The sequence below is a fragment of the Mus caroli genome, unplaced genomic scaffold, assembly GCF_978045245.1.
Source record: "Mus caroli unplaced genomic scaffold, Mus_caroli_1 scaffold_7, whole genome shotgun sequence".
In the NCBI taxonomy this organism is placed as follows: domain Eukaryota; kingdom Metazoa; phylum Chordata; class Mammalia; order Rodentia; family Muridae; genus Mus; species Mus caroli.
The window spans coordinates 137,473,202-137,761,559 of NW_028227262.1; the positions used below are offsets into that span (position 1 = coordinate 137,473,202).

The 288,358-nt window shown below is 37.5% G+C and overlaps 2 protein-coding genes, 1 long non-coding RNA gene and 2 pseudogenes across 8 annotated transcripts; 3 read left to right on the top strand and 2 right to left on the bottom strand.

Annotated features, from left to right (window-relative positions):
• The first annotated feature begins 26,282 nt into the window (after window positions 1-26,282).
• Window positions 26,283-26,835, top strand: LOC110297112 (large ribosomal subunit protein bL32m pseudogene; annotated as a pseudogene).
• A 25,917-nt stretch (window positions 26,836-52,752) lies between these two features.
• Phf14 (PHD finger protein 14) lies at window positions 52,753-222,586 on the bottom strand. 6 transcript variants are annotated; one of them, XM_029478629.2, is made up of 18 exons: window positions 222,302-222,586; window positions 201,743-201,853; window positions 194,636-195,396; window positions 187,200-187,344; window positions 172,692-172,851; window positions 164,991-165,102; window positions 163,868-164,005; window positions 150,389-150,535; window positions 149,606-149,876; window positions 149,188-149,294; window positions 148,064-148,159; window positions 146,753-146,856; window positions 144,778-144,909; window positions 139,983-140,151; window positions 127,741-127,791; window positions 127,497-127,618; window positions 84,663-84,780; window positions 52,753-52,954 (listed from the first exon to the last, which is right to left on the bottom strand). In XM_029478629.2, coding segments are annotated over exons 1-18 (2,820 nt in total). In that variant the 5' UTR covers window positions 222,303-222,586; the 3' UTR covers window positions 52,753-52,879. The 6 variants fall into 6 exon arrangements, with proteins under 6 accessions (XP_029334489.2, XP_021020685.1, XP_085696946.1 ...); XM_021165026.3 differs by lacking the exon at window positions 222,302-222,586 and adding an exon at window positions 202,289-202,708; XM_085840820.1 differs by lacking the exons at window positions 84,663-84,780; window positions 222,302-222,586 and adding an exon at window positions 202,289-202,709.
• A 156-nt stretch (window positions 222,587-222,742) lies between these two features.
• Window positions 222,743-229,903, top strand: Coxfa4 (cytochrome c oxidase associated subunit FA4). Its single transcript, XM_021165463.3, has 4 exons — window positions 222,743-222,988; window positions 224,180-224,268; window positions 225,018-225,078; window positions 229,684-229,903. The coding sequence occupies exons 1-4, from the start codon at window positions 222,947-222,949 to the stop codon at window positions 229,738-229,740; spliced, it is 249 nt and encodes an 82-aa protein (XP_021021122.1). The 5' UTR covers window positions 222,743-222,946; the 3' UTR covers window positions 229,741-229,903.
• A 9,591-nt stretch (window positions 229,904-239,494) lies between these two features.
• On the top strand, window positions 239,495-278,665 carry LOC147004029 (uncharacterized). Its single transcript, XR_015047531.1, has 3 exons — window positions 239,495-239,559; window positions 268,964-269,126; window positions 278,583-278,665. It is a non-coding gene; the product is annotated as an uncharacterized LOC147004029 (long non-coding RNA).
• Window positions 247,601-247,681, bottom strand: LOC115031454 (U2 spliceosomal RNA; annotated as a pseudogene).
• Window positions 278,666-288,358: the final 9,693 nt, after the last annotated feature.

The window sequence follows — 288,358 nt, forward strand, 5'->3', positions numbered from 1 at the left end:
CCAACTGAAATACGTGTTAAAGGATTCTGATTTTCCAATATGCCAAGGCCCAATTAAACATACTTATCCATCATATTAACTTAACCTGTTCCTTTCTTTTTCCAAATGATGGTTATACAATTCATCATATCCAAGCCCTTCCTAGTCACCTTTCTAAATACTTTGAAGGCAAACTTATGCTCATACAACTGAACTCTTGTTAGCAATAGCAGCCACGGGGGCTCTAAAGCATACACTAAGTGGTTATGAAAATGGGAGTGATGGACATGCCCACACATAAGCAGGTAGATCCTTTGAGCTTGGCTAAGGATAGGTGATTCATGTACCAGAGAAGAAACATAAATAAATTAAAGAAAAGACACTTCTGGAGATTTGCTTGGTTACTACCTGGAAACATAGGCCTATTTTGATAAAGCCAAAGATGAAGATTGTGTGTTTAGAAATTGCTGCACTTCACAACTGTGAAGACTGGGTGATGTGAAGAAACAGGTTTTCTGAGGTAACTTCCTGTTGAACAGTAAAACCATGCCAGGAAGCTTGGTTAAGTAGAGCAGGTTGAGACCTGGAGACTCAGTGGGCACATACCTGAGACTTTGGAGATTCCTCGCTCCCTACCATATTCCTGGCCTGGAACACCTGTCACACTCCTCCCATAATGAAATGTGACCTGTCGCCAAGTAGGCCCAGAACAGAGTTTTTCATGCTAATGAGGTACCTAGAGGCCCAGTAAGGGTTTATCCAATAAGCTTCCCTTCCCAGACATTCCTCCAAAAGGTATTTAACCTCAGGTTCACCCTGAGAAGCCCGTACAGGTATACATATGCATCCATTTTCCACCATGAACAGTCAATAAACAGTTTAGAACCTTGGACTGTCTCTTTCATCAAGATCCCCAGTGAAGGGCAAAGGAGAAGACATTCACCTACAGAGCCTCAAGCTTAATTCTCCTGTAGAAGGCCTCTCTGCACTACCAGCCTGCCTCTGACAAGAAAGAATAATCACAGCTAGGACAAACCAGAGCTCTCTCTTCCCCTGGCCCTGGGCTAGATGCTGTCCTCAGACCTCGGGCCCCAAGAGTCTAAGAACCCCAGGGCCTCAGCCTTGTCACAGGCCAGAGGACCCCTGAACCATCTCCAGCTTTCCCACATCTCAGACAGTGCTTTCCCACCCCTGGCACTTCCTTATAGCCTAGCACCCTCCCCTGCAGCACCATGGCATTAGTGTAGACAAACTCTCCACCTTCCTCCTCCCCAAGAGGCTGTGCCCAGAGGTGGGGTGGACACAGACCCATTACCTCCTCGAGGAAACTAATAGCCAAGTCTCCAGGTAATCGCAGCATATATAAGAACAGAATTCCAAAGATGCAAGCAGCTATTAGCACTGACCAGTCTTAAGAGAAGAGATGATATAAGGAAGAATGGGAAGGTTTTGGGGTTTTGGCTTTTGTTTTGTTTTGTTTTGTTATTAGCAATTTTCTCATGGTACTGAAAAGACATATTGAAGCACATTGTTTTCAAAATATTAGAGGTTGTTTAGCTTTGTGGTGTGGTAGTTGTCCCCATTTGTGCTTTAAAATGTGTAGCAAATCTCCCTTTGGAGTCAGTCAATGCATCTCTCAGTCGCTGTAGGCATTTTTGCCAAGCTGAGGAGCAAAGTCCGGCTGCACCTGTGGCTGACGGTGGCTGGGACAGGAGAGGTTTCAGATTCTTATTCAACTATGTTCTCCAAACATAATTCAGCTGAGTGTCTGCTTCTTTGTAGGACTTAAGAGTTTGAATAAATCAGTCCTGTGAGATGTCTCATTGGGTGAAGGTACTTGGTAGGAAGGCTAAGTGCCCGAGTTCATTCTCCAAGTCCCACACAGTAGAAGAGAACCAATTCCTCCAAAAGTTTCTCTGACCACTACACATATATCATGGTACAAATACACACACACACACACACACACACACACACACACACACACATGCACACACACACTTGAATTAAAAAAACATAAATAAAAAATTTTTAAAAAGTGGAATAAATTATTGTCAAATTCATATTGTTGGCAATTGTCCCCAGAGGACAGCTTTTTAGAAGATCACAGACTGGTGGTGGTCCAATTATCCCACTGGACTTGTCCAAGAATCTGTTTCTACTCTTGTGCCCTCTCCTTGCCTCATGACAAGAAGCCATGAATAGATTCTCATCTGAGCATAGCTTGTCAACATATTCTCTCCTGCTTTTGGAGATGATGTGCACCAATGTTAGAATGTGCATGTCACAGGGGCTGGTGATTTACATGGGATTTCTTTAGTTCATTGGCATTCACAGAGGAGTAGCATTCACAAACACAGACTGCACAATGGATCATGTCTGCTAAAAAAAGAAACTGGTCTATTCCTGCCATTTATTGGCACAAAGGAATATCCTTCTAAGGCATCATGGATGTGCATACAGTGATACCAGTGGCAGCTATTAGCAAAGATGGGATTTACTTCCTTAGCCTTCAGTTGCTAGTATGCCCTACCTATTAGTCTCCCAAACATGTTATGGGTTGTTCTAATAATAAGTGTCCTTTAGAAATTGCCTCATTTCAGAGTTTTCACCCATAGTTGTTCAAACATGTATTTTCTATTTCTATCCTGAGTCTCATACAACTCACTCTCTTCAGGATCAAGTTATATAACATGAAGAGGTGTTTGCATGACATCTCTAATGTGACCCAGTACTGAAGTTAACTGAAAATGGGCAAAACCAGAAGTTTTCCCAAGATATAACACTGTATTCCGTTACAGCTGCCTTCCTCTTGTCATCTGCATCTGTGAGAGTGGCTAACCCCAGTGACAGACAAGAAGGAAATGTGAGATTTAACTGATCTGTTCTTGAATAACTGGTCTTACATAACAAAATTGCAGCAAGCTGTCAGTTCTTAGGTCCCCAGACTCTAGACCTACGCTCTCTCAGCTGCCTTTCCAGCTGACCTCTGACCTTCTCCATCAGAGAATGAATTGATAGCCTGCTGTCTGACTTGGTGTTTTTCAAAAGACAAATTCTTGCCTCAAATCCATGTCTGTTCATAACTTGTCACTGTGGAGCCTGCATGTCTAGTAGGAAGTACAGTGGGCATTTCCACAAACTGACAAAGGACTAAGGTATTGATGTTCCTGCCCCCAGGCTTAGGACACTATATAGGAATATTGCCATGAATTTGAGGCTAGCCTGGGTTACATAGTAAGTGCCTGCTGGGTCAGTGAGAACTAGGGTAAGAAAGGGGAAACAAAGTGAAAAGTGACTGTGGCAGCAAGTCTTTAGCATAGAAATCATGCTAGCCAACTGAGCAGGGCACCAGGCAGTAGCCGCCTGCAGCCACGTGAACTGGGTTCCCCTGAAAGTTGGGCTGGGGCTGAAAGAGATCAGACAGTGAGAAAAGAACGAGGCCAAACCTTTTTGTTCAAAGCCTCTGAAGTTTACTGAGAGTCCGGCTTATAAAGAAGGTAGGCCCATTCCCGCCAGCCCATCCTTGGTGCCTGGAGCCAGCCCGTAGGCGATCTACAGGGTGTGTCTCCGGAACACCTCAAGGACCTTTCAGCGGGAAGCAGAGTCTTGGAGAAGAGCAAATAGAGCCATCAAGGTCAGAAGGCTCTACCCTAGGTAATCTCCTTCCTAGTAGCAGCAAGGTCAAAGTCTGGATCAGCCTGCTTCAAGGCTAAGGGAGGCTACACCAGGCTTCTGCAGCACAGCTTCCTGGGAGGCTGGGGCAGATAAATGCTGGGTTGGAATCCGGGCTTCAAACATAGAAGGCCACTATCTTTTAAAAAAAAGCAATCAATTAAACAAACAAACAAAAAATACTGGCAACATTTGTTTGTCATGTGAATGTGCCTGCACCTCCAAGTCTAAAGCCCATGAAGTCTCTCATCCCTGAGCACCATCTCCTCATACACAATAATCCCTTCCCTAAAGCAGCACTGACCTACCTCTGTCTATGTACTATGAGGAAGTAGTCTTCAACTTCATCCCACCCTGTGAAGTGTCTAAACAATTTGATTTTAAAATCAGCCTAATTAATCTCTCAAAAGTTTATATATATATATATATGTGCCATGCTGATTTTCCCACTAACCTGATAATATAAGTGTTCATTGTTCGGCTAGTCCACTTCTTTACTGAGATATCTTCTTTCTCAGATCACATGCAGTGCATTTGTGAGAATAAACCTTGTGAGAACACAAGGTTTTATCTACAAGATGTTTGCAAGGAAAAAAAGAAAAGAAAAGAGAGGAGAGGAGAGGAAAAGAAAAGAAAAGAGGAAAAAAAAAAAAAGACAAGACAGAACAAGATCTGTAGTTTGGATTTTTGAGCACATTTTGTCCCCTGGCTGAACACAGTCATCTAAACAAGCTTGAGGGTGAAGCTCAAGCCCAAAGCGCCATCATCTCCCTGAATATCATTTGTCAGTAGAGGCCATATTTTATACACATCAGGTTCGAAACATAAATGGAATTTTCATTTGAATCTGACTTTGTAGCAGTACAGACAAAAGGGAAGAGACACTGCACTCACAGGAAACGACTACAAGTTGAGAAACAAGGGCGCACTCTATCTCTGGCCAGCAGCAGGAAAGGCATTAAATGTGTCCTGTAATCCTTTCCTCACCACGGAACTGAAGCACTGCAAAGCCGGTCTCAATCCAGCAGATGGCGAGAGACTGATTCTAGTCTACAGCCCTCTGGAAACTGCAGAGCTCTCATTCTGAAGACACTGGGCTATCAAACAAAATTGACACAGAACATTTGTGCTCTTTATTTTGTAATTTTATTTTGTTTTATTGAATATTGGACTAGGATTACCTATTGCCTTCCCTCCGCTCGCCTCTTACTGTGCGATGAAAGAGAATCTGAATGGGATGCATTAAAGCAGACAGCCTGCTTTTATTAATTCACGTGTTTGAATACTGAAACCCAGCTGGTGGTACTCTACTGGGAGGTTTCAGAGTCTCTGAGAGGTGGGGCTAGCTGGAGGCGTGGCTTGAGGTTTACAGTGGTCCCTGTCTTCCTGTCCTGCCCAGCTTCGTTTCCTGTAGAGATGTAACAGCCCCCCCCCCCCCCCCATGTTTCTGCCGCCACAGCCCTGCGGCTCACAGTCTCAAATACTTTCCCACCACTGTGGACCATACCTTCAAACTGTAAGTCAGACCGAGTCCGTCCTCACTTTAGATGCTTCCTGTCCGGCGTTTGATTTAAACAATGAGAAAAGCAACTGATACACATTCAAAGAAGAGCAAATAGAGAATCACATGTGCATATTCTGTTCTGCATACCTACTGTATCTATTTACTTTGTAAATTAATATTTTATTAACTATTTGTGAATTTCATGATGCATTTTTATTATGTATTCTTCCTCCTCGGTTTATTTTATTTATTTATTCATAATTTTTATTTTTCATGTGTAAAAGCATTTTGCTTTTATGTATGTTTATGCACCACATACCTTCCTAATGCCCACAAAGGACAGAAGAAAACATTGGAGCTCATGGAATAGAGTCACAGATTGTTGTGAGTCACTATGTGTATACTGGGAACCAAGCCTGGGTTTCCTGCAAGAGCAGCCAGTGCTCTTAACCACTGAGCCATCTTTCTACCCCAAGCCATTTTCTTTTTGATGCATCATTAACATGGGCAGGCCTAGTGTTCTCCATATGAATTATTTAAGCTAAGGTAAATGGATTGAAGTATAGACTATAGCAAGAGAAGGAGGGCTCTACTGGCATCAAAAGCTCCTGTGTGTTCACTGAGAGCTGCTAATATTTGCCACAATATTCCCTAATACATTTTCTAGGTGATCTGAATCCATTGTTTCTTGTTCAGTATTCAAAGACATTTTCCTCAATTAGCTAATTTGAAAAAAATATTCAAGAGGGCACAGATATGTTTATGATGGTGTTAAATGCAGAAACAAAAGGCCTCTCAGAAAGGAAACTGGGAGGTATTTATTAAATGAATTCACAAGATTCTTCAGGGCTTCACTTTATTCTAAGAACAAAGTCTCAGTGTTACATTCTGAGTTTACAACACCGTATAAACCATCTTGGTAGACGCTGAGGATGGGGTCTATATGGTAGATATCTTCAGCCTCATTAACACATCAGAGTGTTTCCCAGTCCAGAATGTCAGTGTGTGCTCCTGGTTACTGGAACCTGTTCCTTTTTGCTGTGTTGCAATTATAGGCTCCATTATAACTCCTTAGTCATGTATTTATTTTCCTGGCTAGGTTGCAAACTCTATGAAAACATATTCTTCCATCGTCATATCTCCAGTATCTAGCGTAGCCTGAGCTGAAGAACGTGCCCTAAAACACCAGTGAAGCAGGAATATGACCCATTTTATAAAGTCAACAAAAGCTCACAATAGCAGTTATGTAGAGGCCTCATTAACAGAGGTGTGGTCTCAGAATATGGTGGCTTCTCAACTCACATATTTTCCAAGAACTGAACATCTATTTCCCACTCGTTCTAGATCTCCTGATTTTTCATACTATGAGTGATGTCTTAGATAAAAAGAAGAGCAAGAAGCACCCCAAGTCTTACTTCTTAAGAGTAGAAGTGACTTAAATACAGTTAAGTTTCTCACACTAGCATTGTAATAGCTTCTTGCCCAAACAACCAGGAAGGGCAGTTGAAGTGAAGTGATTTCTTCCCTGTGGTTGATGGTTGTCAACGAGAATTGTGCCTAGCATCTCTAGGTATTTTATGACTGTTCCACATAGCCACACCACTTATAATTTTACTTCAATACTTCAATTCCTTTTTATTTTATTTTTGCACATGTATGTGTATATATATACATGCATATGTGTTTTTGTGTGTGTGTGTGTGTGCGCGTATATCTGTGTAGAGGCCTGAAGTTGATATCAAGAATCTTTGCTTATCGTTTTCCTCTTTCATTCGTTGAGGTTGAGTCTCTTGCTGAACCCAAGCTCTTACATTCCTGCTATAGTTGCTTGACACTTACTCCAGGACCTGTGGCTGCTTTCCACGTGCTGGCAGCTGCCCCATCCACAGAGCGCTCACATGAGTACTGGGGATTTGAACTCTGTTGTTCACATTTGCAGGCACTTTACCCACAGAGCCAGCTCCCAAGCTTTCCCGCCCCCCCCCACCCCCCATTTCTTGGCACATTTTCCAATTGTAGAAGTCATACATAGACCATAACTAGAAGGATGGGAGATGTTATACTTTCTAAGGGTAATAGAGGGTAGCAAAGATGTTCTTGAACATGGCCAGCCACTTAGCACATCACCAGTCTGTGTTAGGAGATTCCTGACGGCTATATTCCCACTGGCCCTTTGCTTTGCATGTGTTAAACTTTTACATGAATGAAACTGTTGTTGATGTATTGTTTCTTCTTACAAAAGTATCAAGCTCCTCCCTCTACAGCTCCATGTTTTTATTTCATGCCAAAAATGTTCCAAGTACACACACACACACACACACACACATACACACACACAGATTCCACACAATACAAACTGTTCTAAAGCTTGGCTTTTCCACTTCATTTTTTTTTTTTCATTGACTAACAGTTTGCTGTAAAGTATAATTTAAACAAATTTCACTTAGGCTGTTTCGAAGTTTTACTTCCAGTTGGATAATTCTGTCTTCGTCTCTCTTTGCTCATTTATACAAGTCTATGAGAAGAGGAAAATTCCCTAGTGTAAAACCACACAACCAAAGAGGAATGTACAAATTAAATTATACAGGTTTTAAACTTTCCTCCAAACTTGGTACTGATGTTACCAGGCATAGTGTATGTGCACACCTTCCTGTTCATCTCCAACAAGCGTCCTCCTAAGGTATATGTTATTGACAAAAAAGGAAAAAAGAAAGAAGAGAAATGTCAGAAACATTTTATTATTATCTCGTATTATTAAAAATCATAACTATTGATATAAATTTTGTAAAAATTAGGAGTATGTATATGACTACCTTGGGTTATTTTTATTCTGTCCCCCCACCCCCACCCCCGCAGTGTTCACCGCATACTCTATGGACACCGGAGGATGAGGTGATAAGCAATCTGAGTCTGAGTTCAATTTTTCTTTGTCTCTATGTCTTCTGCTTACTGAGATAAAGAAGGCAGGTTATTGGCTTCAACCGGGGCTGGGGTGGCGGGTGGGGGAGAACTTATTACCCACAATCCCTCACAGCTCAGCTCAGTGATGCACCAGCGACAGTACAATAAATCTGTTTCTTCATGAGAGGCCCACGCAGCCCAGGTTGGGAAGGTAGCTCTCAGCAGCCTGCAGCATCATACATCACCCGCAGGTGCTGCTGGCCGGGCTCTTCAGAGTGACAGTCTGACCTGCCTGATTTGTCTTCTTTTTGTCACAGACTCCTCCAGACATCACTGTCTCGTTGAATGTAGCTGATCTCTGGCCATATTTTCCCTCTTCCTGCCACCTTCCATTACTTGTACTGAGATAAATCTTCCCCTCTTTGGCAGTAGGGTTGAATATACAGCCTCTTCCCCTAGTTCTGATCAATACCTTCTTGAGATAAGCCAGCCAGAAAAAGGGTAGACAAGAGCGATAGGACTGGCTCTCAGCATGATTACCTATCATATGTAAGGAAGGGGCTTCTCACCTCCATGGTGTAACCCACGAAAATACTCCACATCTAGTAGGATGTGAAGGCAAGTTAGCACTGTCATGATACACACAAGCAAGAGAGCTTTTCTAGTAAAGAACTAGAGTATAGACCCACAGGGCTCAGTCAGGCACACTCTTGCTTATATTATCATTATGGGCCTTACCCTTATATAGAAACACATAAGATCCACGAGATCCATGAGAATGGTAATGTCGATGGTACTGACTTCAACTACTTCAAACTTCAGCAGTTCCCTGAAAACTTAATTCTTGTGTCTTTAGAGAGTATCTGTGGGGATTGTCCTAAAATGCTCACATTTGGAATTGTCACTTGTATACAGAGTTAGCTTGTGGCAGCTACTGCTCAGCTTTGATTTAGTCTACGTACATCCTTTGAAAATGCTACCTGCATGGACTTGAGGATGCTGCCCTGCTGGCCCCGGCTGTTAGAGCTTGAATGCCACAGACATGGGGCCAGCTTCATCATCTTCCCTATTTCTTAAGAACTGGTAATTCAGTTAAGATTTCTATTGCTGTGAAGGAACACCATGACCAAGGCAACTCTTATGAAGGAAAACATTTAATTAGGGATGGCTTATAGCTTCAGAGGCTCAGTTCATTATAGTAATGGCAGGACGCATGACAGCCTGCAGGCAGATGTGGTGCTGGAGGAGTCTAGAATTCTACATCTTGATCCAAAGGCAGCAAAAATTATCTCCTGTTTTCTACACTGCACGGAGCTTGAGTACTAGGAGACTGGTGACACTCTTCCTCCAACAAAGCCACACCTACTCCAACAAGGCCTTACCTTCTAATAGTGCCACTTCTGTGGGTCAAGCATTCACACATGAGTCTACGGGTTCCATACTTATTCAAAGCACCACAACTGGTAATGGGAGGGACACGGACATGCTCGTTTCCAATAGCCCCATCAGTACCTGGTTCAGTCTCTCTGTACAGGACCAGGTTGACACTAGACTGCATCACCAGGTACAGCAATCTCTACATGGACCCCTCCTGTTTTCTGTTTTGTAGAAGTCCACTTCTACCCAAGTTAATCAGCACCCAGAAGGAGAAGCTTATGGGCCCTCACTCCGACTGCCTTATCAGACTCCCAAATTATTTTTATTTCACACATTTAATATTCAATACAATTACAAAACCCCATAAGAACACACACACACCCACAAACACACACCTGTACAATTCAAGTCTACATTAACTAAATCATAGCCACCTTCTGGAATTTGAGTGTTACTGTTTTTTAATCAGTTTTATATATTCCAGATCTGCAGCATGAACACATTTGAGCATGCTGCATCCCTGTGTTTTCTATGTAAAATCAAGAGGAAAGACAGTACCTATTTTGGGGAAGATGACCTCCATTATTGAACCTTTCTTCTTCAGCCATCTTTGGCTGTATCCATTCATAGCCACTCTGTAATCACACTGAATGACTTTCAGTTCTCCCAAGACTTTCCTTTTCCGGGCTGATAGCAGTTGATGTCAATGGCATGCCATTGAAAGTTGCAATCTTTTTGTCTCAGAATTCTGCACTACTACATTTGTATAAATGCCTTTTCCCTTTCCCTCCTCCTTCAACACCTTAAAAAAGACCAACCACTTCTTTCCCAAATCCTTCCTCCCATATTTAGTAAATTGGAAATTTCCTGCATCACCTAACTCCACACTCCACAGAGGTACAAATGTACCCTAGCACCACAATCATTTGCTTTACAAAATCTGCTAACTTGAAAGGCAACATTTTTTTCTGTTACTTTCCTCAATAGCTAGTAGTCAATGAACTAATGTCTTGAAAATAAAATAGAGGTGTTAGTTACTACATACTTCTAAAGGTATACTACACATAAAGAGCTATAATAGACCCGTTTTGCTTAGATTCGTTTCCTGTTAACTATGATAAAACTACCCTGCTGAAAGCAATTCAAGGGAAAATGGTTTCATTATAGCTCACAGTTCAAACGTACAGTCCATCCTGGTGGGGAAGTTCTGGCAGAACTTGCCTGGACCTTAAGGAACCAGGCATGTTGTACTGCATTCAGGAAGGAAAAGCGTGATGGACACTTATACTGAACCAGCTCCTTCTTTCGGATGCACTCCAGGACCCAAGCCTAAAGAACTGTGTCACCTTCCGTAGAATGGATCCTCCCTCCTAAACTACCTAATCAATACAACCGAATGTCCAGGGGCCAAACGGTTCACAGGCAAACCTAGATACTCTAGATCCTGCCAAGCCCAATCAAATACATTCCCAAATACATTCAACTGTATTCAGCATTGCATAACTTTTAAACTAGGGAAAATTTTTCAGTCAAATCTATCACACTGGTTGTTACTCCTAATGGTCCCAGAATAGCCTAAGATCCTGCCTCTTACTGTAAATGGATAGAAAGATTTTGAGTCTTCCAGCCAAGATACTGCATAAACTTATCCTACATAACACAGGGGCAGGCAGGGTTGCCCTCTGTGACTTACAATGGTAACTTCAGAAAACCACCCTGCCCTCTTAGCATTCCTATGGTCCTGTCTGTCTTCCTATTTCCTTCCTTGAATCTACTTTGTAGGCTCTCCTTTCAAAAGCTGCTTGCAACCAAGTCTTTATCTTGTGTTCTCCTTTCAGGAGAACCCAAAATAACTTCTACATATTTTCCTGAACAACTGCCAACTTTTGTCAAGTCAATCCATAAAGTATATGCCAAATCACAAAGAAAGGGACACATTTCTTTAAGGTCAATAAATGAAAATTTTTAGAAGATTATAGAAAAGCAATTATTATCTGGTATTTGTTGAGATGTGAGTATTCTAAAATGCAACTGTATTTGTTTCTAGCTAAAGAAGCATTTCAAACCCACACACTACAATGCAGCACCACTTTTGAAATAGTTGAGATATCTTTTATTCAATTAATTGTATTTGACAGTATTTTTCTAATACTCAACAACACACACACTGCCTCTATATTCAAATGGGACTTTTTAAAAGCCAAAACCGTGTCCAGCTTTCAGCATATTGTTTTGATATTCCAGGGATGTTTGTACACAGTTCAGTGATGAATGAGTCTCAGAACCCAGAGAAATTGTAAACGGACTGGAGGAAGCCCCATAATGCATTGTGGCTGGATAAGAATACACAAGCCATGACCTGGCTCTTGTGCCGACAGGCTCCCATAAATATCAGAGTCCAATTCTATTTGAGTTATACTCACTCTTCCCTGTAAACTCATTTGCATGCATCTATTAAAGCACTCAGAGAACAAAGACCCATTCCTTAGCCCAGATGGAGGAAGAGACTTGTTTTAACTGGCATTCATAATTTATGATTGTGGGGATTAGGAGCCAGCCTTCCTGCTTACTAACTGCACCTGATGTGACTCAACAGGAAACTTCCAGCACAATACACATATTCTCTGTAAGCTGGTTATCCTCCTATACACTTAATCTTTTCCCCACCAATCCCCCAAAAGAAAATAAATATTTGTAGATTAAAAGAGAACTGCCTTCTCATCCTTTACAGCTGCTGTTGTGCAGGCTGTTAAGCTCACAGTGTTTAATTAATGGATAGATACCATTAGAGAGACAGCTGGACCTGAATCCAAATGAGCTTGGATTCAAGGTGCCACAAGATAAAGATCTGAAAGTGGAGAAGCTGGGCTGCGATTGGGTTCATTTATAAAAGAGGCTGTTAAAGGTCAACTGTGTTTTCTTGTGTGAGAGATAAAGAGATGCTATTAAAAACAATTGGAAAGTAATTCATAAGGGACCAGGAAGTCACTCATGGTAAATTAATTTGTCTCTCTGATAGCATGGCACTCATGATGGCAAAGTAAATTTGCCTAAAATCAGGCTCTCTCAAAAAGAGCCATTGATCATGTCTTTCCTTTAAAAAAGCCATGGGAGTAAGCTCCCGTGTGCCAGGACTGCTGGAGCTGTCTGATCCCAGCACACTCTTTACAACCACTTTTCAGGCTGAGAATTAACCAATTATTTCAGAGAACCATAAGTGCAGTGGCATTTCTCTGGCCGTGCTGAGCTGCCGCGCCTGCTGATGCTTCCTGTCACCTCTGATGAACTAATCGCTAAGCACCCGAACATCTCATCCTGCACACAGTTCTACTTTCCTGACATTCAGCAACACCCTGGCATGTTCCACCCCACTGCTCCCCCATTTAAAACCTCCCTCTGCCCCGTCCCCCTTCCAGTATACCACAGGTCCAAACATGTACATACCAAGACAAAAGTGTTTTAATTTATCCAGAAAATGTATCTACAATTACAACTGGCAGTCTCTTTAACTCCCTGGAACATGATACATTTTCTTTGCATCACCTCCCCTGGGTAAATTCTTCCATTCATGCACCATGAACTCCCTTTTTCCTCCCTAGTGTCTGGACGATAGCATGAGATGTGACAAAGGGCAGTGCTTTTCATGCTCAGTAATGACAGACCATTATGACACATCTTCCTCTTCCTCTAGGCAAGATGGAGGCTGTGTCAGTGGTTTGCAGACAGTCATGAATACGAAAATGGGAAAAAGGATTATATCAGCCTGTGATCTTTACTGACTTAAACCTGGGGGTGGCTGTGTTCTCTCTGCTAAAAACTGTTACTCTTTTTTTTCCTTTGAGTTGAAAACTATTTGGGATCACTCTGCCTCTGCCTCTGCCTCTGCCTCTGCCTCTGCCTCTGCCTCTGCCTCTGCCTCTGCCTCTGCCTCTGCCTCTGCCTCTGCCTCTGCCTCTGCCTCTGCCTCTGCCTCTGCCTCTGCCTCTGCCTCTGCCTCTGCCTCTGCCTCTGCCTCTCTCTGCTCTCTCTCTGCCTCTCTCTGTTTCTCTCTGTCTCTGTTTCTCTCTGTGTGTGAGAGTGTGTGTGTGTGTGTATTCTCCCTACCTCTCTTCCTTCCTTCCTCCCTTCTCCTTTCCCTTTTGCCTCCCTCCCTTCCTTTCTTTCTTAAGAATATAATGGGAAAAATGAGCAATTCCCTGCAAATCTATTCTTGAAAACCCTGCCTTTCCTGGCATTCTATAATGACAGCACAGGGAAGCTCACTCTTCACTGTTTCTAGCATCAGTGAGGAGAATCAGTCAGAAAAGACAAAGGGACTAGAGGCAGTTAATGTCCCCATTTTTCATTGGATGTCATTTGCAGGTTTTGAAAGTATGCACTAGAAGGGATTTCCCAATCAAATATCACTGTTTTCTTCTGAGCCTCTTCCCTTTGGAAAACCAGATGTGGGGGCTTGTTTAGCATTATGCAAACCAAGGCTGATGCATTTGGTTTGTGCTTAGCAGTATTAGCAACTCTTCCTGCTTGATGCATATCAGGTACCATACTATTTTTACACACATTATTATATACATTATCATGTATTACATTCCTTATGATTTATTATTTTTACTCTACAAAGAATTCAAATAAAGCTCTCACAAAACAAAACAGCTGGTAAGCAGATGTAACAGGGTACATTTGCAATCCTTGGTCTGTGGTCCGTATCCAAAATCATCTCTTATGGTTTTTTGTTTGTTTGTTTGTTTGTTTTTGTCTTTTTTTAATCTGGTGAAACTGTGGTGGAAAAATAACTAAAATGAGTAAAGTGAATTCTTGTCACTATGCCCAACCTGCTTCCTATCTTCTTCTGGAATCCATTTTTACATCTCCTGGGGAAAGCTCCCTACACCACATCCATCTTGCTAATCTTAGCTGCCTTCTTCTTATGGGCCTCTCAGCCTATTTGTTCACACTGGATGGATCCAAGGATCGTCACTATCCCCAGTACACACAGTCCTTAGGCACCCTCCTATCTGTCTGGCCAGTGTTGCCAGTGAGTGGGCATGTGAGAGAGTAAGTAATATTAGTAATGCTAAAATGCCTAATGTTTATGTGCTAGGCATTGTTTATACTCGCATTATCACAAAAGCTCTTTGATATAGGCATTGTTCTATGTCCATTTTAGAGAAGCAAGCTCAAAGGAAGCATTTTGTCCAAGGTCACATAATCAGAAGTAGCAAAACCAAGACTTAGTTTTTAAACCATGAACTAGTGCCATAAAAATTCTAAATTAACACACAAATTCACTCATTCTTCCTATGGTGTGGGAGAGGTGCTCGGTGAGTGGCATCTAGGATCAGTTCTATGGTCTTGGCTATGCTTAATGATGCAAGCAAGTCAACGGGAGCAGCACATGTAACTGTAACCTAGAAGAACAGGCCTATCTCTTTTGTCTCTTATTCCCACTTGGGAACTAAGGTTTAGCCTGGCCGAGCCATGCACAGTCAAAGAGCAGTAGCACAGACAGAAGCAAGAGGAGCCTTAAGGACCACCTGGGCTTATGACCAGAAGACGGCTGTTTCCACTTCATGTAAGCTTAAGAGAAAGAAGCACATATGACCTGTCTTTTTTGAAGAGAATTTCACTGTCAAAATCAAAGAATAAAGATTCAGGGAGAAGTGAAAAGGGGCAAAGTTATCAAGCATCCCATATCATTCCTTGGGAAGTGTGCATCTTATGCAAAAGAATGTTCAGTTCCTTGTCAGTGGCTAACACTGTGTAGTATGAAGCTCTCGGCTTGCCAGCGTTTCCCCTTGCCTGGTGTAAGGAAGAAACAAGTCCCAAGTGACCCATGGTGAGGGGGCACTGACAGGACTGGTAGACTATTTGGGGATGCTCCTGGCCTTTGTGACAGCTGTCCTCCAATATTTGGTACATCCCTACCATGGGGTTATTCAACTCTGCTCAGGAGGTCTTCACACCCCCACTTTTTTAATATTATCTTGATTTGTTGTTAAATGTGGCCCAAAAAGCCCTGAGCAGCACAAACTCATGTAATTAAGAAAGTGAATCTTCACCGATTTGTACAAATACTTTCAAGATCCAACATACGTTTTATGTATCCACTATGGGTCATAATTATGTTAGACACCGAACTTTTTTTGGAAGTATTTTTTATTAATTCTTTGAGAACATTTTACAACATATATTGATTGTATTAACCTACTCGGTCGTCAACTCTTCCCAGACTCACCTCCTGCTCCCCAGCCACACAACTCTGTGTTACTGTCCCTCTCCCGGTCACCCCACCACATTCCTCCCCCGCTCCCAGGGGGTGGGAGTCTCCCTGGGTATACACCCACCCAGGAACTTCAAGTCTCTTACAGGCTATGTGCTTCCTCTCCCATTGAGGCCAGACAAGGCAGCTTAGCTAGAAGAACATATCCCGCGTACAGGCAACAGCTTTTGGGATAGACCCCATTCTAGTTTGGGGTCCAGGTGAAGAACAAGCTGCACATCCCCTGCGTATGTACAGGGAGGCCTAGGTCCAGCCTGTGTATGTTCTTTAGGTGGTGGTTCAGACACGGAGAACTCCAAGGTTCCAGGTTAGTTGACATTCTTGGTCTTCCTACAGAGTTCTTATCCCCTTAGAGGCTATAATCCTTCCTCCTATTATTCCATAAGAGTTCCCAAGCTCCATCCACTGTTTGGCTGTGGGTGTCTGTATCTGTCCGAGTCAGCTGCTGGGTGGAGCTTCTCAAAGGACATCATCATCCTGTCTGCATTCATACCAGTGTATCATTAATAGTGTCAGGGATTGGTGCTTGCCCACAGGATGGGTCTCAAGTTGGGCCAGTTACTGGCTGTCCATTCCCTCAGTCTCTACTCCATCCCATGCCTACATTTCTTTGAGACAAGATAAATTTGGGGATGAAAGTTTTATGGTTGGGGTCGTGTTTCTATTGCTCCACTCTGGTTCTTGCCTGGTTATAGGAGGTAGCCTCTTGAGGTGCATAAATATCACCAATGTAGTGAGTCACAGCTAATGCCACTCCCATTGATTCTTGGGCTCCCCATTATCCCAGGTCTCTGTCTCTTTCTGGAGATGCCCTCCCCTGCCCCCCCCCCACACACTTCTTACCCCATCAGTTTCAGATTTCCATTTATTTTTATGGTCACCTAGCCATTTCTCCTGTCCTTCCCCACATCTGATCCTGAACCCTCCATTCCCCTCCCCATCCTCCTCCCTCCCAGTTCTCTCTACCTCTTATGGCTATTTTATTCCCCCTTCTAAATGAGATTCAACTTTTCTCACTTGGGCCTTCCTTCTTGGTTAGATTCTTTGGGTCTGTGGAGTATAATAACATGGTACCTGTGTTTTATGGTTAATATTCACCTATAAGTGAGCACATACTATGCTTGTTCTTTTGAGACTGTGTTACCTCATTCAGGATGATATTCTCAAGTTACATCCATTTGCATGAATAATTCGTGATGTCTTGGTTTTCGTAGCGGAATAGCTTTTCATTGTGTAGACATACCACATTTTCTTTATCCATTCTTTAGTTGAGGGACATCTAGGTTGCTTTCAGTTTCTGGCTATTGTGAATAAAGTGTCTATAAACATAGTTGAACAAATGTCTTTGTGGGATAGTGCAGGATCTTTTGGGTATATGTTCAGGAGTGGTATAGATGGGTCTTGAAATAGAACTATTCCCAGTTTTCTGAGAAACTGCCTAATTGATTTCCACAGTGGTTGTACAAGTTTGCACCCCCACCAGCAATGAAGACGTGTTCCCTTGGACTGTTGTTTGTTTTGAAAGCAAACATGAGGCTGGAAAGATAGCTCAGTCAGCTGCCTGCCTACTGCACAAGCATGAGAACCTGAATTCTATAAATTAAAATCTAGGTATGGTGGGGCTCAGTTGTGATCCCAGCCCCAGGAGGTGGGGACAGCTTGATCCCTGGAGCTTGCTGGCCAACCATCTTAGCTTAACAGCTGAACTAGATCAGATGGGAAAACAATGTGGTTGGCTCATGTGGATCAAAGCCCAAGGTTGAACTCTGGCTTTTATACACATGCACACATACATGCACCCATATGCACATGCACCAGTCACACATAACCAAACAAATGGTAACATTGAATCCCTGTCCTCAAAGAACTTATAAACTAGAAGGTACAACACACCTGCAACTTGTGCACCTACAAAGGGGAGACCTGAGAAGGGTGAGAATAAACTCAAGTTTGGGCAGAAATAGGAGTATATCCCAATGAAATTGAGGTAGGTAGATTGTCATATTCCAGAAGAGATGAAGAATATTTCCAATTGGAAAATCAAAAAAAAAAAAAAAAAGAAAGGAAGGAAGGAAGGAATGAAGGAGGAAAGGGAAAAGGAAAGGGGAAGGGGAAGGAAAGGGAAGGAAACGGAAGGAAAGGAAAGAAGAAAAAGAAAATCAGGTGTTAGTGCTGACTTTGGGGCAATAAGCAGGGCATTCAAGGTCACAGAGATATAATGGGACATGACACCTGATGATGAGAACTGCATTATTTGATGAATGCATTCAAGTGAAAAGGTGAGAAGAAGAAATTTTCTGTTTCTGTGGCTTTTGCAAGGGTGCGGTTCCTTGTTTAGCTGGCAAAATTGTTCTGCCAAACATAGCTATTATATCCCTGAAGTGCCATGAATTGTCAAAAAAGTACCCTTGAGACTGCTCCACTCCTTTTATACTGACAGGGCACTTGTGTGGTGGCCTTTCACCATCCTTTGGTTCTGTACATATTCTGTTCTTCAGGGCAAACAATGAGCTAACTAGCCTACAGCAATAGTCCATTTTGCTTGGCAGTTACTTCTCTGCATAAATTAAAAAGTCGACAGCCTAGTTTATAAAACAAACTCATGGGAGCCTTCAGTATTATGAGGGTTCTTCGTATTACATTATCTCAGCATAGGCTCAATTGGTTTCTTGGAAAATGACAGGATTGACTCAGAAAGGAGGAATGTCAGGCCCAGAGCCGCCATGCTCTCAGGACATGGAATCTGGGTTCTACCTTTATGGCTGAGGGCCTTCCTCCATGTGTGCAAATGCTCATGTGTGAACAGAACTCCCAGTCTCAAGGAGGAAAGAAACTACTTCTCAAGTTCAGCAGTGAAAATCCTAAAGGTAAGATGGCTTGGTTTGCTCAGATTGTACACTCATGCATGGAGAAGGTGAAACAGGCGTAATGTGGAGATTGACCCCCTGTGGGATCACCTGGCTGAGAATCTCCTTCCAAAATAAGAGCAAGGACTAGTCAGAGTCATTACCTTGGTTTACCACAAACCAATTATGCTTAATGCCCAAGAATAACAGACGCCACTGAAGCTGAACTCAGAGCATGGAAATATCCACATTCCATACCCAGATGGAACCGTGCTCCTTCTAAAGAACAATTCGTGCTTGTTTTTGTTGATGCATTGTGTAGTAGCGCAAGAGGCAGAAGCCATAGTGAGTCTTTAAGAAAGGTGACTCCTCAAGGTAGGTGGTTTGCTGAGGTGAAAAAAAAAAATCTAGTGACCACGAAATGAAAAGGTATATGGGTGTCATTGTCACTGTTGTCCTGCCCAGGATGCATTCATGTATTCTGCAATACCAAAACAAAACCACAAAGGATGTTTGTGTGTGTGTGTGTGTGTGTGTGTGTGTGTGTGTGTGTTTATCCCTGTTCTGGGTTCCCAGGGTTTGGAATCAACAACATTCTAGGTCTCAGAGGAGGAAGAACATCCTCAGAGCACTCACAGCAGCCTGTGCACCTCAGCAGAGGCAGCTGGTGGACCCTAACCAATTGTTCTCACCAAACTCAAAATTGCTTTCTAGAGAGCACCAGAACCTATATGAAGTTACAGAAAACAGTCTCAGTGACTAACAGTTTCTTTGGCATAAATTAAATCCGAGGTTACATAGGCAGATCAAAATATACCCATCAATATACCTGTTAAATGGACAGTTAAAAGCATGATTAAGAATACAAAAATTGAAGGTTAGGCATGAAAAAAAAAAAGGCAATTGAGATGTGAAGATCAAATATCTGTAACTTACTTTGGGTTTGCCTTTGAGAAAGGAATAGTGATTTTGGCATTATGTTTTCCCTTGTGAACGGGTCCTAGCAAACACGTAGCTTCTAGGATCTTTCCCTCTGTTAGTTCTGTTATGCCAGGTCAATGCTCAACATTTCCAGGATCACTGTGTCAGTCCAGTCTCCGTGTGCACTCTTATTTATAAGGACTGTGGGAATGTTGGGGTAGAAACCCTGTCTCCATGCTAAACTATCCTCTGTCACCAATTTATGCAACAGTGAAAAGTATAAGATTTAAGCAAACCCGTGCTGAGTCCTGTGTCCTCCATGTTTCCCAGTGTGAGGAGCACTGAGCACAAAGAGTAAGACTTGGTTCTTGCTTTTAGGGAGAAGGGTGCTGAGCAGTGGCTTCTCTTCAACATCGAGTCGGGGGTTATAGGACCTGTTCCCAGGAGCTCAGAACAGGGATACAAAAACCAAGAGGGAGGTGGAAAGTGGACCTCGCTTATGTTTCTGTTTTGTCTTAAACAATGTAAATGTGTTACCTATTCGGATATATAAATCCAAAGTACTATTGAAAACAAACTTCAAATCATCCTAAAATTTGCTTTGTTTTGTGCTGCTAAGAATGAAACTCACAAATGTGAACAGGCATTCTGCTGCTAAAGTCTATGCCATATCTAAGGCTGAATTGTTCATTTCTCAGCTGGAAGCCCCTATGATTAGTCAGGCTCTCTTTTTAAAGTAGGTGTCTACCTTGTCTTGATCTGAGAGTTCCCTACATCCTCCTCACAGGGATGCGGGAAAAGGTATGGGTCTGGAAATGGTGTGATCATGGCTATCCTCAGGTCTTTGCCCAGATTCAGCCACCTGGCTACCTGTGACTTAAGAAAGCCAGGGATAGGCTGGAGAGAAGACTCAGCGGATAAGAGCACTGACTGCTCTGCCAGAGGTCCTGAGATCAATTTCCAGCAACTACATGGTGGCTCACAACCACCTGTAATGAGGATCCAATGCCCTCCTCTGATGTGTCTGAAGACAGCTACAGTGTACTCACATACAAGAAGCAAATAAATAAATCTTAAAAGAAAGAAAGAAAGAAAGAAAGAAAGAAAGAAAGGAAGGAAGGAAGGAAGGAAGGAAGAAAGGAAGAGAGAGAGAGAGAAAGAAAGAAAGAAAGAAAGAAAGAAAGAAAGAAAGAAAGAAAGAAAGAAAGAAAGAAAGAAAGAAGTCAAGAAAGAAAGAAAGAAGTCAAGAAAGAAAGAAAGAAGTCAAGAAAGAAAGAAAGAAAGAAGTCAGGGACAAGATTGGCAAACAAGTCTTCTGCCTCTAACACCAGTGGGAAGGCCTAGAACATGAAAACTGCTACACCAAGGAGGATTGCTCCTTTTCACTGCATCCCAGCTGACATCCTCCTGTCTGGAAACACCTTTCTAGTTATTGAATGGTAACCTTTCGTTACCTTGGAGCTATTTCATAATCAGTGGTGATTCATATTGCACATGGCAACTGCAATGCAAATGGATTGCGTAGTGGAGGGAAAGCCTACTTATTCAGTGGGAAAAGCTTCTCATGAGGCCATTTGAAAATTCATTTCCTTATTCCTGATTTATAGATGGTATGTACCCTCTGGATTCTATATTCCTGATTTATAAATGGTATGTACCCTCTGGATTCTCCCTTGAACCCACTATAATATCTTTCTGACAATGAGTTAAATTAGATATTTAGCACGCACCCCCCCCCCCCGCTTTTATCTGTGTGAAGGTCATGATTCTAACCTCTTGAAAGGCATCCTGTACCACCAGTCATTGCTGAGGACTTGCACAGCTGGCTTTCATCAAGCTATCATGTTGCCTTTCTCTGTTTTATTTGTTTTCTTTTCTCCCTGAGTTATGCCAAGCAACATCTCCAGAAAGTCTATGACACAGCATAGCATAAAAATCAGGGAACGAAACAATCTTACTATCTTTCCCTTCCACCCCAACCCCAACGGTTGGGATGCTTTTCTGGGATACTATCAACAGAAAGCATGCTCTGCTGACATTTCAAACTCCTACAGAAAGCCCTGCAAATTTTCTGGGAAGGCCATATTTGCAAGGTTTGTTCAACAAAGAGGTTGGATAATCATCTTGGATTAAACCTTCAAAGCAGCAGGATTTTGGCTACCCCCCACCCCTATACCATGATTAACCTGGGAACCTTTTGAAACCCTCTTTCTTATCATAATGTGTTTTGTGAACCCATCAGTAACCCACGAGAGACACTTCTGTAAACATGTTTCTTTATACGTTTCCTTTAATTAGCACTCCCTTTATTTTGCACAAAACTTCCTGTATTGAAACTTTATCTTCAAAGGAATTTTGTATGAAGTATTAAAGAATTAGGCAACTAATGGAAAATACATTTCTCCTACTGATAACATATCAAAATCTGTTAGACTACTCATTAATTTCTAGCTGCTTAGCCTCCAGGAAGCTTGGAGCCAGGTCTGAGGCTTGACTTTAATAACTCTGTAGGGCCTACTTCTCTGCACTACCATTCTCCAATGTTAGCCTTGGATCCTAACTTATATTTAATATATTCCAGGTTTCATTTACTCAAGTTTATTTCTATTTTATTGTACCTGTTTTATAAATCACATATATAAAGATACAAAGAATATACTTACGTAAGTGAACCGTACAGTTCTCTGTAATGTTATGAAAAATTCAGAGAAATCACAGATTCTCATGTTATACTTCTTTCCTGGCATGTTTCATTCAGAGACAACAGAGCATCCACTTTGAAGCATCTCATTTAACTTGCCCATGTGCTGTATAATTGTGGAATATATCAGCTATCTTTAGAATCTAAAACAGGACAATTAATGATGAATCTAAATTATCAATTAGATGGGTTATGAGTTGTTGTGGTAAAATCTCCAACCCAAATATGCCCTGGCAATGAAAACACAACTCAATTAATATGAATACATGCTGTGCGCCTAGATTGGGCAGATCGACTGCTACACTACCATCTTCCACATCTATGAGACCCCTTAGAACTTGAGGTTTCTCCAGGCCATGTGCTTCTGCTCCGCTTTTCTTCTTCCTCCTCCTCTGCGTCCTCTCTCTCTCTCTCTCTCTTCCATTTTCTCCTTCTTCTCTCTCCCCACCTTCCGCCCCACTCCACTTTCCCTTTATCTGCCCAATCATCAGTTCTCCTTTATTTTACAAATTAAGGTGGGAAGCAGGTTTACAGGAGATATAAATCTCTAACTTGACCATGGTTTTCCCAGTGGCTGGGAAATGCAATCACCAAGTGAGGTCGAGGCTCTGTCTCCTAGTCCCTGAGGAGAGCAGGAGCCTAACACCAATGAAACTCTAGTCAGAGCACAGAGATGGCTAAAATCACACTGACTGGCAGGCTCATCTTGTGCTATCCTTTAATATCTTTCCTTTAACACACTACAAAATTGAAAAGACACCTTGATCGCTGCCCTGCCCCCCAGAGGAGTTGAGCTCTATTTGTACTAGAGTCTCCCTCTCTTACTGTAGAAACGTGAATCAAAGCTCTTACAAACTCTATGGCTGAAGTAGGATTCTTAAGTTCATTAAAATCACTTACTTCAAGATTTGGCCATCATTATATTTTTCATTCAGACTCAGTCTAGCAAAATGAAACCTCCATGAGCATTTATAAATGTTTGTAAAATGTTTTTAGTGTTGTCTGTTATCCTATTATAGCCCTATTCCTAAAGAATGGCATGTACTTCAAATTAATAATAGCCAAAAACAATGGATTTTGTGATTAAAAAGAACAAAAACTATATACATATATAGGCCATAGAGCAGACCCTGGGAATGGGTCCTGCATAACCCATAGTGGGAGGCAAGACTTCTCTTAGTGATGAGGTATGATTGCCTTAGGCATTGCAGAAGTTCGTTTTTCTTCCTTCTCTCTCTCTCTCTCTCTTTCTTTCTCTCTTCCTTTCTTTGTTTTTAAGTTTCAGTCTTGCTGAAAGACTGAGCGAGACTAACACATACTCTGAAAGATTTCTATCCATAGCTCTTCAATATGAGTTCATTCTTCTTCCCTTGAAACATTAGGGGAATCCACTCATCCTGCTTAAACCAGAGATAGCTAAAAAAAAACAAACAAACAACAAAAAAAAAAAAACAAAAAAACACCCAGGAGGTCTGCAACTGTGCTCTGTGAGAATCCTGCTTGGCTTAGAATAGTTTTGTGTAGCTCACCATTGTAGAACACAGACCTAGAATAGCACATGTGTTTCCAACAGCCTGCTCTACATGAGCATAGGCCATCAAGGACCAGGGTCTACCTTTTGTGCTTTCCCAAGAGGAGGATCTCAGTGCTTCTAACATTAAGATCTGGTTCCTCTGCCTGACTCCCAAGACTGTCCCTGCAGCCCATCCCTCAGGGAGTAAATGATATTCATAGAACATGAAGCATTAAACAGGAAGGAAAAATACAAACTGGTGCTAAACAAATCCAGAGTGAGAGGCTTATGCTAGTAAGAGTCTCAGAAAGTGAGGTTCCAAGGGGGATATTGAACACATTGTCCCATTGTATATGCGATTTATGAAAGGCATCCTTAATGCCATGTAAACACAGCATGGTATATGGGAAATGATGAGGACAGTTCAAGCCTATGACACTAAGTGGGTACTCCTCTAAGAGACTGAAGACATAGATCCCATGCCATGTGATTGATTGATTGATAAGTAGTCCATATATGTTCTTATAGTTAGAATATCTCTGATTTCTAGGCAGCAGGAGCAATGATAAAGGTTTGCATTTTAACTAACACATGTCCTTCATACAGGATATGTTTAGGATCTCAGGATGGGGAGAGTGAGAGAGGAGAGATGAGGGATGCAGAGAGAGAGAGAGAGGAGAGAGGAGAGAGGAGAGAGAGAGAGAGAGAGAGAGAGAGAGAGAGAGAGAGAGAGAGAGAGAGAGAGACAGAGACAGAGACAGAGAGAGAGACAGAGAGAGAGACAGAGAGAGAGACAGAGAGAGAGACAGAGAGAGAGACAGAGACAGAAAGGAGAGAGAGAGACAGAAACAGAGAGACATAAGAGATACAACAGGGAAAGGAAAGAGACAGAGACAGGTAGAGACAGAGAGACATTTACAGAGAGACAGAGAGGAGAGAGAGAGAGAAAGAGAGAGAGAGAGAGAGAGAGAGAGAGAGAGAGAGAGAGAGAGAGAGAGAGAGAGAGAGAGAAAGCTACAGGTTGAGTATGGCACCAAGTAGCTCCTAACAGTCAGTGGAAATGTTTCCTGTCATTTTTCAGGGATTCTCAGAGACATTATGTTCTAAGTGTACTATAAAATAAAGTGTGGATCTCACAAGCTGAAATATTCCTTTGACATTTTGTATGATCAGTGAACTGCAGATAAATGCAAACAAAACAAAGCAGAGACATATCCTCCTCCGATGTGTTGAGAATACCCACAAACTGATCTGTGTTGAACTCATCTAAAGATTTTCGAAATGACATAATTATTAATTTTGTCCATTTAGAAAATGAATTGGTTACAGACTGTGTATGTATTTTAAATTCAACAGCTATTTTTATATTTATATTATCATTAATATTCTAAGCTATATCAATTCTGTTATTATTAAATAATGTTACAGATCCTTGAAAGTGTAGTATTTCTGGTAAAAACAAAAAACAAACAAACAAACAAACAAAAAAACAATGAGAGTTTTATTCAACGTGGACTCTGTAAAGAACAACTAGAGGGGTTCAATGACCCCAAGTCTTTTTTTTTCCCCAGAAATGTGGGTCATAGGACAAATAATATTCCAATTTAAAAATAAAATTAAATCCTGCTTAGATATCTTTTACTCTGAATGCACACTGAATTGCTTTACTCTCTGAGATCTGACCCTAGCTTTAAAGAATATTTCTTTACATATGGGTCTCATCATTGACAGTTTGGACTTCAAGTGATTTGGCTCCAGGTTTTTCATTGTTCTGCTTCTCTAGCTGTGTTAAAAAGGTTCAGGTCTTGCTTAGAGGGCTAGTTACAGAGTTATTTCTGGACTCATAACCTTCAAACTCAGGCAAGACTGGCCTGTTCTGCATGACCTCAGTTTCTGTCCTCACACAAATCCTCTTTGAGCCATGTGGCTCTTTTCATAGTAAATTATAATATGCGTTTTTCAGGATTAATCTCATTTATGCTTCAGCCCTAGGCAAGGAGCCACAGGCAGCTAAGAAATGCTGAGAATAGGGAGAACTCCTCCGTCCAATTGGTCATATCTGAAATCATATACATATGGGTAACATTTTAACAGTAAGTGGATTGAGAATGTTATATTTATATGTTTAGTAACACACACACAAACCAACTAAATAGAAGCCATACATTTGGGAGTAAGCAGGCTTACATAGGTACAAAGGATATAAGAAGGCAAATTACGTATATTAATTTTAAAAATTAAAGAAATTCCGTGAAGATGTTAACATATTTTAGGAAAGCATGGCTGATGGAATAGATAGTCTATACATTTTTAATTTTAAGAAAAACATTATTTTATTTCTATTATGTGCCAGATGATGTATTGCCCATGATTTATCTAATCTTCAGACGCTACATGGGGTTTTGTGATCTTGGTCTGGGAGAAATGCCTTTATAAGTGGCTGTAGCTTACTATGTTTGTAGTATAGTTACTCTCGATCATTGGCTTGTTGAAGTTGGTGGGACATGACTGAAAAATTAGGATTAGTAGAAGTCCTTGGAGTTTGGAGGCTGTTATGGTTAATATAGAAGCATATTTTCGGGATCATGGCTCCTTCGTTGCTGCTGCTTGCATTACCATGGCTGGTGTGTCCTGGACTGCTCCAGGGGTGCTGGGATCTGCTACAATGGCAACTGCAGCAGAGCTGGAGTCGCTTTGCCAGTCCTCTGTGGGCAAGCAGTCCAGAGTCCATCTGTCCTCACAGAACTAGCACATGATCCCAGTGAAAATAAAGAGAATTCCAGCTTTTTAGGTAGTATCTTTTGGATGGCAGCTCCCCAAAGCAGACGCACCATCGAAGTTAACCGATGTAGGAGAAGAAACCCTCAAAAGCTTATTAAAATTAAGAACAATATAGACATTTGCCCTGAATGTGGTCTCCTGAAGCAGAAACATGTCCTCTGTGACTATTGCTATGAGAAAGTACTGTCAGGAGACAACAAAAATCAGAAAACAGGGGCTCAAGGAGGAGGTCCTTTCAAAGCTCCTTCCGTTGAGACTATGGTACTGTACACAGGAGAGAAACCATCAGAGAAGGATCAGGGCAAGAGGATTGTTGAAAGAAACATAAAGAGGCCATCTTGGTTCACCCAGAACTGAACTAAAAAATGTTAAAAGGATAATTTCAGAGTTAGGCACCTACTTAAAATCAGGAGTCTTCATTTTTATGTTGTGCCTGTTTTCAAATTATCCATGTATTTTAAAATGGATTTTGTTAGTTGTTACTTTTAAATGAGGTAATTTGAAGACTGCATCATGAATAAACTCAGCATGTTTATGTAAAAAAGAAGAAGAAGCATATTTTCTAAGGGTTTTCAGAAAAGGAGTATGCTGGCTAGTTTTTTGTTAACTTGACATAAGCTAGAGTTATTGGAGAGAAGGAGTCTCAACTGAGAAAAATCTCTTCCAAAGATCAGGCTGTAGGCAAGCCTGTAGGGCATCTTCTTAATTAGTGATTAATAGGTAAGGATCCCACTAAATCCATTCTGGGTTGTGCCACCCCATAGTTGGTGGTCCTGGGCTCTATAAGAAAGCAAGCTGAGCATATCAGGAGGAACAAGCCAGTAATTAGCATCCCCCCCCCCCCCGCCCCGTACCTCTGCATCAGTTCCTGCCTCTAGGTTCCTGCCCAGTTTAAACTCCTGTTCTGACTTCCTTCAGTAATGGACTATGGACCCACAAGCCTAACAAACCCTGTCCTAAGTTACTTATGGTGATATTGTTTTGTCACATCCATAGAAACCCTAAGACAGGAAGAGGCAAAAATAGATCTTAAATTAGAAATTTTTCTTAGTAATTTTTAGTAGATAGTTCATTATGCTTAGTTGACTCTAGAAGACTGGCTAATGAATAGGTAGTGTCCATGTCTGAAGAAAAAAACCTAGAAATCTTAACTACACATAATTTGGAATACCTGACCTTTGTAAACAAATTTACATACACATACAAAATCTTCCTTATGACTTAAGGAGCTTCCAGTGGATTTTTATTCACTACAAACTACCACTGAATAAGAAATTTTAAAATTCTCTGAAAAATACATTTAAAGATTCATTCATATATATATGTATATATAATACTATCCTATGTTTAAAGACTCAGTCAAACCTCAGAACCGAAATACAAGGAGTTTAAAGACGGAGGGACAAAGAGAAAACAGAGTCAAATTCTGAAAGACTAGGAAAGGAAGCTGATTTAAGTATGCAGAGGAGCTGAGCCCCAGCTGCCTGTTGAAAGAAATACAGTTAAGAGAAATTATGTTTTATACCTATGAGAAAGTTCTGAAACATAACCAGGTCTCAGTGACACCAGCGGGTATCCTAAGGTTCATAGTAGACTTCTCCCTGGGAAAAAGTCTCCAAACCACAAAAGGAAATCCGCGGTGCTAATGCCTGGATGGTTTTCCTATGAAAGCCTGCTGGGGAGACGTTTACCAACAGCTGCTCTGCACGCATAGAAACCACTGAAGTTCTGAAGTTTGAATCTAGATCTGGGACTGCTCAACAACACATGAGATGGTCGGAAAAAAAGAGGAAAAAAATATTTGGGAAAACAAAGTAAAAATAACCATGTAAGACAGCCTTGGTCAAATGCAGGTCTGAGCTATATGTGTTGAAGCATGGAGGTTTTGTCATTGTAGGCCAGGGCCTGGTGCTTGCCTGGAGGAAGAGGGGAGCACTGGAAACATCAGTTGTGTGAGAGAATGGCCCAAGTGAGGGAAGACAGATTAATTTAACAAGAAGATGCTACTTGTAGAAAACCAGGAGAGAGAGAGAGAGAGAGAGAGAGAGAGAGAGAGAGAGAGAGAGAGAGAGAGAGAGAGAGAGAGAGAGAGAGAGAGAGAGAGAAAGAGAATTTGTTAAGTTTAGTGAAAAAAATGACTTCTTCAGTTATATTAGAAAAAGCAAAATGTGTTTGACTACAAAGTAGGCATTACTAAGCAGTTGCTACAAAGGTATTAGGGCAGCATGACCTTAGTGATTTGAATAGGGTTTGGTCCCCATAGGCTCATGTGTTTGAATGCTTGGCTCACAGGGAGTAGCACTATTAGAGGGTATGTCCTTGCTGGAATAGGTGTGGCGTTCTTGTAGGATATGTATCACTATGGGGGTGGGCTTTGAAGGCTCTTAGTGCTCAAGCTCCACCCAGTGTGGAAGGAGAGTCTTCTCCTGGGTGCTTTCAGATCAAGATGCAAAACTCAGTTCCTTCTCTAGTATCATGTCTGCCTGAAACTTGTCATGCTGAAACTATGTCTCTCAGCCCCAATTAACTGTTTTCTTGCTCCTGGAGTCTCTTCACAGCAATGAAAGCCAAACTATGACACTGACCAATTGTTTTATTTAGAAAGAGGCGTTCAAGTGGCCCGATTGCTAAATGGATTGTTGCAGAGCATCTGTAGCTCAAGGCAAGCATGCCCTGTGTTGGTAAGCTATGCTTGCCTGCCTTAGTAGTATCTCTCAAAGTTAAATCTACACTTCTATGTCTTAATTAAGGCTTTTCCTGTTATGAAAAAAACCCTATGACCAAGGTGACTTATTTTAAAATATGTTTAATTGGAAGTACAGCTTCAGAGGTTTAGCATCCTCAATAGTAAAGTCACTCATGACAGCAGGAACAGCTGTGAGGTCCTATCTTGATCAGCAAAGAGATAGAGAGGACAGTGAGAATGGATCCAGTCTTCTGAAACTTTGAAGTCCACCCCTAGTGACACAGCTCTTAATAAGTTTATTCCACCTGTGATGGTTTGTATATGCTTGGTTCAGGGAGTGGTACTATCCAGAAGGTGTGGCCCTGTTGGAGTAGGTGTGTCACTGTGGGTGTGGGCTTTAAGACCCTCATCTTAGCTGCCTGGTAGTCAGTACTCTGCTATCAGCCTTCTGATGAAGATGCAGAACCTTCAGCTCTTCCAGGCCCATAACTGCCTGCCTGAATGCTCCCATGCTCTTGCCTTGATGATAATGGACTGGACCTCTGAACCTATAAGCCAGCCCCAGTTAAATGTCATCCTTATAAGAGTTGCCTTGATCATAGTTTCTGTTCACAGTAGTAAAACCCTAAGACATCATCTAAATCCTAAATAATCAGTTCCACTAGGGTTCAACCATTCAAATATATCAGATATTGAGGTCATTCTTATTCAAGCCACAATACGATGTAAATGAGTGATGAAACTCATACGAAACACTATGAAGTAAAAGGAAAATTAAGTCCTTGCAAAGATCCTCCTATAAATATTTATATCAACCTTAACTATAGTCCCTAAAAACTGGTGGGATAGCTTGAATGAGAAATGCCTTGGGCATTTCACTATTTGGCCCTAGTTGGTGCTGTTGCTTTGAGAGCTTTAAGTGGCACATTCTTGCTGAAGAAAGTATGTCATTGGGGGTAGGATTTTGGAGTAAAAAGCCTCATCTTCTATTTTGCCCCACCCCTCTGTTTTGTGCTTTCAGTTTGAGATATGAACTCTCAACTTCCGGTTCCTGTTTCTTGTCTCTGTCCCTCCCTTATGGACTCCTGTTCCTCTGCTTGTGGTGTTTCATCAACGCAGCAGAAAAGCAACTAACACAACTGGAAACCTCTCAGCGTGTCTGGATTGAGGGGTGGAGAGGCAGCCATGGCATAACTGGAGAGCTGAACGTTCACTCATCAGGAGAAAGGAATGAACACTAACATATACAACAGCACAGATGATTTAAGTGGAGGAAGCCATGCTTAGCTGCTATATATCATGATTTCACCTACACCACCTTGTGGGAAGCATGTGTTTAGTAGTTGTCAGAGGTTGTGATTTGGAGGAGACCCTGATAGTTAAGGAGGCAGAAACTACAGAATTGTAGGGTGGGATCAGCGAACTTACTATCTAGCTTACTTCTGCTGATGTTACCTGAATGTATGTTTTCTTAAACACACATTAGTAGTGTGAATCTTAAATTGTATACATTATGATTTTTAGGAATGAAACATAATGAAGAAGGCTTCTGGACTGGGTGATAATCAGACATGGGTAATGATGAGGTTAGTAGGAAATGTGTCGGAGCAGCAGACAGCTCTCAAAAACAAAACAAAAGAATAAGCAAACAAACAAGACAGACAATTTCCCCCTCCACAACCCCAGTGTGAGACAGCAGAAACACACACTAATGGACTTAATACCTTCAGATGCTGGGATCTTTTCTTGCTGAGTAGCCATTTTTTTTTTTTTTTTGTATGTGCCTTTGTCTGGAGGTGTTTTCCAGTGTTTACTATGAATATAGTCTCTATTGCCATTCATGTGGCTTCTCACACGGAGCTGAAAAGTTGATGATCCGTGTTCTACACACTTGATGTGCTGGATTTCCTGCAATGCAAATCTGATGAGGTTATACCCTTGATTAAAATTCCTCACTGGTTCCTTATTGCCTTCAGCAGTGCTCCTGTACTGTGACTGCACATCAGAATGGCCAGGAGCACTTCATGAGGTGTGTGGTGCTTAGCCCACCTCCAGACATTCTGACTCAATTAACACAGAGCCAGAGTATCAGTGCTTTAAATACTTCCCATGTGGTTTGTTTCTCGGGGGCTTGTTTTTCAACATTATTAAAATATAATTCATATATTTCACAATTTATCCACTTAAAGTATATATTTCAGTGCTCCCTTCTATATCTTATGATTAAAATTTTTAAATTATGGTAAACTTTGTAACCTAAAACATGCTGTTTTGACCACGTAATGTATACAATTCAGTGATATTAATGACATTCACAATGCTGTACATGCATCTCAGCTATTTCTTAAGATTCTTGTGCTTTAACTACTTATCCAGTTCTAAAGAACTAAATGCAAGGTCCTTAGCAAAACCAGAAGCTTTTCCCACCAAGGTCTCCTCATATCTTCCCAGGCAATGCTCTGAGAACTTTCTTCTGTCTGGCATTTTCTTGGACTCAGAGAAACTAAATTACCTTTAGCCTTTGTAGACTTTGCCTTTATCTATTGTCAGTTTGTTTCTTTGAAACATGACTCACACTAACTACTCCTTCTGTTAAAAACATAAAACATGTCTTCAAAGCCAGGCTCAAGTGTTATTTTTTGAGATCCTTGTCCTAAAGCCTAAGCTTATTTAGATTTCCCACTCTCCTCTGTAGCCTCTTCTATCAACATTTAGAACATTCATTACAACTTTTGCTTTTTTTATATGCCTGCACCCAGACTAGACTGAGAACCAAGGCAGCATATCACACCGAGTGTAGTTCAGAGTAGAGGCTGTTTGATGAACAAATTAAGAAACCATTATTGATATTTGAGCAGAAGACTATAACTGTGAATGGTATAATTGGGTGAGCAGTATTAAAGCCACAGTAGATATTCAGAATGAGGATGGATTCACAAGATGATGTGTTACTAAAGGAAGGACAACTGGCGGATCTTAGAAAGTTATGACCTTTATTGAGTATATATGATGGGACAGGACAGATGAGCTAATAAATGGTATGTATATTTGTGTATGTGTGTGTGTGTGTGTGTGTGTGTGTGATTGAGGCTTTGAGAGAGCTTGGTTACTACTTCTCCAAACTTTAGGGACTGTAGACATAGAGAAAAGTCCAAGTAAAACCTTAAACTTCCATACCTTCCCAGAGTGGACTTGAAATGGACTTCGTATATCTTGGTGACTTAGTAGCACTGATTAGCTCGGCTGGGTTTATAGTTCAGGTTGTCAAGTAGCAGAGAGTAAAGCACACAGTTAAACAAAGCAGTGAATACATGAGGTACAGCGAGAATGAATGCTGATAGGAAGGACCAGAGAGAACAGGAGCTTTAAAGTGCTTGAGGAAGTTCCTGTCTTACAGGAAAAGAAACAGAGACTGACAGAATTATGAAAGAAATACAAATCCATGTATATTGTTGTTAGAGATACAAAAATTATGTATTTTCTGTTGCGATTTAGAAGGAAGATCATGAAACACATAAAACTAAAGCCAAGCAGGCTGATAGAGAGATACAATTCCAGCACTTGAAAGGCTGAAACAAAAATATCATGAGATGAAATCCAACATGTACTAGATAATGAGATCCCATCTCAAAAAGCAGAGAAACAAATAATGGAATTAATATATGAGCCAGTAATATCACTTCTAGCTGTGTACCTAAATAGTGGGAAATAGGAGGAGACATGAGCTAATGTATGTATGCCTTACATTGCAGAATTACAGCTGCAATAAGAGGTGTGTATTCGTCAGCATTCTCTGGACAAGCAATAGAACCAATAGAATGTGTGAGAAAATATATCAACCTTCACAAGATTGAACTAAATATCCATTGATAGATGAATAAAGAAAATGTGGTATGTCAACAATGGAATTATCCATATTTATAAAATAAGGGAACCCTTTCACATGATGTACCTTGAGAAAAGTATATTTAGTGAAATAAACCACTCACAGAAAGACTAAGTCTGCATTATCCATTTGTATGAGATATATAAAGGTCAAAAATTAGTTATTAGGCTGTATTGTTAGGGGCTTTTTAGGAATGGTGGGATAGAATGAACTTGTAGAAAGGGTTAAAAGGAAATGATACAGCAGAAAGACTAAGCCATAGTGTGGTGAGTAGAGGGTAGATAGAAGAGGGAGTAGGAGAAGAGATTAATAAGACCTTTGGGAAAGACTTAGGAAACCTACATAGGAAACAAATGTTTGTGTACACACACACACACACACACACACACACAGTGGGTTTACGCCATTACAGAGCAACAAAGTGAAGTTGCTGGTGAATGAGGCCGCAAATAAACACAAACATTATAGGCTAGTCACATTGCTCTTGGTTTTCTCCACAAAACACCACATACTTGAATCATAGAATATGGAAAAACAATTAAGCTAGCACTGACTTGAAAGCTTCAATCCCACTGGCTAGTGTTTATGGTGCCAATATGTGATAATCACACTCCCAGAGGAGAAAAGTGATACCCAGATGTGAACCCTGGAAGGTATAGTGATTGGTCTGGCAAGAAGACATGCTCAGAGGTGTAATAATAGCACAAACATCTTGGGAGTCATTAACCATTTTCTGATTGGATTTAAGTCCTATTTCACAAGATGACACCAATATCTGGAACCACTATCAGGCCAAAAAACTTTAGCTAGACAAGTGATAGCCTTAAGGGAACACTTACAGCTTTTAATCTGATAAATGAACACAGTAAGGAACTAACTTATGCCTCATGACCTACTGTGATACCCATAGGTCAACATTCAATCCCCATTTGAGAAGCATCTTTTGCAGTTCCTCCTTCTCCCAAGGCCTAGAGACTATGCATAAGATGAGGCAGAAAGCATGTAAGAGCTCAATTACATGGTGGGTGAATACAAAGTAATAGCATCTTCATGGCTGCTATACACAGAGACGTCACATCATGAACTCACAGGAGTGAAAGCATGCACTAGACCCGTGCAAGCCTCAGGTAGATCAAATCCCAGCATAAAGCTAGAAATTGGGCATGAAATGCCAACCATTATTACCTTGGAATAATTGGCAATTATTAGGTTCTAGAATAGGGAAGAGCAATTTCTTTGAGAGTGTAGCCTTTGGTATGTGGTCTATGATCCAGTGGAAGCCCATAGATGTAAGAAGAATATTTGGGTAGCACCAAAGTGATCTTGTGTGTATGCAAATATGAAAAAGCACATAGTGATCAAACATGTTCTATGAAACTCTCAACTAAAAAAATATAAAGATACACGAGGTGCTCAAGCTCTTAGAGGACAGAATCATGGTGTTGAAGGATTGTTTGGTTCAGCAGTATATAAAGGTCCAGTTTGTCTGACGATGGAGTGACACAGAACTATCAGACAACAATATGCAGAACTGGAATTGTGAGTGTCAAGCAAGACTACTTTCCTCCCTCGGGAGCTAGGATGTAGGAACAAAGAAGCAATGTGTCTAAAGACCCTGAAAACCAACGTTGTACCAGGAGATTTCCATAAGACCATTCCTGACTTTTAGAATTAGATTCAATAAAATAATAGAATCCAAATTAATGCAGGCCAATAAGAGAGCCTCAAAAGAAAGTATTCCCCAGGAGAAAGTATCATAACCCCAAACAGATGTTCCTTTTGTCCTTTTGTTAATTTAATTTTAGCAACAAAATAACATTTTGAAGGCATTAGTGTTATCCCTTCTTAGTGTAATTACAAAGCTAATTCAGTTCAACAATACTCTGGAGGCTGAAATATATTCATGATTTATACCTCTGACTAGTTCTATATTTCTGCTTAAGGTAAAACAATACAAATATGGACCTGGAGTCTAGCTATTTATGCTTTACATATAATCACCATTAAGAATCAAAACAAATATCTTCTTACATCTCTTTCAAGAATGAAATGATATCAATAATTGCTTAGTCTCACTCCAGAGTACCCAAGAATTTATCGTACTCTTTCTTGTCTCATTTGTGTCTGAGAGTGTCATAACAGTAAATGGTAGAGGGAATAGTAAAATTACAGATAAAACGTCTTAGACACTAAACAAATTTAAGAACACTGTTTACAGAACTGATTTTCTTAATCACAGAATTTCACTGCCTAATAAAAAAAGAGTACTACCATTTCCAAATACTAGGTTTCTTCCTGCAGAGCTCTTTATTCCTTATGTGAGGCAGATGGCAGGTTCCTGTAGAGGTGGCTGCCTTTTTGATACATTAGGTCCTACTTAACAGCTCCTTTGCTTATTGTCCTGAGGTCTGAACATCCTGAAGAAGTTAATCCATCCTTAAAAGCAATGGAAATCTCACGTCTCCTTTGGATCAGGCTCTGCCCCAAATAGTAAGAGTCAGAATTGCCAAGCTACCTTTTCAGCTCATCATGTGTCAATAATGAAAGCCACCACATGCACGCTTATAAGGGCATCTGATCTGATCCAATTATCTATTGTTTCTAGAAGCAGTATCTTCTGCTAATCTGTGGCATGAACACCATGAATATGAATGAAAATGGTGGCTTTATTTTACTCCACTGACAGTGGCAGTGAAAGCAGGGGCTTATTCTCTAGCGTGAGCTATTTAGCATGCTGCAGGTGTAAATGGAAGATGTAAAAGTGACAAAAGCAACCTTGTAAACATTAATGTGATGTTGGCAGTGATATTATGAGCCTAATGACATCTTCTGCACACGAGAACACATAGGTGTCATGCTGGGAAACCAATGGTCTAACTCTCATCTTGACTGCAGGCAAAATATATCTCATCAGAGCTATAAATTTCATGAGTGTGCTCCCAAATTTAAAGCCCTTAAGGAGAATGGGTTTCATGGCTCAGTAGTTTTAAAGGGCTGATCTTATTTGGCTTTGTAACTAGGAAATTAAGAGTTTTCTAAAAACAAATCAGAATTATACCATAGCTACTTGAGCTTTCATACTGTTGCTTTAAGTGCTTGACTTCCTCTGCAGATATCAAAGTCACGGATTCCACATTGCATTCACAATGGGACAACATTTATTACCTGTTATGATTGCTCAGTAGTCTGAAATGGAGAAGAAATTTGCTCATTCATGGCTTTGTAAAAAATGTAATGGAAAATGGAATAGTTTTCTAATCAACTTTCGCAAGTGCGAGTGAACCTTATTTAGTTTGGTATCAGGAGGAAGTTGCTTTAGTCCCAAGCAGTATCAGAACTCAATCAAGAGAAACCTGTACAGGCCTTAGGAACCACAGGCTCTGGAGAAATGTCAAATAAAATTAGTTTGTTGCTTGTTTCAGCAGGTTTTGCAGTATTTTTCTGGTAACCATGTAAAACTTTTGAAAGAGGGAGTGTCCTTTATATGAGTTGTTCACATCCAATTTAAAAAACCAAATATTTATTGCAACCAGAAAAGCAAGACAAAATATATTATAGGCAGGAAAGCAGATACATTCAAAGATCTTGCTTAGAAGAAAACTATTAATGATTGTCTTGCAAAAGAATATAATGCAATATATAGCAGAAGATGGCCTAGTTGGTCATCAATGGGAGGAGAGGTCCTTGGTCCTGTGAAAGTTCTATGCCCCAGTATAGGGGAACGCCAGGGCCAGGAAGCAGGAGTGGGTGGGCTGGTGAGCAGGGGCAGAGGGAGGGGAGAGGGGGTTTTCAGATGGGAAACTACAAAAAGGGATAACATTTGAAATGTAATTAAAGAAAATATGTAATAGAAAAAAATGAAAAAAATGAAAAAAGAATATAATGCAAAATGAATATTAACATTCAAATAATAATTTTATTACTTTTCTAATGGTATTAAAGGATCAGAACTACTGATCCCGTTCCCATTTCATCTGGATGCTCAGAAAGTTACCAAGAGAAGTCACTGGCCTCTGGAGTGGAAATCAGACTCAAGGCAGGCCACACATATTCTAATATCAAGCAACAGGGTATACATATCTGCTCTCCCCTCACAAACTTTCCAACCCCAAGGAAAATGGATAGCATTCACTGAAACACAGCCATACTTAAATTTTAAAAAAAATTAGAATATGGGATCATTAAAAAAGCTGTGAGTCTATTAATCATTTTCAAATAAGCGACATCACTTTTTAAATGTTAAAATTTGTAGTTCTTTTGTGTATTGTTTAGATTTCTATGTAACATTTCATAGTAGCTTTCAGTAATTATTTTTTTACACTGTTGTTACAGCTATAAGAATTAGACCCTAACTTTATGATTCACATTACATGATGAAAGGAATAACCCATTTGAAGTGTGACTTCTAGCTGAATAGGGACAATAATTGGCTCTAGAATGCGGCCATTATGAAGATGGTTACAAATATTCTGTACAAATCTTGGAGTGAACATGTTTTCATCCCCTCATACTAAGGGTTTGGCTACCTTTATGAAAGATCTTTTAATTTTTTGAAATGATGTAGTATTTTATGTCTCTACCAATAGTATATGAAAACTTCAGGGTTTTTCTATATCTTTTTAAGATTTATTTTTAGACTTAGAATTTCAGTTCAAGACCACTGTTCAAGAGCATGTAAATACAAATTTTCTAGTAGTCACAGTTAAAAATTTTAAATTAAAATTTAATTAAATCTATTCAAAGAAGCATTTCAACACAAAAATTGAACACAAGTTATTGTGATATTGCTATTACTTTCAGTATAGTTCCAAAATTTGGTACCACATCTTAAAGTGAAGTAGCGCTAGTTCAACCATTTGGGTAGCAGTCACTCCTATGCAGAGCTTGGTGGATATATAGCTGTAACTTGTTTTAATTAGCTGTTTTATAATCACTAATAATGTTTTGTGTGCTTTTTGATTATTTGTATTTCTACTATTTTACATCTCTTTAAATGTCAGTCACCAGACAGATGGTCAGACTGTGGTATATTCACACATGAGGACATATTTTTCAGTAAGAATAAACAGACCATTTCAAAACCACTCTGCTGAGTAAAGGCAGTAAGGCAAAAATTACATATCTCGTGTTTTCACTGTGTGGAATTTTACATCAGGCAAACTTCAACAAGAAGTTAGGGTTAGTGAAGATCTTTTCCCAATCTGTAGGTTGTCATTTTGTCCTATTGACAGTATCCTTTGCCTTATAGAAGCTTATCAGTTCCATGAGTCCCGTTTGTCTATGGTTGATCTTAGAGCCTGAGCTACTGGTGTTCTGTTCAGGAAGTTTTCTCCTGTGCCAATGAACAATGCTGAGGCCCCTGATCCACTTGGACTTGAGCATTGTACAAGGTGATAAACAAACAAACAAACAAACAAACAAGATAAATCAGGAAATGTAACAAGGCTGTGTGACTTCAAAACTACAAGAAAGGACATTTTGAGTGGAAATGCTCTGTAGATTGGAACTGAGGTCACATGATGTAGTGGCTAATTCCAGTGATATGACAGGGTCTGGAGTCAATAGGAAGACACATGTCTGGGCTCTTCTGTGATGGCATTTCCAGAAGGGATTAACTAAAATGTCTTCCTCAGAGGTAGCAACTTCCAGTGGGAAGCTCCTGAGTAGAGATATGAGAGGAAGAAGCGATTGCTCCTCCCTGAGTGAGTCCACTGCTGCTGTGGATGTACTCTACTGGCTCAGACTCCAGTCTCTTGGACCTTCCAATGATTGAATAACAGCAGCTTTCCAGGAATCTTCCAGGTCCCACCATTGCCTTGGAACTGCTGAGACATTCAGCTTCAAGGTCCAAGCAGCTACTGGCTTGTTTATTCCATCCAGCTGTTTTCTGACTACCCAGTCCCCACTGTGTAGGCCAGTCTATAAAATCTCCCCATCTTTAGCTCCTGTGGAGAATCCTGTGTAATACACTTATATGTGCTCATGTTCCCAGATTTATACATTTGAATAGGTATTTAATATAAATGAATTCAGTGAAATTTATCAGAGGTAAGGACAATACCCAAGAGTAGCATCTATTGTCATTCCCCACTGAAGACCTTGTGACAGAAAACTGCATGGCTAACATATAGGGTCTTATTAAGGTTTTGTTCAATGGATTTAAGAACTTGTATCTAGCAGCTTCCATTTGCCAGCTACCTGTGTGGTGTAACATCCCTGCCTACTTCTGATATTTATAGCCTAGACCTAAGGACTGAGTGTAGTCTAAACACAGTTAAGAAAAAAAAATGCTATTCCTGTTTGTGATAGAGACAGACTAATAAAAGGTTGTTTTATTTCCAAATTCTTGGAGGTTATGAAGAAATATAACTCAGAAGCTAACATAACACAGTTTGTTTCTAGGAATTGTGGGCTAGGTTTACATGCATCATGAAGTACAAAAGAAGCTGTGTTCTCCAGGCACTGGCAGTCTCAGGCTGCCTCAGTGCTGTGGTACTTAACACTGGCTAGGAAATGAGCTAAGTAACAGGACTAAAGAGATAACAAGAATAGGAAGGCTTCATTTTACAGTGGATAACCTGTAGAAATTAACTCATAGATCATATGCCAATTAACAACCTTTCTGAAGACTTTCTGTAAATATAAAGAATCTATATAGCCACAGATACTGTTGCAATGTTCCTTAACACAATCCAAATAAGTGAGGGAGAAAATGCCTTGTGGGAAAGAAAGTAAATCCTGCTGAGTTCTGATCTAGAAATTATAATCATACTTAACTGAAAAAAAATAAACTTCTTGTGTTTTAACCAATGCAACCTCTGGTTATTTTGTTATGGCAGGCTGGTCTAGTATGTAATACAATCTATTGCATGATAATATATAGCATGCAAATAAAGTGATTAGTGACAGTCACATAATTATTTTGTGGCATTATGAGAGTTACATATGATACTGGGAAGAAGGCTCAGCACTTAAGAACTTAAATTGCTGTACAGAGGATCCAAGTTTGGTTCCTAGCACCCATGTTGGACAGCGCACAACTGTCTCTAGCTTCAGGCTTAGAGAATTTGATGCCTCTGGCCTCTGCAGTTATTACATACAGGAACACAAGTCCCCACATAAAACACACACACACACACACACAAATTTCTTTTTTTTTTTATTACATATTTTCCTCAATTACATTTCCAATGCTATCCCAAAAGTCCCCCACACTCTCCCCCCCACACCCATTTTTGGGCCCTGGCATTCCCCTGTACTGGGGCATATAAAGTTTGCGTGTCCAATGGGCCTCTCTTTCCAGTGATGGCCGACTAGGCCATCTTTTGATACATATGCAGCTAGAGTCAAGGGCTCCAGGGTACTGGTTAGTTCATAATGTTGTTCCACCTATAGGGTTGCAGATCTCTTTAGCTCCTTGGATACTTTCTCTAGGTCCTCCATTGGGGGCCCTGTGATCCATCCAATAGCTGACTGTGAGCATCCACTTCTGTGTTTGCTAGGCCCCGGCCTAGTCTCACAAGGGACAGCTATATCAAGGTTCTTGCAGCAAACGCTTGCTAGTGTATGCAATGGTGTCATCGTTTGGAGGCTAATTATGGGATAGATAAATCTTAAAAAGAAGTCCCATATATTTTAACATAGAATACCCAAGTATAGGCTTTAAGCATCAGACTTTTTTTCTGAAGGGAAATTTAAGGAGTTTTACTGTAACATTCACTATCCTAAAATAATGGGTAAATGTTGTTAAAAAGTTTTTTAACCTTTGTTTGTTTATTTGGGTGTTTGTGTATATGTGCAAGTCAGGGGCCAACTTTCCCGGGTTATTTCTCACCATCATGTGGATCCTAGGGATCAAATTAAGGCTGTCAAGCTTGACAGCAAACACCCTTTCTCACTGTACCATCTTGCTGGTGCACCGAAAACTTTTTTAAAGGAACATCATAAAATTTTTGAATAAGAGTATCAGTTAAGTACAAGTACTGAATATGTGCATATAGTGGCTTTCACTGTGTCTCCCACACTAACAGCTCATTTCATAAATGCAGGCAACAGTAGAGCAGATGGCAACATACAGAAATGGAATCAACCACTTGTCTTTAAAAAAATGGACAAAGCTCTTCTGGGATGTCACAGACAAACAATAGGTTGTTTTTGTAGTTGGTTCATTACAAGCACCATTCTATCCCAGAGTATAAAGAATGACAGTTATGCCATTTCCTCCATTTCACTTAAACAAAAGCCGTAAAGTGAATAAAAGCTGCTCAGGAGAGATGGCTTCAAGATTAAGAGCATAGACAGTTCTTGCAGAAGATAAAGGGTTTGATTCCTCACACCCACTTCACAACTGTTACTAGCTCTGGAGGTTCTGGCCTCTCTGGCTCCAAAGGCCAAAAGTGCAAAGTGTGCACTCTCACACACTTCTCCACATAAAGACACAGTTCACAACAATAAAAACAAATATAAAAATAATAAATAAAAACAGTAAAATGTTAATGCAGAGAATCACAGGTGAAGTAGGATGAAGAGTATGGATCAAAAGGAAGATGCTCTTAGTGGCTATATGTAAAGACTGAGATATTTTGGGGTAAGGTGCTTTGCATTTAAACTCTTGCTGCTAAATATAAAGTACACAGCTTTTGTTCATTTACTTCTCTTAAGGCTCACATTGCTCATTATTAGAACATGACAAACAGCATCATCAACCTCATATTTATAGGCACCACTGTATGCATAACCCAGAACATGTAGTGTGGCTGCTAAGGTATGAAATAGCTATCATTACCATTCAAAGTGACAGCCAAACATAGTGGCACACAACTTTAATGTCAACACTCCAGACGCAGGAGGATCTCTCTAACTTCAAGGCCAGCCTAGTATACATAAGTTCCAGAACAGCTAGGACTACACAGAGACCCTGAATCAAAACAAAAACAAAGGTGTAGCTCAGGGTGATCCTCCCGCCTCTGCCTCCTTCAGGAAAAGAATACACACAGTATGCACTCACTGATAAGTGGATACTAGCCCCAAATTTCAGAATACCCAAGATTCAATTCACAGACAACATGAAGCCCAAGAAGAAGAAAGACCAAAGTATGGGTGCTACAGTGCTTCTTAGAAGGTGGAATAAAATACTCACTGGAGGAAATATGGAGACAAAGGGTGGAGCTGACACTAAAGGAATGACCATCCAGAGACTGCCCCACCTGGGTATCCATCCCATATACAGTCATCAAACCCAGACCCTATTGTGGATTCCAGGAAGTGCTTGCTGACAGGCGCCTGATATAGCTGTCTTCTGAGAGGCTCTGCCAGAGCCTGACAAATACAGAGGCAGATGCTCACAGACAACCACTGAACTGAGCATGGAGTCCCAGATGGAGGAGTTGGAGAAGGGACTGAAGGAGCTGAGGGGGTTTGTAGCCCCATGGGTGGTGAGGAGCAACAGTGTCAACAGGTCAGACCCCCCCCCCCCCCCAGAGCTCCCAGGGACTGGACCACCAACCAAAGAGTACACATGGGGGACCCATGGCTCTGGCTCTGGCTGCATATATGGCAGAGGATGGCCTTTTTGGACATCAGTGGGAGGAGAGGCCCTTGGGCATGAGGGGGTTCAATGTCGATGTCCTAGTGTAGGGGAATGCCAAGGTGCAAAGGCAGGAGCAGGTGGGTGGGTGGGGGAACACCCTCACAGAGGTAGGGAGAGGGGTGATGGAATAGGGGGTTTCTGAAGGGGAGACCTGGAAAGAGGAAAAGATTTGAAATGTAAATAAAGAAAATATCCAATTAAAAGAAAAAACAAAAACAAACATGACAACCATTACCACCAAAAACCTGATAATATGCCAATCTGTGTAAATATGGGTTTTCTGAAATAGATCCATGTAGAAAAAAATGTCACAGTGATTTTGAAATTGCTTAGGGCAGCTCCCCTGTGCAGCTGAACTGCTTTCTCAGCCTTTCCTTTGCCCAGTCCAGAATTCACCCAGGGAGGGTGCTTTGTAAGTGTGAGCTCCTTTTCTGATTTCCAGTTAGACTAGAAGCTACCCTTCAGTAAACTTCTTGTTTGCCCTACTTGCAGTTTTCTCTATTTCAGCCTACGGTATCAAGCTGCCAGCACATCCTACTCTCACACAGTTAGTGAGCTTGTCAGATGCAAGTGATAAAAATACGACCCCAGGGAAAACATACTGATTCCATTCTAAAGTAGAGGATGTTGCATGTTGCCATCTCTTATAAGTTCCCTCAAAGTTCTACCCCCCCCCCCTTTTTTTTAAAGCAAATTTGACTTCAATCATCAAACAAAGACATCTGCCAGAACTATGGTTATACAAACTGCAACTAGATTCATGCATGCTGCTGGAGTTGGGAAATAACAGCTCAGAAGTCAGAAGCAGGGAGGGTTCAATGGCTTTAACACACTAATAAACATGAGGGTCAGAAAGGGTTTGGAAATGTATAAGCAAAAGCAGGACACAGAGAGAGTGTAAGAAAAGTTTGTATGGAGAGATACATAGGTCCTTATGAACTATTTTTTAAAAAGATTATGTGCGTGCATGAGTGCATGTGCATGTATGTGTGCATATGTGTGTATAGGTGTCTACTGAGGCTGCAAGTCTTCCTGGATCCCCTGAGGCTGGCATTATAAGATTTAAATGCTAGAAGCCAAACTCCAGTCTTCTATAAGCGGTAAGCATTCTTAACCACTGAGTCATCTCTCTAGCCCCCTTACTGAAAATATTTTATGGCTTAAAAATCATGGTACTGAGAAAAGCACCGGGACAGCTGGGGCGCAGGGTCTGCTGACACTCGCCAGCTACCCACAACACCCGCCACAGGATCTTAAGACTTCTGGTGAGTGGAGCACAGCTTCTGCTCCAATCCAATTGCGCGGGACCTGAGACTGCATTAGTTAGGGAAGCAGAAACCGGCCTGAGTAGGGCCACAGGCCTCATCCGGCCGGATCAGCGCCGGGGTAGCGGTAGCGGGAGAGCAGGGTTGCCTGACACCCGCCAGCTACCCACGACCCCCGCCGCAGGATTTTGGGACTGCAGGTGAGTGGAACACAGCTTCTGCTCCAGTCCAATCACGCGGGACCTGAGACTGCTCTGGTTGGGAAGAGAGAAATCCTGCCTACATAGGGCCACAACCCTCTTCCGGTCAGAAAAGCACCGGGGCAGCTGGGGCGCAGGGTCGGCTGACACTCGCCAGCTACCCACAACACCCGCCACAGGATCTTAAGACTTCTGGTGAGTGGAGCACAGCTTCTGCTCCAATCCAAGTGCTCGGGACCTGAGACTGCATTAGTTAGGGAAGCAGAAACCGGCCTGAGTAGGGCCACAGGCCTCATCCGGCCGGATCAGCGCCAGGGTAGCGGTAGCGGGAGAGCAGGGTTGCCTGACACCCGCCAGCTACCCACGACCCCCGCCGCAGGATTTTGGGACTGCTGGTGAGTGGAACACAGCTTCTGCTCCAATCTTTAAACAGTGACAACGATAACAACTAACCCCAGAGATTACCAGATGGCGAAAGGTAAACGTAATAATCTTACTAACAGAAACCAAGACCACTCACCATCATCAGAACCCAGCACCCCCACTTCGCCCAGTCCAGGGCACCCCAACACACCGGAAAAGCTAGACACGGATTTAAAAGCATATCTCCTGATGATGATAGAGGACTTCAAGAAGGACTTTAATAACACACTTAAAGAAATGCAGGAGAACACTGCTAAACAGGCAGAAGACAATAAAGAGGAAGCACAAAAATCCCTTAAAGAATTGCAGGAGAACACTGCTAAAGAGTTACAAATCCTTAAAGAAAAACACGATAACATAATCAAACAGGTAGAAGTCCTTACAGAAAAACAGGAAAACACATCCAAACAGATGATGGAAATGAACAAAATCATACTAGACCTAAAAAGGGAAGTAGACACAATAAAGAAAACCCAAAATGAGGCAACACTGGAGATAGAAACCCTAGGAAAGAAATCTGGAACCATAGATACGAGCATCAGCAACAGAATACAAGAGATGGAAGAGAGAATCTCAGGTGCAGAAGATTCCATAGAGAACATCGGCACAACAATCAAGGAAAATGTAAAATGCAAAAAGATCCTAACTCAAAACATCCAAGAAATACAGGACGCAATGAGAAGACCAAACCTACGGATAATAGGAGTGGATGAGAATGAAGATTTTCAACTCAAAGGACCAGCAAACATCTTCAACAAAATTATAGAAGAAAACTTCCCAAATCTAAAGAAAGAGATGCCCATGAACATACAAGAAGCCTACAGAACTCCAAATAGACTGGACCAGAAAAGAAATACCTCCCGACACATTATAATCAGAACAACAAATGCTCTAAATAAAGATAGAATACTAAAAGCAGTAAGAGAAAAAGGCCAAGTAACATATAAAGGCAAGCCTATCAGAATTACACCAGATTTTTCACCAGAGACTATGAAAGCCAGAAGATCCTGGACGGATGTTATACAGACACTAAAAGAACACAAATTCCAGCCCAGGCTACTATACCCAGCCAAACTCTCAATTAACATAGATGGAGAAACCAAAGTATTCCACGACAAAACCAAATTCACACATTATCTCTCTACGAATCCAGCCCTTCAAAGGATAATAACAGAAAAAAAACAATACAAGGACAGGAACCACGCCCTAGAAACAACAAGAAGGTAATCCCTCAACAAACCTAAAAGAAGACAGCCACAAGAACAAAATGCCAACTTTAACAACAATAATAACAGGAAACAACAATTACTTTTCCTTAATATCTCTTAATATCAATGGACTCAACTCCCCGATAAAAAGACATAGACTAACAAACTGGCTACACAAACAAGACCCAACATTTTGCTGCTTACAGGAAACTCATCTCAGAGAAAAGGATAGACACTACCTCAGAATGAAAGGATGGAAAACAATTTTCCAAGCAAATGGCATGAAGAAACAAGCTGGAGTAGCCATTCTAATATCTGATAAGATTGACTTCCAACACAAAGTCATTAAAAAAGACAGGGAGGGACACTTCATACTCATCAAAGGTAAAATCCTCCAAGAGGAACTATCAATCCTGAATATCTATGCTCCAAATACAAAGGCAGCCACATTCATTAAAGAAACTTTAGTAAATCTCAAAGCACACATTGCACCTCATACAATAATAGTGGGAGACTTCAACACACCACTTTCACCAATGGACAGATCATGGAAACAGAAACTAAACAGGGACACAGTGAAACTAACAGAAATTATGAATCAAATGGATCTGGCAGATATCTACAGAACATTCTATCCTAAAACAAAAGGATATACCTTCTTCTCAGCACCTCATGGTACCTTCTCCAAAATTGACCACATAATTGGTCACAAAGCAGGCCTCAACAGATACAAAAATATTGAAATTGTCCCATGCATCCTATCAGATCACCATGGACTAAGGCTGATCTTCAATAACAAAATAAATAATAGAAAGCCAACCTTCACGTGGAAACTGAACAACACTCTTCTCAATGATACCTTGGTCAAGGAAGGAATAAAGAAAGAAATTAAGGACTTTTTAGAGTTCAATGAAAATGAAGCCACAACATACCCAAACTTATGGGACGCAATGAAAGCATTTCTAAGAGGAAAACTCATAGCTCTGAGTGCCTCCAAAAGGAAACTAGAGAGAGCACACATTAGCAGCTTGACAACACACCTAAAAGCACTAGAACAAAAGGAAGCAAATTCACCCAAGAGGAGTAGACAGCAGGAAATAATCAAACTCAGGGGTGAAATCAACCAAGTGGAAACAAGAAAAACTATTCAAAGAATCAACCAATCAAGGAGCTGGTTCTTTGAGAAAATCAACAAGATAGATAAACCCTTAGCCAGACTCACTAGAGGGCACAGGGAAAGCATCCTAATTAACAAAATCAGAAATGAAAAAGGAGACATAACAACAGATCCTGAAGACATCCAAAACACCATCAGATCCTTCTACCAAAGGCTATACTCAACAAAACTGGAGAACCTGGATGAAATGGAGAAGTTCCTAGACAGATACCAGGTACCAAAGTTGAATCAAGATCAGGTTAATGATCTAAACAGCCCTATATCCCCCAAAGAAATAGAAGCAGTCATTAAAGTCTCCCAACCAAAAAAAGCCCAGGACCAGATGGGTTTAGTGCAGAGTTCTATCAGACCTTCAAAGAAGATCTAATCCCAGTTCTTCACAAACTATTCCACAAAATAGAAACAGAAGGTACTCTACCCAACTCATTCTATGAAGCCACAATTACTCTGATACCTAAACCACAAAAAGACCCAACAAAGATAGAAAACTTCAGACCAATATCCCTTATGAATATTGATGCAAAAATCCTCAATAAAGTTCTTGCTAACCGAATCCAAGAACACATCAAAACAATCATCCATCCTGACCAAGTAGGTTTCATCCCAGGGATGCAGGGATGGTTCAATATACGGAAATCCATCCACGTAATCCAGTATATAAACAAACTCAAAGAGAAAAACCACATGGTCATCTCGTTAGATGCGGAAAAAGCATTTGACAAGATCCAACACCCATTCATGATAAAAGTCTTGGAAAGATCAGGAATTCAAGGCCCATACCTAAACATGATAAAAGCAATCTACAGCAAACCAGTAGCCAACATCAAAGTAAATGGTGAGAAGCTTGAAGCAATCCCTCTAAAATCAGGGACTAGACAAGGCTGTCCACTTTCTCCATACCTATTCAACATTGTACTTGAAGTCCTAGCCAGAGCAATTCGACAACAAAAGGAGATCAAAGGGATACAAATTGGAAAAGATGAAGTCAAAATATCACTCTTTGCAGATGATATGATAGTATATATAAGTGACCCTAAAAATTCCACCAGAGAACTCCTAAGCCTGATAAACAGCTTCGGTGAAGTAGCTGGATATAAAATTAACTCAAACAAATCAATGGCCTTTCTCTACACAAAGAATAAACAGGCTGAGAAAGAAATTAGGGAAACAACACCCTTCTCAATAGTCACAAATAATATAAAATATCTTGGCGTGACTCTAACTAAGGAAGTGAAAGATCTGTATAATAAAAACTTCAAGTCTCTGAAGAAAGAAATTCTAGAAGATCTCAGAAGATGGAAAGATCTCCCATGCTCATGGATTGGCAGGATCAACATTGTAAAAATGGCTATCTTGCCAAAAGCAATCTACAGATTCAATGCAATCCCCATCAAAATTCCAAATCAATTCTTCAACGAATTAGAAAGTGCAATCTGCAAATTCATCTGGAATAACAAAAAACCTAGGATAGCAAAAACTCTTCTCAAGGATAAAAGAACCTCTGGTGGAATCACCATACCGGACCTAAAGCTCTCCTACAGAGCAATTGTGATAAAAACTGCATGGTACTGGTATAGTGACAGACAAATAGACCAATGGAATAGAATTGAAGACCCAGAAATGAACCCACACACCTACGGTCACTTGATCTTCGACAAGGGAGCTAAAAACATCCAGTGGAAGAAAGACAGCATTTTCAACAAATGGTGCTGGCACAACTGGTTGTTAACATGTAGAAGAATGCGAATCGATCCATTCCTATCTCCTTGTACTAAGGTCAAGTCTAAGTGGATCAAGGAACTTCACATAAAACCAGAGACACTGAAACTTATAGAGGAGAAAGTGGGGAAAAGCCTTGAAGATATGGGCACAGGGGAAAAATTCCTGAATAGAACAGTAATGGCTTGTGCTGTAAGATCGAGAATTGACAAGTGGGACCTCATGAAACTACAAAGCTTCTGCAAGGCTAAAGACACCATCAATAAGACAAAAAAACCACCAACAGATTGGGAAAGGATCTTCACCTATCCTAAATCAGATAAGGGACTAATATCCAATATATATAAAGAACTCAAGAAGGTGGACTCCAGAAAGTCAAATAACCCCATTAAAAAAATGGGGCTCAGAACTGAACAAAGAATTCTCACCTGAGGAATACCGAATGGCAGAGAAACACCTGAAAAAATGTTCAACATCCTTAATCATCAGGGAAATGCAACTCAAAACAACCCTGAGATTCCACCTCACACCAGTCAGAATGGCTAAGATCAAAAATTCAGGTGACAGCAGATGCTGGCGAGGATGTGGAGAAAGAGGAACACTCCTCCATTGTTGGTGGGATTGCAAGCTTGTACAACCACTCTGGAAATCAGTCTGGCGGTTCCTCAGAAAATTGGACATAGTACTACCGGAGGATCCAGCAATACCTCTCCTGGGCATATATCCAGAAGATGTCCCAACCGGTAAAAAGGACACATGCTCCACTATGTTCATAGCAGCCCTATTTATAATAGCCAGAAGCTGGAAAGAACCCAGATGTCCCTCAACAGAGGAATGGATACAGAAATTATGGTACATTTACACAATGGAGTACTACTCAGCTATTAAAAAGAATGAATTTATGAAATTCCTAGCCAAATGGATGGACCTGGAGGGCATCATCTTGAGTGAAGTAACACAATCACAAAAGAACTCACACAATATGTATTCATTGATAAGTGGATATTAGCCCAAAACTTAGGATACCCAAGATATAAGATACAATTTGATAAACGCATGAAACTCAAGAAGAATGAAGACCAAAGTGTGGACACTGTGCACCTTCTTAGAATTGGGAACAAAACACCCAGGGAAGGAGTTACAGAGACAAAGTTCGTAGCTGTGATGAAAGGATGGACCATTTAGAGACTGCCGTATCCAGGGATCCATCCCATAATCAGCTTCTAAACGCTGACACCATTGCATACACTAGCAAGATTTTGCTGAAAGGACCCAAATATAGCTGTCTCTTGTGAGACGATGCCGGGGCCTAGCAAACACAGGAGTGGATGTTCACAGTCAGCTATTGGATGTATCACAGGGCTCCCAATGGAGAAGCTAGAGAAAGTACCCAAGGAGCTAAAGGGATCTGCAACCCTATTGTTGGAACAACATGATGTACTAACCAGAACCCCGGAGCTCTTGTCTCTAGCTGCATACGTATCGAAAGATGGCCTAGTCAGCCATCAATGGAAAGAGAGGCCCATTGGACTTGCAAACTTTATATGCCCCAATATAGGGGAATGCCAGGGCCAAAAGAATGGGAATGGGTGGGTAGGGAAGTGGGGGGCGCTATGGGGGACTTTTGGGATAGCATTGGAAATGTAATTGAGGAAAATATGTAATAAAAATATTAAAAATAAAAAAAAAATAAATCCCACTCCGCCTTGAAAAAAAAAAACTGAAAATGTGTATGAAAGACATGTTTTAGATAGTCATATACATGCATGGATACATATCCACGGATATGACCTACCATTCACTAACTGCCTCTTCTGAAGGACTCAGCTCAGACAACTCATCAGAGATCACTAGCCTCTGAATCTAGTGATGCTGTCCCTGTGGCTAGAGATGATGAGGGCAGAGCTGGACACATGGACCAAACATAGCAAGTGTGGCAGGAGCCTAAGGAAAGGGAACAGCAATGGTGAAGGCCTTTGAAACTTCTCTATAGGTCATTTTTCCCCCCTGATTTTTAATTTGCATATGACTTTTATGGTCTTGGGTCTAATGCTATGGAACAGATTGCTAGAATTTACAACAGATTGCTCAAAACTCTGTGACCACTCAAAAGTAACTTCCAAATTTGCCACTCTACTCAAAGCCCCAGAGAACATGACCATCACCATGTTGATTCTATGACCTTGGCTATTTAAAATTCTCATTCAACCAGCATAGCACAGTTTTGTGTTTAGGTGACTAGCTTATTATTTCTCTTAATATAACTTTCTCAAGGTTTACCTACATGTGACGAGACTTCTTAAGGCTGAACAAGATTCTGTTTCCTTTACAGATCACAAATTCTTTTTCCACTCCTCCATTAGTGGGCATTTAGGGTTATGTTTTAAATATGTATTTAGAAGGTAGTTAGCCGGGCGGTGGTGACGCACGCCTTTAATCCCAGCACTTTGGAGGCAGAGGCAGGCTGATTTCTGAGTTCGAGGCCAGCCTGGTCTACAAAGTGAGTTCCAGGACAGCCAGGGCTATACAGAGAAACCCTGTCTCGAAAAACCAAAAAAAAAAAAAAGAAAAAAAAAAGAAGGTAGTTAAATACTATATTCATTCAGTATGAATGGTTGTAGCAGGTTCTTCTCTATGGTTTATGACTTTTCAGCCACAGATTCTTGGTTAGGTTTATTGTAGTAAACATGAGTGCCCTCCTACTGGGCATGAGTCAAGTCCAATAAGACATGGTTACCCTGAAGATATTAGTGATACTCTTGCACTGTTGTGGAGATCTGTCCAGGACTGGTCATTGTTGCACTTGTAGGACTTAGAGCAGGGCAGGATCATTGACACCATGTCTTGCCCAGCAGGCTGCATAGAATCTTCAGCCACGTGAGAGCTCAACCAACCAGGGGGGAGGGCTTCACCTCAACAACAGCCCAGCAGATTCTCAGTTTCGAGAGTTTGAGAAATATTGGGGCTATATTTTCTTCTAATGTTTGATAGAGTTCACTCTAGATACTATCTGGTCCTTAACTTTTCTCTGCTGGAATTTTTTTGGTTAATGATTCAGTGTTCATTTTAATTAAAGGATTTTTCTTATTTTTATTAAAAAAAAATCATGGTACTATCTCTGCTACAAAGGACTGTCAAATTACTTTTCTTCCTTTCTGCAAATCTGGAGCATCATGTGAAGAGCTAACTCATCAGTATTTCCTGTGGCACTGGCTGGTTGTCAGCGTTTGCATGCCTGAGCATTTCCTGTTTTAATTATGTTGGTGGTCCCGGTTAGTTTTATTGTTAATCTGACACTAACCTACATTCACCTGGCAGAGGGATCATTAACTAAGTAAGTGCACAAACCACACAGGCCTGTGGCTGTACCTGTGAGAGATGTCTTGACTGCAGCAGAGGGCTCAGCCCATCTTTGGGTGGCACTTTTCCTAGGGAGCTGTGCCCAGGTTGTGTAAGGAAGCTAGGTCAGTATGAGCTAGTCAAGCTAGACAGTTAGCTGTGTTCCTCCATGGCTTCCTGAGACCTGGAAGTGCAAGTTGAAGTGAATCTTTTGGTCCCCAAAGTTGCTTTTAGTTATGGCGTTTACCATAGGAACAGGAAAGCAAATTGGAATACTGGGTTTCTTTATATTGGTAACTGGAACTTCGGTAAGTCCTTTTGGAAGATAACAAGTGACTATAGTAAAAAAGAATAAAAATAAAAATAAAAATAAAAATAAAAATGAATTACATATTCCCAGAGGTTTCTTTTAGGCCATACAGATACCAACAGAGGACAACAACAAAACCCTTTTCTACTTTGGTCACAGGACAAAGAAAATCATGTTCTTGTATTTTTGACAATTTCTTTCTTTTAAAAAAACATTTGAGAGGCTGTTACGGTGGCCCACATCTCTTTCAGTGTGTGGACAACATGGTCTACATAGGTATCTTTAGGTCCACAAGAGTACACAGTGAAGCCCTCTCTCAAAAGAACAAAAACTGAAACAAAATAAATCCCACTATCAACAACAAAGCCACATAAACAAAACAAAACAATAAAGAAACCAAAAGATATTCTGATGGTTTGGCCTTTAAGTCAAAGTTGAATTGTTTAAAAAAATATGAATTTCAAATACAAGCTCCTATTTCAAGGACTTTATTGAGAACAGTTTTGTAAATTAGATTTTACAATTAACATTTTATAAATCAGAAACGTTATCTGCTTGAGCCTAAGTTGTACACGCTTCAGAACACACTGGACAATCCTTTACTTCTTTGGAGTTTTCTGCTCCATGCTGAGCTCCTGAGATGCATTTTTCTTTTCAGCTTCATTTTCATCTTCCTGCAAAATAAATTTTAGCAAACATTAAATCCTACATTTCTTACCAGCAAAACAATGTACTATCCTGATTCTAGAATAAGGAAAAGATTCTATATCTATAATTATAAAATTCTTACTGTTTAATTATATTACAGGGTATTTTCTTCTAAATGTTGATTAAGAGCAACCAATTTTTCAAGGCTTCAGAATTACTTTCTGAACACCTGCTACCGAACAGTGCTCTCTGTCGTAGGGGAACCAGATAGCCTTTACTTTGCTCTTTGATAAAAAACAATAAATTTAACTTGTAAGACACTTTATGTGCTCCAGCATGGCATTTTGGTCTCATCTAGCATACTTTCTTGACAGGTCTGTCAATTTTTCAATTACTTGTACCACCATATGTTATCTGAAGATCAGTCGGTTCTAAAATAGGAAACATGGGCCTGTCATGCTGTAGAACGTTTACAATCTTCTAGTTTCGATTCTAAGTGGTGGCCTCATAATTCACATCAGTTTCCCATGGCACATGGTGGATAATGAAGTGACATCATAATGACTGCTACCAGAGGAATGAAATGTGCCTTGTGCTTAATATTAAATGCTGACCTTCAAAGCATAAATAATAAGCACCTGGTAAAATACTTCATCCTATTTTTGGTAATCTATCTTATTAAATATATTCCTTTAACAATATCCAAGTACCAAGTAGTCTTGCTTTCCTGTTATTTCTGATTTATCAATATGATCTTTCACTTTTTATTAACTGAAATAGGCACTTCCTAAAACATTACTGAGTTTAATTAAAGCATAGGCCGAAATTCTCAAGTATCTTTACATAAAATTAATGCCAGTTATCTCCAAAAAAATCATTCTGTACTTCTGTATTTTATAAAACCAAGTTTAAATAAATGATATAACTATTGAATTTTGCTTAGTGTCAATGCAATTCATGTCTGTGTAATTGCCTTCTATGGAAAAACCAAAACAGACAACAACAAAACCCTCTTCTACGATCAGTACAATGAAGAAAGTATTCTTGTCTCTAACCTGCATATTATTTTTGATTTAGACCGTATTAATATTAGAAAATTAGAGAAATTATAAATATTATCAATTATTCTGAAGTTTTATAGATGCATGAGATATCAGATGAGACTTTAGTATCATCTTGGCAATACAATTTTGACTAATTTTCCAACAACTACTACTGTTAAGTCATTCAAACTTCCCTTTAAATTATCCCTACTGAGTAGATTATTTTCCACCAACCAACATCTGAAGAGGTTTAGTAAATATGCAAGGGTTTCTAGAAATTACATTGTAGTTACAACCTATTAAAAATTAAATCTTCATTTTCTACCTTCCACTGCCTTCTACTAATGAGACTAGTGTCTGTATAGAAAATCCCTTGGTAAAGAGGCTATGGTGGATTAAATGAGAATGCCCATCAAAAGCTGAAACAAAATATTTGAATACTTGGTCTCAGTTGGTGGAAATGTGTGGGAAAGATTGGCAAGTGTGATGCTGTAAGAAGTGTGTTATTGTGGAGAGCTGTGTGGTTTAAGAGACTAGCTTTATCTCTGTCGTACTCTTTTTGCCGTTTGCTTGTGGATCAAGATGTTAATTCTCAGCTCTTCCAGCCACCATGCCTTTGTTCTGCTACCACATATTCTACAGTTCTGAAACCATGAGCCCAATTAAATCCTCGCCATTGTCAGTGCCCTTGATCGTGGTGTTTTATCACAGCAATAGAAATGTAAGTAAGACAGTACATTTTGTTAGGTAGCACCAAATTTGTCAAGATGCTTTTCAAACAAGGCCTTCTTCTGTATATTATATTCCTCCTGTCTAAATGAGTGCAATCATCATAGAATTGGAGTCTACTCAATGTTTTCTGAATTCTATGAAATAGTAGAGTTTAAGAACAAGAGCTGTGTGTAAATGAATACACACTTTAAAAGGGCATATTGTCATTCCTTATTGAGCAGACATGTTTCCAGCAATCTTGATTTACAGTAACAACACTGATAAAGAAGGAAAGCAAAAATGTGTGAAGCAGTATGTGCCAAAATGGCCACATATCTTAGATATTTCTTTTACTTTTAGGTTTATGAGTGTTTGTTTGCAATTACATATGCATACCACATCCATTTCTGTGTCTATGTAATACAGAAGAGGGTGTTAGTTTTCCTGAAACTGCAACTATAGATGGTTCTCAACCACCATGTAGGTGCTGGTAGAACCGGGTTCCTCTGTAAGAGCAAGAGGTGCACTCAGCCACTGAGCCATGTCTCCAGTCCCAGGAGAGTCATTTACAATTCATATCCTTTAAGTCATGGCAAACAAACAAAGCCTTCATCATCTGTACAGTCTAAGTGTGCAGACGAATATTACTTCGTTAATAAACTGTATCTAACTTTATCGAGCAATTTTAACACTACTTTAACTCAACATACAAATGCAAAAGGGCTGTAGAAACTGTCAGTGGTTAAGAACACTGTCCTTTCAGACGACTAGGATCAATTCTCCAGCATCCTCACGGAGGCTCACAACCATCTGGAATGCCAGTTTCAGGGGCCCCATCTGTTGTTGTCTTTTGTTCTCTGTAGGTAACACTTGCACACGTGTGCATGCATGCACACCCACACACACCAGGCCAAAAAAAAACAAAACAACCATGCACATAAAAAAATAAAAATACTGACGTATTGATGTGATAATAAGCCTGGGAAGTCTAAGATCTAGGAAGTGTCTATATATTTTGTTTTTTATATTTAATAAGTAGAAACTATAGGAGAATGCTGTTAAGTAAAATAAAAGTTTGCAACTTCCATTAAGTTACAAATCGTTTAGTATCTAACATGTAACAGGAATACGTCTGGAAGGTAACGCATCAATCACTATGACAGCAGCCTTCTTTGGCTGACTTCCTTATCAGGAGGCTCGCTTATAAAGTCATGTCTCCATTGTAAGTCTGCCTCCTCTTAAGCAAATACATACTGTCTTGGCCTTTTTCTTCTTCTTCTTCTTCTGCTTATTCTGAAGATTTGTCCTTAAAAATTTGCCTTTTTTATATCTTAAATCACTTATATAACCATCAAAGCCTATTATTTTATATGACTGCAGCTGTGACTTAGATATAGCAAAAGATCACAGAGAGGAGTAAAAGAATCTCCAGGCTAATTGCTAGGATATAGCACTGAAATTGCTATAGCTTGACAGTATAAAAATAAATGTAATAGATTTTTACCTTAAAAAAAAAATCATTCCAGCTTGATCCCATAATGCTCTGAAGGACTGTCCTTTGGAAATGTATATGTAACATTGTAGGCAAATTTTATAAGAACTTTATATAGAGTTCAAGATTAACCAACTCCTCCAGGCAACAGCCTGAGCATCATTGACAAGTAAGTGCACAGCGAGTGACGCTGCAAGGGAAGGAGGCTTCGGCACAGCATTTCTTTCTACTGGATAGCAAGTGCGAGTCAGGCAGTGATGGCAGGGGCTTTCACTGTGCTGAGCTAAGACATCTGTTTGTTTCCCAGGGAAAGAAGACCCCTGCTACATGGTTCGTTTTCTTAGTGACAGCCCTGACAAGCTTGACATTTGTTTCATGAAGGATCCCCAAAGAAACCGTCAAGAAAACAGACCCTTTGGGGTACTGGAATGCATGCAGGCATGCTCTTAATGCTTAAGTTTGTTATTCAAACTCCAGAAAACATATTGATTCCAAGTGACCTTGTACTTCTTCTCATCAGATGTGGTGTGCAGTCCTATGACAGCAACACCCACAACACCTAATGACTAAATGTGGTTCACGAGCTTCCTTTTTTTTTTTTTTTTTTTTTTAACTCTGACAGTATGACATGGAGAAGAGACGTTATTTCTAGGCACACAAGGGACATGTAATAATGGTCTAATACTCTAGGTGGAAGAGAGTGAAGAGTTATTGGGAAAGAGAAACAAGAATAAACACTTGTCTTATTTGTCAGATGGAAATCCTTACTATTGCATAGAAGTTGCAAGATTTCCTTTAGATGAAATTTAGCTTGTGCCACTAATTTGGGACAAAGACTCCTTCTATTTCCCCTTACTAACTAGTACATTTTTCTTTTGATAAAAGCTCAAATACTTATGTGTTTGCTAGGCCCCGACCTAGTCTCACAAGAGACAGCTATATCAGGGTCCTTTCAGCAAACGCTTGCTAGTGTATGCAATGGTGTCATCGTTTGGAGGCTAATTATGGGATGGATCCCTGGATATGGCAGTCTCTAGATGGTCCATCCTTTTGTCTCAGCTCCAAACTTTGTCTCTGTAACTCCTTCCATGGGTGACTGTTTCCAATTCCAAGAAGGGGCAAAGTGTCCACACTTTGGTCTTCCTTCTTCTTCAGTTTCATGTGTTTTGCAAATTGTATCTTATATGATGTTAATAAACCCTATCTACGTTCTTTTCTTTTAAGCAGAAACCAACTCAATGCAATGGCAAATTATTTTAAAATCTGAATATTTCACTGCTCAGATAGTCTGTGGATTCAAGCTATAGTGTACAAATAAAGACATTAGGCTCACCTTGTAAACTGCCATGTTTTAAAGGATTTCTTTTAAAGGTAAGATCATAAAAAGTCATAGAATTCCCTTTTTTTTCTTTACATAAGTCTGATGCCAAAAACCCAGTAAATACCACCATGCGTCACATGTTGAAGATCAACATTACCCGTAAAGTAAACTTAGCATCACCAAGCCAATGGATGCAGTAAGAAGGGCACATCACCTCTCTCCTATAGTCTTTCCTTGAGCTAATCATGGGAAAGCACACAGCAGGTATTCTATAAAAGAACTCAACGGTAGTATGCAAAAATGCCAAGGTCAGGGATGAAAAAAGGGAACTGTCACAAACTGGAGAAGGCTAAGGTAGCATGATCATTTAATGCAGTCTGGAACAGTGACATAGAAAGACTATTGGGACAACTGAAGACCTTGGTAATACAACACAGGGCAGTCAATAAAATCATCTGGTAACCCTTTCTGGTTCTGGTAATTATACAGTGGTTATGCAAGATGGAAACTGCAGTCACCTGGACAGAAGGAGCCAGGAATTATCTATCCTGTTATCTGTAAGCTCAAAATGTTTCAAAATAAAAACACTTAATATTAAAGAAATGGTTCTTTGTTCCAAATTATAATATTTCACTGGTTTTCTAAATGAAATAACATATATAAAATGTATAGGAAAGATTTTACAAGGAAAAAATATAAAGCAAAGCAAAACAAAACAAAACACCAAAATATGAAGACACCCATACCTCTATAGTTAAAGAAACATTTTCTTCCAATGGCTCTATATACAATTCCTTCATTAAGGGCCTGAATGGTTAAGTGATATTATTGCTTTATTTTATTGCCTGTGAGATTCTGGATTTTCTTACATTTCCACTGTGAGCACAGCTACTTTACTAACTAGAAAGCATGTCTTTATTGAGTCCTTTTATAGTTTGACTGTACAAACTTTTTCTATAAGTAAGTGAGAAAAATGAGGATCTATGTTCACAAGAAGGAGTGAAGTCAGTCGCCTTTACTTTCCTATCTGTGCTATTCTCAGAGAGGACACTTGTTGCTACTGTAGTTAAGCAAACTGGGGTGCAGATAAGCAGTGGCTGGAAATGTTTCTATTTTCTTTAAAATTTTTAATATAGTGTCTTTGACTAATCAGAGAAGGAATAGTTACTGAAATAGAATTTAAAATTGCAATCACAAATGTGTATATATCTTAACAATATATTTTAAAGAAGTAAGTTGTGTATCTTTTAAAGACACTATTATAAAAGTTTGCAGTCAGATGGGAGGAAGGAGGATTGGCCTCTCAGAAATGAAAGTTCTTTCTGGCTGCTCAATGCAGAGTGGTTAGGCTTGACACTACTTACACACAAGCAAAAACAGATTCAGTGAGTTATATTTACATGCATACATATGAGTGTGTGTGTGTGCGTAACAACAATAATTAAAGGAAAACAAGGCTATCAACTTGAGAGTTGGGAGGTGTGGGAGGGGCTAGAAAGAGGGGAGCTCAGAAGGGCTGGAGGGTAGAAATAAGATAGTGCCACAGTGCCATTTACTTAAAGAAAAATTTTTTTAAAAAGTTTGTAGTCATAGAAAAGGTGCAGAAAAGTAATATACCCAAATTGCTTCAAACTGCACCCAAACAACACTTTCTTTTATTAATTTCAGTTGTATTATTATTATTATTATGTGTTTGATATGGGGGCATGCATCAGTTTTAACTCTCTATAGTATTGAAGACCATGCTTTACTATAGACAACAATGCTGCACAATGAGGAAAAATTTACCCTAATAACTGGAAAAATACAGATGATAATGAAAATGTTTCAGCAAAAATGAGCACACTGTATCATCCTTCAGACTAAAATTAACTGGCATTTTTAATGCATCACAATTCCATCGTAATTCCTTGAATGGTGCATTTGCTTCCCAGCCATAAACACTTGGGTCATTAAATAAAGTGTAAAACGTGTGTAATGTGCTACATTTAACAACCTTTGGCCCTTTGCCTGTACTTCTGCATTCAGCTTTCCAATGCACTGAATAAGCAATTGAGGATTCTAATTACATTTCCTGACTTTGCATATTTGAGATTCTTATTTCACTTCATACAAAAGGCAATTAATCTACCATTTTACAACTGAATTCCAACTTTAGTGGGCAATCGTAGACACTGAAGTGAACTTACAAGAAATGCTTAATTAAATTTACTGTAAAAAGTATATGGGTTTTTCTTATGACAGAGTTGCATACTTAATTAAAAATCCTAGGAATAGAGAATAAAACTGGAGTACCATTGGATTCTCTTGGTGAAAATCAGCTCAACTACACATATCATCAAGTGAATGGAAGCCTAGGACATCGCTCAGTGCTCTTGTCAAGCAATCAGGGTCCCGTGGGTTCCATCCTTAAGCATCTCAGAAATAACTGTATCTTACTTCTGTTTTTCATGTATTCAAACAAAAGACAGTAAAAGCAATCTGGTTTTTACTTAACCACACAAAAGTATATTCTTTTTTTTTTTTTTTTTTTTTTTTTAAGATTTATTTATTACATGTAAGTACACTGTAGCTGTCTTCCGACACTCCAGAAGAGGGCGCCAGATCTCGTTACGGATGGTTGTGAGCCACCATGTGGTTGCTGGGACTGTGCACCTTCTTAGAATTGGGAACAAAACACCCAGGGAAGGAGTTACAGAGACAAAGTCCGTAGCTGTGATGAAAGGATGGACCATTTAGAGACTGCCGTATCCAGGGATCCATCCCATAATCAGCTTCTAAACGCTGACACCATTGTATACACTAGCAAGATTTTGCTGAAAGGACCCAAATATGCTGTCTCTTGTGAGACGATGCCGGGGCCTAGCAAACACAGGAGTGGATGTTCACAGTCAGCTATTGGATGTATCACAGGACTCCCAATGGAGAAGCTAGAGAAAGTACCCAAGGAGCTAAAGGGATCTGCAACCCTATTGTTGGAACAACATGATGTACTAACCAGAACCCCGGAGCTCTTGTCTCTAGCTGCATATGTATCGAAAGATGGCCTAGTCGGCCATCAATGGAAAGAGAGGCCCATTGGACTTGCAAACTTTATATGCCCCAATATAGGGGAATGCCAGGGCCAAAAGAATGGGAATGGATGGGTAGGGAAGTGGGGGGCGCTATGGGGGACTTTTGGGATAGCATTGGAAATGTAAGTGAGGAAAATATGTAATAAAAAAAAAAAAAAAAAAAAAAAAAAAAAAAGAACTCTGGACCTTCGGAAGAGCAGTCGGGTGCTCTTACCCACTGAGCCATCTCACCAGCCCCAAAAGTATATTCTTTGTTTTAGCAACAAGTCAAATAGAAAGAGAGAAGTGGGGCATACGTGAGAAACAGAAAGAGAGGGAGAGGGAGGGAGAGAGGGAGAGCGAGAGAGAAATATAGACAGACAAGAGACAGAGAGACCATCAGTCCACTTAGTAGCATTGCTCAGGTTTATGTACGTTTATAGCTAATATACTTCAATATTTTAAATTCCTTATATATTCCATATAAATTCCTCCTATGGAAGCCAGATAATTGTGAATATTTTGTGATAATTCTGATGTTAAGGATCAACCGAGTAAGTCATTAGACACTCAATTTTTTCAATTTAAAAATTCCTAAATAATCTCAACTCAGAATTCCTTCTGTATACAGTGTCTTTATTAAAGTTTTAATTTACTCACTGCAAAAACTACATCAGACTGAAAGAGAGTTTTAGGATAACTGAATTCCAACTATGATTATGTATGGGGAACCTCTTTTACTTTCTTACATTTCTCCTTGGTCACCAATTCACTAAAGCTAAAATGTTTCTAAAGCTGCCTATGAACAAAAGTGTGATATCAATTTTTTTACTGAACTTAAACTGTCTAGAGACTTAAAGTAAAACAACTCTTTGTACTGTCTTCCAAATATAGAGGATTGTCAACTCCTTTTTAAAAAGGAACAATGATAACTTCCTAAGGGAAAAACCTCATAAGCACCATGCCAACTGATGGTTAGCATCAGCAGAAATCCATGCTGACATGTTCCAATGTCACATCCCGAGAGTGATGGTAACACAGGCCAGAGACTTCTGCTTAACACACAACTTGCCTACTCATAAGAACATACTCGAAAAATGCAAATGGGAGCCAGGAGGTGGTGGAACATGTCTTTAATCCCAGCACTTGGGAGACTGAAGCAAGTGGATCTCTGTGAGTTCAAGGCCAGCCTGGTATGCACATCAAGTTCCAGGACAGTCAGGGCTACACAGTTATCCTTTCTTGAAAAACACTACACAAAGGAACAAAAAGGCTGCGTTGGAAAGACACTGTATAAAATAACCAAGTGTCAATCATTACTCACAGAACAAAATTAAAAACACTCAACTGATGAGACAAAAAGTGAGCTCTGATTGAATTATGTCCAGAGAAGACACAAGCGGCAGCACTGGCAACATCTAGTGAACACAGTTACTTCAGAGAACCGCCTAAGGTTTCTTTCTGTTTTATGGCTGGGAAATCCTCTGTAAGTTGTTAATGAGAAGGGGAGCTGGACAAGAGCATACAAGCTTGCTATACCACTGTACAACTCCTACAGTCATTTGACCCAAACATTAAAGGCAAATGAACAGCAAACACTCCAAAATAAAGATACTTTGTTCTTAAGTACTATGTAGTTAAATAATACTCAGGGCCACTCCTTCTTGACTCCTTCACTCTTTCTCTGCCCACATGGGTGTGTCTTACTTATTCCTTATCCCTCTCAGTATTTACTGCCTGCCAGAAAATTAAAGTTATTGAGAAATATTTCACAAATGAAACTCATGTCATGATTTATCTGTATTATGACAAGTGTAACTATAAATGCTGTAATGATTTGTAAATACAATCAGTTTTATTTTCAACTATGTCTTCTTTGGCTAGCAGACATTCTCATTAATAATGACATTTTACTTTAATACCCTAAATCAGGTATTTCAAAATGTCTACTATACAGAGGAAAAGAAACATTTTCACTTAAACACAACAACAACCTCTGCATTATCTGAAAATGTCGCAAACCTACTTCTAAAGAACCATCTTCCTTTGTGCTACTGGTGACTTATAGACAAGACTCTATTGATTAAACAAGGTTCTTATTCTGGAAGAATCTGGAATATATTTTGATCCCTTGGCATCATGTAGGGAAAGTCTGCTTTTTAAATGATTAATTCTGTACAAAGTTGGGCTACGGCATCAGACACTTTCTTCTCTCCAAAGTTAGGTTTCTTGAATCTTCAAGAGAGTTCTTTCTAATTCTAACATAAACTGCTCCTTTATTAAGACTAACTCCACATGAAGGGCTAAATCTTTAGAAATAAACTTAGTAAAAACCAAGTTATAAAAACATTTCTCTCAAATGATCTGATTAAACTCTCTCAAATATACTTATTTCAAGTTGAGTGCTATTTTCCCCAGAGTAAGCCCATTAATCTTCATTGTTTTATTAGAAATTAATAGCTCATTAGATTCCAAGTAACATATCTCCTATGGCACATTAACTTTTTATAGAATAAAAAAGATATTTTATTTATGTCAAAAAAATTTAAGTACTTTGCAAAAATCACATTCAAAAGAAAAAATCCTCTATAGTTGTACTTTATTATCAGGAACAAACATATATTATATGCTTATTTCCTGAATTTACAGATTATCTCTTGGCTATTGAGTAGCTTTTAAATTAAATTTAAAACCATTTGCTTTAAGTTATTACTATAATGAACTCATCTACTGGTATGTATTTAAATGATTCCCAAATGTAGGACAGTTGGCAAGATTCAAATCACTTATAAAGCTTATATGATAATGCATCATTTAACCAATGGTCTCTTTAAGCAGCTAATGATTCTATTGATATAATGTACTTCTCAGTGTTTTACAATCTAGAAGATGAGACTATGACAATATTATTCCATGTAATGAAAATTTCAAATATCCCATTTAAAAAGAAAGATATGTAACCTATGCATACAACCATCCTTGATCAAATCAAATAGCTATGTGATAGTACTGTATTGGACTTAAAAAACAAGGCCACTCCTATATAATCCCTGCCACATGAGGCTTAAAATCTGTTGAAACAATGGATTATTCAAAGTACTAAGTCATTGAAATTACGATATGTAAAATACTAGAAAAATTTAGGACCCTTTAACTATCAGGAGAAAATTCTAGGGGAAATATCCTGTTGTAATTTAAATAATTTTTTGTTTCCACATCCAGGTATTTGAATACATGGTCCCCAGTTGGCTATTTGGGACATGTGGCCTTATTGGAGAAAGTATGTCACTGAGAACAAACTCTGTGGTGTCAAAAGACTGATGCCATTTTAAGTTCTCTCCCTATAAATAAAATGAGAAAAAGAACGAACGAAAGAAAGAAAGAAAGAAAGAGAGAGAGAGAGAGAGAGAGAGAGAAGGAAGGAAACTCCCTGAGCTTATTTTAACTTTTAATCACATTCTCTCTGTTGTCTAAAGAAAGGATGGGAAAAAAATTAAAGAGACTATAATTAAAGATGTAAGAAAGCAGGCTCTAGCAACACATCAGAAATGTTGGCAAGTACAAGTACTAGATACATGACAGAAAAACAAAACACATGCTTTGGAATTAGGGCAAGCAGATAGAAAAACAAATGAGAATAATTAGGAATAATCTTTCTCTTTCCTTAATTTCTCCCTCATCCTATTCCCCAGCCTTTGTTTTTCCCATTTTGAGACAGTGTCTCACTATGTAGCTCTGGTGAATATGAAGATCCACCTACTTCTTTCTGAGTGCTGGACCAGAAGCATGCATCAACATGTCTGGCCTAATTCTTCTAATTTTATAACCCCCAAGCATGATGGAATTTATATGAAAAGTAAGATATTAAAGTAGGGAAGGACCAAGAATTCTATTTTGTCATTATAAAGTTAGAGCTCATCTTCAGCTATCTAACATATTAAGCCAACACTTAAATGGTCAATAAAATCTTGACCGTGGAAGAAGAGGTCAGAGACAAAATCAGAAAACCGGAAGTCACCAAACACAGACACATCCTGAGACTAAGATCACCCAGAGACAAATATGAATAGATGGGGGATGGGGGAGGTCCAAGAACCAGGACTCACACTACAACTTGAACTAAGGTCAAAAATTTAGTTATGAATACTGAGAAGAATCTGCAAGCCAGGAAGAAAGAAAATCAGGATTACAGAGGTTTTAGGAATCTTATAAACTTTTCTAGAAGGAATGTTCAATGCTGTCACTGTGATTCTGAACAATGGTATAAATACCGAGTTTGATGAGAGGAAGTTAAGGGAGAGTAACAAGAGCTATTTCAGTGAATCAGTAAGTAATCAAGACCGACTGAAGTTTTGTGTGTGTGTGAGGTCTCAAAGCCTATTCTTTGCTTTTAGTTTCAACAACAGGAATATCATAATAGGAACTACAGCTGACACATCTGAACCACAATGAAAAACCAAAAGGATAATAAACTCACTTCTAATATACATGAGCAGCCGCTAAGGTTCTATCTTCTGTATTTAACCAAACTTTTATTTTAGCATAAAATTTTGTCTCCAACCCTAAGCAACATATAAGAGACCTTTTATATTGGCCTTACATGTTTCAGTTTGAAGAAAAAAAAAACCATAAAGAGCCAGGGCTCTGATATGAATAGAATATGTGGACTATAATTACTATAAGAATATATTGCTGCATGTTATAATTTTGGCTTTAAATAAATTCTACTTATGTGAACAATGACCGCACGGAGCTCAATGAATATGGGCAAGGAAAACACTAATAAGTAGTCAAAGTCTACTGTAGTAAATCTATAAAAATTTACAGTAAAAATGCTATAAATTAGAATAAAACAGACTGTATTGTCATGAACTTAGGTTCTGATACAACATTTTAATAATGCAATGAAAAACTTAGATACAGGACTATAGGGATGGCTCAGTGGTTACCAGTAAAGGCTGCTCTTTCAGAGGGCCCAGTGTTCAATTCCCAGCACCCCATGGCAGTTCACAACCTGTAGCCCCGTAATCCCACTTTCAGGGATTTTCAGTATCCTCCATGGGTACTGCACTTATGTAGTACACAGATATACAAGCTGGCAATACACACACAGATACACACACACACACACACACACACACATACACACACGTATATGCAAAATAATATAAATTTAAAAAGAAAACAGTTTCAGCTTATTCAAGAGTTTCTTTGATGGTTTAAAAATTGACCTAGGCATAAAATATGCATTACTGTCTAATGTATTTAACAAAAATGATAAAAAATCTTGTAACATGCTTAATATTATATGATATGAATTTGCTGTTAATTAAACAGGATTGTATGCTATTCAGAATACCTAAAAAGCATGTTTCTTTTCTTATTATTTTGTATTTCATTAAGGCACAAACAAAAAATAGAGTTAAATGATTAGAAAAGTAGTTGTTTAAGTGACTGGTGAAATTAAGTTTACCTGTATACACTGTTATAAGATTGCTATTAAAATGTGTCAACTGCTTTAAGCAAGACTAGCTAAAATCAGGGCTGTGTTCCCACAACTAAGTCAACAATTATAAACTATCAGCAAAACACTTTCAAAATGCTGAATATTTTTCTGATACTGGCAAATCAATGTGTGGGGTTTGCAGTCTCAATCCACTGAAATTTATAGCTGCAAACTTAAAATCTAGATTGGCATTAGGTCATTAGGTAATCGTACCCCTGTGTTAAATAAGGTAACAATCTGTTTTGAGAACTTAATGTGGAAAACAATAAACTATACATAACTATTCCAGTGCTTTCTAACTTTACAGATACTTTCTTAAGAAGGAAATAGTGATGCTATCTCAGTTATAAGCTGCAACCGAAATGATTAAGATGGTTTTCTTTTCAACACAGGATCAGTATAAGGCTTTTTTTCTCAAGCAATGAATTATAGCTGCTACTTCAAACCTATTCTATCTGAATCTTCTAGCCCTGAAAACAGAGAAAGCATAAATATTTATTCTATATAAACTGAGCAGACACAAGATGAAGATAAAAATGATTCATTGTGGCATATTGAATAATGGCTATGTATACCACTGTAAGAACAGAAAAGGTCATTAAGTATTGCTACTGGCTTAGAAATCCAAGATGGCGAAAGTTGGCAAGAAACCTAAACATTTGCAGTTTTCTGTATTTGAGGCATTCTGTGTTTGTGTTTCCTAAGTTTTATTAATAATTAAGTTAAAGTGTAAAGCATATATTGGAGAAAAACCAGTAATAATGCAGCACCACACAAACTTCCCTAAACAGAAAACTAATAGCCAGCAAACCTATTTACTTAGTTGTTCAGTTTACCCTTGACATTTCTGCTATGTAAATATTTAAACTATAACCCCTTAACATTTAGTAGATAAGTAATTCTCACAGTTGGCTGACTTGAAGAAAATATACTAGGAGTTTGAATTTTTAATTTTCCTTTCAAGAAACAGCATTTTTAAGTTTTAGTAGGCAACACAGTAAGGAAAAAAATTAATGAAATAAAAAAAACTGTATCAAATTATAATGTTACAAAAGATAAATATTTAAAGATTATAAGGGTTAAAACCAAACAAATTCAAACTAGGTTTAAACATTGAAAGATGAAAATACTAATAATTAGGTAGAGATCTGGTTCATTGCACTGATGCAACACAAAACTAATTTCAAAGAACAAATTCTGTTTAGCTGATTAAGTTTCCTGTGGAAACCATATACGTAATTAGGTTTTGGTGAACTGCAGTCAATATAATACAGAGAAAGGAAAATTTAGTACATTATTTTGTATCAAACCAATAAAAATTATTTATTCTTTTGATATATCTCAAATAATAAAATGAAAATCAACAAAAAATGTGCAACAAAAGAAATTTTAATCTTTCATAGGTTATGATTACTTCTATATTAATATACCTGGAAACCTACTGAAATATGTAGACCTGTAAGTCAGCCTGGATTGCACTCACATAGGCAGCACAGCCTAGCCTTGACAGACATGTGGATTTAGTAAGTTGTGACTGTTTAAAGGAGACATAGAAAGGACAGAATGAAACTGAACCCAGGAAGGATGAGAGTGGTACATGCTATTGTGTTTATACACCATCTATCCATATATAGACACGTGGGTTTCTGTGACTTCCTTCTCACAGGAATGCATCAGTACATTGCTAGAAACACTGAGGTAATCCATACCCCATGGGAAAACTTACCAAGTGTCCCCCTGTTCTACAATCATTTGCAGTAGGTAGTATCTTAGAGACATCTGTTACCTGCCATACTTCCTATATTTTGTCATTTATTCTCAGTTCTTCAAAGACAGACACAAATTCTTGGCATACTATGTATTTATCTCTTAACATTTAAAATTACCAATACTTTAGGATTAGTATGAAAATGATTCATTGTTTAAATTCAATCCAACTTTTCAAAGTCCTTTAAATTTAGTTTGAATCCAAGTACAAATGATTTCTATTTGTCTTTATTCCAATAGGGAATTCACCAGAGTGTAACAATTAGTTCACTTATGTGTGCTAACTTGATCTTGTCTTTCATGGGGCCACCTGTAAGGTTATTTATGAGTAGAGCTTAAGAATTAATCCTCTTACAACCTGTAAACGACACCAAGTCATGTGTCAACTCTCCTCAAAATGGCTCAAGAAAGACGTGAGTATACACTGACATTGTGGGGATTCTTAAGGGGAGAGTTCAAATGAAAATATAAATCTTAATAACAATGCCAAAATTATCTTAATCTTATTTCTTTGTAGTTACTAAATCTTTAACTTAAAAAACAAACAAACAAACAAACAAACAAAACCTCACTTCAATGTTTGAAGAAATTTTTAGGTTACTCCAGCCAGTCCATTTCTGTGGAAGTAGAAGAAGATATTTGGAATGTTTTCTACAGGTTTTTTTCTATGCATTTACTACTATATATATTCTCTTTTTCCTGAAGACAGTAAAGAGTATCAATAGAGGCTTCACTTTTATGAAACTTTAAAACTCCGGCTGAAGGTAAAAGAAAACTTTGTTTTAGAAATATCTTCCTCAAAAGATATAAATTCCAAAGGGAAAGTAGCAATCATTTATCTGTGCCTAGATGGGTTGCTTGAGTTCTAAGTCTACTTCAGTCATAGAATTTCAAATCCTGTTAGAAAGAAGTAAAACTAAAAACAAACCTCACAAACCACACTGTCGTCCACTACTCACCCTGCATCAGACTGCTCACTCAAAGAGCAGTGTGCCTTCCATGGCAAGCATGTGGCCAGCTCAGGCTTCACTCTAAGCCCAAGCTTTGGCTGCATTAAAAGCTATTCTTAGTAAGACTTAACAGTATTAACATATTTTTTTTTCTTGGATACTATGCTGAAACTAAAATGAAATGTTTTAACACCAGGATAATAAAGGTGGTAAGTTATGTCTGTGGATAGGGTCAGTCGCAGATTATACTCCAAAACATACATGAAAGAAAACCACATAATCTTGCAAGGCCATTGGTAAGTGCCAAGTTCCTATCATTTCAAAGGCTCACAATGTACTATGTAAGGAAGCTTATAAAGGCTTGGACTTAATGTATGCATGTGTCAAAGAGTTGATACAATGTACAGTTTTCAATGATTACAAAGTGATCTGAAACCTTATCTGGTACTTGTGGATTATAGTCTTTGGCTCGCTAAGAGAATAATAAATTCATTGTCAAAGGAAACATAGTGTAATGAAAAAATGCAACATTCAGCAAGTCTACTGAACACAAGGAAGTTCAAAAGCTCGGCACCCTGGAGATTATCTGTGGCTCACATAGATATGGCTGAGTGGCAGCTGCTAGGAACTTTCTGCCCAGCATCACAACACTGTTGCATAACTGTCACTCAAGGAATAGATCAAATTTCACAATCCTACATAGGGTTCACAGTAAATGTAAAACCCTTTCACATTATCATAACATTAAAGTATTATAAACTGATTCATCACAGTGGAAATTAGCTGTCATGGCATGTATGGACAATAATCCTGATTAAAACAAAACAGATGATAGAAAAAAATGAATCTATTATTTCCTTGTTAATTATTCCACAGTGCATGCTGTACAGAACACAAAACAGTTTAACACCTAACACTGAGGAAATATTAAATAAGGCAATATTAAAGAAATGGCCAAGATCAAGGCTATTTATGTCAGTGATGCTTAACAGTTTTCCCCCAGATCACCTCGTCCATTTCTTAGGGGAATACTCTTCTCTGACATTGTACTGCTAGACGTGGTTTCCTTGTGGTCTCGGCCTGTGGCACCCACTGAAGGGGAACTCAGGAATCGTCCTGCCTCAGGTCAGCATCTGAGTCTTGAAACTATAGGCATGAGTTACTACACTCAGTTTATAGCTCTTAGGGTGTAAGGATGATAGGAAATGGCAAGAGGACATGAACAAACAAACAAAATAACTATGTCAATCTTTCACTGTCTTTCATGAAGGTAAAAACATAATAACCATGTAAATTACTTACACTGTCTAGTCCCTAGTTTGGAATTCTGACAACAGTTTTGAAAACTTGGCCTCATTCATAATACAGAGCACTTTACTAGGGAAGATATATGATTTATCAGTTAAAATGCTTAAATATAGTATACTAAGATGAAATAGCCTACAGAGTCAGAAAGGCTAAAACCTTCTTCTCAGTTCAGGTACACGAGGAAGTCAAAATCCTTTCAGCCTACATCTGAGAAAGACACTCATTTTGCAAACCCCTGCCCAAATAACCTACCAAGCAGCCTCTCCACTACCTTGCCACATAGACTGGGCACTGTCAAAGCTGTAAGGGCCGTGATGGTATCCCACCTTATCAAATTGTCCTTTTAAAATACGAAAAAACGCAAAATAGAATTGATTTTACAAAGAAAAGAGTAAGTTAGTTTTGATAGACCATGAGGAGAAATTAAACTACTGTTAGTAGTGTTACCACAGGGGAAAAAATAACCCTGCTTACTATTCCTGTATTTCTTCTGTCTCCTTTCCCCGCCTTCTGTTTTTAAAGCCATCTGACTTTAACAAGACACATCTGAATGTATCATAAGTTAATTCTTTATCAATTTTCATGCATCATCCTTTACCTTGGTCAGTCAGCTGAAAATTATGTAAGCCATAAATTAGCTTTAAACAAGCTCGGAATCAGGCTGGAACTGGTTTTCGAATTAAAGAGCCTTCAGTATATTACAAGGTGCTGTCATTTTATTACCCCAATCAATTTTGTGTGGCCCGAGGTAGAAGGAAAATGAATGCTGTCTTCATTTGCAATGGGTTTATCTCCTAAAGCAGGCTCTGGAAACATAACTGCAGCAATGAATTGAAAGCTAAGGTTACATTTAACATTGCCAACACAGAAAATTGTTACTCGTTAACAAAGTTTGAGTTACAATAGGAAAAAAAAAAAGACAAAGAGCATTTGCAATAATGGCAGTTAAGTCAATGTATTTAAGTAAATTTAAATAGCCTTCGAAGGACAAGAAAAAGGATCCAAGCACAGGGATCACCATTCTCAGTGCTTCCTAAGAATTAAACAATTCATCAATATATATTCCAACCTTAATCTCAATGAAAAACATTTATTTATTGTTCTTATGGTCAAGTGTAGTCAGACAGAGCCTAGATACTACTCAGTGTAGCTCTTACCCCCACTCCTCCTCCCAGACTCTAAATGGCCATCAAAGGAGCTTGACTAAGTAGACATCACTTGCTGTCTTCATTTTAGCTTGACCACTGAGGCAGAGAGATGACCTCACTTGCTTTCTTACCCAATTTTCTCAACAACTGGGCTCTGAGACTGAACACATACTGACTAGCTGGCATATCTAAGCCTATCGGAAAGAATAACTGTTCAGGAAACACTGTGCCACCCTAAACTCTCAGTGTTACATACCTGTAATCTCAACACTTGGGAGGCACAGGAGAATTAGCAATTCAAAGCCTCTTTGGTTACATAACCAATTTGAGGCATCCTTGGCTGTATGAGAGCCTATTTCAAAAACCCCAAACAAAACTAAACTAAGTGATACCAAATAAAACCAAGATGAGACAGCAGAGGGGTCACCAAGTGAATTTAGAGGTGAGTTTCCCTTTGGTAACAAATCACAGTGTTGGACATCTACTCTCATAGAATATGAAAATTAAGAAAATTTTCTGTTTTTGTCAGGATTTACTTAACTTTGTGCTACTCCATCTGATGTTGTGTTTCCTTCTGTAGTGTGAGTTTCACAAAATGGTCCCACATGTCTATAACTTATCACAGACTCCCTATTAATCACTAGATTTATCAAGTAACAATATCATAGTACTATAGATCTCGATAAACTCAACTAATAAATGTTGGCAGGCAGAGCACTCACTGGCCACCACTGACTTAGACATGGCTCTGTCTTTAACAAGCTGTGTAAGCTTGTGGTTACCACGAATCTCTAAGCTAATTTTCCTTATCAGTAAAAAGGTAAAGCATTTGGACTATATTAATATTCTTCTAATTTTTTTAACCACATAAGTACCAGTAAAACTAATTAAGTAGTTTCTGTCCCTTTTTTGTGCTAAAAAGAAAAAAAAAACATGTTTCCCTTCCCCCCCACATAACAAAATATATTAGATAACTATCATTTTAAAAGGCTGCAGGACTTGCAATCCCTGCCAGGGAGTGGAGACAGGGAATGCGGCTTGAGCAGAGTAGCCTAGTTTGCTTGACAATCTCCAAGCCAAATGACAGACTGCCTCAAAAAAAGGTACAGGGATCCCCAGGAATGGACAACTGAGGCTGTCTCTGGCTTCTACACATGTACATTTATATTCACATGCATAAACTCACCAAAAAAAAAAAAAAAAAACCTTTCACATACACAAGCACATACAGGCACAGACAATGAAAAGAACAATTACTGATATGTAATATTCAGATTCTAAACAAATTAGACATTAGCTGGTTCATTGGTGGATTGTTCATCTTAAATTTAAAAGAATTTCTCAAGAAACCTTTTTTTCATGGGATTCAGGTTGCCTACAGTGATAATACATATGGATACAAACTGGGATAGGAGGTTTAGTCTCGCCTCCAACTAGAAGATACAAATATAGTTCATCAGGGACTGAGGGACAAGAGGTACTGTTTTCAGATCCAAGAATTAAAAACAAAGTGTTGATAATATACCATTTGAAGAAAACTATGAATGCTAGATAATATTTCACAGATATATGAAAGTGTAACTTTTAGCATCAAGAGTTATATATAGTTATTAATTTCTAACATGCAACAGAAGATTTAGCACAGCTTATGAATAACGTGTAAAATTTTTATCCAATAACTTATGTGAAACCGCGAGCATGTCCACAGACAAAGTAAATACTCAAACACTCGTGGGCTGTAGCTTCCTCTACAATGATGTGCAGAACACGTGTTTCTTCTGCTAGATTCATTCTATACCTTTAGACAAACCAGATATTCTTTACTTCAGAACTAAAGATTTTAAAATTAAACTGAATTTCTGTTTTAAAAATATTTGTTATAACCAAGTTATATATTAACAGACATGCTGAATATACTAGGTATAACAAAACTATTTCTAAAAATACATGATTTTTATATTTGCTGAATAGGTATTTTCTTCTCTTTTATCTTTTCTGCATATTTGGGTCATGGCTGGCACAGATTTATACACCCGACAATTTTTGTGCATCAATAAATAGCCTAAGGCCTATAAAGCACAACTCAGGACACAGGACCCATATTACTTACACTCCCTTTTCCAGAATAATGCTTTAAAAATAAATTCAAAAGTAGCTAAGCAGGAATCAGGCTAGCTGTGGAGAAGTAGACAGCCAAAATATAAAAGATATGTTTAACACCTGGCCCTTTGTCTTTGAGAGGATAGGAAAAACCCTGATGTAAGATTTTTCAGTCTAGCTAGTACAGATGACTTGGGCATAAAAGATGCCAGCTCTGAGAAAATCCTATTGAATACCAAGATGAACAGCCTCACAAAAGAAGCAGGCAAGGAACTCAGGTTAGTCCTAAGGATTGTAGAGAAACCAGGATTTAAGCTGCAGGCTATGATCTGGACATGATTTTTCTCATCTAAGGGTTGTGCTGAATGCTTGGTAGTGTTAGGGTATTAGTATAATTATAGTTTAAGGTCTTTAGACCATTAACAGCTCTGTTTCCAGAAGCAGGGGTTGGCACTCTGATCCTGCCTAATTCTAATGAAAAGATTGCTACAAAACAGTAAGTCTGACTCTAGAGTGTTCACCTTCTGCTCTCTTTATAGATTGCCCTTCCAGTGAGTCTCTGCCTCTATGATGTCATCTACCATGCGACTCCTCTACCAAAGCTGAAGCAATGCCATTGCTAGGACTCTGACATCCAAGAAAATGTATTTTCTTTATGAATTAACTTGCTCAAAGTATTTTTATTATCACAACACACATGGACAAATATCCCAACAAGGCATTGTGTAATGGGGATACCAAAGCATAGAAGAGAGGAAGTGAGAGATAGGGAAGAGAATGAAACAGAAGGAGAGAAAGACAGGTGGCTCTTTTTCACCTTCCTTCTTGTCCTGGATTTTCTGACCTGGAGTGTGACAAGTGATCTTTGAAAAATGACAGAAAAAAGAATACACCTTGTTGATGGGAACTGAACCTTAAGAATGGAGAAAAATGAAGTGGCATTTTTCCTGAGATTAAAAACAAAGACAGAGATGGAAAGACATCTCTCTCTCTCTGTCCCTCCATCTCTCCCTCCCCATGTCCCTCTTTTTACTTTTTAAGACAGCGTCTCACTATGTAGTCCTTGCGAGACTGGAACTTACTCTGGAAACCAGGTTGGCCTCACACTCAGCGCTTGCTTCATTCTCCTAAGTGCTGAGATTAGAGGTGTGAACCACTATGCCTGGCTACACAGCACTCTCCCCTCCTGGGAAACCTATTTTATTCAGATTCCTTACCTGTCTTAGAGTGCAACAAAATGAACTGTATTTAAAGGAGTGGCAAAAGAGACATGGTGAATATTAAACGAGTTATTAAGGAACAGTTTGCTGCTGTAGGCTCTTGCAACTGCCTAATTACATTAACAAAATACGATGAAGTTTAATAGCTGTACTCACAACTTGTTATATGACACCTATCCAGCCTGAGTGTGTGTGTGTGTGTGTATTTGATAAGCAGAATGTTGGCTATTTGTTCTAACTACCTTTGAAAACTTTGTAAATCCTCAAGGCACACAAGACACTACAGCAGCCTGGCAAAACTAAAACCAACCAACCAACCAAAAAAAACCCAAACAACAACAAACAAGGAACAACAACAACAACAAAAACCCCAAACACCTGTAATTTCCATTTCCTACCCACTCTACCCTCAGACTTCCCTAAAGGCCTTAAATGTCAATTGTATTTTAAAGGTTATAACATCCATTCCCAGCACCAATGGCCAGGCCCTGACCTGCAAGCTAAAAAAAAAAAAAAAAAAAAAAAAAAAAAAAAATACCCCACAACTCCTTGAATTTACCCCAGCAATCAGACCACATAATCCCTCAATCCCAGGCCACCCTGGAAAGCTCCTCCCCATCCCCAAGAAACCCTATATAAACCCTGTGTTCTCCCTATTCTCTGCTGCTTCTACTGTGAGCAGAGGGAGCCACTCTTCTGGTCCCCCTCCTCCCCCAATAAATCTCTCGTGCGGGCTGGGGAGGGGAGTTGTTGTGTGCTATGACTCTTTGGTATCACTACTGCCAGGACGCCTTTTGGAACAAATTTCAAAACAAATTCCTGGGGAAACTTTCCTGGCAGCTTACCAACCAGGACCAACACTTAGTGGCTTACCACCACCAGCTCAAGGAATTCAGTGTCCGCTTCTGGCCTCTGCAGGCATCTGTATTCACACACACATTACTACTCAACCACCCAACCCACCCCCACGCACACATACAAACACATAATTAAAAATAAGATTTAAAAAGAAAACATGGAAACTTGTATATTGTGTATACAATTATCTTAAGGACATTTGCTATATAACAAACTGATAAAACTAAAATTTTGAAAAGTGCACATAACAGGATATAGAACTAAAATATGAGTAGAAAGGCAGTAAGTAACCAGCTTCCATCATTGCAGTAAATTGATTTCCTTCTTTATAACATTGTGAATATCCCACCATGATCTTACTCTTATGACAGGAAATATATTTGTATCTTGTTTTGATCGTTTAGTGGTACAACCCCAGGTTGGCCTTGACCTTGTACATATTCTTCCACTTTTACACTCTCAAGTATGAACATTACCAGAATGTAACACTGTGAATGGCTGTATGAAATTTTCTTTACTGACTCCAACTTTATTCTGAAAAGTGGAGTCAAAATGAACAACAAGCAGAAAAAACAAAGAGAAAAACAGAAAAATGTGTCTTTAAAGCAGAAATTTTTTATAATACTTATTATTTTAAATATTTTGCTGTTTTGAATTATTATGTTCTCGTTTTATAGTTCAAATGAACAAATAATCTGCAAATATATTTACTTCTACATAGTTATCTTATTTATACTATTACTTTCTACTCTAATATACTAGAACAGAATTTCCTATCCTGTATCCACCAAGGGCATAGTGGCACATTCCTGTAATATCAACTCTTGCTAGGCAATGCTAACCTATGTAGAAAGGCCTGAAGATAGTGCTATAGTGAGACCCTGTCTCCTAAATAAACAGGCAAGCAAACAAAACCCATTAGATACTATGACAAAATGAACTCAGGTTATCTTTCAAAAAATTGTGTTTGCTTAATATTATGTGTGTGTGCACACACATGCACACATATGCACGCGCGTGCGCACACACACACACACACACACACACCACGAGGCTCCTGTCAAAGTCGGTGTGGAAGTCAGAAGTTATCTCTCAGGAATAGTCTGTCATTTGCTTCATTAGGGAGATCTCTTTTGCTATTCTTGCTTCATTGCATCCTACTGGCTAATGGCCTGTGAGCTTCCAGGTCATTTCCCTTTTTCTACCTCACACCTGACTGTAGGGGTACTCAGATTACAGATTCACACAAAGTGTCTGGGTTTAGACTTGAAGGATAGAGTCTACTTCGTGTCAGGCTTGCACACCAAGTGCCTTTATGCAATGAGCTATCTCACTGGCCTGATAAATTAATTACCTTAAGTATATCTTTGGCTGGTATTATTTTAAAATTTAATGTATTTTATCTTCTCATTTCAATTTTTAACTAACAGTTCAATAAACTGGAAGGAAATAATGTCTTTAAAGTATCAGAAATGTTCTCCTGTTACTTCAGAATATTTTCAGTTAAAAAATGATTTGTATGTTTCCTCTAATGTTCATATCACTTAGATATTTTCTTATTATTCCTATTAGGCCTGATAAAGCCATGGTTGAAATTTTGACCTTCTGTGTAATCCATAGGACCACCATTTTATATTTAACTGGAAATATACATTATTCCTTATGTAAAATATAGCATAGGGTAATATGTAATTTTAGTTGTTAAGAGAACCATAAATGCCCTGGTTTAAATTTGTTTATTGAGTAATGATACCTACTGTTGCCTCTTTATTCTAGGAAGAAATGGATGTTTTTCTGCAAGGAACGTTACACATGATCTCAACTATCTAATGTAAAACTCCAAAAGAAACAGGAAACTCTATTTGTTATGTTTGCAGGAAATTGATATTGATATTGCTTTATAAAAACATTTCTTATATCAGACACGTCATCAATTCTGAATCTCAACCGCTGCTACAAAACAAGCTCAACCTTATAGAACAGGAGCACTCATTGAAGATCACAGCACTGTAGTTAAATTTGAGCCCTTAGAAACCAAATAATCACAGGAGGTAGAGGTTGGGAGGGACTTGTGAGGAAGAGAGGAGGGGGAAGAGGGAAAAGAAGTGCGGGCAGGTTTGGGAGGAGATTGGGGAGATGCACAGGAGGTCAGGAAATTGAACAGAAGTATGTAGTAATGGGGGACGGGGAACTGGGGGTAGCCAACACATAGTCTCAGACTCCAGGAAAGCAAGAGGGCCCAGGACCCAACAGGGATGGCATTAGCTGAAATACCCCACAAAATGGAAGGGAGAACCTGTTGAGATCATATCCAGAGGTTAGGCATGGCCCCTGGTTGAGGGATGTAGCCACCCATCCTTCTCCAAAACTTTAACTAAGAATGTTTACTCCTGTCTAAAGGAAATACAGAGACAAAGAGTAGAGCAGAGACTGAAGGAAAGGTCATCCAGAGACTGCACCCACTGGGGGATCCAGTCCATATGTAGTGAGCAAACCCTGCCACTATTGCAAATACTAAGAAGTGCTTGCTGGCAGGAGTCTGATAGAGCTGTCTCCTGATAGGCTCTGTCAGAGCCTAACAAATACAGAGGAGGATGCTTGTAGGCAACATTGGAATGAGCATGGGGTCCCCTATGGAGGAGTTAGAGAAAGGACTGAAGGAGCTGAAGGGGTTTGCAAACCCATAGGATGAACAACATTATCAATCAACCAGAACCCTCAGAGTTCCCAAAGACTAAACCACTAACCAAAGAGCACACATGGAAAGACCCATGGCCCCAGCCGCATATTATGTAGCAGAGCATGGCCTTGTTGGGCATCAGTGGGAGGAGAGGCCCTTGGTCCTGTGAAGGCTCAGTGCCCCAGTGTAGGGCAATGCCAGGGCGGTGAGGTAGGAGTTGGTGTGTGGGTGGGTGGGGGAGCACCCTCAAAGAAGCAGGGGAAAGAGGGAAGGGATAGGGAGATTCCAGAGGGGAAACCAGGAAAGGGAATAACATTTGAAATGTAAATAAATAAAATATCCAATTAAAATTTTTTTTTTAAAAATCTGAGCCCATCTATTATCCTGAGCAGATATAGCTCTTTCTTCTAGGCATAATTTGGTTTTATTATAATTTACTTTCTCATTATACAATATCTGTGATTATATTTAATGACAAATGAAAATTGTTACTTAAAAATACAACGCTTAATGATATAATTCTAATTTTAGAATTGTCAAATATGAATTCACTGAAATTCAAGTAACATGACAGCACAGTACATATGCCCTGTGTCTACAGCTCCCAGTTTATAACTCCTCTCTGAGTTCACTCAGTTAACCTTAGGTTTGCAGATTACCTTAAAGGGTTGTATCTCACAATGACACACATACAGGAAAATATCATGTTGTACACTAAAAAAGCAAAACACAAAAACTAAAAAATGACCTGATAGCCCAGAGGATATAACCTTAAGGTACAACATACAAGTTATGAAAGAAAAAAAGTCACAGACAGGTTGGTGTAATGCTAAAATACTTAAATTATACTTTTAATAAACTAGAGTAAACAAATTACCCATATCTTAACTAAAATGCCTGAAATCTTCCACTGGCATTTAAAGCAAGAATATAAATGACACCTGTTAGGCTGCCACTTTCACAATTTACAATATGCTAATTGACTTCAACCAGGCTAACCATCTATTCCACATGATTTGTGAACACAGTAAGCATCAGTATGTCAGATGCCATGTTAGAAGTTTAAAGAATTCTTTACTGGCTTTTTGAAAACTAGTATAAAACAACCTTTTGCATTAATGCTCAAAATTTAAATATGTAAACTCTACCATAAAATGAAAATAAGGAAAACTATAAAATGCTATTTCAGGATGCTGGCAACTTCTCAAAGGCATTTCCATCTAGGGTGCCCTACTGCACTTTTCCAATGTTCTCAGTTCTGATTTAGTTTCTTGTCACATGTGGCATCCACAGCATGGTACAGAATATCATCAGGCCCACGTTACCAAAGTTAGAAAGTGGCTTAGTTTTTTCAAATTTGTAATAATCATATTTTGAAAAGTAATTTTTAGCATTTTAATTCTGCAAATTATTTTAGAGTACTTTAGGAAGTAACATCTATATTAAAATATTTTAACTATTTTGTATTTTGTAAAGAAATATATCAAAAAGGTGTATCATAAAGACTGACAAATTTTATCTGAAACAATACTATTTCTAGGTATGACTTGGTGAAACATATATCTAACTATATTATATGATCATGCATAAACTGTAGATTACTGAACCAATCAGATCAGTACTGATTCCAGTTGTACTGTAAAAGAAGAACCGTAGAAAATATTTTGCTAAAATTATTATTTAATAAAGTATTCCTATGAAAATGAAGCATATAGTGTCCTAAAGTAGGCAGTTATGCTATTAATTAGTTCAGAACGTAGGTAACAATATACAATAGCCATTGTTATTGTTGGCCTATTTTGATAAATGCATTCTTGCTATGTAGCTCAGACTGTCTTTAGACTCTTGTAGATTACCTAGATTAATTCTTTTTAACTTCAACACTGGCTAAATTTTTGAAACATAAATGATACATTACTAGCAGCCCCAAAGTACAACACTCAACTAAAAACTACAAGGTGAAAAGATGTTTATACATTCCCAACCCTCTCCCCCTGGGAAAATGTTATAAGAACTACAAACATGCTTAGCATCAAAAGCCCCATCAATAGGAAGCTTGAAGGCTTAGCTCTACTCACTAGCAAGCAGGAAGTCCAAAGTATACGTTAAAAACAAACTACCTGGAGTAGTTAGAGAGATTAAATGCTTAGACTTTTAGCAAGGGAGAGATGGTATTGGCTGCTCTTCTAGACAGAGGCCCCAGGTTAATTCTCAGCACCTGCATGGCAGTTCACAACTGTCTTTAACTCCATTTCTGGGGAGTCTAACACCCTCATACAGATGTGCATACAGGAAAAATACCAATGCACAGTCAATAAATAAACAAATAGACTTAGCAAATCTACATTCCATCACAGATTCTTTTTGTACAGGACTATCATGCACAGAACAGTACAAAAAGCTTTTCCTTTCCTTTCCTTTCCTTTCCTTTCCTTTCCTTTCCTTTCCTTTCCTTTCCTTTCCTTTCCTTTCCTTTTTCCTTTCCTTTCCCCTTTCCTTTCCTTTTTCCTTTCCTTTCCTTTCCTTTCCTTTCCTTTCCTTTCCTTTCCTTTCCTTTCCTTTCCTTTCCTTTCCTTTCCTTTCCTTTCCTTTCCTTTCCTTTCCTTTCCTTTCCTTTCCTTTCCTTTCCTTTCCTTTCCTTTCCTTTCCTTTCCTTTTTCCTTTCCTTTCCCCTTTCCTTTCCCCTTTCCTTTCCACTTATTCTTACATATCTTAAACAGGAGCTTAAATAAAAACTCAGAAAAGATTAGAAGAGCATTTCAATAAAGTACAATCACTGTGATAAGTGCCAATACTACTACATCAGGGCAGGAAGTGGTATTTTACATGAAAATTATTTCTCTTTCAGCAATGCTAAATTCAGAGATCTATAATCCAACCTGTATGTCATATAAAATCCCAGAGGTCAAATGAATAGTTAAAGTATTAAAAAGTCCTTTTTATGGGTTAGTTATAAGCTTCAAATTTAAAAGAACTTTTAAGCATAGATCATTTTAATATTTTTCATAAATCTTCACAATACATAAAATCTAGACATTCAATCTCTCATATTACTAGGTTCAATTAAATGTGCTTGTTTAATGTATTGTAGCAAGATACTCCTTGGGGAAACTGCTGTATCAAGTTCCCAAAGAGGCACAAATGTCAAAACTATTTGCTTGAAAATAAATACATTGATATTTTCTTTTTAATACATCAGTTATAAAATTTTAATTTCTCATTGCAAAAAAACTGTACAAAATAAATCCATTATGAAATTGTATTCCTTCTACTAAGGCAATTCTGTTCTAAACGATCATCAAGGAACACCCATTGCATCAGCTGGTATGTAATGTGTATGTGGCTACAGAAAATCTAACTTAAGAAATTTAGATAAATTTTCTAGGAATAAAAGTTAACAGTTTATTACTTTTCAAAAGTGTAGCACACTAGAATGAAAAAGGAAAAGAGAATCAAAGAGAATTTTCCCTGCTTAGCTCATCTTGTGGTAGACAAACCTGTCATGCAAACTCAACAGATTTTTTCAAAAAAGGAATTTGAACAAGGATGAAAAGACAGCAAAGTAACAAGAATAGTCAGCACACTTCAATCTGCAGTACAGTCTGTGAATACATGAACTGGGAAAGAAGCCACTTTAAAGGAAATATGTCTATTCACTTAACGGTGTCAGACAAGTTTGTTTCACTTTGGGTATGCAAGTTGAGACGGTTGTTGAGATTTCCATCAAGGATAACCCAGAAAGGCCTAAGAAATACGTTTTAAGAACACAATACTCAGTCTAGTTTATACCATACTTTTTTTTTAATGACTTTATGTTTTTAATTGTTTTTTTTTATATTTTTTATTACATCTTTTCCTCAATTACATTTCCAATGCTATCCCAAAAATCCCCCATACCCCCCCCCCCCACTTCCCTACCCACCCATTCCCATTTTTTTGGCCCTGGCGTTCCACTGTACTGGGGCATATAAAGTTTGCATGTCCAATGGGCCTCTCTTTCCAGTGATGGCCGACTAGGCCATCTTTTGATACATATGCAGCTAGAGTCAAGAGCTCCGGGGTACTGGTTAGTTCATCATGTTGTTCCACCTATAGGGCTACGGATCCCTTCAGCTCCTTGGGTACTTTCTCCAGCTCCTCCATTGGGGGCCCTGTGATCCATTCACTAGTTTGACTGTGAGCATCCACTTCTGTGTTTGCCAGGCCCCGACATAGTCTCACAAGTGGGTGCACTTAACTATGTCTGTACATGACAGGGCCAGAGGCAGATGCCATGTATCTTCCCCTACCACTCACGCTCTCTTACTAAATCCAGAACTATTTTGGCTGGACTCACTGGTCAGCCAGCTCCAGAGATCTGCCAGTGTCTGCCCCTCCCAGTGCTAGGATTACAGATACAGATCACAACACCAGGCTTTTGTGTAGAGATGCTGGTGATCTGCGCTTACGCCCTCATGCTTACCTGAACAGTATGCACTTTACCTACCAAGCCATCTTCTTAGTCCCTGTACCTGTGATATTCTTATTGGAGATGCATACCACCAAAAGATTAGGAAACTGCATTTTAAAAATAAATGTCCTACATTTATTAAAAATTGGTATGATTGAAAGTTAAGAAAAACCAAGGAACTGCCAATAACTAGTAACAAAGAAATATGGGAAATGAATTCACTGTATGCATGTAATTCAATCTCTGATCCTCTTAGTACCATTTTCTACAAAAGGGCATTACTGAGACAGACACTGGAATGAAGCTGAGGAACAGAGGGAACAGAAGCTGGCTGATATTTGTTGGATCTGGCTACAAATGTAGGATGTTGGGGAAATCATTGCTAGGTTTTCATACAGAACTCTGATTATATCTTCAGAGAGGCTCCTCAATTACAGGACATTTACTATTTATACCCATGGAATAAGTATATTAAATTCCTCGCCAATTGCAAAATCATTAAGTGTGTTTGTCACTTACTATTATGTACCTATTCTTTAGTGCTAAATTTGTAGGAATAACAATGTAAGTGAACCAAACAAAACAAAGTCAGTTGTGATGAAACTAGTATTATAAAAATTAATTGTATTTTTAGAAATGTTACAATTTTACAGAGTCTAGAAATATTTTATTTTTTATGCACATTATAAAATAAATTCAAGCATCGAAATTAAAATAGAATGTTACATAGAATTAAGTTAAATGTCACGTTGTTTCACACTTTACTTGGAGGCCTCTGGTGAAAAGAACAATAAAAGAGAAGTACGTTTGAGAGAGCTCTTCAGCCAGCTTCTAAAGCAGAGAATGAGAACTCGAGGTCACTACACTAGGTGCCAGGAAGGAGGGAAGCACCCAGAAGACTCAGAGGGATTCCCTTGTCAAACAAGGATGGGGAGGCTTCTGAATGGTGCCGGGCATTTGGTTTCAATAGGTGGATGGAAGAAGAGATGTAGGGCAAATGTAGATCATAGAGAGAAAGAAAAAATGCTTAACTTGCCAGGCGTGGTGGCGCACGCCTTTAATCCCAGCACTCGGGAGGCAGAGGCAGGCGGATTTCTGAGTTCGAGGCCAGCCTGGTCTACAAAGTGAGTGCCAGGACAGCCACGGCTACACAGAGAAACCCTGTCTCGAAAAACCAAAAAAAAAAAAAAAAAAAAAAAAAAAAATGCTTAACTTTTGTAGGAACAAAGCATTAATGAATAATAGATACTATTTTGTAAACAACCAAAAATTTTGAAGCTTAAGAAAAAAATTTCACAAGGCATCTGTATTAATAATCTTGAATCTGGAATAAATCTTGACTTCTTAAGGATATTTCATATTCAACAACATTGTAAAAATAAAATTAACTTTTAGTGTAACAACTTCATCAAATTTGACATCAATTCTGTATTGATTCAACTTATTTAAAAAATGGCTCTCATACTACAATAAGGCTTTATTTTCCTTATCACTGTATTGGATAATAATACTTTAACCTATACCTGATCCTTATGTCCTCATTCAAATATATTCAGCACTTGTGAGAAATGAGAACAAGGACCAAGAATCTAGCTAATCTTTCATGGGTTTTAAACAAACAAACAAATAGAAACTATAGACTTCCATCATTTAAAGGTAAAATACTGACACACTGAAAAAATTCAGAGTTTATTTTAGAAGGTAACTCTTAAACTTACTTGATTTTTATCCTCTCTATTTAGCTAAAATAAGTTTAGATTATTAAAATTTTTAAAGTGACTTGAGTCTATGAAACAACCCTAATATATTTACTTCATCTCAATATGAATCATTTCCAAAATAAAATAAGATTTTATTGTTAAGTCCTTTGACTATCAATTGTTCCCTGCTACGGCCTCAAAGTACTAAATTAGCAGAGAGATGTTATCCTATTATAACAATAGTTAATTGCTAGAGAAATACAGAGGACATACAAAATAGCTAAACGCTCTACATGGAGGAAATTTAAGTCATCTAATGTAATTTTCTTCTTCATTCTTAAAGTCAGAAAGAATGCTGTAATATAAGAAAAAACCCTGTCAAGATGAAAGGAACTGATTTCTTGTCTTCAAGCCTTTCATCCCTTACCTTAGAAGATGAAGAATCACATTCCTGACATATCCATCCATAGCCTGTTTGTTTAGGAGATTTTTTCAAAGGAGGATCTAAACAGCCAAAATGGTAGCAGAGTCTGCATTCATCACATCTGTAGGGTAAGCAGAGTCATAGTGTATCTAAATGTTGAAACTACTTATTTCAAGGACAAAAGAATAAAGTGTTACACATAGCGACTTTAACATATAATTCTAACCTTTGCTCAGGAGATTCTGAAATTAACATTCATCATAACGATCTAAATCTTAAATAAATATTATACATGAAAAAATTGAAACAATACAATTAGAAAGGAATAACATTGTGATAAAAAAGTTCAGAGTATATAAATGTTAAAATATGAAGGAATGAATATATATGTAAGCATATGTGCAAAAATTAGCAATCAAAATTCAATTTTGAACAAATAGAATTAATCATTTATCCAGTAGACAGTTCACAGAAATCTAAGCTGTAATTTCTGCCATACAATTTATGCTTCATTTTTGTATTTTTTTCAGGTTAAAGTATACGGTAAACAAACTTTCTAACATTTATAGCATGCTAACAAAATCTACAGCAGATACAATCTTTTTATGTTAAGTAACAGAATATTTAAATATGCAAGCAGCCACTTCAAGGATTGGATATTACTCTCACTAGTTTTTGTCAAGTTCTGTCCGTGTACTTGGTGTTTCAAGTACTTCTGAGGATACTTAGCACTCAGCAGATGTTTTGATAGTGTCTTGCCTCATATGAAGTACACAATCTAAGAAAACTACCATACCTATTCTTCGCTTCAGACAATCTCATCCTGCTGACAATGAAGAAAAATGTGTATTATTTCAGTGTTTTAAAAATGAATTTTGCAACAACTGGAATCAGAAGACCAAAATTGAGCAACTAGTATCAAGATGTATACATCTTACAAAATGGGTTTTATTTCTGATTTTCTTTGTACTTTAAATTACAGAGGAGTACTTTTTAACCAATCAAATTCTCGTTATTACTGATTTCTCACGGTTTAGAGCATAAAATGTCAATTAAGTTACAACTAAAATACCAAGGAAGGAATTTATTAAGCAGGTTGCTTGAGTACAACACAAAATGCTTTCCTATTTAGTAAGCATTGGGAAATACAGAAAGGAGTTATTCTCATGCATATGTCCAAAGAAAAGTAACTTAAAAAATGATCACAATAAAGAAAACAATAATCTATATTTTTAGTCAAAATTTCTTACTATGCTACAAAAACCTAGCCTGTCAAGGAATATTTTAGAATTCCAGAGTCAAGTCATGCAGGCACAAGGAAGTGTGAGATAGTTATCTACTATGACTTACTCATCATTACTCTATAATTATAAGGTTCTTATCAATGAAATAAGTGAATGAATATTTTTTCAAAACTCTGAGATTCAAGAAATGAACTTGAATTGTGCATTTACTGTAATTCCAGTTGCAGGAGTGATTAAAATGAAACTGATAAATGCCATATATTATACCACTGATCCAAAAATATATTAAAATTTTAAATGTTCAAATAACTGTTTCTCTGGGATTTAAAAGTAAGATTATGTAGTTAATATTAAATGTAAAATAAGGATAGCAAGACCACAGAATTAATACTCTGGGTCTTCCTTTCAGTAACTAAATTTTCCATTATACTAAATCCTGGGATACAAAAACCTTTTAATCAAGACTGCTTCTATGTTGATCAGAATGTTTGGAGTCACAGAGGAACACTGATTTAAGTACAGGGACTATATAATATGTCACTAATCCTTCATAGAAATGTTATAAAGAATACCATTATTTGGTTCATCAGGAGGAACATATAAAATACATTTTTCTCTGCATTTTTTACATTAGGATCATCAGCCTAAATGACAGTTGGAGCTACATCTCTGTGGCAAGTTTCTGTAGTTAAAATACTATTCACCTGCTATTTTGTCTGACATTTTTATGCTCAATTTTTCCAGGTCTTCAGGGTTCTTACTTCCTTAAAAACTACCAGCCATTGCTTCCTAAGAGTATCAGTATATTTTTACAACCATAATTTTCTTACAGAACTTCTGTATGCAGAAATTAGGTCACCAAAACTATTAAGGCTATGCAAATTGACAGTGTTTAAAATGAGGCATCTAAAAGTACATTAAAATGTTTAAATGATCCAATACCTGTTCTGGTATTGGGAGCACTTTCAGAAGAAGCTGTGAAGCATTTGCTCTTAGGAGTTGACCTAATTCTTCCTGACACCTTCATCAGGATACATTTCAGGACGTCTTTCTCATGCTGGCAGACAACTGGGGTGTTAGGATAGTTCTATAAGGTCCTCGCTTACTCCCAGTAAGTAAAGGCTGCAAGTCCAAGTTTAAATAGCATAAAGTGGTGGTCTCTACTCTAGCAACCACCAAAATTCAAGAGAGAGAAAGAAAATCACAGAATAATACCCCACTTGAAGTCAATGTTTGCCAAGTAAATAATAATTATAAGATATTCAAAGGATTTTTACAAGTTATTTTCATGTAGAAAATTTGCATTAATTCTGTTAAATTGAAACCAAATCATAACTGAAGGTACTACTAACAATTATATCCTAAATGGCAGAGGTGAAATCTAGCAGAATTTGAAAAATCTGTTAACTAGGCCTACTGACAAATTTATGAGATACTATTAAATTTCTTAAAAACATAGAGTATAGAAGATTAAAATAGTAAATTGTATATCCTATGTACACACACAACTGTGAAAATTGTATCAAAACTTAGTAACTAGTAAGTTTTGGCTATATAGAAAAGCTTTTAAATGTTTTTAAAACTCAAAAACTAAGTCTTATATGGGGCTATATACTCTGAAAACTACAATAGGGTAAAAACACTTACTGATTAATTTTCCTTAGTTTCTATTTCTAATAAGTACTTGGAAACATTTTTATTGTACCAATACAATAATACACTTAGTTTGTTAAAACAAATGAATAAAATATTTAAGTTTTCAAAAGAAGTCACTGACCCACAAAAGTACTGTGATATAACACAACACTTTATTAAACAAAACAAATATTGATGTAAGAAAAACATTATTATACCAAGAGCACATTATAGTAAAAAGGCAATACCTTAACCATGAAGAGAATATAAATTTAGCATATGAAGAACATGTCTATAAATAAAAACTAAACTTGATGACTAAAGAAGTATATTTAAAATATTTAATAAATATTGTGCACATTAGACTACAGAGAATTCTAAAATTTGTAGTATAGTGAAATCAAACAAACCCCATTTTTAATGTGAACAAAGTCTGACCAACCAAGTACCTATCAAGTTCAACTTCCTACATACTACATTAATATTTGATACAAATACAAATGACAGAGGAGCACTCTACGTTGATTTAGGAAGATGTAGAGACTAAATAAGCACAGCTCTATTTTCATTAAAATACTTACTTAGCGTTATGATTAAGTACAGCACCCTAGAGAAGAAGAGAAAATGATTGATCTTCCTGTGTGCTATGATCCACATAACAAGCATTAAACTCAGTGTCGAGTGACTACTGACAATGTGGAAATAAGCAAACATATCTAACTTAAAATTTTCTCTTATGCCTAGGCAAAGCAGGCAAGGTGCTAGAACAGCGGTTCTCAACCTGTGGGTCGCGACCCCCACAATTCTCTCCCCCCCAACCCCCTCACCAACACAGGACTTGCCTATGACCATCAGAAAACACAGATATTCACATTGCAATGCATAACCCTAGAAAAATTCGTTATGAAAGTGACAAAAATAATTTTATGGTTGGTGCTTACCACAATGAGAAGAAATGTATAAGAGAGTTTTTACAGCATTAGGAATGTTGAGAACCATTGCTCTAAAGGGTTTATTTAGCTTTCTTAGTTTCAAATAATAATGTTTATTTCTGGCATATACTAAGTCATTCCTTAAAACAAACAAACCCCCAAACACTTGTTATTTTAGTGAAGGTGCGTCCTAAGCAAACTGGCCTGTGAAGAAGCAGACTCGGGGGCGGGCTGAGACTTTAAAAGGGATGGAGTGTTTCACCGTCACATTGGTGCTGATAACTGTAGATACTCTGTCACCTTAAGGAAGCACACCAGTCAGTATTCCCTACACAATGATGAGTAAGGAAAGGGTCTCTGAAACTACACAACACTGCACTTCCCACCTAGAAACATGGGCGTCTGCAGAACTGACTGGCTGGCTCTTCTGACTTTCCCTTCAATTAGTCTTGACTATTAACACTGCTTAAATTAAACCTTACTAGCAATTCAAATACAATTTCAGCAACTAACTGTGATAAGTTACTGCAGTGAACACTGATCAATCATTTCAATTAAATGTCTTAATATGTAGAATAAATATATACTGAGGCCCATTAAAATTTTTTAAATAATATGAGCTGTCACAAAACCCTACATTCTATCAGTGGTATAATATCTATAAGTAAACTATCTTAATCTTGTAGCAGGTAACAATTTTAGTGTAAGCCACCGCCTCCATGAATGTTTTCTATACATGTTAATTCAAAACTTGGTTTAAGTCATATTTTACAAACATCATAAAAATGATGAACCTATTTTGTGAATGCTACTGGGGATTTCTTTCACAGGAAACAGTGAAATGAGTGGGTGGTAGGATAGTCTAAAATTTCTCATTACATGGATATTGATAAAGTGAACACTATTTGGGAAAAGCCAAATCCAATCCCACGTAAAGTGTGGAATCAATTCATTATTTATATCTGCAAAAGCCAGCTTGCAACTTTAAAAGTGAAATAAGAAAACAAAACAAAACAAAAACAAGGAAACCCAGAACATGAAACAAGGCAATTCATGACAATACACAATAAGGTCAAGTATCTCTTCACAGCATGAGAAATAGATTAGACATTTCCGTACCTGAAACTCGTCTGCTTTGTTCTCTAATAAACTGATCTCCCTCTGCTCATGCCCTGGGAAAGATTTTAGCACTACAACCTGCTGTGTTCAAGTTCCACGTAACTTTGCATTTTCCTGTTCATAATTAACTAATTATACTCCAATCAATAGTGTAGATCCTGATTTTACAATGTAAATCAGATAAAGGAGATAATGGCTAGGAGGTCAATCTCATTTTATTTACCAAGCTCAGCACGAACATTCAATTTCATTACATCCTAAGTACCTGAACAGCAGTCAATCTTACTGACAGGCTTACAGAGCACCTTGAGGAGATCACTACAGTAAAGAAGTCTACATTTTTCTTTCTATGAAGATCCACTTGTAAATCCGGTCTCTGTTCGCATTCCTTACAAATATCTAAATTTACAAAGTAGTGACTTAAGTCAGGTAGAGATAAACTCTGTCTTCATATGTCTTGATATGTCTTTATGTGTCTTGAGGAACTCTCTTAAACAAGTTTGAATAGTTAATAATAATTTCAGAAAACTGAAAATGTTTCAGAAGATGTTAATATTCTAATCTGTTGCAGAATTCTTCTGAAATTTTAAACAGATCTTGGTGAAATATTTCCATATTGTGAGTCAAATAAAACATACTTATGAGGGTGTGTGTATGTGTGTGTGTTTAAAGTTTGTAAATCTGAGTGTTCAAAAAAGTAGTTCACTGTTGCATAAACAGGAAAGTAAGTTAACAAATGTGAACACTATTTGTCAGAAAACTAATTTTATGCCACATATGGTTTCAGATACACATTCAAGAAACACAAGATGTAGTGATATATAACTCATGCATAAATATCTAAACTTAAACTCAATACACACTAAGGTTAAATATTGTTTTCATCTCATAGAAAACTGTTCTAAGTGAAGGATTATGACACTTTGGGCAAGCAGTGTTGCTCTATTAGGAAATCAATCCTTAACTGATACTTTTTAATTAAGGGAGTTGTACTTTATGTGTTTCAGAAGATACTACTTTTCTACAAAGCCTTTGTCTAGAAACAAATCTTTTGAGGAATGGAAGAGCCCTTTAAAGGCATTAAACCTACACCCATTATTAATCCACACTGAATAAGCTAATGATTATTTTAAACAAGTAACTGTGTGTGAATTGTTTTCAAAGTAATGTCCTTGACCAGCTTGACCAACATTACTTGAAACCTGCTGTGAACTCAAATTTTTGAGTTTCATCACAGACCTACAGAATTAGAAACTCCAGAAAGTGATGGAGAGAACAATTGGTGGAGCTGGAGGATAAGGAGAAGATGGTAGTCAACTGAGTCTCAAAATTCTTCCTGGGAGTCTGATATATTACTACCATTCCAGCCATTTGGTATTTCATAGGCATTTCATTTATTCCCCAATATTATGTGTTAGGGGAGGTAACTATGTGTTAGCGAGGCTAATTTCGTGTGTGTGTGTGTGTGTGTGTGTGTGCGTGTGTGTGTGCGCGCGTGTGTGTTGGTCTGCATGCAGCTTCAGAAATCCTCCACCACATTTTTTTGATATATGGCCTCTCATTGGCCTGGTATTTGCCAAATCCATAGGTGATTGACCAGTCAATCACAGAGATCCTTCTGTCTGTGTTTTGCATTACTATGGTATAAGCCTTTGCCAGCTTTTCATATGGGTAGGTACTGATGCTAATATGGCACTTTACCAATTAAGTACTCTCTCTTAAAATATCAGCCCCTTCCTGACATTTTAATATTCCTTCCATTTCTTATCCTATAGCAAATAACGTCAAATACCTGAGCTGTCATTCTGTTATGTGTATTTATAAGATATAAATTACTTAGAATGTTTTCACAGAAAAACATTAATTTTTATCTTGAAGAGCAAAAGGCCAATAGTGGGCAAAAGTTAATGTTGTACTTCATTTAGGATATTATTAAAAGAAATGCTTCATTCTGTTCTGAGTATGACTTTGAAGAACATATCATGTAGGGACTGTGACAACATGTAACATGGGTGTTTTGCAAGCTTGGGATATAGTGTACCACTGAAAACTGAATGGTGAAGAAAGACAATTACACTGTTCTAACAGTAACCACTGCAGAAGGGCTTTTGGTTAACACTGCCACTACAACCATGCTACTACCTATGATTTCTCAAAACCAAAACAAAAACCCATCAGAGGGAAAAAGAAACCCTAAATAAAAAAATACCCATTAATGTGTTCTTACCTTATGCTAAAAGACAACTTGACTAAAGCAGAGTTCATTTGAAAAATGGTAAGCATCCATTGTCATTTCTCTTAAACTTTGCTGGAGTTCACCATCTTTGCTATGAGTTAAATAATGTCAATTGCTTCTTCCTTATATTCAAAGGAAGTATACTGCTTTTCCTAAGAATTATGAGTATTTTTCTAGTGCAATAAAATCAATAAATTACTTATACATTATTTCATACATGTTTAATTTTACTAAACATTTTATGCAGTCATGTGGTTCCTGTAACTACAGATTACTAGAAACACCAGCTTTACAATTACACTTGCATTTACTATCTATTCTAATCCTAAAGTTTAAACTATTCCAAATGCCCTTATTCCTCAAAAGGTCCAAACCCACAATGATAAACAATGGAATTTTAAGAGACAGTTTGACAATTTACATGTATATGTGCATTTCATTTTCAGCAGGCTCTTCTAAATCAGTTCAAGATTAAGTGGTGCAATATTCAAAGTATTTCTGCCGTTGACTTAAAACTGGATCAGTAAAGCGTGAGGATCAAATGTAAACTCTGTGAACCTCTGGGAAGAAGACACAGGGCTGGTGAAGATCTTTCAGCAGGCAGGCTGTATACCCAACAAGCTCTGTATTTCCCTCATTTCATAGCTTAACATTTAAGTTCAAAAAGTAAAATTATATGGAACACTGCAAGTTTATATTAAATAAAACAAAAAGGAATAAATTTGGATATTTCTGGAAAAAAACACCTAGATACTAATACAGATACTATGTTCATTCTTGAGTTGAAATTCTAGTTATAAAATGTCCGTGCTGACATCAAGTGCTTCCACAGTACTCAAACAGTTGTAATCTTCACCAGTCCTTCACTTTTGCTGAATACACAAATAGAAATAGCATTAAATATGAGTCTAGGGTTGTTCTCATGTGTGAATATTTGCAGTAAGTGAGGTGATACAGACTTGCAGATCAGTGGAAAGCATTGTCCTTTTTACAAACAAATAACACAGAGAGAATAATTCAGTAACAGGGTAGCACAGAGCAGGTAAGTCCCACTGGCTTTCTTTAGTTTTCAGTCCAAATACTGTATTGTCTTATGCCAAAGAAACAAGAGGAAAGACATTTACCAACTAAAATAATTCTGACAAGACATTACCACTATTGTTTTTAATAATGCATACACCAAGTGTTTGAGAGAGAGAGAGAGAGAGAGAGAGAGAGAGAGAGAGAGAGAGAGAGAGAGAAGAGCAGAAAAATAGAAAAAAAATCCACACAGGCAAATTAACTGCCTTGTCTACCCATATAATAAAGCAATCAATTACATTCTATCCAAACTTGACAAGCAAAAGCACTTTCTGCAGTGATAAGCTTATGGGAAGAACAAGATAGCTGTTCTCCTTTACTTTATATGCTCTATTGAGAGTTTTATCCACATTTTAAAATCACACTTATAAAAGAGGTTTCCGGGATTGCCTCCGAGGATGAGCTGTGGCAGAGTTGGGTCTCATGAAGGGTATCTACACAGTAAAGTGATAAGAAAAGAGCATTAACATTTAAAGATCATAGCAGCTCTGAACTATGTCTTATGAAACATACTAATAATACCACAGTAGATTCAAATAACAAAGAGATAGAAATCCTCACCCTAAGTGCCATGATCTCGAGCAGGCTCGTACTGATTACAAGTGAATACTTTACTTTTTGAACACTGAGCTGCCTCCTCTTTTATTATTGGTAATAGCTCTGACTGTCAAAATAGATCTATTCTGAGAGAAGGGCTTAAATATAAATGAAAATATGCTATCAATTACTATTTTGAAAAGTAGCTGTGTGCTGCTTTTGTTATCAAGAATGGCAATTTTACAATACTCAAGGGAACATACAACTCTCCCTCATCTTTATACTTGGCTTCCTCTGAAAAAGACTGAATTAGAAATGCATGGCTGAGAGTATTTGCCAACTTTCTGCTTTGATTTTGGTAGGAGAAATCTTAAAGGCTTAGAGGTTAGAAGTAACATTTTTTGACTATGTAGAAACAAAATTTACCATTTCTTTCACATATTTAGAGCTGTATAGATTAATAGTCACATCATAAAATGTTCATTTTTTAAATTTAACTACTAGAAAGATGTGTTTAATGCTTCTAAGTTCCACTGAGAAAAAGAAAGTGAAAAGAGGCACACAGAGAAACAAAGCAGTACTGAGAAGAGCTACCACGCCAAACTCAACCACAGACCCAGGGACCAAACAGAACATCACACGGAAAACAATAACCATCACACGGAAACAACGCTAAGGGAAAGGCTGTGCGCATAAACACATGAGAAGCAACAGCAAGAGCTGGAGCCCTGGCAAAGAGCAAACCCTGTGCTACAGTTTCCAGCACCTTAGGCCCTAAGTGAGGAGCTTGAGCAACAGGGAGTGCGAATGAGTCCTTTGCCTCAGCATTAAGCCACACAGTGAAAGCATATTCTAAAGGGAGTAAGCATTTATAATGTAAGCATATTTCACTTGCAATTATGTGCAAAGTAATGGAGACTAACAGAAAACTGAAAAGGATTTTGTAATTACTTATGACAGTCCTTTGCAAATACATGTATCCATGGAAATATGATGCAAATACATGCATTCATATCATGGATGATCATGGATGATATGAATGCATGTATTTGATGTATTTGCATCTCATGATGAAGTTTTAAACTTCAATTAAATCCAAGTTGGTCTTTAACTGTGATAAAACCAAAAGTTAATTTTAATATTCCCTTTCTTACTAACTTTCACCTAATATTTCTAATCTCTCTAGATGATAGAATAAGCAGCATGACTTATATTCAGCTCTCACGTGTTAAGATAAAAGGCTGCAGTATTTTAAAATCCAAGAGTACATTTTAGGGCTGGTGAGATGGCTCAGTGGGTAAGAGCACCCGACTGCTCTTCCAAAGGTCCGGAGTTCAAATCCCAGCAACCACATGGTGGCTCACAACCATCTTTAAAGAGATCTGACTCCCTCTTCTGGAGTGTCTGAAGACAGTGACAGTGTACTTAAATAATAATAATAAAAAAGAGCATGTTTTAACCTAGCATTTATTCCATTTGTATCCATTTAGCTCCCTTTGGAATTAATATAGAAAAAATATTTTCAAAGAGTTTCACCAACAGATTGATCATTACTGCACCATTACTACTAAGGTGCAGTAGTGTAAGAAGTATCTGCTGTGTTTGGTTGAGTCATGCATGTTAAATCAGTACAATGCAGTGAAGTGAGGTAGCATACGTAATGGCAAATGCAAGGGCCTGATAGGATGGCTTACATTCAGTAGCCACTTTGATCACACTCTAAATGTGTGGTCTTAGGTAAATAATCCTCCATTTCCTCACGGACCACAAATAAAATTAGTTTCTGATTCCTATCTGTATCTGAGAGGTTACTGCCATGGGGATTAAAAGAATCAATATGGAAAGCACCAAAAACGTGACAGGAACCCAGTGAGTGGGAACCAGAATGACAGCCAGCAGACCTGTCAAACACTACAAAACTGTTCTCTGTACAAGAGAAGTCTTAACACTAAACAATTCACACCGGAACTTTTAACATATACTTGGATTAATTAAATTTCCCATTGTTTGCTGCTTCTATAGCACAGATCACTCATATCTAAAAGAAGATATGCACATCTCACAGGTCTTACAAGAACTGATAGACACAGCACATGTAGAGGGCAGAGTCTGGAACCAAAATCTAATTTGATAATTACTATAATTGCCAGTTCAAAGATACTTGGAAGTTATATTCTTTTGTGCCTAAATTATAACACATAATTTTCTAGATCCCACAATTCAGCACCAAACCCCAAATGTGTGCCTTAATCCTACTAGCTCAGTCCTTTACCTCTAGCTCAGTAAAATGAGGGTTTTTGTTTTGTTTTGTTTTGTTTTTTGGTTTTGTTGAGACAGAGTTTCTCTGTGTAGCCCTGGCTGTCCTGGAACTCACTCTGTAGATCAGGCTGGCCTTTAACTCAGAAATCCCCCTGCCTCTGCCATCCATGTCCTGGGATTAAAGGCTTCTGACACCACTGCCCGGCCAAAATGATGTATTTTTATGGATTAAAAACAAAGCTAATATAAAGTTAAACTCCTGATAGACAAATAACGGGTAAAATATGATGTTTATTTAGAATACAGGAAATAAATAAAATCAAGAAAACTATGTATTTGGGTTCTAATACTAAACTGTATTAGATTAAATTTGTCTTGAGGTTTTAAGAACTGAAAATTTTAAGAGAAAACAAGATGGCACCCTTGGAGAGAAACTGTCCATTTCTGACTAGAGCTCTTACATACCACAAGAGACTTGACTATCACTCTCTAACACACATTTGTTCTATGTTGCTTCAAGTCAATGCAGGGAGATAACGCAAGTCCTAAATAAATGGTCAGACTATGCATTTCCAGGTTATTGTCTGATTTGGATATTGTTTTGTGTTGGAATCTCGAAATTTAAAAAATGATACAGATGACAAAATGACAAGCCAACTTAATTCAAGGTAATCCATTTTATCAGTAACAGAACTGGTTAGAGATTCCATCCTGCATGCTTAAATATTTATCTCTCTGAATGTATATTTGTTTGTGTGTTTGTGTATGTATATGTGTGTATGCATAAATATGGATGGGTGAGTGTGCAAATGTGTGTGGAGGCTACAGTCTGAAATCAGGTGTCTTCCTCAATTACTCTCCAACTCATTATAATTGTTATCTATTTTCTTGAGATGGGAATCCCTCACTAAACCTGTTGTTCACTGATTGGTATCAGCTGGCTGGCCAGTAAGCCCCTGGATTCTCCTGTTTCTGTCTTCAGGAAATTACAACCTGGGATTACAAGCATGCCCTACCACACTCAACTTATATATGGGACCTGAGGATTGGAACTCAAGCCTTCATCCTTACACAAGAAGCATTTCACAGACAGGTCTCTCTCGAGCTCTAAGGAGAAGCACTTTTGCTACATGAACAATATAAATATTGATAAATGTAATAAATGATCATGTGTAAATTAATAATATAAATATACTACAATGGAAAGTAAGTCAAAATTTCAAAATTAATCTTTTTAAGTAGATAAATAAATAAAACAAAGATTTCACTGTTAAACGTACTTGAAAACATGATTTGCCAGGCAGTGGTGGCACCTGCCTTTAATCCCAGCACTTGGGAGGCAGAGGCAGGCAGATTTCTGAGTTCAAGGCCAGCCTGTTCTACAGAGTGAGTTCCAGGACAGCCAGAGCTACACAGAGAAACCTTGACTCAAAACAAAAACAAAATAAAACAAAAACAAAAACAAAAAACCAAAAAAACCAACAAGATTTATCCTACTTACAATTTAATATCCCAGAAACAATATAATTAACCATGGAAATTGACTACATATATGTAAACCATATATGAGCGTCTAGATTTTTAAATATCTTCTTGCAGTCATTTTATGCAATCATAATGAATTAATTATAATTAATGATAACATAAAATATGAATCACACAAATTTACTTAAAGGTTTAGCTTTCCTGGACATCTAAAAATTATACAGTAATTATTAAAATGATAAGAAAACATGATAAAATTAAGTCATACCATAAATATTAAATGTGGTGGGCTGGTTTAGTTCTTCTACAAGTCTAAAAATATCCTTAAATTAACCTGATTAGAAAAATTAGGTTCATTTTAAAAAAAATTAGGGAAAGGACATGGTAAGTGAACATTTTGTTTTTAACCCCCAAATTTTCAAAAACTTTAACAGACATGAATGCTTCAAAAATTGAATATCCTTTTCCTAATCTTTCCTAACAGGAACATATCCTTTAAATATCACCTTTAAGTATAAGGATTCCTTTAGGGAATTGTTTATTTTCTAATTCTTTTCTCAGAATCTAGTCTTCTCATGATGCAACAACAACAACAACAAAATCCCAAACTTTAATTCTATCGACAACTTTAAATCACTAAGTTCTACTTTTTGTAAAGCAAGGCAGGTCAAAAGCACCAGGAAAAGTGAGTGGCAGGGATGTTGAAAAATGTTTAAGAACAGTGATGGAAAGAGGGCAATATTACTCCTTGCATTCTTTGGTGCTATAAGCTCTCATCTGTCCTAAAATGTTCAATAAGTATTCAAGGCTGCTTTGGAAAAGGACAGTTTGATAGTGCACTGAAGCACTGCTAGTCTGGTGAGGGATGGCAAGGGAAAACACACGACCTGAATAGCAACCAAGACACTGGGGGAAATTCCTCAATGATTTCAATACAGAGAGCTCAAATTCTGGCCATTTTCTTGGGCAAAAGACAGACCCAGAGGTTCTAGGAAGTGGTGTTAACAGAGTTACTAAACTCAGGGAAAGACTAGCAACAGAAAGAAAGCATTGTCCATATTGCCTTCCCACACTGATCAAACAGTGAATGATAGTTCCCCTCCCCTCACATCTCCATCAGCATTTGTCAGCTGTTCTATTGATCAGAGCTATTCTTACAGCAGAAAGATGCAATCTCAAAGAAGTTTTAAATTGTTTTCCCCTAATCACTAAGGATGTTCAACATATTCTGAGATGTGTTGTAGCCATTTTTATTTCTTCCTTCTGTGAACTGTCTATTCAAATCCAGAGCCCACTTCCAACCTGATCATCTGATTCTTTGCATATGTTTTATTACGATTATTATTACTTTTTATATTATGAGTATTAATCCTCTATATGATGTGCTGCTGGCAAAGTTCTTGCCTACTCTGTGGACTTCATCTTCACTTGTCTCTTTTGTTGCACCAAAACTCCTCAGTGTTTTGTGGTGCCATTTGGGAGTTGTTGCCTTAATTCAGAGTGAATGGAGTTCTATTCCCAAAGTATTTTCCTACATATCTATACTTTCTAGGGTACGGCTTATGCTTTCTTCTAGTAATATCAGCATTTCGTTTTCACATAAGTTCTTACATCCATTGTTTTGCTTTGTTTAATTTTGTAACAGGATGATAGATACGGGTCTAACTTCATTCTACACATGGAGAGCCAGTTTTCCCAGTACCATTTGTTCAGGATGGTCTTTTCTGTGTGTGCAACCTCAATGGAATCAGTGTGGAGAATTTTCAGAAAGATAAAGTGATCTATCATATGAGTCGCATATACCACTCCTTGACCTATATAAAAGAGCTTGCTATCTTGCTTCACAGATATCTGCTGTAGCTGGGCTCCCTGTTCTATTCACAGTATCTAGGAAATGGAAAAAGCCTAAATGTTCTTCAATTGATGACTGGACAATGAAAAGGAAGTACATACATACAATGAAATTCCACTTACCTACACAGAAAAATGAAATTATGAAAATTGCAGATAAAAAAAGGACCTAGAAAAAGTTGTGCAGAAATAATACAGAACCTGAAAGACAAATGCCATTGCCCCTTATTGGACACAAATCTTTAGATAAACATATATAACCTGGAACAACCTCAGAGTCCAGGGACATTTAATGAACCTTTTGGGGGGGATAGTGGAACTTTCGATTAGAAGATAGAAGGACACAAGGACTATGATGGGAAACATGGCAAAAACTGGAGCAACAGACTTTAACTGAGGAGAGGGAAGAAAGGCAACACACAGAGAAAGGGAGAAACAGAGGTAAATAATACTAAGGATGCTTGAAAAGGCCACAGGGGATATATTACTTTATGTTTACTTAAAATACATAATATAAACAAATATATATGAGTTTACGAGAATTTGCATGTATACAAGTTAAAAGAATTAATGCTATTTGAAGTGATATTTAAAAAGTGTCTCCTAAGGAAAGGCCATCCAGAGACTGCCTGACATGGGGATCCATCCCATATACAGTTACCAAACCCACACACTATTATGGATGCCAAGAAGTGCTTGCTGACAGGAGCCTGACATAGCTGTCTCCTGAGAGGCTCTGACAGAACCTGACAAATACAGAGGCAGATGCTCACAGCCAACCATTGGACTGAGCACAGGGTCCCCAATGAAGGAGTTAGAGAAAGGACTGAAGAAGCTGAAGGGGTTTGCGACCCCATAGGAAGAACAACAATATCCACCAAGACTCCCCAGAGCTCACAGGGACTAACTCACCAACCAAAGAGTACACATTGAGAGACTCATGGCTCCAGCCACATATGTAGCAGAGAAATACCTTGTGGGACATCAATGGGAGAAGAGGCTCTTGGTATTATACAGGTTCTATACCCCAGTGTAGGGGAATGCCAGGACAGGGAAGTGGGAATGGGTGGGTGGGTGGAAGGAACACCATCTTAGAAGCAGGGGGAGGGTGGATGGGATAGGGGGGTTTTGGCGGGGAAACCAGGAAAGGGGCTAACATTTGAAATGTAAATAAAGAAAATATCTAATAAATTTTTTTTAAAAATTGTCTCTAAATTCTAGTAATACACATACACACTCACACACAAATATGTATATGCATATACATATATGTATTGTGTATGTATATACATGTCTCTATGTATTGAATTTTAGATAGTTTGAAAAACCTTAAAACATGTTTCTACTCACTGCTATTTATATATTTTTAATTAATAAAGCACATTTAGGATAATTTTAGATTCATATACAAAATATGAATAAGTAAAAAGCGTGACTCACAACGAATTCTTTACACACACACACACCACCACCACCACCACCACCACCATCACTACCACAAAAATAACAGGAGCAACAACAGGATGACAGTAATCACATGCCAAACAAGAAAATTAATAGAAATTAACAAAACTATTCAATGATGCCTCTCAACATCAAAGGTCCCATGCTCCCAAAAGACACTGACTAACAGAATGGATACAAAAACAGGATTCATTCTTTTAATGCATCCAGAAAAACACACCTAAAATTTTTAATATGTAACAAATAAACTTCAAACCAAAAATAATCAAGAAAAGAGAGGGTAAGACAGTACATACTCATAAAAGAAAAAAAAATCACCAAGAGAACATTGCAATTTTTAACATCTATTCCCAAACACAAGTACATTCAAGTTCGCTTAGAGCACATATTGACCTTCAAACACTAGCATGAAGGTCATCCAAACAAAAAGTAAACAGAAATGCCGGAGCTAACTGACATCATAAACCAATGGGCAGATATCCACAGAAAATGTCACCTCAACGTACAAGAATATACCTTCTTCTTAGCGCCTCTTAGAACTTTCTCCAAACTGACCACACACTTAGGCACAAATCAAGTCTCAATAGATGTAAAAAGAAAAGAACTTGACCAACACCCTGCATACGATCAGTCAAAAGCAGATTAACCCTCGACTTCAACAACAGAAAGCCTTCAAACTCATGGAACCTGAAAAAATCACTACAAGATGAAAAACAGGCCAACACAGAAATTAAGAACAAAATTAAAGATGTTCTAGAATTGAAAGAAAATGAATATACAGCATATCCAAATTATTGAGACAAGACAAAGGCAGTTCTTAGAGGCAAGTTCATAAACAAAAGAGAGAGACTGACAGACAGACAGACAGACATACGGGGGGTGGGGGAGAAAGAGAGAGAGAGAGGGAGAGAGAGGGAGAGAGAGAGAGAGAGAGAGAGAGAGAGAGAGAGAGAGAGAGAGATCTATTAGTGACTTAATAGCATACCCAAAAGCTCTAGAACAAAAATAATGAAGCACACCCAAGAGGAATAAACAGAAAGAAATAATCAAAATCAGGGCTGAAATCAATAACATAAAAGCAATAAAAACAATACAAAGAATCAATGAAACAAAGAGCTGGTTTTTAGAGAAAATCAGTAAGACTGACAAACCCTTATACCAATTAACTAGAGGTAAAGAGAAAATATATAAATTAGCAAAATCATAAAAGAAAGGGGGCAAACAACAGACAGTTAATCCACAGAATCACATACTTTAAACACCTTTCTCCAAAAACCTGGAATAGCTAAAAGAAATGGATAATTTTCTTGATATAAATCATTTACCAAAGTTAAATCAAGAGCAGGTAAAAGTTTTAATAGATCTATAGTCTTTAGTAAGACAGAAGCAGCCACTAAAAGTCTCCCAAGAAAGAAAGCGAGAAAGAAATAGTGCCAATATTCCTCAAATTATTCCATAAAATAGAAACAGAAAGAACACTACCCAATTCATTTTATGAGGACAGAGTTATCCTGAAATCCAAAACACATAAAAACAGAAAAAGAAAATTACAAACCAAGTTTTTCCATGAACACAGATGTATAATTCTTAATAAAATATTTTCAAACTGAATCCAAGAACATATAAAAAATACATTAATGATCAAGAAAGATCATTAATCATTATCAAGTAAGATTCATCTCAGAGATGAAGACACAGTTAAACATACATAACTCAATAACTATAACCCACCATATAAACAAGCTGAAAGACAAAAAACACATAACTATCACATTAGATGACAAAAAGGCCTTTAACAAAACCCAACAGCCCTTCATGATAAAAGCCCTGGGAAGATTAGAGATACAAGCAGCATATGCAGACATAATAAAGGCAATTTATAGCAGGCCCAAAACCAACACCAAATTAAATAGAGAAAAATTCAAAGCAATTCCACTAAAATTAGGAGCAAGATAATGTTGTCCTTTCACTCCATATCTTTTGATATATACTCTGAAGTACTGTATTTGAAGTACTGCCAGTGCAAAAAGACAACTCAATGAAATCAAAGGGGTACAATTGGAAGGAAAGAAGTTAATGTGTCTTTGATAGTATACATAAGTGAACTTAAAAATTCAACCACAAACCTCCTACATGTGATAAACACTTTCAGCAAAGTAGCTAGATACAGAATTAACTCATAAAAATCAGAAGCCCTCCTATATATATAAATTGCACATAGACTGAGAGAGAAAGCGACACATTTCACAATAGCTGTTGATAATAGAAAAGATCTTGTGGTAATGCTAGCCAAGCAGGGTAACCAAAGGCACATTAACCTTCACCTTACCACATAGACACTTACTCAACCATGTTCACTGCTAACCTACTCATAATAGCCGACACTGGAAACAACGTAGATGCCCCTCAAAAGAAAAGTGAATAAAGATAACATACATTTACACAGTGGAGTATTATCCAGTCATTAAAAAAAATGACAGCATGAAGCTGTAGGCAAATTACCAGAACTAGAGAAAAGACTCATCACCTGCTGAAAACAGAATATGGTATGCATTCACTTATATGTGGATATTAGTTATTAAGTCAATGAATGGTAGTTGAGCTACATAATCCACAAAACCCACAGAGGTTAGGTATTGAGTAAGGACTAAGGGGTTGGGGGTTGGGGACAGATAGACCTCCCTAGGAAAGGGAAATAGAGCAGTTAGTTATGACTGGATCATGAGGGGGTAGAATGGGAAGATCAAGCAGGTACCAGGAGGATAAGGCAGGATAAGGGAAGAAATATAGGGACAGATGGTGAAAATTAAGGTGCAGTTCAGGGGTTGTATGGAAACAGAAAAAGGTTTCTAAAATCTATATGTATATGAAGTCTATCTAAATGAAATTGCCTCATATGCCCCAGTATAGGGGAATGCCAGGGCCAGGAAGTGGGAGTGGGTAGGCTGGGGAGCAGGGCGGGGGGAGGGTATAGGGGGCTTTGGGAATAACAATTGAAATGTAAATGAAGAAAATACCTAATAAAAATGCCTAAAATAAAAAAAATGAAATTGCCAATTAATGGGGGAGACATTGTCACATAATAAAGATTCCAGTACTAAGACTGGGTTACATCTAATTGAGCTCTTGGCCAACGGGATCATCCCATGGGACCCCCAAACAAACCACACTGTTAGCAAGATTATAGGTTTCTCAAAAATTCAACACATGTACTACAGTCAAGGCAAAATACTATGAATGAGATAACAAGCTACCAACTCCCAACTTGGCTGAAATAGAGATGCAGGGAGATTTGGGTTGTTTTGCATTTTGTGCAATAATAGTGTGACAATCTGCATTCTAGAGGACCCTTAAAAGGAACACCAAAAGAAACTGACAAAATCAAGAAATGTCCACACCTTTTACATTACTATTATCCACTATAGCCTTTTATCATCAGCTACTACTATCAAATGTATTTTCACCTGTAATCCAAAGTCTTTTTAACGTTAATGGGTGCCTGATGTTTACTTTGATGAAAAAAAAGAACCGATTTTTTTTTTTCTGGTGTGCAAGGGTATTTTATGAAGTACATTGCTTTGATTTTGGACAGAACAGAGCAATTCTGCAGTGTTCTAGTAACACTAATTGGTTGCTGCAATGTGTCTATTAACACATGAGAGACTTGATAAGTGAATCTTTACCTATTAATTTTTTAGATACATGGAGTTTTACACAGCCACTTTTTAAAAAAAAATTATTCAGTCTGCGCTTTCTACAAAACAGTGTGGTAAACAACAGGTAACCCTGCCTGTATTGTTTTCAGAAAATTAAACTATAATTTTATAATGCATTCTCTCTCCTTAAAACTGTATCTTTTTTATTTACAAAAAAAATGCTACTATGTTTAATTTTAGCCTTGACAACTGTATCCTGTTATTTAGCCCACTTTTAAAACTGTAACCAAAATTTAGTTCTTTGGTGAAAAAAGAAATAAAGAGTTGCAAAAATATTTAAAATGTAATGACCCAGTTTTTTCTTTTTTAAATACTGTTTTTATATTTTAATATTTTTAAATTTAGGTATTTCATCTTAAAAATATGATAAATCAAAGAGATATCACTTGAAGAAGCTGGTTATTAGTTTGTGGCTATACTATTGAAACTGTGACCTAAGATCTTAGAGTGACACTGTCAGTGCATTTATCATGTGTTTACCATTTTTAAGCTACATTATCATGAAGTGAAGTATAGTATGTGTGACCTAGTTACAACTAGTTGAGCTTTCTGGTTAACTGACAAAAAAACCACATGAAAGCAATTCTTTAAGTATATTCTTTACAAAGCCCATTAAGTGGAAGAGATCTGTTTTAAATGAAATTGTTAGGGTGTCCCTAGAATTTGCTCAGTAAGAACAACACAGCTGATAAAACACATAGGACCACTGATGGAACCAATAGGATCCAGTGAAATTCCAGTGACATCACGCTCAACTAAAACCTTTCATACTTACACTGTTCTCTTTTGTTATTTTGCTGTGCTAATTAATCAAGAGTGGCAAAATTGGCTGGTCGTACCAAGGAATCTGTGTCATGGTCTGCATGTATACATGCAGCCCTTTAAATGGTGAAACAAATGCAGAGCATTGACCATAATGAGTGCAATTTTAAAAATCGTTTTTGGAAGGTTTTGTTCATTAAAAATATTATATTTTCACGACCTTTTAAAAAATTTACTCCTTCACTAGTTTGGATTTAGATTTGAATCTGTGTCACAGTCTTTAAAAATACCAAAAATGCTCATTGTCTCCCTTCTATTGGGATTGGGAGTGGTCAGTGCAGCCACTGGACCTCAGCTTGGGCTTTAAAAGGGAAAAATTATGACAGTCTGAGGGCAGACATTGATTTAGATACAGAGAGAATAGAAACTGCCATCAGTCACCTTCAAGAATAGGAGGGGATTAGAGTTAACTTTTCCTGCAGCAAGGAGGGCTATGTGCTGCCCTAGCTGAGGAGTGTTGCTTTTATATAGACCATTCTGGGGTTGTTAAACATTCAATGGCCAAGGTGAGAGAAGGGCTAGTCAAGCGGAAGAAAAACATGAACAGAGTCAGGGCTGGTTTGAGTCTTGGTTTAACTCCTCACCTTGGTTAACCACCCTCATATCTACCTTGTTAGGACCCCTAATTGTTTTCTTGCTATTGTTGACCTCTGGATCCTGCATACTGAACAAGTTTATAGCCTTCATAAAAGAGAGAATAGGAGCAGTGCAGCTGATGGTCCTGTGCCAACAATAGGAGACCCTGAGAACAGGACCTGGAGAATATGAGTTAGTTACCCAAGACCCCTGAGCACAGCTCCAGGATTGGACCTTATACAAGTAAAAAGTGGGGAAGGAGGGACCATAAGGGCTTTTTCCAGTTCAACTTCCTCTTTACAGCTCTCCCCTCCTGCCTGGGGTCAAGGCTAGGCCAAGTTCCATTCTCTACCCAGAGGAACATTCCTGAGTAAAAACATCTGAGAATGTACTAATAGTTACCTAACCCTCTGGGAAGTCCAAGGAGGAGTTCAAATGTGTGTCATGCTTGCTAGCCAATAGATTTAAAGGTCAATATGTTTAGCCAATAAGTTTGAACTGCAGCCTTGCTGATGTAACCTGTGCCCCTAAAAAGTATAAAACCTTCTTGTAGTAGCTATTCAGGGTTGCCTTCTTGTCACTCACCTAGAGGAACTGATTGAGGGTTGACCCGTCCCCCAACCCTTCTCCCTGCTCCACACACCAGAAAATAAACCTCTTGCTTTTGCCTCGGGAATTGTGTGTGTGTGTGTGTCCAGTTGTCAAATTAAGTAGAGAGTGTACAAAAGTCCTGAAAATTCAGTAGATCATGGAGTCACTCTGAGGGGAAAGTTTTCACAATAAGGCAAGGAACGTAGCATTTGAATTGGATCTTGAAGAAGTTACGTTTTAGAGGTACAGGAAGGAAGATGGGCTCTTTCAAGCAGAAGATGTGAGTAAAGACAAAGGATTGGACTGCCAGGCTCATGTCTATAGCTTTGGGGCATATTTCCCATAAAGGACATGATATAAAGTAAAACCAAGATGGTATACAAATAGCTAGACAGATTTAGAAAGATCCAAACACTGGTCACCTAAATCTGTGAGTACCTGAAACTGAAAACAAAAGACAGACTAAAAAGCTGGTTTGGAGGGTCTAGCAGGCTCAGTTGTAAAGTCTAACTTACTGTGCAAGAGCTGGGAAATCCATGTACAAATTTAAATACAATAAAGACAAGATCATGTTTTAGGAACACAGCTGTATTAAAAGCAAGAGAGTCCATCTAGAGGCTATTACAACAATCTGGGAGAGTTATGGAATGTATCATATACTTCCTCACTATGATCCTGGAAATGAAAGCTATAATCCTTCATTTACAAATAAAACCCAAAACATGTGGCCAGGGCAGAGTCACACCCAGGAATGCTGGACAAAGAACTGACCCTAAGCACCTAGAATTAAGCACTTGGAATTTAAGCACCTAGCCTCTCTATTTTTATTTTGTTCTTTTTCAGGTATTGTCACTCACATGTTTGGCTACTAATACAGTGAGTTAAAACAAAACAAAAAGTACCTTATGAAGATTTTAAGAAACAAGTATTCACGAAGACTTTTCAGCAATAATAAATGATGAAATAAAGACTAATATCTTAGTACTTAGAAAAAAAGGGAAATTACATATAGCAGTTTATATTTCTACAATGGAGACAATTTTCAAATTTCTAATTAATAATGAAATACATATCCAACACTTTCAGAAGCAAAAATGCTATACAAAATAGCAAGTACCTTTACTATGTCTTGAAATTAGTGTCCATGCACTCAGGTTAACAAACGTCTAACCAAAAAAAGCTGTTTTTAAATCGACAGAACATGACTTATAGTCTAGTAAAGAAGAAGGTGATATCATAATATATAATAAAAAGTATTGTACATAAATGACTTAGCATATCTTTTAAAACATTTCACACAAAACAACACATGGAAATTTCACATGAAAAGTCAGAACAAAATGCTCATTAACTATTATATGTAAGATATTCAACAGCTACTGTATAACATATCAGTTTTCCTTTATATATTATATTATATTACATATATAATATATATTTAAATTTTAATTAGTAAAATTCATAAGAAAACAAAAATATTATTAATGTAGAAAAGTATTTGCAATGTCTACAAAGCTACATACTAAAAGTCAATTTTCAAAATTCCCCATAAAAGGGGGCACTTGATATGGAAAGAAAATCCAAATAGCATCAGTTAGGAACAGTTAATCTCAGCATTACAAAACACAATTAAACTTCCCATTTCTATTCTTTGCATTGACCAAAATCTTTGCTACTCCACTAATTTTCTATTGCAATAGAAAATTTAATATACTTTGATATAAAAAATGGAAAAAGATGAACTTTGATTACAGGGGACTATTACAGTAAATTATGCCAATGCCCACATTATTGTACATTTTACTGCAATAACACCAGCTGCAGTAGCAGCAACAACAACAACAAACTGGTTAGGGCTAGAGATGTACTTTAGTTTCAGAATCACAGAAACTGGGTAACTGGGTATCGAAATGCACTGGCTGTCTGTATGTAGAAAAATGAAAATAGACCCATATTTGTCATCTTGCAAAAAGCTCAAGTCCAAGTGGATCAAGGACCTCAACATAAAACCAGATATAGTGAATCTAATAGAAGAGAAAGTAGCAAAGAATAGAACACCAATGGCTCAGACTCCAGAATCAAAATGGTACCTCATGAAACTGAAAAGCCACTGTAAGTCAAAAGATACCATCAATAGGACAAATTGATAATCTACAGATTGGGGAAAAATCGTCACTAACATTACATACAATACAGGGCTAATATCCAAAATACATAAACAATAAGTTAACCTCCAAATAACCCAATTAAAAGATGGGGTGCAGAACTAAACAGAGAATTCACAACAGGAATCTCGAATGGCTGAGAAGCCCCTAAAGAAATGTTCAAAATGCAAATGAAAACAACCCTGAGATTCCACCTTACACCCAATCAGAATGGCTAAGAACAAAAACTCAAGTGAGAGCACATGCTGATAAGGATGTGGAGAAAGAGGAACATTCCTCCATTGCTGGTGGGATTGCAAACTAGGAAAACACCCTGGAAATCAATAAGGAGTTTCCTCAGAAAATTGGAAATAAATCTACCTGAAAACCCACCTATACCATTCTTGGGCATATACCTAAAAGATGCCCCACCATACCACAATGGGAGGCCCCAAGGCCTGACACTGTTACTGAGGCTATAGACCTAGCATGACTGCCCTCCGAAAGGCCCAACAAGCAGCTGAGTCAGATGCAGATATTTGCACTCAATCAATGGACAGAAGCAGCTGACTCCTGTTTTTGAATTAGGGAAGGCTGAAAGAAGCTGAAAAGGGTGGCCCTGTAGGAGGACCTGCAGTCTCAATTAATCTGGACCCCGGGATCTCTCAAACACTGGACCACCAAACAGACAACATACATCAGCTGATATGAGGCCCCCAACACACATACAGTAGAAGACTTCTGGGTCTGTGTTCATTCGTGATGCACTTAACCCTTAAGAGACTGGAGGCCCCTGGGAGTTTAGAGGTCAGGTGGGTTGGAGGGTGGGGGCATCCACGTGGAGATGGGGTGGGGTAGGGAGGAGGTGTGAGACATGGAGCAGATGGAGGGTGGATGGGGGCACAGGGAATTAGGCCAATAATTAATCTTAAAAAAATAAAAACAAGAGGCAGGCGGATTTCTGAGTTCGAGGCCAGCCTGGTCTACAAAGTGAGTTCCAGGACAGCCAGGGCTATACAGAGAAACGCTGCCTCAAAAAATAATAAATAAATAAATAAAAATAAAAAGAAGCTGGGCAGTGGTAGCACACGTCTTTAATCCCAGTACTTGGGAGGCAGAGGCAGTCGGATTTCTGAGTTCGAGGCCAGCCTGGTCTATATAGGGTGAGTTCCAAGACAGCCAGGGCCATACAGAGAAACCCTGTCTTGACAAAAAAACAAAAAATAAAAACATAAAAAAACAAAAAAACAAAAAAAACAACAAAAAACCTTACAAAGGTTTAGAAAATCAATGGTTCAGTAGGCAAAGTACTTACTGAGTAAAACTGAGGGAGGATGTGTGTTCAAATCCCTAGCACCCAGCAAAAGTCAGATAAAGTGTGTATCTATAAGCCAGAGTTAGAAGACGAAAGGACTATCTCCAAAGCTTGCTGCATCAGTGAGCTCCAGAGTCAGGGTGATTCAGTGCAGACTTTAAACTTAAGGTCAAAGTGGTTGGTTACTGCCACAATTCTGGCCACCATCAGTAGGCATATCTTGCTGGACCAGATATTTTTGTAGCTCACTTTTTACCTTGGTAGCAAAGATATGCCTCTGCCACTCTCTCTTTCTCAACAGTGTGTACAAACACAAGTATAACTAAGTATACTCACTGGACTTAAAATAGCAAATGAAGTTGGGTAGTAAAAGGTATATGCTGAAGGGAAGGGGGGATTGGCGGGGAGGGAAGGGAGTCGATTTTATCAAAACACATACACATACACAAACTATCAACAACCTTTAAAAATTTGGTTTTCCTCTAGGCAAAATAAATTAGAAAAAAACTAACATGGGGAGTAATAAACAGCTACATATACAAGTATGTCCACCTAGATGTGTGCATACACCCATATAAACATTATGCACACAAAGCATATTCTAGCACTACAAACCTAAGTATTACTGTTTAAAACACCCTTGCCTTGTGATGACTTTCCATCTACCTGGACATACTCAGAGTCCTTCTCTTCTTCTGAAATGCCTTGCCCCATTCTTTCCTCTTGACTGAAAATTATCCAATCCTTTTACGATCTGTCTCATTTTTATATTTTATCAATTATTTCTACAATTAGTTGGCAAGGTAGCTATGTCATTCACACACACACACAAACACAGAGAGAGAGAGAGAGAGAGAGAGAGAGAGAGAGAAAGAGAGAGAGAGAAGAGAGAGAAGAGAGAAGAGAGAGAAGAGAAGAGAGAAGAGAAGAGAAGAGAAGAGAAGAGAAGAGAAGAGGGAGAGGGAGAGGGAGAGAGAGAGAGAGAGAGAGAGAGAGAGAGAGAGAGAGAGAGAGAGAGAGAGAGAGAGAGAGAAAGAGAGAGATTGATTATGAGAATTTATTTCTTTACAACTTAGAAGATTCTTTTGCCACTTGTCTTTCCTCAGAACTTCCCAATTACCCTCTCTGGACTTTAATTTTTAGGGTTTACCCACATTTACACATCCATGTGTACATACGAATCCACATATAAAAGAGAATGAATTGTCTTGAGTTTAGGTTATCTCACTCAATTTTTAAAGAGAAATGTTCAATTCCTCAAAACTGAAGGAGTGAAATGACTAAGCCCACAGAAGGAATCCTAATATAGGTGGTTGAAACTGCTATGTGATTTAGTAAGAAATCCAAGAATACAAATTCAGGCAGGGGCAACTAAGTCTATTCTGCTATCTGAAACTTTTTTTTTTTTTTTTGATCTTTAGTCTCTTCTGGTATTTGTGACATAAGAAACACAACACAAACTTCATGTTGATTAAATTAGAAAGACTCAGGAATGTTCTGATGAATGCACATGGAAAATACATCTTTGAATGCCTATTATCCATAAGCAAGTCAAAGTGAGCCATGAAAAGAAATTCATGATCGCTTTGTATTAAATTAGGGCACACAAAATAAAGCAGGATGCACTCTATTTCATGTCTTTTACCTGTTTAGCAGTTGTTGTTATTAAATTTACTTAAGTGTACTGGCTCGTTTTATGGCATCTTGACAGAAGCTATTGTTAAGAGATAACTATTCTTTCAAATGGGATATGCCTTTATACAATTGGGCTGCAGGCGAACTGTAGGGCACTTTCTCAGTGATTGATTGTGGGAGGGCCTAATCCATTGTGGGACCACCCCAGAGTTGGTGGTCCTGAGTTATGTAAGAAAGCAGGCTGATCGATCCAGGGGCAACAAGCCAGGGAGGGAGGGAGGGAGGGAGGGAGGGAGGGAGGGAGAGAGAGAGAGCACGCACACACACATAGTCTGTGCATCAGCTCGTGCTTCCAGATTCCTGCCGTTTGAATTCTTGCCCTCACTGGTCTTGATGATGAACAAGTACATGGTAATGAGTGTGAAATAAACCCTTTTCTCTCCTCCATTATAGCGTTTCACCATAGCAACAGTAACCATAAGATAAACTGGTACCAAGTTTATGACGTAATACTGTGACAGACCTGAGCATGTGGCTTTGGGAAGGACGTTGGAACTTTGGACTAGGACACTCACTGAGTGTTCAGAGGTGTTGAGAGCTCAGTCTGCTATATAAGCTTAGAAGAGAAAGTTTTGAGAACAGTGCTGACTAACGATTCCTGGCTTGTGAAGTTTCAAATAAAAAAAAAATTTTTTTGCGCGGTCCTTAAGAACTCTGACAGGTATGTTGCTATTCATAGTTGAGAATATGTGGTTTGGTTAGCTGGGGCAGAATGCTTAACAAGAGACCCGTACCACTATAGTAACACATTTGCTTTGCTGGGATAATGGATAATGTTCAGCTGGAGAGCTAAGAAATTAGCCGTGATTTCGATCACCATCATCACTGAGTTGAAATCTTCTGGGAAGTGGTTTCCTAAGAGCACAGAAGAACTGTGTTCCAGATTTAGCCATGGTTGTACCTTGTGCTGGCAGCCAGACTTGAGTGTAAAAGTCACCCAGGCAATGGTTTTAAAGGCATAAGGGGTCAATGGAGAGCAGTGGAGGTCTGGCACTGAGAGGCATGGATAGGTGGTTGGTAAAGGTGCAGCCTCAGTAGCAGTTGAACCTTCAGGATTGAAGGCGTCAATGAAGAAAAGCCAAGGCTTAACACCATAACCAGAGCACAGGATAGGCTACCAGTGAAAGTGGAGTCCAATTGTAGCAAGCCACGCAATAGTTTGGAGATCCCAGTACCATGAGACGACCAACAAAAACAGCAGGAACAGTGGACTGGAGTAGCACCTAGAAGACAAGCTGTGTGTGCTGCACATGGCAGAGCCTGAGAAGTGACCAAAGTCCTCTACAAGAGCTCAGAAGATTTGGAGTCGACCCTGCACACAAGGTACTGAGTTATCTGCTGCTGGAATTTGGTTTGCTTCATTCAGATTGTGACTGACTCATCCCTCTTAACATAAAAAAATATTTAACTCATTTTTGACTTTATAGGAATTCATAATTGAGAGACACTGAATTTTTAAAAGACTTGGATTTTAAAAGAGTGGATATTTTAAAGAGGCTGGATTTTTAAGTGTTTGATTTTAAAAGACTGGAACTTTTGAAGTTTGTAAAATGTTTTATATTGTAATGTCAATATTAATGTGTGATCTTCGGGAAGACCAAGGAAGGAAAGGTTGTGGCTTAACAGTGAGACATTTGTGTGTGAAGCTAAAACCAAGTCAGTTGTGCTAATTTTATGTCAACTTGACACAGGTATAGTCATGTTAGAGATAACTCTATTTTCTTAATTGAGAAAATGCCTCCATAAGATTGGGCTGCCTGCAAGCCTATATGACATCTCCTTAGTGATTGATTGTGGGAGGTTTCAGTTCATTGTGGGTGGGGCCACCAATGAGCTGGTAGTTCTTGGTTCTATAAGAAAGCAAGCTAGCTGGTCAAGCCAGGGAGACAAAGCCAGTAAAAGCACCCTGCATGACCTTTGTATCAGCTTATGCTTCCAGATTCCTGCCCTGATTGAATTCTTGTCCTTATTGCTTTTGAAAATGAACTGTGATATGGAACTGTGAGTGAAATAAAACCTTTCCTGTTCAAGTTGTTTCATTCCAGGATTCACTTGTGTTCTCACTTTCCTAATGTGTTTTCTTTCCCCACTTACCAAAGAGCCTGAAAGCAGATGAATATACATATATGTGCCTTCCTCAATCACTCTATTTTCTTTTCTTTTCTTTTCTTTTCTTTTCTTTTCTTTTCTTTTTTCTCTTCTTTCCTTCCTTCCTTTTCTTTTTCGATTTTTTCTTTACACAAGGTCTGCCTTGTGGAGCTCATTGATTTGGCTAAACTGGCTGCCCAGCATTCTCCCAGGACTCTCCTGTTTCCAGCACATAATTACAGGTACAGACTACTATGCGCAGCTTTTTTATGAGGGTTCAGAGATCAAATTTAGGTTTACATAGTTGGGCAGCAAGCACTTCACTAATTGAAAAAAAAAAAAAAGCCTCAGCCCCTAAAATTGCTCTTTGTTGTTGCTTAGTTTTTTTTTGGCAGGTTCTGCCTGTCACACTGACTAGCCTGCAGCTCCCTTTACAGAGCAGGCTTGCCTAGAAATCAGAGGTCCACCTGGCTCTGCTTTCCAAATATTGGGATTAATAACATGTACCTTTATTCCCACCCCAAAACAGCATTTTCGAGCCAAATCATCCATGAAGTAGTCTTTGTAAACGCTGAAATAGGTGATGAAGAGAAGATAAATTACTGTTTTAGTGAATAATAATTCACTAACTCCCCCTAATTCTAGGCATTTAAATTGGTTATAAATATTTTTTAATACTATAAAAAGTACTATGAAGAACATACTAAATATACAAGTTGGGGTAGTCAGAGACAATTTTATTAAGGGATCTAAGCAATCAGAGAAAGATAAATATATTTTTTTCATATGTGAATCCTAAATAGTATAGACACACAAAAACCATACATGTATGTATGTGTATGTATGTATGCATGTATGACATAAAAGCAGAAATGAAAAAACTGGGTGGGGCACCAACTCTCAAGCTGTGTGTCATGACTCTTTTGGGCTGAACCACCCTTTCACAGGGATCACATATCGACACTCTGAACATCGCCCCAAAAGTCAATGTGAGTGACTTTAGCCAACATGCCTAATACTGGGGACATGGAACCTGAAGAGGTCACCTCCTGTAGCCAGACAGGACCCCCATTCAGGGATAAGGATAAAGACACCAATCTACCCACAACACTTTCAACCCCAAATGTGCCCTGTCTAAAAGAAATGGAGGGACAAAGAAGGAGCAGAGACTGAAGGAATGGCCAACCTATAACCAGCCCAACTTGAGACCCAATCCATGGGCAAGCACCAATCCCTAACACTATTAAAGTTATGCTTGCAGACAGGAGCCTAGCATGGTAGTCCTCCGGGAGGCTCTACCCAGCAGCTGACTGAGACAGATGCAGATATCTACAGGCAAACACTGGAGGGAGGTCAGGCACTCTTTGGAAGAGCTGGCAGAAAGGATTGAAGGCCCTGAACAGGATAGGAATTCCATGGGAAGCCCAACAGAGTTAACTAACCTGGAACCCTAGGAGCTCTCAGAGACTGAATACCAATCAAAAAGCATACTTGGGCTGTAACCAGGCTCCCGGTACATATGTAACAGACATATGTAGGTCAGTCACCATGTGGGTCTCTATGGTATCTGTTCTCTGACAGAGCTGCCTTGTCTGGTCTCAGTGGGAGAGGATGTACCTAATTTTGCAGAGACTTGATGTGCTAGGATGGGGGAATAATGGGAGTTACCCACCCTCAGCAGAGGGAGAATGGGAGCAGAGACTCTGTGAGGGAGGAAAGGAAAGGGTGTGTGTGTGGGGGGAGTGGCATTTGAGATGTAAATAAATAAGTGAAAAGAACATTCAAAGCAGTAGCAAAATTACAGTTATGAAGTAGCAATGAAAATAATTTTTTGGTTTGGGGTCACCACAACATGAGGAAAGGCTCACAGCATTAGGGAAGGTTGATAGCCACTGGTCTGGGGAAACAAAGGAACAAAGGAAAGGAGGCAGGAGGGGGAATATAAACTTGGATGGAAATGACCTTGTGGAACACAGTGCCATGCACACTGAATGCAATCAATAAAAATAAACCTGTGCTAACTTCTGGATATGCATCTAGAAAGATCCTTACAAATACTCCTTCTATTTTAATAGCCTCAGCTTCACAATTAATGCCTGTGATTTTTATTGCTAGGCTTATGTCCAGAAAAATCAGACTAAATTAATTGCCTACTACTATGAAATACAGGTAATATTTTAACTTGTCTGGTTCCCTAAACTACAGTAATAAATTTTCTGTAAATACGTGTTGCACCTCTGCCATTGTCTTCCTTCAGAGACCTCAGCTGTCTGTGGTTTCCTGGGCGATCTTTTCACCACTGTTGAAGTACTATTACTACAAGGAATAGTTAAGTTAGTAATCATTCAATTTTGAATGAACAAAAAGAATAAATAGAGATTGTATGGCTGTTTAGAAAATTTCTCTGTACCCAAAACCCAAGGCTTTTTATTTGATGGCCTTCCGACATACTTGCTCAGCACCTAAGGTTCACTGAAAAACACATTATTAACGAAGTGCTTATGTCATTTGTAGTTGAATGTCATATAGGCACATCATATAATGTAGTTAAGTAAGTAAGTAAAATGAAGGAAGATAATAGATTTCTAAGAACAACAAAAGTCCTTCTATTAAGATATTTAGGAAAAAAAGGAACTGTTAACATTCATCAGCAAATGTAATCTAATTCTACCAGGAGTTCTTAGAAAACAATGAAGTCTCCTGATGAAATCTTAGTCAGTGAGAAAGAAGCAATGGATGATGGCATTGGGGCTGGACTACTCCAACTTATGTTAGCTAAAGTGTATTTTTTTTATAAAGCTGGAGAGCAAAAAGCTAAAAGGAAGCATAATCAAGCACATCTGATATACTGCTCTCAGAAAAGAAGATACTAAAATTGTGCACATATAACACACTCTCATTTTTTCAAAATAGCTTTGTGACAGGGCACACAACTAGGTATTGCATATCAACAATAAAACAAAGAAATTAAGTGCAAAAGACTTAGAAACTGCAATCTGTCAAGTTAATTTATTCAATTATATGTAGCATGTTCCCATAAGTACACAAAGCTCTACCATGTATTATGTAGGACAAGATGATGCCATTTATTTCTAATGTAAATGTGAATCATAAAGCTAACAGGCATCTTTGAGACGATAGCATCTACGATACAGCTTCACTGTTCTACTTATATGTGGCCACATGAGAACAAACACAGGATACTCCCTGCACCATAGGAAACAGGTTTGGTCTGCATCGTAATTTAAGTAAAGCTGTAAAAGTTCTTCAGATTTGTTAAAATGTCATTTATAATCACAATTTAGTTGAAAGATAAGAAAAGGTAACTTGGACAATAAAATTAAGACAATGATTTATTATGTTAAAGCTAACAAAAATATAAAACAGAGAAAGAAGCACACATTTCTAAATATTATTGATTCTTATTATGTAATTTAGTGCCTGGCCACCGTTCCCCCACATTCCTAATCTAACACTGCTTTCTGTTTAATGAAAAAAGGGAAAGTCAGCAAAACAAAATGCCACCATTAAATCATTTTGCAACATTTTGTGTCAAAAATGTAATGGGCAAGGCACACATCTAGAGAAAGGTTACTGCTCTTCCAGAACGCCTTGCTCAGTGCACGCTCATCCTTTTACATAACTGTGCAGGCACTGATGGTTTTCTCTCTCAATTTAATGTGGCATTTGACGGATTATGGCATTTTCAGGAGACCACAGGGCAGTGAGTGTAGCGGTTATCTGGCTGAAAGTGATGCACTGACTGAGAATAACTGCTGTTTACAAGCAGTGGTAAGTCAGCTATTGAGCCATCTGACAACATCAGCCCAAATCTGCATTATGTATTTTATTAATGAAACGTAAGATTACACAAGAAATTGAGAACAAAATTCAAGGGAACTCTTTTCACAAAGGTGCTTGCTGGATATTGGGAGACCTATAGTCATCTTTAAATTCTATTAAATGCATCATAATTTGAAAAGATAATTCTGCAATTGATAATGATAATTTATTTCAGTTTAGGATAAATGTGTTACATTCCTGGAAACTGTTTCCAAGTTAAGAACTAAAATGAAGAACAATCTACGATCAGTTGGAAAAGTGGCTAGTCACATCGTAGGCAGTGCAAAGTATAATAATCATACTTGGATAACTTAAGTCGTGTTCATTGTTTTTAAAATCAGCTTATTTTGTTTTGAACAAAAAGGACAAGCTTTTCAAGCTAAAGCAAATTTGTACTACAGTCCTTTTTAATAAACAGTAAATGAGCAAATGCCTTACTTATAGTTAACTCAGACTTTTGACAAGAAAGTCTATAAAATGTATAATATAAAAATGAGAAAAACTTAGGTTAAGAATATTAAAAATGTAATCACTAACATACTTTTCTATAAATTATTTAGAATTTCTGATATTTGAGTAACCTTTATATTTCTAAAATTTCTCTTCTAATATTACAAAATTATGGAATATAAGACTTAAAGGTATTTTCAAATCAATTTTGGGAACAAGATAGAAAAGTCATTTTGACTCCTAGAATCTACTTTTTCATTAAAAAAAAAAAAAAAAACCCAAACCAAAATCCACAAAACAAAACTGAGAAAAAACAAAAATCCATCTGTGAAGTCATTTGTAATTCTAGTGCTGGGAACGTCAGATAAGTGATTCTTTGTGGTCACTGGCCAGCCCACACCTACTTGGCAAACTCCAGGCCAATAATAGACCCTGTTTCAAAAATAAGGTAGCCCAGAAGATGTTCCAACCGGTAAGAAGGACACATGCTCCACTATGTTCATAGCAGCCTTATTTATAATAGCCAGAAGCAGGAAAGAACCCAGATGCCCCTCAACAGAGGAATGGATACGGAAAATGTGGTACATTTACACAATGGAGTACTACTCAGCTATTAAAAGGAATGAATTTATGAAATTCCTAGGCAAATGGATGGATCTGGAGGGCATCATTCTGAGTGAGGTAACATATTCACAAAGGAACTCACACAATATGTACTCACTGATAAGTGGATAATAGCCCAAAAACTTAGGATACCCAAGATATAAGATACAATTTGTTAAACACATGAAACTCAAGAAGAACAAAGACCAAAGTGTGGACACTGTGCCCCTTCTTGGAATTGGGAACAAAACACCCATGGAAAGAGTTACAGAGATAAAGTTTGGAGCTATGAAGAAAGGATGGACCATCTAAAGACTGCCATATCCAGGGATCCATCCCATAATCAGCTTCCAAACGCTGACACCATTGCATACACTAGCAAGATTTTGCTGAAAGGACCCAGATATAGCTGTCTCTTGTGAGACAATGCCGGGGCCTAGCAAACACAGAAGTGGATGATCACAGTCAGCTATTGGATGGAACACAGGGCTCCCAATGGAGAAGCTAGAGAAAGTACCCAAGGAGCTAAAGGGAACTGCAACCCCATAGGTGGATCATTATTATGAACTAACCAGTACCCCAGAGCTCTTGACTCTAGCTGCATTTGTATCAAAAGATGGCCTAGTAGGCCATCACTGGAAAGAGAGGCCCATTGGACTTGCCAACTTTATATGCCCCAGTACAGGGGAATGCCAGGGCCAAGGGGTGGGGGTGGGTGGGTGGGGGACTACTGGGGGGGGGAGTGTATTGGGGACTTTTTGGATAGCATTGGAAATGTAATTGAGGAAATTACCTAATAATAAATAAATAAATAAATAAATAAATAAATAAATAAATAAATTAATTAAAAAAAAAAAAAGAAAAGGTAACCAAAGTTGACTTCCATACCCACAGGTAACCAAACACACCAGCAAACATCACAAATACACATAGTAAACTAATTATGTAGGGCTCTCTTCAAAATTAAAGAACTGCTTTCCAGAAATAATACCTACATTCCTTAAGGACACAGACTCTCTGCAGACCATCATGATCCAACCTCAAACTAGTTGGCTGACTGTAGTGCAGGAGAATAAACCAGGGTCTTATATGTACAGAGCTGTACCAATAAACTACAACCCTCATCTCACCTGTAAGCCTGAGATCTAAAAACACACGGGGGGTGAGTCCACGGGCACGCCTGTGTGGAATTACTAGGTTGAAGGTGAAACCACCTGCCTATGCTGGGCTGGGATCCTGGACTACAGAAAGGAAGAAACTAAGCTGAGAACAAGCATTCGTCTCCCTCTGCTTCCTAACCACAGATGCAATATAACCAGCCCCCAGGCAAGCTCCTGCCACTATAGCTCCTTTTCTCTGATGAACTACACCCAGGAAATGAGAGGCAAAATCAAGTAAACAAACAAATCATTCCTTTCTCAAACTGCTTTTCTCAGGGTATTTTATCATAGCTATAAGACAAGTATGCATGTAATCTTCAAATTGTAGCCTTTCACATTCTTCCTATACTGTCTCCTAGTTATTAGATGTTTTCAGATAAGTCTCATGTTCTGTTTTTCACTAGTGTGAAAAATATTGCCACTTGACTTAGATAAAGCAGAGGAGGAGCTGGAGAGTAGACTGTCCCTTAGTAAATAAGAAAATGATTATTTGACTTGTACTAGTCAACAACCAATCCATGTACATCAACAGTACTAACAAGAAACCTAGGATTATATGAATGGCATGTATATATCAGTTAGAGAATGAACTGAAGAAGGTAAAGTGGGGGTGCAGTGCGGGGGGCAGGTTTAATAGTTCCAAGGCTATACTCTTAAGGAGAAAAGAGAAAATTAAAAGCACAATCTGTTACCTAAATTATCTGTGTAGACACAGGAAGGCATCTTAAGAGGCATCCGGATCAGCTATGCCATGTGACTCTGCAGTTATGACTTCTGACACGGGAAGTCTATTTACATAAGCTACAGAGAAGACTGGGTTAACAGCATGAGACTTCTCAGGCAAGGACAAGCTGACATTTTATTAACATTAGTACAAAATAGTCTCATTTTCTAAGCTTACTGAATTTAATGGACCGAAATTCATTACTATGCACTGGTATGCTTAAATGACCCACCTCTACTAAAACAGTAATCCTCCAGATCACAGATAATCAAGAGACCAACTTTTGTGAGGTACATCTGATCTACAAAGTTCATTCACAAAATGAAAGTTGCAATGCTTGAATACCTTTTTTTGTACAAAGGAGTGATTAATTATTTGCCGCTCTAAAGTTTAGCTTTGCATTATGTTTCTTTAACCTTGAGCAGTGATGCACTTTTCCTAAGGCAGAAGAACCACAGAATGCTATTTTTAAGAGAGGAACAAAATATTACTAATGATCAAAAGAGTAGAAGTATGCATCACATACCACAAAAGAGTAGAAGTAGCACCACAACTTTACCTAAATGGCAACTTTAATAAATTGTGTGCCATTAAACTTATGTGTTATATATGTTAACCAAGTATGTGTGCATGTAACATATATATATATATATATATATATATATATATATATATATATACACATACACACACACTCTATAAGTACAATGTAATTATATTCATTGACTATGAAAATGTTGAAATGCCTTAAAGTTATCTAAAATCACCTTCTCAAACTTTAAATATCCCAGAAAAGCTTGGACCAAATTCCCTCTCCATAATTAGTGCTATAATTCTTATTCACTATAAAGTAAAACCAAATTATAACACAGTGACTTATAAAGTTTAAAAGAATAAAATATTTTCATAAATATTAATTTTAAGAAATAGCTTGCTTAAGAGAATAAGGTTGTAGCATTCAACCTTAAAAAAACGAAGGCCAAAAAGTCATCAAAAACATTAAAAAAAAAAAAAACAGAAAGAACATGGGACATGGACTGAGTCCCACCAACTAGCCTGTACACAAATCTGTTACAAGGATTTATTATTTACTTATTTATTTATGGGGGGAAGGGGGGAGAGTTTCACTATGGGACTATGCAACTCAGACTGGTCTCTAACAATTATTCTCCTGCCCCTGCCCCACAAATATTAGGATTAATGGCTTCTGCAACGTGTGTGGAATTCACACACAAGTTTTAAGCAGCAGGGAACTAAAACATAGAATATCAAACATTGTGGAATGTGGAGTGAGATGGTACAAGCTTGAATTCATTACTTTTTAGTTATACAACTTGGGAAGTAACTTGACTCTGTGCCTTTTCTCACCAAAACCATCTCAGTAGTAATGACATTGCCTGCCTTGCCAGGTAGCAAAATTATTTAAGATGAACACATAGAATGAGATGAAAAATTCCATGTTTTCTAATTAGTACACGTGGAATGTTTATCATTACCTAATCTTGCATTACATCATCACATTTATCATTCCAGACAACCTAAATAGCAGGCATTATTGTCTGTAAATTTTAATAGTAAAATTAAACCAAAAAGAGATGAAGGCAAAGTTCACAAATTACAAAGGGTTCAAGCCAACAGTGATTATAAATAGTTTATTACACAATATTGCCTCCTAAAATATAGAAAAAAACTACTCAGTTTTTACTAAAAGCCAGGTACAGCTATATAGTAAAAGATATCATTTCAAAAAATAAAAAAAAGTAACAAATTGAAGGAAGTGAAAACTTAAGGGATGAAAATTACAGCTCAACAGAGGTGTTTAAACAGGACACTTGCTTACTCATCAAGGGAACAGGGGCTATTTATGGATTTGTTTGTATTGTCCTAGAGTAATCAGAGACAGAGCAGCTGGAGAACCAGCTTCCATTCGAAGAGGCTTACTAAACTTAAATTATAAAGCAACAGGAAAGTTGACTATTAAAACTGTGGTTTAAAATTGTTTTAAAAATAAACCACACAATTGTCAGTTTCACCACACAGGAACTCAAGGCAAAAGAATCACTGTATATTTAAGGCCTGTCTAGTCTACACTTCCAGGCCAGCCTAGACAACCCTGTCTCAAAACTCATCCCCACCACATCACCAAAATGTTAAAAATTCAGAACATAAAGCTACTATGTGGTCATAATTATAAACCTTCATTTAAATACAAGCACTCCCTTACGATTCAGTCTAGATTTGGAATACTGTTTTTTTTTTTCTTCTGCTTTGATATGAACCCTGTTAAAATTAAAAGATAGTTTCAGGATATGAATTATAGGAAATAAATACATCAAAGATATGTAGCTATGGTACTTCTGCTTTGCCTTTCATATTCAATCTACCATGAGAAGTAGGAACACTAAGTATGCTGTCAAAGTATTAAAATAATTTGTTAAAGCACAGAAGAAGGCAATTTAGTGAGATTGTAAACAGCAATGAAGAAAGATGGGAGGAGCATTTACCTAGTGTGAGCTAGACCTTGCTCAGTCACTAGCACAATGCATACAATAGTCATTCAATAAAAATAGTAATTTTGATATTAGAAGTTTATAAAAAGCCAGTAATGAAGAAATTCTATAAACAAAGCAGTGTAAGAATTCTATGAAATTTAATTCTATCTTTCCTTAAAAAAAAACCAAAAGAATATTTTTAAAGTAACTTGAGTGATCTATTTTTAGTGATATTCAATAACATGGAAATAATGACCATGTTTATAGGGCCAGGATTATAGGGCACTTGCCTACCATGTACAGTATTAGAACAGGAAAAAATATCTTTGAAAATAGTTAACAAAATAACAGCCAAATTCAGGATCACAATCAGTCCAATCAAATCTCAAAGAGAAAAACTCAATTATGATCCAGGAAATTTACAACCCTATACACTAGCTAAAACAAACAAACAAAAAAGTTAATTAAAAATCTAAATACTCAGACTCATTAGAGAATACTTGAAATAAAATCTATTATACATGAATTCTTGCTGGTATCCCTGATAGTTTAATGATGCAACCAAATTTAGTTTCGGAAAAAACATTATGAAGTCAGACATTTAAAATGTGAAAAAAAAAATCAAAATGCTGATAGCATTACTTAGGCATCAAGCTAACCTTATATCCAAAATGGTTCAGTATCTATATAAACTCACCATATACGCAGATGAGATTCCAGCATGCAATTAATAGTGCAGAATTAGCTATAAAACTGAAATAGCTTCACAGATTATTTCCTATCTGCATGCTTCTAACAGCTATATACAAAATAAAATAAAAGGCATCAGCTTAAGAAAATTCACAGATAAGAATTTTCTAGACTCTTTCCTGGTGTGTCTCACACAGGAGGAAAGGGTGCCACACTGTGTTTACCTGGTTAATATAAACTTTGAGGCTTACAGTTCAGTCTTGCTCTCAATTTAATAGCAGAGTAAAAAGCTCATGGAGATGAAAGGACTGCTTATCTCCAAAATTCAACTTTTAAAGAATCAAATACTTTGAAAGAGAAAAATTCTTCCATGTCTACTCTTTTATAGGTATACCAAATTTGCTTCCTTACCTAATACACATATACACATAAGTGTGCATGCATTCTAATTGTACCAAAAAGCAATTCTCATTTTAAACTTTTAAAACACACCTACTAGATACATGTTCTTATATTCAGTGACCTGATTTGCTCATAGATTAAATTTTATAATATTTTTATTAAATAAAAAAGAGCCAATGCTTCTATGAGTTTATTAAGTGCCTGTGATTCGTTTATCAAGTATTTCGGAGGATCCTCGTAGATTAAATTTAATCATAATATTTTTATTAAATAAAAAAGAGTCAATGCTTCTATGGAGTTTATTAAGTGCATGTGATTCATTTATCAAGTATTTCTGAGGATAATAGGTGGAAAAAAGGAAACGGCATCAGCAATTGGATAATCTAAATATAGAACATCTTTATCAAAGCAAGTATGTTCACAGAGAGATATCACAATTTAACAGGCCTCAAGTAGTCCTTTAGCTTTTTAACTGTATTTTTTTTTAAAATTAGGTATTTATTTCATTTACATTTCCAGTGCTATCCCAAAAAGTCCCCCATACCCCCACCCCCCTCTCCCCTACCCACCCATTCCCACTTCTTGGCCCTGGTGTTCCCCTGTACTGAGGCATATAAAGTTTGCAAGACCAATGGGCCTCTCTTTCCAGTGATTGCCCACTAGGCAATCTTTTGATACATATGCAGCTAGAGTCAAGAGCTCTGGGGTACTGGTTAGTTCATAATGTTGTTCCACCTATAGGGTTGCAGACCCCTTTAGCTCCTTGGGTACTTTCTCTAGAGGGCAAATTTATCAGGTAATGTTTAAGTTTAAAAATAACATTTGAAATGTAAATAAAGAAAATATCTGATGAAAAACATAATAAAAGATGGGAAATGGAAGTACTGTTTTTAAAAATTCCTCAAGATTATATTAAAGGCAAATTAAATATTTTTATAACCTTGATAATCCTATTTCTCTCATTTGGTGAAATTAATTTAATCATTTCCAAAAATACATAATAGCATTTACTTGAGGCAATGTTTCTCATTGAGATCAGAGGTCCCTGATAAAGCCACAGCAGCAGGTCAGTGGGCCTCACGATCTCTTCCTCCACAGCAAAGGGATTATACTCAAAGTCTTACACACACAGCTTCTTTGTGAATACTGGGAATATAACTTAGTTTCTTAGTATAGTAAGTAGCCTGCTGACTTAGCTATCTCCCTGCCCTTAAAATGTATCTTTACAAGAAAAAAAGTCATATATAAGAGATCATCATGAAATCCTGGGTTTAATCCCTAAGATTGCAAATTAATTAATTAATTAGTTAATTAATTAATTAAATGAATAAGTGTCTGTGACTAATAAATTAGGTATATTAAAATCAGAGATAAAATACTATGCATGCATGATAAAGGTACAAAACAACCATAAAAATATGACCTTGGAGAAAGGATTTTTCAAATAATGGTGCCAATTCCAAAATAAATGAGATGCCAGACAAACTGACAAATATTAAGTATAAAATTAATTTTACTAAGCAAACAAAATTTTATATAAAATATTTAAATCCAAGAACAGTGGTGTCTAAACTGGACATATTTTTAAAAAAAAACGATAACGTTACAACTAAAAAACACTTGTGGGCATGGAGAGATGGCTCAGCGATTAAGAGCACTGACTGCTCTCAGAGAGGTTCAATTCCCAGCCACCACATGGTGGCTCACAACCATCTGTAATGGCATCTGATGCCCTCTTTTGATGTGTGTGAAGAAAGAGACAGTGTACTCATATAAAAAAGAAAATCTTAAAACAAAACAAAACACTTGTGATATTACCTCATATCCAATTTTAACCTAGAAAATATTAATGAAAACATTGAATTGTATACATATAAATTCCTTTAAAAGTTTTACAGATGGTTTATGCTCCTCTCTCTTAATAAGGCAAACCAGAGAAAGAAGCTAGCTTTCTATATTATCAATTCTAGAGTAGCAAATATTGTCACCTTCCAAAAACTGATAAAATTCTAGATGCTATTTATTGTAATAATGTGAGTAGGAATAAGTGTTCTAGAAGAAAGCCATGAAATAGATAAGAAGGGTAATAATCTCAAAAAATCTTAACAATTCTAGAAGAAAGATGAAACCTATTTTTTGAAAGACAACTAAAATATAATCGTTTGAAAATACCCTAGAAAAAAAGATCTTCTTGAAATAAAAACTGTATTCATTTCTATTATCAAATATATCAAAAAAATAATACAACCCAGTAAAAATCTATATATCCTAACATAAATGATCCAGAAGATAATGTTCTATAGAGATTCCCATAGTTAAAGGAGGGTCAGCAGCATGAAAGCTTGGGGAATTTCAAATTCATCAAGCTCCCCAACCGTATCCCCAGCGCAAGGGAATTTCCTTTCATTGAGTTTTGTTAATTATATGTGGCTATCATTAAAAAAAAAGTCATAGTTTTATGAATACAACTAAGTCATACTTATGCTTCTGGTATCACCACTGACAGTCTTCAAAAATCCATAATGGGAAGACAACTATTCAGGGGTAATTCTCAAAGCTGAGAGAAATTTAACTTGTGATAGGACTTCATCTATAGAGCAGTTCTTATCCTTTTACTTCTTCACTAGAATTTTTACTTCCTCCTAATCTTCTAAAAAAAAACAAACCTAATAACTTTATAACTCAATGCCTTTTATGAGAAGTTATATTCTTAGTGACTGAAATACATGACGCCATTTTAATAGTTAATGTTTTAAATCATACAATACAAATATGTGTTTTATCATTTTTTATTCCTTTTGAAATGTTTACTTTCTTTGTCCCCAGTTAATTGACTATAGATTTATTAAACATCATTTCTAAAACAACTCAGAAAATGCTCCCTTCCACACTGTGTGTCACACTGTTCCACACTGTGTGTCATTGGCCCCTGAAAGACTAGACACTCTTAAATGAGCACTTTTTGCTTTCCATCCATGCCCCACCTCCCCCCATCACTTTGAGTAGTTTCTTCTTTTAGCCAGAGATACAAAGTCTTTGAAGCTTGAGGAGTAGCCACTGAGCAGCATCAGCTGAGGTTCCTGGAAGGTATCATGTTTGACTTAAAAAATTTTTAAAGTACAAAACAAAACAAACAAAGAAGGAATTCAAACAAAAAATAAACTCTATCTAGGCCATCTTTTCACCTTTCTTTATTTCATAACAGAGAAGCATTTAACACATTCATTTTGGAAAGCAATGAGGAAGTGCTATGAAAGCTGTTGCCAATCATCCTCTATCATCACCAATGTGAGTTAACTTCAACTTTTATGATATGCCAAGGGTCTTTAGAAACTGTGGTCTAATGAGATAAATAAACATAATAACCTCAGTACAAGGGACTCAGAACAAATATTTCGGCAGAATCTTACAGAAAGCATTACCAATTTATTCTCAAGAGAAAATGAATTCTCTTGCTCAAGATCCATACTCGCTGTTATTTATATCTCAATTTAGAACATAAACATGTCTAGCACATTAATAAGTGGAGAAAATGTATTTCCAAAGTAGCATTCTCACTAAATAGCATTTTATAAAGGATTTCTTCTGTAGTTGTTTTTACTTTATCTGTCATTAAAAAAATAAAATGATGGGCATTTATTTGGCTTTGACCCCCTAAGGACAAGGTCTCCACATTCAATTTACCTGACGAGATTCTCATTATCTCCAGTTCCTTTGCAAGTTGAACACTCAGTTCTTAAGTCTTCAGCTTTGGGCTTCTTCTGTAACACAGACTGCCTCTGCCTCCTTTCCCTAGGAACTCTTTCCTGCCATACAAAAAAACAAGTAAACAAAACAAATCTGAATAGGAAGAATGGAATGGAAATAACTCAAAGCAAGAAAGTTTCCCTAAGTTCAGACTATGAAAAAGAATTTAACTTATTCAAACCTCATGTTTTTCTTCCTCAGGAACAAAGGTTCGCTTTCGTCCTCTGGTTCTCTGGAAAGAAAATCCATAAAAATTCTTAAGGTTTATCACGATAAATATAAATTTTCTTTGTTACATTTTAGATCTTATGTTGGAAAACTGGTGTTTGTAATTAATGTTGTATTGTTCCAATGCATGTTGCTAAAATTATATCATTTGATATACTACCTTTTTTATATAAATACGCACATATTTGATAGGAAAGAACTAATATTCCAAGACTTTCTTCAGCATTTCATACTTACATGAAATGATTTACTCAGAGTAATTTTTCGGGTCTTACCAGCAATCGCTTCTACAACTAAAACACTGAAACTGGAATCATATCATATCTATTGTTTTCCCACACATGTACCTATGTATGTATGTTTGTGCAATACAAAAAAAAAAAAATCCCTAAGTAACCACAAAAAAGGTAGAAGGCAAAGACCAAAATTCTCAAATTATTAAGATTAGCTAAAATAATTTTGTAAAAAAGTTTATATCCTACATTTGGATTGTATTTGTATTTCATTTGAAAGAAGGCATCCACATGTTTAAAGGAAATAAAATAATGGTGTTTACAGCCAGTATGGTTAAACTCTCTAGCTTACATAGCACGGCTGCTGAAGACTTACAATCCCCATCTGCAGACCACTGCTCTACAGACTAGATAAGACACAAGGTACCACTTAGGTTTTATTCTAGTAGCTGAGATAAAAAACAAAACAACAACAACAACAACAAAACATTTATTTCAAAATGAGAGTGGTGTCAAATAATCCTCACCAGGACTATTTTCTAATATAAATGAATCAATGCTGTAATTGTCAGTTTTTCAGATTAGCTAGTCCCTTGCTAATTAATACCAAAACGCACAAATGTCATACTCTGTGATTTTTCACTGCTAACCAAAATCCAATTAAAGTCATTCAAGACAAGGAAACTTAAGATTTACAACAACACTAATGCATTTATATTAATTTTTTTTCTGACCACAACAGAGGAGTTAGGGGAAGGACTGGAGAAGCTGAAGGGACTTGCAACACCATAGGAAGAACAACAATACGAAGCAGTCCCCCCAGAGCTCCCAGGGACTAAACCACCAATCAAGGAGTACACATGGAGGGATCCATGGCTCCAGCCATATATGTAGCTGAGGATGGCCTTATCTGCCATCAATGGGAGGGGAGGCCCTTGGTCCTATGAAGGTTCGATGTCCCAGTGTAGTGGAATGCTAGGGCAGTGAGACAGGAGTAGGTAGGTGGGTGGATAAGCTCCCTCATAGAAACAGGGGGAAGGGGAGATGGGATAGGGGCCTTGTGAAGGAAAAACAGAGAAGGGGAATAACATTTGAAATGTAAATAAATAAGATAACCAATAAAAAAATAATTGTCAAAAAATGTTCTATTGGGAATTATTTGGTACCTAACTTTGTAATAAATGTTCTTTAAATCTCAGCTGTTAAAATAAATCATTTGTGTTCCATCCAGTCCATAGTAGTGGTCTGCAGATGGGGAGTATAAGTCATTATGACACAATGTTTATTCCATCCAATGTTTCAGAAATTTTGTTTTGATAAAATAAACATAAATAGTTCATTTACAACTAATACACAATTGCACTACACTGTGTAATACAAACACTCAAGATTTGGCAAAAGTTTAAACTATTTTTTCGCTTTCTTGGTATTCATAGTACTGTAACTTTCATAGATAGGCCATTTCAATAAGGCTTCAGAATGGTAAAGAATATTAAAGGGAAAATGCTCAAATTCCCCATTAAAGTTCCACAATCATTTGCATAAAATGCTCCAAGGCTTTTATAACCCTTAATGTGGGGAGGGGGTAGGCAGGTAACTATAATTTATCTAGTTATGAACAATTTTCTTAGCCATTTAGATCACTTGCCTCTGTCTGTCATTTTTTACTTAAAAAATATGATAAGCCACACATCAGAAAAATTTGAACGGTCCCATATATCATGAATTTAATTTTCATTATAATCGTATTAATAGGCATTTTCCTAAGCTTACATCCAAAAATATTCATCAATAAACACTTTTCAGATTCTCAACACTACAATATTAACACTGCTGTGACTAACTTGTACATGTGCAAGCTAGATAGAATATGTCATTACCTCTCAATTAAAGACTACCACTGGAGGGGTAGCAATTTTAGCAACAACACATATAAAATGGAGTGATAAGACCCATGAATTTGTATACTGGCTTTAATAAACTTTTCAATATTAATAAAACAAATGCAAACTATAGCTTGCCCCCTTGCCTTAATAAATTAATATGTAAGAAGAGAAGGAAACACATTAAATTTGTTAATTCCTTCTCCAAAACAATGACCTAAAAGAAGCAGTGTTCTCTACAAGAAAGTAGGGTTCAGTAAAGACTGAAAATGTATTGTGACTACTGTATTTACTATGTCAACAAATACATCTTAAAACATCCCAAAATTTATGAGTCATGGGAAATAAAAATTACAGGACTTCAAAGAAAGTAAAACGGATGCATGAGGGAATGCACAAAGAGAAAGGGACAGGCCCCCGAAAGCCCTCTGGAACTTGTGTAAAAGATGAAAAGTCACCAGATGCATACAGTATAAAGAAATGAAAAACAAAATCGGAAAGCTTTCAAGCTACATTAAAGTTATTAGAAAATATACCCAAAAGTAAATATGATTTTTAAAGTAACTTCAAAAGAGACATGAAGACTCTCATTTATTTGCTTCAAATGTAATTCCTATGCCTAAAAGGAAGAAGATTCTCTCCTCACAAAAACAATGCAGAGAAAATGTCACCATTACGGCTCTCAGCAGGAAGCAAGGCCAGGCTGTCTTCACAGTAGTTCTACAGCATCACCCATAAAATATAAGCAGGAACAAGAGACTGGAACCAAGTCTCAACATTTGAGTCTACCAAGCTAGAAACTATAACAGTAACGACTTCTGAGACCAGTAGGGTGAACTATGGAAATAAACACTCATGTTATACAGAGCTTTTAAAGTTATACCTAAAGTTTAACTAACAAGATTCCTCCTAAATATAAGTCATATTTTAATATCTTTAATATGATACAAATGATGCATCCCTTTAAAAACTGATATAAGAAAACTTGTTAAACAATTTTTAAAAACAAATAGATTTTGCACCATTTCAGTAAGAATGAAACCCGCAAGCTCAACATTGATAAGGAATGTAAAAAACAAAGCAAAACATGTGAACACGGCTACATAGGTGCTACCAGAATAATTAGCTGAGTAACTTAAATTGGTTGAGTAATTGTGTGCTACTACTTTCATATTGACTGAACACAAACCAGGCATTTGGAAAGAAAGAACGTAAAATAGAAAAAAATTGCACCTACCATATATGGACGAGACTGGCCCATGTCTTTATTGATGATTGGTGTGGGTGTAGCTCAGCCTGCTACATAAAACAGGCTAATGAAGCCATGAGGAGCAAGCCAGTAAGCAGAATTTCCCCAAGGCCTCTGCATTGGCTCTGCAATAGCTCCTGACTCCACACTGCTATCTTGATCTCCCTCAGTGATTGACTGTGTTATGGAACGCTAAGGTGAAATAAACCCTTTCCTTCCTAACCTGGTTGTGGTCACAGTGTCTTAATCACAGCAATAAAAAACATATCTAAGACAAGTTGAGAGAAGAAAAATGGATACTGGCTTAGAAATGCAGACAAAATGGGCAGGAACATACTGAAGTCAATTGAATTTAGATTTAATTGTGCTTATTTCATAGACAATTTGGGGGAAAATCAGACTATTTTGTTAATTTGTATACTATTTGTAATTATTTTTAGGGTGGTTGGATTGAATTTGGGGTCTTGAACAAGCTAGGCAAGAGCTTGACCAATAAGATATATCCCCAGCCCTTATCAACTCATTTAATTGAGTCTCTGTCCTGTGCACAAAACTCTTCAAGCAACACTGGTGACCATTTGCAAGGCATCAGTGGGACCAAAGAAAAATAGCATGTTCTAGTATAAGAGAATTCTGATTATTGTTATTTTCTTTATTATCTGAACATTAATTAAAAAGATCCATTTTACCCTATTGTCCATTAACAGAAATAATTTAAACATAAATATAAAGGAAAAAAATCCTTGTGTCATGTGTTTATTCATTCATTAAATTAGTAAGTATTTAAAGGCACTTCATTTTAATGGTAATAAAGACAGAAAGAGTTCCTTGAAAATATTTCATTATCCCTGGCACTGTCCTTTCTAGAACTTCATTATTCAGTCATTTTCTCAACTTCATAATGCCAAACTAGGTTTGACTCTATTAACTCACATAAAAATAGAGAATACTTGCAACAAAGTTTCACTGATAATTTACAATTACATACTGCAAGTCATCAGTTTAAGAATATAAATAGAGCAAAAGGTATATTCTTTTAGGTTTGGGTAAAATATTCTGTAACTAGCCTTAGGTCCAACTGGTGTATAATATCTGTTACCATCTCTGTCAAGTTTTTGTCTGGATGATCTGTCTATTGATGAGAAAAGGGTATTAAAGACTACTACTATCAGGATGTAAGGGTCAATATGTGATTTAAGCTGTAGTAATGTTTCTTTTACTTTACACAAGGATACCCTTGTGTTTGAGGCAGAGATGTTAAGAAATGAAATGTCATCTTCATGGATTTTTTTCTTTGATGAGTATGAAATGTTCTTCCCCAAATTTTTTGATTAGTTTTAGTTTGAAGTTTATTTGGTTAGATATTGTATAGCTATACCAGATTGCTATTCAGGTGTATCTTATTATATTTTGATATATCTTGTTCAACAGCTTGCTCCGTGGTAGAGTCTATTTGAATGTTGAGGTGTGTTTTTAGATGCAGCAGAAAGATGGATCCCGTTTCCATAACCATTCAGTTAGTCTGTCTCATTTTATTGGTGAATGGAGACAACTGATATTGAGAAATATCAATGACCAAAGACTGTTAACTCCCGTTCCTGCTATTTTGTAGTACATATTTGTTATGAGTAAAATCACATGAACATTGCAGTAGATGCAGGAAAGGCCTTTGACCAAATCCAACACTCCTTCATAATAAAAGTCCTGGAGAGATTAGGGATACAAACCTAGACATAATAATGGCAACTTACAGCAAGCCTATAGACAACATCAAATTAAATGGAGAGAAACTCAAAGCATTCCACTATAATCAGAAACAAGACAAGCTTTGTCCACTCTGTCCAAATCTATTCAAGAGTAGTTGAAGTCTTAGCTAGATCAGTTAGACAACTAAAGGAGATCAAGGAGATACAAATTGGAAAGAAAGAAGTCAAAGTATCATTATTTTCAGGTGATATGTTAGTATATATAAGTGACTGTAAAAGTCACAGCTGGGAACTCCTAAAGCCAATAAACACTTTCAGCAAAGTAGTTTAATACAAGGTTAACTCAAAAATAAATTCAGTAGCCCTACTATATAAAGAAATAACACCTTTCACAATAGACTCAAATAATATATCTTGGAGTAACTCTAAACAAACAAGTAAAAGACTTGTGATAAAAACTTCAAGTATTTGAAAAAAAAAAAATCAGAGCTATAGTTGCACCAGTTTGGGAGATGTCAAGAGGGAAAAAAGAAAGTCACCGTTAAAGCATGGGATTTGAGGGGTTGGAGTACAGATTGCCTGATGTTCTAAATAAATATAAACAAACTTAGGTATTACAGGAGACTTTATAGTCCACCTCATTACTAGGCTTCATTCACCAAATTCTACTACCTTTGAGCAGTAAGCAGTGATACACATCTGTAATCCCAGAACTTGAGACTTAAAGCAGGATACTCAAAAAGTTCAATTTCTTGTCTACATAGTAAGTTTAAGTGCAGCCTAGGCTGTGGGAAACCCTATCACAGAAGTTAAAAGGGAAGTTTAACAGTGACTATTTGATAATAAAAATATTATTTACATCTTAAAATAATATTTATATGATTTAAATAAAAAAGATTCTTAAAAATATAACAATCAAATTTATATAGGTAAAAGTCTTTAGAGCAGACATAATGATAGTTACTTTGGGTATAAATTTAGTATCAAAAAGTTATAACAAATTTCACTGCACATTCTAAATTAGAAGTACTTTCTCTCAAATACTCATTTACAGCTAGGATTACAATCTAGAGAAACTCATGTACAAGCAACCTTGAAAATCTTTTCCCTCAAGTTTAAAGGTTAAAAAGAATTGTAAAAATCAACTGGATGAACGTATATCCTCAAAATGTAATGAGTTAATTAGCTGTATTGTGGTTTTCATATCCTTCCACCAGCCAATCTGAGGATAACAACAGCAAAAAGCACTGTATGCAGAAGAGCTGATTGAGTGAGAGCTTTAGCTTTTCAGCTACTCTGACACTGGATTTCATAGTAGTTGAATTAATTAATTTTCATTCCTATCATGTATCTCTCTGCTTTGAGGTGAAATATTACCTAATTGAACTGAAATAAATTAGGCTTTCCTTACCAACGTGTCTAATGAGAGGAATCCCTTTGTAAAGCTTCTATCACTAAAGAGAAGAGGATAGCGACAGGCCTAAAATAAACATATTATTCATGACAAGATACCAGGGTTATTTAGTTTTTTATTCACATATCCTTTCTATTAATTATTATAAAGGAATGAGGAATGAGAAACTTCACTAATTATTACATGGAAAGGGTGATAAAGATCCATCTGGATCTCCAGAAAGGCAAAAGAGCAAAATAACCTTCTAGGTTCACCACTTTGATGTACAATAAAGATGACTTCTGGGCACACAGTAAACCTTCAAGCCACTGCTCTATGTATACATGTATATAAAACCACCAGCAATTTATTTAATCATTTAATGTCTTACATAAGTATGGATAAGAATATCATCATCCTCAGAAAGCAAGAAAAACAGCAGAATGTCTGGGAATCTGGAAGCCACTGTCTAAGTCCTGTGCTAAGCAAGCACTTACTTCCTGGGAGTTTTTCCAAACTTGCTTTCACCCCTATATTTTATCCACTCTCTAGTACTTTTCAGGCTGAGATATCCACAATCAAGGTATTGGCTTGGTATTTCATGGTAAGATAGTAACTGACAATTTCTTTAATGTTCAACAAAGCTCCTTTCAAAAAAAGACAATATTGTTGATATCCACATACCGAGCTACTACTCCTGTGCCAATGAATGAACCATTTGCTGAACTAGCAGAATGTGGTAGTGATTAAGCTGCCACAAGCATATATGGTCTAAGTATGAAGAATATCTAGAATCATTACCAGTACTTCTGCTTGGAAAGTCAGCATAATAGAATAAAAGAACAGGCCCTAGAGCCATGAGATTGAGTTTGAAGCAACCTTATAGGTTGTGGGAACTAAACCAAGGTCCTCTGCAAGAGCAGCTAGCACTCATGACCACTTAGCCAACTCTCCAGTCCCCTTCTTTTCTTCATTAATACCAGCTTTTTCAAGGTTAACATTCAAAAATTCTCTTAACTTTGACAATATTTCACTATGGAAAACAGGAACCTCTACCTGCCCAAGTGACATGCCTCACCTGCCATGGCCACATGTTCTTAGCCTTCTCAAACATTCACTGAGTAGAAACACAGTACTCAAATGCCCAAGACTTATGAGGAACAACTTATTCATAACTACTACATTCCATTCTTAGACCCACACAGTCTCATGGCTATATCATAAAACAAACAAAAAATGCACTCTGTCCAACTTTGAAAGCCCCCACAGTATTCCTTGAACTGGTTCAGCCTGTGGGGAAGTCAAACAGTCCTCTGAGGCGGTAGTGAGGATGATTACAGGAAAGATAGAAAGAAAATGCAGGACGAAGTTATGGGGGGTCTGCTTGGTTTATACCATACTAGCAGCACGTGCATTTCTCATAGCTTTCTTATACTACAGTATCATGGGAAGCAAAACCACAAGCTAACAAACAATTTTGGTAAAATGTACACAGACATTTGTTTGTATCCCAGAAACCTTTCTGTTCCTTCCACCAAGGTCAATAGAATCATCAGCCCCGAGCCTTGAGCCTGCAGCTCCTCTTATCTATCACTCTATGCCTCAGCAGGCCAGGAAATCTGCCAACAGGCCCTGTCCTGCCTGGGAGGCAGAATTTTTCTTTCTTTTTTTTTTCCTCTGCTTCAAAAAAGCAGCAAATGGGTCCTGACACTTCCTGAGCCTCAACACTGGTTAAAAGCCCATAGTCCAAATTCTTTCCTAAAGCTCACGGCATTCTCTTAACTGTAACTTTCTATAAAAATCAAAATACAAACTATAAATTTCCAACATATAATGGTACAGAATATGCTCTGTCATTCCAAAAGGGAGTTACAAAGCCACAGTGAGGAAGGATTGGCCCAAAGAAAGACTGAAACACAGAAGAGCAAACTTCAAGTAGTGTAGTTCCTTTGTCCAATGTCAGAAGGCTCAGCTGGCTCTCCTCTTCTATGCTGGCTGCCTGAAAGATAAATCTCTCTCTTGGGCTGGGTCTGCTTCCTGTTTGCAGTTCTCCACAGCTGAAATCCTTGACTCTAGCATGTCTCATAGCTGAGACCTCACTTCTCATAACAGCAAAACAGGAGGGAGTGAGGACCACTGAGAGTGCCTTCTGCTCTTGTCCTTAGAGACTGCCTGGCTAAATTGAAGAGTGATGGTCTAATTTCTTTGGCAGAAGACATTTAAGACTAGTATTGATGTGTCACATGACTATCAGTAATCACTCTTAGGCAGGTCTACAATAAAAAACAGCAAATGGACAAAAAGAAATACAAAATGAAAAGAAAAACAAAAAAAACCCATAAAAGCCAAGGTATTTTCAAACTTCAAAGCCTGTCCTCCTTACATCCTATTACAGCTCCTCCAACAAGACCACACCTCTTAATCTTTCCCAAATAGGTCTACCAACTGGGGATGATATATTTAAACATATGAGCACACCTGGGCTATTCTCAGTGAAACCATCACAGTAATGTTTAACAAACACTATTCAGAGGGCACTGGGGAAAATAACATTTTGGTGACACAGTATAGCATCAAAGGAGAAGGAGCTCAGACCAGGTGTGGCGGTGGCATACACCTGTAATCCAAGCACTTGGGAGAAATGGACAGGTAGATCTCTGTGGGCTTTAGCCCAATTTGGTCTATGTAATAAAGTTCAGGACAACCAAAGCTACACAGAGAAATCCTGTCTCAAAAACCAACCAACCAACTATAAACAACAACAACAACAAAAAAAAAAAAAAAGAAAAGAAAAAGAGAAATGAAGAGAAATGACTCACTTTCTAAATCTGTCATACAATGACCAAATATTTAAGAAAAAGTCCATTTTTATTTCAACTAAATGTTTATTACACAGACCTCAAAAGAGGATATGAGAAACTGAGAAAGTAATTCATACTGCATAGACTTGTCTCTTGTGAGCTTCCCACGTGTTTATGCTTGGGCCAGAACAGACAGTAGTGTTCTCATGCGTTGCATACCTCCTGTTCATGTTTAGTACTTTCTAAACACATGTATGAAAAAAAAATGCACTGTAGTTTAGTTTCCCTCAATGCTAATTATTTTGGGCATTTGTTTATGAAGTCTTACTCTATCATATTTACTTTACAAGAAATGAATATGTAAAATTTTTGCCAATCTTCTAACTCATTGAAAATACTGAGGTCAAAATATAATGAATTTCTTTTAGAAAGCATTTCTGGTTTCCTATTACTAGGTGCTTAAGTATCTCTTCCAACTGCAACTATTTAAAATAAACGTTTAGTGTATGTTTTCTATTTACATCAACAATTTACCTTCCCTCTACAGACTCATAAATGCTGACCTGCAGTTATGACTTTTTAGGAAAGCTAACTTTTATTTTTTTTCCTTGTGTCAAGACACATTTGTTTTTTCAAAAAATAAAAAACTGTATCCTTGAGGGAGATAAATATTTTGGCTTAGTGCTATTTTGTTTTGTTATTATATTTCATTTTAAGTGTCTTTCCTATTTTAAAGTTACCGTTGGCTTAAAACTTTCCATTTTAAAAATGCATAACACTTTTATATTATTATTACTTGAAGGTTGTTTGTTTGTTTTGGTTTTGGTTTCTCAAGACATGGTTTCTTTGTGTAGCTCTGGTGGTTCTGGAACTCACTCTGTAGAGCATGCTGGCCTCAAACTCAGAGATCTGCCTGCCTCTGTCTCCCAAAGGAATGTACCCCACCATGATAGGCTTTCTGAAACAGTTTTTTAAAGGCAGACCCTTTTAAGATAGATATGAAGTCAGAAATCTTTCTGTCTCTGCTTCCCAAATGCTGGGAATAAAGGCCGTGCACCACTATGCCTGACTATTACTTGAAAAGTCTTCAGAGAAGTCACTTAGATCATTTCATTCACTTATACTTTAAATGCTAATGTAATCAATGAGGTATATTGTTGAGTTGTTCTCTTAGGAAAATCAAACAGTTGTATTTCTAATTGTTACTAGTTAAAACACACACCGGCCCCACCTGACATAAGGTTTTTCTATATAAGATGGGCTGCCCTTACACTTTATTCCTCCTGTCTCAGCCTCCCACATCTGGTAATGCAAATATGCACTACAATACCCAACTGAACTTTATACTGGATTTCAGTGCAGCTGAGATTTTTCCATCTTTTAATGTAATAGTTGTATTTTTACCAATTTTTAATTTTCCTGCCTCTGTTGATGAAAGTGTGAAAGATTCTTTTCATATTGAACATACTATTCTCTCAAACTTTTAAGGAAAATTTATATTCATGATATATACAGAATAATCATAACATTTCCCTAAGCTTCAATCTTTTATTTCAAAACAATATACCATCCAGCGCGCTTAATGCCTTTGGACATAAATGTGCCAGAGCCCATGCATAGAGGTCAGAGGACAACCCATGGTGGTCAATCCAGTCCTTTCTTTTCTTTCGATCTTATTAGGCCCAGAGATGAAATCTAGTGAAGTACAAATAGTCTACAACTCAGCAAATCTATTCTATTCTCTAAATGCTTCTTACCATACTACACAGGGCATTTACAGGATTAACTAAAACAAAGACATTAATAGAAAGCCAAGGAATGACTAAGAGAACAAACCAGAAGCATGATCTATTCTTCCCACAAGAAACTATCAGTCAAATTAAATGAATTACAGCTATATGGGTCTCTATGCATTAATCAAACTAGTAAGGGTTTTATTAAGTGCTCCCAGGGACTAAAACACCAACCAAAGATGACCCATGGCTCCAGCTGCACATGTAACAGAGGATGGCCTTGTCTGGCATCTATGAGAGGGGAGGCCATTGGATCTGTGAAGGCTCAATGCCTCAGCACAGTGGAATGCCAGGTGGGAGTGGGTAGATACGAGGGGGAGCACCCTCATAGAAGCAGGGGGAAGAGAGATGTGGTCAGGGATTTTTAGATGGGAAACCCGAAAATGAGATAACATTTGAAATGTAAATAAAGAAAATATCCAAAAAAATAAATAGGGCTATAAAGATGGCTCAGCAGTTAAGAGCACTGATTGCTCGTTTGAAGGTTCAGAGTTCAAATCCCAGCAAGCACATGGTGGCTTACAACCATCTGTAATGAGATCTGACTCCCTCTTCTGGAGTGTCTGAAGACAGCTACATTGTACTTACATGTAATAAATAAATCTTTAAAAATACAAACATATATACATACACACATACATAAAAGCAAAAAAAAAAAATCAGTAAATGTTGTGTGCTAATGCTAGTAAAAAAAAAAAAAATTTCAGGTCACCAAAGAGAAAGAGTTTGGCTTCTCAATTCACAAAGACTCAAACTTGACAAACGAAATGCTGTTCATGAATACACAGGTTTGAAACACAAAGGGAAAGATTGGGGACTGAGATATATAAAGCAGAGATGAAAGGCAACCTCGACAGGTAAGCTTGTTGAGGGAGGCACAGCAATCTATGGCTTCAGGAATGTTGTGTGTTTTAGTGGAACATTGATTAGGCTGGTGATCAGTATTAGGCTTTTACCTGAACCTACAAACTAGATGTTCAGTTAAATATAATATGCTACATAACATAGAAAACTGATTTCATAGAAATACTTCAGAGCAATATGGACACTTGATTGACTTCAAAGTTATAAACCCTTTATCTGCTTAAAGATTTTGCATTGGGATGTCACTGAAACCAATAAATGAAGAATAAATACCGTGTTCCTTATTGGAATCTTCTTGGGTTCTGGTGGGACATCCTGTGGCACAAACTTCACTGGCTCCTTAATCTGTCTCCTTGATCGTTTTGTTCCATCTGGTAAGGTTTCCATGGCCATCTCTGCTTCCATGTCGCTGCTCCCTGCCTGGTCACACTCTGAGCATTGCCTGAATAAATTTTTATGAAAAATTAAGGTTATAGATCTCTTATCTTCTGATTTTAAGTATAATTCCTATAAATATAAAAAAGTATTCATACATGAATACGCACATACTCAAATACACACAGGTAGTGTGGTAATGACAAACAGAAGCATACCTCTATTCTTGCAAGAATGACTACCATGGCTATATTATAAAAAGCAATTCAGTGTATGCTGTTGTGAACCAACACAAGTCATAGCTCACTGACTAAGAGTATCTTTACTTTGGAAATGGTGCCTTTCTTTTGCAGGTGACATATACTGAAAAGTTTTTTAGGGATATTCAGTCTTTTACTCCTTTACCAGACCTTTTCATTTTATTTAATGACAGTGTGTTGAATATACCATCTGGAGAAAACTCTAGAAAAGATCTGATGAGTTTTGGGGAAAATAGTCATTTTACTCAGTAGGCCAAGTAAATCCTTAATAAAATATAATTTAAAAGGATTAATAAGTAGTTTTCCAAAAGTCTGATTTGTAGTACATTAAATTATTTTTATGATATTTACTTTATGCGCTGATATTTGTACCTTCAAATGTAACTTAAAATTCAAACATCTCTAAACATTTATCACTTAATTCATTCTATCAAAATTTTTATTTTTGATATATCAATGCTATAGGCTCAGATTAAGCTTATTTTTTACTCTTTAATCTGAGATCTTTAATGAAGCAGAGATTAAAGGAATGGCAAACCAATGACTGGCCTAACCTGACACCCAAACCCATGGGAGAGAGCCAACTCCTGACAATATTGATACTCTGCCATGCTTGCAGACAGGAGCCTAGCGTAACTATATCATACTATCATCTGAGAGGCTTCATCCAGCAGCTGATGGAAACAGATGCAGAGACCCACAGCCAAATATTAGGCGGAGCTCAGGGTGTCTTGGAAACTAGTGGGGGACGGGATTGAGGGAGCTGGAAGAGTCAAGGACAACATAAGAAGACCTACAGAGCCAACTATTCTGGGGCCACGAGGGCTCCCAGAGACTGAACCACCAACCTTACAGCATGCATAATCTAGACTTAGGCCCGTACACATATACAGCACATGTGTAGCTTGATCTTCAACTATGGATTGCTTAAGAACTGGAATAGGGGCCCTGTCTGACTTCGACTCTTGTTGCCAGTGTTTGGATCCCCTTCTCCTAACTGGGCTGCCTCAGCAGGAGAGGATGCACTTAGTTCTGCTGCAACTTGATATACCAGCGCAGACTGGTACCCAAGGTGGGGATTCCTCTTCTTTGAGGAGAGCTGGAGGGGGAGGAGAAAGGGAATGGGAGACTAGACCTTGGAGGAGAGGAGGGAGGGGGTTGCCATCTGGATGTAAAGTGAATAAATTAATGAAAAAAATCCTGAGGTTTTTAAATCCTAAGTTCCATAGCATAAATACAAGGTACTACTTTTTTTTTTTTTTTCTGATGCAGTCATATTAACTGAAACAATGTAAGTAAATATGTAAAATCTAGATTTACTTTTAAACTCCTATTTCAGTACAATGGTAACAAAAACTTTTAACATGAAAAGGAACTGAGAAAGGAGAATCAAAATGTTACTTTCTAATGAATTACTAAATATTCTTACAGGTATGTTCCTAGCACAACTAAAGGTGTCTTATAGATTAACAAATCAATACCAAAATACAATGAATAATAAACTAAACTGCTATATATTTATCTCAAAACACCAGTAAATAACAATGGAAGAATTCACATGGTAAATATACTCTGAAGAGAATCTGCCAGGAAAACAAAATTATGAAAAATTGTGAAATGTTAGGTTCTTGTTTTGTTTTTTGAACATAATAAAATGTCATTGTCTCCTAAATGTATAAGCCTACAAACAATAGCATCATACAGATCTTTCACTCGTTTGGTTAGTTACCCCAATATATTTTATATTATTTGTGGCTATTGTAAAGGGAGCTGTTTCACTAATTTCTCTCTCAGCTTGTTTATCATTTGCATAAAGGAAGACTACTGATTTGTTTGAGTTAATTTTATATCCACCCACTTTGCTGAAGTTGTTTGTCAGCTGTTAAAGTTCTCTGGTAGACTTTTTGGGGTCGCTTATATATACTATTGTATCATCTGCAAATTGTGATACCTTTACTTCTTTGCTAATTTGTATCCCCTTGATCTCTTTTTGTTGTCTTATTGTTCTAGCTAGAACTCTGAGTATCATATTGACTAAATATGGGAAGAGAGGGCATTCTTGTCTTGTCCTCAATTTTAGTGGGATTGCTTCAAGTATCTCTCCATTTAATATGATATCAGCTTAACTCTAACCCATAATTGCTCCTGTATGAAAGAACTGCAAGTACAAAAATAGAGAAGAGCCCAAAGAAAAAGAGGTCCAGCAACAGGCCCAGAGTGGGATCCAGCTCAAGGTGAAACCCCAAGGCCTGACACTACTACAGAGGTAGAGTGCTCACAAAAACGGGTCTATCATGACTGCCTTCTGAAAGACCCAACCAGCAGCTGAAAGAGTCAGATGCAGATATCTGTATCCAACCAATGGACAGAAACTGCTGACCTCTGTGGTTGAATTAGGGAAAAGCTGGAAGAAGCTGAGGAGGAGGGCGACCCTGTAGGAGGACCAGCAGTCTCAATTAACCTGGACCCCGGAGATCTCTCAGACATTGGACCAACAATCATGCAGCATACATCAGCTGATATGAGGCCCCCAACACATATACAGCAGAGGACTGCTGCCAGGTCTGGGCCAAGTCAGAGAAGATACACTGAACCCTCAAGAGAATAGAGGCCCCAGGGAGTGGGGAGGTCTGAGGAGTAGGGGTTTGGGGTGTGTGTGTGTGTGTAAACATCCCCATGGAGATGGGGACTGGGAGGGCAGAGGTGTGGGATGTGGAAAAGTCAGAGGGTGGGCCAAGAGGGGGATAAAATCTGAAGTGTAATAAAAGATTAAATAAAATTTAAAAAACAAACAAACATAAAGAGCTCAGAAAAATAAAGATCTACACTTTCTGCCTTCCTAGTACTGAGATAACAAGCATGCACCATGATCAAGTCTAGCTTACATGGCCTATGGGTATCAAATTCAGATGATCATGCTTGTGTGGTAAGTATTGTATCAACTGAGCTTTTCCCACAATACCCAAATTCACTTTATATATATATATATATATATATATATATATATATATATATATATATCCCTAAATTATAAAAAGATATGCTTTTGCAGAATCAAGTTTTCAAATTAAAATATTTGTCATTTTATTTCTACTTCTGTAGCTAATACTCATTGTCACAACATTCTGTTGAGTGGTCATTCCCAACCCCACTGAAAACTGGTTCTAGAATATCCAGGCAATAAAATGCCATGCCATGAAACTACAAAACATTGAAATTCTCAATTTCTTTTCATAGTATTTTTTTACTGCCCGTATTCCCTTTTCTGAAATAATATGACAATCGGTCTATTAAAATCTGAGTTTTGGGGGCTGCAGAGATGGCTCAGCGGTTAAGAGCAATGACCGTTCTTCCGAAGGTCCTGAGTTCAATTCCCAGCAACCACATGGTGGCTCACACCATCCATAACGAGATCTGGTGCTTTTTTCTGGAGTGTCTGAAGACAGCTACAGTGTACTTATATATAATAAATAAATAAATCTTTTTTAAAAAATCTGAGTATCTGTTTCTTGCTTGGAATAATTTTAGGATAAAATGGTTATTGTTAACAGTCAACTTGAGAGAATCTAGAATCACCTGGGATATTCTAAGGCTAGTCCTGTGGAGGATTATCTGATCTAAATTCCTTGACGTAGGGAAACCCATCTCTACTGCATGTCCTTTTTGTAGTCAGGAGATACGGATTCTTCTGTGTTGACTTCCCAGCCATGAGGACCAGTATCCTGAACTGTAAGCAAATATTAACTCTCTCAACCTTATGTCGTTTTTGTCAGGATGTTTTAACACAGCAACAAGAAAAGACAGTTTAATAAAACATCTGTAGTGATTCAGCCTGACTAACAGTGAGAAAATAATTACAAATGTTTGTCAGGGCTAGAGGTATTGTTAAGTCAGTGGAGTATTTACTGACACAGCAAACTCCATAGTCTGAGTCATTACACCACATAAACTGAGCGTTCTGGCACAGGCTTACAATCCAACACTCAGGAGGAGGAAGCAGGAGGCTAACAAAGTTGAAAGTTATCCTCAAATGACATAACAACTTCAACATAAGACTGGAAAGTGAGATTCTCTCTTAAAAAAGTAAAAAGTTTTCAAAGTTTCTGGATTTCCAAACAATGGGCTAATGAAACTTAAAATTCATTTGCCTTTAAAAAACAAAAAGCATTTGAGAAATACCAAATCATAAAATGAAAATTATAAACACCACAGAAAGCTCTTGTACCTTATGTAAGGAATTATACATTGCTAAGATTAAAAAATACTAATAAGTCAATTCAACAAAAATTGTACTTTACTCATATAAGTTAGAAAGACAAATATTCAATTAGAAATGTGAAAAATACTTTATTATGAATTAGTGATACAACAGGGTTGTACTGTTGAGGCTAAAAACAAACTAATTCCAACTATTTCTTGTCCGTTTCACTTACCAGTAACTGTTTTTCGTCTTTCTCGGCATCCTTGTAAGAGGAGGATCAAGGCAGCCGAGATGATAATGCAGTTTACAGGTGTCACACAGTAAAAGAAGATGCTGATCATGGTTCTTCTTACAAATTCCACAACTTTAATAAAAGTAGCAAGTAAGAGTTACACTGAGGTCCACAGGGACAGAGTTCATTTGTAACAGTCTGAGTTCAAAAGCCTTCATCTGGATTTTTTTTTTTTCTGCTATGGCATTTCTGGTTCTTTGAAGCTGAATCTTGCTTTATGGACCAAGCCGGCCTTGACCTCATTATCACCTTGCCTTAACCTTCTAAATATGTCAGGAGTTCAGTGTGTGCTAGAGGACTCTGAAGTACTTTATATGCTTTTAATGGCACCCATCATTTTAACAATACCAACTGCTAGTTCTAGATAATGTACAGAATGTTATAGTATAGTTCTAATATAAGCTTAAAAGTTTTCTAAAGATAAAGCAATAAAGGATGGGGATATTTAGGGAATGCATTGTCAACATAGCTTTCAATTGTTACTTAAAATTCATTTAGCATTAGCTCAGCTTTTCTTTATAAACATAAACTATGAAAAATCATAAATTGTGAAAAATATTCTAATTTTGAAAACTACCTTGAAGGTCTAAAGAAATTCTTTACCAACAACTTTGTTTTTAACCATTAACTGTAAACCTCTTATACACTCTTAAATAAATAATCTACATTTCTATGTCTCTTTTACAAAAGTCAGAGCTTGAATTTTTCAAAACAGCATTTTCACACAGTTAACACTTCTTGTGAGATAAGTCAATTTACTTCTAAGAAAATGAGCACCAAGGGCTGAAAACTTAGCATATATTTATATTGTAGATGTACAGAATGATAGGAAAGTTGTCTGAGAGACTTAAAAGAAACAGGAATGTTCAACAAATCAAAAGAACTAAGTTTTTCAATATCTCTGGAAAATATACAGGTAAAGCAGCAGTAATAACAAAAATTAATACTAACAACGACAACAACAAAAACCTCATCAAAATTAAAAGAATATCACTTTAAACATATTCTGAAGCAAAAAAATAATTATAGTCATAAAACTCCAGCGTCTGGTACGATACTTAATATTTTCCAAAGAATCAACCACATTGGGAAAACGATGTGTTAATGCATCTACACTACGGGTGAAGTCAGTAATTTATTTTCCCATATCTCAGATAGATATACATGTATGAAAACATATACGTGCATATGATTTTTATGTTACTTATAGCATAAAATACACACATACAAGCACAACAGCATCTCTCTCTTAATATGGTTAATACATTACATAAAAAAGTGATTTGTCTAAATACAGAAATGAGGTCTTTTTTATTTAGAGAAAATGCCATTGTTATATAAAATCACTACAATGAAATTTTTTTTAAATATTAATTACAGAAAGTGAATAAGAAAACTATGTCTGGAAATGAAATAATTGTAGCTAAGCAAGGAGAGAAGAAAGAACAGAGAGTTTAAAATATAAAATTCATCATCTTTATACACTACCATTCATCACTACCTAGATCAAAAGCAAAATTACACACTAAAGTATACGATAAATGGTTACTTATTATGATGACTATCATAATTAGTAATTATATAAGTATTGAGTATAAGTAAATTTAAAATATTAAATTTACTATAACAGGCACAGATTTTCAAGTAACTTTGTAATTTCCTAAAGAGAATTCTTTGTTCTTTGGAGCTTATGAAAATTCATTCTCAGTTCTTTACAAGATATGTGATTTATCTTGCTGAAGAACACGTATCTCCTCATTCATTCACTCTACAGAGCCTCACATGAACCTGAAACGTTCTTAACTCAAATTCTGAAACGGACAAAGGTCACTGTCGTGCATGTAAAATAACTTCTAACTAGTACATATTAGTTGAAAAGTAAACAATATTATTCTGTTATAATTTCATTACTTGCCTATAAAGCACTGTAGGAAGAGCAGATGTCTTTTGTGTGCCTCCTTCTTTTTTACTTGGTTTCCTTTCCTTAGGTGCTCGTAAGATTGCCGGTACATTCAACTTCTATTGATTGAATAAATGTAGTACATGCTGTTTTAAAGATGGAAGTACAAAGCAGTATTTCCCCCCACTTGCCACTAAATCTAAGTAAGCTCGCACTTAGAGGTAAGTCTGCTTTATGTTAGTAAAGGGAAAGAAAACAAATTGCTAATCTTAACTACTTCTATTATAAAGCTACAACTGCAGTCTCATTAGTTCTCAGAAATACATTAAACTTTATGAAAATTATACTACTTTCACTTGAAAACCTTAGAACAATGAGGAAAGTAGAGGAGGCTTAAAAATCTAACACAGTATAGTTAAAAACAACAAAAATACCAGTGCGCTTCTTTGCAATATCCCCGCTATATGGTGTTCCATAGGTTAATTATAGAAATTCTCTTATTGGACCAAACTCCGTAAAAAAGCAGATGAAATTCTCTTTTGTACTCTACTAATGTGCAGTGCGATGGCTTCTGAGACAGTGAACATCTATCAAAGTCACTTCTTAGTGCCCTGGTGAGCTCATATCTGTTCAGTCAACTGGAACAGCATCATGTATGATACATGTGTCTGTGCAGATTGCCTTCACACAATGCAATTTTCAATCCTCTGTGAAGTTACGTAATAAATGAAAATGTCTTTTATCATAGAATATTTTAAACTATGAAGTACAATTTTGTGATAAAATATAAACCCAGACAAAACAAATGCTAGATCTGCAAGTAACTCCAAATTTCCTTTTCTGAATCTACTAAGTACTTATTAATAGGAAAAAGAGTTAATATGTCCAAAAGCAACTCATCTCCACCTTTTAAAACAAATCACTCTTTGTTAGTACCAGTGACATGCAATCTGTTCACAAAAGAAGGGAATGGGAAGGAAAAATTGTGACAAAAATCTAATACCACTGAATAAAGATTATACTAAGAGGAAACTTAGGCTTCATATCTTAGCTCATCAAAAGTGACAGGTCAATCAATTTGAGCAAAAGAAAAAAAATTGCCAACAAGATAGCTGATGAAAGAACCAAATTAAGTTATAGGTTCTCAGTAGGCAGCGGCTGCCAGTGGTCTGCAAGTATTTCAGACAGAAATCATTACCCTAGGGGATTAGGCTCTGATGGAATGCAATTATTTAAATAGCAAAGTGACTTTTGTGTAGGAACTATGTACTATGAAAAATCTCAAAGAGAGCAAGAATTGAAGCAAGCAACTGAAAAGAAACTAACCTGCCCTGTAATTCGGCCAAGTAAGGCCCATATCCCTTGGCCTTCACTTCGAAGTTTTCCATTCAGATTTTGCAGTTCCTCTAATGATTCACAGAGCTACAAATAGAGTAAATCAAATAAGGAAGCTTTTATATGTGCAAATATAGATAAACAAGAATATTCACATTTATTTTTCATTTATTGTAACATTCAGGTCAGATAACTACTGAAAAAACAAAGATACAATTATTGCTAGTATGGTGAACATTCTCAAGAGAAGGGAAATATTTTCTTTTATTCTACAGTTTTCAGTAATGATGCATATATAGTTTGGCATATAATTTGACACATAATTTGCTATCAAATCTCTATCGAATCACATTTCCATCACTTCTTTCATGAGAAAACTAAAAATCCCAAGGGTTCTCTTGGCTAACATTAACTACCAAAAGGCCGCAGATCTTGTGACTTTACTCCCCACAGTCTTTTTACTACAATGTTGCTGATTACTGATGTTAAATTCCTAGTAATTACATCACTTTAAATGGGTAAGTTTTTTTTTTTTGGAACAATAATTAGATACTAATTTAAATATTCATGCTACTTAGTACCTAATACTTTAGAAAGATCTTGCTTTATATATTAGACAGGAAGAAATACAATAAATTTTTCAATTGGAAAAGATTTTTTAAAAAAATTAGCATATAATTTTTAAAAGTCTACTACTTTAAGACTGGGTTTTCAAATTTTCAACAAACTAAAAAGGAAGACCTATAATGCTGTTTACATTTAAGAATAAGAAATGAGGTTAGCCATGTTAGTTTTAAACTCCAATTCTAAGCCTTGATTACTATGTTGCCAGGTACAAATTATGCAAGCTTTTCAACCCTCAGTTTCTACCCCTACCAACAGGACTTAACTCACACTAAAGACAAGGAGAAAATTACATGGCTTTCTATGTGTGCAGGATGACAACTGTGCCTGGTGCACTCAGTGAGAATGACAGTAATGAAAATGATGATGAAGGTTGGGAAAGAGCTGAAGAGCTCTAGAATTTCAAACTGAAACATAGAAATACAATAAAATCACAAAAGAACTATAAATAAGATCTACTAAGGGATACTGTGCATTATTCGCCAACGTACCTTATTATATTCTACATGAAGCTTTTCTTGCTCATTCTCTAATTTATCCTTTATATTCTTTTGTTCAGCCATATTTTCCTGAATTTGAATCATGCGCATATTTCTCTCTATTTAAATTAAATATCCAATTTTACTTCAGTAGAAAGTAAAGGCTAATATAAAACATACACAAAGAAGCAAACTAGCCATAGAGATGATCATTTGGATAAACTTACATTGGTCAAACAAAATTTTAAGTATATTTAAGAATAAACACTAGAATTTACAAAGGCTACAATTAGGAAAATAAACATGCCTCTGACATATACATACATATACATATAGTAATGATTTTCTAAAACACTAAATTGCATATCACATTCTGTCATTAGCAACGCATTCTCAGGGAGATTGTGTATGTATCAGTGTCTATACTGACCAAAATAGTAATTCACAAAATCAGCAGTGAGAGCTGGCTGCTTATGCTTCCGCCTTCCATCCACACTAGAACTAGTATCTGAGTTGTCCACTGGAAAGATATCCGTACTGATTCCCATCAGTTCTGCTTTGCGCATAAGCTTACGAATGGCCGAAGCACTACTTGTGAGTGGCCTGGGTAGCTTTTCCCTTGGAACCCAGGCTTGTGGTCTGGTAGATCGAGCCAGCTCTGCCTTGGCACGATATTGCTGTAGTCGGGCATTGATCCTTGCCTAGAAAGAAATGCAGGCAGTTTGAAAGAAAAGAAAATGGAATATATTCCTCATACCTTTTAATTTTATGCTTAGAGAAGATACTAAATTTTCACAAGTAGGACAAATCAGATTTATCACTGATCCAGAAGATGTACAATCCATTTCTGGAGTTGGAATAAATGAATCCACACTTAATAACAGCTGAGCTCAGATGGGGTCCTAGAGCTCTAAGAAGAAGCACATGCTCCCATCCCTAACCAAGAAGTAATCTTCGATTGATAACCACTTGCAAATACAAATTTTTCAACATGAAATATTTTACAAGTGACTACACCATAGATTCAATGAAGCATAATTTCTTTGGAAACAAATACTACTAATGTCTAATCAAAAACCACTGCTTATTAACTAAAGTTTTAAACTACATTTTACATGCTAGACCTCAATTTCGATCACATGTCATTAGAAAACACAGATGAGATCTGAAAAAACAAACAAACAAACAATAAGTTTAGGTGTGACTCCCATACCTGTGCTTCAGGGGACAGCTGTTTTTCTCTCTCTTGCAATGACATTTTACAATAGGATTGTAGAGCCAAGTAGTTTTTCCTTTTCCATTTTCTGTCTAATCTGTCTGCATGCTGCTTACAATAAGCAAAAAATGGATCTGCTATATCCTAAAAAAAGAAAGAAAGAAAGAAAGAAAGAAAGAAAGAAAGAGAGAGAGAGAGAGAGAGAGAGAAAGAAAGAAAGAAAGAAAGAAAGAAAGAAAGAAAGAAAGAAAGAAAGAAAGAAAGAAAGAAAGAGGGGGGAGTTGAAATTTTACTCGAAAGAAAGAAAGGGGAGTTGAAATTTTACTCCAATGGGCATTTTAAAAACAAACTATCAATAGTTTTCTTTTCACAAATCTCTTAGTGATGGCTACATCAATAAAATATTGAGGAAGCAATATTCACACATCATGATAAAAACTACTTACTGAATTTGAAATGTAATCTATCAACTTCAGACTATCACCCTTTTTCTCTAAAGGGCTTTGCTGGAGTTGGATGTGTAGCTCATCCACACAACACTTGCCTACCATGAGAAAGACCTGGATTTGATCCCAGCACTATAAAATAATAAAAGATCACATTAATTGCAAAATATTCATAAAAATGTTAGGTTACTTGGGTATGTTTGTATACTTACTTAAAAACTTGTAGTGCAATGCCTCAATTTTAATAAACTTAGAGAAGAATTATGATCAAATGCTAAAGTTCCATATGCATAAATAGTAATAGTATTGTAAATAGGAATGTAAACAGCCATCATTAGTAAGTGAGATGTTCTTAACTCACTAGCAATGCATACACATATTTTTTTTCCAGAGAAAAATACATGAGGAAGGCCAGACCTTGTCAATAACAAAAATCAGGTATTTTTCTTTATCTTTTTATAAGTAGTATCTCACATAGAAACCCAGTGCTAGCCAAAGGGTACATTATAATTCACCTGTCAGGGTAGTCTAAGGGACTCCCAAAACACAGTCTATTTCCTTTGTCCTCAGTTGTCTCCTGGAAGCAGAAAATAAGTCTCTACTGCTGAAGATACAGTCTCATATACTTCAGCCATAGGACCCAGACAATTTAAGCTGGTTGTGACCTGAAAGACTCCTCCTTGATGACCAGCTTCATGGTACTAGAAGGCACTGTGTAAGTTTCCACAGGAGAGAAGCAACCAATATTTCTACACAGCTATGATGTCTATTAACTTAATCACTGACAGCATGGTATGATATCTTTCCTAAGAGTGCAATGATGGAATGCATACTAGTGGTAGCTAATAATCTAACTGGACTGAAGGTCTATTCAGGAAGAGGAAACTCATGTCTGTTACTAGAAACCTGTGAAAAATATGGATCTTGGTGGAAAACCTAAAAATACCAGTTTACTAAGTACTTTATACATATTTATCTTTATACCTACAGCCAAGTGTAGATCTCACTCCTCATCAAAGATACATCTTACATTAGACCATAGACCATTACAGAAAACCACAAGCAATAGAAATGCAGAGAACAAGTAACCATGTGATGCCGAGCCCCAAGTAATGCATGTGCAACACAACTCCTGTACCTTAGGCTCACAGACAGGAAATTTAAGAGGGAGTGGAAACACTGTAAAAATAGGAACATTTCCTATAAGATTTCATCTCCTAGAAATGCCAGGGAAGTTATACCCAACAAGTCTCATCAAAACTGTTGCCTATATAAGACCTAACCAACAATGAGCCCAACTTGTTCCCATGCCTAGGTGGAAGGGAGAAACCTCATGGGACTCAACCCTCAACAAAGAACAATTAAGGCAAACAAGAAATGCGGAGAGCAGGAGAAATAGTCTTCTCTGGTCAAGAGCACCAAGTGCTCAGCACTGAAATAATAGACATATAAGTCACCTTAGACTGACTGAGCAGAGCAGGTTGTTTATATATTTAATAATACACAAACACACATAGTCCCCAGTGAGAGAAAGAACAGCCATGGATTTGAGAGAAGACGGGGGGGGGGGGGTGAACAGGAAGGGTTACTGTGAGGAAACAACTTTAACAAACAGTAGGGTAAAAACCAACCTCAATCCTAGTCAAGACACAAATAATTTCTTTAAATATAACAAAAATTAATTTGTACTACTATAGTTATTAAGAAATATCTGTCATTTATTCTTTAGGCTTGTTAAGGTATAGAAATGATACTAACAGGCAGGAAGACTTGAGACAAAATCGAAAAGGAAATAATCTTGAAATTCTAATTTGCACTTAAGATTTTTTAAAAACCATGAAGTAATTCTGTATTATGATACAGATATTAAAGGACATAGCATGCATACAATTAAAAATCTGAAGAGCTAGACACCAATTTATACAGACATAAAACCTAAAAAATAATACAAAATAATATAATCTCTATTTTTAAAAAACAGAAGTGACATGCATTTAACCTATATACACTTAACCTAAAAAGGTTATTTACTTATAAAATTATCAAAAACTACAGTGAATATGTGTTCTATATTGGTGTGCAGAAGCCACCTCTGCCTTTTTGCTTCTATTGTTTAGAAAGGGTTTTCTATGGGTCCTAATGATCACCAATTGGGTAATAAGACTAGCTGGCCACTCCTGCAGTGTTAGCATTAGAACCACGTGCTTCTTTCATGGGTACTGGCAATCTGAACTCAAGTTCTTCAACTTCCATGTCAAACACTTTACAATCTGAGCCATCTCCCTAGCACTAAGATAATCTTAATTACTACTTACCTACTAATTTTAAAAGTAAGAAATGTGTATCTAGAAGAATGGAATGGGGGGGGGGAGAGAAAGAGATAAAAAAATATATCAAGTAGGATATATATAAAATTTCCTTAAGGTTCTGTATAGCATTATAACCATTTTGGAGCTGATTTAAGAAAAATGATAACATTGTTATCCATCACAATACCTACATTGTTATCCATCACAATACCTTTTTTTTTTCCCAATAAAGACCACTGTTTTCTTTACTTACATAGCAAATTAAAGTTACTACTACTTAAAACTTAGACAGGTAATCTACTTTAATGCAACTACTAATGATTAAAAATACTAAATAACATGATTAACGTTGTGATTTCTTAAATTTAACTCCCTAAAAAGTGAGGCCCAGGAACATAATGTCTGAGAAGTGAAGAGGTCTATCCTGAAGCAGCTAAGGACCTGAGACAGGGGACAACCTGACTGTTTCCTTTCATTAACGTACACTAAAGACAAAGAGTCAGTGGAAGGAGAAAGTGATCTTATCAGAGCTTCCATTCTCTATCTAAAGGTAGAAATTTGTAGAAGTGAGGATCCTATACCCTAGTGTAGGGGGCAGGGTAGTGGCAGACCACTCTTATAACATAAACTAAGATTATTTAAAATTGTCCTATCTTTTGCATATTCACCTAGAAATTCAATGACTCTTCCTAAATGTCTTCCTTTCAGTTTTTATTAAATTAGTAAGCGTAGCTTTTCGGAGCAACACAGTTTTTTGTGAACTCCTTTGTAAGTCTGGGAGGAAACTTTGACATTCCTCTAGTTAATGTATCAACTGGCAGTTTAATCTACAGCCTCCATATAATAACCAAAAAAAGAAAATGTACCTGTCCCCTATCTATTAGAAACAAAAAATAGCAAATAAGATTAAAATACAATGTATGAAATTCTCAATAGAGTAATAAAAATATGTATTAAAATCAATAGATCCACAAATAATTTTATACATTTGAGAGACTATTTCTAAATATTATAATACTGTTCAATACTACCAAAATGACATTTTAATCAACAAAAAAATTACTATAGGTTTAGTAAGATAAAGTCACCAAATGCAGACACTATCGTGGATGCCAAGAAATGCTTGCTAAAAGGAGCCTGATATGGCTGTCTCCAGAGAGGCTCTGCCAGTGACTGACAAATATGGAGGCAGATGCTCACAGCCATCCATTGGACTGATCATAGGGTCCCCAATGGAAGAGCTAGAGAAAGGACTGAAGGAGCTGAAGGGGTTTGCAACCCCATAGAAAGAACAATATAAACCAACCAGAGCCCCCCCCCCCCCCCCGAGCTCCCAGGTACTAAATCACCAACCAAGGAGTACACATGGAGGGACCCATGGCTCCAGCAGAGGATGGCTTTGTCAGGCATCAATGGGAGGAGAGGCCCTTGGTCATGTGAAGGCTCGATGGCCCAGTGTAGGGAAATGGGTGGGTGAGTGGATGGGGGAACACTCTCATAGAAGCAGGGTGAGGGGGGATGGAATAAGGGACTTCAGGGGGCAGGGGAAGGTGATAACATTTGAAATATATATAAAGAAAATATCCAATAAAAAAGAAAACAAAAAAGCACTTTAAAACATAATATGAAACATAACATAAATTTCTGTGCAGTAGTTTAACATCTTTGAAAAACACATTTTATGTTTAAAACATGGCAATTTGGCTATTCTTATAATTTGAAATATTTTTATAAAGTACAAAATACCCAGGCACACCTCTAACAGAGCTTCACCAATGTGGAAAGCAATATATTCCAAGGCTATATAAAAAGTTTACATATATGATAAATATCACTGGATTAAACTGAGGTGTTTAATTCTACTTTTCAGGCTTTCTTTTACTCTCTTCATAAAGTAGCTCTATAAAAGTATGACATCCAACTTGATAAACAAGTTTAAACAGGAAAAAAGCACTTTATAGGAAACCTAAAGAGAACATAAAACTGAAGCAGAAGGCAATAAATCTGCTTTAATTTGAAATGCTTCTTAATTTTAAAAATCTAAGGTGGGTGTGGCCACACATGCCTGTAATCTTAGCATTCAGAGGAGTGAACAAAAGAATCACTGGGGCTACCACTGGCTACACAATGAGACCCAGTCAGGCAATGAGACCCAGTATATTGGGGGGATCTTATATGTATCCAATGTACATGTGTACAAACCTGATAAATAACACCTCCATTTTAACAGAATAAATATTATCAAAAGCAAATCTCACTAACATCCTAACAACTCATGCAAAGTTTTGAAATTCTGTAAGGAGTCCTTTATAAATTTCCAATTCTCAGTGGCTGCACTGACATGCATCTTTAGTAGCACTAAGAAGGCTGAGACAAAAGGATGGTGAATTTGAGACTAACTTGGGCTGTACAGTGAATTCCATACCACCTGGAATTATAATAATGATCAAATAGGAAAAAGATCACAAAAAAGAGTTCCAATTCTATTAAGTGTTTATAACAACTAGAAACCTGTATAAACGTGCTTTAATAAAATACAAAAACCAAAATGAAAGAAAAAACCCACCCACAAAAACAAAACCTCTAGAGTAGGCCAGGTGGGGTCAGGCATATCTACCTAATTGATAAAAAAAAGCAACAAGGCAGGAAGAAACTTCAACTCCAAGTTTGACATCTTTATTATTTCAAGTTGTGCTATACATTTTCCCCAAATTAGCTCTTAAACATAGTGACTGCATAGTGATTATATTTGGTTTTGTATTAATCTTCATGCCTTCTGATAAGGAGAAGCAGTCTCCAAATCATGCATCCCACTGTACCCTTGCTATTTGGTAGATTTTTTACTTAACTACCTAACAAAGAGGTTTTTTGTCTTCTTCAAAAGGAACATGTATTGTGAGTATGCAAAGTAACCCAAACTATCTTAATATAAAAGGAAAATCTCTCAAACATAAACCTGAAAGAAAGTCTCTACAACAGAAACATCCTGAAAATGAAGTTCAGTTATCCAGACATAGAAAACTGAGCTGAACTTAGATCCCCTGGTTTCCCGTGAGCTGTGCAGCCCTATTAGACCTACCGCACTGCCTCTCTGCACATCTACCTATTACCTAGCATGTTGGTTTTGATAATCCACCTAGGCCTATGCTTCAGTCATACTTCTGTGTCTGCCAGCAGCTGTGAAAATGTTCAATGTTCATCCAGCATTCACACAAAGCACAATTCCTCAGCATCAAAAGGTAGAACAAAATAATAAAGGTCAAAATATACCCTTTCTATTGAAGATCTATTAAAGCTGAAATAAATACATCTTCAAGAAATTTTTGTAATTTTTTCATTAGATTACTTATTTCCTAGCTAAGATAAAAGCATAATAAATATTTTAGTGAGAAAATAAAATTTTATATAACAAATAAACAAAATAGCTTACATGCTATCAGAAAGCATCATGAATGCAACAGTAAAAGTTTACTGAATAATTATCTCTCCTCAAAAACCACTTAAGGAATTAATTACACTTGGTCTTAAGACTCCTTAAAATCCTTTAAAAATTATTGTGAATGCCAAAAGATTTATGAGTCATACTTTTAGAAATTTATCACATGAATTAAAACTTAGAATACTCTTAAATACTTCCTAACTTAAACTTATTAAGCAAATACATATTTTTAATCAAAATAACTACTATAGCATTAGGCAACAAATTTTATGAGAAAGGCTGTTTATATTTTTGCAACTTTATCTACCTTCATAACATAAAAGAAGGGCATCTTGGGTCCCAGATCCCTCAAAGACGAGTCTGCGCAGGTCAGTTCACTGACTGCTAAGGATGAGCAAGCCGACTGCAGAAGCAACACAGCCTCTGGGACAAACCCCATTTCGGGTTCAGACACCTGGGCACCTTCCCAAGAGGAGAGGTGTCCTCCTGGGAAGGCTCTGCCAGAGCAGGTGAGGGAGCCATCTTGGGTCCCGGGTCCCTCAGAGACTAGTCGGCACAGGTGAGTGTGCAGACTACAGAAGCTACACAGCTTCTGGGACAGGCAGAAGCAAAACAGCTTCTGGGACAGACCCTGTTTCGGGCTCCAGATATCCAGGCACCTTCCCCGCCAAGGGAGAGATGTCTGCCTGGAAGGGCTATGACCACCAGAGCAGGTGAGAGAGCCATCTTGTGTCCTGAGTCCCTTGGAGAGCAGTCTGTGCAGTTCTGGAATAGACCCTGTTTCAGGCATTCATCTTCAGCCAGGAGGCAGGTCTGAACGCCAGATATCTGTGCACCTTCCCTGCAAGAGGAAAGAGTGCCTGCAGAGAGTACTCTGACCACTGAAACTCAGGAGAGAGCTAGACTCCCAGGTCTGCTGATAGAGGCTAACAGAATCATGAGAGGAACAAGCTCCAACTAGAGACAACTATAACAAAAAACTCCAGAGATTACCAGATGGCAAAAGGCAAATGTAAGAATCTTACTAAGGCCGGGCGTGGTGGCGCACGCCTTTAATCCCAGCACTCGGGAGGCAGAGGCAGGCGGATTTCTGAGTTCGAGGCCAGCCTGGTCTACAAAGTGAGTTCCAGGACAGCCAGGGCTACACAGAGAAACCCTGTCTCGAAAAACAAAACAAAACAAAAAAAAAAAAAAAAAAAAAAAGATAAACCAAGACCACTCACCATCATCAGAACCCAGCACTCCCACCTCAGGCAGTCCTGGGCACCCCAACACACTTGAAAAGCTAGACCGGGATTTAAAATCCTATCTCATATCATAACTCAAAGAAATACAAGAGAACACACTAAAGAGGTAGAAGTCCTTAAAAAAATACAGGAAAACACAACCAAACAGGTGATGGAATTGAACACAACCATCCAAGACCTAAAAAGGAAAGTAGAAACAATAAAGAAAATCCAAAGTGAGAAAACACTGGAGATAGAAACCCTAGGAAAGAAATCTGTAACCATAGATGTAAGCATCAGTAACAGAATACAAGAGATGGAAGAGAGAATCTCAGGTGCAGAAGATTCCATAGAGAATATGGGCACAACAATTAAAGAAAATGCAAAATGCAAAAAGATCCTAACTCAAAACATCCAGGAAATCTAGTACACAATGAGGAGACAAAACCTACGGATAATAAGAGTAGATGAGAATGAAGATTTTCAACTTAAAGGGCCAGCAAATATCTTCAACAAAATTATAGAAGAAAACTTCCCAAACCCAAATAAAGAGATGCCCATGAATATACAAGAAGTATACAGAACAACAAATAAACTGGATGAGAAAAGAAATTCCTCCCGACACATAATAATCAGAACAACAAATGCACTAAATAAAGACAGAATATTAAAAGCAGTAAGGGAAAAAGGTCAAGTAACATATAAAGGCAGGCCTATTAGAATTACACCAGACTTCTCACCAGAGACTATGAAAGCCAGAAGATCCTGGACAGATGTTATGTAGATCCTAAGAGAACACAAATGCCAGCCAGCCCAGGCTACTATACTCAGCAAAACTCAATTAACATAGATGGAGAAACCAAAGTATTCCAGGATAAAATCAAATTCACACAATATCTTTCCACGAATCCAGCCCTTCAAAGATAATAAAGGGAAAACATCAACACAAGGATGGAAACTACACCCTAGAAAAAGCAAGAAACTAATCCTTCAACAAACCTAAAAGAAGACAGCCACAAGAACAGAATGCCAACTCTAACAACAAAAATAATAGGAAGCAACAATTACTTTTCCTTAATATCTCTTAATATCAATGGAATCAATTCCCCAATAAAAAGACATAGACTGACAGATTGGCTACACAAACAGGACCAACATTTTATTGCTTACAGGAAACACACCTCAGGGTTTGGACAGACACTACCTCAGAGTGAAAGGCTGGAAAACAATTTTCCAAGCAAATGGTCCAGAGAAACAAGCTGGAGTAGCCATTCTAATATCGAATAAAATTGACTTCCAACCCAAAGTTATCAAAAAAGACAAGGAGGGGCACTACATACACATCAAAGGTAAAATCTACCAAGATAAACTCTCAATTCTGAATATATACGCTCCAAAAACAAGGGAAGCCACATTCATTAGAGAAACTTTAGTAAAGCTCAAAGTACACATTGCACCATACACAATAATAGTGGGAGACTTCAAAAACCCACTCTCACCAATGGACAGATCCTGGAAACAGTAACTAAACAGACAAACATGGGTACTAACAGAAGTTAAGAAACAAGTGGATATAATAGATATCTACAGAACATTTTATCCTAAAAGGCTATACCTACTTCTCAGTGCCACATGGTACCTCCTCCAAAATTGACCATATAATTGGTCACAAATCAGGCCTCCACAGATACAAAAATATTGAAATTATCCCATGCATCCTATCTGATCACCACGGACTAAGGCTGATCTTCAATAACAACATAAATAATAGGAAGCCAACATTCATGTGAAAAATGAACAACACTCTATACAATGATTCCTTGGTCAAGGATGAAATAAAGAAAGAAATTGAAGACTTTTTAGAGTTTAATGAAAATGAAGCCACAACATACCCAAACTTATGGGACACAATGAAGGCAGTCCTAAGAGGAAAACTCAAAGCCCTGAATGGCTCCAAAAAGAAACTCGAGAAAGCGTACACTAGCAGCCTAACAACACACCTAAAAGCTCTAGAACTAAACAAAGCAAATTCACCCAAGAGGAGTAGAAGGCAGTTAATAATCAAACTCAGGGCTGAAACCAACCAAGTGGAAACAAAAAGAACTATTCAAAGAATCAACCAAACCAGGAGCTGCTCTTTGAGAAAATCAACAAGCTAGATAAACCCTTAGCCAGACTCACTAGAGGGCACAGGTACAGTATCCTAATTAACAAAATCAAAAATGAAAAAGGAGACATAACAACAGAACCTGAGGAAATCCAAAGCATCATCAGACCTTACTACAAAAGGCTATACTCAACAAAACTAGAAAACCTGGATGAAATGGACAACTTCCTAGACAGATAACAGGTATCAAAGTTAAATCGGGATCAGATTAATGATGTAAACAGTCCCATTTCCCCTAAAGAAATAGAAGCAGTCATCAATAGTCTCTCAACCAAAAGAAGCCCAGGACCAGATGGGTTTAGTGCAGAGTTCTATCAGACCTTCAAAGAAGACCTAATTCCAACTCTTCTCAAACTATTCCACAAAACAGAAACAGAAGCCACAATTACACTGATACCTAAACCACACAAAGATCCAACAAAGAAAGACAACTTCAGACCAATTTCCCTTATGAAAATTGATGCAAAAATACTCAATAAAACCCTTGCAAACCAAGAACACATCAAAACTATCATCCATGCTGACCAGTCGGCTTCATCCCAGGAATGCAGGGATGGCTTAATATACAGATATCCGTCAATGTAATGAACTCTATAAACAAAGACAAAGACAAAAACCACATGATCATCTCGTTAGATGCTGAGAAAGCATTTAACAAAATCTAACACCCCTTCATGATAAAAGTCATGGAAAGATCAGGAATTCAAGGGCCACACCTAAACATAATAAAAGCAATATACTGCAAACCAGTAGCCCACATCAAACTAAAATCAGGGACTAGACAAGGCTGCCCACTCTCTCTCCCTACCTTTCAATATAGTACATGAAGTCCTAGCCAGAGCAATTTGACAACAAAAGGACATCAAGGGGATACAAATTGGAAAGGAAGAAGTCAAAATGTCTCTATTTGAAGATGATATGATAGTATATATAAGTGACCCCAAAAATTCCACCAGAGAACTCAAAAACCTGATAAACAGCTTCAGTGCAGTAGCTGGATATAAAATTAACTGAATCAAATGATTGGCCTTTCTCTACACAAAGGATAAACAGACTGAGAAAGAAATTAGGGAAACAACACCCTTCTCAATAGTCACAAACAATATAAAATACCTTGCTGTGACCCTAACTAAAGAAGTGAAAGATCTGTATTATAAGAACTTCAAGTCTCTGAAGAAAGAAATTGAAGATCTCAGAAAATGGAAAGATCTCTCATGTTCATGGATTGGCAGGATTAATATAGTCAAAATGCTATCCTGCCAAAAGCAATCTACAGATTCAATGCAATCCCCATCAAAATTCCAAATCAATTCTTCACTGAGATAGAAAGGGCAATGTGCAAATTCATCTGGAATAGTAAAAAACGTAGGATATTAAAAACTATTCTCACAATAAAAGAACCTCTGGTGGAATCACCATGCCTGACATTAAGCTGTACTACAGAGCAATTGTGATAAACAATGCATGGTACTACTGGTACAATGACAGACAGGTAGATCAATGGAATAGAACTGAAGACCCAGAAATGAATCTACACACCTATGGTCACTTGATCTTTGACAAGGGAGATGAAACCATCCAGTGGAAAAAAGACAGCATTTTCAACAAATGGTGCTGGCACAACTGGCAGTTATCATGTAGAAGAATGCGAATTGATCCATTCTTATCTCCTTGCACAAAGCTCAAGTCTAAGTGGATCAAAGACCTCCACAAAAAAAACAGAGACACTGAAATGAATAGAGGGGGAAGTGGGGAAAAGCCTCAAAGATATGGGCACAGGGGAAAAAATTCCTAAACAGAACAGCAATGGCTTATGCTGTAAGATCAAGAATTGACAAATGGGACCTCATCAAATTGCAAAGCTTCTGTAAGGCAAAAGACACTATCAATAAGACAAAAAGGCCACCAACAGATTGCAAAAGGATTTTTACCAATCCTAAATCATATAAGGGACTAATATCCAATATATACGAAGAGCTCAAGAAGCTGGATTCCAGAAATTCAAATAACCCCATTAAAAATGGGTACAGAGCTAAACAAAGAATTCTCACCTGAGGAATATAGAATGGCTGAGAAGCACCTGAAAAAATGTTCAACATCCTTAATCATCAGGGAAATGCAAATCAAAACAACCTTGAGATTCCACCTCACACCAGTCAGAATGGCTAAGATCAAAATTCAGGTGACAGCAGATGCTGGCGAGGATGTGGAGAAAGAGGAACACTCCTCCATTGATGGTGGGATTGCAAGCTGGTACAACCACTCTGGAAGTCAGTCTGGAGGTTCCTCAGAAAATTGGACATAATACTACCGGAAAATCCAGCAATACCTCTTCTGGGCGTATACCCAGAAGAAGTTCCAACTGGTAATAAGAACACATGCTCAACTAGTTCATAGCAGCCTTATTTATAATAGCCAGAAGCTGGAAAGAATCCAGATGTCCCTCAACAGAAGAATGGATACAGAAAATGTGGTACATTTACACAATGGAGTACTAGTCAGCAATTTAAAACAATGAATTTATGAAATTCTTGGACAAATGGATGTATCTGGAGGATATCATCCTTAGTGTGGTAACCCAATCACAAAAGTCAGGAGATATGCACTCACTGACAGCCCAGAGACATAGAACACCCAAGATACAATTTGCAAAACACAAGAAAATCAAGAAGAAGGAAGACCAATGGGTAGATCCTTTGTTCCTCCTTAGAATAGGAAACAAAATAACCATGAAAGGAGTTACAGAGACAAAGTATGGAGCTAAGAGGAAATGAAGGACTATCCAGAAACTACCTCACCCGGGCATCCATCTCATAATCAGCCACCAAACCCAGACACTATTGCATATGCCAGCAAGATTTTGATGAAGGGACCCTGGTATAGCTGTTCCGTATGAAGCTATGCCAGTGCCTGGCAAATACAAAAGTGGATGCTCACAGTCATCTATAAGATAGAACACAGGGGCCCCAATGGAGAAGCTAGAGAAAGCACCCAAGGAGCTGAAGGGGTCTGCAACCCTATAGGTGGAATAACAGTATGAACTAACCAGTACCTCTAGAGTTCCTGTCTCTAGCTACATATGTAGCAGAAGATGGCCTAGTCAGCTATCACTGGGAAGAGAGCCCCCTTGGTATTACAAACTTTATATGCTCCAGTACAGGGGAATGCCAGGGTCAAGAAGCAGGAGTGGGTGGGTAGGGGAGCAGTGTGCGGGGAGGATATAGGGAACTTTCGGGATAGCATTAAAATTTGAAATGTATACAAAGAAAATATCTAATAAAAAACACATAAAAGTAAAAATAAATGATCTCATATTTAAAAAAACATAAAACAAGGATCATCAAAACTATTAACATAGTTAAGGTTACACTCTTATGCTGTATGTAATCTCTAGAAACTTCCAAAGATTAGAACTTAGAAATGCATATTTTATATTGGTATAAAAATTATTTGAAACAGTGGGTCCTAGAAATAATTTAAATTTTTAAGGAGTTCCAAAAATACACTTTGTAATCAAATAATTACTTAATCTAAAGTTAGTAAGCCTGGAAAAAAATGGTATGGAGCTAAAACTAAACCCAAAGACTACAATATTGCCTTAAGAAAGTTTAATTCTTCCTATAAAATACACCAAATATGAACACTTCAAGACACCTTGCAGTATGGTTTATCTGTCAGAACTCACTAGAACACTTTTGATATGCTTTCCAGTGTTCTATAACTAGTCTAAAGACTGACCAGATTCAGGCATTACTATTCAAAAGTATAAATCAGTGGTCTGGTGAGAACTTTCCCTCATGCTTTATGACTGGTACAGGACACAGCAGACATGAGAAGCCTTCTGAACACAGTTAGCAGCACCCAGTGGTTAGTGAGGAAACAAACGTACCTCTTCTGCTGCCGCCTCTGATAGCAGGCCTTCCTTTTGGGCACAGGTGACATGGAAATAGGCTCTACACATGCCTGCATCACAGCTAATGCAGACTCCAGTTCTAGCAAAGCGAGGATCTTCACAAAAGCTACACTCCTGCAAAAGTCACAGGAAATCTCTCATAGCAAAAGTATTTCTGAAACAATATTATCCTTTCATAAAGAATCCAAAAAATATTTAAAATGCTCAAGCATTTTAACACACAGCATAAATGCAAATAACTGCAAGTAAGCCAGGCTTTACAATAAAAATAGTTCTAATCAATCTAAATTAAACTGATATACCAGCAATAATAACAAATAATACTATATGAGGACTTAGGAGCTAGGCACTTAGTCTTCTAAATACTATATATACATATATATAAATATATATATGTAAATATATATATATATGTATTTAATCATTTTACTATGTTGAAATGTGATCATTTTTCTTGTTACATTAAAAAAGTTAAGGGGAGAGGGTATAGGGGACTTTCGGGATAGCATTTGAAATGTAAAGTAAATAAATATCTAATAAAAAATGGAAAAATGTTGAAGTGGTAATGGACTGACACATTTGCTCAAAATAAAGAGTGGATATTATATTCTTTTTCTTAATCTTAATAAAATCCATTTTAAAATGAAAGTTGTAAGATTTCATTTGATCCAACTGAGTATAACAAGGTTTTCTCTGGGTCCTAGAGAAGAGAAACAGTATCAACTAATATTCCTTTCTACAGCATAGGTTATATGAAATTAGACTAATGAATAAGTTAGCCTCTGGAGAAACAACTATCACTATATGAATCAAATCAAGCATGGCGACCCCTTTCTATAATCTCTGAACTGAGGAAGAGGCAAGCTGACCACCTCATGCCTGAGGCTGACCTGAGCTACAGTGAGACATTACCTCAAAAACACAAAAGCAAAACACAACAAATTAATAACACAATAATAAATGGCCTCGTGCTAAGAGCTCCTCAAAGAGCATGCTTACTAATCAAGACTTCTGTAGTATCATAAGCTTAAAAGTCTATGTAAACAACAAACAAACAAAAAAATCCCTGAATTGTAGTTCATCATAAAGTTCACCTTACCTTGGCACCATATTTAGAATAGTTCATTTCTGTTAGTGTTACTGGTCGTAATTTATCAATATCTCCAAAAGCTACTCCAGGAACATATAGGGCACAAACGATGTGGACCCATCTATAAGAGAAGAGACATAATTCTGCTATCAAATGCATTCCTGAAATTCTAACATAAAATCCAAACATAAAATATGTTCCACCTTAAAATAGTTCTGAAAGCATTCTATGATTAGATGTTTTTTAAAAAATCCTCAAGACTCCTAACTAAAAAATCCAGCATAGCTAGAGAATGATAGCAGATAATTAATCACAGAAAGCATGACTGCAGTGAGCATTACTTTTCAAGAAGCCTAGTCAAAATGTAGATTCAGAACCATAATTGCTTTTCACTTAAGATTCACTGCACTTTGGTCTTATCTGTTATTCTTAAATATTTGCATAAGACTTCTATTCAAGGGTAACAAAACATCACTTTCACATTCAAGGAAAGATATGCACATTCATTACTGTGAGTACTTTTAGAATTAAGGATTCTAATTTAAGAACTATGAAGTTATTCTGCAGTAATTAGGTTAATTGTTCTTTACTGCTACTTTCCCCCCAAGGCTGTTGGATATCCCTAAGCGTATATTTTAAAACAGTTTTGGTAGAAAGTTTAACTTTTGTTGGTGGCTGAGAAAAGGTACAAAGTTATAATAATTCAAAGATGTCATGTTTTCATTGAGAGCCTCTATTCCCTATGTAGCCTATGAACTAAAATTTACAAACCCACATACAACTACATTGTGTAAAGTCTGCACAAGGCCATAACACTTTAAAAATGTTCACTCTAAGCATACTGAAAAAATATTAGTTGGTTTTAATTTCTTTTAACACTGAGCTATTTATTACATATCTGTTTGCTTGCAGACAAAGAAAATGTTGAATAGCTATGTGGAATGTAAATACCAGATTTGTATCACTTATATAAGAAAAAGGATAAAAATGAGATGCCAAATCTCTATGAAACTTGGGACTATACTGACAACTTTTGCTTTATCCTAGTTTAAAAGGTTCTGGTTTTGTGATGTACCAAGTTTTAAAAGACTAAGACTTAATCATTCTATAGAAGTATTCAGAAAAGGTTTAAAGTTTTTATCATTTTTGTTGTACAAAAAAACCCACGGTTCTGAAATTTTCGTGATAGAACTTTTTAATCTAACCTCCCATATGCTTCCTGTGGAGTTCAGTATAAAGATAGCATCTCGACCAGCAGCAGCTTTCTCAATGTAATCTGTGCAGCGTCTTCTCTTCATGCACTGATGTCTTAAATGCTGCCTTTCTCTACAGGAGTTTACCTTTGATAAGCCAACAGCTGGCTGCTTGCTTTGTACTGACCTTCCTAGCATGTGCAGCGAAGATCTCAACTGCCATTTCTGTGTGACTGGCACACAAATGTATAATTTTCCTCAGTTATTTATGAGGACACCAATTTAAGTCCTTATTAAAATATGTGTCAAAGTCACTGAAAATTATTGCTAACACAATTTTGTTCCTTTGAGCACTTTTTGTTCACATATTTTAGAACTTATTAATTAAATTGGGAAATCAAAACAGCAAGAAAATCTTCCTTGTTACTTTACCATATATTTTGCTTGGAGCTATGATGACAGATGTTGGTTGGGAAAAGGAGCAGAAAACAAGTATCACAAACCCATCAAAAGACAGCAGCAGACTGTCATTCTAGAATGGAAACTATCAATGCACTCGATTAAATTCATATATTGTTGATAATCAGGCAACAACCAAGTAGTAATATATTCTTGAAAAACTCTTATGTGACAATGGATTCTAAATTAATAGAATAATTTTAAAGTACTTTTTCTGTGTAGTACCTTTTCCTCATTCGTAAAATATATTTTAAAATTATCTGCAGTATGTTATTTCTATTCCTTCAACTCAGAACCATGGTTAAGGGTCTCGTAGGTAAAGAACATTACAGATTATCTGGAACTTAGATGCAGGTGAATGTGAAATACTTAAAGCAGGTTTAGTGTTCTGTCTTTGCTCAAGTAACATTTGCTACAAGAAAAATTAAAGGGTCTGAATGTTTCCTACGGATGACAAATTGTTCTTCTCATTTGCAAATCAAGAAATGCTTTCAAAGGACTGGATATTTCAAATACAGCAAGTCTAGAAGAGGAAAGTGGTGACCTTTAAGGAATCTAATGTTCCCATCCTTCTACTGCAGTGGCTCTCAGCTGGTAGGTTATGACCCCTCTGAGATCAAACAGCCCCTTTACAGGAATCACCTACGGTCATTAGAAAACATAGAAATTTACACTCCAGCTTAGCAGTTAGCAAAACTAAAGTTATAAAGTAGCCATGAAAATAATTTTTATGGCTAGGGGTCCCCACAACGTGAGGAATTGTATTAAAGAGTGGCAGCATTTGGAAGGTTGAGAACCACGATCCAGTGTGTCATAATGGTTATTAAGTAGAAAGAAGACCCATGAATCATAGCCATATTGCACTGGAAATACACAAAAGAATAGCCTACAACAGTGATAAAAGGAGGACAACTCAGGCTCTTCTTGTTTCCAGGATGGTCATTCAGTCTCTCTTTAAGGTATATGCCTTGCTTTACTTTGTTAAAAAAAAGTCATTTAGGAAGTGAAGTAAACATTTAGTTTTTATTTCATGCACAGCAATTTCCACACATGAAATCACTTTGCATGTAGAAATAGTAACTCACAACAATAGAGGACTGTCTAGTTAAACTCATGTGATAAATCAGTTTCAAAATGTTTTCAGCCAGTCTATACACTACTCATCCTTTTCCTTGGATTCATGAATGAAGAACAAAATACAAAAGGAACTGTCCAAGTTTTATAGCTTTTTCTCTCTCTTGATCTTAAATCAAGCTGGTATTACAATGAAGCAAAAGACATGAATGCCCATAATTTCTACTCTAGCCTACATAGGACAATGGACATGAACAAGTATTTAGACAGTCTATTACAAAATTTTTCTAGATGGCCCATGAAAAGGTATCTGTATTATGAAGAGTAGCTAATATACATATTTCCTATTAAATCTCAATGCTTAAAGAGATTTCTTTTGTCTTTTTTTAGAACACATTACAAATTACTTTTCAGAGCATAATAACACCAAAGACAGTCTGTCAATAGAACTTTAAAATTAATAGGAAACCAAGTAAAATGAATTATCTTCCTCCAAGGAAGCTGGGCTTCTGTTTTGTTTTTCACAATGGCCTTACTTCACAAAGATGGAGTTCTCATAGTTTCAATATTCGAAATTGAAAGTCACCAAATGAAAACCACATGATCATTTCATTAAATACTGAGAAGGCATTTAACAAAATCCAACACCCGTTCATGATAAAAGTCTTGGAAAGATCAGGAATTCAAGGCCCATACCTAAACATAATGAAAGCAATATATAGCAAACCAGTAACCCACATCAAACTAAATGGAGAAAAACTTGAAGCAATCCCACTAAAATCAGAGACTAGACAAGGTTGCCCACTCTCTCTCTCCCTACCTATTCAATATAGTACTTGAAGTCCTAGCCAGAGTAATTCGACAACAAAAGAGGTCAAGAGGATAAAAATTGGAAAGGCAGAAGTCAAAATATCACTATTTGCAGATGATATGATAGTATATGTAAGTGACCCCCAAAATTCCACGAGAGAACTCCTAAACCTGATAAACAGCTTCAGTGCAGTAGCTGGATATAAAATGAACTCAAAACAAATCAATGGCTTTTCTCTACACAAAGGATAAATAGGCTGAGAAAGAAATTAGGGAAACAACATCCTTCAAAATAGTCACAAATAATATGAAATTCCTTGGTGTGACTCTAACTAAGGAAGTGAAAGAGCTGTATGATAAGAACTTCAAGTCTCTGAAGAAAGAAACTGAAGAAGATCAGAAGATTGAAAGATCTCCCATGCTCATGGATTGGCAGGATTAATATAGTCAAAATGGCTATCCTGCTGAAAGCAATCTACAGATTCAATGCAATCCCCATCAAAATTCCAACTCAATTCTACACCAATGAAAATTCATCTGGAATAACAGAAAACCTAGGATAGAAAATACTATTCTCAACAATAAAAGAACCTCTGGTGGAATCACCATCCCTGACATCAAGCTATACTACAGAGCAATTGTGATAAAAGCTGCATGGTACTGGTACAGCAACAGACAGGTAGATCAATGGAATAGAATTGAAGACCCAGAAAAAAACCCACACTCCTATGGGCACTTGATCTTTGACAAAGGAGCTAAAACCATCCATGGAAAAAAGCACTTTCAACAAAAGGTGCTGACTCAACTGGTGGTTAGCATGTAGAAAAATGTGAACTGTACAAAGCTCAGTCTAAGTGGATCAAGGAACTCGACATAAAACCAGAGACACTGAGACTTATGGAGGAGAAAATGGGGAAGAGCCCCGAACATAAGGGAACAAGGGAAAAATTCTTGAACAGAACACAAATGGCTTGTGATATAAGATCAAGAATCAGAAAATGGGACCTCATAAAATTGCAAAGATTCTGTAAAACAAAGGGCACTGTCAATAAGACAAAACGGCAACCAACAAACTGGGAAAAAATCTTTACCAATCCTAAATCAGATAGGGGACTAATATCCAATATATATAAAGAACTCAAGAAGCTGGATTCCAGAAAACCAAATAACCCTATTAAAAAATGGGCATAGAGCTAAACAATGAATTCTCAACTGATGAATACCGAATGGCTGAGAAGCAGCTAAAAAATGTTCAACATCCTTAATCATCAGGGAAATGCAAATCAAAACAACCCTGAGATTCCACCTCACTCCAGTCAGAATGGCTAAGATCAAAAATTCAGGTAACAGCAGATGCTGTGGAAGATGTGGTGAAAGAGGAACACTCTTCCATTGCTGGTGGGGTTGCAAGCTGATACAACCACTTTGGAAATCAATCTGGCAGTTCCTCAGAAAATTGAACATAGTACTACCAGAAGATCCAGCAATACCACTCCTGGGCATATACCCAGAAGATGCTCCAACATGTAATAAGAACACATGCTCCACTATGTTCATAGCAGTCTTATTTATAATAGCCAGAAGCTGAAAAGAACCCAGATGTCCCTCAACAGAGGAGTGGATACATAAAATCTGGTAAATTTATACAATGGAGTACTACACAGCTATTAAAAACAATGAATTTATGAAATTCTTAGACAAATGGATGGATCCAGAGGATATTATCCTGAGTGAGGTAACCCAGTCACAAAAAACAAAACAAAACAAAAAACAAACAAACAAACAAACAAAAAACAAACAAACATGATATGCACTCACTGGTAAGTGGATATTAGCCCAGAAGCTCAGAATACCCAAGACACAATTTGCAAAACACATGAAACAAAAGAAGAAGGAAGACCAAAGTGTGGATACTTTGAATCTTCTTAGAAGAGGGAACAAAATACCCATGGAAAGAGTTACAGAGACAAAGTGTGGAGCAGAAACTGAAGGAAAGACCATCCAGAGACTGCCCCACCTGGAGATTCTTCCAATATATAGTCAGCAAACCCAGACACTATTGTGGATGCCAACAAGAGCTTGCTGACAGGAGCCTGATAAAGCTGTTTCCTGAGAGGCTCTGCCAGTACCTGACAAATAGAGAAGTGGATGTTCATAGCCATCCACTGGACAGAGCACAGGATCCCCAATGAAGGGGATAGGGAAAGTATCAAGGAGTTGTAGGGGTTTGCAGCCCCATAGGAGGAACCATAATATGAACTAATCAGTACCCCCAGAGCTCCCTGGGACTAAACCACCAATCAAAGAAAACACATAGTGGGATTCATGGCTCTAGCTGCATATGTAGCAGAGGATGGCCTAGTAGGTCATCAATGGGAGGAGAGGACCTTGGTCCTGTGAAAGTCCTATGCCCCAGTATAAGGGAATGACAGGGCCTGGAAGCTGGAGTGGGTGGGTTGGGGAGCTGGAGAGGCAAGAGGGGATAGGGGATTTTCAGTGGGGAAACTAGGACAGGGGATCACATTTGAAATGTAAATAAAGAAAATATCTAATAAAAATCAATAAAAAAAAGTTACCAACTAGCCTGTCTACATGAATGGCTACCTTAAGTAAGTAGAACAACACCGCTCAGAAGAAAGCACTCTTTATAGCAGCACTGAGAGTGAAACCAGGAACTGTTGTACATGACAGCACTACCAAACTAAGGTATAATCATGAGGTTATGAAATCTACCTAAAGTCATAACAGGAGAAAAACAAAAAAATAAAACAAACAAAAAATATAAGCATGGGCAAAACATTTTGAAAGCACAAACTATTAATGTTACTAAACCCACAGTTGTAGGCCATAGTCCAAAAATGCCACTGATCAAATATGATCAAGTTCTCGTTTCTATATCAAAGTACTTACTATTTTTTACTTCACTGATTTTCTTAGGTGACAAGAGATCTGGAACCTCAGCACAAGTTTCTGAAGTCTCGCTGTCGACTCTTTGCTGTCCTAGCAATCTCCTGAGACTACACTTCTCAAGGATCGACTACTAAGTGAAATAAAATGAGAAGCATGCTTTTCTTAATTTTACTAAAGTAAATGTACGACACTGAAGTCTAGATTTTATTTGGGGCTATGTTCTGTTTTCAGTAATAAGACGATGGTGAAAACTATGTTGTTTGGTAGTTCTTGTGGCTATTATTAAAAGAGTAAGCATTCTGCTTTGTCCTTTGGTTTTTGCGAGACAGAGTTTCTCTATGTAACCGCCCCAACTGTCTTGGTTCTTGCTGTGTGGACCAGGCTGGTCTTGAACTCACAGAGATCTTCCTGCCTCTGTACTAGGATTAAAAGAGTCCACCATCATGCTCAGTAAAATATTAAGCAATCTTAACTGAAACATTCTAGATGATAGAGAAATGGCCCTACGGTTAAGCACACACTGCTCTTACTGCTCTTGCTAAAGACCCATGCACCCATACCAGGCAGCTCACAGATGCTCATAACTACAGCCCCAGAGAATCTGAAACCCTCCTCTGAACTCTGCAGACACCTACATTCATGTGCTCATACCCACACAGACATAAATACATATACTTATTTTCAAATAATAATTTAAAAATACATAAATTCATCTTTCATCATTCTTTCATCTGTGTGAAAGAATGCCCTCAGCACTTGTCATTTACAGTAAGTGTGATTCTGTTATCACTATAGCAGGGCACTGTAATCAAAGTTATGGAGGACAGTAGAAGAAAAGAGTTTCTCCATAGGACAGACAGGATACATTACTATAGAAGAGCCACGTGCTCAGTTCTTAGTACCTCACCACCCTGACCCAACCCTGAGATGAATTTTTACTACCTTCTCAATAAAGACCTACCGCATGTGTAACAGGCTTTAAAGCAGAGCTGCAGCTCTCCCTGAAAGCTGTGTCAGCCACCTACTTTTAAGATCCAAAGACTGGCAAATAAAGCAGAAAAGGTTTCTGGGACCCTCTTGGTACAAAATTGGGAGATGGTCTTGCTTCTTCCCCTCACCCATCTACATGGCCAAGTCACTCCTCTATGCCAAGAAGATGGGAAGAATGTGTGTGACTCAAAAGTCACAAATGGAAGAAAAAGGAATTCCAAAGCAGGCAAGTCATGAAGCAGGCATATGGACACAACATAATGAAGACATCAACCTTCCAGCATCTGTCTCCTTGAAAATCCCATCCTGATTAGGACATAGTTCACAGCTAGGAGATACACCACATTTACAGGCATCACAAAACCAAGGCTCAGTGGAGTTTTCAGAAGCCGAACTCATAATAGAGTCACTCTCCCCATCGACTCCATAACAACCTAGAAAAGGAAAAGAAACAGTTATGACTTAACACGGTTTATTTTTTAAACTCTCTTTTGTAAAACCAACAAAGAAACAGAAAAGTACAGAAAAATTCTGAAAATATTCAATGGTTTGTATAACTGATATAAAAATAGGAAAGTAATTTTTCAAAAACTCTTTTTCACCTTATAGCTATGACTTATATAGTCCATTAAAAACAAAAATTGTTAGCCCTATGCAATTCAAGAGTACTATAATAGCACATTTCAATATACTCAAAGTCATATAAGAGAATGCCAAAGAAATGGTTTTAAAGGGACTAATTTAGCACACAAGCCAAGAAATCAAAATGTACTAATTTCTTTAGCATTAAATTTTAGTAACCACCATCTTCATTGCTTATGAGTAAGTACAATTTTGTAATACAAAATCATAAATTTAAAGAATTTATAATTTTCTCATTGGTACAGTTACTGTTACCTATAAAAGAGCAATAACGAAAATGTACTTAGAAGCTGAGGAGGAGACTGACCCTCTAGGAGGACCAGCAGCCTCAATTAATCTGGACCCCCAAGATCTCTCAAACACTGGACCACCAAACAGGCAGCATGCACCAGCTGATATGAGGGCCCCAACACAAACAGTAGAGGACTGCGGGGTCTGTGTTCAATCACAGATGAACACAAGAGACTAAAGGCCCCAGGGAGTTTAGAGGTCAGGTAGAGTGGGGGTGGGTGTTAGGGACATCCACATGGAGAAGGGGGGTGGGGAGGAGGTATGAATGTGGACAGTCTGAGGGTGGATGGGATGTGGGGAATAAAGTCTGGAGTATAAAAAAAATTAATTAATTTAAAAAATACATAATAAAAGTAGTCAGTCAATCAATCTATTTTCTCAATAAGAAATCAAGAAGGGAAATCTACTTCATTTACAATATAATGTTCCTTTAAAGCAAATTATTTCAAGGCAGATGAAATCTGTATTCAAAGTAGACAATTACCAAGATAAGGAAGGCCCCAAGAGGCTGTCAAATTTATTAACCTGGTCTGTAAAATCAGGACAAATCACAGCAGTTCACATGTTTAGCTCAGTTTCAATTCTGTTCTAAAAAAATGTATGCGCCACTCAGCAAACATCTGCAGAATTTTAAAACACCTACAAATATCCATGGGAATGGATTCTGAATTTCATTACCAGGCTGTTCTCCTCTGTAATCTAGAACACTGGTACTCTGCCAGTCGAGGGACAGCTGTCCTCAGCCGCACTGTCCCTGAAGACTGACACACTGTAACACAGTCTTCACAGAACATTTGACATCTGACCTACCATGTCACCATATTTTCTGCCATAATCTTAGTATTTACTGTAAACTGAAATTCTGCCATTTTATACCAACTCTAGTTCTAATTAATTAATAACCAGATAAATTTAAAAATATTTATTTCTTTCATTCAAAACATGAATATCAAAAAACCCTAGTTTTTTATATGGAAAATGTTAAATTTTAAAAAGTTATAAGCATAAATTCATATCTTATATGTTAACTATTTTCAAATGTGAAACAGGTTTAGCATAGGTAACCTCTAGAAACCATATTTAAAGGAAATATATTAAATACATTTATAATTGTCTTGAATCTTGAAGATATAGATGATTCAAATTAGTAGAATTTGGATTCTTAAAATGAAACACAATAATGTATATTTTTCTACCTTTTGGCTATGTAGCTTTAAAAACTAACCCTTTGAGGCTTGACGATCTTATTGGTAATGTGTATTTAGAAACATTTATCATAATGTCTTGGTATTTAAAAAACGGAAAACAAAACACAAAAATTGCCAATGATCTACATTTAAAAACCTGCATTTAACAAGAAAATATATGAATCCTAGAGATCAAACTCAGGATGTCAGGGTTTACAGCAAGCACCTATACCAACTGTGCCATATTGCTGATTCTATATAACACATTTAAAAAAATAAACAAACAAAAATAGTGGACCTGAGAAAGTCACAACACAAAATTACAAGTACTCGAGACAACTGGAAACACAGCAAACCAAGACATGTAGAGTAGAGCACATCTAGCTAAACAATCCTTTAAATTAAAAATAAAAAGAAGAAACAAATTTATCTTCAATTCTTTAAAAATAAACTAAATTAGTAAAAACAAACAATAAAAACCCAAACAAAAAATAAATCAGGTCAAAAAGAACAACAGCAAGGATCAAAGAAACAAGTTCAATTTCTTTGACAATTAACAGAATTACTAAGTTTACAGTGCACACCCATTGAGGGCAAATTACATCTGACATCAGAAAAATCTATACTAAGGACTATTTTGAAAAAATATATAGTTATAAGGAAATTTCATAAGAAATTGACTGATGTGGAAATAGCTGAATGCCAAAAGTGAACCAAGAAGATAAAAAATTTCTGACAGATCAGCAAAGAATGAAGTCAGTACTACAGTCTCACAATCCTGGGGAGACAGTGCATACAGTAAGCGCATGCCGAGCAAGCATGAAGACCTAAAGGCAGCCTCCAGCACCCCAGGCACAGCAGATCTGCGATCCCCTTACTGAAAAGACACAGACAGGACCATCCCAGGGCTTGCTGGCCATACAGTCTAGCTGACTTAGTACACTCCAGGTTCAGAAACCCTGGATTAAAAGTCACTGAAAAGAACTAAGGAAAAACACTCAGTATAGATCTCTAGCCTACAGACATGCACAGAAATACATGGCTTCAGCAGAAGTAAACACATATGTACACACAAACTTATATACATACATACACCACACATACACACAAACAAAAAAAGTCTAGGACTGAAAGTGTTACTGATGAATTTTACCACACATTGAAATAACACTGATGTTTCTCAACTATTCCATAAAATAGGAAAAAAAGGAGCAGGGGCAGGGGGAACAGAACTCTTCAAAAATCTGCTGTTTATTTTTAAAATTTGTTTGATTATATATAATGAACTCACAAATAATAGCAGGTGGCTGGATTATTAGAGCCACTAATATTAGCACTTTCCTCGACCCAAACTCTATATACCTCAAAGGAATTATAGTTAGAATAATCATTTGAAAGCCTTGGAACTTCACTTGTAATTTCATTCCTCCACTATCAATTAAACTATTATGGACCTTTACTTACATTCTGTCCTTCCTTGTCACCTAATATTGCCTCTTCTCATTTTTTTCTAAATTTTATACTATACGTACAAATTTCTTTACAAATATAGGTGTATATATTATAGGCTATGATTTGTATATGTGTTTTCTTCCTGAAATTAAGTGATCTTAATATCATATATTCTAAGTCCATCTACCTATTTTCCTTCAAATTTTGTGACTTCATTTTTTAGAGCTGAATAATATTCTGCTTTATATATGTACCAAATTCTCATTGTCTATTCATCTGTTAATGGACGTCTATCCCATTTTATGAGAACACAATTACCTTGACACTAAAACCTGATGGAGTCATAGAAAAATCAAAAAACTAGGAAGGAAGGAAGGAAGGAAGGAAGGAAGGAAGGAAGGAAGGAAGGAAGGAAGGAAGGAAGGAAAGAAGGAAAGAAGGAAGGAAGGAAGGAAAGAAGGAAGGAAGAAAAGAAGGAAGGAAGGAAGGAAGGAAGGAAGGAAGGAAGGAAGGAAGGAAAGAAGGAAGGAAGGAAGAAAGGAAAGAAGGAAGGAAGGAAAGAAGGAAGGAAGGAAGGAAAGAAGGAAGGAAGGAAGGAAGGAAGGAAGGAAGGAAGGAAAGAAGGAAAGAAGGAAGGAAGGAAGGAAGGAAGGAAGGAAGGAAGGAAGGAAAGAAGGGAAGAAGGAAGGAAGGAAGGAAGGAAGGAAGGAAAGAAGGAAGGAAGGAAGGAAAGAAGGAAGGAAGGAAGGAAAGAAGGAAGGAAGGAAGGAAGGAAGGAAGGAAGGAAGGAAAGAAAGAAAGAAGGAAGGAAGGAAAGAAGGAAGGAAGGAAGGAAAGAAGGAAAGAAGGAAAGAAGGAAAGAAGGAAGGAAGGAAGGAAAGAAGGAAGGAAGGAAAGAAGGAAGGAAGGAAGGAAGGAAGGAAGGAAGGTTGGTAGGTGGGGAGAGGGATGGACACTACTATTCAATATACCTGAACACTGATACAAAATGCTCAACAAAATATTACAAAATCAAATTGAACAGTATACCAAAAAATTCATACACCATAATCAAGTTGGTTTCATCCCAGGTATGATTCATTATATGCACATAAACATCAATCAACTTAACAAAGAAAATGAGAAACATCATAAAATCAATGCCAACAAATGTAGAAAAAATGATGCCTATTCCTTCATGACAAAAAACTCTGACAAAATTAGTTACACAAAGATCAAACTCAATATGATAAAGGCTATGTATGACAAAGTCATAGCCAGTATCATATCGAATAGGGAAAAAACTGAAAGTATTTCCTCTAGAATCAAGAATAAGAAAAGAACGCCTAACCTCACGGCTTTTATTCATCAGGTGCTATAATCTGTAGGGAAAACAGCCAAAAAAAGAAAAAAATAAATAAAAGGTATACAAATAGAAAAGCAAAGAGTAAAATTATCCCTGTTTTTATGTGATATGATTCTGTATATTAAAAATCTACATATATCAATGACTATTAGAACAAATAAGCAAATTCAATTAAAAAGCAGGATACAGAATTAAAACAACAGAAACAACAAAAAGATCAATAGCTTTTCTACATACAAGTAATTAATTTTTGAGGTGGAAATCACAGCACGTCATACCCAGTGTGAGCTACAAATTCAGTACAATCCCCATCAAATTCTAAAAACAGTCTACACAGAACTACAAAAAAACAGTTCCAAGATTCATATGGAAATACAAAAGATGCCAAATAACCAAGGCAAACTTAAGTTAAAAGCGTACAGCTGGAGGCATCACAATACTTGATTTCAAAATATATTTGGGGATGGGGGTTAGTGATTATGTAAACAACAGGATATTGATCTAAAAATAGATACAAAGAGCTAGAGGAATGAGATGAGATTCACCTTCTATACAACTTCTTCCAACTAATTCTCCACTTTTCAATAGCATACAATAGAAGAAAAACAGCATTGTTAATAAATGCTGCTGAAAGACAGGATACAAATAGGCATGCAGAAAACTGTAAACAGATTTTTGTTTCTCAGCTCAAAACAAAGGCCTAAATGCAAGACCCAGAACTAAAGACTAATAGAGGAAAATATACTGAAAATACTTCAAGATAGCGATACCATGATTTTTCTAGGTAAGGATGGATCCCTTGTCTTCATATATTTGAATGCTTGATCCACAGTCTAAATATTTTGGAAGGATTAGGAGATGTAGCCTTGTTGAAGGAGCTATATCATTGGAGGTAGGCTCTGAGATTTCAAAAGTCCAAGCATGCACTCTCTCCCTCTCCACCAATCCTGACCCAACCTTGTGCCTGTGGATCACATGTATTCTCTCAGCTACTGCTCCAGAGCCATACAGCACCAGAAAAATAACTAAGACTGAATCCAATCCCACTAAAGGCAAAAATTACTAAATGGGGCTACATCAAAGTAGATATTCCTGGTACAAAGGGAACCATTAAAACAGAGTACAGAGACAATTAACAGAAAGGAACAAGATTTTTGCCATGTTTTTATCTGACAGAGGTCCAAAATACAAATATAAAACAAGCACTCAGTAGCCAAAATCCAAGTGATCTAATTAAAAAACATGGGAAGATGACATGAATACAAACTTTTCCAAAGAAGATACACAAATAGCCAATAAATATGTGAAAGACATGTTCTGAATTACTAGCCATGGCAAAATGTAAATCAAACCTACAAAAATGTAATACCTTGCTCCAGTTAAAATAGCAATTTTTAAAAAGTATAATAAAAGTGAATTCTGTGGAGATGTAGAATATATGAAACAACTGTACACTGTTGATATGGAGGGTCCTTAAAAACTACCCGTAAACCTATTATATAATCCACCTAGCCACCTCCTACCTACACAGCCAAAGAATATGAAGTCAGCATCCAGAGTTATTTGCATGCCAAGTTTTAATGTGGCACTATTCATAGTAACTAATATATATTCTGCATAGGTATCTGTTAATAAATGAATAGACAAAGAAACCATGGTGTACTCTTATAATGGACTACTATTCAGCTATGAAAAAAAATAACATTTACAGAAGTCTTTAAATGGGATGAAAAATGAAAGATATTAAAGACAATAAGCCAAATATAGAAAGACAATGTTCTCTTAATATATGTAGAAACTTAAAAGAAGTTGGCTGGCGGTAGAAGAGGAATTTATAGGAACTGAGAAGAGTACCAGAGGGCAGAAAGCGGAATAAATGAGCATAATCAATAAGTATTTCTGCATACATAGAAACACCACAGAAAATATCACTAATCTGTACAAGTTATGTTAATAATAAAATAAAAACAATGAAAACAAGATTCCATGACATTTTAAATTATTGAATTAGGATGTTCACACATATAACCAACTAATTAACTATACAATATGAAGATTTACTCAAGAGTGGAAAAACTATACATTTTTTTACATGTCAAATAGTAGCCAGCTCTCAAAAAGCACTTCAAAGAATAAGTCCATGAGCATAAAATGCTTTCTTAGCCTCCTCTTCCTTCTATGGCAACAGGGCTGTGACGTGGGAGAATACATTGGTGCACTGGGTTGTACTGATACACAGCATCTGGAAGCACCATGGAGCAAGCTAAGCTCCTGTGCATGGAGGGCTATCTAGGCTAGCTAACTGAGGTGAGGAAACCCTTTGTAGAGGTATGCTAAAAGTGGGAAGCAACATTCCACAAGATGGGCTCCTGGACGGAATAAAATGGAGAAAATAAGTTAGTACCAAGCACTCCTCATACTGTGCCTACTGGCTGTTCATAAAGTATGGCCAGGTGTCTACAGCTCCTATAGCATTGTCTTCCTCGTTATTACGAGTGTACCCTATCTATGCAACTGGTTGGGAGCCAAAAGAACCGCTTTCTTCCTGAAGTTGCTGTTGTCATGTACTTTCTCCTAGCAATACATAAAGAGACTAATACAACTAGTAATCATGAGCAAATGCTCAAATGCACTGTCATCAGACACTACAATGAATTACATGTTCAATTAAGTTTGGCCCCCAAAGATTCCTGTATTTGAATGCTTAGTCATGGTGAATGGCATTATTAGGAGGTGTGGCTTTACTGGGGGAAGTGAGGCTTTGTGGGAGGAAGTGTGTCATAGGTGAGCATTGAGGCCTCCTACGCTAAGGCTCTGCCCAGTGTGAAAGAGCTCTTCCTTCTGGCTGTCTTCTGATCAAGATGTAGAACTCTCAGCTCCTTCTCCAGCACTATGTCTGCCTGCATGCTGCCATTCTTCCTGAAATGATAATGGACCAAACCTCTGAAACTGTAAACTAGTCTCAATTAAATGTTTTCCTTTCTAAGAGTTGCCTTTATCATGGTGTCTCTTCACAGGAATAAAGTCCTAACTCAGAAACACTCGGAACACTATTAGGAAGCTTTAACCTTCTTTCTGACTCACATGGCATTATTACCTACCTTGACCATCTTATTTGTCTTCTTTGATTCAGACTGACATTTTAGTTGTTTCTAAAATTAAAAGCTACTTGAAAAAGTAGACTTGTCTTTAATGAGGCTATTCATGTAAAACAGAGGTCACATTTTTGAACCTTTAATTAACCTGAAAGATCTTAGCAGAACTAACATGGTATCCTTATAGAAACCTGTGTTTATTTGAACAATGAATTTATTTAAAAAAACAGTTCCTGATTTCAAAACAATAGGAAGAAGAGTAGGTATACAGTTTACTGACAAAGTGTCTGTCTAGCATGAGCAAGGGCTTCTGGTAGATACAGAACACAGCTAAACTAGATGGAGAAGCACATGCCTGCAATCCCACAACTCAGGAGAGGAAGCAGAGGGTTAGTGTCAGGGTATTTAAGATACACAGCAAGTTCTAGGTCAGTCTGGGATAAATGACATTCTGCCTGTCACATTAATCAATCAATAAATCAACAAGCAAACATATATATGTGCACACATACACACACACACCCCTAGGGTGTTGATAAGTGCCCATCATAACAACTACCTGAAACGCTGAGGAAGGTGAGAGCCTGGTAACATAGGAGACTATGATGGTCTGAAGGAGAATGTTCCCATAGGCTGTAATGTTTGAATGCTTGGTCCTCAGTTGGTAGAACTGCTTAAAAAGAATTGTTATAGGAGTTGTGTCACTTGGGGTAGGGTGTGCTGTCTCTGTCTGTCTGTCTGTCTATTTCCCACACTAGATAAGATGTGAGCCCTCAGTTACTGTTCCAAGTCCATGCTTGCTTGCCTGCTGCCATGCTCACACCATGATGGTCATGGACTCACTCTCTGAAACTATAAACCCCCATTAAATGCTTTGGTCTCTAACTTGCCTAAGTTATGGTGTCTTATAATAGCAATCGAAAAGTAACCAAGACTGTCTTAAAACAAGAAAATAAAATTAACTGAACAGGGACCAGAGCACTACTGAATGAAACAATGCTTACTAAGGAGGTGTGAAGTCCTGGATTCAATTCTCAGTACCAAGAAATAACAAGAGAAAAAAATAGGATAGAAAAAAAGTTCCTTCTGAATTTTAAATGGAAGTATTCCTTGGTGGGCTCAAGTCAAACACCAGATAGAACCTTTAATCCCAAGTCTTAAGAGTTGGGAAGCCACTAAATCAGGAGTATACAGCTAGTCTCAACTACATGGAGTTCAAAAACCAACTTAGGCTACACTACTTGAGAACCTATCACAGAAAAACAAAAAGATGCATTAGAATCAAAGATGTAAAACATTGAAATCCCAAAGCATCTTCACTCCGCCCCCCCCCCCCCCAACTCGTATAGAGTAAATGAGAAACTGCATGTTCACCCATCTCCACAGACCAGGAAAACAGAGGAGATTAAGTAAGTGGTCAAGGTAAATTGAAGACTGCAGGGCTGTTCAGGTGAAACCAATTTCTGATGTAAGAAAATGAAGATGTAGTAATGTAGAGCTTCTTTTAAAAGCTTCCAAATGCCGAATGGGCAGCAAAATAGCTCATGCCTATAATTCCAGCACTCAGAAAACTGAGGCAGGAGAAAAGTCTGTAAGTTTGATGAACACTAGACTACCAAGATCCTGTCTCAAAAGCCGACGGTGGTTGCGCACGCCTTTAATCCCAGCACTTGGGAGGCAGAGGCAGGTGGATTTCTGAGTTCAAGGCCAGCCTGATCTACAAAGTGAGTACCAGGACAGCCAGGACTATACAAAGAAACCCTGTCTTGAAAAACCAAAAAAAAAAAAAAAAAGAAAAGAAAAGAAAAGATCCTGTCTCAAAAAAACTAATAATAAAATAGCAGCAATTAAATGTATAAAATATCCTAGCATCAGAATGTCAGAAATTGATATCCATGGTCAAATGACCTAACCTAAAATATGACCCAAAGACTAATCTAAGAAATAGAAATTACCCTCAGTGTGACAATGAAATAAAGACAAGTAACTGGAGTTAGTGTCCTCAGCACAACAGAAGTCTGACACTAACAGAAAAGTTATGCTTACGTGACACATCAGCAATAACATTCAAGACACAAGCAGCCATCACAACACCAACAGCGCTAGTTAGTACAACAAACCCAGTCAGTACTGCTACAGTTCCACTGTTCACATTCTTTAGATCTGCTTTAGAGAATTTTAACTACACCTAGATGAGAATAAGCGTCACAAAGTCTTTGTACAGTTGGTGACTCTGCAACAGAATACCTCATATTGAATAATGTACAACATGAAAGGCTAGATCATGATTCAGGCTGGTGGCTGGAGAGTGAAAATAGCATGACACTGGAGTCATAGCCTCAATGACACCACATGACACAAGACTAAAGGGGCACAGGTACAAGAAACCAAACTGCGCATCAAGCCTGCTGTGCCCCTTCTAGGGCAACCAATAAAGCCCCATGAGATCTGATTCCCTATAGAGTGACAGCATTCCAATGATCAAGGTGAAACCACAGTGATGGTTACTTTTGCCAGCTTGACCAGATTTATAGTCACCAAAGAAATTTATCTCTGGGTGTGTCTCTGAGGGATTATCTAGATTAAGTTAAATAATTAAGGCAGGAAGACCCACCCCAAATGCAGATGCCATCATTCCATGGTGGGGGGCGGGGTGGGAGGAGTGCCAAACTTGATAAGAGGAGAATGGAAGCTAAGCAGCATTCACTGTTCTGTTTTCTGGCCATTAGTGTGCTAAGTAACCAGCTACCTTCTATTCCTGCCACTATGCCCCCAAACCCAGCAGGCTGCATTGTACCCCCTCCAACTGTAGGCAAACAAACAAACAAATTCTTCCTAGACATTTTTCAAACCAATAAGAAAAGCAATCGCTATACTTCATAAGAATATCTCCACTAGCTCCTACCTCCTAAAGGTTCCACAACCTCAGTACTACAGCACTGGGAACCAAGCCAAATCTCTGGAGACAGAAATCACATCCAAATTTCAAGTCTTCTCTGTGCTCACTATCACTTCTGCTACCTATTTTACTAAGAAAATAAATACTCAACAACGTCCACATGTTCAACCAACCACCCCATCTAACAACTTACATCTATACCCACACACCATCTTTCCCCTATAGTTATAATGATGGCTGCTCTCATCTGCTCCATCTCTGCTTCCTATTGGAACCCACCCCCTCTAACATTGTATGCAATGTCCTTTAATTCTTTACATCAGCTATCAATGCTCCCTTCCCACTGGGTCCTTTCTATAAGCACAGAACATGCAATATACTGTGCCTGTGGCTGTCTTTAATAGCCCTCCGTAATCAACAGTGCCTGGCAGACTCTTGGAATGGCCCCTCCTATATCTAACTAGTTTTGGTTTAAACAATGTGACACAGCAAAGTGGTACTATGTCTGTCCTAAACTAGGTAAAATAAGATACTTGCTATTTCAAAAGCCATCTCCATCTCCTCTGTCTTTCTCTTTGATCACTCATATGATCATCTCTAGCTCTTTTGTTTTTAACGAACCCCTCTGAAATCAACAGTGGGGTAGCATGTAGAGCATAAAGAGCTGAAAATGGTGTGGAACTGACCAATAGGCACCAAACAGTTGAGGACTAACATAGCTAAATTTGGGAACAAAGCCTCTAGCTCCAGTCCTAGAAGGACTGCAACCTAGGCCAACAGATTTATCTGCAGCTTCAAAGACCCTACACTAGAACCATCCAAAGATTCTGAAGTGTTAGGATTAAAATATTCAATTTGACTTTTTACTCATTAGAAATGACATAAGTTACAAATGTCTATTGTTTTAAATAAGCTACTGTATTTGGGGGTAACTGTTATATAGAAACTGATAGCTACTATAATATCTAAATTATAGAGACAAACTCTCCCTTATTTTATATCAGCTACTGTTACATCTCCCTACATCTCCTTATAAAAGCTTATCATAAAATTTATATCTGGTCCCATATTTTACTTTTCCTTCCTTGAATTTCATTTTATCTCTCTAAGATCAATATGATCGATGTGTGTTAAGTTCCTGTAAGTCCAATGGTAGTTTTCCCTGTTTTAGGACATTGAATTCTGCTATAGAAAATCAAAATAAAACAAAGGGAACCTACATGTGTCATCTAGAGATAAACCGGAAATAAAAGAATACATGCATTAAACAGAAACAGTAAATAACAAAAAACACGAGGCACATAGTTACTAAATATACAAAGGATTCTGAAGGTCTTGGATTAATCTCTTCAAAATGATTTAATTTGGCACCTATGGATACCATATTCTGGTATCTTGCTTAAGAAACAAACCCCATGGCTTTTCAGCAGGTTAACCAGAGCCAAAGCTGGAGCCATACATAACTCTTGCTGCATCTGCACACCAATATAATGCACCCAGGGAACTTTACATGTGGGCCTTGTCTGGATCCCATATTTACTTATTAAGTCATGTAAAAATATTACATATGTATGTTTTTGGTTTGTTGTGTGTGTGTGTGCAGTACATGGATGTATCACTATATGCATGTGCTTGAGTACTGCTGTGAGCGCATGTGCACATGTGCATTTGGAGACCTGAAGCTGATTTCAGGCATCTTCATCAATCACTCTCCAGCTTACATATAGCTGTCTTTCAATGCAACTCAAACCTCATGATAAGTTTATTCTTGCTAGCCATCTTATCTAAACATTCTGTCTCCACCTCCTGAGGTAGAGATAAAAGGAAGGCTGCCATAGCCACCTGAACTTTATAGGGTCCTAGAATCTGAACTCCAGTCTCTGCTTATGCTCTTTGTGTGTGTGTGTGTGTGTGTGTGTGTGTGTGCGCGCGCTTTACTGGAGAAGTCACCCACCCCCAGCCTATTATTGCTACTGTTTGCCTCTTAACCTGAGCTAGCTTGCTAGTGGTATTCCTGAAGTCCACCATTGAGTCTGGGTAACTCCCCATATGAATTAGGCCATTATCTAACTCTAAACTATTATTTATCAGACAGATACCCATTTTCTCTTCTTGAAACATTTCTCCTCTTATTTTATAGTTGCCTCCACACTAATATTTCCCTTATATCCTCTGAAATATTAGAATGCCTGCTACATATACTCTTCCTTAATATAATAACCAATCTTACAGATTTAAGTAATATCTTCAGGTCAGTGAGTCTCTGATTTTTATGTCTCATGCTGGGTGGAAAGGGCTGGGTGGATTATTAGAAGCTTCTATTTCTAGAATAAGTAGTGACCTAAGAGAAGTGAAAGAGAAATGTCATGAGGTTGTTTGTATTTAATAGAATATTCTAAACCTAGGAAGTAAAGTGTATAAAGATCTTGCAGTGAGAACATATTTGTGGTGTTTGTATAGTTGTACAGAAGTTAGTAAGCTAGAACGGAGTGTGCAAGCTGTCGTATAGGATTCAAACTGCTTAGATTATGTTTTGGAAGACCATTTCTGCTAGCTGAGTGGGTTAGAGAAGGGGAGTCTGGGTGACTATTTGAGAGATCACTGAAATGACCCAGGAGTTGACTAAATTATGTTAACCGTGGATCAGATGTCATAGCATTTCCTATACTTGTTGAGTTTTATTTTTCTCTGTATCCAAATCAAACATTTTTAGGATTTTTAGATTTTTATTTATTTATTATTGATTTACCTATTTATTCTTCATTTCCCTAGACATTAAGTTCCAAAAAATCAGCCGTTTGCACATTTATTCTACATGATGCCTAAAAAACTACAGAACACTAAGCACACAGGATAATAAACAAACTACTGAATGGTTACAAAACATAGAGCAATAGGAGGTCTTCCCATTATGAGCCTCAATCCACTGCTCCATGAGGGCAAGAGGAGCTCTGTGAGAGGAATATGTAATCCCAGAAAGCAAGGGAAGGACACTGCCCCAGAAATACTGCTTAGGACTGAGCAACAGCAGGCGTACTAACTAACTGCCACATGCATTCCCACTGTTGCCAGGAGTTTATGAAATACCGATTCCTCCTCTCTCTGCTCCCTTTTTCCTTCCACCCTTGCCCAGAGGCAGTCTCTGTATATTCCCTTCCAAATAAACCTTCCATGTGAGATCTGTCCTTGAATGGTGTGACTCTATGGCATCCATGGCTTATAGATCATAGCAATGTTCATCAGGCAGAATGTAAAATCACAAGTCTGTAAAATCAGTCCTAGGTCATCCTCTCTACTACACAGCAAACTCAATGTAAACCTAGGGTACACAGGATCCTTATCAAAACACTCAGACACACACACACACACACACACACACACACACACATACAACAACACTAGGACTCAGGAGATGATTCTGTGGTCCAGTGCTTGCGCTCATGTAAAAAGCTGGGCTTAGGTGGTATATGTCTGTAATGCCACCACTGATGGTCAAAGATAGAGGGTCCCTGAGACTCAATGGCCAAACAGTTCACTGAAATAAGCAAATGTCAGCTTTAGTGAGAAATTCTGTTTCAAAACCTAAGGTGGAAAGTGTTTGAGAAGATATCCAGCATCTACCTCTGTCTTTTACAAATGCATGAACAAGCAAACATGCAGGCAAGTGCAAATCTGTGTGCGTGCACACACACACACCACATATATACAAAATAAACAAATTTCAAGAACTTAATATATATTATTTTCAATTAAATAATATCATATAATAGTATAGTAAAACTTTAAATAAGTACAAAAGGGAAACAATTTAAACTTCCTTTGAATAAGATGTCAACCAGCCATTTCTAACAGGAAAAGACAGCAAAATTACCTTCATGAACTGTAATGCCACAATTATCACACTGAATTATTTCATCTGCATCTTCACTATTATCTCCAAGACAAACACAGCAAATCAGAATGTGGTCCATTTTCTGAGAACTCCAGTTTTGACTCTTCTCAAGAATCAGAGAGTCCTAATATTAAAATAAATCAGAAAAATCATGCTTTAATTAAAAAGTAATTTAATACACACAATTCTCATTTTGGTTCAAAATACTTTCTTGTATTTCAAATTTATGTGGCATTCTATTAGTAGGTTCAAAGTATGTTCCACCACTGTTCAAGGCCCTTTACACCTCTTACTCTCTCTTCAGGTGCCATGTGCTCTCCCCTCACAGGCATACAAATAGCTCTACCTGCTTAACATTTGACATTGGCCCTTAAACTAGGGAAAAAGGAACACTCAATCCTCAAGTAATTATCAGTTCTATATACAGACTTTCAGAGTCTAAGATGTGGTTCCTAAACTTCAGTAAAGTTGCTATCTAGGAAAGACAAGACACACATATACAAACTAGGAGGGAAAAGATAAAGATAACATGTAAGCAGGTATGCATTTCATGTCTGAGAGACTCTAGACTCCAAAGTATAAGAGGTCCAGAGTTACCCAGAAAGTTACTCAGAAAGAGCCTGAACACATAATCTACAAAAGAAAAAAAGTTAAGTAATTGCTAGAAAAGTAAGAAAGTGTACTCTTTACTTTTATGTCAAGAAATATCGAGTGCAAACTGGTAATAAAGATAGCTAGCTACTATCAATATAAACGATAAAAGCCTTAATATCCAATGAGTATAAAAGGATAAAATTTCAAAAATAAAAAGTCTATCCATTGTAAATTTAAACCTTTTGCATTTGTGGATGTAAACTTTAATATGAAAACACTTCATCCTGGCACAGTGGCACACATATAGCTCCAGCCACAGAGAGGAGTAGGCGGAAGGATAACATGAACCTGGGAGTTAAACTCCAGTCTGAATCAAATAGCAAGACTCCACCTCAAAAAACAAAACAAAGAGTCCTGTTATAGCGATATGTAACAATCAACATAATAATGTGGTGTATATGGATATTTTCATTTACAAAGCTAGCCACAAAGACGAAAGGATGGACTATCCAGAGAATACCCCACCTGGGGATCCATCCCATAATCAGCCACCAAATGCAGACACTATTGCATATGCCAGCAAGATTTTGATGAAGGGACCCTGGTATAGCTGTCTCTTGTGAGGCTATGCCAGTGCCTGGCAAATACAGAAGTGGATGCTCACAGTCATCTATTGGATGGAACACAGGGCTCCCAATGGAGAAGCTAGAGAAAATACCCAAGCAGCTGAAGGGGTCTGCAACCCTATAGGTGGAGCAACAATATGAACTAACCAGTACCCCCAGAGCTCGTGTCTCTAGATGCATATGTAGCAGAAGATGGCCTAGTCTGCCATCACTGGGAAGAGAGGCCCCTTGGTATTGCAAACTTTATATGCCCCAGTAGAGGGGAATGCCAGGGCCAAGAAGCAGGAGTGGGTGGGTAGGGGAGCAGGGCTGAGGGAGGGTATAAGCATTTGAAATGTAAGTAAAGAAAATATCTAATAAAAAAAAAAGCTAGCCACAGTCAAAAGCAAAATTCTTGATAGTTCCAGCCACAGTCACTAAATATATTTATTCACAGTCACTAAATATATTTAATTTCATATTAATATTTTGCTGGTTTATAGCACTTTAAATTCTACCAATACTCTCAAAGGTAACACTTGGAACCATCATTTCAATAAAAATTATAAATGATATGTTTAAATATTTTGTGGGGAGGAGCTTTTTGAGACAAGATCCAAAGATCCCAAGATGTTCTTGATCTTCCTATGTACCCAAGGTTGGCCTAGAACTTCTAGTCCTCCCATCTCTACTTCTCACTAGCTCTGATTACAGGCATATGTCACAACACCCACTGATCATCCTGAAAGGTCACAATAAATAATTCCTTTGACTCATTTTGTGAATAGTATCTAAAATTACTACAGCTGTAAAACAAATCGGGAAAAGCAAAGTGAGGCTATCTTATAAAGAAACTCCTGTGTTTACATTATCTTGATAGCTAATGAAAATCCTGGGGTTTGTTTGCAGCTTTCATTCACAGCTGTCCAACACAGTGTTCCCTTTTGTAAAATGAGAATGACCAAATTAAAAGGGGCCAGAAAAGTCATTGTAAGACTCCATAAAGCACTAAAGGTCCTCAGTGCTGCATTACCCATGCCCTTCCTCCCCTCCTCTATACTTCCTGTACATGGTTCATAACAGAAACACGGACTGACACTTAAGCATGAGGCAAGGAGTCGGATGAGCTCTTTAGAACCTCAGAGGTAAGTGACAAGCCCAAATGGGCACTATAATTCATCATCCCTGTGGTAACTCCAAACGTTTTCCCTAGGCCATCACTTCTAAATTAGCTTTGTCTTTGTTTTGTTGAATATGAGCTAGGAAATGACCTAGTGAAACACAGTCTGATTTTTGTTTGTTTGTTTGTTTTGTTTTTGAGACAGGGTTTCTCTGTGTAGCCCTGGCTGTCCTGGAACTCACTTTGTAGACCATGCTGGCCTCGAACTCAGAAATCCGCCTGCCTCTGCCTCCTGAGTGCTGGGATTAAAGGTGTGAGCTACCATGCCCGGCCCAGAGTCTGATAATTAAGAGGCTACCTGTGCTACGTGTGTTAATGGACTGTCAACATCTGTATGACAGAATTACATCTAAGCCTTAGAAAATGGCTTAAGAGAGAAAAATATGAGAATTATACGATTAAACCTGTGAATGGGAAAAAACTGAATTTCTTGCAGTAGAAACTACATCAGTGATCTGTCACTTCTGTGCATGAGCCATGGCTTTTCCCCTCTGCCAAGGGGAGAAATGGAATTTTCTCTGTTTTCTGGTTTTATGCAGAAGAACAATGACTAAGCTATCTATGCCAATTCTCTCAACATGTACTGTGCTCTAGTGCCTGGGAATAAGAAAACAGCAGTGACTTCTGGTTAGGATCCTCTGATCCAGAGACGCTTGTCCCAACTGTACTGCCAGGAAGGGGGAACTGCAGCCCCACAGTGTTCCATAACAGGGGGCCACAATGGTTCAATGGAAAAACCTAAATCAAAGTTTTTAAAACATAATCTTAGTGTCTGTTAATAGAGCAGATATGCATTACTGTTTAAGTGTCATTTAAGCACATTTATAATCAAAATAATAGAGTCCAGTTTCCTATGAATTTTTTACCATATTTCTGAAGGTATGTGTCATTTTTCAAAGGAAACTAGGCTAAAACCTTTAACAAAAAATTAATGAAGCTTTACACAAAAATAGAAATTAGATAAGTAAGTTATAGATGGCAAAAGAAAACATCTCAAAATTAGAAAAAAAGAAGGCACTACAGTAATAATTCAATGATTATTTCATTTTTTCCTTGGAATTTAAAGTTAATCTTAAAGAAAAGAACTTACAGGAGGTGAGATTACACAGGGAAATATATTTATATGTAAAAGCTAAGCAAAGGGTCTAAATGGAGAAGAAAAGGGAACATCTAAAGAGAGGAGGGGAGCCAGGCAGAGTACAGGGAAGCAACTGAGAACTAAGTATAATGTATGAAGATGCTCGGGCAAACCCCAATGCCCTGTATGCCAATCTAAAAATTAATAAATACAGTTGCCTAAAAATGAAACATTGTCTAGAGATCTCCCTGCACTCTAAAACATATTTTGTGTTCATTTGTCATGTATTCTATAAGATGTTTATAAAATATATAGAAAAGGACTAAATTGAACCTGTTGTATTTAAATTCAATAGAGACAATTTCACTATATTTTAAATGGTACCAGTTTTAAAACATAAGAAAAAAATGCTATACCAAACATGTGATCAGTAGTTCTTCATCAATGTTTTATTTGAAAGTTTAGCTCTTAAGATTCTCAAATGTGCCGGGCGTGGTGGTGCACGCCTTTAATCCCAGCACTCGGGAGGCAGAGGCAGGCGGATTTCTGAGTTCGAGGCCAGCCTGGTCTACAAAGTGAGTGCCAGGACAGCCAGGGCTACACAGAAAAACCCTGTCTCGAAAAAAAAAAAAAAAAAAAAAAAAGATTCTCAAATGTTTGTATAATATTCCAAAACTGTTTTGAAGAGGACTTACAGCAAATTTTTTCTACAAAATGTGCAAAGAGATAACTAACTAGTAGTCAGACATCCCACGTACACACACATCTTCAGCAGTGTGTAACAAGAACTGGGAATGCTTTGTATTCATTTGATCCTGTGCTTGATTTACTTGTACATACTTGCTCTATGGAAACACAGATGGCTTTTCAAGAGAAAGGGTTAATATTTTCCTACTTAAAATATTGATAAATTTTGCCAAAATCCTTACATATTAACTGCAAAGATCAAGTGACATCTATCATTAAGCATAAAAGAACCTTATATGACAAATTCTTATACTAAGCCAAAAATATAAGGTTGTAGTTATCAAAACAGTATTCCAAGAGCCAAACTCTCCTACAGATCCTCAATGAGAAAGAAATGTTTCCTCCTTAACAAAACAAGACTAGAAATTCTACTGAGAGAATTTCTTCCATTCATAAATTTTCAACTACAACTCTAGGTTCAATGTCTTGAAATTGAGAACCGTTTTCTGAAAATGTTACACTATCCATCTTTGAAAAACTTAAGTCAGAGAGAAATGGGTGAACAAAATGGTATTAGTGACACTCAGAAGTTTCCAAATGAAGGATGAAAAGAATACAGCCATACTGCAGGGCTGCTATCCAAACTGTACTAATTTACAAACTCCAAAGGCAAAAGCCAACAGTCACCAATTTACAGAAAATGTAACTCATCAAGTGCTCCACCCACTTTAGAGCAGGAAAGTGTGTTTCAGGAAGCTGTCTTGCAGAAAGCGCACAGTAAAGACTATTCTCATCATGCCACCTGGCCTGGTTCTGGATCTTTAGGGTGGTTTTGCTTTTGTGTTGTTTTTGTTTTTAGAATATCTAAGATTAACTTGAAATTGTAAACGTCAACAGATGTAGTCTACGTAAATATTCCAAGTCTTCAATAACGTTTTAATAAAGGGATCCTAAAGCCAGTATGTTTTAGAAGCACTCCTCTAGGTATTGTGACGCCATCAAAGAGTGTGAGTTATAAATGGGCCCTGAGCAAAAACAGTGAATTCTCCTAAGAAACTGAAAATTGTTATGGTTCAAGAGCATCATTTCCCTATAGACAATCTACATCATTTCTCTGTAAATATACCTGACATTGCAATAAGAAAAGGCTACCAGCTATGATATTCTTGTGTATATTTCTAAAGCCATGCTTTGGGCTGTCTCTACTATAAAGTGGAATCTCAACACCTACAGGCAAAATAGAGAAATATAAAATTTCAGAAACAAACTTGTTAACTATAATGAATATTTAGTTGTTATTATTACCTAAAATAGGTAACTAGAAAGACTGACAAAACTATTAGCCATAAGGCAACAAAAATAAACTTTAAACATCTTTCTTATAAATACAAGAGCTATATAAATAGAAAATCTAAACATAAGTAATAATCTAAACATTAATTTCTTAAGTAAAATTTGATATTTAGTTTATCTTATAATTTAAATATAATTAAAATCATGAAAATTATTAAGGAATTAAAATAGATATAAAACTGTAACAAAGTTTTACACAGGCTGCTCTAGAGAAATCAGCCTTCTACAGGTTAGTCTATGTGGGCACTTTTCTAAGAAATACTTTGGGATCTCATGCTAGAAATATCTTCAGGACACTTAAATACGGTCTCATTATTTACCAGACTATTTAAATTTTTTCACTAGAAGAAGAAAAAGACACTAACCCATATATGTGATCTTAAAATGTATTATAAAGCTTAGCCTATTAAGCAATAGTATCAAGTAGAGGTTATTAAAAAATAACAAATACTGTTCTACACCTTTACAAGTGTCCCTGTGTATTAACGTGAGTCTCCTTCAGAGGCTCTCTATTATTAAATTACTTCTGTGAACAGTAACCTAAACATGAAATATTAGATATGCTGCCAAAAGTAAGCTCAGTCAACAGATATAAGTGCTAAATGCTATAAAAAATAAACTGAACAAATGCCCAATCTAAATATTAACAAATATCCATAAATATGCCAAGACAGCATGTTACAGTTCATGCTACAACCTTAAATAGTGCCATACTATCTCCTCAAATGATTTTCCTTTACCTAAAGATAAGAATTAGGATAGCAAAAAAAAAAAAAGAATTAAGATAGCATTGAAAGCAGGCAACATTCTTCATAGGAATAAGAGCAATCTAGGAATTAATCAGTGCTTATCATATAAATATAAGCTTTTAATTCATCTCTGCTGGCATGGAATCCCTGAGAGTTTGCTATACATTATTTAAGAGAAACAAGCCCACAAAATCTATAATAAGCTTAATTAAAATAGACAGTTACTACTCTGAAAATCTCTAAGCAGAAAAAATAAGAAAAAATAAAGCATAAAGAGAATCTACCAGTTTAAGATACCTCAATGATATGTAAAAAAAAAAAAAAAGGTGAAGTAAATTTTGTTGACATAAACACAATAACAGAAATGACATAGTACAGTTCTGCATGTGATGTAACATACATCTACATGTAAGACATCAACTCAATCTTTCTTTTGGAAGGAAAACACATAGGCACACAGACAGAGACACAGGTATGTTTAACTGAAGTCTTGAACGTTGCCTCTGGACCAATGGACAAACCTAACTTGCAGAAGAACTTCAATGGCAGGACTCATTACTGTTGCTTCAGGATAGAAATGTTTGTTCTATGGGGCAAAACGTTTGCTTTTATTTTTACTTCTTTGCAGAAAATTTGCTCATTAAGGATGTGTTAGGAGAAAAAAAAGTATATTTTACTGTCACACACATAAACCAAAGATTGGTAGCTACACTGATGACTGCTACAGCTGATAACTTTTAAAACAACTCTCTTAAAGTCTGAGAGAGCAAAAATGAGCTTTGTTACCTTCTTCTAATATATGCAAAAGCCTTATTTCACAACTATGTTTGAAGAAAGAGCCTCCACTTTCCTAATCCACTCACTGCCAGTTAGCATCTATGAACAGAAAGGAGATAGAAATGGGAATAGAAAACTCATTTCCCAAGTCTACAGATAGAAAAATGTCTCTCTACATACTTTCCTTGGGAATGGACTACAGATCCAGGAGAATGTTGACAAATAGTGAATAGTTAAAAGTTTGTTGACCAAATGAATAAATGTTAAATTCAGGGTGTTCATTCACTCCTACATCCAAATAAAAATTCAAGGATGCCACTTAATAAAATAAGTACTGATTTAGAAAATTCCCTTTCCCCAGACAGACAGATAAAAAAATTGGGTTGCTCTACCTCATTACTCTTGCTTTGAGATAGGGTCAGGCTATCATTGGTCAGTTCCTCATCATCAGCACTGTTTCTGCTAAGAACTTTACTCCTCTTCTTCTTCTTGCCACCTGCTTCGCTAGCAGGGCTGCTATGCTCTTCATCATTGCCCTCATCATTCTCATCTTCCTCACTCCCACTTCCCTCATCTTCATCATCCTCATTGTCTCCATCACTGCCCTCCTTGTGAGATGCCGATCTCCCCTTTCTCTTTACTACAGTAGGTCTCCAGTCATTATCATCCTCACTGTCATAGTCATCCATATCATTCAGTTCTTCCATGGATACAAAGTCCAACAGGGGACGGTTCCGACGAAGATTCCATTTCTTGGGCTCACTGACTTGTTCCTCCGTGGTGGTGGTGGTGGTAGGGACAGAAGGGGAGGTGACAGCAGGAGGGCTTGTGGCTGGTGTGGTGCCAGCAGCAGAAGCAGCTGCACTATCAGATACTGTTGCTTTCTCTTTGTCCTTCTCCCTTTCTTTTTCTTTCTCTTTCTCCTTTTTCTTTCTAGGTCTTTCTCCATTTTCTTCTTCTTCCTTCTTTTCCATTTTAATTAACTGTTTGTCTGATGGCATTATTTCCTCTGAAGAATTTTTAAGCTGTTCTTCTTTTACTTGAATATCTTCATTCAGTTCTTCTTCTAAAATGTTTTCCTCAGAATCACTACAGGAACCTTCTCCACTGTCCTTTGAAGGGTCTTCACTTCCATTACCACTCCCTTCAGAATCTGTTGAAAATATGAGAAAAAAACCACACATATGTATATACATACACACACACACACAACACTGACACAAATGAAACCACCAAAACTTGTGGATAACTTGCAAAACAATATAAACAAATCTAAGGCAAAGGATGGTAGACATTCCCAACCTCGTTAAATAATAAGTCAACAAAGTTGATATATGATTTAATCCAAGATGAACTAATGAAGATGAGAAATGAAATGTATGTTAGAATATACCTTAAACATAGTACCACTGATTTATATCAAATGGCTAATAGCAGTATAGTGACCTAAAGATAATTATTTATTTTCTAAATGTATGTTTTAATGAGAACTTGACTGTAACTTAATCATAATAATTTATTATTCTTTTACATCCTTCTTTCATATAATATGCATACTTAAACTAATGAATCAAATCTCAAGCAAAACAATGTTAGTCCTGTAAAACTGTCTATTAAACTTTTTATCTATCAAAACAAGCAAAGATCTATGATAGTCAACTTGTAGCAGATGTTTGATCAGTACAAAGGCAAAAATAGACAATACCAATGGCACATAAAACAATGGAAGATGAAAGAAGATTTCAGTCTTCCTGATAAATAGGATACTGCTCGTATCATGTGTCATGTTAACTTTCTAAGTTCCAGCTACTAGATGCGCTTGAATGGAAAATGCTGACAAATGAATCTATCCTAAAATGATCAGCTACCTGCTACTGAATAACTAGGCTATGGTTATTGAGTAGCTCATGCAAGCCTTTATAATTAGCAAGCTGTTTCCATCCCCACCTAGGGCAGCAGAGTCCACAGCAACCCAGCACAATTTTTATTCTAATCTTGTCTCAGACAAGCCAACAAATAAAAATTTGAAATATTTGGACAGGAGCATAAATGGAAGTGGAAAAAAAAGAGGGAGATAAGGATTTGTATACCAACTGTAAAATTTATAGAAAAACGAATTGTCTGCATCTATAATCAAGAAAATAGAAATACTAAAATAGCATAAAGTATTATTGTTTCCATACAATTTTAATTTCTTTGAATTTAACTTTCTTTGACCTGCAAATTTAACTGGGAATTTAAGGTTCAAAAATTAATTAGTATATCTAAATCACCTAAGAAGCCCCAAATACACAGCTAATAATCAAATACCCTGTGTGTTAGTTAGCTCATGTAAGAAATGAAAACAGACTTTGAATGACTCAATGAAATTATTATCAATCTCAAGACTCTCAGCTTATTCAATAGTGTTATGAAGAAAAACAAAACCACACATATTCTAAACAAACTTACACAGGGCAAAAGTGCACTACTACCCAAGCCAATCAATTCCTTAGGTTTCAGACCTCTGGAGCCAGGCATGTGTGCTTAAATTTGGAAATTTTCACATTTTATGCCTATAAGGTACTATTCTATAATCAAATACAATAGTTCAACAATATAAAGTATAAGTATTTACAGAGTATGAGATATGACACAAATTAAGTTGATTTTAAATAGGTTTTGATATTAAGCAAGTCTCTGCCAAAGTTAAGAAATTCCTGTAGCTCTCTGAGCTTTTTGGATTTAAAGAGTATGGACTCAATATAATTTCAAAGCAAAGTGACTTGTTTTCAGCTCAAGAGTTCTACAAATCATTAAGAAAATTTTAATTTTAAATCATTCATAATAATTAAACCTAACCTACAAAGAAAAATCAGACCTAACTAAAATCAGCAATAATTTCTACAATTTTTAAAATAATGGTCGTCTGAGAAATAAGCAGATTCCACTAAATACTTCAAAGGCAAGCCCTTGTGCACAGTAACTAAAGAACATCACAACACAAGCAACACTGAAATCAAGAAAGCTAAGCAGCAGACAAGAAGGAAAGGTTCTAGTCTTCTAGATCAGTCATCTAGAAGCTATTTTAACACAATAATCTATCAGTCAATAAAAAACCTAAAGCTCACTAGTACAGATTCCTGACGAGAGCCCAACTTTGTAACACCTGGGAAACTTTACAAATATCACCGATTTTGTGATTTTATTTTCGATGTCAATACTCATGCAATTATTGTCAAATGTAGAGGTAAACTAATATTCTTTGATTTGTTTTTGTTTTATAACCATGTCTCAAAACAGTGCAATGTTAAGTTCAACTGTTTTACCTTTGAACTTGTCAATATATTATTACAAGAACATGACATTCTTCTCCAAATACAAATACTAGCCCAACTTTTTAGTCACAGAATGTAACATCTTAGTCATAATCTAATCTAACAACACGACCAGGGTCTTGGGAATATAACTTTTTCATAATTAGTCATTTTTTGGTACATATTCTACCATATTCTATATATTCATGTGAGGAAGAGATATTTATTCATAATTACAGATGAATAACTACAATGAGAAAACAAGGTCCACAACTGGCTATAATTTTAAAGGCTGCAAAAGAAAAAAACATTTCTATTTCCATGATGTCAAAAACTACCCCATGCTGCCTTCCAAACTTAACATTTCATGTGGAAGAAAGGAAAGAAGAGAAGGAAGAAAAGCAAAGAAAGGAAAATGAATAGTGTCAATTATCCATATATTCTGAAAATCTATCTTATGCATAAGAACAGAGTTAATTAATCCCACATCTACAATGAAATTTTTTAACATATAAAAATAACTTTAAAATTAAACTCCTATTCCTAATTTAGTTACAAATTAAAAAGACAAAACCAAAAAAACCTTCAAAGCACACAGCATATCAGGATCTCTCAAAGCAACATTCATTTCAACTGTTGAGGAATTTCTTTTCAGTTACAGAATTAACAATATACTTTCTAAAATCCCTTGGCAATATTCAGATAATATGAATGCAATAATCAACAGTCATCAGTATCATTACAACAAAGCTCATTTTTTCTTCATGATAAAAAATAAATACAATCAGTACAATTTAGAGATTTAAAACTATGAAATATAATCTCTGCCCAGCAATTCCATAAACCTTATTCTTTTCATAGGTACAGAGCAACAAGAATTAACACCATAAATAAGCATAGTAAATAAGACAGACATCACTAGTCTTCTGGTTAATCCTGAGTTATCCTAAAGTCACCTTTAACTGATTCTGAAGCCCATCACTCAACCCAACTCATTCTCTACTGACTCAAGTTACAGATTCTGGGGAAATTTAAACTAGAGCTTCTCTAATAAGGACAAGTCTTGCCTCAAAAGACATGCATGCACTAGTTCCTAAAAACACTGGCAGTCACACAGCAGGTACAACATGTAGGGAAGACACTACAACACTACAGGCATCAAGTACAAGACAAAGATGCTATAAACTCTATACTACACAGAACAAACCTCTACAACAGAATTAGCCAACACAAAATGCCAACAGTACCAAGGCATTCTGAGAATCCCACATCTAGAATAAGATCTCCATCTTCTCACTATTTTCTAGGTATGTTCTACCCCAAATAGAAATAACATTTCCGCATCTCCATACCTTTAACATTTAATGTTTCCCTCACCAAAATTGTTTTTCTCTAAATATTCTTAGTTCACACTCCTCCTCTCATTCCTCAATGGAATTGATATATATGTATATCCTGTTTAACCATCATTTAATAATAGCAATCTAGTGACTTATTTGTGATTTCACTGTAACATTTGGAAAGTACTGAGTGAAATGCTAATGAATATAATTTGATCAGGTTAACCAAAAAGAACTACCGAAAAGAACTACAAACACCTCAACCTGACTCTTCCAGCTAGATTACTTCTAGGCACAATGGCTACACTAACTAAATAACCCATCAAAATCTAGTTAACTTGCTTTGCGTTATGCAGCAAAGAAAGGAAGAAAGGCCAGGACACCCCAAGTTTATATTATTAATAAGATTACTAACTGCTCACATCTTCAAAAGCATTCAATTTAGATAAAAAAAAAATCATCTCTAACCCTAGGCACAAATCAAATAAACTATTTATCTAAGCTAAACCACATAATTTCCAATATTGGGCTGGTTTAGACCTACAAAAATAAGTCACTTGTATATGGTTCCACCTAACATTTCTATATATGGTTCTTCTGGAATTCATTATTTTAATTTAAACTGTGCCCTAACTGAGGGCATATTTATTTATTGTCCTCAACCAACTATGAGAGGAAATAGTGCTGATCTAGCATACATTAATATCTCCTCTCTGAACACTAACACATCTGAGTCAAATAGAAAAAGAAGACTCACCTGCCATTGACTATTATTTTAAATAAAATCATTTTCCACTAGCTCTTTTTCACAGTAACATGCAGAAGCTACAAAAGTAAACTTACGACCTGAAATCTTAGCTCACATATACTCGACAGGAGCCAGGGCAGTAGACAACTGGGAATTATATGTTAAGAGGCAACAAATAGTATGAAGTTTTTAGTTCTTTTAGGGATCAAACATTAGCCAAATATAACATCCCTTCAGCATCTTCAACATCCCTTCTGGAACCTTGGCTTGGCTTAATACCATACACTCTTTTTCAGGTAGCTTATAAATTTATCTCTGGACTATTTCATCCCTCATAAAGAGAAATGTCTGGGAATGACTCCACCCTAATAAACAAAAAAATAAAACTATCAAACCAGGATTTACTGAAACCAAACCACTTTTGAACATTTACAGAATGTAAACATCGGGGTTTGTTTCATTGATTCCTATCTTTTAAACGGAAACAACTTATCATTTTAAAATCTCACCTATACACCAGTACTACCTGTCAGCAAAGAATACTCCTGTTAGTCATCCCTAGGAAGAAGACATTTACCTCCTTTCCCTTTCCTTTTTTTTTTCTTTCTTTGAAAGTACCAAACATCAGTGAATCAACTACATAGGAGATAAAGAGCTGCAAAGTGAAGGTTAGAAAACAGTTAATCGAGGTAATTTTATCAAGTGTTGACTGCTGGCATGAACTCATTAGGTGCCACAATTGCCAGGCCATTTTGATTTGAGATTCTATCAATCCACTTTTAGCGTAGTCAGACCCACTGGCTATCAGTTTCTGAAGAACCTCATGAGCAGTCCTTTAAACTCAGTTCCTCTATCACTGTGAAGGAGTATCTCCTACATGAGCTATTATAAATAATAAAGTTAAATGAGATTCTATAGCAAATCACAGTGCAAACTGTCTGCTGATGCTGTTAAGAGTAACACAATACAAAGGAACTTTTTGTTTGTTTTCTAAGACAAGGTCTGACTCTGTAGCCCTGGCTGCCTTCCAACTCGAAGAGTTCCTCCCCACTGCTAGGATTAAAGGCATGTGCCACCAGTACCTGGCTGATGCAAACTAATTCCATCTCTTCTCACCACCTTTAAAGAGAGAGATGAGAGTGTGTCGGAGAAAAGGAGCAAGATGTTCCAAACTCTCAGACTGCCTGATGGGATAGTGACATGTCAGAGGGGCTGGTGCATGATGGGATATTAAAATATGTCAGAGGGACTGCAAGTATGGTCTAGCAGCAAAGCTTGTGAAAGGCCCTGAGTATGCTCCCAGTGCTTCAAGATAAGAACCTCAGAAGAGCTGAACTCAGAAAGGCTTTTATCTTATACTTTATCTAAATGTTCATCAATGGGAGAGAAATACAAAAAGGTCTTAATGTTCACGTGTCCACTGATGCTTTGCAGATATAACAGCCTATTTCATTCTGTTTCTCGGGTTGCTGTAACTGAAACTTAATATATTAAGTACACATTAAGTACACAGAAGAGAAATGCACCAAGAAAAACTGTCATGCTCCATCTGTGCTTTTAAACGACGTGAACATACAAGTTCAGTATCTCTTCATAGCACTAACTACAACAAGCAAGCACTCAAGGCACCGTGCCACTGTGCCTGCTGTTTTAAAGCACAAGGTTTCCTTGGGCTTCATTGTTAGAGAGCTCGTGCACAAAAAGAACTCCCCTAAGTGTGCCAAGGAGGCTGATATGGGAGTAACAGTGCTCAAGAATATTGTGGTCCATATTACTCATAATATACGCTTCTACATCTGGGGTACCTCAAGTCTTTACTCGAATATATAAGCATAAATATATTTTAGGGTATAGGATGGGAAAAATGTTTCTCCTTTTTGAATAAGGCTTCCTCCCTACCAGCTAATCATCTCAGTAAATCTGGACTGAAGCAGAAGCCATAGAAGGTTCTAATGAGAGGATCTTAGGTTAATGTGAGAAATTAAATGACCAAAATAAATGGTTTGTGTGCACAATAAATGAACATTTTAATCAAAAGTCTCAAAAAAATTAAAAAGTTAAAAATGCAGTGAACGGCAGAAAGCTGTGAAAGGGAGAGAGAAAGAACACATTTACCTGAAGCATCTCCAACTTTAAAATCACTGTCATCTGAACTATCATAATCAAGAGCTTCCAGGAGAGAAGCGGCCAAAGGCTTCACCTGCCTCCTCTTGGAGCTGCGATCCACTGTTAAGAGAAAATATTACAATCATTTTACAATCTCACCAAACAGGGAGAACTGTGATGCTGGGGGAAAATAGAAATGACTTCGTGCACTTCACGGAATCTCGAATTGACTTCTCCACACTGTGCTTGGTGGGAAAAGTTGGGTTTGGGGGCGCTGGTTGCAGAGGGCCTGGTTGCCCCTGACGTTAGGACAGGACCAATGCAAACAGCCCACATCCTCGCAGACCCCCGCCTAACTTCTGACCACTCGGTAATCCCTCACTCAGACAACGTACGGCCACGCACGCTATCTCGGAAGCCAAGGGACCACGGAGCAGCTTCCAGCAAGGGTCCGTCTGTCTGTCTGTCCTGCAGAACCCACCCGGCCCTCCCTGCTCAGCACAGCCTGACTTGAAAGGAGAAGTGGAGCGGGGCTGAGGCCTCGGAGACACTTACTAAGGAATCCGTGAGGTGGTCGTTTGGAGAGCTAGGGAAGGCTGCAAGAGGCAAGGCAGCAGGGACGCGCAGAGGACCAAGGAGACAGGTCGGAGAGCAGCTACCGAGGCAGGGCGGTGCGCCGACCAAGCAGGGGCGACCCCGGGGGTGGGCTACTGTCCCTCCCCACGCCCCGCGCCCGCCCGCCCGGCGCCCCTTCCCCCGCGCTCCCCGGCCAGGGGCGCCAGGCCCGAACCGGCCGCCCTGCGAGGGGAACTGCCCGGGTAAAAACTGGAAATAAAAAGAAAACTTTATTAGCCTGCACCAGAAGCAACAAAAGACCCAGAATTTGCACAGCGGAGGGCCTACTGTCAGAGACAATGGGAGAACAGCGACCCGGATACAGCTCCGACAAGGAGGAAGTGAAAACCGCCGCGGAAATGCCGCCGTGGGCAGCAGAAGCTGAGGGCGCATGCGCGCACTAGCTCCCTGGCCGGAACTCAGTAACTTTCAGAAAGTTCAGAAATTCTCTGGTTCCATCCATCTGCCTAAGAACTAGTCATTGCTGGTGGGAGTGAAAACTGGTACAGCTACTATGGAAATCAGAGTAGAGGTTCCTCACGAAGCTGAGAATCCATCTACCTCAAGATTCGACTATAACACTTGTACTTCCTAGTTTTGTGTGTCAACTTGACACAAGCTGGAGTTATCAAAGGAGCCTCCCTTGAGGAAATGCCTCCAGGAGATCCAGCTGTATGGTATTTTCTCAATTAGTGATCAAGCACGGGGGCCTAGCCCATCATGGGTAGCCATCCCTGGGCTAGTACTCTTTGATTCTATAAGAAAGCAAGATGAGCAAGCCAGGGGAAGCAAGACAGTAAACAGAACTCCTCCATGGTTTCTGCATCCACTTCAGCCTCCAAGTTCCTACCCTGTGTGAGTTCCTGTCATGACTTCCTTTGGTGATGAACAGCAATGTGCAAGTGTAAGCTGAATAAACCCTTTCCTCCCCAACTTGCTTCTTGGCCATGATGTTTTGTGCACGAATAGAAACACTGACTAAGACACCCCTCAGACATGGATATTTGCTCATTCATGTCCATTGCTGCTCTATATATAATCACCAAAATTTAGAAACATTATAGATGTCCATAAGCTAATGGTTGAATAGTGAAAATGTTTTATAGTTACAGAATGGAATATTATTCAGCTGTTAAGAAAAATGAAATTTGCAAGAAAATGGACAAAGATAGCAAAAATTATCTTGCGTGAGGTAACTAGGCCTCAAAAAGACAAATATTCCATATTTCAAAGTTAGGAACATAAGTTAAAAAGAAAAAGAAGAAAGACAACTATTTTGTGTAACTCCAATAAGAGTTAAGCCTCAGAAACAAGGCAGACAGGAGCCAAGCCCAGGATTGGCTTTAATAGGCTAATGAACGAATCTGAATGTGAAGTTAAGGTGCTAGTGAAGCCACCCCAAAGTATAATGGGGGTGGGAAATACAGAGAAGACAATGAAAGGATAACAAAGTAAAGTTTAGACTGACCCACCTATAAATTACTCTACAGGGGCCCCCCTCCACTGGTAAAAATAGCCTCTGTACATAGTGCTGACATGCTGCTTTCCCAGCCTCTGTTCTCTAGGCTCAAGGCACTCGAGTGGGTGAGACATCGAGCAAAAAATCAGCTCCAGAAGGCCTACTCAAGAGAAGACCTGCAAGCCCCACATCAGTTCCAAGTTAGAGATTCGTTCTACATTAGACGTCTCCACGCAGAAAACCTTGAGACTCGGGTGGAAAGACCCTTATCTTGTACTCTTGACCACCCTACTTTCTACCTTTATGGAACCCCTTTTGATTTTGCTTCTGCTTTTAATTATAGGTCCATGTGTGTTAAATAGGCAAGTCACCTTTATTAGAACAAGAATTAGTGCAGGGTGGCTTTTAGTTTTGCGACAACAGTACCATGCCCTAAAGGATCAAGTATGTCAGGGAAAAAATAGTGTCTAGTTCTAAGATTAGAACTACTAACAAGTAGAAGGGGAGAATGAAAGTATAACAGAGTAAAAACAAAATTCTAGGCCTTTAGGCCCAGGCTTGGGAATGTGACCTCTGTGACTCATTGCTCCAATGTATGCTAATCATAAAACAGATAGTCACATTCCTCCACCCACCCGCTTCCTGGGTTCAAAGAGTGTTCATTCAAAGAAAGTCACCCAGACAATGCCAGAACCCGCTATGTAAATGTGCTGTTGTTAGGGGCTCTTAGAAACTGTCTTGAGAGATAACCTGCACAATTACCAGGTATTCCTTGTGACTCTTGTGACTTTGCACTTCCTTGAAACTCTTAACTGGTATCTTTGATATTTTCCAACAACGCCCTCCCCACTTTCTTGAGTTGTGGTTTCTCCCTTTAAATACCACCTTATCCAGCTACTCAGGGTGCCAAGGTCCTCTACCCCTGCGTGGTGTATGACCATGGGCCCGAGAGCCCTCTTAAATAAAAATCCTCTTGCAGTTTGCAGCAAAACCGTTTCTTGTGGGTGATTTGGGGTGTCACCTCTCCTGAGTCAGAACGTGGGGGAGTCCTCATGTTATGGGTCTTTCAACAACTAACACTAAAGACCCCTTCAAAAAATATGTGGAAAACTGTTTACCACTCTACAGGGGCCTGGGAGAACAGAACCTAAAAGGAAGGTGGACTAAATTCTCATGCAATAGCTAACTTTATTCAGAACATCAGGAAATTTAAACTGTAAGAGTTTAGAATCACAAGAGTAAAGAGTCCAATTGCAAGGAAAGCTGCACATGTCAAAATGTCTTTTCCTTGGTGGTAATAAACAAATAACAATAGTCAGCTGTGATGGATACGCTGAAATAAACTCACTCCTATTCACTACACCTGGGAGAAGCACGAAACACTCCTAAAGCAAGTTGTGTGTTCTCAAGAAACTGAGCTCCAAGACTCTTGTCTTGTTTTCTTATAGTCTCCCAAGCACTCAGAATTCTCTTCACCAATTCTCCTCACTAAGAAAACCCCATTCTGAGGACTGTGTCACAACAGAAATCAACCAGCATAGAGGCTCTTTAAAGCAAATACAATATGCAAGGAAATGAAATAGAATATATTTACTCCCCCATATACTGGGGGAGACAATGCCTCAACTAGATAGCTTATCTCACCAAATGAAAACTCCACTGCTACAAATGGGTTCTCTCCTGTTGAGTCACTGGACAAATTCCATACAACCCTTCAAATATCTGAGACTATTGTTACTTGCTCTCTACAACCTGATAGCAAATCCCTACTACTGAAGACACTACTTATGTTATTGAACATTAAACTAGTGCTCAACTAGAAGTTTCATCCCTAATGGCTAATGTTAAGGTGCTCTGCACACTATCAGAGGAGGAGAAATGTAATAATCAATATCTCCCAACCACAAACACTGAGATCTAGCCTCAAACAAAAGCAACCTGCCTCCAAGATATGCGGGTGCAATAGTGGCACAAAGGTTACAGGAGTAACCAACCACATTTTGATTAGAAGACATCCATATAAATAAACCACAGTACTCAGTATTACTAAGAGGAAAAAAGAACATAATACAAGTATGGAAAATCTTATATTGATATTAGACAAAGGTTTGAATGAAACCAATTAAACTCATTCATTTATTCCACAAATACATGTTGACTGTCAGTATGTTTAGAATGGGAAATGAAATGTTTTGAAAAATTGTGAAATTTGTAGACATCAAATCACTGAATGCAGTGAGGAGCAAACTCTTCAAAGATATTTTCATTGAAACACATTTAATAAATACCATGTATAGCAATTTAAGGAATGTACCAAAATGATTATTGTCTTTTCCCAGCCACAGGTTGAGATACAACTGAATATATAATCAAGTAAATTACTGTTTGTTACTCTGGACAGCCAGAGAAAGAATACACACATTAAGAGAGGAGGAAACACAAAGGAAAAGCATTCTAGAGCAATTTATATTTATACTCATACACAAAAAGTTTAAGTATGCATCTAAACTGGGGTGGGTGTCCAGAGTGAAGGGAGATGTTTTTAAAAAGTACAGAAATTCCCAGGGCTAAGAGCATGTTGAAACTAAAAATCTGATTGGCACACTAATATGTTTAGGTAATAAAAAAGAAATAAAATTTTACCCTTTAAAATAAAGATTTATTTGATATGGTTTGGCTCAAAAAGCAGGGAAAATGTTATTGCCAATAAAATGAAGATATTGTAATGAGAAATAATTAGTTAAATTATCACATGTGATTATTGATCACAGTCTATGGGCAACAAGTACTTCTTATAATAGACCATCAAGATGGAGCAAAAAATAAATAAATAGCCTGAGATGATGAACTAGAAAGCAATGCCAAGAACAGCCAATATGTATATTTAAATATAATTAATAAATATTAAATGTATATTTAAATATTGTGTGTGTGTGTGTGTGATGAGCAAAAGGTCAGAGTTTTAAATTCATTGTCAAGAAATACAGCTTCTCTGTTACTCAAAACTAGGATTTCTCGGTGTAGGCACCATGGATACTTTGGGCTAGATAATGTAGTGTAGAAGATGACCCTGTGTTTGTAGATGATCCAGCTTTTTCCCTCTAGCAACAACATGCTGAAGCAGCTCACCTTTATTCAAGTTGTGATATCTAAAAACTTTTTGCCAAATGTCCTTTGAAAAGAAAAGTCAACAGTGGTAACCTCATTCATGCCTCTAACTGAGAATCGGTGCTCTAATAAAATCATTGAGCAATGCCAACAGCCAGTGAACTTGAATCCACAGGTTGAAATTTTAGACAAGTCTGTGAGCATTGAGTATATTGATTGGTAAGGAGGCTATCTGAAGAATTGAGAATAGGTTGCAACATCAAAGACTTCTCTTTGTCAGTGTAATTAGACCTTTCCTTTTTGTTGAAATTGGACTCATATCTATCCTGTTCATCTGTATCGGTCTCAGAGTCTCTTGGAAATGGGACTGCAGATGTGATCTGTGTTTGGCCCTAAGAAGAGATTTGGAATCAGAAGCCGACAGTAGCTAATCACCTGTAGTGTAGCAGCAAATTGTAATATAGAGAAGCTAATCTTATTATAGACATTTTAATGCAGGGACTTTTCTAAGTTATAAAGACTTTCCAGAGGATGCTATGCTGGAGAGTTAACTGTCACTTTGGCACAATGTAGAGTCATCAGAGAGTAAGAAGTCTCAACTGAGAAAATGCCTCCATATGATTGGGCCAACTGAGGTGGTAGTCCTGGGTTCTATAAGAAAGCAGGCTGAGCAAGTTATATGCAGCAAGTCAATAGAGCACCTTTCCATGGCTTTCATCAGCTCTTGCTTCCAGTTTACTGCCCAGTTTGATTTCCTATCTTGACTTCTTGCAATGATATACTATGGTCTGGAAACATAAGCCAAATGAACCCTTTCATTAATCACTTGCTTTGGTTAAGGGTTTCATCACACCCAGAACCAGCAATTTCTTGGTTCTCTGGCTTCGTCTCTGGTTTGTAAAGTATCTGGGAAGCTGTTTGAAGGTACAGAGGCTTGGTGACGTGTTTATTCTCAGGAACACTCTCAGCTACTGGTAGATTTTGCACCTCCAATGGTACTAAAAAAATATCAGCTTAATATTTAAACTTTATAAAGCTTTCTTCTTTATGGACAATAGAAAAACAAAATTGTACCACATTGGGGCTGGTGAGATGGCTCAGTGCGTAAGAGCACCCGATTGCTCTTCTGAAGGTCCAGAGTTCAAATCCCAGCAACCACATGGTGGCTCACAACCATCCGTAACAAGATCTGGCGCCCTCTTCTGGAGTGTCTGAGGACAGTTACAGTGTACTTACATATAATAAATAAATAAATCTTTAAAAAAAATTGTACCACATTTTCTGTCATTTATAAGGAGGATGACCCTTCTTTCAGGGTCCATCCAAATATGCTCCATTTCTTCATGAATCTTTATGAGAAAAGTAAATATTTAAATATTTATCTGTGTTTATGACTACCTGTATATGTACAGGATGTGTTTTAGTAGGATTGACTTAGATATCCATATTTCCACAAACTATTTCTTAAGGACATCTAAGCTGTTTCTATTATACTCTAAAAAATATTTCAGCTCCAATTCCAAAGCCACTTTCACATTTTCAAGCATCTCTTCCAACAGTGTCCAACTTAGGACTGTCAATATGTACACTAGCTTTCTAAGAATGCTATAATATTACTTCAAAGTGGATGACTGAAGATAACAAGAAATTATTTCCTCACAGTTCTAGAGGTCAGCAGTGTGAGATGAAGTAGTAAACAAAGCTATTCTCCCTCTAGAGACTCTGGAGAATAATCTATTTTTTGCCTCTTCTAGTTCCTAGTGGCCCTTGGTGTTTCTGGGCTTCAAACAACAAATGCAATCTCTGCTTCTCTCTTTACTTGGTCTTCTCTGCATGTCTATATATATATCAACTTCTTGTAAAAATATTAAGCATTTGATTTAGGACTCACCCTACTACAATGTGGCCTTATTACATTAAGTACAAGTACCCTAATTTCTCAAGATCGCATTAGGAGGTTCTGTGTCTTCATGGATTTGAGGGAAGCATAATTCAACCCATATACTGTAAGTTTGTGCAATCTACATCATCTGACATCAACTAACGCTTCTAGTTCTAGAAATGAAAGCCTGAGAACCTTAAATCAAGTAAATGTATGCATATTTTACTAGGCCCTCATAGTTTGAGAGAGCTGATATTTCTTTGATAAAGCTGATAAAGTCATCCTGGTTGAGATTACAGAAAGAATGAGCTGATTCTTTTCATATGTTCTCTTTATTAACTTATATTTATTTAAGTGTATATGTCTTTCTGTATGCCTGTATGTCACATATGTACAGCTACTCCTGGAAGTTTTGAAAAAGAAGGCATTTCATCCTATAACTGGAGATGTAGGCAGCTATATTCCGCCCAATGTGGGTGCTGGATCCTCTGCAAGAGCAGCAAGTGCTCTTAACTTCTGAGCCATGAATGCTAAAGAACCTTTTATTGCCTGATGTAACTGTCATCTCCTAGGCTTATTGCCTCAGTCTGCTAACCTAGGCCTAGTTCTGGAAGCTTCTAGCCTCTGTAGAATCATATCTAGGCCTAGAATGTTTTCAGCCTTTGAGACTTACTGCTGAATAAGCTCACCCTTTCTTGTTCTTGGCTGACTCTAGCTGGCTAGTTGAACTCAGCTGTTTGGGTTCAAAATTCCTCTCCAAGATGATCAGGCTTCTCTCTTGGCCTCTGACTAAATTGTTCTGCTTAACCTGTCTCTGTAAAACTCTCCCAATAAAACTTCCTCCTCTCTCTCGATACACTTCTCTCCCCAAGTACCTTCTTTTTCCTCTCTTCTCATGAGAGTTGGGCCTATCATATTCTGTCAAACATTTCTGTGACTTGTCATTTTGTCTACCCCTCAATTAAACATCACTTTTATACATGGGTGCTTCCTCCTACAAACTAACTTTACTTCCATTATTTAGGATTAAAGGTGAGTACTAAGGGCCTGTTTATATTCCAGCCAGAGTAGCCATGTTGCTTTTTAGAAGTGAAAAGAAAACTGTTGTATGACAGATGTGAGAGATGCTTTGTAGGATCTATCACACTCCACTGATCTCTGTGCCTGTTGTTATGCCACGTACTGTTTTGGTTATTCAACTGAGTACCATGTTGATAGATTAAAAAATCCCTCTACATGGTCCCTTTTCTGTTTAAAAACAAACAAACAAACAAACAAACAAAAGCAAAAACAAAAACACTGCCATCTCTTCAGTCCCAGTGATTTAACATCACTGTGCAAAAATTGTATTTATATGTATTTTCATTTATTAGGGTTTGCTTCTTAGCTGTCCACCAAAAACTCATGGATTGAAAGCCTGGCCCCTAAAGCAGCAGTGTTCACAGTCTTTAGGAAGCAACTGGATCATGAGTGAATTAATCCATTTCTGATGCATAGCCCCATGGGTGTGATGCATGAAGGAACCTTGTTACAGGAGTGAGAACACTTTGCTTCCTGGCCACCATAAATTGAGCAGCTTTCTTCTGTCACATAATTCTCCCTGGCATACTGAGTTACCTGGGGTCTAAGGGCAGCAGAGTCCAGAGAAGGGAACTTAAATTGAAGCCTCAGGACCATAGAACCTTTGATCTTATTGACTGACTATTTTAGGTACTTTAGTCAGTGACAGGAAGCTCAAAAAACAGGATTATACCCAGAACAGTGACCTCAAAAAATTAACCTTTATTTTTAGTGTATGGGTGTTTTGCCTACATCTGTGTCTATTTACTATGATACTGAAATTAATAAAAATAAAGAGGAATATATGTAGTATGTTGTGCTAGACTATTTAAGCAACTATGGAAAGACAAGATTTGGATTATCATACAACTTTAAAAAAAACTGCATGCAAGCCCCAGACAATCTTAAAACAGACAGAAGTGGAAGAGCTCACATTGCTTGAGTTCTAAATGAATAATCAAAACAGTACATGGCATAACAACAGGCACAGAGATCAGTGGAGTGTGATAGATCCTACAAAGCATCTCTCATGGCTGTCATCCAATGGTTATCTTTTCACTTCTAAAAAGCAAAACAACAACAAAGTTTTAAAAACTACACTTGATAAGTATGGTGACTTGTGCCTCTACTCCTATCACTCAGAAGTGTGAGGTTGGAGGATTTCACGTAGATTGAGACCAGCCTGGACCACAGCGTTAGTCCAGGCCAGTTTGACCCTGTCCCCCAAATAAATAAAAGTCTACCCACCCTCCCACCACCCTTTGGAGACAGTTTCTCATATATCCAAGGTACACTTTGAATTCATTATACAGCCAATGCTCGCATTTAACTGCTGATCCTCCTTTTACCTCCCATATGCTGGGATGACAGGCCGATACCACCACTGCTGGATTTATAGGCATTCATATGTGCAGCTCTATTTAGGATAACAGACTATAAGGTGCAGGTACAGAATGTGATAAGGTGGTATTTTATTAAGTACAGGGGTTTAAATCTAAGGTCTGAGACATGCTAGATGTGTATTCTACCACTGAATTATATATCTGCAGCTCTGGTTTTATTTCCTGGAGACAAGGTGTCACTATGAAGACCAGAATGGCTCAAGTCTCAGGATTTCTTGCCTAAACCTTTGCAATTACTAGCATGTTAGGAATGAACCACCATGTCCTACTGAATATGCTAATTTGACATATGTAAACACTATGAAACGATTACCATAATAAAGCTAACATATCTCTTCAGATCACCCTTTTACTGTTTGTTTGTTTGTTTGTTTGTTTGTTTGTTTGTTTTGGAACAGAGTAAAAACACACTAGCTAATGCTGGCCTGGAACTTCTGATGTAGTCTAAGCTAAACTCAAACTCAGGACAATCTTTCTAAACCAGCCCTATAGAGCAGAGAGGATCATACCTAGCCACTCTCAGCTACCTTTTTTTTCCTTTTTTATTTTTTTGTAATGACAAGATTTAAGATCGAGTCTGTTAGCAAATTTAAAACAGAAAATTGACTGTTAGTAATTATACTCACTGTTTTGTAATCTGCAGACCTGATTCTGCCTGTGTGGCTGGCACTTTCTCACCTTTCACTATCATCTCCCATTCTCCCCACCCTTCAATCACTGACAGCAATCCATTCCCTCTATGTTTCTAGGAGTTTAAACTCTTTTTCTCAGAGCTTATATGTCTTTATTTCCTTAGGGTCAAATACTGACACTTTATTTTATGCCTTTGATAGCACCATCAATTTTTTGTTTATGTGTGATCTCTGTGGCTTTTGGTTGCTGTCTACACATGTGAAGTAGGTACCTCTTCCTGCTTTTATTGGCTGGATTCATCAGGGAAAGCCCTTTACCATTCAGTACATCTACTGAATATGGATACACAACTGTTGGGGCCCAGAAGAGAGCTTGATGCTGGACCCTTTGTCAGGCTGATCTGGTACTTAGCTCAGTGGGTAAAAATCTGGGAACTTATATACGTTGGAGTGATTCTGTATTTTTTTGGTTCACATGAATGAATTAGCCTGAGGCCTTGAACGTCACTGAGCAGCATAAAGCCTGAAGGTGCAGAGATTCTGGGCTCTGGGGTTCACTGGGCAAGTCATGTGCTCCTACTTTTTTTTATCCCATGAAAACAGTGAATACCATTAATAACAGAGAAACCCAAAATGTTTCTAGTTTGGGGAAGGGCTCAAAGTAAAGGAGGTTCTACAATAGATCTAGGCTGCAATGTAAACTGTTCTTCAACTATTATATGTGACTCAATATTTCTGTTGATTCTAGTAGCATGGTAATATGCTACATATGTTTTTATTTAATCAATAACTGGATGTTATCTTGCAAGAAGGAACCAAACTGAAGCCATTTTGAATAAAATCTCCATTCTGAATACGGGTCAAATAAAGTTTATGTTCCAAAGACCTTCCTGGGTAACTGATATCCTGCTGGGCAGAGAGAGACAAGACAAGACAGACAGAGAAGTTTATGGGAAACATGAATGATAGGTGAGTTGCCTGCCAGAGTTGAATGACCCAAGCAATGGAAACAGGACAACTGTACCACAGAGGAATGTTCCTAAGGAAGTCCCTTATTCCTAAATACGTAACTGAAACCTGGCACAGATGGTCATGGTTTTCAAGCTTAAAAGCTCTGTAATATTCTCTAGATCAGGTGGGGGTGGATGGTTCACAGTTCAGCTCGGAGCATGCTCTGTGGCCCTGACTAATCAGCAGCAGCTTGACGAAAGTAAAATCTTGTCATCTGCATTCACCTAGTGTCTGAGTTGTGTTGGATCTAAGAGGACCCCACAACAATGTGACAACAAAGCTATAAGACTATATGTGAACAGCAGCATGCCATTGCCAGAAAGAAACAGAGAAAGCCAGATAGGTTCTACTAGATCTTAAAGCTTGAGTAATCAGGGCGAGCAAGTGTCACAAATAACTATAGTCCATACTCCTTTACCAGTGTCCCTTCCCTTCTTTGTCTGCCCATGCCATTCTCTGCACAGTTTCGCACATGCAGTTCTATTGGTTTGGTTGGTTGATTTTAGTACTTTAGACTGAACACAGAGCCTGGGAGAGATTAAACACATGCTCAACCATTGAGTTAGATCCTTAACACCTTCCAATTTCCAATTAACCGAGGAAGAAATCTGACGTTCAGATGCTCATCTACATGAAACATTGTCAATAAACCCAAACTAGAAAGCAAGTCACTATAGTTCCATGGTAGATTAGTATTGAGTGACAATAGTGAAAGATAATTTCAACAGAAGCATAACTTCTTACATTTCATCACAATATTAATTTATGTAGAAGGAAAAACATCCAGATATAAGTATGTGTGAGAGAATGTGTGTGTGAGTGTGTGTGTGTGTGTGTGTGTGTGTGTGTGTGTATGCACGTGCTTGTTTAATATTGTGCCTACATAACCAAGAATTTTAAACGAATAGAACTAGAAAACTTAGTTGACAAAGAGGACTAGAGAAGATGTGTATGTACAAATATTTCAAAATTGACAAAGAGGGTGAAAACGATTGTTTCAAATGGATGCTCATCAAGATAAAAGAGGATATAAATGATTATGCAAGAGACACTGCTTTGTTATAATGGCTCCAACACTGTAGACATGGGCTTGACTTGATTGCCTGCTTGGCATAGTATTGATTCTGCTCAGCAAACTCATGACAAATAAACTATGAAAATTGGATCATAAGCATGGAATTTTATTGCCTTACTGTATGGTACTGTAAACAATTTCCCTAATACAATAGGTGAGGTTATGTTTTGAAGACACAGTTACAGTGCCACTTGGGAGCAATACTTTGGTGAGGTGGAATCAATTTTCTAGATAATAGACATTCTAAGTTAGCAAAGAGTGTCTACTGCTACTTACCAAAAACAAATGGATTAGATATGAAAGTGGCTCTAAGTGCTATGATCTTAGACACACGATGGTGGCTTCTTATCTTGGTAACATAGCTCGGCTGGCATAGAAGTCTTTGTCTATTTGTTTGTTTGTTTATGTATGTTTTAGACAGGGTTTCTCTATGTAGTCCTGGCTGTCCTAGAACTCCCTCTGTAGAACGCACTCTGGCATTGAACTCAGAAATCTGCCTGCCTCTGCCTCCTGTGTGCTGGCATTAAAGATGTGTGCCACCACCACCCTGTTCAGAAGACTTAGTTTTGGAAGGATGCTTCTATCAGAGTGCAAGCTGATTTTACTAAATCGGAGGCTTAGGCTGCTCCCTGCTCCATTTGGGCCCATCATGCCAGTCAATAAACAGGAAAATTGGGCATTGTGCTATGAGTTTCTGTGATTTATCCAGTTTGTGAAGGAGACATCAGGGCAAACTACTCAATGGGGTTAAAGAGCAGCATATCTAGAATGCATGACCTCATCAAGGATAGTTAATACTCTTCATACTGCCAAATTCCATTCTCGTATATTCTTCTGGACTAAGTTTGTGTTTAGTTTTGTGAGAAGAGCTATAGAGTCATTTGTGAGACTCCCATACATTGAATTGGAAATATGGAAACAAGAAACAAATACTCAGTATGTGATTGTACTCACTATGTGTCTAAGGTGATTTTGTCTGCTTCATGTCTTCTTTTCCCACTGACTCCTCTGCTGACCTCAGGTAGCACAGGAAGTTGTTTTCCACAGGCCATATTATAGCAATTCAAAATAATAAATATTTAACCACACAACTATGTAGGTTAAGAGGTCAGCTTCTCTGCTTGACCCTAACTGATGTACTGACCTTCAGTTCTGGTTTGCTATTTCCTCACTCTTGTCCTGCTCTTCATTTGCTCGTAGTCTCTAGAGAAGTTCTCAACCTTCCCAATAGGCCAATCCTTTAATACAGCTTCTCATGCTGTGGTGACCCCAACCATAAAACTATTCTCATTGCTGCTTTATAGCTGTAATTTTGGTAGTGTTATGAGTTATAATATAAATATCTGATATGCAACTCACATGTTGAGAACCACTGTTCTTTTCTTCCTATACATTCTTTTTTACATACTTGTTGAGAACAAGCCCATAGGTTTCCATTATATAAACTCTCATCTTACAGACTCTTCATTTTCAAGTCTTCTTGATCTTAGGAGTGACATATATCTTGCCTGGCTTATCATGTCTCCAACAGGAGATATTTCACATTTTTTCTAGGTTCAGTGATTCCAAAATGATCTCATGGGGCTGGAGAGATAGTTCAGTGGCAAAGTGCTTGCTGTAGAACAGGAGGGCCTGAGTCAATCTCTAACACCCATATAAAACCAGGGAGCAGTGGTATGCACCTATAATTCCAGAACAAGAGGAAACTAGGTAAGGAGGATTCGTGAGCTTGCTGGCCAGCTAGTCTAACCAAATCCACATGCTCTAGGCTAGTGAGAGACTATCTCAAAAACGAAGGTTGAAAGTGACTGAGGACCACACCGGACACGAACCTCTGATACATATACACATAAGTATGCACATACCCTGCCCACTCAGGACAGCAAACAGTACCTAGTAAGCATCCAATACATGTTCATGAGCAAATGACTGAATGAACTTGGGAATCCATAAAGGAAATAAAAATGAAGAGAGATAATAAATAGCATCAAAGAAGAAGGACGGAAAATGAGATAATCTGAAGTCTACATGAAGTTTAGATGTTTCATGTCCTATTCCAAATAAGACAAACACATTTTTCCTAAAATCTTATGTAGCCATGTTTCAAAAAAAAGTATGAACAAACTTGCTGTGTCTCTGCTTTTTAATATTCATTGAATTTTGCACATAAAGTATTTCAAATATTTAATTTAAACTTATAGTAGTGAAGCTTTGAGATTTATAACACTGAGAGTAAACTTTAAGTCCAAAGTACTTCATTTTTCTAATAGAAGGTTTATAATTAGTGGTCGTTTATGCTAAAGAGTCATGCTAGTAGAAGAATCTATTTGTTTTTAGGTTAAGGATAGCTGCAGAATCTTTAACAAGTGAAGGGTTTGTATTTGTATTACCATAAAAATAACTCCAATTGTCATTTTATCTACTAGAAAAATAATGAAAATCCTAAATGCAAATTGAATAAAAATATGATTCTGTCTTCAATTTATATTAATATAATTGTATTCTATGGTTCAGTTATTAAATTATATTTTTCAAAAGAAGCTATTTCTTTACTGTCATGCATTAATAGCAACACATAATCACGATAACTTTTAGAATCTTCTAGGCTTAAATCTTCAAGGAAAATGTACAAGAGCACTAATTTATCTTGGGTGCCATTGATGGGGATTTAGAGGTACTCAACATACAAAACCTGTGTGTTTGTTTGTTTGATCGGTTGATGTTTATTTGTTTGTTTGTTTTGAAGACATGCTCTTTTGTAGCCTAGTCTGGCCTCACACTCATATGTAACTGAGGCTGACCTTAAAGACCTGACTTTCCAGCTTTTGTTTCCAAAATGCTGGGATTATAAATATATGTCACCATGTCAGGCTATAGTTTCATTTAATTCAGAAAATTATTATCTACATGATTTTAAAATTTTAAATCATTTAAAATTTTAAAATAAAACAAAAGAGCAAGAAATAAACATGTTACAAATCTTAAAATGAAATGGTAAAAGATATCCCAGGTCATTTGTTAACATCATATGCCATTGTTAGGTCTGAAAGCGTCACCACACAGAGACCACCACTGACACTGTAATAATGAAATAGGCAACAGTGGTCTTACTTCGTGAAAGCAAGAAGCCTACATTCAGGAGTTGACCACTTACATAAATGGTGACCATAGACAAAGGGATATAAGTCTTATATAGGAAACTGGAGGAATTTTACCAAAGGTTAGGAAATCTGAAACATCACTGGAGGGTGCCAGGGAAGTCACAGGGGTAGGTTTTCGATTGGCTGCTGTTTGTCTCACTGTATTTGGTGAGGCCTTGAGGAAACTCCTGGAACCAAGTCAGCTCTGAGCCCTTTGTTAGTCACCCATTGTTGGCAGCATCTTCTGAGGAGCCCAACTGGCTTCCCTGGGAAACCAAGACTTCCATTCCCAAGGGTTTTAATGTTTTCAGAGGATCTCTCACCATGCAGTTGCTTTACTCTGTGGTTAGAAATAACTTTTGAATCTTCACTACCTAAAAGATAAAACTCTAAATCTCAAACTCCCCCAAATCTGAGCTACCCTTTTCAGCTTCATTTCCCATGTCTCCTTCCTAGGAATTCCAAGTGCCACTATGCTACACTCCCCTTCTTCCATACACTATGAACTCAACAATATAAGCTTTCATTTCTTCCTGTGTTGTTAAGAACATTTTATATGTATAGTCTACAAGGCTCCTTTTCCCCCAATGTCTATATGATATGATACTTTGTCACAGCTTTAATAATCCCTATATTATTTGTTCTGTTTATATTTCTGAGTGTGTATGCATATTTGTGAAGACATGAACAATGGCAGTCAGGTGGAGGTTGGAGGAGATCATCAAGGACTGATACTTGTCTTCTACCTCGTTTGAGACAGAATTCCTTACTGTTGGCTACTTCATACTCCAGCCTTGTGAGCTTGTGTCTTGGGAGCTTCTGGGGTCTTTCTGTTTTCCGTAGGATTAGAGATGCATGTGGCTGTACTTGAGTTCTAGGGATGAAATCTCAGGTACTCATACTTGAAAGGTAAGCATCTTTTACTGTGACATCTCCCCAGCCTTCTTTTTATATTATTTTTATTTTTAATGTTGTATGCTTCATTGACCAAATCAAGTTACCTGTCTGAGCTTGACACTAGCCAAAGGACTAAATATAATTTTTCCAAGAAAGAGCATTAAATATGTAAACAAAAGGCCAATATAAAAAAAAAAACCTGTCATTTTTTTTTTTTTTAAAGTTACAATCATTTTGGACTCTCCAAAATGACTCTCTCTTCAAGACACTCAGGTCTCCACTATCTGTGCTCAAAGTGCCTTCAGCACTGGGAGAACCTAAACTCCATCTCTCGGTATTCCTAACTCAGTCTAAGATCTACAAATGATGCTGTAGACGCTTCTTCTCTTATTATCTTTTCTCTTCCTGTCATTCCTGACTTAGTTTTTCTTTTCTTATTTTTCCCCTCCTTTTATCGTCTTTAAAAATGTCTTTTCAGTGGTTCGGATGGGACTGAAAGACTCCAAAACTCCCAAAGGGAGGCACTTACTCAAGCCTCGGGTCAGCCGCGCACCCAAGAAGACACTGAGACCGGTACTTAAGATGTATAGAGAGTAAGATTTAATACAGCAACGACAAGAAAGCACATAAAAGCACATAAACCAGAGCCCTATAAAGCAACAGCAAGCAAATACATGAACTAGAGCTCTGGGGTCGAAACCCACACACCCCGCATGGTGTAGAGGGGATTCGACCATTAGCCCAAACTTTTCACAGGCTTTTATAGGAGAAGGGTAAGGGGGGAGCAGGGCAGGGAAAATACAGGTTTTACGTCACTAAGTGATTCAGCCAAGGGTTTTTCCAAAGTGCTTTTCGCAACGCGTCCCACACTTTGGCCATGTACTTGATTCATTGGAACTGAGGTTTTTACTCACACCCTTATCTCAAAAATGTCCCTGGCACAGTCCTTAGTTGGGAGGGGTTGGACTGGGTTCGTTCCAGGAAACCCTTATCTCAGAAATGTCCCCGGAACAGTTTTCATTTGAGAGGGGGTCTGACTCTGGTGTGAGAGTTCAGAATGTACTCTGGGGTGAGAAGTTCTGGTGGTCAGTAATTTTCTTCTTTCAGGACTAAAACTCTTACACACATTCAGCAAGTGAAGCAGAGCTGAGTTATAGTCCCAGTCCAGTACTGTGATTTCTAGGTGGTTTGTTTTTCTAGAATTGTTTCTGATTGGTCTGAAGGTCTGTGAATTAACACCACCTTTAACTGCCCTAAAACAGACACACATAAATTTCTACAGTAGAACAGAGACTTGATACTGGATACTTATAGTGAAGAGGATGAGGACTGTATACAGGCATTGGCATGTCCTTGGATATCCGCTGCCACAGAGTTACCTAGGGAATAGTCTTTAACTAGACCCTGATTTTGTCAGTGTTCTTCCTTGCTTCTTGGCTTGAATCCATGTAAGGAGTTCATAAGCACAGCATATGTTTCTGCCTGATTCTTTCCTCTAGAGGACTGGAGAAATGTAATGTCAATTCATAATCTCAAACAGTCACAGTTTTTTTTTTTTTTTTTTTTTTTTTGGTTTTTTCGAGACAGGGTTTCTCTGATAGCCCCGGCTGTCCTGGCACTCACTTTGTAGACCAGGCTGGCCTCGAACTCAGAAATCCGCCTGCCTCTGCCTCCCGAGTGCTGGGATTAAAGGCGTGTGCCACCACGCCCGGCCCAGTCACAGTTTTTAAAACCCAAAGCTAAGAGTTCCTTTAGCAATATGTAGTCTGCTTCGTTTCTATTTGAACCCTGCATCATTGGTCAAAGGTGTAATTCTTTTTGAGACAGACTACACTGCTAATCACAATTACTATGATTTTAAACAATAAAGCTTTCTTTCCTACTTTCTATACATGCCTATCATAGACACACACCAGCTCTTTCCAAATAGCATTCAAGCTGGTAAAGTAGCCACTGTTTGGAACATAACTTGATCTTGTCATGATGGGAAAAGAGAAGAGAGGGAGTAGCACACATGGGAGCCAACAATTCTGCATGACAGATGGAATCCTCACATTCCATTTCTTACTAAAGAAAGTCACCTGATCAAAGCTGATGTTACTGAGGCAGTGAGATGGCCTCTCTTCCTAAGGGTTAGCAAGAGGAATTTGTAAATGATATAATCTACTACACACAAAGTCCCTACTGCTGAAAGTCAAACTGAAGTTTGCAATCCCCCCTTTACACTGGCTTTTCTAAGTTGTCAACACTATTGTCTCCAGCCCGACTTAAAATACAGCTAGAATATTCTTTCCCCTAAGTTTAATATCCAAAATTTAAGCATTGACAATTTGACCTGTTAGTTGGGTACAGTTTAGGCAAATTTATATTGTGTAATTCTGCTTTATTGATATTTCAAAAGGCGTCACCTGGTTGTCATATTATTATGTCTAGGAACTAGGCTAATAAGATTATTTTAAAAATCAACAAAACAGCACATTTCTAGACTTTCTTTTGAATCATGGCATTTCTGTATATCTACTACTTTTTATTACCAATATTTATCATTCCAAATGAAATGTTCAGCAAAATGTCCTCCTGTCATGAAATTCTGTTGCTAGCAGCCTCGCTGTACTCACTACCATTATTTCTCGTGTTTACATCTGAGTACTTTCTGTACTGATTTTTAATATAACCATACTCATTACCATAGTATATAAAGGATTACCAAGATTGTTACTCTCTCAGTGATCTCCTTTTTCTCTCCTCCATTGCTATGTCTGGACCAGTCACCCATGCCTCTTGCTGTTTGTTACCATACCTTGGTAATTTGTTCTTTTCGTTTAGTTTTCAACTCAGATATCCCCAGAGGCATCTTTCCTTGCCCACTCTAGCTAAAGTAATCTTTCCTCTGCCTCTCTCTCATGTCACTTTTCACTGTTATTTATTTTAGTGGCACATCTATAGTTATATAAAGTTATCTGTTTATTTCCTGCTCTTCTTAGTCAACATGGTACATATTTTTTTTTTCCCTTCAATACTAAATCCCTAGAAGCTGAATGTCATTCATGGAGGTGTATGTCTGCAATGCCAACTCTTGGAAGGCTGAGGCAGGAGGATCTTGAGTCAGACGCCAGCCAAACCAAAAGCAAAAGCAACAAGATATGGTACAGAGTAGGAACTTAGCAAAAGTTTTCAGAGAGAGAGAGAGAGAGAGAGAGAAAACAAACCATGCCAGCCTTTATATGCATAACCTTCAGCTTATCATCCATGGTCCCCTCCTTGTTTTATTCAAACAAACATACTTGAATTGCTCAGTTTGATCCTGAGTCTTTTCTCCCTCTATCTCCTACTGAGGAGACACAGTGAGAAAAGTAAAGTGCTTGACTTTAGCAGTCATACGGCTCATTTCCTAAGTAACAAAACCACTCCATCTATTTTCTACTCTAGATATTCTGGAGTATTCTGCTCTCGAGAAATACCGTGGGTTTTGCATAGACACCCATCCATTATTTCAGTAATTGGCATGGATATTTTCACAGCTGCTCACCACTAAAGCCATTCACCCATAGCCATCCAACTATCAAGTTCTGTTGATACCACAAAATTTTCTCTGATATTTTTGGTGATTTTTTTTCCCAATCAGTACATTCCTCCCCACCCCCAGGACAACCTAAAATTCTCTCACATGGACAACTACAAGAGCCCTTTTCTCTACTCCATTCTTCATAGCCAAAGGAATTCCTTTCAACCATATAATCTTATTGGTGAACTTCTTAAAGTCCTGAACATAAAGTCCTTGTATAAGTGGTCCCTGCCTCAGATGTGGCTCCTACTTTGCCTTCCCTTTTAAATTCCTTCCATGGCAGACTGTATGCTTCATGCCTTCATGTGAATTGTCTTCCTTATACACCTCCATCTGAAGCCTGTCCTGGGCTAATGCTACCTCTTCAGTTTAGCAGTTTCGGCGAAAACCTCTCCTTATTATTTGAAACGTTTTAACATGTGTAGGGAGTCCAAATTGTTGGCTGTGATTCGAAAGTGCCCATTAAACCTGCCCCAAGAAAGGACTTTTGGGTAAAAGTAAATTTGCAAAGAGATAAATGAACATTGACTTAGGGTGGTAGAAAAGGTTAAGTTCAGGAACACGACCAATGAAGATACTTTTAAGGATTCAATATCTGGACCAAAAAGAGATGGTGGCATGTTGCAAAACTTCTTTGGGGGGCGACAACTCTTCAGTAGTGCCATGACCTAAGAATCTAGAAATCACATTGTAGAAACTATGGCCAGCTTTAAGTCACTTACTAGTGTTTCAACTTCTGTCCCTAAGCGCCAGTGAAAGTCAGGAAGCAGCTGCAGTCTTAAACCGCAGCGGTTGACCTCGGCGGCTGGAGACTCGACCTGTCCTGCGGGATCTGGGCGCTGAGCCTGCAGAGGCGCCTGGCAGCTCCCTCCGGGGCCCTCGGGGCGGCGCGGCGCGCGCCCCACACGCGCGCCCCCAAGCGCGTCAGCGCGCGGCCCTGACCGGGAGGCGCCGTCAAGGAAGCCGCGCCCGCCGAGCGCACTGCCAGCGGACCGCCGGATGACCCCGCTCTAAACGCAAGCCGTCCTGAAAAGTGCCTGCCTCACCAGTCGAGACGCTCTGCCTGCTATGCAAAACAAATAAACCTATCAAAAAGATGCATGGTGGAGAACTGATGGATCATGAACGCAAAAATGGGAAGAAGGGTCGGGACATTTAGGGCAATCGCGCGAGGGCTGACTACCTATTCAGGCACCGTAGAGGACAGCCGCATCCGGGCTTTCCTGCTGCAGGCTGCCCTCAGCGCCAGGGGTCCTTCAGGTAGGAGGTCCTGGGTGACTTTGGACGTCCGCTCAGCCAGGTTACAGAAGCGGCTTAGCGTGTGTCCTAGTTTTCTCTCTGCGTGTAGGTAGGCCTGTGCCGCAAACATGCTACGCCAGATCCTCGGGCAAGCCAAGAAGCATCCCAGCGTAAGTTCACGGTCTTTGCCAGGGTGGCCTCTTAGCTGTGGTTGCTCCTGCCGTGTCCCCTGGGGACGTTCTCTTTTCTCTATTCCTTGGGGTTACATTCTGTCGTTGGGCTGACCCGATTGCTTGAAGCCTCTACCGGGGGTGGAGGTGAGGTTGCCTGAAGCAGAAGGTGGCAGACCTCAGAGAAAAAGGTAAACATTCTGAGTATTGGAACACTGTGGCCACGGTCTCTCAGATTACTTGGTCCCAAGAGGGGTGAGTGGTTACGTTGAGAGATTAGAATCCAAGAGAGGCCAAGTTTGTTATGCTGCTCTTTGCGGCTTTGAGTCACTGCATTGCACCACCAGACCTTCAGAAGTGCAAGGGATCGTCATCTTGTAACCCCCACTTTGCTTGGAAAACTCGACATTGGCAAAATTGATTTAAGTTTTCTTGACCTGTCCAGTATAGCTCAATAGAGTAGGATGCTGTGTACCTAAAACTCCCACTGATGGGCCTTAATCTTTGCCTTAAGCCTGGTTTTCTAAATACTCAGCAAAATTAACTGCAATCTGTTTTCAGAGTTCATTCCTAAAACTAGTGCTTTTAATAGGCATTTCTGTCAGCTAGTTGTGCTCTTTATTTCACAGAGGTTATGTTCACAGAACTTTTGGGTTTTTGAGACAGGGTCTCCCTGTATAAGCCCTTGCTGTCCTGGAACTCATTCTGTAGACCAGGCTGGCCTCAAACTCAGAAATCTGCCTGCCTCTGCCTCCCAAGTGCTGGGATCAAAGGTGTACGCCACATTGCCTGGCTCACAGAACTTTTAAGGGCCACTTTTCAGTAGTTTCCAAAGAGATTCCCCTCCCAGCCTACCAGGGAAGCAATGAAATTTAATGGGAGTGCTGTTCAAGACTTACAGAGGTGAATGTATTTGATAGGATTATTTGTTCATATAATTTAATCCTTGTAAGGAAGTTGGACTCTTAAGCCAACACCATCCTGATGTCTTTTTACAGAGATCATGCCTTTAGAATACAATTGAAAGAAACACAGCCTCAATCTAAGTTCAGCCGTTATTCCCATTGTAGGACAAGTTAGCTAAGTAGCAGATTTCGAGGTTAGCATATAGAGAAAGAAACCGTGTGCCCTTGTTTGGACAAGATGAAGGGATGTGATGATGGCTACTCTTTTTTGTCTGTCTCTTTCTAGTTGATTCCTCTCTTCGTCTTTATCGGAGCAGGGGGTACAGGAGCAGCACTGTATGTGATGCGCTTGGCAATGTTTAATCCAGATGTCAGGTGAGTGTAAGAGCTTTAATATTTGGATGGCTAATAACCTGGGCTGGGGACCCCAGTCACAGGAGAAGTAGCAGAGTAGAAGCAACTACAGTTTGTAGCTTTGCAATCAGCCCAGCGCTGCTACTGCTGCTGACATTTACTTTGCTCATCTCGATCTCCCCTCCCCCAAGTTTTAGTTTCATATTGGTCAAGTAGAATTGCTAATACCAACTCTTACATTTTGAAGGTTGGATAGCACTTGAGTTTTTTGGTTTGCTTGCTTGCTTATGTTATGGCTGTTGTTTTGAGGCAGCCTCACAATATACATCTGGCCATCCTGGAACTCACTGTGTAAATCAGGTTGGCCTCTCTAGTGCTGGAATTAAAGGCATGCACCATCATGCCTGAAGCAGTTGCTTTTTATGAAATACGTAACCACGATTCCTGTTGTATGTGAATGTAACCTACTTTTTCCTCAATAAACCGATCTTTTTTTTAGTTGGAAAATAATAAAAGCCAAATACAAACGTTTCTGTTATAAAGACACGGATGTAGACAGATATCCCAAAGAGCGGTGTTCTGTGATTTTACCAGTTCCGTGCTTGTTTACCTATAAACTCTACTTCTGTTTAACTCTGTAATGGAAGTAATGCCTAATAAAAAGTGAGATTGATTTATTCAAAGTACTAGCTTCTAAGGAAGTATTTTTAAAACACTATTGTAAGTAGTGTTTTATTACTATAATAATTATAATATTTTATCCATTTTAGCTGGGACAGAAAGAACAACCCAGAGCCATGGAACAAACTGGGTCCTAATGAACAATATAAGGTAAGGTACAAAGTGGTTAAAAATTGCAGGAAAGCATAGTGTAGCAGATGTGGCTATATGGTAGTTTTCTTGAAATGGGATATGCAAGTGAAATCCTGTTTTCATTATATTGAACTTTGAAGAGCCCCTGCCCCCTTGAGTTAGCTGGGACTGAGGGTTTGAATTGCCTAATCTTCAGGTGCTGCTGCTGTTGATGTGTGGGCAACTCTGGTCTCTTGGGTGCTTTGCTTGGCTGTTTCTTCTTGCTATGATTTAAATATTTTCGGTGTGGATTATTAGGAAGAGATGAAAGTTGAAATTAAATTTTGCCAAGAGCCTCATAGGTAACCTTTAACATTTTCCCAGAGGCGTGCTCTGTGTAGCTGGGGTGTTTGTTTGTTTGTTTGTTTGTTTTATGTTTTTGTTTTTGAAAAATGTATTCATTCGCCTAGAATATTGATTTCACAAATGAAACCTTATACATAATGCTTTTACATGCAGACCCTCACATTACCAAAATATTGCTATATTTGGGTATAATTTCATGTCATACAGATTTATCTATTTAAAGTATCCCATATGTTATACTTTCAGCTGTTTCTAAGCAATCAGTAGTTGTTTACCTTAGCACTCAGGAAGAGACACAAAGCCTTCTTTGACTAACACCTGGGGGAAGTGTCTGTGGTAGAGATAGGTTTATAGCAGCTTTTATGATTTACTCTTTATTTGCTTAAAACTTTCTGCTTACCCCAACTATAATTTGGCTTTTAAGATAAGTTGCTGCCTCTAAAGATACAGCTGGAAATTTACTAGCCACTCTGAAACAGGATGTCTGATACGTATTTTTAACAATGTGCTCAAGAAACAGTAAACAGATATTCTCACTTGTAATTTTGTCTTAGGAATTTTAAGTACCAGTTATTCGGGGGAGGGATATATCTGCATCTAACGTTTAAAAAAGGAGAAAAAAGAACTAGAGTTTGGATGTTTAACCAAAAAATAATATATTGGAATATTATATAAATATTTTTCAGAAAATGTACCAGATGATTCCAATAGTTATACTAGTTACCAGTGCTTTGGAAAATGATGACATAGGCTGATGTAAGGCCATGTGACCTGGAGGCGGAATGCTGCTGTTTTAAGACTCTATTGTTAAGAGTTGGCTGGAGATGGCAGCACACAGCTTTAATCCCAGCACTCTGGAGGCAGAGGCAGGCAGATCTCTAACTTCTAGGCCAGCCAAGTCTACACAGAGAAATTCTGTCTTAGACCCAATTATTTGTGGCATAGCTTGAGCAGCACTGTGTACCTGTAGCTAATAAAAGGTAGAAGTGAAGAGAGTTGCCATATTGAAGTAGAGATGAAGAGAACTAAATCTAGGTATTGGAAAGCATTGAACGAATGATGTCTATTTTTGCTTCTGTACCCAAGCAATGAGGTAAACTAGGTATCATTGCTAATTTTTCTGTCACCTAAGAGAATTTTTTGAGGATGGGGTTTCTGTATGTATCCTTGGATGTCTAAGAACTCACTCTGGCCTTGAACTCAGAGATCTGCCTGCCCCTCAATCCTGAGTGCTGGGTCTAAAGACACTTGGCTTCACCTAAAAGAATTAAAGTGAATTTTCTTTATCCTGCCCACAGAAATTTGATTTCGCTGTATGCCTTTCTATGACAGATGTGAGATGAGATGGAAGGATGATACCTACCCCTGTTGAACTATTTTGGCTTTTGATTCATTATTCTTTCCATTTCTTGAGAACAAAAGTGACATATAAGGGCTTCTCATTAGACTTAAGATTGGAATGAAGTGAATGTGGAGTAGTTAACTTAGAAACAACAACGTGAATAAAAAGGAAAGGTCTGTGATGGTAAGACAGTAATATTTGAGGTGGCTATGATAAGTCTCATAGGGAAGTTTAGGCAACAGAACTTTGTCATAGTTGTGGGAGCTGGGGAGTGTGAGATCAGGATGTGAGATCTATGCTTTTATAGGAGGAAAAGAGGTAGATGCTCTGTCTTGTTTTCCTCCGGTTCTGATGGCTCTGCCCTTACGACATAATTACCGTCCAGATGCTCAGTTTATCCCATTGGGGCTAGAATTTGAACAGACATTTCAAGAGGACATGAGTATTGAGTTCATAAAAGGAGATTATTGGTTCCCCAAAGGAAAAGTGAATGTAACAATAAGAGATTAGACAAAGATGGGGTTTAAGGACTAGGGGCCTAGAAATACATCAAGGAAAGAAATGCTCAAAAGCCCAGATCAGATACAGCAATCTAGGATGCACTTGAGGTGAACACTGTTAAGAAAAACAGCAAATAGCAGAGATGTGGATGTGAAAACATAAAGGAAACTTAAAAATTACTTGCATAGAGAAAATTTAAGTACAAAGCCATACATCAAAAGCCTGTTAGCTTTGAGAGAGGGGAGAAAAACTGTTGAGACAAAGTCCCTGTACATATCTCTGACTGTCCCCTGGAACTCAGTGTGTTGACCAGGCAGGCCTTAAATTCATAGATACCTGCCTCTTTGCCTCTAAAGTGCTGGAATTAAAGGCATGTATTATCATGTCTGGCAAAACAGTTGGTTTAAGGAAGTAGCCATGGCTGTCTTGGAACTTAATATGTAGTTTAGACTGATCTTGAATTCACAGAGATCCACCTACCTATGCCTCAGGAATGCTGGGTTTAAAGGTGTACACTACCAGCCTCACCACACCTAGCTGTAGCTTTGGTTTTTTTGTTGGTTTGGTTTGGTTTAATATTTTTTTAAAGATTTATTTGATGTATATGAATATACTGTAGCTGTCTTAAGACACACCAGAAAGGGGCATCAGGCTCCATTACTGATGGTGGTGAGCCACCATGTGGTTCCTGGGAATTAAACTCAGTACCTCTAGAAGAGCAGTCAGTGCTCCTAACCACTGAGCCATCTGTCCAGCCCTGTAACTTTGTTTTTAAAGATTTATTTTTATTATTTGAATACATATAGTATGTGTTAACTGCACCTAATTATTGGTACTTACGAAAACTATGGGTGTCAGAGTCCATTGAGGTTACAGAGGTGGTTGAGAGCCACCCCACATGGGTGCTGGGAACGGAACTCTGTGAGCCTTCAGATGGGTGGTACATGCTTTCAGCCATTAAGCTAGCTCCAGCCTTTTAGTTTAGTCAGTTTTAAGTAAGTTATAATTCCATATTCAGTTAGATTTTTATAAAGCAGTGGGAACGTAAAGGACTGAGGTGATTAAATAAACAGAACAGCTATTCATTGTTGACATCTACTAGATGTTTATTTTCTTTATTATACTATACCTCATATCTATCTGTAAACATCCTAACATGTGAACAGTTTCGAGACTAGTACTCTGTTGTCTTGCTAAACTGATTTTTAAGACAGAGCAAAGAATATTGATAGTTTACTTAAGATTTTCTATCCCACAAAATCCTAGGTCTGTGTGTATATACCTAAGGATGAAATGGTAATATGCTTTAAAATTCCAAGGTTTTTCTTTTTTAAAACTCAAGTAAAGGGAAGGGATTGTACAGGTAAAGTACTAACTTAGCACATACCGAACCCTGTGTTCAGTCCTCAGCACCTTTAAAACTGAGTGTAGTGGCTTTCAGTCGAGTCCTTGGGAGGAAGATGGAAAACCTCAAGTCTTAAGATCATCATCAGACAGAGCACTGAGGCCACCTTAGGCTGTGTGAGCACTCTGTGTTTGAAGTAAAAGAGGTTGGAAGAAATCTGTTTGGAAACAGATCTTTGTGAACTACTTCTTTGTATATTTTTTAACAATGGAAAAGGATGAATGTAGGCCCTCAAATAGCCTAAGCTACTTCTGTGCCTTTGAACTTTGACAGCCACTCTTAAGTCCTCTCTTAATACAAACTGTCTTTGTCACTCTTACATTGTTGTGAGGAGACCCCATGACAAAGGCAGATCACATGAAAGAGAACATGTAATTGGGACCTTGCTTATAGGTTCAGAGGTTTGGTTGCTGTTGTGGCATCCTTGCAGGTGGGTGTGGTGCTGGAGAATACACATGAACTCCATCCTGATCTTCAAGCAGAGAAGAACTCAATGTGGCATGGGCTTTTGAAACCTCAGAACCCACCTCCAGTGACTCATTTCCTCCAGCAAGGCCACACCTAATCCTTTAATCCTATCAGAGGTTATTCCTCGGTAACTAAGTATTCAAATATATGACCGTATGGGGATCATTCTTGTTCAGTCCAGCAGTTCCTTAACCAAGGTGACAATATTTACCTTCTGTTAGAGATTCCTGAATATAAATAATCTAGATGAACTAGAAACTTAAAGGATAGAAGTATGTATCCGAAGGAATTAATAGTTACTCATTTTGCAGTAGAGTCTCTCTATTGGTCTAACTAGTAGAATATACTTAAGCTTCAGGTTGGATGCCTATTTACCTCACCAAAACTATCATGAAAGACTGCAATTTTAGATAAAGTAAATTTTTGTGAGTTAAAGTTTACATCATTAAATATTCTTAAATTTTTTTATTTATAAGTTGTTATTGAGAAAGTTGTGTCAAATTTCTGTGCCGTGTCAGTTTTTGGCAATATAAATTTTGTTTTGTTTTGTTTTGTTTTTAAGTTCTACTCTGTGAATGTGGACTACAGCAAACTGAAGAAAGAAGGCCCAGACTTCTAAACTCTGAAGTTCACCGTAAAGCTGCTGATAATGAAGGTCTTTCAGAAGCCATCCGCACAATTTTCCACTTAAGCAGGAAATATGTCTCTGAATGCATGAAATCATGTTGATTTTTTTTTTTTTTGGAGTTTATTACACTGATGAATAAATCTCTGAAACTTGATGTGTGTCACTATTTAATGCTGAAAATTCATATGGGATTTGATAGGTAGGATATAAGAACTAAAGTATTAGGATTTAAAGAATCTTTTGAATTTCTCTTAATACATTTGGAAGTGAGACCTTATGCTGCTTTAATAAATGTGTATTTATGTGTATATATGTAGACCCATATTTGGTAACTTCAAACTGGAAATTAAAGGGCAACTGAGAAGAATATTCATGCCTTTGTTCAATGATGAACAAAATAGAAAGCTGTGGATTTCTGTTGTTGGCTGGAATTGAAACACAGTTAACATTCTTTACCTTGACGTTATTTTCAGGGTTATTCATTGCACTAGTACTAGCATAAGGTAATCTCAGTCTGTCACTGCTATTAGCCAAAAGGTGTTGAGACTTTGTATTGTGTGGCTTTGGCAGATGTTCAAAGGTTAGAAAGTAATCAGTGACTTTAAAATTGGGTCTTTGAGTTCTACTTAGGTTGGCGAATGGTGAGTGAGTATTTTGATGTTTGCCAATATATACTTCAGGCCCCTGGGCTCAGATGCCCCTAAGGATAGAAGATTTCAGTGGTGGCTAAGCAAGTAAGCATGTATCCTATAACAAGTTTTTACAGAAGTGTGTATCAATCATCACATCAGAGACTAATTTAGTGAGATGATTTTGATTTTTAGCATAAGTATATAAATTTTATTTGTAGTGAGCACACTGAACCTGAATTTAGGATACATATTTTGTCTCATTTTAAAAGCTGAGGAAGTAAGGTTTGGACTAAATTATCAGAAATTCAAATAAATAGCTATTGAACTCAGACTGAATTTAGTGTGAAGAATTTCAGTTACTCTTCCGTTTTTAAATATTTTTATTATTTAAAACAATTTTTCAATTTAAATATATTTCACCATATTCATCCTCTTCCTTGAGTCCTTCCCGGTGTTCTTCCCCGTCCCTAATCACCAAACTTTTAAGTTTTTTCTTGGAAAACAAACACTGGACAGAACAAAACTAAGATAACCAAATTAACCACCATCCAAGAACTAAAAAACTACAAGTGCAGGCACACACACACACACACACACACACAAACGAGAGTCCATTATATGTTGGTCAACATTCCTGAGCTTGACCTAGGATGTAACTCCATATACTCAGGGTCATGCCATTGGAAAAACTGTCCCTCTCCCAGAGGCAATTCTGATGTTAAACTTTTACTCTATTTTAGGTTTCCACTCATTATCTTCTCAAATATATCAAAATGTAAGACAAAACAACATTGAAGTTGGACAAGACAGAGGAAAAGAAGCCAAGAGTACGAGACCCACTTGTTTGCACTCAGGAATCCCATAAAAACTCCAAGTAAACTTGGAGCCATAATATATATGCGGAGGAACCCAATGCAGACTCTGTATACATGGTGCTTCTCATTCATGGTTGGGTGTTCCAAGGTCTCCCACGGAGCAATACCTAGCTGTGGGTCTCTATGTGTTCCCAGGAGGAAACTTCTCTGGTGATGACTGCATAAGGCACTAACCTATGAGAATAGCGGAATATCATTAGATATTTTATCGTCACATTTTTAAAAAGACAAGTATGTGGGTTTACCCCAGGTCTTGAGTTCCATTTCATGGAGTGAGCCTTAAATCAATTACTGGTTGGTTATTCCCACAAGCATTGTGGCACCATTGCCCTAGATGTCTTGCTAGCAATGCACCATTATAGACAAAAGGTTTCTGACTGGTTTGTTTTTCTCTTTTGAGAGCAGTCAGTCAGTGTACGAAGTATTCAGTGTCTTTCCTGACACTGAACCATAGGGGTAAAGGCTCTATATAGGGGCCAGCTCATCATTTCCACATTCGATGGGTTGTATAGGTGTCTTCAGCAGTGGGGCCTTGCTGTTAGTTTGTAGAGAGCAACCTACAGTCTTGGCAAGAGCCTGAGTTGTTTGGTGATTCCTGCGGGGCGCCTTTGGCAAGCAACTCAATTAGATGTAACCCAATTCCAATACTCAGAGTTTTGTTTGGTGACAAGAGCTAGCCATTTGGAACTGTCTTCCCCCATTCAGCAATTTCATTTAGATGTTCAGTATTAGGTTTCCATATTACCCCTCAAATGGCCCTTAATTTTAGCTGTCTCAGTTTTCTCTCCCATAATCCCCCTTCTCCCCCTCCCAACTTGATCCTCCTATTCCAGCCCAAATCGTTCCATCTCTATCTATTTTTATTTCCCTTTCCTAAAGATATCTATCTGTTCCCACTGGCTTCTTACTCTATACCTATCCTCTGTGGTTCTATGGATTGTAGCTTGGCTATTATTGACAGGTAACATCCACATATAAGGGAATACATACAATATCTTTCTGGGACTGGGTTACCTACTCATTAGTTTTTCTAGTTTTGTCAATTTACCTGCAAATTTCATGATGTCAATTTTTTGTTTGTTTTGTTTTCACTGGTGCGGTAATACTCCATTGTGTAAATGTACCACATTTCCTTTGACCATTCTTTTGTTGAGGAACATCTGGGTTGTTTTCAACTTATGAATAGAGCAATGAACATGGTTGAGCAAGAGTCTCTGTGTTAGGATGAAGCATTCTTTTAAGTATATGCTCAAAAGTGGTACAGCTGGATCTTGAGGTACATCAATTTCTATCTTTCTAAGGAACTGCCACACTGATACCATAGTGGATATCAAAGTTTGCACTCCCACCAGCAGTGTATTAGTGTTTCTCATACTCCACATCCTCACCAGCATGAGCTGTCACTTGTTTTGCTAAGCTAGCCTTTCTGACAGATGTAAAATAAAATCTAAAAAGCTTTAATTCACATTTTTCTGGTGGCTATGAATATTGGACATTTCATCAAACATTTCTTAGCCATTTGAGTTCCCTCTTTTGAGACTTCTCTGTTTAGATCAGTTCCCCATTTTTAATTGGGTTATTTGTTTTCTTGATATCTAGTTTCTTGAGTTCTTTATATATTTTGGATATTAGTCCTCTTTGAAGCCTGATAGAATTCTGCACTAAAACCACATGGTCATGGGATTTTTTGGTTGGGAGACTTTCAATGACTCTTTCAGTCTTACTGGTGGTTATGTGTTTGTTTAAATTGCTTATCTGATCTTGATTTAGCTTTGGTAACTTGTATGTACTGAGAAAACTGACCATTTATGTTGTCCAATTTGGTGGAGTATAGGTTTTTATAGAATATCCTCATTATTCTCTGGATTTCCTCAGTATCTCAGTGTGCCTCCCTTTTCATTTCAAATTTTGTTACTTTGGATCTTCTCTCTGTGCCTTTAGTAATGGATAAGGGTTTGCCACTTTTTTTTTTTTTTTGAAGAACTAACTCTTCGTTTCATTGATGTCTTATTGTGTTGTATTGTTTCTATTTCATTGATTTCATACCTTAGCTTGATTATTTCTTGTCATCTCCTATTTTAGGGAACTTTGTGTTCTGCAGCTTTCATATGTGCTGGTATGAGATATCTCCATTCTTTTTAAATGTATAATGACCTTGATTTAGTTGTGCTATGAACTTTTCTGTAGCACTGCTCTCACTGTGCCCCTAACTTTAGGGATGCTGTGTATTCATTTTCATTTCTTTATTTTTTTCTTATTTCTGTCTTGAACCATTTTTATTCAGTAATATTCAATAGACAGTTCTTCATGAATTTGTAAGCTTTTTGTCAAGTCTGTTGCTTTTGATATTGAACTTTAATTCATGGTGGGCATATAGAATGTAGGGTGTTATATTGATTGCCTTATATCGATTGAGATTTGCTGTACTTCCAGGTATGTGGTCAATTTTGAAAAAAATTCCATGAGGTGCTGAGCAATATTCTTTTGTGTTTGGGTGAAATGTTCTGCAGGTCTCTGTTAGGTCAACTTGTTTTATAACATCTATTATCTCCAGTATCCTTTGTTTAGTTTTTGTCTGTTGGTGAGAGTGGTATATTTAACTCTCCCTCTACCAGTGTGTAGAGGTCAATATATGATTTAAGCTATGGTAGTGATTCTTTTATAAGCTTGGTTGTCCCTGTGTTTGGGGCATAGGTATTAAGAATTGAAATATCCATTCCTCTCAAGAGGGATATCTGGGTTCTTTCCAGCTTCTGGCTATTATAAATAAGGCTGCAATGAACATAGTGGAGCATGTGTCCTTCTTACCGGTTGGGACATCTTCTGGATATATGCCCAGGAGAGGTATTGCTGGATCCTCCAGTAGTACTATGTCCAAATTTCTGAGGAGCCACCAGACTGATTTCCAGAGTGGTTGTACAAGCTTACAATCCCACCAACAATGGAGGAGTGTTCCTCTTTCTCCACATCCTCGACAGCATCTGCTGTCGCCTGAATATTTGATCTTAGCCATTCTGACTGGTGTGAGGTAGAATCTCAGGATTGCTTTGATTTGCATTTCCCTTATGATTAAGGATGTTGAACATTTTTTCAGGTGCTTCTCAGCCATTCGGTATTCCTCAGGTGAGAATTCTTTATTTAGATCTGAGCCCCATTTTTTAATGGGGTTATTTTATTTTCTGGAGTCCACCTTCTTGAGTTCTTTATATATATTTTGGATATTAGTCCCCTATCTGATTTAGGATAGGTAAAGATCGTTTCCCAATCTGTTGGTGGCCTTTTTGTCTTATTGACGGTGTCTTTTGCCTTACAGAAGCTTTGCAATTTTATGAGGTCCCATTTATCGATTCTCGATCTTACAGCACAAGCCATTGCTGTTCTATTCAGGAATTTTTCCCCTGTACCCATATCTTCGAGGCTTTTCCCTACTTTCTCCTCTATAAGTTTCACTGTCTCTGGTTTTATGTGGAGTTCCTTGATCCACTTAGATTTGACCTTAGTACAAGGAGATAGGAATGGATCAATTCACATTTTTCTACATGATAACTGCCAGTTGTGCCAGCACCATTTCTTGAAAATGCTGTCTTTTTTCTACTAGATGGTTTTAGCTCCCTTGTCAAAGATCAAGAGACCATAGGTATGTGGGTTCATTTCTGGGTCTTTGATTCTATTCCATTGGTCTACTTTTCTGTTGCTATACCAGTACCATAGAGTTTTATCACAATTGCTCTGTAGTAGAGCTTTAGGTCAGGCATGGTGATTCCACCAGAGGTTCTTTTATCCTTGAGAAGAGTTTTTGCTATCCTAGGTTTTTTGTTATTCGAGAGGAATGTGGAGATTGCCCTTTCCAATTCGTTGAAGAATTGAGTTGGAATTTTGATGGGGAGTGCATTGAATCTGTAGATTGCTTTTGGCAAGATAGCCATTTTTACTATATTGATCCTGCCAATCCATGAGCATGGGAGATCTTTCCATCTTTTGAGATCTTCTTTAATTTCTTTCTTTAGAGACTTGAAGTTCTTATCATACAGATCTTTCACTTCCTTAGTTAGAGTCATGCCAAGGTATTTTATATTATTTGACTATTGAGAAGGGTGTTGTTTCCCTAATTTCTTTCTCTGCCTGTTTATCCTTTGTGTAGAGAAAGGCCATTGATTTGTTTGAGTTAATTTTATATCCAGATATTTCATTGAACCTGTTTATCAGGTTTAGGAGTTCTCTGGTGGGATTTTTTAGGGTCACTTATATATACTATCATATCATCTGCAAAGTACTACTCAGCTATTAAAAAGAATGAATTTATGAAATTCCTAGGCAAATGGATGGACCTGGAGGGCATCATCCTGTGTGAGGTAACCCAATCACAAAGGAACTCACATGCTGTGTACTCACTGGTAAGTGGATATTACCCCAGAAACTTAGAATACCCAAGATACAAGATACAATCTGCAAAACACATGAAACTGAAGAAGAACGAAGACCAAAATGTGGACACTTTGCCCCTTCTTATAATTGGGAACAAAACACCCATGGAAGGAGTTACAGAGACAAAGTTTGAAGCTGAGACGAAAGGATGGACCATCTAGAGACTGGCATACCCGGGGATCCATCTATTAATAAATGGGACCTCATGAAACTTAAATGCTTCTGAATGACAAGGGATACCATCATTTGGACAAAATGGCATTCTGCATAATAGGAAAATATTTTTACCTACTCCATATCTGATAAAAGACTAATATCAACTAATATTAAAAAAAAAAAAACCCTGGACATCAAGAAAGCAAATAACCCAATTAAAAATTAAAAGAAAAAAAAACTAAACAGAGGGTTGACAAATATGAAACACAAATTACAAGAAACACTCAAAAGAGATGCTCAACATCCAGAGTCATCAAGGAAATGCAAACTAAAGCTACTTTGAGATTTCATCTTATACCAGTCAGAATGGCTGAGATCAATAAAGCAAGTGATAGCTCCTGCTGGTGAGGATATGTGGAAAATGATACATTTATTCATCGTTGGAGGGAGTGCAAATTTGTACGGTCACAATGTAAATTAGTGTAGTCGGTCCCCAGGAAACTGGGAATAGCTCTAACTCAATCTCCAGCTATAGAACTCAATATCCAGCAATATAACCCAATATCCAGCTTTACATCTCAATATCCAGCTATACAAAAGAATCTTCATTCTACTGCAGAGATGCTTGGTTATTCATGGCCATTGCTACTCTGTTCATAATAACAAGTAACTGAAAACAGCCTAACTACCCATCAACACATTAATGGACAATAAAAATTAGGATACATATACATAACGGAATACTATTTAACCATTAAAAATGGAATTAGGAGATTAAATACTTTGATCAGTTTTAACTTTTTGGTCTCCTTGACAGTTAAGATGGTACCTGGTACATAGTTGGTGTTAATAAAAATTTCTTGGAAAAAGCAGTTTATCAAGCTGCTGTATTTTAACATTTTAATAGTGTCAGTCAATGACTACAGAGGATATGAAGAAAAGATAACAAAGGCCCTTTATAAAAAGTCTTTGAGCTGATGTATTACACTAGCCTTCCCAGTTGATAAGTTTTAAACAGCTTCTTTGTTTCCAGGTAGATCTTTATATTCTCACTACGAGGATCTCCTATTCTAGATGTTGAATGCTGTTGTTTTAAACTTATTTCACATTTAAACCAAGATGAGTATGAAGTAAGAAACAGATATTGCCTCAATAAAACCCACTGACCTTTTGTTTATTTTTTAAACTTATTTTATTTACATTCCAAAAGTTGTCCACCTTCCTGATCCCTCCTCCCTGAGTTCTTCACCTTCTTCCCTTGCCTCTAAGAGGGTGTTCCTCCATCAGCCCACTTACCCTCTCTTCACCACACTAGCATCCTTTTTCCCTGGAGCATCGAGCTTCCACAGGATTAAGGGCATCCTCTCCCACTGAGACTAGACATGGCAGTCCTCAGCTCTGGGGCCACTGATCAGCCCATGTATGCTCGTCGGTTTTTGGCTTAGTCTCTGGGAGCTCTGAAGGGTCTCAGACAGTCACTGTTGTTCTTCCTATGGAATTGCAATCCCCCTCAGCTCCTTCAGTCTTTCCCCCAACTCCTCCATATGGGTCCCTGACCTAAATCCAATGATTGGCTTACACGTGTCTCAGTCAGATGCTAGTAGAGCCTCCCAAAAGGCAGCCATGCCAGGCTCCTGTTCACAAGCACAATATGGCCTCAGCAATAGTGTCAGGGTTTGGTGTGTGTACTGAGTGTGTGATGGATCCCAAGTTGGGCCAGTCACTGGGTGGCCTTTCTTTTAGTCTCTGCTTCATTTTCGTCCCTGCATTTATTTCGTACAGGAATAATTTGGCTTAAACATTTTGGAGATAGGTGGGTGGTCCCCTGCCTCAACTGGGGGCCTTTTCTACCCACTGGATGTGGTCTCTTAAGGCTCCATCTCCCCCCTCCCAAGCCCCCGTTGGGCATTTTTTGAAAAGAAAAGTCTCTAGAGTAGCAGTAACATCATAGTCACCATTGCTGAAAGCTAGCCATTTCCTTTGTTCCTTTTCTTTTTAAGTTATAAAAGCACTGGATACTCAAAACACTTGATAAAATTTATATGTGTTTGAAAATCTTTTAATACTTTGAGGGTAGGCTATAATAACCATTATTAATGATGTTCTTAAAAATGCTCAACAATAGCATTCAGAAATCTGTGTGTGCATGTGTGTGTGTGCATGGGGGAGGAGGCGAGGGGGTGGTTGGAATTTAACTCCGGGGTTTGTGAAGCTAAGCAATTACTCTGTTACTGTGCTATACTTGAATATTTTCCTATTGAGCACTTGTGACATTTGCTTTTTGAAATAAAATAATTATATTAGATGCACGGTCATAAATGTATTTTAGCACTTTAATATTTTTCATCGCAGCTGTTGGTTCTTTTTCTCTAGGATGATTGATAGAGTTTATCTTTATGGAAAGTCTCTACTTTTCATAGTTTTGTTAAAGGTAGAAAGAAAAGACAGGTAGATGGTTATAAGATGGCATCTAGTATTAATAAAATTAATGATAATAGGTAAAAGTTTTGAAGTATATGTGTATATTTTTGTGTACATATATGTGTGTATGTGTATATATAAAACTTCATTTATTGCTAATCACACATTTCTTTTTTTACTATTATTCTTTCTTGAAAAAGAAATAAATAAAATGAATCATGCCCAAAAGTCCAACATAACTAAGCAATTCAGGACGTGAATCCAAAAAAAAAAAAAAAAAAAAAAAAAAGAAGAAGAAGAAGTTTGCCCTGAACCTGAACTGTCTAGACCTACTTCATAAAGTGGCTCTAGGAAATGAAAGCCTGTGTTTAGGAGGTCTAGAATATCTCTAGTATATCTTATGATATAAGCTATTATAATTAACCTAGGATGCATTTCTTCTCAGCCTTCAGAAGCCTTAAACAAAAACTTCTGAAAGTCGTATCACACAGGCCTAAGAGGAAATAAGAAATATTGATAAAAGTTTACCCACTAGCATCAGTGGGGTTAAATGATATACTACTGGTTTCAGCATATAGACAAGGAGACTACCTTTTACACCACATCTGTGTGATTAGGAAGTGATGTGATTTCTCCATAGGTTTGCTACCTCAATGTCTACACACATAGCATTCATAACAATGCTGCACCCACTCTAATTTACATTATGACTCTGACTGAAAATCTTGATATGCTGGTCTTCTCTTTATGTTGAAACTAGTACTGAATTAACCTGTGCTTGATGCTGAAAGAATGGTTCTATGAAGAGCTAGGAAAATGTATCTCAAATCCTATTCCATGCTGTTGGTTTTAATTTTTCAAAGGCAAGAGTTTGTGATCTCTATAATAACCAAGACAGGATAGAAAGATAGAAAAAATTATGGAACTGTAAGAAGGGAAAGGACCTCTTACTCAGCTTGGTTTGAGTCTCTTGCTAAATAAAAAGTGATCCCGGGAGGTGAAGGGAGGAAGAACCTGGGAGAGAGAAAGGAAGGGGAGGAAATAAGGGGGTAGAGTATCAGGTACAACAACAACAAACAAACAAAAACAAAAACCCAACTGGAGAAAGGGCCATCTGGGGACCTCCCCACCTGGGAATCCATCCTGTCTGCAGACATCAAACCCCAACACTGTCGCTGTTGCCAAGAAGCGCTTGCGGACAGGAACCTGGTGTGGCAGTTCCTTGGGAGGTTCTGCCAGCAACTGACCAATGCGGATGTGGATGCTTGGAGTCAACTATCAGACTGAGCCCAGGGACCCAGGTGGGAGAGCTGGTGGAAGGACAGGAGGAGCAGAGGATTGCAACCCCATAGAAAGAACGATGTAGGCTAGCCAGACCACCAAGTACTCCCAGGGACTAGACCACCAACCAAGTAGTGTACAGGGAGGGATCCATAGCTCCAGATACGTAGGTAGCAGAAGATGACCATGTCTGACAGGTTTGATGCCCCAGAGTAGGGGGACACAAGAGCAGTGGATCTGGGAAAAAGTGGGTGGGTGGGTAAAACCCCTCATAGATGCAAAGGGGAGTGGGTAGAGGGCAGATGTGGCCTAGGAGTTTGTGGAGGGGTAACCAGGAAGTGGGAGATCGTTTGAGAGGTAAACGAATGGAATGATAAAACAAAAAAGATAAGTAAAGAAAAGAAAAAAGATTTTCATCATGATCAACATTTACTGTGAAGGCTGTTAATACAGAAATGATATGATTTCATACATGGTTTGTGCTGAAGTATCAATGAGCCAGGCTTAAGACCTGGATGTATATGAGCTTGGGCAGGGCCCATTCCTTTGCCTAGGCGTTGTCTGAGAAGCTCAAACAGGATTGTCAACTTCATTTACAGAAAAGATCTCCTAACTTCCTGCTTCATTGTGTTTTGGACTTTCCCCTAATCAACTATAATTCTGTCAGGGGCCCTCCAGAACTTCCCAGTAATAATTTAGTTGCCTACAAAACACAGCACCATGCAGCTCTCTCTTAGAGAAGCCTGTGCCCATAGACTAGGGAACACGCCTAACTTGCTTTATGAATCTCTTTCCTCTCTTTGCCAATGTCCTTAAGTATATACTAAAATAGCTTTATTAAATCTCAGTTCTGCTTCTTACATCCTAGCCCTGACACTTTTTTTTGTTTGAAGCCAAGATTGCTAGTTTGCCTTTAGCTGAACTCTCTAAACATGCAGGGGAACTCCTCAAGCACTGCAGAGAAAAGAGCTATGCTTCTTGCCTATGTGATCCACACCAATGACAGTAACTTTCTGTATTCCTGTTTGCATGTACTTAATCAGAAAAAAGCAATGACTAAATACTATGCCTTGTTTAGATACACAACTTCAGTAATGACACATGGCACATTTGTTCTAAACTGGATAAAGAGTTACTTAATTCAAACATCTTAAATTATAAAACAAAATATGTAGTAGGAATGTGTGTATGCATGCTCATATGTATGTGGGTACATGTGTGTGCACATGAGTGTAAAGGCCTGAAATAGACATTCCTGGATCATGTTTCATTTATGTTCTGAGACAAGGTCTCTCACTGAGCCTGGAGTAGATCTAATTTAATAGCTTGCCCCAGAGATCTCTCATCCCTATGAATACTAAGACAACATAGAGCCTCCAAACTATGTAGGTTGTAGTGATCTGGACTCTGGTCATCACACTTGCATGATAAGCTCTTTATTCATTGAGCTATCTCCCCAGACCCATTTTATTAGAAGAATTCTGTTAAATTGTAACCATATGCTTCTTAAAGTTTTTTTCCCCCCCCCGAGGTTGTTTCTGTGCTGTTTAATGTTCCACTGGTCTCCTCCTAAAGGAATCCACATTTTAAATTCCCAACATATAATGTGTATAGCAAGAGCAGGAGTGCCAATGAAATTAATATTGCTAATCAACAGACCTTAAAATGATGGGATTGCCTTCAATAATTTAGTAAGTCCAATGTTAGCAGAAGGGGCCTTGAAAGTGAAAGCAAGAAAGTGAAGAAGAAAGTCAGAGGGAGGTGTGACTATGGAAGAATGGTCAGAGAAGTGCAATGCTACTGGAGTTGAACATAAGAAAAGGGGGCTGTGAGGCAAGCATCTTCAAGATGATACAAAGTTATAGAAATGGATGCTAGACCTTCAGAAAGAAAGATGTATATACACTCCAGTGAGAATGAAAGTTCTAACACAGAGAAATCTAAGAGAACAAATCTACATCACATAAAACAACCAATCTTATATTAGCTTGTTAATAGGAACTATAGAAACCACAATACTCACCGTGATATGGTACAATGTATTACTTTGGCATTACTGATCATAGGTAGACGAGATGTGAGAAAAGCTAGCTGTCGAGAGCCTATGGGAGCTGAACCCAACATACTCCAAGGACTACTCATATCAGAAATTTTTGATTCTCTTTAAAACTTTTATTTTGTAGTATAATAAGGCAGACTTTTAAAACGTGACTAATTGAATACCTTGTAGTATATTTAAGCTTTCCTTACTCTGAAATTTTGTTTGTGTCTTCTCTTAGAAGGGGCAAGGCGGGAAGTGAGGAATTAGGGAAGGAGAATTAGTCAGACAGGTAAGACAGGTCCACCCACCATCAGCCAAACAGCTCCCAAAAGGCCTTTTCATTAAGACAATCATATAGATGAATTAAGATCATAAAAATCATTCAAAAGTAACAAACTACTGTTTTTTAGTGAATTTTAAAGAATTGACCAGAAACTATTTTTCTTAGTTAGGAGTAAAACTCTAGGAAGAAAAAGCATAGGGTTTAAAATTGAATGGGCTTTGGGCCGAGTCTCCGCTGAGTCATTGACTAGGTATTTATCTTTGGTAGTGTCTTGCTCAGAGCTCTCTGGAAAACAGAGACTGAATCAAGGCTTGTGGGCAAGGCTTGTGGGCAAGGTAGAACCGGAATGGCACAGAAGGGTAGTGAAATGGGGAAGAAAGACAAGTCAATGGCACAAATTAGGGCTTTGTTGTTTGAGAATATTTTTTTTCCTAATTTGTTCTTACTATTACAAGCCTTTGGAGAAGCCTTAGATATGCTTCATAGAACTCTTGATCATAGAATGAAATGGAGAAAAATCTCTCTCCTTTAGCTTCACCTCAGACAAGGATAATATAAAGACTAACATTTCTTCTTCTTCCTCCTCCTCCTCTTCCTCCTCCTCCTTCTCCTCCTCTTTTCTCCTTCTCCTCCTCCTTCTCCTCTTCCTCCTCTTCTTCTCCTTCTCCTCCCACTCCTCCTTCTCCTCCTCCTCCTTACTATTATTACTATCTTTAATCTCTTTTTTACAGTCCAGTTGTTAAGGTTTGTTGATTAGCAACCCTCTGAGAGCTCTCATCCCATTCTTCTTCTCCCCACTCTTCTCCAAGAGGATTTCTCCACACAACCACACCCCTGTCCCCATACCCTGCCAGGCCTCTGCATTCCCTGGACCCTCAAGTCTCTCAAATGTTAGGTGCTTCTTCTCTCATTGAGGTTACCAGTGCTATGCTGTATATGTGTTGGAGGCCTTGCACTGGCTGCCTGGTTGATGACTCAGTGTCTAGAGAGATTTCAGGGGTCCAGGTTTGTTCAAATTGCTGGTATGCCTATGGGGTTGCCCTCCTCCTCCAGCCTTTCCTGTCTTCTGCCTGTCTGCTTCTCTGAAGACTCCATAGCCTGAAGGCCTCCCAGGAAGTCGGCTACAGTCAAGACAAAGACTAGCATATCTATTCTTCTCAGTTATACATGTTGAGTATTTTCTTAAACCTCTCATAAAAGTGAGGAATGCTTAGCATGTTTATCTGAATGAGAATGTCCCTCATTGGGCAGTGGTGATGTATACTTTTAATCCCAGCATTCAAGAGGCAGAGGCAGGCAGATCTCTGAGAGCTCGAGGCTAACTTGCTCCCCAGAGTGAGTTCCAAGATAGCTAGGGCTATAAAAAGAATGTGCCCTGATTTATTTGAACACTTGTTCCCCATCTGGTGAGGCTGTTTGTGAAGATTTAGGGGATACGGCCTTGTTGGAGGAAGTAAGCTAGTAGCGTTGGGCTTTGAGATTTCAAAAGCTTTACCATTCACTCTTTGCTTCGAACTTGTGGTTTAAGATGCGAGCTATACGTTTGTGTTATGACTTGGTTTTTCCTCCATGATGGATTCCTACTCCCACCCCTGGAACTATAAACCCAAATCAACCCTTCCATTTATGGATTGCCTTGGTCATTTTTTTTTTTTATCACAGCAGCACAAAAGCAGATAATACATCTTGTCATAAGTATCATATGATGCTCAGATTGCACTTGTGCCAAACTAATCAGTGATTGTATGGAATTGAATGCTTCAACAATGTCTGAAGAAGATAAAGGTGAAATAATACAAAATAGCATCCAATGGGAGTCAGAAATTCCTCTGTATCTGTCCCCATCAATACCCATCTCACACTATTTTCAGTAGCAATACTAACTAAATTAATATGGGTAACATTTGAGAGAGCTGCTGTATTTTATTTTTCATTTTCTCATTACACATTTACTCTTCAGTTTACATGGTTTATATCCTTATTGCTTGGTGATTATATTCTCTCTGAGGTCCTTAATTTTATTGAAATTGGTCATCATTCCATTTAATATTGTGGTTTTGTTTCTTGCCTTAATATTGGTGCAATATTTGCTTTTACTACATTCATTTTCTTGCTTTTTTTGTGAGAGGCATAGAAAGGCTAAGGTTCTCCCACTGACTCATGATTATTCATTCTTTAATCAAAAGTTTTTCTTACTGGTCTGTGTATATATTTTTTCACAATCCATATTTGCCTTATGTAGATATTCAATATATAATTGTTTTCTGTTAGAATTAATAAATGATAGAAGCAATAAAGATGAGGACTCGGTCTTTCCCTTCCCCTAAACTCCATCCCCCAGTGCACCAGGTGCAGCCTTCTCTCTCTACTGCCTACAATCCCTGTGGATCCCACAGACCATCACCTTCTAACCTCCCTCCCTCAACTTGTTGCTTTGTCCCAGACCCTAAATCCAGCAGGTACCACCTGCTAAAAGACATGTCAAATCTGAGAAAACCAGAAGACTTCGTGAAGATCTTTTCTTCCACCCCTGCTCCTCTCAGTTCTAATTCCCAGCTCCAGCCACCAACTCTGCAGCAGAATTTCTTTGACAGCATCCATTCCCCCATGTCCTGCTCTCATGTCCTCTGGATCCCACAGATCTTGTTCCTTCTAACCTTTCTCTCCCACTTGTTACTTTATCCCAAACCCCGACTCCAGCAATAACCCTCCTATCCCAGGGACCATTCTTCCCAGGGCAACAAGTAGTCTGAAGGCAGACCCACACCTCTCCTACTGCTCCTGAAATCCAGTTTCCTCAGACTCATTCCCAACTGGGAACCTGTTCTGATTCTCCCTTTCCTCTCAGATCCTGTCCACAATGGATCACAAAGACCTTCCCTCCAAGCTTCCTTTTCCCAACTCATCTCAGTTACCCAGCCTCCAACACCAGCAGGCACTCCCTGTGAACACACCAGCTAAAGAGTGCAAATCCAACCAACCAACCAACCAACCAACCAACCAACCAACCAACGATAGACAGACAACACACAGCCATCACCTTTTTCAAAAAGCTAGCGAGGAAACAGAAATGAACAAAACACCCCCCCCCCAAAAAAAAAGACAAATCCAGAAGTCAGCACATAGATCTTAAATCATCCTAACTCTGGATGCAGGGACACTAATGTAATGCAGCCAAGGTAATATGTCTCTACTACAGATCAGCTATCCAACCACAGCAGACCCCAGATAGTCCAACATAGCTGAAGCACAACTTAAAAAACAAAAACAAAAAAACAAAAAACAAACAAACAAAAAAACAGGCCTGGAGAGATGGCTCAGTGTATAAGAGCACTGATTGCTCTTCCAGAGGTCCTGAGTTCAATTCCCAGCAACCACATGGTGACTCACAACCATCTGTAATGGGATCTGATGCCCTCTTCTGGTGTGTCTAAAGCTATAGTGTACTTAGATATAATAATAAATAACTCTTTAGACCAGAGGGAGAAGAGGTCCTGAATTTAAATTTCCAGCAACCACATGAAGGCTCACAACCATCAGTACAGCTACAGTGTACTCATAATGCATAAAATAAATAAATCGTTAAAAAACAAACAAAAAAACAAACAACCATCAAAACAGCCTTGATGATTATGATAGAGGTTATTAAATAATAAAGTGTGAAAAAATACTTAAAAGAAAGTCAAGAAATGTTGAATATAATAAATAAAATTGGTAGAATCAATAAGGAGAACTCAAACTGGTGGAAATCTAGAAATGAAGATTTTCAGAACTAAACAGGAACCACAGAGGCAAGTTTTATCAACAACAACAACAACAACAACAAAAAAAAAGAGGTGGAAGAGAAGAAAATCTTAGGCATTGATGATAGAAGAAATGGACCAACTGGTCAAAGAAAATGTTAAATCTAAAAAATTCCCATCATAAAACATCTAGAACATCCTGGACACTATGAAAAGACCAAACCTAAGAATAATAAGTGTAGAAGAAGAAAACAGCAGAGCTCAAAGACCAAATAAATAAAGCCATAGAAGAAAATCTTCCTTACTTAAAGAAGGAGATGCCTATAACAGTACAAGAAAACACATAGAACATCAAATAAATGGAACCAGAAAAGAAATCCACTCTCCATATAGTAACCAATACTCTAAATATACAGAGCAAAAAAAGACAATTAAAATCTGTAAGGGAAAAAAGACCAACTAACACATAAAGGCAGACCTATTAGAATACTGACTACTCCTGACTTCTCAATGTAGACTCTAAAAGCCAGAAGGGCTTAGACATGTATGCAGCAGACTCTTAAGAGGCCACGTATGCCAACCCAGCAAAACTTAATCCATAGATTACGAAAACATAAATATTCATAGAAGAAAAACCATAAATAAAGAAAATAAGATATTCCATGATAAAGTTAAATTTAAACAATATCTATCTACAAATCAAGTCTCATTTGATTTGAAGCAAAAAGGTATTTGAAGAAAAGCTTCAACCTAAGGGGGTTAACTATACACACAAAAACAAAGGAAATAATCTCACGCCAGCAAAAAGAAAAAAAGGGAAGACACACACACATACACAAATATACACACCAATACTCTACCACCACCACAATCACCACCACCAAAATAATGGGAATCAACAATTATTGGTTATTAATATTTTTCAATATGAATGGTTTAAATTCTCCAATTTAAAAAATACAAACTAGCAGAATTGAATGGAAAAACAGGATCCATTCTTTTGCTACATCTAAGAAACAAACATCAACATCAAGGATAGAAAGGGTTGAAAAAAGATATTCTAAGCAAATGGATCTAAGAAGAGAGCTGGTGTAGCCATTTTAATACCTAACAAAATAGACTTCAAATAAAAACTAATTAAAAGAGATAGAGAAGAACATTCCATACACATCAAAGAAAAAATTCACCAAGATGACATTTCAATTCTTAACACAATTCTTAACATCTATGCCTTAAACACAAGGGTAACTAAATTTATAAAAAAAACAAAACAAAACAAAACAATCACAACTGTAGTTTAAATAGCAATGCTTACACACTAATACTGGGAGACTTCAGTACACCATGGTCGCCAACAGACAAGTCATCCAGACAAAAACTAAATAGAGGAACACTGGAGCTGGCAGACATTCTAAACCAAGTGGACCTACAGATATCTAGAGAATATTTCACCAAAACACAGAAGAATATACCTTCTATCTGCACCTCACAGAACCTTCTCTGAAATTGACCACATAATTTGATACAAAGGAAGTCTTGGTAGATACAAGACAATCAAGCTAACACCCTGCATCCCATCTGACCACTATGGATTAAAGCTGGATATCACAAACAATAGAACAACAGAAAGCTTAAGACCTCATGGAAACTGATCAGTTCTCTGCTGAATGAAACATGGAAAAGACATACATAAAGAAAGAAATTAAAGGCATTCTGGAATTCAATGAAAATGAATACACAGCATACCTAAACTTATTGGATATAATGAAAGTGATACTAGAGAAAACTTCATAACACTAAGTGAATCAAGTTCAATATGTTATACACAAAAATGCTCGACAAATCTCATACTAGCAATTTAAAGGCACACCTGAAAGCTCTAGAACAAAATGAAATAATCACATCCAAGAGCAGTAGACATCAAGAAACAATCACACTTGGAGTTGAAATAAAGAGAAACAATGTAAACAATACAAAGAATCAATGAAACAAAGAACCTGTTCTTTAAAAAAAAAATAACAAGATAGACAAACCCATATCTACACTTGATCTTAGCCAAAAGGCCGAGAAGCGATTCAAACCCATATCTAAACTGACGGTGATAGCTATCCTAGGTTGTCAACTTGACTACACCTGAAATGAACTACAATCCAGAAATGGAGAGCACGCTTGTGATCCAGATCCTGAGGCTTGAAGACACAGGGTTCTGACTGGATTTGACATGAAGATCTTGAGGCATAGTGGTCATAAAAAGCTTAGGCCCAGGCAAAGTAGTACATGCCTGACATTCCAGGAGACTCAGGCAAGCAGATATCTGAGTCCAAGGCCAGCCTGGGACAAAGCAAATTCCAGATCTAGGCTCATTGGCACCTTTAATCTGGGCCACACTTTCTGCTGGAGGTCTACATAAGGACATTGGAAGAAGGTATATTCACTCTTCTTCGCCTGCTTGTACTTACTTGCCAGCACATCTGTTGCAACCTACTTCTTCAGGATCCCAGCTTATACAGGAGACCAGGTGAAACAACTAGCATTGTGGGACTGAGCAATTACTAAATTTATGGACTTCCTATTCACTGCTGTCCAATGTTGTGTTAGCTGTGCTATGGACTAAAGTCATTACAATAAATTCCCTCAATATATAGAGACATTCCATAAACTCTGTGACTCTAGAGAATGCTGACTAATACACTAAGGGCAGAAAGGAAATATGCAAATTAACAAAATCAGAAATGAAACAGTGGACATAGCAGCATACGCTAAGGAAATCCAAAAGATCATTAAGGACATACTTTAAAAATCTGTACTCCAGGGGCTGGAGAGATGGCTCAGCTGTGACGAGCACTGACTGCTCATCCAGAGGTCCTGAGTTCAATTCCCAGCAACCACATGGTGACTTACAGCCATCTATAATGGGTCCAATGCTCTCTTTTGGTGTGTCTGAAGGCAGCTACAGTGTACTTGTATACATAAAATAAATAAATAAATCTTTAGAAAAGTCTGTACTCCATTCCATTCTCTCCTCCACTTCTCTGCCCATCTTATCAGACCTGTGGATCCTGAACCATACAGGTAAGCTTGCTTTCCTCTACCCATCATCCCTGCTCACTGAGTGCTCTGGGATAAGCCAAGCTTTCCTGAGCAACCTGCTATCCCAAGGGCACCTCCATTTTCCTGATCCATACAGACCTGCATATCCAGAAACATACATCCCAAGGATACACATCAGAGGCCTGCCATATCAGGACCATGGAGGTTAACTATCCTCCATCACTACCTCTACAACAAGGACATCCAGGGACCAATGCCATCCAGATGGCTAAAGGACCTTGAAAGATCACAGTGAACAAAAGCCAGGGCAATATGACACCTTCAGAGCACAGCTACCCTATTACAGCAAGCCCTGGATATCCTAACACAACCAAAACACAAAGACAATGAACTTAAATGCAATTTTATAGAGATGATAGAGGCCGTAATGAGGAAATTTATAAATAATAAATCTAATAAAGAAATACATGAAAATGTTTTCAAATAATTAGAAGTCTTTAAAGATAAAACAAATAAATACTTTTAAGATATACAGAAAAATACAATTAAATAGGTGAAGAAAATGAATAAAACTGTGTAAGAGCTGAATTAGAAGTAATAAAAAAAATGTAAACTGAGGGAATCCTGGAAATGGAAAACCTAGGGAAGAGAACAGGAACAACAGATGCAAGTATCACAGGAGAATGGAAGAATAAAGGAAGAAATTGATACATCAGTTAAAGAAAAAGTTAAATCTAAAAAAATTTTCTGACATAAAACATTCCAGGAAATCTGGGATACCATGAAAAGTCCTAATCTAAGAGTAATAGGAATAGAAGAAGATGGAGAGTCCCAGCTTAAAGACTAGAAAATGTTTTCAACAAAATCATAGAAGAAAACTTTTCCAACCGAAAGAAAGACATGCCTATAAACATACAAGAAGCTTATAGAACATGAATTAGACTGGACCTGAAAAGAAAATCCTCCTGCCAAATAGTAGTCAAAACACAAAATCTACAGAGCAAAGAAGAATATTAAAAGCCAGAGGATCCCGCAATACCTCTTCTGGGCATATATCCATAAGATGTCCCAACTGGTAAGAAGGACACATGCTCCACTATGTTCATAGCAGCCTTATCTATAATAGCCAGAAGTTGGAAAGAACCCAGATGCCCCTCAGCAGAGGAATGGATACAAAAAATGTGGTACATTTACACAACAGAGTACTACTCATCTATTAAAAAGAATGAATTTATGAAAGTCCTAGGCAAATGGTTGGACCTGGAGCGCATCATCCTGAGTGAGGTAACACAATCACAAAAGAACTCAAATCATATGTACTCACTGATAAGTGGATATTAGCCCAGAAACTTAGTATACCCGAGATATAAGAGACAATTTGTAAAACACATGAAACTGAAGAAGAACGAAGACCAAAGTGTGGACACTTTGTGCCTTCTTAGAATTGGAAACAATCACCCATGGAAGGAGTTACAGAGACAAAGTTTGGAGCTGAGACAAAAGGATGGAACATCTAGAGACTGCCATATCCAGGGATCCATCCCATAATTAGCCTCCAAACAATGACACCATTGGATACGCTAGCAAGCGTTTGCTGAAAGGACCCTGATATAGCTGTCTCTTGTAAGACTAGGCCGGGGCCTAGCAAACACATAAGTGGATGCTCACAGTCAGCTATTGGATGGATCACAGGGCCCCCAATGGAGGAGCTAGAGAAAGTATCCAAGGAGCTAAAGAGATCTGCAACCCTGTAGGTGCAACAACATTATGAACTAACCAGTACCCCAGAGATCTTGACTCTAGCTGCATATGTATCAAAAGATGGCCTAGTCGGCCATCACTGGAAAGAGAGGCCCATTGGACACGCAAACTTTATATGCCCCAGTACAGGGGAATGCCAGGGCCAAAAAGTGGGAATGGGTGGGTAGGGGAGAGGGGGGGAGGGTATGGGGGACTTTTGGGATAGCATTGGAAATGTAATTGAGGAAAATACGTAATAAAAAAATATATAAAAAGAATGGGTGGAGAAAGAGGAACACTCCTCCATTGTTGGTGGGATTGCAAGCTTGAACAACCACTCTGGAAATCAGTCTGGCGGTTCCTCAGAAAATTGGACATAGTACTACCGGAGGATCCAGCAATACCTCTCCTGGGCATATATCCAGAAGATGTCCCAACCGGTAAAAAGGACACATGCTCCACTATGTTCATAGCAGCCCTATTTATAATAGCCAGAAGCTGGAAAGAACCCAGATGTCCCTCAACAGAGGAATGGATACAGAAATTATGGTACATTTACACAATGGAGTACTACTCAGCTATTAAAAAGAATGAATTTATGAAATTCCTAGCCAAATGGATGGACCTGGAGGGCATCATCTTGAGTGAAGTAACACAATCACAAAAGAACTCACACAATATGTATTCACTGATAAGTGGATATTAGCCCAAAACTTAGGATACCCAAGATATAAGATACAATTTGCTAAACGCATGAAACTCAAGAAGAATGAAGACCAAAGTGTGGACACTGTGCACCTTCTTAGAATTGGGAACAAAACACCCAGAGAAGGAGTTACAGAGACAAAGTTCGTAGCTGTGATGAAAGGATGGACCATTTAGAGACTGCCGTATCCAGGGATCCATCCCATAATCAGCTTCTAAACGCTGACACCATTGCATACACTAGCAAGATTTTGCTGAAAGGACCCAAATATAGCTGTCTCTTGTGAGACGATGCCGGGGCCTAGCAAACACAGGAGTGGATGTTCACAGTCAGCTATTGGATGTATCACAGGGCTCCCAATGGAGAAGCTAGAGAAAGTACCCAAGGAGCTAAAGGGATCTGCAACCCTATTGTTGGAACAACATGATGTACTAACCAGAACCCCGGAGCTCTTGTCTCTAGCTGCATATGTATCGAAAGATGGCCTAGTCGGCCATCACTGGAAAGAGAGGCCCATTGGACTTGCAAACTTTATATGCCCCAATATAGGGGAATGCCAGGGCCAAAAGAATGGGAATGGGTGGGTAGGGAAGTGGGGGGCGCTATGGGGGACTTTTGGGATAGCATTGGAAATGTAATTGAGGAAAATATGTAATAAAAATATTAAAAATTTAAAAAAAAATAAAAAAAAGAATGGAATGGCTTTGGAGTAGAGATGTATTTAATTGTCTAAGAAACCAACAATAAACAATATTTGGCTGAAAAAAAAAGCAGCAAGGGAAAGGGAGCAGGTAACATACAAAAGCAGACCTATCAGAATTACATCCAACTTCTCAACAAAGACTCTCGAAGCTAGAAGGGCCTGGACAGATATCTTATAATCTCTAAAAAAACAAAAAACAAAAAACCCATATATATCAACAGACTATGATACCCAGCAAAACTCTCAATCACCATAGATGGAGAAACCAAAATATCTCAAGACAAATCCAGATTCAAACAATATCTATCCACAAATCCAGCCTTATAGAAAATACTAGAAGGAAAACTCAAAACCAAGGAGGATAATGCATATCCAACAAAACACAGGAAATAACTAATTCCATACTAGCAACAACGAAAGAAGCACACAAGCGCGTGCACACACACACACACACACACACACACACACACTACCGACACTGACATCAAAATAACAGGAAATAATAATCACTGTTCATTAATATCTCTTAACATTAATAGACTCATTTTCCCTAATAAAAAGGCACAGGCTAGCAGAATGGATTTGAAAACAGGACCCACCATTCTGCGTCATATAAGAAGCAAACCTCAGCAATAAATATAAACATTACCTCAGATTAAAGGGTTGGAAAAAATGTTTTCCAAGCAAAGGGACCCATAAAGCAAAATGGAATAGCCATTCTAATAGCTGATAAAACAGTCTTTCAACCAAAATTAATCAAAAGAGATAAAGAATGATACTTCATAATCATCAAAGGAAAAATCTACCAAGATGATACCTTAGTTCTGAACATCTATGCACCAAATACAAATGCATGCACATTTGTAAAAGAAACATTACTAAAACTTAAATCAAACATTGAGTCCCACACATTAATAGTAGACTTCAACATCCCACTCTAACCAATTGACAGGTCATACAGACAAAAACTACACAGAGAAATAATAAAAGTAAAAGACTTTATGAGTCAAATGGACATAACAGACATCTATAGACTATTTCACCCAAACACCAGAAGAATATACCTTCTTCTCAGTACCTAATGATCATTGTCCAAAATTGACCATATAGTTAGTCACAATGTAAGGCTCAGCAGATACAAGAAAATTGAAATAATGCCTTCTATCTAATCAGACCACCGGAACTAAAGCTGGACTTCAAGAACAACAGAAACACTGAAAAACCTACACATTCCTGGAAACTGAACAACTCTCTACTCAATAATCTCTGGGTCCGTGAAGAAATAAAGAAATTAATGACTTTCTACAATCCAGTGAAAATGAAGGCACCCAAATTTCTGGGATACAATGAAAGCAGTGCTAAGAGGAAAGTTCATAGCACTGCTTCCATAAATAAATTAGACAGTTCTCATATCAGCAATTTAAAAGTATACCTGAAAGCTCTAGGAAAAAAAGAAAAGAAAGAGGAAGAAGAGGAGAAGGAGGAAGAGGAGGAAGAGGAAGAGGATGAGGAGAAGGAAGAGGAGGAGGATGATGATGAGGAAGAAGAAGAAGAAGAAGAAGAAGAAGAAGAAGAAGAAGAAGAAGAAGAAGAAGAAAACACACAAAAGAGTAGAAGGCAGGAAATTATAAAAATCAGGGCTGAAATCAATTAAAAACAAAGTAAACACTACAAGAACTGGATCTTTGAGGAAGTCAAGAAGATAAACAAACCCTTACCCAATCTATCCAATAGACAGAGAGACAATATCTAAATAAACAAAATCAAAAATGAAAAGGGAGACATAACAAAAGATACTGAGGAAGTTCAAAGAATCATTAGGTCTTACATCAAAAGCCTGTATTCCACAAAATTGGAAAATCTCAATGAAATGGATGGTATTCTAGATAGATACCACTTACCAAAGTTAAATCAAGACCAGGTAAACTATTCAAACAACTCTCTAACCCCTAAAGAAATAAAAGCAGTCATCAGCAGTCTTCCAACAAAATAAAGCCCAGAGACTTTAGTTTTAGTGCAGAATTCTACCAGACTTTCAAAGAAGAGAGGATATCAACACTCCTCAAACTATTCCATAAAATAGAAACAGAAGGAACACTGCCAAAGTCATTTTGTGAAGCCCAGTCACCCTGGTACCTAAGTCACCCAAAACTCAGTGAAGAAGGAGAACTTCAGACCAACTTCTCTTATGAACAACTACTTTGAGATTTCATCTTATACCCATCAGAATGGTTAAGATCAATAACACAAGTGACAAATCATGCTGCTAAGGATGTGGAGCAAGAGGAACACACCTCCATTGCTGGTGTGACTGCAAAGTTGTACAGCCACTATGGAAATCAATATGGCAATTCCTCAAAAAGTTGAGAATTGATCTTCTTGAAGAGCCAGCTGTACCACTCTTGGGAATACAACAAAAGGATGCTTTATTCAAAAACCTTGAGTTTTGCTCAACTATGTTCATTTCAGCTTTATTCTTATAATAGCCAGTAACTGGAAGCAACCTAGATGTCCTTCAACAAAAAATGTGGCACAAATACACAATAGAGTATCATTCAACTCTTTTAAAAAGTGACATAATGAAAATTTCAGGTAAATGAATCGAATAATTGGAAAAAACCTCATTTCAAATAAGGTAACCCATACACAGAAAGATAAATATGGTATGTATTCACATATATGACAATATTAACCATTAAGTGAATGACAATCATGCCACAATTCATAAACCCAGATAGGTTAGATAAAGAATAGAGGTCTTGGGGCAATGGAGGGAACGCCTTGGGTTCGGGAAATAGAATAGATTTTATTGGAGGACCAGGTGTGGGTAATGGTGGGAGTGGGATATCAGGTGTTGGAGGAGATGGGGTGGAGAGCAAAGACACCTTTTATGGGGGGCATTTGAGGGATATTGTGGAAACCTAGTGCAATAGAAACTTTCTGTATCCTCTGAAGGAAAAATTTTTAACTTTTTAAAAAATTAGATATTTTCTTCATTTACATTTCAAATGCTATCCCCAAATGAGGAAATCTTAAATTTTAATGGGGAATATGTTGTTTCAACTTGCCATATCTTGTAACCAGGTGAGGATTCCAGTAGCAGGACTGGATTGCATTCAATTGAGTTTTGGCCAAGCAGTCCCATGGATATCTCCCAACAACCCAGACTATTGCTTATACAAAAGTTTTATTTCCACGAAGAGATAGCAGGCCACCATTATTGAGAACAACATTCACAAAACTCATTCAACATGGAAAAGTTTATCTGGTGCCTATATGGGACCTTACATTCTAGTCTCTTTGTTTTAGGAAAATATTCTGCAAGATACTCACAACTCCTTTCCCCAATCCTGTCCCCCCAAAACAAACAAAAACAAAAACAAACAAACAAACATGGATTCCAAACCAGCCACAAAACCTTTTACCTGCAATGTGTCTTGCCTGCAAAATATGCTAGGTCAATGGTGGTACAGAACTTGTGAGTAGCCAACCAATGTCTAATTTGACCTAAGGCGCACTCCACTAGAAGAAACTCACACCTGATACTGCTTAGGTAACGAAGTCCAGATACTTAGATAGTCCAGTGATCTAGGATAAAAGCAAACACTGTTTCCATAGCATAAAGCCCATACCTTACAGTGCATGGAATGGCAGGAACCTGAGACTATGGTAGAAGCAAACATGTTAGGCAAAAAAACAACAAAGAAAATGAACAAACAAAAACTCAACAAAATGATTGCTAGTGATATTCTGATATACTAATAGATCAGAGTTGTGTAGTCATCATTAGAGAGGCTTCCCAACATCTGGCAGTAGACCTACAACCAGACATTATGCAGAGACAGAGTCTAAATTGGAGGTCTCCATCAGGTCATTCCCCTCAGAGATTGAGGAACCCTGCATAAGAAGAGGAGGAAATATTGTAGGAGTTGAGATCGAGGATTTCAGGAGAACATGATCCACTGAATCAAAAGAGCAGGGCTCATGTAGGCTCACAGAGATGAAAACAGCAAGCACAGGGACATGAGTCTACACCAGGAATTCTGTGCATATAATATGGCTATTATCTTGGTATTTTTGTGGGACTCTTTTCCTTCTATTGGATTGCACTGTTCCATCTTGATATGAAGGCTTTTGCCTTGTTTCATTGTATCTTGTTTTATCTTGTTTGGCTGTTGTCTCTTGGGGACTTGTTCTTCTTTGAAGAGGAAATGGAAAGGGACTAGATCTGGCCAAGAGGGGAGGTAGCAGGGAGATAGGACAAGTGAAGTAGGGTGAAATTGTGGTTGGGATGTATAATAAAAGAATTTTGTTTCTTTTTCTCTTTTCTATTTATTTCTTCTCTCTTTCTCTTTCTCTCTCTCTCTCTCTTTCTCTCTCTCTCTCTTTCTTTCTTTCTTTCTCTTCTATCTATCTATCTATCTATCTATCTATCTATCTATCTACCTCTATCTATCATCTCTCTATCATCTATCCATCATCTTTTTTGAGACAGTTTCTCTGAGTAGCTTTGGTTGTCCTAGAACTCACTCTGTAGACCAGGATGGTCTTGATCTCACAGAAATATGCCTGCCTCTGTATCACAAGTTCTGGGGAATAATTTATATTCAGTAAAAAAATTTTAAATGTATAAAAGAAGGGTAGGGTAGGGGAAGGGAGGAAAGGAGAGATGAGGGAAGGGGAAAGGAAGGGAAGTTGGGAGGAACTGGGATGACTGGAGTGAGGGGAAACTATAATCAGGATATATTATATGAGAAAATAATGTATTTTCAATACAATTAAGAAAAAAACAGAAAAAGGGGAAAATGATTACTCAATCAATAATAGATTCCTTCATTGCCTGACCTACATCTCACAATATATGATATTTTAGTTTAAGTAATTACCAGAATGTGGGATTCTCTGTGCTTAGCCTTATTGGTGCTCTGATTCATTTTGATTTATTCCAAAACATTTTTTATTTTAAACCAATGGTTTCCTGTGATTTCTGTTCTTATGAATTTATTATTTTAATGTCCTGTTGTGAATTTAACACTTTAAAATATATTTATACCATTTGAAACAAGTTAATATTATGCTGTTTAGGTATACCTGCTGTATATCCAACCTTAACAAAACTGTTGTACTTGTTTGAGACAAAATTATTGTATATTTAATTTTTAACATTTCCATAATAAGTAATGTGCATATTGGTAATTCCAGCACTCTGGAGACAGAAGCATGAAGATTTTGAGTTGCTGCCATCCTAGGTTATATAACAAGATGCTATCACAAAAAGATATTAATATGTGAATAAATAAATGAAAAACATATACAATAATGTTACATATGTCAACTAAGATATCAAATCACTAGGGTTGGAAACAAAACTTTGGCAGATGGACATGTGTCTTGGGACATTTGACTAGGGGAGAGAAAAAAAGAATTTCATTTTCAATCCAGAAATTCCATATGTGCTGTGAAGATGCACATAAAGGATCGGGGAGAGGGGAATTTAGGAAGTGGATATAATGCTCTATTCATTTTTTTTTTAGAATCCAGAGCTTTATTTCCAGCCAATATGTAATCTGTTTTTTTCTTGCACCTCCCAAAACACATGGTTATAGATTTGCTATTTCTGACAGCTATGAAGAGTTGGTGTATGAATCCTGCTTTGACACTACAAATATCCGAGCAGAGTACTTACATTTGCTGTATATCCATATTGCAGGGTATAGCTTTCATTGATCCTCCACATATGCTCCAGTCCTGACAGTGTCTGGTATGTAATAAGCCTGTTAGCATTCATCAAAAACACTGAATACAAAGGAACTGTAAAGGCTTTTGATGTGAGATATTTTCTCAATTGTAGCATAATTTAACTTATAGATAACAACTTAATTTTGAACAAATGTTTAGAAGAAAAAACCCTCAAGTACTTATAGGTTATTAAATGAAAATAAAATGCAGTGCAGTGTTTTTCTTAAGCATCTAAGGGATCGTATATAAACCACTAATGAAATAGCTGTTACAGAAACCTGGATTCCTGACAGTTGTTTACCATGTAGACACCGTATATCCTGTGTGCAGATGGAAGCTATTAATTTGAATTACTCTTTAAAAATAATGTATAGGCATTTATAGTTCATCATTATAATGTTTCAATGCATCCCCCTTTGTTTTACTAGATTCCCACAGTGCCTACCAGTCATGAATAAATTTATGTACTTGTTTTTCATATTAAAACCAAATGGTTATGAGACTCAAATGGTCTTTTTTGCTTTTTCAGTACAAGCAAATGAAAGAAAGACATATGGATAAGGAGAATAAGTTACATCACTGAGGAATTAGAACTAGATGCCTATTAATAATTTTCAGATTCACAAACATAAAACATTTATTAGTGACTAATAATTGTACAAAAATAATTTAACCTGTTTTTTAAAATACTGTTTCAAATAGATATGTTTTGAAATTCAAGGAAATGTTTTCAAGAGAAGAAATGAGTGTGTATTTAGTGGATCATCAATATTTAGACATAATCATAGATCATCAACTAAGAAGTCATATGGCATAACATATTTACTATAATATAGCGAGAATTAATCACTGGTAAGGAAATAGAAGGACACTTTAACTAATGTGCATAACTTCTCAAAAGTCATATAAAAAGTCAAATCTTATGATATGTTGTACAAGAAAAGACATGTGCAGAAAGCAAGCATGGGGGAGATATCCAGATATTCAGTGATAACAAATAAATCTCAAGGAAATAATGAAGCTAATTCCGTGCTCGTTTTTGGAAGGTATAGAAGAAGAGAAAGGGCTTGTATTCAAATGCACAAAGCTATTTACAAGGGTTATGCCAATCTCTATTTCTGTATTATTTCTATTTAGAAAAATAGAATTCCGCGAAAAATAGAATTCAAAGACGGTAACTGAATAGGTGTTAGATGTTTTCAAATCATATTATCAGCTTAAGAGTAAAGTTGAATTGAATCCATTCTGTCCTTGCCACAAAGTGTCCATTCTCTAACAACATAGATCCTCTGCACTTGCAACTATGTTTGTGGGAATAGTGCCAAATTATCAATTATAAGTCCCTAGGGCATTAGCAAAGTGATCTCAATTTCCAAACCTTCTATTGTTATGGAGTGTATAACTTTTGGCATAACTTTTTAAAAAAACACCTTTGAACAAATTTTATTCATATTTAACAACTAAAGAAACTAGATCAGTGAGGTTAAATAATTATCGTTTTGTAGAACAAAAATTGATAAACGAAGATGTGAAATCTGTTAGGGTCTCTCCTGAACACGTACTGTTAACCAGTGTATTAAACCAGTGTCACACTCTTCGGTCTTAGTAGGAAAAGTATAATTCTTTTTCTGTATTACTGATTTTTTTCTAGTAATGTGCCTTGCAGAAAGGCATCTAAGGTATGTTTATGTGAGCTGGAAGAGAAGGAATCTCACATTTAGTTCTTTAATTCATTATTTGATGATGACCCACATATGCTTTTTGTATGTGTTAGGGAAGCAGATTTTGTTTCCTAAAACAAAGGATAATCAGTACTAAATAGGATATAAATATATATGGCTTGTACAGCTTGAAACATGAGTAATATGAACTTGTAGTAAAAGCATGCATGCTGAGGACAGATCAAAGAAGAAAACATAGACAAGATTGCATTTATGTGGTATTTGGAGGTTAGTGGTGTACTGAACCCAAGCAGAAGTTTGCTTTTAGGGAATTAACAATCCATAATTAAATATGGTACACTAGAGTGGAGAAATATTGGAACAATAAAGTTCAAGTGAAGGACTGCTTGAAAAATATTTTACCTTGTATACATCTGTTAGTCAAATATCATTGTTAAAGAAAATAAATTCTTCTGCATTAGCTTGGGCTGTCATAAAATACCATACAAAATTGGCCTAAATAACAGGAATTTATTTTCACATTTTTTGGTGACTGGAAGGTCAAGACTAAGGTAACTGCATGGTGTGGTTTGTGGTTATGATCGTCTTCATGCCTTCAAGATGGTTGTCTTCTCCCTGTGTCCTCTCACAGGAGAGAAAGAAAGAGCAGACAGGGTAGGAGAGGGACAGAGAGAAACAGAGAGATATACTGAGAACTTTAATGTCCATTGTTTTTATTCTTTTGAGACTGGGTCTCTCTACATAGACATGGTTATCCTGAAACTCACAGAAATCCACCTGCCTCTGTCTCTCCAGTGATGGGATTAAGACATATACTAACATACCCAAGTAATGCCCCTTCTTACAAGATCAACAGTTCTATTCATCTTGCCCTAATTACTTTCTAAATACTTCATCTCAAATATTGCACCCAGGGTTAAGATTTCATTCAACACACAAGCTTGTAAAGGACATAAACATTAATCCAGAAAACCTCCAGTCTCCATGGCTAACACAAAAGATTTAGAGAAATATAAAACAGGTGCTTCTGAATGGCAGGAAGTTTTAAAAATGACTCATTTGGGGACCTGCCTGTATTTATTATGCTTCCTTTTACTCTGTAATAGAGCCTTAACGTTCTTTACATTTATTTGATAACTAGGTAAGGAGAATGAAGGAAAAGCATGCATGGGAGATTTTATAGGCCATTCCTGAAAGTGGTTCACATATATTACTTCTGTCACACTCCTTAGATAATAATTCATTCATGCATCCAAAGCTAATTGCTAGATAGACTGAAATATGCACTTTAGCTGCATCAGCTAAAACACAATACCAAACTTCATAGGCCTCTCTAACTGAAGTTTATGCTTACTATAGAACATTTTCTGAACAGGTCACTGAGGAAGCCATGTCTATTATAAACTCACTCTGCTCCTGATTCTGAAGGTACTTTGGGGGATGGCTTATTCTCTTCTCAAGTACAGAAGTTGCCTAACATGTGTCATAGAATTACTCTCAAAGTAGTCTTGCCTCTGGGTGGATGAATAACCATTTGAGAGTTTACAGGTAGCAGTAGTTGGCCCTGGTCCTGGTATGGCTCACATCCCTACCCTCTTTCATTTTAGATCTGCTCCTCCAACCAACAGAACTGACAGAAACCTAGAGAGAACATGGTAAATAGAACAAGAATAGCTATCCTTGGCTTTACATATAAATGCTTAGTCACCAGGGAGTACCATTATTTGAGAAGGATTAGAAAGACTAGTAGGTATGGCCTTGCACTGGGGGTGGTATTTGAGGTTTCAAAATCCCATGCCAGACTCAGACCATATCTCTTTCTCTTTCTCCTGCCTGTGGATCAGAATGTAGAACTTTCAGCTTCTTCTCCAGCATCAGGTCTGCTGTGTGCTGTCATGTTCCTTACCACAGGAATGGACTAACCTACAAAACTGTAAGCAAGCTCTCTGTTAGAAGCATTGCTGTGGTCATGGTATCTCCGCACTGAAATAGAACAGTGACTAAGACAGATACACAGAGAGATAAAGGCAACCAGGGATGGCTACCACACATTGATGTACCTAAACAGACTGGGAAGTCCGGTGATGTGTCACACAGATCCCAGACACTGGATCAGATTTAGACTCTTCTTTGTGACCTAAACAAAACTTATCTCCAGAGATGACCTTATTGGGGTGGGGTTGGGGAAGTCTAAATATAACTTCTCTTTACTCATAGAATTAACTAATTAATAGAAGGTAATCAATTACCTACATCCCACATACTGACATCATGGTAAACCATGGACAAACAAACCCTGATAGGCTTTACTATACAGAAATGAAGATTTATAGTAATATATACACTATGACATTTGTCCATGTTGCAAGTGGTCCCTCCATTTGAGTCAGAGAGTGCTTTGATTAGGACAGATCTGAACTCCAGTATATAGAGAATTGTGCTCAGCAGGGCTCTATCATCCTCCACTCTGAATAGCTGCCTTTCTTTTGCAGTGCTCCTCTTGATTCCATCTGCATTTGTCACCAAAGAGTGTTCCATCCTTGGAGGCCGAGTAACTTTATCTCTACTTACTTCCAGTAGGAAGAAGATTTTAAAAGTCAACTAAGTCTCAAGCAGTCATGGGTCTTTCTAGACTAAGATCACATTTATTGGACATAAAAAATTTCCTGCAAACTTAACCACAACTAAGTCTGAATTCAGTTACTCCAGGAATCCATGATGCATTTACCCTCCTTTACAAACATGCTTAGATTTTACTGGATTAAAAAAAAAAATCATCTGCTTCTATTTCTTCCTATCAGCCCACCTTCCTCTCTTTCACTTTCTCTCTCTTCCTCTCACTTTCATCATTGACTTTCTGTACCTCAACTTAATTGCAATATATTAAACTTCCCAGAGCCAGTTTCCCTGGGCCACTATGACCAATTGAACGATGATATTGGACCACTTCAATTTAGTCACAAACTTTTTGTTAGTGCTTCAATGGAGAGCTGATTTTATCATTCCTTTTTGCTCAACATTCCACTCTGTTTCATCTTTTTCCACTTGAATTTGGGGAGTGTTACTCTTTACAGCAGTACCTGTACATTCTTTCTAAATTTACACTTCTGCTTGTTGTAAGCTAATTATTTTCTTGAGTTAATTTTCTTATTACACTTTAGTGAAAGAGGGCAAAAGTAAACAAATTATTATTAATCTCATTTAAAAAACTTTTTTCTTTAGGCCTTCTAATACATTAAGATATAATCATTACTTATAACAGTTATAAGTAACTCTAAGTTACTCTAGATAGAAAAAACTATGGATTATTTTATTGTGGTATAGTTTTGTGAAACCATGTTTTCAGTCTCTGAAAACAAACAAACAAACCCTTTTCTTATGTCTTATTGTCTAGATTCAATTCCATACTATGTTTTATTGTTATTGTAGTTGTTCTTGTTTGTTTGTTTTTTGCAATGGTAGTACCTGCCTGGCACCTACCAATTTCTTCATTTCATAAGAGATGCTAGGCTGTGATGTAGATCACAAAATAGCCAAATCTCAGTAGAATCACAATGGCTTGTTTTCTGCTTATTATGTTCATTCTATGATTAAAGCCATTACTTAGAATGCTCATTCTATGACCATTCCATTGCTGTGAAAAGATACTACAACCAAAGCAACTCTTATAAAACAGAGTTTAATTGGGTGCTTGCTTATAGTTTCAGAACTTTAGTCTATTATCATGGAGAGAAGTATGGTGACATGCATGGACATGAAGTAGTAGCTGAAAACATTACATCCTGATTTGCAGGCAGGAAGATAGATGGATAGATAGATAGATAGATATTGAGAGGACATGGGCTTGGTTGGTATAGGCTATTGAAACTTCAAAGCCCACCAATAATGACACACTTCAACAAGGCCACTCCTACTCCAGCAGGGCCACATCATCTAATCCTTTCAAGTAGTACCACTTCCAGATGACTAAGCATTCAAATATATGAGCCAATGGAGGCCATTGTTTTTCAAACTACTACAGACTTATTTAAATATATCTTTCTTAGTTCCTTGAGTAACCAAGTTATTTTGGTTTTCATATAATAATAATTATTATTTTCTTAGGTTTATTACTGAAAATCTTACATCCCCTTAGCCCCAGTCCAACCAAAAGAATTTGGAAGGACTATTCTGTATTAAAACAAGAAAATGGTATGTCCCAGGAATTTCCCAAATGAGATTCTTACTCATTCTACACAATCACTACAGGCATGGAAAAGAATTGTGTCTCTCAAGGTTTCTAGCCAATGATGAGATCCTCTGTGTCTCATTTCTCTCTTTAGCTAATGTAAGTCATGTGACTACCATTAAAATTAAAACTGGCAGGGAAGTACAGCCAAGATTTTGTATGTAAGAGAGATATCCATAAATATTAATGAACACCATAAACTTTAGCTAATGCCAACACACTAAGCTTTCTGAACAGGAAGACATAGAGCAGTTTGTGGAAGTCAGAAGTCCTACTACCATAGTTCTTGTTATGATTGGAAAAGACAGGTAAAGATGTCAGTGATAGACTGTTTAAAGTGCTAGGAAGCTGATAAACAGGAGCAGACTTGAATCATGAAGGACTTTGGCTGTGACGTGTGAAAAAGACAGTTTCACTCTGAGGGTATATTTAGGAAGCAATATAATCTTGTGTCTGTTTTTCAGAAAACTATTTGATTGCTGATTGGCGAGCTGATGGAAGATGGAAAGAGTAAAAGGAGGGAAATTAGTTATGAACCAGGTGCAGGCAAGAGGATGGAGATAAGAGGCTAGATTCTTGATATGGTGTGAAACTATAAGCGACAGGACTTGGTGGATGAAAGGGAGAAAATAAAGTATAATATAAGAGCACCCCTCTAGATTCTGATCCATACTACTGAGTAAATGAGTGGCTGCCATCATATTGCTCACCTATGAGAAACTGGGAGAGAAAAACTGTGGGAGAAACCAAGAATTCTGTTTGGGAAGGCAGCTTGGTGCATTTGTCAGACATTTAAGTAGTGACAAGTATCCAGTTGCTATAGAGATATGGCACTCTGTAGAGGAGGAGGAGGACTGGGGTGCATATTTATGACATCAGCACGTTGGTGGCACTTAAGGGTTGGAGATTTGTTGATAGCAGAGAGAGAAAGACAGAGAGAGAGAGACAGAGAGAGAGAGACAGAGAGAGAAGAGGAGGGAGACAGAGAGACAAAGAGACAGAGAGAGAGAGAGAGAGAGAGACAGACAGACAGACAGACAGACAGACAAAGACAGACACAGAGTGAGAGTAATCAAGAGAGAGATAGACACACAAACAGACAAAAACCACACATACACAGAGAGACAGAGATACAGAAAGACAGAGAGAGAGACAGAAACAGAGACATGCATACAGACACACAAGAATAAGAGCAAGCAAGCAAGACAGACAGACAGACAGAAAGACACACACACACACATGGAGAACATAACAGAGAGGTAGAACAAAAAAAGAAAAAGGAGATTCTGGACATATATAAAATGTTCTAACATTTAGAGATTTGGTAGGAAGAAACAGAGAAAGATAGTGAGAAGCGCCTCCAGGGTTACACGCTATAACTCAGTGGCCTTGGAGTGAGACAACTGTTCCAAAAGGTTTAGTGCTGGTGGTTGTTGATTGTTGCAAAAACAATATTTAATCATAAAAGTACAAAGATTAGCTGTCAAACCTTGGAAACTGTCAATCATCACAACAATTTCTGCGGAGTTGGCTGAGGAATGAGTGGACAATGAAGAACAGAGACAATGAATACAGATAAGAGTCTCTAGGCATAAAATAATCATATTATAAAGTAAACAGTTGTAACATAATTAAATTTAACTTTGTATACTAGAGTAAATGGAATATTTACCAGTTTATAATTACATTACTTATCTCTAGATGGAAATTAATTAACAGAAAATGATAGTCAATGGTAGATCCAGAGAAGGGAGGCTAAGTCCACGAATCCAGTGATGTCAGTGCAGTTGGCTCAGAGTGCCAGTGGATGTGGAAGAAAGGACCACTTTTCATTACAGAGTCTACTATTGAAGGACCAGGAGAATTGTTCAAATTCACTACTGTACCAAATCTTTGAAAGATTATCATCTCTTTTAGATATTGTCCTTGTCAAAACAAGTTTCTCACCAACAAGAAAGTATCCTAAGTTGGCTTAGTTCCAGAGGGAAGGGAAAGAAACTAGGAACAGCAGAAAGGACTTGTGGTAGAAAGTAGTGACAGATACTTTGGTAGAGAAACTATTTTGGAGATGCAGGTTTTCCTTTTTCAGTTTTGTTATTCTCCTTCTAAGAAGCAAGAGAACAAGTTAGAGTACAAATATATAGCTGACAGAGTGTGAAGTCTTTTAGGTTTGTGTATTGCTAATACTCTGTACCACAACAGAATACCAAAGACAAAATGGTTTTCACACAGTTTTCTGCCCCTTCACAGTATTGGAGACTACACATCTGAGGTCAAGGTGCAGTCACACTGTATTTCTGTTCCTCACTGCCTTGTAGACTGCTGGCTCCTGTATGTATTCTTACATGACATTTTTCTTGTCATAGAGAGAAAGAGGGGGGGCAATCTCCCTGGTCTCCTTTTCTTCTTCTTAAAGAGACCAATCCTATTAAATTTCATTATGTAATGTCATTTAACCTTAATTTACCTTTAAAGGATGTATCTTCAAATATAATCATATTGTATTCGGCAGAGAGTCAATGTATGAACTCTTTTTGGAGGCAAGGTATAGGTATTTTTAGCTGGCCCAGAACTCGCTATCTGGGTCAAGCTAGAGATCTTCTAGTCTTTGCCTCCTGAATGTTGGGATAAATGGCTTCTATCACCATGCCTAGACCAACAAATGAGAATTTGTCAAACACAGCTCATCCCATAAGTGTTTTTCTTAAAACTGGAGGTGATATCCCTTGCTGATCAGAGGTGATAAGAAACAAAATTTCACATTCATTTATGACAGTTTGATTTCATTCTCAACTGGGACATGGTACTTTGGGAATTTGTTTAAACTTCAGAGTAAACAATATTGGGAATTGGGAGTGGTAGACAAAGAATTTTGGAGAGAGTAGGCATAGGTTAGGAAATATGAAATATCATCCAGGGCACCTTCCTTGAAATGGTACGTCATTGGATTTAACCTTAGTCAACTAATGTTTTTACTTTGTAGTAGGACAATGACATAAAACAATTTTATGTTGAATTTTGTTGAAAAAAACCCTCATTTTATTTTTCAAACTAACACGCATGTACACACTAATGAGCATAAAAAATAGCAGATATCAAGGAGAATGTTAACTATATATTTACAAACAATTCTTGGATTCATTGTTTTCATCTTATCTAAATTAACCAAAAAAGCAACTCAAGGCAGGGAAAGTTTGTTGCTGTGAGTTTCTGATGGGGAAGACAAGGCAGAGCCCAGTGGGAGTAAGAAATACTTGTCACAACACTGAACCAGGAAGCAGGCAGCAGGCAGCAGCTTCGCTATTTGGTGGTGGATCCTTTGTTGTATTCTGTGTTGTGTGTATATCCTGTATACTGTGTTGATTTATGTTTCTTAGAATTAGTTGGAGACAACCTTGTGCCTCGTTTGTTCTTCATTTTAAAGATTGATTTGAATAAATAGCCAGTACCTTTTTGAGGTCACAGAACCTTATAAATGTCGATAGTTTCTCATAGAAAAACATTTGCTTCTCTCATATAAATCTTCCTCTTCAGGAGCACAACAGCTTTAAAGGGGAGCTATATAGAACAATACAGAGACTCTATCTATAAGAGAGTTAGTCTTGGGTAATGAGGTGATAATAAAGAGGTGAATATCTACACAATGGAGTACTTACCTCCTTATATCTTGAGCCCTTTTTATTTTTTAAAAAGAATTTCTTTTATTTAAAAAGATTTATTTTTTTTAAATTTTTTATGTATATGAGTACACTGTAGCTGTACAGATGGTTGTGAGCCTTCATGTGGTTGTTGGGAATTGAATTTTAGGACCTCTGCTCACTCCTGATCAGAGTTCAACCCGCACTCACTCCAGTCGGCCCCACTTGCTCAATCCCTGTTCCCTCCGGCCCGAAGATTAATTTATTATTATAAATAGGTACACTGTTGATGTCTTCAGACGCACCAGAAGAGGGGGTCAGACCTCATTATGGGTGGTTGTGAGCCATCTTGTGGTTGCTGGGATTTGAACTCAGGACCTTCAGAAGAGCAGTCAGTGCTCTTACATGCTGAGCTCTCTTGCAAGCCCTTGAGCCTATTTTAATGCTTGAATGAATAGTTTTTTTTTAAATGAGATATTCCTACTTATAGGTAATATTTCACAAGTCACAATGAGGTGACTTGTATTGAATAATGATATGAAAAGAGAAATGCTATTATTCATTTCTTGGTAGAAGGTGGAAAAGCCACAGCATATTCTATCATTTTCTCTTCTGCTTTACAAAGTAGAAAATGCAAGTAGACTCCTGTCAACTAGGATTTCTGAGTGTGGATGATATGAAGAAAAGTCTACTCCCTATCAACCACTCATACTTAATCACAATTATCATGTTGAATGAGGAACATACAATGTTATTCTAAGCCACTGTATATTTGATGCAATTTTGCTGCATGTTTGATTTTATGAATGAAATAGTTATTAAAGCATAAACTAATCGATGCTATAGAAAATTGGATCCAAAGTAAAAATATTCTAAGATAAAAATCTAAATAATGTGATACTTGTTTAAGAATTGGAATATAGCGGGCTGGTGAGATGGCTCAGTGGGTAAGAGCACTCGACTGTTCTTCCAAAGGTCTGAAGTTCAAATCCCAGCAACCACATGGTGGCTCACAACCACCAGTAATGAGATCTGACTCCCTATTCTGTAGTGTCTGAAGACAGCTACAGTGTACTTACATGTATGTAATCAATCAATCAATCAATCAATCAATCTTAAAACAAAACAAAACAAAAAAAACCCAAGAATTGGAGTATAGCCATCCATAATAATTTATGTATTGCACTGGAAAATTCTTGGAAATGCTTGGCATCATGGTGGATACCCTAAATTTCGGCAAGTGAGAAATAGAGACAGGAGGACAAGTAGTTTAAGGTCAGCTTTTGCTCTATTGTACAGTGAAGACCAGCTGGAACTATGTGACTCTTTTCTCCCTTTGTTCAGCACTACAAAAACCAACCACCACCAACAAAACAAATAAAAAACAAAACCACCAACTAAAGCAAGCAAGCAACCAAACAACCAAACAACCAAAACCATGTGGAATGAAGTGGAAATGACATAATTTAGAAGGAGAAAAGCCACAAATGTAATAACTAGAACTCCCAAGGAGAAAGTTTTTTTTTTTTTTTTTTTTTTTTAAGAAAAGTATTATAAATGTAAGGTCCTCGTGTCATGGCATTACAAGCTCAGAAAAGAGTCAGTCTGTTTACAAGTGAGGTTTAAAGGAAAGAGAGTTAAATCTACGAATCAGAATCTTGAAGTGCTGAACAGGGCAGATGTATCACCATCCCAACTAGTAAGTCAAACAACACAGCCATTAAAATCCAGCTACGTGATCAGTATCAATGCTAGTGTTTTCTCATTAGAGCTGTTGCTAAAGCTTATGGATGCCTGAAGGAAGCATCCAACAATCCTTTAAATTGAGCTTTGATCAGATAAAAAAGAGAGTCACATGGTTTTCCTCTAGTCTTGACAGCCTGGTGTTCATTATTGGAGAGCAACAGGACAGTAAGAAAACCAAACCAAGAAACAAGACACATCAAAGTATGTCTAGAAGTAAAAATATACAATGGCTCTTGTCTCCTGGAAACAACCACAACCAAATGAAGAGAACCTGCTGCATTTTAAAGGTAAAATTGTATAAACTAATAGCCTATCATAAAATAGTTTCTGACTTAACAGAATTTTCCCCTAACATCAGAATTAAAGTAACTCAGATGCCGAGGAGTCTTAATATTGACTGCCCCACTAGTGAAATTACAATAGACTACAGAGAGATCATTATTATTACCATCTCACTCTCTAACATTCAGGAGTGTGTAGATTGGTAATTATTGAAACTTACTCTCTGGCATTTTGTGATTCTTTCCCTGATGCGGGTCCAGCTCAGGGTCTTACATATGTTAGTACTTTACTACTGAGCCACATCATTGGCATGCAGTTTTATGCAGCTGTTTTTTAAAATTATTATTAGGTAGACAAACTGATTTCATTTTTATTATAAACTCAGTACTCACACAGATGTGTGTAGACTCAACAGGCTTAGTGGCCCATACTTTTAATCTCAACTTTCAGGAGTTAGAATCAGGAGGTCAGAGGTCAGCCTTGGCCTATGTAGTGAGGTCCTACCTCATAAAAGCTTAGATTCTGAGAGATATAGTTAAAATAATATTGCATTGAACCTACGGGATGTAGCTTCTGGAATACCCAACTGAACTTCTGCATCAGTTAGGGCAAGTTCTGTCAATTCACTGGGGTTTGCTGTTTTGCAACTTATCTATATCGTGATATACTTTTGAGATTTTTAAAGGTCTATTAAGAATAACAAAAGATAATTTAAATTATATATCTAACCAATAGTCTTTGCTAATTGTGCAACATGAAGCTGCTGGAAAATTTACCTGAGTAGTAATAAATGTTTCATAAATAAGGTATAGTTGATTTGGTATGGGTCAGAAAATCTGAAATTTAGCATTCTACATGTGAAATAGGAAACTTTTGCCAACTTAACTTTAGAGTAAATTAGTTAAGATACACTTTCCTATAAAAGTAAGGAGTATTTTTATGAATATCTTCATAATATGAATAGGGCTACATTATCATGTTCACCGAGAATGAGAAAAGACCAGTACATGCTACAACTATTTTGTTTTAATAATTTAATATTTAGTGAGATTTATGTTTCAAGTATTTATTATTATTAATATTATTTTATGTGTATGCGCATGTACAGAGCAAAGGAAAATTGAAGGCATCAGTTAATTTTCTCTTTCTTCCATGTGGACTTCTACTCAAGTCTTTAGCTTTACACGCAGTGCTATCTCTTCTGTCCTACGTTTAATGGGAGAGAGATCCAGATGGAAAGGGAGGTGGGAAGGAACTGGGAGGAGTAGAGGGGAGGGAACTGCAATCAGGATATATTGTATGAGAAAAGGATCTATTTTTAATAAAAGTGGAAAAAGATTTAAATACAAATGTGTATGTAATTCATAAGTAATTTACATTGCTAAATCCTTTAGAATTTGAGATGAATATTTATATTTGATACTTTATATAGAATAAACCTCTACTATACTTATTATGTAAATTAGTTAAAAGCAATTTGGTGGTTATCTTCAGCTATGAACAGAGATGAAATTTTCAAACTGATTTGAGGAATTATCTAATCAATGTGCACAAACAAAATGAAATGTCTTATAGTACAAATCAATTTCAGACTGAAATAATGTCATCTCTTTATGTAATCCATGCTTCCTATAAATACTAACTAAAGCGGAGTCGTCAAACTCAGATCTTCACTTTTCCATTGTACTGTAATGTCCCTTTTTTAAAGTATGCTAATCTAAAGTGCAGAAGTGAGATTCCAGGAGTAAAACTTCACTAAAATACAACTTGGAAGGAAAGCCAAAAATGTGCATTATTAATTTTACTTCCTATTGTATGTTGTATGTGGGTTTTACATTTGAATTTCCTATAAAAGTAAGGGCTACATTTTTATGTATATTTTGATGTGCTGATCTTGGGTTAAGAGCTTTTTAAATTTTGTTTTTCAGATAGACTGCTTTGTACCTCAGGATGGTTTTGAACTCACTGTTTAGATATATGACCTTAAACTTTTCATTGTCCTGTCTCCATCTCCCAAATGTTGAGTATGCTTCACCAACCCTGGCTAACATTTTCCTGGGTCCTCTCCTCTCCTCTCCTCTCCTCTCCTCTCCTCTCCTCTCCTCTCCTCTCCTCTCCTCTCCTCTCCTCTCCTCTCCTCTCCTCTCCTCTCCTCTCCTCTCCTCTCCTCTCCTCTCCTCTCCTCTCCTCTCCTCTCCTCTCCTCTCCTCTCCTCTCCTCTCCTTTCCTCTCTTCTTCTCCCTTCTCTTCTTCTGTTTCCTCTCTCTCTCTCTCTCTCTCTCTCTCTCTCTCTCTCTCTCTCTCTCTCTCTCTCCACAGTACTAGGGATTGAACCCAGGTTTTTGTACATGACAGACAAATGTTCTACCTCTGAGCTACATCCACAGTTCCTTTCTCTCTACAGTTATTTATAAGCATTTCATTACACATATCAGTGTTTGAATAAGGAAACAGAGACTTACTAAGGTTAAAAAAGCTCGCCCAAGATTATAGTGCTGAAATTGGTAAAATTGGCCATGAGATTCGTCCTTTTCTGATAAATGTTACTTCACCTCCCACAGTATTTTCACATTCATTTAACTACACTCTAGAGAACTGTATGAACAAAGAAGAGACAAGTAAAACGTTACATTGGATTTTCTTCCAAATGCAAAATTTATATGATCTTTTAAATGTTACACATTTTAAATGTCAACAGATAATTCAGCAAAATTCATGGCCTAAATTTGTTCTCAGAACATTAAAATCTTTAATGAGATTGATAAAGCATGGGATGTTTGTCCATTTTAACACAGAAATTTTTGTTTTTAGACTTGGTTTGAAAAAGAGTTAACTTGAGTTGATAGAGAGGCAAAATTTCTTTGCTCTGGAAAGCCCGCTGAGGATCATCCTGTGTTGTACAGCCATCAAAGAAAAAAGAAGACCTTGGGAATCTGAGACTCTATGCAGCTTGGCTGTCCTTTTGGGCAACTCAGTGGTTGCCTAAGAGTGGGAGGATTGTTTTTTATTCTGCAGAAAGTATTTCCACTGAGGAAATGACTCTTCTCTCTGTGTGTCAGTAAGTGGAACCATGCCTATGAACTGCCTTCCTGAGACTGCATATTTGCTTGATCAGTGGCTGACAGGCATTCTGTACCTGAAGGCAGAACATGTCAAATCACTGGGCAAACATGTATTGAATATCTTTGGACCAGACATCACACATCTTAGTTGAATGATATAGAGAAATCATGTTGAGCTAGAAGCTTCCTCCCTGGGCTTGTAAGCAATGTTTTTAGGCTAGTGGCCACAATTTTAAAGCATCAGACCTTTTGGCAAGAGCAAGATAAGAGTGTGCTTGTGCAAGTGTGTGTGTGTGTGTGTGTGTGTGTGTGTGTGTGTGTACATGTGTGTCTATTTACATTCAGTGAAGTGGATTTAAAAACAGAATAGACAGAGAGAGCAAGAGAATTGATAGAGTATTTAAAAGACAGGTACAGAATATTTAAAACATAGATACAGGTTGATAGTATTGAGTTTCAATTTGCTAGTTTCTGGAATAACCAAAGAGACAAGACTCCAGGTACACCTGTGAATGATTGTTTAGATTAAGTTACCTTGTGGGTATGTCACACAGTATTATACTAATTAGGTAATTTGAAGTTGAAAGACCCACGTCCCCTTTCCCAACTCACATCTTTATTTTATATGTGCCCAGATGAAATTGCATCGCTCTGTATGTGTCCTCATTAATCCAAGATAAAGAAGGGCAATATCTTTTCCCAGTCTCATTCTCTGAACTTTATTAAAAGGAGAAGCTAACTAAGCATGAGATCAACTGCATCAAACTTCTGCAAACCTTACTTCTCTACAATGATGGACTGCACTCTCAAACCGGGAGCCAAAAATAAAACTTTCTCTCTTTCAGCTGATTTAGTCAGGTTTTTGCTATTACAGCAACAGGAAAAGTAATCAAGACTCATACAGAGCGGTGCAATTTCATCTGGGCACATAGAAAGTAAAGATGCAAGTTAAGAAAGGGGGAATGGGTAGGTATAGATCAACTGGTGTGTTGGGATAAACAGGAGATCGGAAATAGTATGCTGAAGGGAAAAAGGAAGTCATGGCTATACTCTACTGATACTATAAAGCCCAAACTGTAAGGGTGGTTGCAGTTTTAAAAGGAGATTTATTCCACTTTTGGTTATGTCTATGTGTGTGAGTCTGTGTGTCTGTCTGTGCGTGTGAACGCAAGTGCTCCAGGGGGCCAGAGAAGCCAGATCCCTTTGGATGTGGGATTACAGGGAGTTGCAACAGGTGCCTGTGGTTTTTAGTGACACATACATGGAATTGGTAGAAAGCCTGACATGGTGGTGCATGTTTTTAACTGCAGCACTTCAGGAGGCAGAGGCAGACAGATAGAAGTTCAAGGCCATTGGCCTGGTCTATAGACTGAGTTCCAAGACAGCCAGGGGCTAAAAATAAAATAAAAAAAAAATCTTCTGAAGGTCCTGAGGTCAAATCCCAGCAACCACATTGTTGCTCACAACCCTCTTCTGGTGCATGGTGCATCTAAAGACATCTACAGTGTATTTATTTACAATAATAAACAAATCTTTGGACTAGAGCAAGCAAGGACCAAGGGAGCAGGACCAACCAGAGTGAGTGGGGTTGACCAGAGCTAGCAGAGGTCCTAAATTCAATTCCCAACAACCATATGAAGGCTCACAAACATCTGTACAGCTACAGTGTATTCATATACATTAAATAAATGATAACTGAAAAACTGAAAGAAAAATATCAATGTGGAAACTGAATCCGAGATAGCATAGGATTATTGGAAAGGGGCAATCAGTTAACTAAGACTCCAGAATAACAGCGGGACCATCCAGGTGGACATTGAACTCATCAATACAACGACATGGGCCTCGTTAGACAGGGTATAGGATTTCCAAGTGTCCAAGATAGTAAAAGGAATGGCTTGAAGGTCACTAGATAGCTATAAAGACAACATGCCCCGATAAGAATAAAGGGCAGGGGAGGTTATATTTGTGTGAAGTCTAACCGACTCACCCAGTTCAGTGAAAAACCTTGTTTCACGTCCTGCCATGCTACTAGTGGCTGCTAGAGGGCAGCAGAAGTCAGGAACAAGCAAGGAAAGCCTTAACTTGAACAAGAGGAAAATGCTTTGTCTTCGCCCACAGAGCCATATAGTCAGGGCAGAAACCAAAGTCTGAGTCCCAGGAGTCTGCAGTGTAAGGTTCCATTCAGTAACTGGAGAGTCCAAGAAAAACAAACAAGCGTGCGCTAAAGGTTTCAGTGGCTACCATTCACTCACTCTGAACCTTTTGGCGAACTAAAACAAAGACTGGGAAGAGCCACCAAATGTTAAGTCAAAAGCCAGGGCCCGCTGTCAACGTGAAGGAGAGGAAACGTGAAATGGCTGCAAAGTTGAAAGTGAGCACTTCAGTGAATAAAGGTGTGTTTAGAAGAACTTGGGCTGTCTGAGGGCATGACTGTCAGACTATGACAAAATTGGAGCAGACCCTCAACTAAAACAGGCCCCAAAGGGAGGCAATGGGTAACAAACACTAAGGGCAAGAAGATGGTCAGTGTGAAAGTTACAAGAGGTGACTTTTATTTGCTCTTCTGAAGCAGGCTTTCATATAGCGTAGGCTGGCTTCGAACTTGCTATGGAGCAAGGATTATCGTGCCTCTACCTCCGAAGCTATATGTAGGCTTTTACAGCAGGATCTTGGCTTAAATGTCAGAAAGGGGTTTCTTTGTTTGCTTGCTTTTTTGTTTTCGTTTTCTCTTTAGGTTTTGTGAAACCGAATCAAGCACTGTAACCCACACTGATTTGATCTTGTGTTCCTCTTGCCTCAGCCTCCTAAACTGTGGAATTAGAGGGGTGAACCACTACTGGTTGGGTTACTGCATGTAGGAATAAATTACATTATATCTCAGATTCTAAGACTGCACTGATTGGTGATTCATATATATGTATGCGTATGTATGTATATGATATTATATATATGTATGTATGTATATATATATATATATATATATATATATATATATATATCAAACAGAGCTCAAACCAGTAACAATATGGCATTAGTTCTGACTACATGTTTGAATATAGCCTGCATGAGACTGCTGGAAGCCTGGTGTATATAAGTGGAGAATAGGAGCCAGAATATTCAACACTTCATCCTGCATGTTTCTATAAGTAGAAGAAAAGGAAGTAAGTTTTCCTGGTATTCTCTGATCCTGCTTTGAATAGAGGTGTTGTGTGTCTTTGAAAAATGTTGAAAGAATTTGGGAAAGAATGCATAAACTCTCACAAATGCAGCTTAAACTCTTTAGGTGTTGACACTTTGTATCCTGGAGTTAGGAGGGCTTTGAAGGATTTTAGGGATCTTTTAGGTTTTTATATTGAGAGCTTCTATCTTTGAACTCTAAAGTTCTAAATGGTAAAGCTTTCTCAAAATGATTGTTAATTCTTCCCCCAAGCAATCATTACATTATTAAAAAGTCTTTTTTTGTTTTCAGTTATTTTAAATTTATATGTAAATTTATTTTAAAATGGAACTTACTGCCACTCGAATTATATATTTTATAAAAAAACTACACAAAAATGAATAAATTTGACAAAATTGCTTATGGTTATTATACTGCAAATATTTTTGATAACCTAATCAAACTATATATGAGGAAAGTAAAATGTGAACATTTAAAAATACCAAACAACTTTAAACTGCTTGGAGACAAAAATCTAATTTGTCCTTTCATCTAATTTAATAGTAAAAAAATATTTTAAAAAATGCTGAAAAGTGATACAAGTTGATTTTGTTGTTCGGTTGGTATAGGTGTGTGTGTGTGTGTGTGTGTGTGTGTGTGCATGTGTAAGTATTCATACACATGGGTGTGTGTGCACATGTATGTTATGTATATGAAGGTCAGAGGGCAATGACAAGTTACACCTTATTATTATCGTTATTTTTTTAAAAACAGGATCTCTCATTAGGTAGCCCTCTAGCCCCAAAGTTCCTCCTATCTCCATCCCTTGCCTCCATTGCTGGGATTACACATGTGTGCTGCCACACCACCTTTATGTGGATGCTAAGGATTGAAGTCAGGTTTCATGCTGCATGGGCCCTGCTTTGCAAACTGAGCCATGTCTTCAGTCCTTTGTCAAATTGAATTTTAAAGCTGCAATATACATTGTAGCTTATACCTTAGATATTGTCTGGTAGATGGGGGACTTGGACTTTTACAAGGAAGGACTCGTTTGTTTTTTTTCAAGTGGTTCAACATTCTGTAAAATCTTGTATGTATTTTTTTTTTTACCAGCAGCAGCCTGTCAATCATAACTGAGGTGCTCAGTTTTAATTAATTGGAAGCACATGTAGATGCTGATCTCTCCATAACAAGGTCTGAGCAACAGCACTGTCTTGAATTGATGAATTTTAACCAAAATTAAAAGTCCTAGTATATAATGCAGACTCACTGTGAACAAATGAGTCATATTGTGATTTTGAAAAACTGGAAATACCTGCAGGTTTCTTAGGGACCCCGAGGGAACTACAAATGGCCCCTTACTTCTAGTGATTTCAATTATGGTTTCTCCCTTTAAAAGATTTATTTTTCTTAGCATGCACAGTACTAGGTTTCATAGTGATACTTTTCACCCAAAATTGTTCTTGTTACTCCCTCCCTTTTTCTTCCAGATTTCATCCTTACAATATACCTTGTCAACCCTAGTAGCTTCCTTTCTTCATGTTACAGTCATAGTTTTGCCTCCTGATTCTTCAAAATCCCTTGTTCCCCTTTTGCAGAAATAAGTTTGCAATTTTATGATGCTGGACAAATGATACACATTGAGCAAAAGTTGTACCTGTACCTCATATTTTGAAATTTGTTCTCCTGGGCTAGTGGTATGCAATATGATAGTGTCATATTCTGTTGTGACCTGGGACAATGAAAACCAGCTGCAGCCTTCAGTCAGCCAAGGAAGTGATCAGAAGGAGAAGCTACTGGCATTCGGCCAGGGACTGTGTAATGTAATCCTGATGCTTCATAGGCTAGGGGAACTGAAAATATATGAATATTCCATATGGAGTATATGTGTAATTATAGATGAGTACACATACACACACACACACACACACACACACACACACACACGGAATGGTAGGGACAGCTGGTCCTTCACAGAAAGATTCATTGTGATTTTTTTAATATTTAAATAATATCTGGGAGTTTTTTTAAATATACAGAATCAGATCATTTTGACTGAAGATATTTAATCCTGTTTAGGAAATGGACCATTGCAGGGTTATGTAGAAACCTGTAACTCATGCTTACGGAGATAGTGAGTGAGTGCAAAATATGGAACAGAATCAAGTATCTTATTTTTTTTCTGAGATGCTTAACTCATAAACCAGGTGTGCTGGAAAATGGAGAGTCTGAACTGATAAAGTTTCTTTCGGTTAATGAGAATAGGAACATACCCCAACCTTCTTTTGGTTGGAATCTTATGATCTCAGTGTGTCTGAACAGCAGCTCCAATCTGCAAGCATCCCACAGGGTAGAGAAAGCTGTTACTGGGAGGTCAGATAGCTTGGAGGTTAGCAATAATAATCAAAGTCACAAAGAATGGTGCCTGATATCTGCTAGATTCAGAAGTCATCCTTCCTTGTTATTAATTGAGTAAGTAAGCTTTGATATTTTTATCTGGCTTTTTCTTTTTCTGTTTTTTTTTTTTTTAACATGAGAGATCAGAGGTTGAGTTGGTAGGGTTGAGGAAATGTTGGTCACTGGGTATAACACCCAGGAATAGTTCAAGCTAGCCACTGTTCAAGATAATTACAATTAATATCAGAGTATTATATTGAAAGAACCAGGAGACTCTATTTTAAGCCACCTAACCTTGAAATACTATTTGAGGTAAGGTATATGCTAAATAGCCCAATTTAGCTGCTCTCTTGTGTAATGGATACATATTTTAAAATATCATTCTGTTTATAAGTACATTTATTTTGTCCACTAAAATAAAAGGCTCCAGATGAATATTAACTACCTAATAGGGCTATGAGTTAGAAAGAAAAGTATCTATGACATCTAGGGATGGTCTGACCCTATGAAGTGGACCAGGCTGTTGATAGAAGTGGCTTCATTATGGTATCTGAGTTGTGGGATTTACCTACAGAAAAGTCCATAAACTATCAATGTCAGACAACGCCACTATACAGTTTTGTGGTATCAAGCTGAATTAAGACAATTCTATGATCATGTGCAAGCACATACAACAGTATGAACATTCTTCATACCACTAATAATTCTTATATCTTGACTAAAGTGATTGAATGTAACTTCTTTATAGTGATATATTGCAAGTTTAGTTTTACACTCTTTTCCTCCTAAATAAGAGTTGCTAGGATCCTGATTATAGAATGATTTCCATTTTCTTATTTTAGATCCAGAGCAACATCTTCCATGAACTGCCTTCAACTACTAGAACACAAGCCCGAGTCCCAGTCTTTCTGACACCTACTGCTGAGATGCCATATGGTTATCCACCATATATATAATGCTTCATGGTTTAAGACTCAAGAAAAACAAATTTTGTGTGCCTATTTGTTCATTATTGGTGATCCTAAGGTAGAAAGCATGGCATGAGAAATGAGTATTAGTAAGTGCAAAACACTAAGTATAATGACTGTTTCCTTCTTAGCACTCAATGACTGATATGAATATTACCTATTCAGTGTCTTAGATTTTTTAGATTGAGATATGAAAACTCAGAGGTGCTTGTAACTGGGAGTTGGCATTGATAAGGCCTAGTTCCTTTGAGTCTTTCTTCAGCCCATGTTTTTATGATACCACACTGTTTCATTTTGATTCATCTTTTTTCTCTTCTATCCTATTGATAGAAGGTAATCTTATTTGCCTCTGGGATTATATAATCTGTTTTGATCTATGTTTAAGTAAATTTTTTTCCTTTAAAAAGAATCAAAAAACCGTTTAATCCTGTTATATATGCAGAGGCTTGGTAGGAGAAAGCCTTTCAAACGTCTATCATTTTACTACTACAATTACAGTCTTGGTTATTGTAAAATTGTTTTTATCATTTGAAGTCTCATTGGAAAGACTATTATGATAAAGAATATTAACTTTTGCAAGGTATGGTACATGAAATAAAAGACTCAAGTTTTAGTCCTAAGATAGCCTCAAGCCATCTAAAAATGTGAGTTCAGGTTTTGGCCTCATGCAAAATCGACCAATTAGCTTATAAGACAATAAGAAAATATTGGGGAACCTCAGAAAAATTAAACACTGACACCAAAAACATTCTTCACATACGGAGATAGAGATGATCAATAATAGATAATACTAGATACTAGATAATACCAGATAATAGATAATAACTGATAATACACAATAGACGATAAACACAGTCAATTCTTTTGCTTTGTGTTATCCACTATAACTATAGAGTAAGAACATATTGCTGATGACATTTTCCACTTTAATTAGGACATAGGTTAAAAGAGCTGGAACTGACCAGGAAACTCTGATGGCTACCATTCATAGTGCCAGAAGATGTTCTGAAAGGCAGTGAGGGAGGACTGCAGTATTCTTCGTCCATGGAAGATGTGTGTAGTAGTGTAACAGTGGAATGACTGTTATGGGGATAATCACTTTCTGAGGGATAACATGACTGGTACAGTAAGTCTGGTGAAATGCTCATGGCTGATGAGATAGCAGCCATAGGACAGAATCTACTATTGTTATTTTTTAAACAGTCATGCTGCCAAATGGTCTTCTAAAATTTAGGTTTACCATCATAAAATTGAAGTGTTTACAACTTTGGTCATAAAAATGTCTCTTTGGAGTGGGTTGTAGTTATGCAGACATTCATAATGCTCAATATAAGTGATTGTGAGTGCATGGGTGGGTGGATGATATATATCAACCTCCCATCACAGAAGGCTTAGGGAATATGGCAGAAGGTGGGAAGAGAAAATGTCAGAAGTGGAAGGTAAAGAGGAGAGCTGTGAAGAACATATTTCTGGATGTGGTGTGGTTATTGAAGACATGCACTCAGAGTAGCTGTGGTTAGCTGCTCAAGATAAAGTCAGTCAAAATTCCAGTATGGGCTGGGGAAGCCCCACTCCTAGCTAAAGAGCTGTTGACGATTTATATCTTCTGAGGGAGAAATTTTCACTCTACTGGGACATGGCTTCTTAGGTTGGCTGTGCCCTAGCAGTTCACCTTATACTCATGTGCATATGAAGAGCACCGATTGGACTCAGGATTATTAATCACAATAATAGCAAACCTAGACCACATGAAATGTCAGCGTAGAGGTGCTGAAATAAAACTGGAGGGAGGTTATAGTTGATGAATACAATCAAAATACGTTGTACTGGTAAATGCTGAAAACAGAAGAGGTGATCTTCCCTACGAAAAAACCTCCCCAGCTGATCAGCTATTAGAAAACCCAAAACAACTTTTATATATTAAAATTATATAATTTATATATAAGTTGAAAAAATAGAGGCCATATATTTGAGAAATAGAGAGAGAGACAGAGAGAGAGACAGAGAGAGAGAGAGAGAGAGAGAGAGAGAGAGAAAGAGAGAGAGAGCAAGGAAGATGTATAGGAGGGGCTAAAGAGAGGAAAGGGAAGGGGTTAATAATGTAATTATAATTTCAAAACATATTGTATAAAACTATGAAAATTTCCAAGAATAAAATGAAATATTTCAAAAAGAGGGATTGATAAATACCTTTTACTTTCACTTACAGGAAGTTATGAGTGCTCTGGGAATTGGTGGAGTCTGGTATTTGTATGTGATTCCTTTAGGCAAGAATTCCAGTTGAGTTCTTCCCAAAGTGTATTTCTGGAAATACTAGTATTCTAAGTTATAGTAAGACAGATAAGATACAGCCTGAGGATTGTTTTGCAACTCTCCCTTCTATGTCTGTTTTACACATTCACAGAGGCATTTTAATAGCACATTAAATATTCTATATTTTCAATAGTAAAATGCATTTAAATTTGTAAAGTATTTCTAAACTCAAAAGTCAGTTTTTATCCCTAGAGCACTTTATTGTTCTTTCTAAGTCTTATGATATACTTATCATATAGTGTACATTTTTGGAAGCATTTTACATATAGTAGCTTATTGTCTTAACAACTACAGTATTTCTAAGCACAGTGAAATATAGAAGTTACCTGTTCACAATGACATAGCTAGTAAATTGGAAGATAATATTCCTCTCAAAACTAATGTTATGGGCGACAATGTAGGATATGCTCTTTTGACTTTGGTAACACACAGAAAAAAATTTAGGTTTGTTCAAATTGTCTGCTAACATTAAATGAGAAACTCCTATGCACCTAAAAAAGAAATTTTATTTTTTTTCAAATACTTTGTCTTATATTTACATGTATTTATTTATTCATAATTTATGTATTTAGCATTTGCACTTGTGTGTGCACATGCACACATACAAGAGATGCATGTGGAAGTCAGAAGACGACTTCCAGGTGTTGATCTCTGACTGCACCATGTAGATTTTGGCACTGAACTCTTGATTGTCAGGTTTAACAACAAGCACCATTTCCCTATGAGCCATCTCACTGGCCCCTAAAATTGTTGTTTTAATGCATTTATGCTACAAGAGATGAAGCATTATGCAAGACCAAATGTTACAGAGCTTACCATGGAGTAGGGGTAGGTAATTTTACGGTACATATAGTTTTTGATACAAGGCATTATTATGAAGCCTTGGCTAGCCTTGAGTTTGCTATGTAGACTAGGCTGACTTTGAACTCACAGATCTTTTTCTGCCTCTATCTCCAGAATGCTAGGATTAAAGGTGTGCTCCACAATACTTAGCTTTTTTTCTCTGTCCAGCCCCACTAGAGCCAGCCCAAGTATTTATTTATCTATTATATGTAAGTACACTGTAGCTGTCTTCAGACACCCCAGAGGAGGACATCAGATTTCATTATGGATGGTTTTGATCCACCATGTGGTTGCTGGGATTTGAAATCAGGACCTTCAGAAGAGCAGTCAGTGCTCTTAACCGTTGAGCCATCTCTCCAGCCCACTAGATGCCTTTCTTTGCTTGCCAACACACATGAGCTGAACAGAAGGAAACCTGGTATCTTATTGATATTGTTTGACTAGATGTATAGTGAAAAATAACGTCCCTTGTCCACTTACAGATGTAGTAAAGATTTCAGTACCCAAAGACAAAATTTGTTGTCAGTTTTTAGGTATTCTTTTGTTTTTGTTTTTGTTTTCTAGACAGGGTTTCTCTGTATAGCCCTGGCTATCCTGGAACTCACTTTGTAGACCAGGCTGGCCTTGAACTCAGATATCTGCCTGTCTCTATCTCCCAAGTGCTGGGATTGAAGGTGTGCGCCACCACCGCCCAGCTAGGTATTCTTATTAAAATATTTTGCACATATCTACATAACACAGGATTAAAATATGTACCACATATCTAATGGTATATACACACATAAAATTCCTATTTAAAACACAAATATTTCATGCCCATGATTCTACCCTCTGCTTTCCTTCACTCCATTTACACATCATTTTGGGAATGTATCCAAGTCCAAATATAGAAAACTACCATAGTGACAAAAAGGAAAAAGACATCAAACCTCACAGTACTGTGTTCTTGTGTAGATTGTAACAATTATTTATCTATATTACACTCTATACAGTATTATAATTTACATGGTGATCACCATTTTGCAGACATTTGTGTAATTTTTTTTATCAGTCTGACTTGAAATAATCCTTTGAATATTATTTTTGTAACTGGGATAAATTTTTCCTTGATTTTATTACTTCTTATAACTTGATAGACTCTAAATTGACTTTTAGTAATTCTAATCAGTATAAAAGACTTTTTAGATTTCTAGAACACTGAATATTTTCAGCTTGTTCTAAAAGGATTTCTGACTTTTAAAAATTAAAATTGTAATTTTTCTTCTTGTAAATTGTCTACTTTCCCATATTCATTACACACTAGCATTAACTTCATATTCTCAGTGAAAGATTTTATTTTAAAAGCTCTGAAATTCTTCTATTTTGATTCTTAGACCCACAACACTCTGGCATAAATTATCCTTCTGAAGGCATAAAGCCAATTCGTGTGTGTTTGCTTCCATTCTATACAAACAAGTCACGAATGATATAAATGAGCTTAGATTAGATCAGATCCGATGTGGATTGAAGAGTGATGGCCAATGAAAACAAGAAGAGTGATTAGTATTGTTCTTGCTGTATGATGAATTACCCTATACCATGCACTAAAACAATGGATTGCTCTTCAGAATATCACAGACTCTTTAGCAAAGCAATGACGGGAAATATATAGTCCTCTATCATTTAGCAAAAAGTGAGACTTACAAAAAATGTTGAAAAATTTTCTTGAAGTATCAAAGAATATCACGGTACTGGTACTGATGAGAAAGCACACACCGTGTCCTTGGTAATGGGTTTATTGTATTTTATTCATTTCCTTTGCAGTCCTGCTCTGTGATAGTAAACTGTTTTGATCTCTTAGTACTTACCTCAAAGTGGACTAGGAGCTCCTCTACCCTTGGGGTACTGGTAAGAACCTAATGATCCTATTTGATCAACCATGTTAAGCACTAATGACATAAGTCAAGAGAAATATACATAGTGAGTGCATCAAAGAGATACTTTTACTCCTAGGCATAAGGCAGTTGCTTAGCAACCCGTGTCACACTTTGTGGTCATCTGTTAGGAAAGACACAAAGTCAATAGTGACTCAAGGCTTAAGATTGTAAATGAAAACAAACAAACAAATGGCAACCTATTGAATTAAAGAAAAGCACTGCCTCAACAAACATAAAATGAGTCACTGATGCGAGGCATCTATTTGGAGGTTTCCAGAGCATCAATGAAATTGTCAAAAACCAAAACAACAACAACAACAATAACAAAATCTACATTCAAACCACTAGGCTGAGATAGCACTGAAAATAAACTAAAATGTGCATGAACTGTTCCCATATGCTGGGAACTACCTAGGAACACTGCTTATCTGCAAGCTGTAGTAATTTATGTGGTTCATACTATTTAGATTAAGTAGTTCCACAGGCTGTATAGCATCTATATCATCGTTTGATTTGGGAGTTTTATTAGTAATAATAATAATAATAATAACAACACTTACAATCATCTTTTATATCTCTATCTAATATCACATTTTTAGCTTATTCATTCTTCTCTCATTATATCCTGACCAGTTTTCCCTCTCTCCATTCCTTCTGATCACCTTCCCCCTATACCTGGTACATACCTGGTACATACCTTCTGCTAGCTTCATGATGATTATCAGTATTCTGTGATATAGACTAACAGGGTGGTATGATAAGTAGAAGTATTATATTTTATTTACTAAAGTTATAAAAAATGAGAAAGTATATTAACTTGTGGTTTCTATTGCTTATAGAAATTCTCTGAGAAATTAAATTAATCACACATGATTAGTATTTAGGTATTATCATCACATTCAAACATTAAATATACTGCATTTTATTGCCATTATAGATGATAACTGTACTACATGGTATTCTTGAGAGAAATAGAAACATTAAAATATCTTTCTATTTATTTGTCCATCGATGTATCCATCCTGATACTGTGTGAAGGGAAGGAGGGCAGGTGGTGACGTAAGCTGATAGTGTGTCAGTGTGTGAGGGCAGTAGATGATTAATATTCTACCTGAAATATAAAATCAATTATGTCCCTCTCCCACTTCTATGTTCTGTTCAGATGCTCAGTGGATCAAACGATGCCCACTTATGTCAAAGGCTTCTTTACTGAATTTACCAATTTAAACTTACTTCTTCTAGAAGCACACAGACACACTCAGAAACATCATATGCTTTCTCAGATATCTAGGCATGTTCTTATCCAGTCACCTTGCTCTCAAGTAACCATCTCTTAGACTCTTTGTTTATTCCTGCAATAAGTACATAAATCCACAAAGTCTGTTAGGAAATGAATGGTTCCTTCCTAGTGGAACTATAATGTCTTTAGCATAAAAACCCTCCAACCATCCATAGGTTTGCCCACTCTTAGAGTCATGCATTTATCTCTGAAGCACAACCCAGAACCCACCCCCCCATCTTTAGATCTCTGAGTTTAATTTTGAGAGTGTTTTCAAAACGTGTTACCATTTTCCATAATGTTGAATTTAGTAATCCAAACCAGTCAATTTGGAAGAGTAGTGTTCTGATGAAAATAAAGTACCAGAAAGCGTCTTTATTATATGCTAGCCCATTTTTTTCCAGGACTGGTTGCATGTAGCTGTTCTCCAGCGAGTGTGGAGCATTGTTAACTTGGTCCCTGCAATTACTTATACTCAGCACTATGATAGGTTCTGGCAATGCAATGTTGAACAGATCAGAACTAAGCCTTGCTCCTGGAACAGTGTGAGAGCTAGGTTAAGGGAATAAGTGCCTGAAAGGAAATTAATAGAGTGTGAACATGGGAGTGTCGTTACTGGATCAATGAGTTGCAAGAGTGGCTGGAAGAATCTCTGAGTAGATACCACATAGACTGAAGTCCTTCAGGACCACATGGAGACCTTGGACCTCAATGTCCTTATGTCCAGGACTCTACACCTGCAGCTGACCTTTCTACATCTGCAGGATTTCTGGGTTTGAATAATACAATGTTATTTTCTATTTTCTTTTTCCATTATAAAGGCATTTGGCTTTTATCTTTGTTTTCTGAGACAGATGTTTCATTTCACTGATAAATTTAATGTCATCCTATAGCAAGCTGGCACTTCATTCCCTTTATAAGAATGTTTTTCTTCAACCTGTTTCATTTCCACCTATTCTTTTTTATATATATAAATAATGAGCTCTTCAATAATAACCTAAAGTCATCTGATGGTGCCAATAAGGCGGGAGATGCTAAGTACAAATTATTGCCAGTCATTTCATTTTTCAGGTTTATTCTTTGGCATATTAATCACTAGTTTATCATAAACAGTCAAGTGTTCCCTGAAAAGGACATGGTAAGGCTGTTTATTTAGTGCTAATTACTCTGTTTTCATCAAATTTTAACTGTTTGAACTTATGTTATATGTGTTAAGAGACAAATTTCTGTCTTAATTGCAACATGAATGTATCCTTGCTTTGGTACAAGTAGTCTTTTTTCAATTCTGTTACCTTTCAAAATACTTTAACACAATTCACAGATTAATAGGTTTGAAATCATGTTTATCCATTTATATCATTAAAGCCTAAATCACAGAATTTCTATTTTGCTATAAATCATATTCTATGTGATTATTTGGGCAATTAGGATGTTGTCAAAATTTCTAATTAGCACATAACAAAAGATTTTACAAGAAGTTAAACCATATGAAGCATAAAAGTGAACGTCATGTTGCAATAACACCTGTAACCCAAGTTTTACATGATTGTTTGAAATGTGCTATATGCAAACTACTTTTAAATTTTATCTAGGAGGTACAAGGGTGACGTAGTTGTTTACATAAACAAGCTAATAGAATTTATATTTTACTAAAGAGTTCTTATTGCTTTATCTTTAATTAAAAGACATTAGGACAGTAAGTTGCTTCATGGATTTTTCTATTTGTACAGATAGGCAAAACTATATAGCATGAAGCAAGTTATTGCCATAAACACTTGCAAATCCTTTTATAGACTCTTTTGGCTATCTGTCTCTCTTTATGATAAAGAGGCATTTGGAAACAAACATGAAAAGAATCCCATTTAATTTATGGGACAATGTTTTGAAGGAATTTTAAGAATACCTAGAGTTATTTTCTGTGGTTCATTTGACATTTTGGACTTACAGTTACATTTGGGGGCTGTGTTTATCATTGACTGACTAATAGTATGAAATACTTGTGCATTCAACTTGATCTTAGTGATCTACACCAATTTTAATATCTGTATGCCATTGTAGACATCTCAGTAAGGACCTTGTGGAGGTACCTAGTTTCTGAGGATAGCTCTCAGAATGATTCACTATGCTTCTGCTTAATGAATTCATTAAGAAAAATATCCCAATATCATTTAAAGAACATTTAGACAGAAAAAGAAGTTGTTCTCAACCATGACTCAGTCCACTTTCCTTTGAAGGGCACCTCAGGTCTACTTAAATAGGATCTACCGAATGACCTTTTGAGAGTAGATCTGACCCAGCACTTCCTATCTCAATAGTTCTTTTGAGTCTAAACTTTTGAATCTGAACTCTGTTTAGAGCACTGATCTAAAAATTAATTTCAAGCCTAAAGTAGAGAAAACAAAATATTTTACAGTTTCTTTACTCACATTTTCCATTTTCAAACTAATAAAAATAATACAATATCAAGTGTATTTTCTTGAAGTCAAAGGAAGAGTTCATGGTCTATAATTCCTCAATGATTTATATGTTTTTTTCCTTTTCTGTCAATTTCTGTGTCTACGTTCTGGACACAAAGAGAAAGTGTAACTCTCTATTTACTTATACAAAATTTTGAAACTTAATTCATAGAAATTTGAGTATATAAATGTGCTGAAAATACTGCTTTGAGCAGTTTAGATATTAACGACGAGACGAACAGGGGTTGGAGAAATGGCTCAGAGATTAAGAGCATTGGCTGCTCTTCCAGAGGTCTTGAGTTTAATTCCCAGCAACCACATGGTAGTTCACAACTATCTATAATGAGATCTGGTGCCCTCTTCTGGTATGGAGGCTGAACTTTGTACACATAATAAATCACCAAAATAAATAAATAAATAAATAAATAAATAAATAAGTAAAAAAAAAAAAAGACAAACAATAGTGTACAAAGATTAATGTAAACATAGATCAGTAAAAAAAAAAAGCTCATTAACATTTTCTGAATATTCCCATTCTGTGTTGCTTCAGAAAATTTTATAAACAATATATAAATAAACATGTTTTTCCATCCTTCAAATTACACCAGCATGTTGTTTGTATAATATGTGACTTAATGGTTTTTTTTTTTATATCTTATAAAAGAAATGTTTGCAGGCTGAGCATGAGAGTACAGCTCTGGGGAGGCCGAGGCAGGATGGTAATAGGTTCAAGGCCAACCTGGGTCCACACAAGGAGACCCTGACTCAGAAAAGACCAAACCAAACCATTACAATATGTGTTTGTTCTACTCCCAGATTATTTTTTGATTGCTGAAAGAGAGA

Bases quoted from the DNA above. Each gene is read 5' to 3' on its own strand.
- Phf14 (XM_029478629.2), bottom strand. The intron at 150,536-163,867 runs GTACGTTTGTTT...TTCTTTTTTTAG, and splicing joins CAGAGGCGGCAGCAGAAGAG to GATATAGCAGATCCATTTTT. The intron at 127,792-139,982 runs GTATTTATTCTT...TTTTCTTTCCAG, and splicing joins AGATTCCAATAAGGAACACG to AGAACCAGAGGACGAAAGCG.
- Coxfa4 (XM_021165463.3), top strand. From the start codon at position 222,947: ATGCTACGCCAGATCCTCGGGCAAGCCAAGAAGCATCCCAGC. The intron at 222,989-224,179 runs GTAAGTTCACGG...GTCTCTTTCTAG, and splicing joins AAGCCAAGAAGCATCCCAGC to TTGATTCCTCTCTTCGTCTT. The intron at 225,079-229,683 runs GTAAGGTACAAA...TTTGTTTTTAAG, and splicing joins GTCCTAATGAACAATATAAG to TTCTACTCTGTGAATGTGGA.